This window comes from Salvia miltiorrhiza, chromosome 6 (assembly GCF_028751815.1).
Source record: "Salvia miltiorrhiza cultivar Shanhuang (shh) chromosome 6, IMPLAD_Smil_shh, whole genome shotgun sequence".
In the NCBI taxonomy this organism is placed as follows: Eukaryota; Viridiplantae; Streptophyta; class Magnoliopsida; order Lamiales; family Lamiaceae; genus Salvia; species Salvia miltiorrhiza.
This window is the reverse complement of record NC_080392.1, coordinates 111,473-389,760: the sequence shown is the minus strand read 5'-3', so window position 1 is coordinate 389,760 and position 278,288 is coordinate 111,473. Positions and strand designations below refer to the sequence as shown.

The 278,288-nt window shown below is 35.2% G+C and overlaps 39 protein-coding genes, 4 long non-coding RNA genes and 2 other non-coding genes across 73 annotated transcripts; 19 read left to right on the top strand and 26 right to left on the bottom strand.

The window, feature by feature from the left end:
* The first annotated feature begins 13,027 nt into the window (after positions 1–13,027).
* LOC130987589 (CBL-interacting serine/threonine-protein kinase 6-like) lies at positions 13,028–14,937 on the top strand. The gene has a single exon (XM_057911176.1). It carries the CDS (start codon positions 13,397–13,399, stop codon positions 14,702–14,704), a length of 1,308 nt encoding a protein of 435 aa, XP_057767159.1. The 5' UTR covers positions 13,028–13,396; the 3' UTR covers positions 14,705–14,937.
* Positions 14,938–19,824: 4,887 nt separating this feature from the next.
* Positions 19,825–23,100, top strand: LOC130987588 (bHLH transcription factor RHL1-like). The gene is made up of 7 exons (XM_057911175.1): positions 19,825–20,389; positions 20,488–20,577; positions 20,704–20,838; positions 20,961–21,026; positions 21,639–21,704; positions 22,283–22,354; positions 22,637–23,100. The coding sequence occupies exons 1-7, from the start codon at positions 20,018–20,020 to the stop codon at positions 22,937–22,939; spliced, it is 1,104 nt and encodes a 367-aa protein (XP_057767158.1). The 5' UTR covers positions 19,825–20,017; the 3' UTR covers positions 22,940–23,100.
* A 1,818-nt stretch (positions 23,101–24,918) lies between these two features.
* LOC130987587 (uncharacterized) lies at positions 24,919–26,404 on the bottom strand. 4 transcript variants are annotated; one of them, XR_009089801.1, is made up of 5 exons: positions 26,227–26,404; positions 25,954–26,091; positions 25,778–25,853; positions 25,226–25,447; positions 24,919–25,134 (listed from the first exon to the last, which is right to left on the bottom strand). XR_009089801.1 is itself a non-coding variant. In XM_057911173.1 (4 exons), the coding sequence occupies exons 1-4, from the start codon at positions 26,308–26,310 to the stop codon at positions 25,380–25,382; spliced, it is 366 nt and encodes a 121-aa protein (XP_057767156.1). In that variant the 5' UTR covers positions 26,311–26,404; the 3' UTR covers positions 24,919–25,379. The 4 variants fall into 4 exon arrangements, 2 of the variants coding, with proteins under 2 accessions (XP_057767156.1, XP_057767157.1); XR_009089802.1 differs by having other exon boundaries at positions 25,226–25,306; XM_057911173.1 differs by having other exon boundaries at positions 24,919–25,447.
* Positions 26,405–26,857: 453 nt separating this feature from the next.
* LOC130987586 (uncharacterized) lies at positions 26,858–27,772 on the bottom strand. Its single transcript, XM_057911172.1, has 3 exons — positions 27,618–27,772; positions 27,337–27,474; positions 26,858–27,226 (listed from the first exon to the last, which is right to left on the bottom strand). The coding sequence occupies exons 1-3, from the start codon at positions 27,699–27,701 to the stop codon at positions 27,080–27,082; spliced, it is 369 nt and encodes a 122-aa protein (XP_057767155.1). The 5' UTR covers positions 27,702–27,772; the 3' UTR covers positions 26,858–27,079.
* A 4,763-nt stretch (positions 27,773–32,535) lies between these two features.
* On the top strand, positions 32,536–33,755 carry LOC130987585 (calmodulin-binding protein 25-like). Its single transcript, XM_057911171.1, has one exon. The coding sequence runs from the start codon at positions 32,868–32,870 to the stop codon at positions 33,525–33,527; it is 660 nt and encodes a 219-aa protein (XP_057767154.1). The 5' UTR covers positions 32,536–32,867; the 3' UTR covers positions 33,528–33,755.
* A 5,912-nt stretch (positions 33,756–39,667) lies between these two features.
* LOC130987584 (uncharacterized) lies at positions 39,668–40,600 on the bottom strand. Its single transcript, XR_009089800.1, has 2 exons — positions 40,432–40,600; positions 39,668–39,880 (listed from the first exon to the last, which is right to left on the bottom strand). It is a non-coding gene; the product is annotated as an uncharacterized LOC130987584 (long non-coding RNA).
* A 4,830-nt stretch (positions 40,601–45,430) lies between these two features.
* LOC130987583 (uncharacterized) lies at positions 45,431–55,218 on the top strand. Of its 5 annotated transcripts, none has more exons than XR_009089797.1 (5): positions 45,431–46,677; positions 51,881–51,996; positions 53,327–53,429; positions 54,494–54,838; positions 54,953–55,218. It is a non-coding gene; the product is annotated as an uncharacterized LOC130987583 (long non-coding RNA). The 5 variants fall into 5 exon arrangements; XR_009089795.1 differs by having other exon boundaries at positions 54,948–55,218; XR_009089799.1 differs by having other exon boundaries at positions 54,920–55,218.
* A 536-nt stretch (positions 55,219–55,754) lies between these two features.
* Positions 55,755–61,128, bottom strand: LOC130987582 (AP2/ERF and B3 domain-containing transcription factor At1g51120-like). 6 transcript variants are annotated; one of them, XM_057911169.1, is made up of 5 exons: positions 60,695–61,121; positions 60,114–60,161; positions 59,614–59,721; positions 59,431–59,472; positions 55,755–56,864 (listed from the first exon to the last, which is right to left on the bottom strand). In XM_057911169.1, exon 5 carries the CDS (start codon positions 56,859–56,861, stop codon positions 55,884–55,886), a length of 978 nt encoding a protein of 325 aa, XP_057767152.1. In that variant the 5' UTR covers positions 56,862–56,864; positions 59,431–59,472; positions 59,614–59,721; positions 60,114–60,161; positions 60,695–61,121; the 3' UTR covers positions 55,755–55,883. The 6 variants fall into 6 exon arrangements, with proteins under 6 accessions (XP_057767152.1, XP_057767150.1, XP_057767151.1 ...); XM_057911167.1 differs by having other exon boundaries at positions 60,459–61,092; XM_057911168.1 differs by having other exon boundaries at positions 60,591–61,092.
* A 2,995-nt stretch (positions 61,129–64,123) lies between these two features.
* On the bottom strand, positions 64,124–67,734 carry LOC130987581 (bHLH transcription factor RHL1-like). The gene is made up of 7 exons (XM_057911162.1): positions 67,082–67,734; positions 66,900–66,992; positions 66,584–66,706; positions 66,358–66,423; positions 65,700–65,765; positions 65,463–65,531; positions 64,124–64,501 (listed from the first exon to the last, which is right to left on the bottom strand). Exons 1-7 carry the CDS (start codon positions 67,427–67,429, stop codon positions 64,331–64,333), a joined length of 936 nt encoding a protein of 311 aa, XP_057767145.1. The 5' UTR covers positions 67,430–67,734; the 3' UTR covers positions 64,124–64,330.
* A 292-nt stretch (positions 67,735–68,026) lies between these two features.
* Positions 68,027–70,734, top strand: LOC130987580 (mediator of RNA polymerase II transcription subunit 22a-like). 2 transcript variants are annotated; one of them, XM_057911160.1, is made up of 4 exons: positions 68,027–68,403; positions 68,576–68,769; positions 69,792–69,857; positions 70,197–70,734. In XM_057911160.1, the coding sequence occupies exons 2-4, from the start codon at positions 68,602–68,604 to the stop codon at positions 70,434–70,436; spliced, it is 474 nt and encodes a 157-aa protein (XP_057767143.1). In that variant the 5' UTR covers positions 68,027–68,403; positions 68,576–68,601; the 3' UTR covers positions 70,437–70,734. The 2 variants fall into 2 exon arrangements, with proteins under 2 accessions (XP_057767143.1, XP_057767144.1); XM_057911161.1 differs by lacking the exon at positions 69,792–69,857 and having other exon boundaries at positions 68,114–68,403.
* Positions 68,157–68,259, top strand: LOC130991092 (U6 spliceosomal RNA). The gene has a single exon (XR_009091055.1). It is a non-coding gene; the product is annotated as a U6 spliceosomal RNA (small nuclear RNA).
* An 18-nt stretch (positions 70,735–70,752) lies between the features above and the next one.
* On the bottom strand, positions 70,753–74,050 carry LOC130987578 (uncharacterized). Of its 2 annotated transcripts, XM_057911159.1 has the most exons (8): positions 73,771–74,050; positions 73,317–73,405; positions 72,540–72,603; positions 71,970–72,047; positions 71,684–71,760; positions 71,531–71,597; positions 71,343–71,450; positions 70,753–71,037 (listed from the first exon to the last, which is right to left on the bottom strand). In XM_057911159.1, the coding sequence occupies exons 1-8, from the start codon at positions 73,840–73,842 to the stop codon at positions 71,008–71,010; spliced, it is 585 nt and encodes a 194-aa protein (XP_057767142.1). In that variant the 5' UTR covers positions 73,843–74,050; the 3' UTR covers positions 70,753–71,007. The 2 variants fall into 2 exon arrangements, with proteins under 2 accessions (XP_057767142.1, XP_057767141.1); XM_057911158.1 differs by having other exon boundaries at positions 70,753–71,450; positions 73,771–74,024.
* Positions 74,051–74,290: 240 nt separating this feature from the next.
* LOC130987577 (ABC transporter I family member 1) lies at positions 74,291–76,600 on the top strand. The gene is made up of 2 exons (XM_057911157.1): positions 74,291–74,483; positions 75,532–76,600. Exon 2 carries the CDS (start codon positions 75,585–75,587, stop codon positions 76,272–76,274), a length of 690 nt encoding a protein of 229 aa, XP_057767140.1. The 5' UTR covers positions 74,291–74,483; positions 75,532–75,584; the 3' UTR covers positions 76,275–76,600.
* Positions 76,601–77,345: 745 nt separating this feature from the next.
* Positions 77,346–80,561, top strand: LOC130987576 (uncharacterized). The gene is made up of 2 exons (XR_009089794.1): positions 77,346–78,105; positions 78,197–80,561. It is a non-coding gene; the product is annotated as an uncharacterized LOC130987576 (long non-coding RNA).
* Positions 80,562–85,219: 4,658 nt separating this feature from the next.
* LOC130987574 (APO protein 4, mitochondrial-like) lies at positions 85,220–87,612 on the top strand. 2 transcript variants are annotated; one of them, XM_057911155.1, is made up of 3 exons: positions 85,220–85,357; positions 85,503–85,845; positions 86,825–87,612. In XM_057911155.1, exons 2-3 carry the CDS (start codon positions 85,577–85,579, stop codon positions 87,489–87,491), a joined length of 936 nt encoding a protein of 311 aa, XP_057767138.1. In that variant the 5' UTR covers positions 85,220–85,357; positions 85,503–85,576; the 3' UTR covers positions 87,492–87,612. The 2 variants fall into 2 exon arrangements, with proteins under 2 accessions (XP_057767138.1, XP_057767137.1); XM_057911154.1 differs by having other exon boundaries at positions 85,308–85,845.
* A 153-nt stretch (positions 87,613–87,765) lies between these two features.
* On the top strand, positions 87,766–88,762 carry LOC130987575 (temperature-induced lipocalin-1). Its single transcript, XM_057911156.1, has 2 exons — positions 87,766–88,380; positions 88,463–88,762. The coding sequence occupies exons 1-2, from the start codon at positions 88,009–88,011 to the stop codon at positions 88,646–88,648; spliced, it is 558 nt and encodes a 185-aa protein (XP_057767139.1). The 5' UTR covers positions 87,766–88,008; the 3' UTR covers positions 88,649–88,762.
* LOC130987573 (UDP-glycosyltransferase 89B2) lies at positions 87,972–90,968 on the bottom strand. The gene has a single exon (XM_057911153.1). The coding sequence runs from the start codon at positions 90,916–90,918 to the stop codon at positions 89,503–89,505; it is 1,416 nt and encodes a 471-aa protein (XP_057767136.1). The 5' UTR covers positions 90,919–90,968; the 3' UTR covers positions 87,972–89,502.
* Positions 90,969–92,124: 1,156 nt separating this feature from the next.
* LOC130987572 (VAMP-like protein YKT61) lies at positions 92,125–96,378 on the bottom strand. The gene is made up of 6 exons (XM_057911151.1): positions 95,473–96,378; positions 94,605–94,702; positions 94,383–94,487; positions 94,225–94,290; positions 93,750–93,836; positions 92,125–92,476 (listed from the first exon to the last, which is right to left on the bottom strand). Exons 1-6 carry the CDS (start codon positions 95,666–95,668, stop codon positions 92,426–92,428), a joined length of 603 nt encoding a protein of 200 aa, XP_057767134.1. The 5' UTR covers positions 95,669–96,378; the 3' UTR covers positions 92,125–92,425.
* Positions 96,379–96,954: 576 nt separating this feature from the next.
* LOC130987571 (dolichyl-diphosphooligosaccharide--protein glycosyltransferase subunit 4A-like) lies at positions 96,955–154,297 on the top strand. Its single transcript, XM_057911150.1, has 3 exons — positions 96,955–96,959; positions 152,942–153,015; positions 153,973–154,297. The coding sequence occupies exon 3, from the start codon at positions 153,973–153,975 to the stop codon at positions 154,084–154,086; it is 114 nt and encodes a 37-aa protein (XP_057767133.1). The 5' UTR covers positions 96,955–96,959; positions 152,942–153,015; the 3' UTR covers positions 154,087–154,297.
* Positions 97,166–99,518, top strand: LOC130987568 (uncharacterized). The gene is made up of 3 exons (XM_057911148.1): positions 97,166–97,603; positions 98,953–98,976; positions 99,056–99,518. The coding sequence occupies exons 1-3, from the start codon at positions 97,420–97,422 to the stop codon at positions 99,349–99,351; spliced, it is 504 nt and encodes a 167-aa protein (XP_057767131.1). The 5' UTR covers positions 97,166–97,419; the 3' UTR covers positions 99,352–99,518.
* Positions 99,457–103,839, bottom strand: LOC130987558 (two-component response regulator ARR12-like). Its single transcript, XM_057911135.1, has 6 exons — positions 103,066–103,839; positions 102,170–102,322; positions 101,647–102,030; positions 101,468–101,544; positions 100,049–101,143; positions 99,457–99,755 (listed from the first exon to the last, which is right to left on the bottom strand). Exons 1-6 carry the CDS (start codon positions 103,190–103,192, stop codon positions 99,687–99,689), a joined length of 1,905 nt encoding a protein of 634 aa, XP_057767118.1. The 5' UTR covers positions 103,193–103,839; the 3' UTR covers positions 99,457–99,686.
* On the bottom strand, positions 105,739–110,279 carry LOC130987566 (uncharacterized). Of its 2 annotated transcripts, XR_009089793.1 has the most exons (6): positions 109,546–110,262; positions 108,679–108,715; positions 108,257–108,493; positions 108,135–108,182; positions 106,292–106,688; positions 105,739–105,915 (listed from the first exon to the last, which is right to left on the bottom strand). XR_009089793.1 is itself a non-coding variant. In XM_057911146.1 (5 exons), exons 1-5 carry the CDS (start codon positions 109,845–109,847, stop codon positions 106,428–106,430), a joined length of 885 nt encoding a protein of 294 aa, XP_057767129.1. In that variant the 5' UTR covers positions 109,848–110,279; the 3' UTR covers positions 106,005–106,427. The 2 variants fall into 2 exon arrangements, 1 of the variants encoding a protein (XP_057767129.1); XM_057911146.1 differs by lacking the exon at positions 105,739–105,915 and having other exon boundaries at positions 106,005–106,688; positions 109,546–110,279.
* Positions 113,878–118,465, bottom strand: LOC130987565 (uncharacterized). Of its 3 annotated transcripts, XM_057911143.1 has the most exons (10): positions 118,288–118,465; positions 118,112–118,162; positions 117,413–117,434; positions 117,157–117,271; positions 115,655–115,717; positions 115,330–115,362; positions 115,080–115,205; positions 114,627–114,733; positions 114,465–114,536; positions 113,878–114,368 (listed from the first exon to the last, which is right to left on the bottom strand). In XM_057911143.1, exons 1-10 carry the CDS (start codon positions 118,456–118,458, stop codon positions 114,025–114,027), a joined length of 1,104 nt encoding a protein of 367 aa, XP_057767126.1. In that variant the 5' UTR covers positions 118,459–118,465; the 3' UTR covers positions 113,878–114,024. The 3 variants fall into 3 exon arrangements, with proteins under 3 accessions (XP_057767126.1, XP_057767127.1, XP_057767128.1); XM_057911144.1 differs by lacking the exon at positions 115,655–115,717; XM_057911145.1 differs by lacking the exons at positions 115,655–115,717; positions 117,413–117,434; positions 118,288–118,465 and having other exon boundaries at positions 118,089–118,162.
* Positions 119,253–121,651, bottom strand: LOC130990021 (protein FAR1-RELATED SEQUENCE 5-like). The gene is made up of 3 exons (XM_057914223.1): positions 119,591–121,651; positions 119,414–119,521; positions 119,253–119,342 (listed from the first exon to the last, which is right to left on the bottom strand). The coding sequence occupies exons 1-3, from the start codon at positions 121,649–121,651 to the stop codon at positions 119,253–119,255; spliced, it is 2,259 nt and encodes a 752-aa protein (XP_057770206.1).
* LOC130987567 (methyl-CpG-binding domain-containing protein 2-like) lies at positions 122,965–124,280 on the bottom strand. Its single transcript, XM_057911147.1, has 5 exons — positions 123,728–124,280; positions 123,598–123,651; positions 123,418–123,527; positions 123,255–123,320; positions 122,965–123,159 (listed from the first exon to the last, which is right to left on the bottom strand). Exons 1-4 carry the CDS (start codon positions 124,084–124,086, stop codon positions 123,256–123,258), a joined length of 588 nt encoding a protein of 195 aa, XP_057767130.1. The 5' UTR covers positions 124,087–124,280; the 3' UTR covers positions 122,965–123,159; position 123,255.
* Positions 125,282–126,827, top strand: LOC130987563 (class V chitinase CHIT5b-like). The gene is made up of 3 exons (XM_057911141.1): positions 125,282–125,699; positions 125,831–126,537; positions 126,653–126,827. The coding sequence occupies exons 1-3, from the start codon at positions 125,326–125,328 to the stop codon at positions 126,673–126,675; spliced, it is 1,104 nt and encodes a 367-aa protein (XP_057767124.1). The 5' UTR covers positions 125,282–125,325; the 3' UTR covers positions 126,676–126,827.
* LOC130987564 (class V chitinase CHIT5-like) lies at positions 127,203–128,652 on the bottom strand. Its single transcript, XM_057911142.1, has 2 exons — positions 127,479–128,652; positions 127,203–127,363 (listed from the first exon to the last, which is right to left on the bottom strand). Exons 1-2 carry the CDS (start codon positions 128,596–128,598, stop codon positions 127,335–127,337), a joined length of 1,149 nt encoding a protein of 382 aa, XP_057767125.1. The 5' UTR covers positions 128,599–128,652; the 3' UTR covers positions 127,203–127,334.
* LOC130987570 (60S ribosomal protein L39-3) lies at positions 130,149–130,741 on the bottom strand. The gene is made up of 3 exons (XM_057911149.1): positions 130,677–130,741; positions 130,449–130,552; positions 130,149–130,367 (listed from the first exon to the last, which is right to left on the bottom strand). Exons 1-3 carry the CDS (start codon positions 130,677–130,679, stop codon positions 130,319–130,321), a joined length of 156 nt encoding a protein of 51 aa, XP_057767132.1. The 5' UTR covers positions 130,680–130,741; the 3' UTR covers positions 130,149–130,318.
* On the top strand, positions 131,412–136,045 carry LOC130987556 (ATPase 8, plasma membrane-type-like). The gene is made up of 12 exons (XM_057911133.1): positions 131,412–131,687; positions 131,759–131,977; positions 132,136–132,273; positions 132,364–132,678; positions 132,757–133,203; positions 133,386–133,508; positions 133,585–133,689; positions 133,949–134,764; positions 134,840–135,013; positions 135,082–135,240; positions 135,328–135,470; positions 135,648–136,045. Exons 1-11 carry the CDS (start codon positions 131,655–131,657, stop codon positions 135,409–135,411), a joined length of 2,613 nt encoding a protein of 870 aa, XP_057767116.1. The 5' UTR covers positions 131,412–131,654; the 3' UTR covers positions 135,412–135,470; positions 135,648–136,045.
* Positions 136,562–139,507, top strand: LOC130987561 (DNA damage-binding protein cmr1). 2 transcript variants are annotated; one of them, XM_057911137.1, is made up of 5 exons: positions 136,562–136,892; positions 137,082–137,715; positions 138,257–138,663; positions 138,863–138,961; positions 139,121–139,507. In XM_057911137.1, the coding sequence occupies exons 1-5, from the start codon at positions 136,756–136,758 to the stop codon at positions 139,332–139,334; spliced, it is 1,491 nt and encodes a 496-aa protein (XP_057767120.1). In that variant the 5' UTR covers positions 136,562–136,755; the 3' UTR covers positions 139,335–139,507. The 2 variants fall into 2 exon arrangements, with proteins under 2 accessions (XP_057767120.1, XP_057767121.1); XM_057911138.1 differs by having other exon boundaries at positions 136,565–136,892; positions 137,085–137,715.
* Positions 139,561–143,191, bottom strand: LOC130987562 (uncharacterized). The gene is made up of 9 exons (XM_057911139.1): positions 143,009–143,191; positions 142,841–142,898; positions 142,135–142,243; positions 141,863–142,004; positions 141,544–141,595; positions 141,090–141,236; positions 140,899–141,010; positions 140,463–140,589; positions 139,561–140,216 (listed from the first exon to the last, which is right to left on the bottom strand). The coding sequence occupies exons 1-9, from the start codon at positions 143,143–143,145 to the stop codon at positions 139,757–139,759; spliced, it is 1,344 nt and encodes a 447-aa protein (XP_057767122.1). The 5' UTR covers positions 143,146–143,191; the 3' UTR covers positions 139,561–139,756.
* On the top strand, positions 143,341–147,113 carry LOC130987559 (probable hexosyltransferase MUCI70). The gene is made up of 7 exons (XM_057911136.1): positions 143,341–143,711; positions 143,816–143,992; positions 144,756–144,824; positions 144,913–145,151; positions 145,705–146,120; positions 146,296–146,480; positions 146,580–147,113. The coding sequence occupies exons 1-7, from the start codon at positions 143,642–143,644 to the stop codon at positions 146,948–146,950; spliced, it is 1,527 nt and encodes a 508-aa protein (XP_057767119.1). The 5' UTR covers positions 143,341–143,641; the 3' UTR covers positions 146,951–147,113.
* LOC130987557 (DNA replication licensing factor MCM5) lies at positions 147,402–152,775 on the bottom strand. Its single transcript, XM_057911134.1, has 18 exons — positions 152,341–152,775; positions 151,720–151,863; positions 151,429–151,608; positions 151,255–151,353; positions 151,017–151,153; positions 150,831–150,936; positions 150,581–150,715; positions 150,426–150,503; positions 150,151–150,255; positions 149,935–150,026; positions 149,708–149,840; positions 149,515–149,610; positions 149,225–149,316; positions 149,052–149,142; positions 148,319–148,428; positions 147,966–148,095; positions 147,791–147,892; positions 147,402–147,695 (listed from the first exon to the last, which is right to left on the bottom strand). Exons 1-18 carry the CDS (start codon positions 152,626–152,628, stop codon positions 147,612–147,614), a joined length of 2,202 nt encoding a protein of 733 aa, XP_057767117.1. The 5' UTR covers positions 152,629–152,775; the 3' UTR covers positions 147,402–147,611.
* Positions 154,298–154,920: 623 nt separating the features above from the next.
* Positions 154,921–170,095, bottom strand: LOC130987555 (dicer-like protein 4). Of its 3 annotated transcripts, none has more exons than XM_057911130.1 (25): positions 169,765–170,095; positions 168,997–169,174; positions 168,665–168,769; positions 167,917–168,057; positions 167,741–167,813; positions 167,130–167,170; positions 166,058–166,198; positions 165,849–165,977; positions 164,793–164,928; positions 164,461–164,557; positions 163,571–163,757; positions 163,172–163,332; positions 162,876–163,082; positions 162,508–162,770; positions 162,152–162,426; positions 161,646–162,073; positions 160,630–160,724; positions 159,729–159,937; positions 159,371–159,580; positions 158,262–158,720; positions 157,891–158,160; positions 156,529–156,855; positions 155,732–156,077; positions 155,542–155,656; positions 154,921–155,256 (listed from the first exon to the last, which is right to left on the bottom strand). In XM_057911130.1, the coding sequence occupies exons 1-25, from the start codon at positions 169,896–169,898 to the stop codon at positions 155,088–155,090; spliced, it is 4,896 nt and encodes a 1,631-aa protein (XP_057767113.1). In that variant the 5' UTR covers positions 169,899–170,095; the 3' UTR covers positions 154,921–155,087. The 3 variants fall into 3 exon arrangements, with proteins under 3 accessions (XP_057767113.1, XP_057767114.1, XP_057767115.1); XM_057911131.1 differs by having other exon boundaries at positions 159,729–159,934; positions 169,765–170,043; XM_057911132.1 differs by lacking the exons at positions 167,130–167,170; positions 167,741–167,813; positions 167,917–168,057; ... (1 more) ...; positions 168,997–169,174; positions 169,765–170,095 and having other exon boundaries at positions 165,849–165,982.
* Positions 170,096–170,740: 645 nt separating this feature from the next.
* Positions 170,741–174,119, bottom strand: LOC130987554 (leucine-rich repeat receptor-like protein kinase TDR). Its single transcript, XM_057911129.1, has 2 exons — positions 171,231–174,119; positions 170,741–171,163 (listed from the first exon to the last, which is right to left on the bottom strand). Exons 1-2 carry the CDS (start codon positions 173,803–173,805, stop codon positions 170,922–170,924), a joined length of 2,817 nt encoding a protein of 938 aa, XP_057767112.1. The 5' UTR covers positions 173,806–174,119; the 3' UTR covers positions 170,741–170,921.
* Positions 174,120–178,583: 4,464 nt separating this feature from the next.
* LOC130987547 (protein ENHANCED DISEASE RESISTANCE 2-like) lies at positions 178,584–190,793 on the bottom strand. The gene is made up of 22 exons (XM_057911105.1): positions 190,237–190,793; positions 189,322–189,396; positions 189,073–189,126; positions 188,650–188,715; positions 188,185–188,243; positions 187,658–187,734; positions 187,358–187,480; positions 187,049–187,083; positions 186,627–186,727; positions 186,463–186,558; positions 185,166–185,230; positions 184,458–184,529; positions 183,746–183,916; positions 182,664–182,866; positions 182,513–182,579; positions 182,204–182,376; positions 181,964–182,065; positions 180,816–180,863; positions 180,198–180,341; positions 180,024–180,119; positions 179,162–179,263; positions 178,584–178,909 (listed from the first exon to the last, which is right to left on the bottom strand). The coding sequence occupies exons 1-22, from the start codon at positions 190,516–190,518 to the stop codon at positions 178,820–178,822; spliced, it is 2,301 nt and encodes a 766-aa protein (XP_057767088.1). The 5' UTR covers positions 190,519–190,793; the 3' UTR covers positions 178,584–178,819.
* Positions 190,794–192,069: 1,276 nt separating this feature from the next.
* Positions 192,070–192,142, bottom strand: TRNAR-CCU (transfer RNA arginine (anticodon CCU)). The gene has a single exon. It is a non-coding gene; the product is annotated as a tRNA-Arg (tRNA).
* A 369-nt stretch (positions 192,143–192,511) lies between these two features.
* LOC130987546 (adenylate kinase 5, chloroplastic) lies at positions 192,512–198,789 on the bottom strand. Of its 2 annotated transcripts, XM_057911103.1 has the most exons (19): positions 198,430–198,789; positions 197,854–197,955; positions 197,091–197,219; positions 196,884–197,018; positions 196,476–196,622; positions 196,309–196,383; positions 196,130–196,223; positions 195,806–195,855; positions 195,563–195,691; positions 194,910–194,945; positions 194,762–194,842; positions 194,548–194,686; positions 194,262–194,341; positions 194,092–194,157; positions 193,787–193,816; positions 193,599–193,708; positions 193,152–193,289; positions 193,034–193,063; positions 192,512–192,951 (listed from the first exon to the last, which is right to left on the bottom strand). In XM_057911103.1, the coding sequence occupies exons 1-19, from the start codon at positions 198,610–198,612 to the stop codon at positions 192,927–192,929; spliced, it is 1,779 nt and encodes a 592-aa protein (XP_057767086.1). In that variant the 5' UTR covers positions 198,613–198,789; the 3' UTR covers positions 192,512–192,926. The 2 variants fall into 2 exon arrangements, with proteins under 2 accessions (XP_057767086.1, XP_057767087.1); XM_057911104.1 differs by lacking the exon at positions 197,091–197,219 and having other exon boundaries at positions 198,430–198,733.
* Positions 198,790–200,851: 2,062 nt separating this feature from the next.
* On the top strand, positions 200,852–203,671 carry LOC130987545 (transmembrane 9 superfamily member 11). The gene is made up of 2 exons (XM_057911102.1): positions 200,852–201,231; positions 201,427–203,671. Exon 2 carries the CDS (start codon positions 201,501–201,503, stop codon positions 203,475–203,477), a length of 1,977 nt encoding a protein of 658 aa, XP_057767085.1. The 5' UTR covers positions 200,852–201,231; positions 201,427–201,500; the 3' UTR covers positions 203,478–203,671.
* Positions 203,672–205,527: 1,856 nt separating this feature from the next.
* On the bottom strand, positions 205,528–209,394 carry LOC130990083 (dephospho-CoA kinase-like). 4 transcript variants are annotated; one of them, XM_057914288.1, is made up of 6 exons: positions 209,167–209,394; positions 208,608–208,638; positions 208,408–208,453; positions 207,522–207,708; positions 207,262–207,407; positions 205,528–206,326 (listed from the first exon to the last, which is right to left on the bottom strand). In XM_057914288.1, the coding sequence occupies exons 3-6, from the start codon at positions 208,425–208,427 to the stop codon at positions 205,891–205,893; spliced, it is 789 nt and encodes a 262-aa protein (XP_057770271.1). In that variant the 5' UTR covers positions 208,428–208,453; positions 208,608–208,638; positions 209,167–209,394; the 3' UTR covers positions 205,528–205,890. The 4 variants fall into 4 exon arrangements, with proteins under 4 accessions (XP_057770271.1, XP_057770272.1, XP_057770273.1 ...); XM_057914289.1 differs by having other exon boundaries at positions 208,626–208,638; positions 209,167–209,320; XM_057914290.1 differs by lacking the exon at positions 208,608–208,638 and having other exon boundaries at positions 209,167–209,355.
* Positions 209,395–215,203: 5,809 nt separating this feature from the next.
* LOC130990084 (uncharacterized) lies at positions 215,204–216,789 on the top strand. The gene is made up of 2 exons (XM_057914292.1): positions 215,204–215,755; positions 216,536–216,789. The coding sequence occupies exons 1-2, from the start codon at positions 215,450–215,452 to the stop codon at positions 216,689–216,691; spliced, it is 462 nt and encodes a 153-aa protein (XP_057770275.1). The 5' UTR covers positions 215,204–215,449; the 3' UTR covers positions 216,692–216,789.
* Positions 216,790–237,465: 20,676 nt separating this feature from the next.
* On the bottom strand, positions 237,466–238,966 carry LOC130987544 (NAC domain-containing protein 87-like). The gene is made up of 3 exons (XM_057911100.1): positions 238,492–238,966; positions 238,121–238,407; positions 237,466–238,040 (listed from the first exon to the last, which is right to left on the bottom strand). The coding sequence occupies exons 1-3, from the start codon at positions 238,694–238,696 to the stop codon at positions 237,702–237,704; spliced, it is 831 nt and encodes a 276-aa protein (XP_057767083.1). The 5' UTR covers positions 238,697–238,966; the 3' UTR covers positions 237,466–237,701.
* A 12,562-nt stretch (positions 238,967–251,528) lies between these two features.
* On the top strand, positions 251,529–255,605 carry LOC130987543 (homeobox protein knotted-1-like LET12). The gene is made up of 6 exons (XM_057911099.1): positions 251,529–252,378; positions 253,400–253,520; positions 254,481–254,674; positions 254,768–254,899; positions 254,987–255,123; positions 255,197–255,605. The coding sequence occupies exons 1-6, from the start codon at positions 251,878–251,880 to the stop codon at positions 255,234–255,236; spliced, it is 1,125 nt and encodes a 374-aa protein (XP_057767082.1). The 5' UTR covers positions 251,529–251,877; the 3' UTR covers positions 255,237–255,605.
* Positions 255,606–258,059: 2,454 nt separating this feature from the next.
* On the bottom strand, positions 258,060–265,870 carry LOC130987542 (uncharacterized). 4 transcript variants are annotated; one of them, XM_057911095.1, is made up of 12 exons: positions 265,640–265,870; positions 265,187–265,248; positions 264,676–264,766; positions 260,946–263,899; positions 260,654–260,847; positions 260,492–260,560; positions 260,237–260,389; positions 259,851–260,014; positions 259,568–259,715; positions 258,727–258,849; positions 258,557–258,644; positions 258,060–258,480 (listed from the first exon to the last, which is right to left on the bottom strand). In XM_057911095.1, exons 4-12 carry the CDS (start codon positions 263,854–263,856, stop codon positions 258,290–258,292), a joined length of 4,041 nt encoding a protein of 1,346 aa, XP_057767078.1. In that variant the 5' UTR covers positions 263,857–263,899; positions 264,676–264,766; positions 265,187–265,248; positions 265,640–265,870; the 3' UTR covers positions 258,060–258,289. The 4 variants fall into 4 exon arrangements, with proteins under 4 accessions (XP_057767078.1, XP_057767081.1, XP_057767079.1 ...); XM_057911098.1 differs by having other exon boundaries at positions 260,654–260,841; positions 265,640–265,869; XM_057911096.1 differs by having other exon boundaries at positions 264,676–264,727; positions 265,640–265,865.
* Positions 265,871–269,203: 3,333 nt separating this feature from the next.
* On the bottom strand, positions 269,204–271,505 carry LOC130991038 (uncharacterized). The gene is made up of 3 exons (XR_009091006.1): positions 271,025–271,505; positions 270,875–270,934; positions 269,204–269,386 (listed from the first exon to the last, which is right to left on the bottom strand). It is a non-coding gene; the product is annotated as an uncharacterized LOC130991038 (long non-coding RNA).
* Positions 271,506–278,288: the final 6,783 nt, after the last annotated feature.

Sequence of the window (278,288 nt, the reverse complement as noted above, 5' to 3'; positions counted from 1 at the left end):
TGAATGCATGTTCTTCTCCTACTAATTTTAGAAAAAGAATACACTTACTTGATTTGTTGCATCAAGTAGCACCAATCATTTCTTCACATAGTGGACGTGTGTAACCGGTAATCTGTACTATATTAAAAAGGGAGTTCTCAATTTCAAATTGATTTCAAATCAATTTCAAAATTGAGTGGCAAATTTGTGATTATAATAAAATTATTAATGTGAATTATTTTTTATTTTTTTTATATTAAACTAAAATATTTATCTTAAATTACAGTATTTTTATTATATTTAGAATTTTTTTACATAAAAATCAAATTAATATATAACAAAATATAAAAATATTTTTCGTACATTACACGAGTGCAAATACTAGTTCCTTGTATGATGTAGTATAATTGAAAAATAATTAAATGTCCGAATTAACATAATGTTTATTTAAACCTTCTAATTTTCACCAGTTATAACATTAATTATTTATTTCTTCATATTTTTGATATCACAATATTACCAAATTTTCGTCCAAGTTTGTCCCATATGTACCACTCAGATACGCTATAATGAAATGGCGTAGTTTTGTAAGTACGAATTTTATTTGATCATAAATTTATCATGAGAAAATAACAAGTACAATGGTGAAAAAAAATTACCACACCGTTGCCTAATGGTAACATTAATTATCTTAAATTGGAGTGAAAATGAAAGAATATAGATTGCTCGAATTTTTCTATCTATTTGATGAAAATTATATATCACATGTGAAAGAAATAGAAAAGAGATGAAAATAAATATTTTTCACCATTTTCATAAAAGACAACACACCCTTTATCAAAATAATTGGGAAAGCTACAACTACCAAAAATTCAAATATGATATTATATTTGCAACATCTAAAAATCTTAGGAATATTGTAAACTCAGGAAAATTCTGTGCAATATCACCTCTTGCAAAGAGTGATATAGAATTCAATTATCCATCTCTCTTGTCTAAGTCAAAGAAGAAAAAGAAAAGAAGAGAAAAACTCTTTGGATATGTCTTGTACTTAGATGAAGGCGAAATAAGTAATAATTAAAATATTGATGATACCTTATGTTTTTGATAAAAATAAAAGAAATCAACCAGATAAGATCTCAAAATCTGGGTGGTGATGATACCTTTTCAAACAAAGCGACTTGGAAATATTATTGCTAGTTGCCTTTTTTTCCTCCACTTCTATGAATATTTTTTTTTTGAGGAAGAAAGATGAACTTATATTAAATATTAAATCAAATCGCGATGCACAAAATATCTGTAAGTCAGGGAGGAAAATCCGACTTCCAGATCATCACACCATCAGACCAAGCAGCTACATTATCTAAAGGATGAGCAGCTTTATTAGCCTCTCTACGAACATGTCAAAAATCAAGTACAATATGCTCTTTAGCATACGTAAACACCTCAGGTAGATCCTCACAAAGCGAGACTCCGTACCTTTATGTTCTTCATGTGGTTCACATGCACTGCAAGAATAGAGTCCGAATACGCAATAGATATTTCCTTGTCATACATTCAAACGATAAACCTTTTAATAAGTGTTGTACGATCGATTCATCTTAATGATTGGAGGGTTAAAAATAATTTATCGTTTTCATTATAGAGTATTGGTTCTTATATATTTGAAACTCTCCCTATCTATATATAGAGAGAGTTGAGTTAAATAAAAACCTCTTATCATATAGAGAGAGTTGAGTTAAATAAAAACCTCTTATCATGATAATTGTAAGATTTTTTTTTTTGAAGCATGATAATTGTAAGAATTATTGTACATATATAACGTACAAAGTATTTGCACTATGATTATGCACTAAAAATAATAAAATATAATATTGTCATAGTGGAGTTACTTATATTAATACATTTACTTTATATCTTACATGCATATATATAAATTCTCACAGTTCTCACGATATTTTTTTTATTTGAACCTTTTTTCTATATATTCTTAATCATTCTCCTCAAATATTAAATATTCTGCCTTTTTTTGTGAGACAATAAGTATGGGTTTGATGTAATAGTGATGTTGATCCCTAGCTAGATGTCTCACAATTCAACTTACTAGCTAGTACAAATCTTTGATATATGCAAATATAGTCGAATTTGCACCACATATTATATTAATTAATTTCATTTTCAAAATGGTGGGTTCTAGCATTCATGCATTGCACGTAACTACATTTAATTAGTTATCAAGTAAAAACACCATCCTTCTACCTAGTTCTTCGTCAACTAGTGTTGCTAAATTTTGTGTAAAATGTCATTTTCTATAATTAAATTTATTTATGAGAATTCACGCGTGGAGATATGAATGCATGGATGCATACGTGTCTTGATCAAAACTTATGTATAAATCATGAGTAATGCCGAAGTCACGAATTTTTATTTGGGGGGCTAAAAATTTTATGGGAATCCGTACAATTCATTAAAGAAATATAATAGTGATACAAATAATAATCTTAAGAATAAATATTTAGCGAATTAGTTGTTTCTATTTGTAAAAATAATAATAATTATTTTTGATGTATACTCATCAATTGAAAACATTGTAAGATAATTCATGTTATCAATTTATTAAAACAAATATAATTTCACGTGTACAATTAAATTGTCATTTATTCACATTTTTCATAGGATTTTATAAAACATTCTTGACAATAAGACAATAGTATTTTATTCGGTATTTTTTTGAGAGTAGTATTTTATTCGGTATTAAAATTTGGGATGGGCTTCAGCCCCCCTTAGCACGTGTGTGGCTCCGCCACTGTTTTTTTATCCATAAGTAGGATGATATTTTATTCGGTATAGTGATTTAAATGTCAATAATATATTGGAGATATAATATTTTATGTAATTGTCACACGTGGACGTTAATATTATTATACTAATATATTTGAGATGCAGTATCGGGTTAAAGAAAAAGTTAAAAAAAAAAAAAATGCCATATGACTTATGTGGTGCATGGATAGAGATTGATTTCTAATTAATGCATGGGTGAAAATTTATTTTGTCGACTTACTAACTTTATCCATTGGTTGTGATAAAGATGATGAGACATAGATATATCTAAACATACAGTAATTAAAAGCAAATTATAATGAATTCATATACACACACATTCACTTGTTTTTCAACAATTTCTCTCAGAGAAACGTTTAATTTATCTGATTAGAATTATTTAATCAGTTGCAAGCTAGCCTATATCTTAAGAAATAGGATAGAAATAATTGCAATTTAGATCCCAGTTTTTTAGATTTTGTTGTAAATTAGACCAAATTAAATACTAACATTTAAAACGTTTCAATAATCAATGTTTTCATATGTAATTTATTTGTTCATTTTAACTTTTTGCACGAATTTGGAGTTGAGATTAGACATTCGTTTAACACCAAAACGAGGTATATCACAAAATATTTAAACCTAATCTAAAAGAGCTCATGACAAAATAAATAAATAGTTTTAAAAATAGACAACATCAACTAGTTTTAACAAGAAATTAAAAAAGAATAGTTTTGTTGCCGCGCTGGATATATATATATATATATATATATATATATATATATATATATATAGGGTGTGGTTATAATGAAAACCACACTTATCGTGAGAACATAAGAACCATTAAAATCAATGCATCTGCTATATAAATTAATGCATTCGCTATTAAATTTAATGCATCCGAAAATAATAAAAATTTTGCTCCCTTCAGGATTCGAACCCAGGATCTGCATTCATCCACCAAGATGATGCATCCACCGTAGATCTTGATGATCGAATGACTTAAAATGGTTCTCCGTGGTTCTTATTTGAACCTCTCCATATATATATATATATATATATATATATATATATTGTAGTGCGCTAGCTATAATAAAATTAGTGAAGTCATTAACTACGAATTATGAGGAAGTGTTCCTCTTAATTACTTCCTCCGTCCACTAATTTATGTCCTAGGAGGCAAAACACGAGTTTTAAGAAAAAATGTATTTTTATTCGTTGAGTGGAGAAAGGGACCCACAATTTATTAAAGTCAATGCAATTAGGCCACAATTTATTAAAGGGATCCACAATTTTGATTAAAATATGAATATAAACTTGAGCAAAATAGACATAAATTGGTGTAAGGACCAAAAAGGCAAGTATGCCATAAATTAGTAAAGAGAGGGAGTACTTTATTTTATTTTATATTTTAGAAAAACCTCAACACGCAACTTTTGAAAAGAATAAAGATAATAAAACCAAAACCAAAACAAAAACAAGTATAGAATTAAAAGCACTTTTAGGGCCTACTTGTTGTTGATGTGCCAAAGTAATGATACGATTCATTTCTTAAATTTCATTATCAATCGTGTCATGCATAATTGATATGATTAATCGGTTACAAATGACATGGAAAACCGCTCAATTATTTAAGCATAGATTCCAACTTATGAATAGAGAAATAATTTTGTGTATTTTAGGATTCAATTAAATAGAGAAATAACTCAAATAAGTGACTCTATGACTCAAATAAGTAAATTCTTTTGGTGGAAGTTACATATAGTGACAAATCAAAGTTGAGTGATTAAAACGAAAGAAAAAGAAAATGAGTAGTAAAGATGATACTACCGTTAATGAGCAGTGATGATAAAAAAAATTATAACAACAAGCATTGATTGAGATAATAATTAAGTCTACAATATATCCATAATCAAGTATATAAATATATGGATATTATCATATTGATAATATAGCTATCCATCTAGCAAGAATTTTTCAAACAAAAGTCAGACCATAGAAATATCTAAATGGTTTTAATCTCTCTCTCTCTCATGAAAACATAAGAAGTTGTGGTTGTGATTCTTCACTCCATCTTACCCATGATTGTAAATTTGTTAAATATTGGATTTGTGTAGATGATTGTGCATGCTGCATTGAATATTGTACCATCTGGGATTTTGATTTAATGGGTAGATAGCAGTGGTCCACTCAAAATTTTCAAAATGGCCTATTGAATCTACTATCTTCTAGTTTGTACGTATATATATATATATATATATATATATATATATATATATATATATATATATATTCAATTTTAGTTTCTAAATTCTTTAAGGATCATACCATATATATATATTCCCATTTAAAAATTAAACGTGTTTCCAAATAAGTGTTATAATTCATAATTCTAAAGAAAATTGATGTCAAACTTTTAATTTTATCTTCTTCTCTTTTTTCTCTTCCATGCAAATTCTTTAGTGGTTAATTCAAATTTTTTTTTATGTATGAATTAATTAGAATAAAAATGGAATTAAATTTACCCATTTTTCTTATATGATTGACGGTGCTAACTGCTAAGGAACACTATAGTTCGGAAACAAGGGATGAAAGGAGTAAATGTATGTATTTTAGAGTTTAAAATATTGTCCCATCGTTTTCTTCAAAGATAAAATTAACCACATTGCGACAGCTATGTATGATGAGATAAGATCACTCAAACCATGCATGGAATGTATGAAAGATTAAACATTGTGAAATATTTATATATAGAGAGAAACATATATATGGGAAAATAAGATACGCATGAAAGATTATGGATTTATTCTTAATCTCGATACTAGATTAATAATATTTCAGTCTTCAAATTGTCATGATTCTTGGAGGAGTCCAAATTCCAAATTAGTACGAGATCGATTTGCTAATCCTACAAACATGAGAGGCAAAGAGATTTGTATCTAATTATAAAGAGGTGGTATTGGGTACAATCGGGTTGCACCCTCACCTAGATCCTGACCCGCACTCTAATCCGAATCTGTGTCTTGACCCGAACCTTATAAATAACACTATTTTGGTGCGAATCAACTCGCGCGGTTGTACAGTACATCCGATTGTACCCAAGTTTCTGTAAATTAAAATAGCAATTTTGGTCGGATTAAAATTCACACATGATTGTTTAATATGTCACTATATATGTAACATTCCTAAGAAAATTAGCTTAGATAGATTCACTCATGCATATATAATTGCTCTTATTTTGTAAAATTCGGTCTCAATGTTGAGAACAAATGGGTGCTAATTAATTTGGTGTGTTTATTAAATGATGAATTATTGGTTTCCTCGACTCTTGGTGCAGCCCAACAAGCACAAACATTCACCAAACAAACATCATGCATCATAACCAAATATTAATATTAAATGGATTATACTTCAATAATATATACAAACTGTCTCTACATTTTGGGATGGCGTGTAGATTCCAAGGAATGGGCATGGATCCATAATTGACACGCAATAATTAAAAAACGACATTTTTACTTCAATAATTTGATAAAATATTCAAACTTAAAGGAATCTTGGTTTTCTTCTTACACCAAGAAAAAACATTCAGATTGCCTCCCCCAACCCTAATAAAAAGAAAGAAAATAAATCCATTTTTGCCGAAATGTAATCGTATTTAAATTTAGATTTGTTCGAATATTTATCTATTTATATACATCTCAAATCAGGTATAAAATGAGAGGAAGAATGACTAAAGTCATGTTCATGAGAATGAGCATTCCTTCGAAAATGGAGATTACTGCAAGAGAAATCTTATCAATATTCAATCCATAGAATTAAAAATGAAAGTCGGAATCACCATTTTATTCTCGCTCCATTGCCGCATAATATTTTTTATTAGGTTTGGGTAGACTCGTTGGTGTCCATAGCATAGCTTAATTTGAGAACTCTTTTTTTGATGGGAAGACATAAATTTTTAAAGCTGGTACATGCATGATGATGAATTTAAAATTAAGATCTGTAATTTTAAGTATTAATCACTCTTCCTTAAAAAAAAAAGTATTAATCACTCTACCACTTGATTTGATCAATACATACACACAATTTGAAAACTCTTTTGTTATCAAGTGACTTCATTAAGTTTAATTAACCTAGCTATAATCAGATATATAATATTAGTTCCTTACTTCAAAAACTAATTAATTAATTAATCCCCACATTTTTTTTGAATGAAATTAACCACGCATTTACTTATCAATAAAAACATCTTTTTTGATATATTAATAATATTAAATAAAGAAACTCAAAGGCCAGATAAAAATATTTTTGTTACGCGGTATAAGTGTCGGTCATAGTTTAACCCCGAGTCATAAAACTTATTTTATCTTTCTAATTATTTACAATAACGATATTTCTCATGTGTTATTTCCCTCCAAATTATTGATTCTATTAAAGATGAAATAAAAAACAATATCTCTCATGAGATGTCAATGTCGTTTTATAGTTGTAAGTTTGCAGAGCCCAATTTTTTTGTGGTTTGTAAGTGCACATGTAGTTTCTGTGGTCACGAAACCAACAGCGCAATAACTAATCTAAAATCGATAACTAAATATATATATATATCATAGTAAATTAATAACTAATACAGTAAAATATATAGAGGAGAGTGATATGCTACTCGTCTTTTGTCAACAAAGTTAATAGTAATACCACTATTTTGCTTTACCAAAAGTTAATAGTATCCGTGAAAATATATAAATATATATTAATTATAGTCAATTTTACAGAAAAGAGACAATTTTGCTGATTTAATTAGTTTTTTAACTAATTCTTTTATTAATTTTTAAATTATATATAAAAGAAAGAAAACGAAACCTATAATCTATCAGAGCCGAAGACGGTGTGATTATGAAGTATCGAAGAAGGTGTGGGGATTCCGCAGTACTTCGACGATGACACTCTTCGACTACAATTTTAAGAGCGAGGAGACAAGACTTATTATTAGGGTTGATTTGTTTTTACATATTACCATCTTTTATAAAACTAATTTGAGACTTTTGAAATCTATTGATTTTTTTAAAATTAATCTTTTCGTAAATATTAAAAATTTATACTATAAAAGGGAATGTTGGGTAATGGTGGCCATTATTACTATATATTTTATTTTTATGGTTAGAATCAACCTTCACTTAAGTAAAGTGGGTAATTTAATATATGCCATAAATTACGATTAAAATCATTAAATTTATAAATTACATAGAAAATAAAATTTGATTTTGTTCTTATACCCTTTAACTTCAAGAGAGGAATATTATGATTATAATCATGATTTATGAGAAATGAAGCACAAAAAATGAAATTAAAAATGAAGATTTTGATGGGTGTGCATCGTTGTTGGACAACCAAATAAAATTGGCAATCCCATGTGAAATTCTTGGTTCATATAACTCTTTGTTTGTCCTCTCCTCCAAAATATAATTATATTTCGGAAAATAAGTTATTTGCAATCCTAACTGATTTCATGAGTTTGACACAAAGATTTTGACATGTGTGCAGCTGTGCAAATTGCTGCAATTAATTACTATTAAATAATATTTTGATATTGATTCATCTAATTACTTTGTGTTAATTATTTAAATTAGAATTTATTTATTTTAATTAGATAAAACGATCTCTTTCAAAAGAAATTATATTTACACATCATAATCTCTTATTAACTTAGAGATAGCTCATAAGAATCAAGAGCTAAACATCTTTTAGACAATTTAACCGGACGCTATATTAGTTATATAATTAAATGGATGATATTGATATCTACCTATTTTGAACAATAGAACATAAAAAATACTTAAGTATTACAAAATACATAAATATACTCATTTAAGATATTTTTACCTCTATGTCGAATAATAGTGTATTTTCCACCAACATGTACGACTCGAAGTGATTGAGCGAGCATTAGTATATTTCTACAAATGCTCGACCATTTGTGCTTGACTCGTAGTGATCGAGCATGTCGAGTGTTGATGCATTTATCACTAATGCTAAACTTGCATTGGTCGAGTGTGTCAAACAAAGTTTGCAATTCTAGTAATATTAAACGGCGAGATGGAAATTCAGAGTGAGATTAATTTTATCATTTCAGATATATAATTTTCTTTTATAGTGGTATTTTTTATTATTTAATTTTAAAAATAGGTCAAAACTACCTCCGAGGCTCCAAGTTCCAACCCTAATTAAATAATAAAAAAGGAAATTTCAATCAATTCAATATTACAATTAGCAACGTCATTTGGCATGCGTACGTGCCTTTAATTGGTTTTTTGTTGTTCAATCAGCACATGCTTAATTAAGGTTCACGAACAAGAACATATATGATACTAATTAAATAATTAAATTAAGGTGATTTAACTATACGCACCAATTATTAGTGTTACGTGTCGAAGATTCTTCTAATTCCTTTTGTTTGGAAATAAAGTACTAATTGGTTTGTTGGCTGGAATTTAGTTTAATAATTGTATGTTGCGCTGTGCTGAAGTATCTAATTTGAATAGTCCATTAATTCTAATTATTTATTCTAAAGAAAGAAATTCAGTGTTCCTTGCCACAAATTTTAGTCAGATTAAGCTGTCTCGTTTAACAAAACTTTGACACATTTCAGAATTTAAACATATATTTTTAATGAAGACGAGAGCAAGTTCATCATACAAAAATGTATTAATTCACTTATTAAATCATTTTACATATATGGGATGGGTACATAAGTTTTCATTTGAAAATACAGCCATTGGGTTTTGTTTGGAAAATGATACAGGTCCTGTGGTTGTTTATACGTACGGATTCCTTGCTCGTCATTCACGTTCTTCAAGACTCTCATCATGGTTCGGATTCGCTCTGTGATGATCTTTGGGATGTTTTTTCTCATGCTCGAACTTTTGTTGTTGTGGATTTTCTTCATGCTCGTCGTGAAGCTAATCGAGCAGCTCATGAGCTTGCTCGTCTTTCTGTTTCTGTCTCTGATGTAATGATCTGGATGTCCGATTTTCCCGGCTGACTCTAGAATATTGTTGTTGCTGATTTGGTTTAATATGAAGTATTCTTTTCGTTTCAAAAAAAAGAAAATACAAACTTGGTATTATGTAGAGTAGCTTATGATTATTCTAATTAATTAATTAATGTATAGGCATACTTGATAGACTAGTGAATAGTGATGGTCAACCATAAAATACAAGGAATATTATTTGCAGTCAGCGACTATTGACTTGAATATTCAAATCACCAAATGTTATAAATTGTGTTTACTAAGGTTTTTCATGGTTTAAAGTTAGAACCTTCAAGGGAAATTTCCCAACATGTTCTCCACTCTTACTAAAAGACCTAATCAAACCCAATCATCCTTAAATTTAGTGATGAATTCATATATACATGCTTTGGACTCCTTGGGTTGGGTGCATGCAAATATCATATTACCACATAATTATAAAAATATTTAAAGATTGAATATTAGTTTATAATGTATTAAATGTTGGGACCTCATTAAGAAAAGTCTTCAATATAAGCTCATATATATATATTATATATATGTCCTTTTATTTTATTTTATTTTATTCATACATGTCTAAATATATGGTGTTGTTCTTCTAGTTTCTTGTTGGGTCAGATGGAGGGCATGATTGGATTTGGGGTGATTATTAGTCCGAAACTCGGTTTTCGATTGTGTCATCAACTTGATCTTTGGCTCAAGTTTCTTGATGTTGGTTTCTTCAGGTGATGATTTGTTCGAAACTCGAAAAATATCCTCATCTTTGGGTGCGGTGCGTTGTTGTTTTTTTTTTCTTTCTTTTTTAAGACGGACACTATTTTTTTTTTTTCTTAATGTTTTTTCCTTAAAGTTTTCATTAAGAAATTTTTATCGAGGTCTGATCCTTAGTTTGCACCTTGTGCTTTCAAGGGTTTGTTTATGTCTTTCTTCCCCTCTTTTTTTTCTCTTTTTTTCTTCATTCAATAAATCTGCATTTTAATCATTAAACAATAGAACATAAATTGAAATAGAGAGGTGAAGCCTAATTAAAGGAGCAATCATGAAGCCCCGCAAAACCAAAACCTGAAGAAACCAGTTTGCCAAACAAACCTCGCCACAAAGTAAAAATAATTAGTAATTTAATGAACAATTAATTTACACAAATAATTCAAATAAACAATCAAATTAAGCAGATTGGAAGTGGGTGCTGATTATTGGTTGAAAGAGTTGGGCCATCGTTGTTATCATGTGGGTTGCGTGGGGCCCATCCCGTCACAGCATAATAGAATCTCTGCGCCACGGGAGGGGCAAATTCGTCTTTCCGCATACGCATACCGTGGGCTTTTATTGACTCCAATTATCTCCTCGCACACTTCAAAACACCGCACATCCAACATATTTCATAAGTCAGAGAAAGCAGAATCCAAAATAACTGCCATGAATTATTTTGGAAAATTATAATTTCTATTAAATGTAATTTTGACTTGCACAAATTTACAATAAATGTAATTTTGACTTGCACAAATTTACAATAAATTGAGAGAGTTTTTTGCTAAGATTTTTTGTATTTTCGGAAACATAAGTATTTTTCTAAGAAGAAAAAAAAAAGGCTGCCGACTTCTCATTTACAAAGAAAATATGTTGTGTTGAATACATAGATAGACATATAACTTGTTATATAGCTAACTGAATTATACTTCTCGGCTATGATTAATGTGACATATCAAGAAATGTAACATAAGCAATAACTATTATAAATGAAATTAATATAAGAGAAACTGGCGACCGAGTGTCCTAATAAGTTACAGCAAAATGAAAATTAATTGTAGTATTTGATTTAGGGGTGAGCATCCAATTTTCAGTGAATTTTTTGGTTAAAATTAAATTAAATTTTTAATTAGAAAAATTAAATTATTCGAACTGAAATCAAAAAATTTAAAAGTAAAATCGAATCAAATATAAAAAAAAAAACAAAAATCCGAAAATCGAAAAAATACATTAGCAGTTACTATTGAAGATAAGAAACATGATACTGACGTGGGGGTTGGGCAGCATCTGGTGAAGGTGAATCTGCTTGGAGGGGGCTGGGGCCCATCCAATTGCCAGGGAGCATTCTCCAAAAAATGAAAATTAACGGCCATTACTTTTACCATTCTTGGAAAATCAAAATTCGAATCGTATATTTCCATTTTTATTTGTATTAAAAGGTAAAAATGCATTTTAATAAATAATATAGGAAAAATAAAATTTAAAAACTATTGTATTTATGTTTAAACTAAAGTGCACAGAGAAATTCACTTTTGATGTTCATGACTTAATTTTGTTGTTTTTCTGAAGATATTAGAAAAATACAAGACTTTTATCATTTATACGTGTAATTTATATTTTATGTTTAAACTAAAGTGCACAGAGAAATTCACTTTTGATGTTCATGACTTAATTTTGTTGTTTTTCTGAAGATATAAGAAAAATACAAGACTTTTATCATTTATACGTTTAATTTATATATTTCTTTGAGAACAAGAATAACGATCCACCACCAATATGAGAAGAATTATTTCATAATTTATATGCATAATTTCAAGTTAATTAGGAGACGTTTAGTTTGAATATTTTTCTAGATAAGATGCATTATTGAATATTTTTATTTTCAATAGTAGAATTTCTCCAATCTCACTATTTTAATAATATGTAAATGTAGTTAAACTAATTTATATGATAAAAATAATCAAAAATTTTACAATATCACAAAATTCCAATTTTTAAAAATAAAAAATTAATTTTACTTGTTTTTATCTGTTGAGATTAATGCTAAAACGTAAACTTCGTATATGTATTCCACTATTCGTAATATATTACTGAATATTCTTTTATATTTACGAGTATATATACTGAATATTTCCCGCACTTCCAAAAACTGACCTCTTTTCCCGAAAAAAAGACCCAAAAAAGAAAAAATTGACGCATGGGCCCCACGGTATTTAACCTTCGCTGACAGAATATACTAAATGCGGCAATTCGCCCAACAATGGTAAAATGGTAAATAAATAGGGAGGCGAAGGGCGGTCTAAGTTGAGCCCATGTGTGAAGCACGTGAGTCGTCAATTATTCACATCCCGCCAAATCATCAGTTGCATCACTGCTATGATCTCGACACGCGACGGCTGCAACCATTTCCAGCCGTCCGATTAAAAATCATCTAATTGACGAATGTACCCTCGAAGCAGTCTATAAATTCGCAGGTTCCTTCTTAGAAACAAAGAGATCAGAGAAACTGAGCTTCCTCAAATCATCGGCGGTGAAAGAAAAAAAAAAGCCCTAGAAAAGTAGTATCCCCAAATTTCTCTCCCAATTTTCTGGTAAGATTGGTGAGGAACCCTACCAGGGAATGCAGAGAGATGATAAGATCGCCGGTTTCTAACCCCCAATTAGGCGGCGGAAGGGCCAAGAAACCGCTCACCAGCGGCCGTAATTGCCACCGCAAACACGTCGAAGACGGGTGAAAGAAACCGCCATCGCCATTCTACCACTAGTTAACAGCATCTACTTGTTTCCTTATCAGTCTAGGACATAAATCTTCTAATTTCCTCGAAGATGACGATGCCAGCAGAAGACAAATGCGGCGGCGTGCTCCACGGCAAGTACGAGCTCGGCCGCCTCCTCGGCCACGGCACGTTCGCGAAGGTGTACCACGCGCGGCACATGCAGTCGGGGCGGAGCGTGGCGATGAAGATCGTGGGGAAGGAGAAGGTGATCAAGGTCGGCATGATGGACCAGGTGAAGCGCGAGATCTCGGTGATGAAGATGATGCACCACCCCAACATCGTCGAGCTCCACGAGGTCATGGCCAGCAAGTCCAAGATCTACTTCGCCATGGAGTACGTCCGCGGCGGCGAGCTCTTCGCGAAGATCTCCCGTGGACGCCTCAAGGAGGAGGTGGCGCGGAGCTACTTCCAGCAGCTCATCTCCGCCATCGACTTCTGCCACAGCCGCAGCGTCTACCACCGCGACCTCAAGCCGGAGAATCTCCTACTCGACGAGGACGGCAACCTGAAGGTCACTGATTTCGGCCTGAGCGCCTTCTCCGACCACCTCCGGCAGGACGGCCTGCTCCACACCACGTGCGGCACGCCGGCGTATGTCGCGCCGGAGGTGATCGGGAAGAAAGGCTACGACGGCGCCAAGGCCGATATCTGGTCGTGCGGCGTCATTTTATACGTGTTGCTGGCCGGCTACCTGCCGTTTCAGGACGACAACATCGTCTCCATGTACCGCCGGATTTACAGAGGCGATTTCAAGTGCCCGCCGTGGTTCTCGCCGGAGGCGAGGAAGCTGATCACCAAGATGCTGGATCCTAATCCTTCCAGCAGAATAAGCATCGCGAAAATCATAGATTCGTCGTGGTTCAAAAAATCGTCGCAGAAGACGATCAGATCTAAGGAAGAGCAGGAGTTCGCGGCGGAGGATGAGGTGAGCTTCGGCAAAGGAAAGGAGGCGCAGACGCTCAACGCATTCCACATCATATCCCTATCGGAAGGATTCGATCTGTCGCCGCTCTTCGAGGAGAAGAAGAGGGCGGAGAAGGAGGAGCTGAGGTTCGCGACGACGACGTCGGCGAGCAGCGTGATCTCGAAGCTGGAGGAGGTGGGGAAGACGCGGAACTTCAGCGTGAAGAAGAGCGAGTCGTGCGTGCGGCTGCAGGGGATGGAGAGCGGGAGGAAGGGGAAGCTGGGGATCGCGGCGGATATATTCTCGGTGACGCCGTCGTTTGTGGTGGTGGAGGTGAAGAAGTCGAGCGGTGATACGTTGGAGTACAACCAGTTCTGCAGCAAGGAGCTGCGGCCGGCGCTCAAGGATATTGTTTGGACAACCACTGCTGGGAATTTCGTGCCTACTGCTTGAGTCCATGGATTGTTTAATTATTGCTTAATAAAATATTACTCCTACTATGTTTGTGAATTCGGATGTTTGTTGGATTTGAGATTTAGATTTGATTGTGAGAGCATTGAATTGATTTGGTCAAACAATTCAGATTGCTTTCTACTATTGAGGATCTTGTTGTTCTTGTTGAATGTATCTATCTCTTTGTAAATAATTTGTTAATTTGTGAATCGGAACTTTATTATTCAATTTAATCCATCTATCAAATCTTCCTTAAACTCGCCTTGTTTGCTTTTCTGCAAAATTTGGATCTTTCATTCATTCCTAAACTAGGAACACTTGATTTTTTTAAGATGCCCATATTTTGATGCTCCGGTGAATCTCTAAATTTAAATCAATATTACTTAATTATTGTGATTGGCTCTATAAATTTTTACTTATTTTATTGTATAAAAATAACGCATTTCAAAATTAAAATAAATATCAAATTTTAAAATAAAAAATTTCATTGAATGTAAATTTGAAAATTACAATAGTTAAAAGAATATAATAATTAAAATAAAAATTTAAATTACAATAATTTAAAAAATTACAAACATCGATATTTCACGATCTCTTTACATATTACCTTAAGAATGGCCAATTGAGTCAGCCCCATTTGTTGAAATAGAGATTTTATTGAGAATAAAAAGGACCTAGGAAAAAAAATTCATGGTGAAGCACAAGACGCCGGCCAAAGAGCCGAGCCTCGTTAAAAACCTTCCCGACGAAAACTTCCTGGAGAAAAAACACCAGGAAAGGAAAAGAGCGCTCGTCAGTTACAGGATGGCAACAAAAGAAAGCGAGAAAAGGAGTCGGCCCCATTTGCAAAGTGCCGATGCCAATATTTTGGGCGTTGGCTAGTTCACGCTTCGTCTTGTTGTAATCGTCGATTTAATTGGAAGAAAAGGAAGAATAATAAATGAAGTATAGATTTAATTGTGTTACAAAAATTGAATGAAAGTATGAGGTATTTATAAGAGAAAGTAGATTAAAAAAAAAAGTGATTAAACAAAATGTGAAATTGTGAGGAGGAAAGGAATTTAGTTTGTGTATGAATTGTAATTAAATTTTTTCAACAATTTTTTTTAAAAAAATAATGAAACACGACACAATAAAAACGAAAAGTGCATGATGACCTGTGTCTCTGTGGCGAATGATGTACTAAATTACGCTTTTCTCATGACATAGCTCGATTTAAGGAAATACACATGTTTATATTATTTGTTAAAACAATTATCATGCCTATATTCAACAATAATGTGATGCTAGTTCTGGAATAAAGTTACACTACTATATAGTTTGTAATTTCCTCACCGAATTGAAAGTGGGTGGATGCGCCATTGCATCACAAAAAGTAGGATGATGTTATCATAGATCAATTATTAAATTGAATATGATAACATAATAAAGTGAGAGATAAAAATCATGATAGGGGTTGTCTCACATTTGATTGGGTAAGTGGGTGGGCATCATGTGGTTGTCTCATCTAATTATAGAACCACAAGGATATTGTTTTGTTTTTTAAATTCTTTTATGGGGGGAATGATGTTGTTACTTTTTCTCAAATTATTAAGTGCCATTGTTGGATAATCCTATTTCATATTTTCCTATATTTTATCTAAATATTTATATAATATATATGTGCCATAAACTTAACTTACAAGGTGAATTAATCGTGTTATCATTGAAAGAAAGAAACGATATAAGAGCATCTCCAATGCAGGTTCTAGCAGCCGGCTCGAGTCCAGACGCTAGACCTGCGCCGCATTGGGGCATCGAAGCAGTGTGATCCAAGCTCCAAGATAAAAGTCAGCACGAAGGGGCCGTAGTACGCGCTCCTTTAAAAAAATCAAAAATTAAAATAAAACTTTGAAAATGTTTGAGTTTTTTTTATATAAATTTGAAAAAGTTTGAAATTTTATTTTAATTAATGTAATGTGACAATTTAAATTTTAATGAAATATTGAATTTAAAAATTAAAAAATTAAAATGTAAATGATAAAATTAGATTGGAGAGAGGAGGCCGTAAGATAAGCTCTATTTACTATATATTTCATACTTTTTATTTTATGTAATAAAAACGTCGAGTAGGTTGCCCTTGAACAAGGTTTATATCACTTTACATGAGTGAGTCCACTTTGAATAATTAATTTATACCTTATAATATTATTTCTTTAGTTAGAGAGATAAAAAAATAAGCACATCCTTAAAACTTTTTCAAGGAGAAGACGAGGGTACATATACTTTCCCACTAGCATCTCTTATTTCACTTGGTTAAGAGCTTCACGTATGCATTTATGATGATAATTAAAATTGAAATATAATATAAATATGTGGCTTGAATTGGAGATAGAAATGTACAAATAAATACCCTACGTAAAATCGAAAACTGCTGGGAGTCGACATGATTTGTAGGTTGAAAGGGATTTGATGCATGGGTTTGAACGTCTTTGTAATGAAGGACATTTTCTAAGCTAGTTATGATAGAAACTATTGATTAAAAATAATCCAAATAATAGTACTATGTAATTAATTCTCCATATGTCTTTTTCCATATTTTGAATATAATTAAGTATAACTAGTAATACCATATGTCTAGACATTTTCTTATGTATGATTGTGTAATTTTTTTTTTGAATTAGAATTACGATTGGTATTTAAATATAATCAATTATGCAACTCGTATGCAGGCAGGACCTCAACACTACACAACTGTGAAAAAGCTACACCGCATACAGACGAGAATACAACACCACCTAAAAGTGGGAAAACATCACCGCACGCAGGCCATATATTGAACCCAAAACCTCTCACAAAGGAGAGTCTTCGAATGCTTCAACTTTGCCACTAGCGCAAAGTCTCATTGGCATGATTGTGGAATTGCGCTTCTTCTTCTTCTTTTGGTTAGGGTTCATTGTTACAAAGGTGAAGGTTTGTGCGTGTGTTGTTCTAATCGTAGAATGATTAATATTTAAACTCATAAGTGTTGAGTTAGAATTTATTATCAGACAATTTTTAAAATTATTTACTCATCAATTAAAAAATAAGCTATATATATTTATTTATGGGTGGAAATATTATAGCAAGCACACATTTTATCTTTGCGTGGAAGGAAGTTATATTTCTCAACTCAAGTCCCAAGTTTTCCAACATTTACAAGGTATACAAAACGAATTCGACATTTAATGAGATAATTTCTACCAAAATTGACAACATAAATATCAATTAGAATTGGGAGGGGTGGGGGGCATACTTTTTTTATTTTTTGTGAGACGAAAGTTAATAAAATTGCGACACCACATCTATTATTTATTAATGACGATGATGATATATAAATATATAGATAATTATGAATTTCCAAATAAATATGATTGGACTTGGTGACCTCAAACATGGATTGAGATTCAACACATCCTTAACGAAACAAAACATCTAAGTGCTTCACAACTCATAGTTTGATCTAAAAGTTTTAGACATTTTTGTTCTTCAAAAAAAAAAAAGTTTTAGACAATAGGTTAATGTATTGTCATATTGTTGCTTCCTAAGTAACAAGTGATAATTACTTATAACGAAATTAGACAGTTGTAAGTCTCATTTTAAGTAATAGAATTCTACATTTAAATCATATGGAGAAGATAATGTTCACCATAAATTTATGATAGGATTGTACTTTCTAATTTATTTCTTTATTAAATTTATGAAGGAGACAATACACCACGATTAAGGATTAGTTATATACTTATATATGCTATATTCCAAACGCAATAAATACAAAGAGTTTGGTAATTTTGATAGGGTAAGTTGGGTAACCTAAAACTTTATCTATATAAAAAAGGTCTTCTATATATTTAAAATTATAAATTGATACTTGAGATTCTCTATCCTACTTTTTTGTGTTGCACTTAATTGATTAAAAAGTCTTAATTAACTAAGGTTTATAAATATATAATCTAGAGAACGGTTGATAGTAGACATATATATGTAATCAAGTATTGCATCAAATTTTAAGATGATTGAGTATAAACCATGGTATTTTTTATATATATATAAATTATAAACAATGATATTCATAAACATGTTGACACAAAACAAAGGGATTATTCCTTTAAAACAAAAAACTAAAATAAAAAAAATTATCTTATGTGAATGAGACAAACATGTTGACACAATTAATTACGACGGCAAAGGGAATGCAATCACCAATTGGGCCTAGTCAAGGCCCATACTGTAAAAAACTTACGGCCCAAACAGGAAATAGCTTTTCAAGAACTTATATTTCTGGATCATAAGTGTAAATTGTGTAATGATTTCAAAACTATTGTAAATAAATTATTGAACTCCTTTTTCTGCTCAATCTCTAATTTTGCATTCAGATTGTGTATTATAACACACTAAAAAAAAACGGCCACGTGCAGTTAATTAGAATAAAGTAAATAAATGACAGTATTATAAAAAGCTAGATTTTAGTTTGGTCCCAAAAATGTGTCATAGTGCCTAATAGCTAATTCAAAATCCAATACTTCAATTTTTGAATATTCCAAAGAATCCAAACTTCCAATCTAATTGGTCTCAAAAAATAAATATATATATATATATACACATCACACTTTGACATTATGGATTGGGCCAGTGTTTAGGCCCTTTGAAATTATAAGCCCATACTATCGAACTGAGAATTGAAGCCCATATTTGATCACACGAGTTATCAACTTATAACATGCGACAAAATATTTCATTTTAAGAGTTTTGATTATTGACAGTTTTATATAAATCTTTGTTATGTTTCGATAATTTTTATTTATTCATTCACAATAAGTTATTTATAAAAACCAAACCTATTTTACAGTAAACAAGTGAAATGAACAATGGTTAAACTTAATCAAAATGTGCGATATTGTTTGACATGCTATAAAGGTTGACTCTGCTTTTACTCAGACTTTTAGGATTGTCGCTTAGCGATTTTGGATACATGTCAGCTTCGTATCCTTTAGTCAGTTTACTCAAGCTGATTTTTTCCTTTATTTTAGTAAATATTCTTTATTTTTGTTATATTAGAATGAATAATTTTATGTATTGGATTATGCCAAGAGAGAGAAAGAGAGAGGGTGATACATACAATACATAGTATATATGATTGGAGTAGGGAAGAAAGGTGACACATGATATTTCATATTTTCATATTTCCCCCTCCTTAATTATAGGTTTCTCCTCAATTTTGAAAAAGGACTGCTCCTCTGCAACTGATTGATTCCTCTCACTTGAGTTTCGATTGTGAAATAAACAATCTGCGAAATGAGGGGAGACGCAGATTCACCCGGGTTGAACAGCATCAGCTCATCAGTGATGAATCAGCACCAATTCCTCCATGAAATGCTGCAGCCCTCCAATTTCGATCCCACCTCATCGCACGAGGACTTTCTCCAACAAATGCTCTCCTCCGTGCCCCTCTCCGCCTCCTCCTTCCCTTGGGCGGACGACCACCCTCCGCCGGGGAATCCCGACGATCATCCGCCCGCATCGAGGATCCGGCACCAGCAGATCAGCGGCGGCGCCGCCAAGGCCTTGATGCTCCAGCAGCAGTTGTTGCTCTCCAGAGGCTTCGCCGCCGCTAATGCCGATCACAACGACGTCGTTGACTCACCGTCCCCCAATTCCGCTAATCCGGTCTGCTTTTTACTTTTTTTTTTCATTTAAATTCTATTTTGTTTTTATTTTCCATCAATTGAAGCATAACTGACGAATCAATGCTGAAATGTATTCAGGCAAACGATGCATCAATTACAGCTCTATTCAACGCCTTCACCGGATCGCCTGCTCAAAATTCCGAATCTCAGCAATTCCACCACCTTCAGGTTTTTCACTAATATTTATTATTATTATTATTCCATACCTAATGTCAAATCATGTTTTATTTCATAAATTGCAGCTAAATTGTGTGTTATGGAAGATGAAAAATACATGATCTCGTGTTTAAACAGGGAGGAGGTTTGCAACAGTCTCAAAATCTCGGAGGCGCGTCGGCGGCGAGCGAAGGAGCGGCGGCGGGGAAGCCGAAGCCGAAGGTGAGGGCAAGGAGAGGACAGGCAACCGATCCTCACAGCATCGCCGAAAGAGTACGAACTACTATTTCTGTTCTCGAAATCGCCATTTCTCTGTTTTTGTAATTTTCTCATTGTCGAGAGAATATTTGTGTTTATAATTTTTATTCAATTTTTGGGTGAAAAATGATGCGCAGTTAAGAAGAGAGAGAATTGCGGAGAGGATGAAGTCTTTGCAGGAGCTTGTACCCAATGCTAATAAGGTGATACCCCATTTCTCATTTCTCATCTCTCATCTTTTTTTTTCTTTTCACATTAATCCATTTATTATGTGATTATACAATTAATATTCAAGCTAACTGATAATATTAATTATAATGCAAGAGTCAAGGAGAGTGGCACTCTGCGCTCATTTGTCACGTACATTCAATGAAGCTTCGTCTTCAGCTCTTAAAATCACAATGATTGGTTAATTTTTGGTAATCAAATTGCAGAGCCACGTGCTCTTTAATGAACCTTTGGTATAGAAAATCAAAAATCAAAAATCAAAGGGCATATCTTGCGGAACGTGCTCATATCATATAACTATGGCGATTTTTTTTTTTTTACTGATTTTGCATGTAATTTTACTTGTATAGGATAGATATTAATTACATCTGCATTTATGCAATATGTAAATAATTAAGTGTAAGTGGAAGAAGGTGTTAGTATTGTAAGTAATGCAAGATAGTATCTTTTATTAATCAGCTGATAATAATAACTCCCGCTTGTTAATATAAGTGTTGATTAAAGAATAATGATGATGGGTTTGGAAGGTAATCATTTGAGATTAGGAGAGATTAAGCTAATGATTTGGTGCATTTGTTGAATGACAGACAGACAAGGCCTCAATGCTGGATGAGATCATTGATTATGTCAAATTCCTCCAGCTCCAAGTCAAAGTATCTCTCTCTCTCTCTCAAATTAGATAAATGTATATATATTTACACACATCTAGATTTGTTTGTTAAATATATCCAAGAATCTGTTTTGGGTTGACAAACAGTTTGGGTTGTGAATATGAGCTGTAGCATAGTAAATTAAAACTCTCTTGTTATTCTATTCTATTATATGAAAAGTTATTATTCAAATTGGCTAAGATTTAAGAGTAGTGTTATTTGGACAAAATTTGTCCGAAAAAAAAAGGATTAAATACTTTAAAAAACTTATTTATTTAAAAAAATTGGTTCAAATTTAAAAGAATTTAGTTACTTTTATTATTTTCTACACATTGTAGTTTTTTGTAATTTTTTAACATTTTTGTTAATTATTATTTTATTTTGTAGTCTTTGTACTTTAAAATAATAAAAATTGAAAAGGTTATTAAAAAATTACAAAAGAACTACAAGATGGAGAAAACGATGAAACTAACTAAATTCTTTTTTATTTTGAACCAAAAATTTTAAATTAATTTATTTTTAAAAGTATTTAATCATATAGTCCAAATAGCATTATTGAAAATTTAATTATGTGGAAACAGGTGCTTAGCATGAGCAGATTAGGGGGTGCTGCTGCTCCTCCTCCTCCTTTAGCTCCAGATAATTCACCCGAGGTAATAATCATGGTTCTTCAAATACTATTAATTTTCAAGATTAATAAATTTCTTGCATGGCATGAATTAAACACTACATTGATCGGATACCGACCGAAATTTCCGCCGTAAAATGAATCACCTACGAATTTACGTGACTTTACCCAACACTAATACACGCGTCGGTAAATTAATCATCGACGGATTTTTATTACGGCTGTCGGACCGAAGGCCGTCGTCGACGAATTTTTAAATGTGATATATATATAATCAGTGTAATGATTGAATTCATAAAACTTACAGGGGAGGCCGACGGCGTCGTCGTCGGCAAACAACAACAGTAAGGAGGGGATGGGGGCGACGGAGCAGCAGGTGGCGAAGCTGCTGGAGGAGGACATGGGCTCCGCCATGCAATACCTTCAAGGCAAGGGGCTGTGCCTCATGCCGATTTCCCTTGCGACCGCCGTCTCCACCGCCACGTCACACTCCCGGCCACTCTGCGGCAACGGGCCTTCGTCGCCGAGCACGTCGGTCATGACCGTCCAATCAGCTACCGTAGGAGGGAAGGAAACTGCCGCTGCTGCTGCTGTTCCTAAGTTGGAGTGATCATTTTACTGCCTAACTTTGAAAATGTATATCGACTTTGCATGTTCTAACTAAACAAAGTAATTTTTATTGCTTTCAACCGCATTTTCCTTTTTCCAAAATTTTGTATCAGTTTCGAATCAATGCCGGAAATTTGATACGAGATTTAGAGTTTAGAAATACGTTAATTAGTGTTATCCATCTCGCAAATATATGTTCCTTTTACCATCCTTCTCAAGCTTATTAAAAAGGAAAACTATACTGTTCTGTTATAATCAATCATTCATATAATTGAAGTAGAAAATTTATAAATTTAAAATTGGAAGAAACCAAGATAGTAGGGTTACTCATTTTCACACTTTTAATTCAAGCTTCAACTACTAGTCTTTAGATTGAAGACAAATAATTCTCTTTTAACTTCAAATTAATAATTAACAAAAAGAACAAATCAGACTTTGATTTTTATGTAATTATAAAATTAATGATCTCAATAACAATTTATGAAGTATTAGAATAAAAATAAATATATAAAACAAAAAAAATAATCCTAACGAGGTATAAACGTGAGCGGTGCTACAGGAGGGATGTGTTCCACGTGATCTTTTCTCTAATATTTATACATATATTACAATCGACAAACAAAGATATAACATAAGAAACTTTTATTCCTTAAGCGAAATGACTTTCAAAATAATAATTAGAAGTCCAAATATTTAAAAAATTCAGTTCCTTCAACTTTGTACATGGAGGCACGTCTATTACAAAATTCTACCATACGCGTAAAAGTATGTTTGCAACAAGATGGGAAAATTCCAAGACTCTTGATTAGATACATAGTTGTTGTTTGTTACAATATCATTAATATCGATTGAGTCAACATAGCATCGCAAGTTGGTGGGATTTATTCGACGATTTGGTAAAATTAAAAATCTTAAATTGTAGAACTTCCATGAGACATCAAATAGCATTGGAGACAAGAATATCAAATTAAATAATGTTCACATCCTAAGATCAATTATGTCCAACACCTACTTTTCATTGATAACTTTTCATTTATTTTGAATGAGCAAAATCGAATTATTAACATTGATAACTTTCCATTTATTTTGCTTAAGGTGGAGTTATTTGATTCAATTTATTGGGGATAACATTGATAAATGATAACTAAATTATTTTCAAGACTTTGGTACTGTTTCTTATTTGTATAAGAAAGGTAAAGTTTTGATGGTGATTATGTAAAGAAATCTGTTATGTAAAGAAATCTGTTTCCTCACTTATGTAAAGAAACCAGGGGGCTTAGCCCACTGGCCACCGGGTCCTCACTTAAGTGAAGTGACCCGGGTTCGATCCCTCTTGGGAGCGAATTGGAGATTGGAGATATAAGGTGGATTTTGGTGAATTGAAAGATAAGGTGGTTCTTGGAGTGGATGGGAAACTAATTACTAACATCTAACATGACTTTGTCCGATCAAAAAAAAAAAAAAAAAAAAAAAAAAATCTGTTTCCATAACTATGTCGAAATAAGGTGCATTTTTTTTCAGGAAAAAATAAGGTGCATTTTATGTTGTGGGTTTTGGATGAAAATAACGAGTCAACGATGCATTCCTAACATTTGCTTCGTAAATTGACGAGCTTTACTCTAAAAACAACGTATTGTATTTGTTTTTCTTTTCTTTTTTTGGAATAAAACTACAAATATTCTATAGAAGAATTATAAGCTCTCAAACATAGTAAACAGTAAAAAATCAGTGGAACCAGTGAAGCACACACTTGGACAAAGGTTTTTTAAGGATCACATTTCTCACACATAAAATGCAGCATAATAATGCCTCCTTTAAAAATTGAGAATTTTTTTCAATCCAAATAATATAATTTTGCAGGCATCAAGAGCTATACCTTTTTCTATATAAATCAAACCCAGATGTGGATCAATAATATCATCAATATATGCACAACATACATTAAACAATGAATTTAGAAATATGCCCAACAATTAAAAAAAAAAAAAAAAAAGGATCACCCTTCAATCAATCTCATGTTCTGTTTAACATTATATTACTTAAATAAACACAGTGAGCTGCCCCTAGTGAAGCTGTAAATGAAGGCAAAATCTACAACTAGTTCCTCCAAACAGAAATATGATCGTCGTTGGGATTTATTCCTCTTCCATTTTTCGAAAATCAAATAAACCTTCCATCGACTTTAGATGTAAACACCTAAACCAACAGACTTCATGTTTATCCATGACAACTTCTCTTTCTCTCAAAACTCTCAAAAGTTTAACAGGAGGGATGATCGAAGAGGTACCTATTAGGTTACCGGGATAACTAAAATGCAGTCGAATGGATCTTCAGTCTCCTCTTCCTCGAGGAGCCAATCTTTAGCCTCCTGCCACATTCAAATTCAGCTCAAGCAAATGAAGCATTAACTAATATCCCCAACTCCACAACAAGAAAAGATTTCACCTTCGTCTTTCCATCAAACACAAAATGTAATACGCCAACCAATCCGTAACAAACGAAAGATAACCTTTCAAAAACAGGTATGGATCGAATAAGTTCAACATCAGAATCAACATTGCTCCCTTCACATTCTCACAAAACACAGAAACCTAATATGTGAATGAATCCACCACAACGAATTAACACAATAGCTAAAATATAACTTGCACGTTTAGAATCCCATAATGAAAAAACATAATCCTCAATATGTGCAGTGCAGTAACATCATTGCATCAAGATATGTAATTCAATGACAAAGTAAAACCATTTTACAACAACACAAGAAACCTAATTATGAAAAGCTATATATTGAAAAATTAATCTTTAAATGTAGAAGGCTGCGGTAGTGACAACGGACCTCTCCTCGACTCATTGTCATCCAAAAGCCTATTAACCCTCTTCTTCTGACAATACTGCCGATCAAAATGCTTCACCTACAAAAACATCAAAATTTCCCCCAAAAAACATATAAAATCAAAAAACACTATTTGTAATTCATGATAAAAAGAATTATCTGTAAAATACAGAAATTACCCAAGTAGGCCTGCACTGCTTCACATACGCCTCCCTACTTTGCTTGCATTCGACAGGGTAGAGCAGCCCCACCGACGCAATTTCTGTGGGCTTCTTGTTCGCTTCTCTCTCTAGACACGTATAGAACGCATCTCGTGCCTTCCACCAATTGAAGATTCAGATTTCGTTATGCGCATCATAAAACGGCGAAGAAATTTTCGGCATTCGAGATTGAACAAGGGCACGAAGAAATGCATTTTCACACCATTCAATAGCTAGAGATTAGAAATTCACCTTGTAGCAAGCTAATCTTGCTTGTGATAGAACATCTGTGTGAACTGCATCGAGGGCTTGAGACGAGCGCGTTTCCAACGCCATTCCAGAATCGAAATGCTTCGCACTATTTTTTCCCTAATTTTTACTATTTTTCTTATTTTTGCTTCGAATAACTGATGAAGAAGGGAAGAAAAATGCGCCACTTAACTGGGCCTGCCTTTAACTTGGGCTTTGAATTTTCATATTTATGTCAAATTTGAATATCACAATGTTAGCTTAATCTTTATTAAATAACTATTGGCCCAATTGTTTGAATTTCTGGTGTTGATTTGATTCATAGGTTTTATAGTTATGTTGGTTTTATAAGGTAAATTTCAGCCCAACAATTATTTGGCCTCATTGAATTATAATTTGCCAGAAAATAATTATGCTTAATAATTCTTTCTACTATATTCATTGTCTTTTTTAAATTTGTTAATCTTTTATATGGAGTATTTAATATCATCAGTTTGTTAAAAGTTACAATGATCACATACTATTGAAAATTTGTAGCATAGCCTCTCATTCCTTTATTTAATATGTTCGGAATTTTCACTCAAAAAAAAAAATATATATATATATATATGTTCGGAATTTTGAAAGCAATATCTAAATAAATAAGGCATATCACATTATCACTGGCAGATGAGCATGAAAGCTCCAACTTGCTTCAAACGTTATGAAATTCAAAGGCGAATTAAAGTAAATTCAATTCAAACGGAACTCAATCCTTACTTCTTCGTCGGAAAATCAAAATTTTGGAAGGAGCTGTAATCAAATCTGGATGAAAGCTTAAAGCTAAAAAAAGAGTTAATCTGTTGTCACGATTTGATCACGTTGAAGATGAACAAGAGCAAGAGGAGGATTTAAAGGTGGAAGACTGCGGCAGCGACATCGGACCTCGCCTCATCATCTCTTGATCATCCAACAGCCTCCGACACCTCTTCTTCACGCAATACTCACGATCGAAATGCTTCACCTACACATAACCAAATTTTCAAATCATAACAAAAAAAATTATCAATCCGAAGCCTCGATTTCCAGATTCCGATCATCAGCATGAAGAATTTCACAAATCCTGAGAATTACCCAAGCAGGTCGGCACATCTTAACGTATTCCTCCCTATTTTTTTGGCAATCGGACGGGAAAAGCAGCCCCACCGACGCGATCTCCGTCGGCTTTTTCTTCGCTTCTCTCTCCAGACAAGTGTGAAACGCATCCCGCGCCTTCAACACACCAACATTTCACCCAAATTAGCTCAATATCTCTCTTCGAATCAGAACTTTCCGGATAAGGGAAGAAGAAGAGGAAATCAAACGCGCATACAGAAAAATACGAGGAAACGAGACGGAATTAGAAAGAGGATTGCCTTGTAGCAAGCTAGTCGCGCTTGCGATAGTACGTCTGTGCGAACTTTATCGGGCACCTGCGACGTGTAATCTTCCAGCGACATTTTTGTATGCTTTTTCTTCGGAAACCAAACTATTTGCTTTCTCGTCTATATATACAATTCTCTGTTTTCTTGGTTAACAAGTCAGGGGCTATCTTTCTCAAAACATAATTCCAAAAAAAAAATTAAAAAAAATTATATGTAACATCATTTGCATCAAAGAACATAAAACAAATAATTATATGGGCCCGACCCGGCCCAAGCTTGGTATGGGCCGGCCCAAAACCGGCGCGTTAGAACGAATGAGTTAGTTGAATTAGGCCAATTCTTTGAGATGAGTTTCATTTTGGATCATTTAACAAAGCCCAAATCCGACCCATGATCACTTTGTACTATTTAGTGATAGGTTCAATTGTTAAATAAAATGAGCATTTGCTCAATATCAAAATAATTCATTTAAAATAAAATAAAATAAAAGCATAAAATACTCATAATTTATGTTTATAGTATTGTTTATTTTTTTTATAATATTTTGTATAATTGTCATATATATTGTAGTATTTGTCTTATACTAATATGTGTACTTATCATATGGATATTCCATTATATACAAGAAATTCGATAAGATATTCATATTGTGTAACACATTGATACAAAGTTATATTCTTCGCAATGAGGTTATACAAGTTAGTTATTATGGAATATAATTTTCACCCTCTTTTTTATTTTGTTATCTTAAGAAAATATATTTATTATGTTTAGTATAGTCGTAGGCCTTATAATACTAAATTGGTGTTTATTTTACAAAATTACATACATATTTTATTGGATATAAAATTTAATTTTTTAATATATTGTGAATTTTTTCTATTTTTACTTTTATATCCATTATATTGGATGGTTTTTTATAAAAGAATATAATTTTATTCTCAAAATATAATTAGAAAAAAAATTATGTAGATTCATTAAGATTTTTACCCCCACAAGAGAGTTCAAGTGAGTGAGTTTAGTATAATAATATTTGTACACTAATACACAAGAGTTTTGTAATTTTATTTTGCTTTTTGTTGGGAAAGGAGAGTGATAGATATTGAACCATAAACTAATGTGAACGCAAAACTACATGCAATTTTGTTGTGACACTTAATAGCAAAATCAAGGAAGTTGCCAATTATTATTAATGGACAAAAAAATTTGTTATAACTTTTTAAGCTGAGACTGTGGCCTGTGGGGTGGGAATTGGTCATGTCCACATTTGGGCCCACAATAATTTCATATGATTAGTTCACATAAAAAAGCAAGAAAAGGCTTAGGCCCCCACTCCAATATTTTTCCATCTATGTATATCATGAAATAAGACAATTATATACTACTATTACATTGCTTTTGAATCCACTAACATAGATTATTTACTAAAGGATCTATTGTGGATGTTGATTTACTACGATTTTATTCGATTCCTCTTCTTTGTTGATGCAAGATTGAGTTTTGTTTGGTGGATAATGTTAAATCACAAATAATTGAAAAACATATGTTAATATATATTATAGTTTTATTTTAATATATATATATATATATATATATTTTATTTTTTATTTTTTATTTTTTTTCATATAGAAACAATTGAACGTGTAACATGCTAGGATACTAAACGGACTAATTTATTTAGTCACTAAATAATGAAAATATTTTTGTTTTCTTCTAAAAATCAACAAGGTAATATCGATTTTTTATCATATTTAACCCTTCATACTTTTTTTTGTGTGTGGAAATGTTTTAACTTTTCAGTAGCAACACATAAAAACAAAAATTATCTTTTTTGTTTTGAACAAATAGACAAACTGCAGAAAACGCGTTTTCACATGTAACGTTTCACACTATGAATATTGTTCCTCAAAAAGCAACCTAATTTACAATAAGCAACAAAGTTCAATTCCCGTTCAATGATCTTACCCAAATTATATTTGTAATTATTTACCTTAAAATATTTAATTGTTCTATTTAACGAGGATGAAATATGAATATATTTAAATCTAATGGCTAACTTATGATAATATTATAAAAAGGATAAAACATGCAACTTTGTCATTATTTTCATCACAAATTTTGAAACAGGACACTAATTAAATATAAATAAATATTTTTTTCTCAATAAGATACTTCAAAACAACAGATCATGAAGAATATATACATCAATTATGTTTCTTTGTATACACATTTAATTCTCTTTACTCCAACAAAAGAAAAAACATACACGTTTATGGGAATTATTGGTTATGTTTTTTTTCATATATATATATATACTTTTTCTAGCAGAGATTTAAATATTTTTTGGAAGTAGTTACAGAAGTCAAAGATGTCAGTGAGCCATATTTGAAAACTTAAATATTTCGTTAACAATTTAATAATTAAAAATACCTATAAGACCAGACTAAGAAAATGACTCAAATACCTTAGCGAAATTCCAAACAACGGTCTATTTTATGTAAAGTCATTATTCTTTTTAGGAATTATTTCATTTTCGGACAAGAAATTAATTTAGGTACAAATAATTACGTCATAATGAACAACATAAACTATTTCATTTTTTGTGTATGCATGTATAATTACTTGCAATCAAGAATAAAATAGAAAACCATAACTCAATAATTTTAATAAAACATTTCACTTCACAAATACTCTAATATATCTACCGCGCGATTTAAACGTTAAAAATAGAGTGATTAATACCTTTTCAATTAGTTCTATCATCCCATTTCATCCAATTTTTTCCATAACGTTTCCCCTAAAAAAATCTCAACATAATAACTGAAAGATTAAAATGTAACTGTTTGTGGGAAAAGGGTTGCTGGACTGTTGGGGAAGAAGATGCTGCACCAAATATTGGTTTTTTCTTTTTATTATTTTTTTTTCAAATTTTATCTTTTCAACTTTTGAAAATTAGATAAAATATAAATAAAAATTATATACTTGTACTAATAAAGTATTAAAGTCATTTGTATAAGATAAAATTTATTAATTTTATATTTATATATATATATAAATTCAATTTACCACTATTATATACTCCCTTTGCCCACGAAAAAAATAGTCATTTTTTGTCATTTTTGAATGTCCACAAAAATTAGTACTCCCTCCGTCCCATGAAGCATGACACACTTCTTTCCGGTACGAAAATTAAGAAATTGGTATTTTGTGTGTAAAGTGTTGTAGGTGAAAATGTGAATAAATGACAAATTTTTTGCCATTTTTAGAAACGTATCATGCTTCGTGGGACAGACCAAAAAGGAAACTGTGTCATGCTTCGTGGGACGGAGGGAGTATATATTTTCAGTTTTGAAAACTATTTGTCATACGATGGACTCCTTTATCCACTCACAATATAATAAATTATTATTATCAATACTATTTTTAAATGAAATTTCTTCTGCATTCACAATATATTAATTTTTTTTTTAATTTAAATTTGTATCGTCTCTTTTTAGAACTATTTTTGTATAGACAGATGAAGTAATTTTTACTAATAATAAGGTGCTACTATATATAAATATGATTTTATATGGGCTACTAACTTGAAAAGATTCTCAGGGACCCACACGGAGAAATGGATAACCGGATCCGACACCACATGATTTAACCTGCAAGCCCACGTGGCCCATTGGGCCCTCTTTTTTTTTTTTTTTTTTGCAGTGCGAGACTCTCGAAAACGATGGGTGAAGTTTGAAATAAAAATTCAAAGAAAACAATTTAAAACAAAATTAACATATTCTCTTATTTTAAAATAAATTATAAAAATAGTACCTAATTTGGAAAACGATTGCTAAATATTTTAATTTTGGAAACCTAAAGTAAACTTTGCTACCTCACTTTAAATGCTCCTGTCCTTGGCTCTCTTTACATTTAATATTTCAAGATTTGCTTTTGACATTTAATCTATAATTTGAAGAAGAAAACTTAAGCACAGTTTTGACTTCTCTTACAGAAATTTAATTCTAATGGAAATTTATCATCAATATTAGAAATATACTAGTATTGTTTTTTAATACGTCTCAGAAAGCAAAATTGAAATCAAGAAGCTCAAAAATTACTTATAAAATATTTTAAAGCCTTTAATGTACCCCAAGTTTGATCAATTTTTTTTAGTTCATAGGAAGTCACATCCTCTACTTTCAATGCGCACGGAATTAATCAACAGTCGTGTGCAATCGTTTATAAATCACATAAGAAAGATAAATTATACTCCCCCTATTATTATTTTTATTTTATTAAGTGTCTCTGGTCATCAAAATACACATACCAATAAAATAAGAAATTTGCATTTATAATCTTGTTATTTATCATAATTATACTCTCAAATTTTGAAATAAAACACTTAATAGGAAATAAAGAAAATATTAAAATAAAACACTTAATGAAAAATGGAAGGAATAGTATTTAGAAAATTAAGTGTATCATACATATTGATACCACTAGGTATTGGAAATGAATCAATAAATTATGAAAGCAACTTCCGTCGTGTCCGAACCAACGAGTATTAACAACCTAAAACCACGAGCGATGTTAGATCTTTTCAAAGAGCAACAATGGAGGTGTCGATGAAAGGGCCCCGACGCTCTAATTAATGACTTGATACAAAAAATAACAGACATAAATAACGCAAAAAAGTAATAACATCATCAAATAGATAGCAATATGTGGTTTTATTTGGTCGATCAAACTATCTGGGAGATCAGAGCGAGAATAATTGCATGTTGTGAAATAAGGGGCGATGAATGTCCGAATTAACAGACTAGTCGGGCCATCGAAACCCTATTTATTTAGAACCCTAGTGATAACAGTGTACCGACCAAGTTAACTTTTTAGAGTAAATGAAATATACAAGTAAAAAGTAGCGGCAAAATTTAAACTATACCACAGTCAAAATAAAATGGGCATTGCGTTAATTAAGGATAATTTATTCGCGTAGCTCTGAAAAAATCAATTAATTTATGCCCTTTATATGTTGCATGCCACCTGGCCATATAAACGCGTTTCCTTCTTCACCGTCCTATTTATTCACCTCGCTCTCTCCATTCCTATAAACCTCGCATTTCTCTCTCTTCTTCTTTTTATACTCATGGCTACTACTCTCTCTGACTCATTGCTTCTTCTCTAAATCTTCCATCACCACAAAAACTAGCTCAATTTCCAATCAAACTGTTCGAATTTGTTGATTTCGAGTTTCAATCAATGGCGTCTTACGATAATTTGCTGGCGGAGCAGCCCTGGTCCTTCCGCCCGTCGTTTCCCGACACCTGGATTGCCGATCTCTTCACGATGGAAAACGAGACCCTATCGAAGGCGATGCAGGCCTCGATCTCCGGCTGCGCCGCCGCCTCGCCGCACGGCGGCGCCATCTCATCCGGAATGCTTCAACCTGTGTACTCGAAGGCGGACGCGACGCCGGTTCACACGCCGACGGTCTCCGGCGTGTCGGAGAACGAGGCTCTCGTCTCGAAGCAGCGGCGGCGGGGCTGCGGGGTGCCTCCGATCGGCGGCGGCAGGGTGGCGAAGCGCAAGTCGCGGCCGTCGAAGCGCGCCGCCGCGACGACGTTCTACGCCGCGGATCCAGAGAACTTCATGCGGATGGTGCAGCAGGTGACCGGCATGAGGATCGGAGGCGCGACCGAGCGGCTCGCCTGCGCCGCGGCGGTGTCGAGGCCGGAGCCGCGGAGAGCGGCGGACGGATTCCCGACGCTGGACACGTCGGCGGCATTCATGCTCGGCAGCTCGGCTTCGTCTCTGGTGTCCACGTCCTACGCGGCGGCGGCGGGCGATGGCGGGGCGGCGGAGCATTACTTCGATTCTCTTTGTAGCTTTCCCACGCTCGAATCGTGGGAGGCCGTGTAGCTCTGTAGCGAGAATAGTTTCTATTTCTGCTTCCTCTTATTTTTTTTTTCTCTATTTTGTAGGGAGGGGTAAAAAGGGAATATTGTTAATATTGTGGGGGTATGGGTGGAACATTAATCATCTTCAATTTTTTCCATCACCATGATGATGATGATAATGACGATGATTAGTATTTTTTGCCTTTCTTTATTAGGAAATTAAACTAAATTCATGCTTATTATATTGTTGCCACATGCTTGTCAGAGTTATCGTTTAATCATCCGTCTTAGTAGTAAATCATGTGCTAAGATATTATATTTGATGGAAGTATAATATTTTGGTGTATAAATAAAGAGCTCACTAATTGCACTAATCGGTTTATAATATATAGCACGTTGGATTTATATCTTTTGTTAGTAACCAAGAAGATCACTAGCAACAATGTTAGATAACCAAACTAGAAATTAAGCTATGTTTCAATAGTACTCTCCCATGCAAATTAGCGTGAAATTAAGCAAATTTATGAGATTTTAAACTAGTATTACAACACACATGATTAAGAGGACGCTTGACTGAGCTTATAAATTTTTTAAAATAGTTTATAAGCTGTTTAGAAGCTTATAAGTAATATTCATTTTTTAAAAATAAATTACTATGATTCTTTGTTTTTATCATATATATACTATCATTTTAATTTGACCATTCTTCGATTTTCTCTCCCTCTGATCCTAACGACAAATTCTTGACATAATAGATCAAAGACCTCAACAATATCTTCATCAAAATTGTACCTTTGATCAATTTGAAGGAATTTGAAGCTCTCTATCAAACCAATCTCAAATAATTTATTAGCTCAAATTATTAAGCTTATAGTTGTGCGTGCATTTTAGCTAGGTTTCTATCATTCATTAACATTTATACATGCACTTTGGATAATTCGATTAAGATGAGATCGAACTCGTAAAATTCAATAGCATTAGTCCATTTCTATCAATTTCGTATTCAAAGAATCAAAGTTGATATTTAACTTCTCTTTGATTTTCATTTTTTCTATCTAGCTTATGTATTTTGGTAGAATTAAATTTAAACACGCAAAATATTTTTCTGTAATTGATTTAACATCACCAATCACATATATATACACGCATAATTAAGTCTCACCATTAAGATATTAGATATCCGGTCCAAATTGAATAGTTAAATTTATTAAATGGGAACGTGATTATAAACTTGATCGCCAAAATTTATTTAGGCTCCAAATTAACAGCTCCTTCTACGTGTGGTATTATTTATTTAACTATCTAAATATTTAGATTATCGATAGAGAATTAAACCAAAGCTCACTTTCGAATTTTGAAATCCCAAATTGGTTTATTAAATCAATTTTAAAATACTGAAAGATACTGGCTTCGAATGCTTGCTGAAGTCAAAAGAATTATCAGAGGCTACAATAATTAATATTCTAACATGTTCGGTGACAGCATTTGGTTGACTTAGGTCTCTATCTTTCTCTCTCTCAAATAATTAAATAACTATATCAATAGAATAAATTAATTTTCGAAGTTGACGAAAACCCGTGAATGTCTATTTCGATGTGTCATCTTGTCAAATACTACTCCCCCGTCCCATAATAAGTGGCCACATTCTTTTCGGCACGGAGATTAAGAAATTGAGTGTTATATGTTTTAATAGAGTGTGGCCTACAATTGTTGACCAAATTAATGAGTAATTGTTGACTTAATTAAAGTAATTTTGGCATTTTTAGAAAGTGGCCTACAATTGTTGACCAAATTAGTGAGTAATTGTTGACTTAATTAAAGTAAACTTTTGCCGTTTTTAGAAAGCAGCCACTTATAGTGGGACAGACGAAAAAGGAAATGTGGCCACTTATTATGGGACGGAGGGAGTATTATTTTGGGTTAATATAAATTGACCTATACGTATATCATCATATATCTATAGGATTATTAAATTATTTAATCAAGTTTTCTGGAAACTTAAGATTATTGATTTCTTTTATATATGTGTGTGATTATGATTTATGGAGATAAACTAGGGGCTACAAAGTTTACACCACGGTTTAATCAACTAGCTCTTGCTAATTGTGAGCTGACCGTGGAAGATTAGTTATTGACTTGTATATAATATATTCGTCCCAAACGAAATATTCTGTTTTCCTTTTTGGGCTGTCCCAAACAAAATATCATGTTTTCTTTTTTGACAATATACTCTCTCTCTATACTTAACAGAACCGATCACCTACCCACCGTGGGCAAGCATAATGTGCCCACCATTGATGTGGCAATTTTAATTAGGAAAGATAACTAATAAATCTTACTCTAATTAAAATTATCTTACTATAATTACAATTGCCACATCATGGCGCACGTTATGCATGCCCACGGTGGGTAGGTGATCGGTTCTGCTATACTTAATATTTAAATAATTTCCATCAACCCACTTTATCTACTTTATACACATTTTTTAATCTTCGTGCCGAAAAGAATTGGGACATTTCGTTTGGGACGGAGGAGGTACTTAATTATGAAGCCTACGTGTAAATGGGCCATGCACAACTATTTTATTCAACATTTGTGATATTCTAGATATTATTGAGTATACATCGATCGTTTCGTCTGAAACGTTCCTTCTTTAGAGTTTGTTTATTGTATTCGTGTATATATACTTTATTTCATTTGAGGACTTAGTATAAATTAAAAAAAAAAGTCAATATTTTTTTCCGAAGTAATTAATAATATTTGGACTTCAGAGAAAGAAGTGTTAGATAACAAGTTAAATTATAATAATAATATTTTTTTTGAGGGAATATAATAATAATAGTTGAGGGAGAGTATTTCTTTGATTTTCTTTAATGTTCGCTTCTTTGATTCAGAAAAAAACAATAGAAAAAAGGAACAAATATGTCTTAAAAAGGTTCACATAAAAGATTCTTCAAAATATAGAAAATCAAGACCAACTTAAATAAAAGATCTATAGAATATAAAAATATAATTATGCAATTACCTTACAATATGTCGAAAGAGTTCATCGTGCACCTTATTAGTTGTTGTATTATGCGTCGAACCATCTCATCACTTATTAAAATTTTGATGAACATGTCGACAATTTTTATGAACAAATATTTTGGTTTGTGGTTCGAATCCTGGAAGGGAAGAGATTTTCCACATATTAAATAGATACGTTTGTCCATCAGTTATATTGGTTTATTCGTAGAATTTATTGATTTGTTCATTATTCTTATTTCTCATGAAAAATAAAATTATCAATAGAACCTAATTAACCCTATATATATGGATGAGTTATATTAAGAATGTTATTTTTCGTAAGAAATAAGAATAATGCATAAGTCAGTATACATATAGTGTTGCTTGCATAAGATGCTTATAATGACTACATATATAACAGAAATCAATTAATTGATAAAAAAATTTTGCTCCCTCCAGAATCTGAACCCATGTAAAAATTCGTCCCCTCTAAATAAATATCAGTTATAGGATTTGAAAATCTCACCTCACAGATTTATTCTTATTTCTTATCACATGTATCCATTCGCATTTGATCTTCTCTTTATATATTTATATAGGTTCAAATAAGAACCACTAAATAAAATAAGAATTGAGAACCATTTTCAGTATTTCGATCATTAATATTTATGGTGGACGAATACAATATTGAAGTTCGAATCCAGAATGAAGCGAATATTTTTGTTTCGAGTGCAATAAATTTAATAGCAGATGCATTAATTTTTCCAATAAATACAAGGATTTTAATAGTTTTCGTTATAATTCTCATTGGAATCGAATCCTATACATATTGAAACGATATATAATAAAGTAATATAAGTAGCCAATTGTATTATCTTGTTCTTCCCAATTAGGCAAATTAACATGGAAGGCCATTCTCCTCCACAATTTCCCGGGGTATATTTGACCAACCACAAAAGTTTTAATACCGCAAATTGATTAAGATTATCTGTGTGTGAACTCAATAATTGTATTTATCAGCACCGTCCAATCTTCGCAACGCTCCATCCAACGGCATCTATCGAATCTTTGACTGTGGGAATGATGGTGGTTGTTACTACCTGTGGGAATCCACACCGTTGAATTCCTAAACCCGCCAAAAATTCCCTATCCAAAACTTGTCAGTCTCTACTTATTCAGGTGGTCGATTTCATGTTCAATGCTATACGCCTAACTGTATATTTTTTTCTTCTTTTTTAATGGAATTTAAATTTTAATAGATTGTCAGAAATTGACACATACTATAAGAGGAGAGAGCATATGACTGAAATACGTAATTTTGTACTATTAATTAGGTGAGCCAAATTATTGTGTAAGCATTTAAGTTTTTGATTATCTTTTTTTTGATGTTGCCTATAATTTTACAATAAAATATAATGAGCGTTGAATATTCAGACGATGCGAGCTCCTGTTTGTAAACAATAAAATTTAAACTTCATACATTTCATCGCTTCCCTTCTTCCAAAAAAAAAAAAACCGCGCTGTTATATTTGTTCTCATGGTTAGTGAGTGAGGATAGCATTGAAGTGTATTTATTCTCAATTGATATGTTATATCTATTTTACTTATAAATCAATAGATCTGTAAGTCCAATATGATAATATACCAGCTAAAATGTGAATAACCTCGGTATACGCAAATGTAATTAATTAAGGTTGGTCATATTGTTTCAACATTTATTTACACTAGCAAATGCTTTGAAGTAAACATTTATTCGTTACTTATGGATAGGTAAATATTTTACATCTAATACATCTAGTGTTCCGAGATTGAATATCGATCGACCGTATTCAATCACTCGAACAAAAGATCATAAAATTAATCTAATCTAATACTATATTAGTGCTCTGAGCTAGATTGAATATCGGCCGTTTCCAATCACTCGAACAAAATATCATAAAATTAATCTATTCTAATACTAGTATATGAGTGTGTGTGTGTAGACATATAAGTGTGAAAAATGGATTGAGAAAGAGTGTTGAAGTGGGGGAGGTTGTTGACCTAGAAGCAATTGCGGTCGGTTCTATAGCAGTGACATGCATGGCGATTGACTTTGTCTTCATCATTAATTTGTATAGATGAAAAATAAATACTCTATATGTCCTACCAAAGTTAATCATCTATTCATTTCTCGCATGTATCGTATTATAGTTCATTTTTCGCATGTTTTCAAAAAATATTAATTGTATTTTCTAAATATGTATGAAAAAATAAGATGGATTATTTAAGTGGACGCAAGGAATATATATATTGTATTATTGTTGTCACATCCATTATATTAAGGTTGAAGAAATATACAGAAAACTCGGTATATCTTCCTTTCCCGTATCAAAAAATACAATAAAATATCGGACCTGAGGTATATCGAGATTTTTGATAAAATTAATGTGATAAAGATACCGAAAGAAAAAAGAATTAGTAGACATCAAGGTCTAGAAACATTTTTATAATTCCCGATATATAGCGAAAATAGTATTATAGGGTAAATATATTAATAAATAAAAGTAAATATAAATAATGAAGTTTGCAGAATTAATACTATTCAAAATATTTAGGAGTTGAAATATTGATTCTAAGATTTCTGATGCAAAGAATTATATATAGAGTTATATATGACCTTTGAAAGTAATGATGTTAAGACTTCTGATGCAAAGAGTTCTGAGGTCAGACTTGCTTTGGCAATTCTCCTAATTATTAGGTCAATGTTGTGATAAAAAAAAATAAAGAAAAAAATTGGGCTATTGAGCCCCAATAGCCAATCATATTATATTATTGCTCATCATCAAGCTATATATGTAATTTCTCCACATACCTTTACTCATGCAATCACCATGTAAAATCAACAATTGATTTGAGTCTTAAGACATAATCTATCAAATAATTCAATTTAATTAAGTCTTTGATTTGAATGATTCGGTCCGTACTTTAATCATTTGTTTGGATGAATTAATTATTTAATTTCCTATATCTTAATCTTATCTATCTCATTCATTAAACCGCACTTTAATCATCTGTTTGGATGAATTATTTAATTTCTTATATCTTAATCTTATCTATCGCGATTTTTTTTCAGAATGAAAAAGAAAAAAAAAACTATAAAAAATTCACAACCAAAAAAGAAGAAAGAGTAGATCATGATTTACTCCACATACTGCGTGCAAAATCATATATATGCATTACTAGGAAATGAAGGAACTAAAGATGAGAATTTGAGTAGCAATAACTTATAACAATCTCATCATGAAACATAGAATTGAATTTGTTATAATTGCATCTAAGCCACTATAGGTTAATTTGAACTTTGCAATTTCACATGCACTTCTTCTTGATCTGCAAAAGAGAAGATGCATAGCAAAATGAACACAGATCTATATATAATTAAGTAAATTAAGGCTTGAGTTAGTGTATGATACAGTTGATTAGCTCTGGTTAAGTACTCCCAGATAAACCTTGATGTAGTGTTAATTTATTCTTCATCTGCTAATTAAGCTGGATTTGCAGGTGAAGAACAAATTAACACCACATACAAGCATCAATTTCTTCTTCCTCCTCTCTCATCCATCAATCAGCACCTATTTTTCCCTCAGCTCTCACCATCACCAAATTCCCAAACTGTATATCTATTAAACTCATTTTAGCATATACTATATGAAGTTGCTTTCATAAAATACAAATACTAACAAGAGCTGTGTGTGTGTGTTAGAGATAGAGAGAGAGAGAGAGAAGCTGTATAATAATGAATCCATTCTAAAAATACAGTATTAGTTAAAAATCAGATCGACGTGGTTTAGCCCTCTTTTAGTTCAATTACGAGAATATAGTATGTTTAAATACAATTAAATATTCTTAAAAAAAATATAATTAAATATATGCAGACATACCTTAATGGCTAGGGTTTTGAAGCTAGACGAATGGATATGGAAATGGCGGGAGCAGAAGAGGAGGCCGCCGCGGACGGCGGGCGGGTAGGTAGCTTCACGGCGGGGCCGCGGCTGCGGCTGGTTGAAACTCATTTCGCATTTTGCAGTTGAAAAACTGCTCCAACCTAAACTCATTCTTCCCATACCCATTTGGGGTTTTGGGAGTTGATGTAAAACATTGTTCACAAATGGGAAAAAAAATAAAAAAAGTACCAAAGTACTCCCATATATTTTAAAATCATTCATTAGCAGTAAGTACTTTGTATAGTTTATAGGTTTGTGTAATTTAATTTTTTGAATTAGATGTTAACTTTATTGAAAATTAGTAACTTAAATTATATCTTTTTCAAATAATATCGAAGTTCTGTGCTGCTAAAATTGTGTTTTTGGTTTATCTCCTCAAACTGATTTTGAGATCTTCCTCTTGGGAATGTTGTATTGTATTTGTGATCTGCGAATCGAATTAGTGCAGAATATACAATTGAAGACTTAAATTGATTTACGGGTGAATCCAAAGCTTACTAAATTTCCAATATTTTATACTCCCTTCGATATAAAAAGAGGGGTTAATAGTGTTTTATATTGTCCCGATCTTTCAGCGTTTTTTATAAAATACTAGTGTATCTCCCGCGCTATGCGCGGTGATTGTAATCTTAGACTCGTATAAATTGTGTATGTATTTTATATTTTCTTCGTCCACAAAAAATAGTCCTAGAAAGAGATGATACAGATTTTAATAAAAATGGTTAGTGTATTGTAAATGAATAAAGGATCATACTTAAAAATTAATATAAATAATATTAATTAATTGTATTGTGAGTGAAGAAAAAGATCCATCAGATCCATCATGTGATGCAAACTTTCCAAAACTATAATGAGACTAATTTTTTGTGGGCATCCTTAAATGGTAAAAATAGACTGTTTTTGTGGGCGTAGAGAGTAATTATTAGTATAACCTAAAAAAAATAATTTTATTATCAAATTTATTATTTGCAAAGTGATCTAATATTTTAATATAATCATGTAATTTATGCAAAAATATAACATTTGTTTATATATAGATATAGTATCACTTATATAATAAGTTGCTAATGATATAAACCTGATTAACAGCTACTTTCAGATTCAAAATTATAATTAATAGTCAAATCAAGTAATATATATATATATATATATATATTTAAGGAAAATATAAAAAAATAAAAAGTTACTTCATTCAAATAATATATTACTTTAAATAATATATTGAATTTGATTTTTATTTTTTAACTCCTTATTTTTTTAAAAATTTAAATTTTATCCTTCCAATTAAATTTATTTCCACACACTTTTCTTTATAATATAAATATATATTATGATACCATTTTATGATAAATTACATATGTCCTATTAATAACTTTAAATACTATAAAATAAATAGGAATACATAATTTTCAAAAATTAAAATATTAGAATTAGAAAAACTATAGAAAATTACTGAATTTTAAAATATAGATTCTTGTTTCTAGAAAAATAATATAAATAGTTTAATATGTTAAAACTTTCATTTACTATAAGTTGCTCATTTTAAATTCATTTTTTACATAGCATATATTAAATTAAGGGTTCTTTCATGATATTTTATTTAACATGTATATTAGATATTTTATCCAAAATATAATTATATGAAAATAACAAAAATATATTTTATATTCAAAATGAGATAAATGGGAAGACAATTAAAATTTTAAACAACTTCTACAACACAAGCAACCAACAAATTAGTGGTGCAAAAAAAAAAAAAAATCGGCAGTTCTAGTTAGGTAGTGGATATTTTTTTTTCAATTCCAATTATATCCTTCAAATTGAATTTAAATTGAAATATTAAATATGCTGAAGTGGTGAATATATATTTCCAATATTATTATCATTCTACAAACTATATATATAGATACAATATTATTATTATTATTATTTTAAAGAATATTCACATAATTCTTTTATGATGCCATCGTTTTGTAATTTCCTTCATAAAATAAACTATAATTTATATTTTAATGTTTTTTTAATAGTAATATTATTTTGTTCCATCAACAAAATATATGCATTAAATAAATCTAAATGCATAATATAATCAAAATATCATAAATAAAAAAAGAAAGAGAAATAAGAAACAAAAAAGTTTTTTTTTTTTTTTTGAGGAAGAAACAAAAATAGTTAAAAGAAATTAAAAAGGAAATATACACGGCAGTTTTCTTTTTGTTGGAAGTGGTCAACATTTTCAATAGTGGATTAAGCAATTTTTCCCATAAATTTCAATTATGTCCTTCAAATTGAATGAAATTACATTTACTTTACTCTTTATATATATAAAGATTTCAATTCTTTTTTTTTTTTTACTAAAAAGCCTCAAACTTTCATTGTTTTTTTATAAAATATTATGCTACACAAAATTTGGTGTTTAAAAGATTACTCATTTCGCTAGAGGAATCTTAAATTATCAACTTAGTGGTGTAAGATTCACAACTTGACTGCAATCAATTTGAGAAGAGTCATCTTTCGATCATCAAATTTTATGTAGCGGGACATTTTATAGTGAATGTTGAAAGTTTCGGAGTTTTTTAGGAGAAAACAAAAGTTTGAGATATTTTTATAGAAAAAAGCTAAAAGTTCGTAGCATCTTATGAAAAACGTTGAAAGTTCGAGACATAAAACACAAATAACCATAAAACTATCTTACATTTTTACCTAAATACCTTAATTTTGATATAGAAAATAAATATTGTTCATATTTCAAGTCTCAACAATAAACCTTAAACACAACAAAATAAATTATGTAGTTGGTTTTTTAACTATGTAACTCACACAATGTGATTATTATACTTATATATCAAAATAGTGGATTTTATATATTAACTATTATTTTATATACTAATAGCTCATTTGATATGCAGTATGAGATAAGATGTGATATGTTTATATCTTTTTATGTGTAAGATATTAATATTATGTTTGATTACATGTACTAAATTATCTGCTACACAAAATAATTATGGTTGGAGAATAATACCGATATACTAAAACATGGCATGTACCGATCGATAACAACAGTATCTATCGATATAACAATATATACTTTTATTGAGGTTTTATTGATTTTTCGACTGATAATGAGTAAAATATGCACCATCGTTGTGCACAGTAGGATCAAAATATCTCTATTTATTTTTATTATTATTATCATTGCTAATATGTTTATTTTAAGTATTTGATGCAGATCTGACTTAACAGGGCTGACCTGGCTCCTGTCTGGGCAAAGCTCGGCTCCGTATTCCAGCTATGTCACGTGCCAGCTCTGATAGTTCGATTTTCTAGCTCTGATAACGGGGGTTTAGGCCTGATTGCTTGTGCTTTAGGGGCTAGATAGGCCCAAAAGGCTAGGTTTACTTTAGCACTTATAAATAGGACCCTCATTGTTAGATTAAAGGACTCTATCTCTTCTTCATTCTTGAACAGTGTACAATGTAATCACCCACGAAATATAGTGAAACTCGAGCAATCCCGTGGATGTAGATCATTGATGATCGAACCACGTATATCCTTGTGTTATTTTCTATTTTTATCTATTTTCGAATATTAGAATTATTTCTGAATTCATTATCGACATATATAGCGATATCAATATACACATGTATACATATGTATCTAATTAAAAAATACATACATTTATCTTATTGAATATATTTGGTACAAATTTTATATTATAAAAAAATTTAATATACCTTAAATTCGATATTTTATAGTATTTCTAAATAAAATAACAATAGTGTAGCAAAAGTTTTGGAATATCTCGCCAACTCTAACCTCAGGTCCAGAACACTTACTTTGGGATTCAATTAAGTTAATAAGGGTATCCGCAGAGGGGCGCGCGCCCGACATGAGCACCCTGTCGTTGGCGACCCTGGGTGGCGCGAGGCGTGGCTCTTCTTTGCGCACCGAGTGCGCTGAGGAGAGAGAGAGAGAGAGAGAGAGAGAGTATACACGCACCAATAGAAAAATGGGAGGAATTGAAAAAAAGACTGAAGCTCGTTGATGCATTGTTCTTCATTTTTTTTTTAATTTGAATGATCAGAGTGATGGATGTTTTCTCCCAAACCCAACGGAGTCTCGCTGATTCCATGCTCATGGTCAAGGTTACGTCGCTAATGAATCCCGCCGAGTTGGAGTTTCACCAAGGAATGGTTGCGAAAATTCATTATCGCCGACGATGGTGAATTTTTAGTATTATACTGCCTCCGTCACATTTATAACGTCTCAATTTCTTTTTTGGGACGTCCTATTTATAATGTCTCAACCTAAAAAAAGAAATAAATTACTTTATCTACTCTTTCTATCTCTCTACTTGTTTACTTTATCTCTGTTTTACTTTTTCACTACTATCTCTACATCTCTCCTTATTTACTTTATTTACATTTTCTTAATGTGCGTGCCTATTTTTTGGGACATTATATTCGGGATGAAGGGAGTATAATTATATTTTATTTTTATGTTATTGTAATTTTTAATTAATGTAATGTTTGAATTTTAATTTTAATAAAAATTATATTGTTAATTTAATATTTAATTTAATTTAAAATAAAAATAAAATTTAAAAGCCAGAGAGCCCCATTGCGTAGAAGGGGCTAACAAATGGTGTAAACCACTTATGAGCCCCTGTAAAGAACTCGCGGTTGCGGAGATACAGAGAATAGCTAAGTCAAAGCATATTATTCTTTAATCACATTTTCAGCTACACAGAGAGAAGAACTTTCTTAATTTCATTACCTAAAAAAAGATTTCATTGTAGTTGGGACGGAGGGGATCATCTAGTAATAAAATATGAGATAAACTCATGTAAGACTATATGACAGAATTAAAATCCATAAATCATGCTCATACACTCATAGTTGCATTTAAAATCCATAAATCATGCTCATAATTTCACGATGTGAATTGAGATAAGGTTCATGGTCTCTGGAGATGCAATTATGGAAAAAGTAATGGTTGGATTAATCCCAAAAGTTGATGGTACTTTTTCTCAGTGATACAACTCCCAAAGTTTATATACATCAAAGGATGGAAATGACCAAATCCCACGCTCCTCATTCAGCCACGTCACCCCATCAGTTTCCCATCAACTCAAAAAGGTAAAAAAGAGCAGTTAAAAAAAACAGTCCTTTTTTTTTTTACTTGCCGAAATGGGAAAAAAAGAGTCCTTTATCTCAATAGTGTCTCCGATGTCTTTATCGGTAGCATTGATTGGATTTAATGGAACGACGAAGTTGGCAAAAATCTGCACTAGTGGTGGGGTGCAACGCGAAAGGCGTCGCGCAATTTTGCAGAATTTGATGTTTTGGTTTCCTCTTTTGTGTGGAGATTGGAGTGGTGGTGTGGAGGAGCGTTGGCAACAACTGTTTGATGTATTGCATGAATGAACCAGAGTTACTATAAGAAAGGAGGCTTGGGTCTGTGGCGATTGGCGAATTCACTCACAACACACACTACAGAAAATGGAGGAAACCCTAATTGATTTGTTCCGACGTCTGCAGCGGCGGCCGGCGACATTATTTCGGTGGTGCGATATCAGATCTGATCCGTCGTAGTTTGTGGATTGATTTGATCGGAGAAGTTTCGACGGTGTGGAATTTTGGGCGAAAGAGGGAAGAATATTGTAATTGACAGAAGAGAGTGGGCTCACGCAGGCGATTGTATAGAGTTATACCTTCGTGAATGCGTGTGCTCACTTTTTTTCTGTCAGCTTCTCTCTCTACCGCCTCTCTCCCTCCCTCCCTCCCTCCCTCCGTCCTTCAATATACTGCGCCTTCTCTCTCTCTCTCTCTCACACACACACACACACACACACACACACACACAACAGGCGCGCGTCGTTGGCCTTTCTGTCACACCTGGTGGGCCGGTGGCCTGCCACAAGCGCCCATGCCGCGCCACGACACATCACTGGTACACACACTAAATCAGGAACCCCATGCCCTGGACATTCTGGAGCTTGGGATCGAGTCCTGTTGGAGTTTTCTACCACTCTTCCATTTTTTTACTATTTATTTTTTGCAGCGTGTCTCTCTCTCTCTATTTTTCAAGGTGATATACAGTTATGCACACGCAAACAATAAAAGCCACGCAAAGGTCCTGATTGTTTAATTCATCATACTTCCATTCCACGACAGAGAGGTACGCCTGAATTGTACTGTTCTTCTTTTTCGGGAGTTGTGATTTTTTTTTTAAAAATTTATTTTTCCTTTTTCTTTTTAATCTGTGGCCATATTCTGAATCTGAGATCACTATATCAATTTTTGCTGCGCGTTTGTCAGTATTTGTCATTAGAAAAACACTGATTTGCTTATCAAAACCATTTTACCTTTTGAGTGCGAGGATTTGTTTATTACTCTATATTTTGTTCTTGCTGGTAAAAAGATGATTCCTCAGGTTATATTTTATGTGGTTAATTGTCCTGAGCTGATAAGAGTGAAAAATATGGAGTAGATGGCTTTGGTCGTCGATATTAGATTATCTGCAATTATGTTTTCACATTTAGGAATGAAGATTGTCTCCTTAGAGAATGGTCATATTTTTATTTATTTGTCAAATCTTTCTTTCATGATATAGTGCTCAATTAATTTAACACGCTTACACTTTTACCTAGTTAGAGGCCTATGATCTCGAGATTGGGTACCTGGGAATGATAAGTTCTGGACCCACAGGTATATATAGTTTTCTTCATATACTGGGATTCTATTTGAACTTTTTGTTACTGTAGGGTGAGCTCTGCAATCTTCTATTAGCTTATGAGTATCTGAGAATATATATCGTCAGCGTTTTTGCTATTAATTAATCACTTGATTATTGCTTAAATTGGAGTTCTTTACTGCTTATTTAAGTCCATGCTCTCTTTTCTGAATTAACATTATAAGAGATTGAGGCATTCTTCATTAAATAGTTTGGACAGATTTTAGCATAATATTTGTTGACTGTGCATTTGACAGTAGAACCATCTAAAAGTGGGATCAAATTATGAGTTTCTAATATCTATCCGCAAGATTGATTATATGTAGACTGGAGTAAAAGTAAACTATAATACCACATGAATGTCATGATGAATTGAAAGTCCAAAATGTAAATGAAACTGCAACAAGGAACTTTGATCAATATATTGTTGGCTCAAGTTTAAAAGTTTTCGACAAATGATATCTTCAATCATCAAAGTTGTTCTAGTTAGTATTTCCAATTAGCTAGGGTGCTTTCTAAAAATAAAAAGGGTATTTGCCTTAGGATATTTTTTCAGTGATAGCAAAATTCAAAATGTTGTCCTACTCAAAGCTCTTATTATATGAATATTTTGTAATGTTTAGTAAAATGGGAGAAATAGGGATACACCACCTTATCGATTAGCTAGGGTGCTTTCCAAAAATAAAAGGGGTATTTGCCTAAGATATTTTTCACTATTGATAGCAAAATTCAAAATGTTGTACAATTACTACTGCACATCCTTACTTTTATTTGTATATGTAACATGGTAAGTTGGTAACTACTTATGAAAGGTTTCCTTAATGAAAAATAAAATTAGATTATTTCAAGAAGTTAAAAATTAATAGTATCAAGGTAACTTATGCAGTTATGCATACCAAATTTCCTCAAATGTGATATTGAAAATTGTATGCTGGCCTTAGTCTTGCCATATGCTAGGTCACTGAAAGAGGGTTTTTTATGTTTCTGGTTTTATTTGTAATAACTAAATTATGGTCATAGAGAATTAGTTAGAAGCTCAAAACTTGCAGTTGATCATTGAATCTAATTGATAAAAAATATTCAATCTTTTGAGTTTTGATATGTTGACTGCTCATGAATCATGTGTCTTCCAGTGTACTTCAGTAATAACGACTAATTTAGGTTTTGAAGGCTTTATGAGCCTTTGTACATTGACATTCTTTTAATTTATCTTGAACTGAATGATACCATATGGGGAGGGTGAGGTCAAGCAGTCCAATGACTACACATTGAGTGGATTATTCCACAGTCATTCCAAATATACATCAAAATGTGGGTGATAACTTTCAAACACATCATATTATGATCTGATCAAGATAGTTAGGATTTCTTGGAAAAGGACGAATTATATTTAATCATGCCAGCAGTTTCTAGTAAAACTTTATATTATATTTATGTTGTTAAAGAAAACTGGAGAATTATGAAAATATTATTAAGAAAATAGCAGCAAGTAAACAACAGAAAAAGACCCCTAAAAAAAAAGAAACAGAAAAAGAGGAGAAATGATTGTCTGGTCTGGTTCTTGAGGTCAAATAATTCTTCTTGCATTTTCTGAGATAGTGTCATTCTCTTTCTCCATCCTAATATTTACTGCAATAGTCAGAATTTTGTAACCTTCTATATCCTCTCCAATCTTAATAAAAGTATTTTTTCCTATGAATTTATTGCTGAAACTTGAAAGTATCTTCAGATAATCACTACAAATGAAAGATGAATTTATTGCTGAAACTTGAAAGTATCTCCAATCTTAATATATATATATATATATATATATATATATATATCATTTTTAGTGTTGACGTGGAAGAAGAAAAGGTGGAGAAAGAGTTTGAAACTAGGTGGTTCTTAAGACTCTAAGAGATATAATGTTAATGGTTTAGATGGATGATAAGTAAGAGAGAACCAGGATTGTTGTTGGAGGCTTGGAGCAACAAATTTATTGGAAATGACATTATAATTTTTGAATTTTGTGGACCAATAAAGTTGTTAAAAAAGGTTAGCTGCACTGACTTTATAAGTTATCATGATCCAACATCCAAATTAGATTTTGTTTAAGTTTTGGATTTAAGTTCAGCAATTTATGTACGGATGTGAAGCTGGATCCATTAAACCCTCGCTGTTAGCATTTGTGATATCATATATTCATATACTACATGCGGTTACTATTAGCAAATTCTTTTGTTGCTTTTCATTTGGAAAAATGATCTGAATTAGAATTTTTCCTATTTCTTTCATATTTCGCAGTAAAATACCAAAAAATCGTGGTCGGGAAGGTTATAGTAGCCAAAGCCATTGGAATTTTGATTTTATACATTGGAAAAATCCGTTTGGTTATTAGTTATTGATAGGCCAAGAAGGGAAAAATAATAACTAAAAGAAAAAAATCAGCTAGTTATTTGTTAAAATTTTATTTATTCAATGACTAGAGTTAAACGCGGATATATAGCCCGAAAACGTAGAACAAAAATTCGTTTATTTGCATCAATTTTTCGAGGGTCTCATTCAAGACTTACTCGAACGATTACTCAACAGAAATTAAGAGCTTTGGTTTCGGCTCGTCGGGATAGGAATAAACAAAAGAGAAATTTTCGTCGTTTGAGGATCACTCGGATAAACGCAGTAATTTGAGAAAAGGGAGTATCCTATAGTTATAGTAAATTAGATCTATCTTTGGCAGGCTGCTAATAAGTAGAATTTAGGGTTACTTTTAAATTATAGCCCGAACTTTGACCCATGCGACGTTTTAGCCCAAATTTACAAATATAGCATGTACATATCCACCTTGTTCACTTTATAGATGAGTCGAAATTTCTAGCCAGTTGAAGCTGATTGTGTATCTCCGGAAGCTGATAACACTACCTTCTTTTCAAAAGATACACTAACTTCATTCACATATATTCAATCCTTCAATGCCAAATCTGCTTCCAGTGATTCATGTCAGCTACAGTTAGCTGGAAATTTGACTTGTGCTATTAAGTGAACAACGAAGATAAGTACATGCTACATTTGTAATATTTGTAAATTTGTGTTATGATTTAAGAATAACCCTAGATTTTACTTTAGGCTGAAATAGGATTCTTTTGAAGTCTCAAACTGCACGTGGTGGTTCCACTTGTCTGAGAATGAATTTGATTCACCTTCTAACTCCATAACATGGTACCCTATGCTACTCTTCCTTATGCAGTTGTACTTCCGGTCTCATGCAATAATCGTATAATCTAGACCCTGCCACTTGGATTGATTGACTTATCATTATTCTATAATATATGTAATTTCTCTTAAAGCCCTCAAAATAAGCTAGAGATAAACTGAGACATCTCAACATAGGCTTGAGAGTTGAGACCTTGTTTGCACATGTGGATGTGTTCCGGTATGGATAATTGACATTCTCTTTGAGAACTAGAGGTATAATTTCGATTTGAATTGATGTTATTTTTCAGGCTATCAACTTCATCAGGACTTGGTTTTAATTTACATTTGGAAAGAAGTAGAGTATTGGGAAATATATCGTCCGTTACTAAAAAACTATACAGCCTATACTCCATAAGAAACCATCAGTGGTTAGGAACAATGCTGAACACAATGCCACTGACTCCAAATTTATTATTAGCTCCTTAAATTATTCTTTAAGATGTTTAAGAGGTTATAAGCTTAAAAATTCCATTCTTTAGAGAATAGTTTGTTAGCACTGAAAAAGGGATGCAAGGAGCTTATAAATTTTCTTCTTAAGATAAAATACTCAGTAATCTTGAAATAAGAGATTTTGACAATCAATTTCTGGGAAGTACATCCATAGTCTTTTTCATTCGAACATTTTGACTTATTTCTATAATCTAAGTATCTTATAAGTCCTAAAGAAAACTCTGAAAAAATTTATGTGGCAACAAAAAAACTGTTTGCTTTTATGAAGAAAGGTCAAGTCGCTAATGTCTAGGAGAGAATATCAGCTAGGTATTTGGTAAAAATAGATTAACTGGAAGTTGCTATTGCTACTCGGGCTATATAACATTTTAACATTAACACCTAGCAAGTTGAAACTTAGTGGTGCTTCCAACTCTTTATCTTTCATGCAAGTTCTGGTTCTAGTCTATTAGATTAGATATCTTTACTTATCATTTATTGTGTACTTGTGAATTCAACTTACACATGCATTACTGAGATGCAGCGAGAATGAATTTAAACCCTAATGAGTAATGATGACACATATTGAATTGGTTGGCTACATTGCGCTTTTCCTCCTTCAGTGCTTGTATTGAAAGATGTAGCAACTGAGTCAACCATGCCTCTAATCAATAAAAACCTGCCCATCTTGTGAATGACTGGCAGCAATTCCTTGTTCCAAGAACGTTATTTTTAAGACAAAATGTTAGTTTCTGTTTTCTGATGAACTATACGAAACCACAACCTGTTTCAACTAATATGCTTATTTGGTTTTTGTCCCCCATAAATTTCAAAATTATTTCTGAGCTGTGTCTTGTTCCAAAGTGCATGCCTTTTGTTTTGAATATTAGAACAAGGGGTCTTTGTTTTGGTATGTGCAGAATATACAAGAAACCAGAACCATATCTGGAATTACATTCACATGTCAAAGCCTATATCTGTTTTACAGGGTACCTATGGTTTAACCATCTCGTACAAGGAATGTGAAGCGTAAAGAAGACAATTTGATTTAAGAATGTTACTAGTGATTACACTTTGTTTGGCTGGACAGAGCTACCAACAACGGTATAATTTACGGCATTTCTCTCATATCTTGCCCTTTTCTACACAGGTGTGCTCTTTATTAATATGAACTTCGTGCATATATCCTCAATAATGAATGAATGTGTTGCTAATCAAATGTATAATAGTTCCACAAGTTGCTAGCAGTTCCTTTGGAAGGATGTGTTCCCACTCAGTTTAACTTATAAGGTTGATCACAAAATTCTCCCATCAGTTAAAAAAGATCAACAATAGTGGCTATAATTTTACCAAGGCATCTTAATTTACACAAAAGAGTCAACTTATACAAGAGGATTAAAAGGGCTTTTTAAGCCTCGAGGCATTTTCCAATGGCCCCACGAGGCGTAAGCCCGAGGACTAAATCATAAAAATTATAAATACTTTCAAGTCTTTATGAGTCAAGTCACCAGAGAGGTAGAGAGCAGGGCATAAGAGAGAGAGAGAGAGAGAGAGAGAAGGGGGGGGGAGGGGGTGGGGGGAGCAGTCTGCTACTGTGTAGGTTTTTCTCCCTTATTTTGGACTTGATTTTTCTTTTAGTTCCTTAATTAGGGCGTTATAAGAGCAGCCCAATTCAAATCAGGGCTTAAACCTTAATGCCTGTTGAGTTTCGAGCCTTAATAACCTATTAAACGGAAAAATGGCGCCTCAGTACGCCTCGACTCAGATGAGGCGTCTGCCTCGTTCGCAGCAGGTGGGATACCACCTTGGATGCATTTTTCAGGTGCCTCGCACCGAGTCGGGCCTCAAAAATTCCTTTTTAAACCATGTTTATACCGTGCAGTGCTATTGACAGAATGCATATTTGTATCAAGTAGAGTGCACTTGGAGCAAATTTAGAATATTATGAAACTACTTGGGATGCAATCATTACAGTCTTTGTTCATTAGAAGTTATATTTCAAGTAGTTTTAATCTCTAATGTGACTCTTTGTACTTTATAGTGCTTGAGTTCTTTTAACAAGATATGTTAACGTTGTTCAAAGATTTATTCTCATAATTTGTGTTTTCTAATTTGCTCAAGTTATGTATATAATTTAAAATATCTTACTATTAAGTCTAAATATGCTGTCATATCAACTTATTAAAATTATTTATTGATGGGCAAAATATCTATAAATTAAATTACAAAGTAATAGATGATAGTTTTATCCTCTTCGGTCAGTGCATTAAATGTTATACCTGGTGGAGTATCCTTGGTTCAACCTTGTACTGTTTATAAATACTATTATACTAATAATAATATACCAGTACGGCAGTACCCATTCTGTAATACGAACGATAGTATTTCTACTGCTGTTCTATTGTCGATTATGACATAGTTGTCAAACATGCAGGAGGTGCAAGACTTTGCGCCATATAGCACTAAAGGTGTGCCAATGCAATAAGTAGTGTGCGTTAATGCCACAAGAAAGCGTTGCTTAGTGGAATTCAACACAGGTTCTCTTCTTATAATCAAAATCTAAATTGGAGTACATGTTAGGCACTGATGGTATGTTGGCCTCTTTAACATTTAGCTCTTTTAGTTAACAAAATAAAGACGAGTGAATGAAAGGGAAATATAATAAAAAATAAGAATGAGATAATGTAGCACTGTAGTGATTGGGGATAGAAACAGGGAGTGATTGTGATGAAGATGATAGAGATGAATCTGAAAGTTAGTAATGTGAAGAATGCCTGTCAAATGACATGATTCACTAGGACATTATGTTTTGACAAGAATGCACATGATGTTCTTACAAAGTCAAGAATGCCCGTTTAATCTTTGTATGAGCATTCTTGACGTTGATGATAGAGAGACAAATTAAATTATGATTGGCAACTAACTTTAGACCTTTGATATACAGTTTACAATCTCAACGGACAACGCAAAATCCTTTCTGAAATGCATTGCAACTTTTTAAGGATTATTCTTAATACGAACCTTTTTTTAGGTTTATTGCTGAAGATATAGAAAAATTGTCACTTTACAATTTAATGATTTTTTTTGCAATTTAAGTAATTCTCTTATGATAAAATTTGACTTATAATTTGATATCTGACCAATTTAACTCAGTCCACTTGGCCTGTTTAGTAAAGTGTTCATGACGAAAATGTTAAACGCTCCCCAAAAGTTCGTGTTTTTCGGGTTGCAATTAACCCCCATTTTCCCTGTTTACATGTTTCTTAACTATATTGCCCCTCTGTGGTCTTTTCATAATTCTTCAGATGGGCAAACTGTGATTTTTCTGTTCATTTCTTGGAACTTGGAAGTCTTCAATAGATGCCTCTTATGCGATGTTCTTTTTTCCTCCTCCTTTGTAACTAAGAACCTGTGTTTTGCTTGAGAGAATATTTCTGCTCTATGCACTACAGATTGTGAATTTCTTCCTTAAATTTATGTATCAGGTTTTTGCATTTCTCATTGTTATTTGTAACATGTGGGTTCCACTACGTGTGTGTTGTTTACTAATGTCTCGTTATCTGTTTAGTGTTTGTTTCTCTGAACTGTTTCTATGTTCCAGAACTATATAACAGATCATCAATATATGGGATGGTGCCACAAATGGTTCGTGCACGGTGGCAAAAGACCAGTCGGGCCGCCCTGTCCCTAAGTCACCGGGCTCTTCCTTCAGGGCCGGGTTGGCCAAAGCTATTGGGTTTTAGATCATTTTGCGTGGGACATCCCGAAACTCCATCAGGACTCAAATCTACGGGCCCAAAACCGGGCATGTTTTTGCCAGTTCTACTGGTTATGCATCTTGAAAGTGCCTTAATTAGCGGCGGGCATGGAACGGATGGGGCTTGAAGGCCGCTTCGACCTTCAAAAATATAAAATATAAAATATATCTGAATCACCTTTCTGAAAGGTACGCATTTCTCACATACATATTCCTTAGTTTACACAGTTGTTTGATTCTTTATGTAATAATAATGATACACCTAAAAAGAGTGTTGTGTTGTTATATGATTTTTTAGTGTAGGGATGGATGCTTGTTCGAAGATGGGAGTGTTTTGGATACTCAAAGTTTCATACATATTCACCTGCTTCTATTCATCGTCACCTATTGTTTCATTTTTTTTTTCTTTTTATTTTGTAAAATGAAGCACGATATTCAATAACGTTTTATTTTCATGCGTCATGACTTGTTACGGCGCAATGAATAGACATTTTTATTTCCTGTTGGACAAAAGTCGTTATTTGCAGTAATTAACTACTTCAGTACTATTTTACTTTTTGTTTCCCTAATTTCTTTTCATTTTAATTACTAAATTTTACGATTCAGAAATATTGTTTTCTATGAGCTGAGAGAATTTTACAAGACGTGTCATATATTATGTTGTATTTTTGTTATGTACAATTTGTCGTAATTAATTTATTCAAAGTAAACTATTCACCACGGGTTTTCCTTTACTTGAAAAACTAGAAACTATGATGCAGGTGTTAACCTAATCTCACGTGATCATAAAGATATACTCAAATTAATATATGCGAAATGATTATTTTATAGTATCAGAATATTATTTTGCTGAGATTCTTGCGATTGAAATAAAATTATTTTGAGTATCAAGAGGGACAGAATTAATTAATTTCTAAGAGTTTTGTATTTGCTGAGTTTCTTATGTTATATTGGGCAAGTTATGAGCTTCCTAATTTTGTCAACTTTTTGAGTTAATTTCCTTCAACTTGAATGAAAAAAAACATATACTAATCTTAGAGTTTTAAGCCTTTCTGCCAATTTAAAACATATAGTAGTATAAAACGACTATACCAGGCCACCAATATTTTCTTACTACAGAGATAAAACATTGATTTTTATAATTTATAAAACTTAATTCAAATCTACATAATTCGTGCATCAATTAGAAAAAGTAAGAATATAAAAGGCAACTTAACCAACTCTTGGCTGCCAATTACACAATTCTGACGCCAAACAGTTTAAGGCCTTTACACGATGGAGAAGCCACATTTTCCTTCACTTCTACACTCTCACGATCCATTCTCTCAATCTCATCTTCTGGCTTCATCTTCGTCTTCGACGCCTCGTCGACGGGCCCGCCCCGGCCCCCGTTAATGTCGTCGTACGCTACATCTAGTATACAAAATTTCTGACCACTGGATTCATAAGAGGAGAAAATAACCCTATCCTTTGATCTCAACCCTTTCTCCTTCGCAAACCTGTTCCAGCCCCTAGTGAACACAAAGCTTTGGCTGCTCTTCCAATAACAGTATCGAAAGTTCCACGACCGCATCGAGCGGTCGAAGAACAACAGCTCGATATCATCGACGCTGCCTCCCCCTTTCCCTCCCGTGGCGTGAGAGATTCTAGGGAAGTACTTGACAGCAAACTTCTTGGGGATGACGAGCCGGTTGAGCTTGCTCACGTCGCTAGGCGTGAGCTCCTTCTCGAAGAGGAGCCTCAGCCTCGTGGCCGGTGCGTCGTGCAAGGCCGTCACGCGGGGGCCGTGCCGGTCTTGATCCCTCGTGTAGTCGGAGAATTTGGAGGCGTACGAGCCGTCTTTGATCATGGTGAGCACCGTTTCCGTGCTGAACTGTTCCTGGAAGCTCGGCTCGCGGACCGTGGCGTCGGTCCACGGGAAGTTCCGACTCGTGAGGCCGTTGCGGAGCTTCATCGCAGCACTGTCGTACGCCATTGCTGCATCCTTCTCCGATTTGAAAGTCCCGAGCCAAATGCGCTGGTGGTTGGCGTATATCTGCGCGCCCCAGTGGCCGTTTGGTTGGGACACCACGCCTTTGAATCTCGACGCGGGGGCCCCGGCCCCCGCGGTGCTCGTTTGATGCCTTGTGGGAATCTGGTGATGACTGCTGCTGCTGGAATCAGAAATTTCACCCCACAGGTTTTTCGTAGCACCACTTGCTTCTTCCATCATAATCTATTCAATTAATCAAGCATTACTTTAAACTTGATGAAAGAATCAATGAGATGATAACATAAAAGGCAGAGAGTCAATCAATCCAACACAATTTTTCTTCATAGATTAAAAATTAAAACAAAAACAAAAAAGAATTTGTGCATTGTAACAATCATAGATCTTTAGAAAAAATAGAGCAATCAATTGTGGGAAGGGAAACAAATTTCCAAACAAAATTAAAAGATTTCCAAACAAGAGAAGAGCAGTGGTAGAAATCATCGAAGCTCGAGAAAACTTATGTGAACTAACAACCCAAATTAGATGATTACATGTGACAGATGTATGGAAGCAGAAAATGAGAAATCAAAATGCAGCATAGAGAATTTATTATTCCATCATTTTGTTATGTTGATGAAATGAAAGAAAAAGAAATCAGCCATATCCACTAGAGTTATATATCCTTATTAGATTTAAAGTAGAGCAAAGATGATGAGGACTTCCCACTAAACCAAACCCAAATCGTGTCTGATCGCGAACTGGTCTGAATATCGATGAAGGGAAATATTTCGTCAATCTAACATGTATGCCGACTAGGTCTCTTGTAACATAGAAACGAGATGACTTGTAGAGCAAGGTCTCAGTGGACCGTTGAGCGTCTCCTAATAAATACTAAACGAATATGGATGCATCCAAAGCTTTGCATTGAATGGTTTTCAAATTCAAACTTCGTCCGGAGAGGATAGACGAATAAGGGAAGATACTACAACGGATTCGGCTTCAACACAACGGACAATTATTTGCACATTCAATTCAGGCTCTATGCAGTTCAAAGTTACATATGGAAACACAAGATGCTAGAGAATGCTTTATTTTTCCCAAGCACGAAATTTTTCGAGAATCGTTACTTCCAACAAAAACAATGAAACCACACCGCTCGTAACAATTCCCATAAACTCCAGTCCCCCGCCCCACCCTACCCTATCTCCGCAGTGGCGGAGCCAGGATTTTGCATTCGGGGGTGCGTCAAATAATTACATATTGACATAATCATAAACATATAAAATTAATACTTAATAATAAAAGTAGTACATTCCATAACATTTTTCACTTTTAAAGTTCTATACTTCAAAATACAAAAGAAAATTACATAATTATCTATTTTTTTTAGGAGTCTTCGTTTGTTGAAAGCCATTGACAACCTCATCACTAGAAACTTGTAGAAACACATCTTTAATTTTCAATTATGGTGACCAAAAAATCATTCAAAAAATGATCTATAATTTACAAATTATAATTAAAACTGAACAACAATTTGCATGCAATCAATCAAATTACCAATTCACAAATCCACCGCATAAATCCATTGAGCAAATTAAAGACACACGCTTAGTTCAACCCCACAACAAAATAGATATCCCAGTTAACCAAGAAACACATACACATAGTGTCAAAAACACCCATTACCAATATTGTATATATATACTAATTTTTTTTGACATTTTTTTGGGGGTGCAACTGTACCCCCTTGTTCTCATGTAGATCCGCCAGTGTATCTCCGTGAGGAACAAAAGAAAGTCAAAATAAAAGATAGCAAAGACTCGACGGCATCTGCCCAAGAACTACAACAACAATAGCATATCCACCTTATAAAAATAATACTCGAATCTTCTCCTAGATGAAGCTATATATATCAAATGATAAGATAAAGCCACGAGTTAGGACCATGTAATACCTTCTAACAATAGGTCATGGAAAGAAAAGGAAAATTATATATATCCTCAAACTTAAGTGAGTGCAGCGAGGTACATTACCGAGTTACACAGTTCATGTAATTGTTACATACTCAATTATTCAATTAATATACATTTTTTTGCACACATAATATAGATTGGATTTTGAAGGTAATGCATATAGATGAAAATGGATAGCTTCTGGATTAATGAGAAGAAAAAGAATTCTACTATTTGATCGGAGAGAATGGAAATCGTTCTTAAAAATTTATTTCAGAAAACTATGCCAAACTTACAAGAACAAATATTTTGAATACGAAATCGTAGGAAACTAAGAACAAAGGATTTGCAATAGTTATATTTTGGCTTCTAAGTAATGAACTCAGTATCCAAATATCCAATTCATTATGTAATCTTTTTTTTTGTAAAAAAAAAGTTATTCTTGAAATAAGGGAACTTATCTAGCAACAAAAATTTAAAATGGATTAATGCATCACAATAGTCTATCAGAAATTCAATATATCCCTTAATAAGAACATTATCCATCAGCAATTTCTCTAAACCACAATTCAACCTATCACGTAGATCTCTTTATACAACAATTAAACACTTAATTTCTACAACAATCATAATTATATTCCAAATCTATCGTGAAACAACATTCATTAAGATTAAACTACCAGAATCATAAAGCCACAAGATAGTTTCATTAACACACCAAAAGTAGATTTAATTTCACAAAACGAAGCAATTAACTTTCAAGCGTTTCTTTATCATCAGCATCACCTTGCTTCCAAATAAAGTCTGAATTTTTTTGGTGAAAAAATAGTAATAAAATTAAGATGAAAGAAGAATACCTGAGAAATCAAGTTTCAGCCTCCAGCAACAAGTAGCAAGTGCTGTCCAAGAAATTGATTGCAAGAAAGTAAGTTAAAAAAATTATTCAACACAGAAATAACCAAATATACGAGAGGGGATTCTTGCAGAAAGGAAACAAAATAAATCAACAGAATATAATAAAAAGATTCAATTTTCCAAACCTGTATATGGAAAATTTTCATTCTTGATGCAACCCATAATTCTATGCGTATCAGCTCCACCAAGGAAATAAAAATCTTTCCTTTTTCTGAGTTGCATCCACAGCCTCACTGGAAAAGGGAAGTTGCCATAACCAAATTCAAGAGAGAGAAACAAACCCATTAGGTTGGATAACGAACAAATCACATAAAATATGCTAATGCAATCAGAAATTCCATATCTCCTGTAGAGGCAAAGATACAAAGAATCAAATTTTTGTAAATCTAATAGCGACAAAAAACCCAGATTTTTGCTATCGAGAATTATTGAAAAATTGAAAATTTGGGAGGAATACTTGTGTCGTTGCAGGAGGGGAAGAATCATATGATAAATATGAGAAAAAAAAAAAAATCGTTGCTGTTATTTTATTGAGGGAAATGGATGAGGCTCTAAAGAAAGAAACCCACAAATATTCATAAAATTAAAAAATATTCCGTTAAATCAGAACAGTAGCCAGGCGTACCTTACCAAATCTTCGTCTCCAACAATAACAACATCAAAAGTCACGCCTCTGCGCAAAATATTTAAGAAATAAACAATAAATACTAAATCATTTCAAGAAATAATACATTGAATGGAGGTATAAATGGGTTCCATCAAGATTCAAGCTTTTTTCCCTAAAAAATAAGAAAAAAGAAAAAAAATCAAGCTTTTATTTTCCTTTTGTGATCTAAGATACAACTAGCTAGACATAAGATTAAATTTTCTTCCTCATAAAAATTACAAAAAAATGTCAGAAAGATAATTTGATGAAACAATATACCCAAAAAACAATATGCCAAAAAGATAATTTGAAGAAACAGTATACATTAATTAGATGGAGCTAGCTAAGAGGGCTTCATGAAGATTCAAACTTTAATTTTAATTTTGTGATCCAACATATATATAGCTAGATAAAATGGAATGGAGCTAGGGATAATTTGAAGAAACAATTTCCTACACGAGATGGAGCTTAGAGGGTTTCAAGATTCAAACTTTTAGATTCAATTCGCTATCAAAGATATAACTCCATAAAATGAAATTTTCTTCCACTCAAAAAAATACCAAAAAAAGCAAAACTTGTGAGGAATTTTGACGTAGATGGTGCAGTGATGAATTAGTAATGATGGGAAAGGTTGGAGCAGAGAGATAGAGATGACAGAGAGAGAAGTGAGCACACGTATATACAAATATATAGCGATTTATACAATTGCCTGCGTGTGCTCACTCTCTTCTGTCACTCTGCAATCAATCTCCCTCTCCTTCTCCTCACTAAACACAGCTGCACCACCACACACACTGCACATTCTTCTTGGGCTATGGTTTTAGATCTGAGAAACCATTTGGAAAAAGTAATGTTTGGAAACAATTATTATTAGGGTTTTCTGGGGCGTTGGTTTTTTTTAGTCAACAATCACACACAATGTACTTTCCACTTTTCATTTTCAACAAAGTAATCTTGCACATTTACGGCTCTCACCTCTCTCTCTCTCTCTCTCTCTGCATGCTTTGCGCAGTTACGATATTTATGGTAGTCTCAGTTACTTAATGCCCAGCTAGCCCAGTTCAACTTGGAGCCACACGATATATACGTGTCTATGTGTGTGAGGGAGAAAGAGGGAGAGATAGAGAATGATGGCATGTGACTTTGCATCTCCACCACTAATTAATTACTCCCTTACTTCCACGGATCTTGACACGTTTGATTTCGGTACGAGAATTAAAAAATTGTAAATTAGTGTTTTAAGTGTGTAATTAATAAAGTATAAAAGTGATAAAGTATAAGAGAGAATGTAATAAAGGTGATAAAGTATGAGAGAGAATGTAATAATTATTACTCCCTCCGTCCATCAAAAGTGGATCACTTTAGCTGGATACGGATTTAATAAAATTGGTGATAATTTTGATGTAGTGGAGAAAGGGTCCTACCGTTTTATGAGATGTGTGGTTGAAATTGAATTTGAGGTGATTTTTTTGTAAATAAAGAGTGTTTGTAAGGATAAAATATTAAAGTTGATGGTGAAACCATTTCTATAAAAGGAAAGTGGTATACTCCTTGCGGACGCCCGATATAATAAAAGTGGTCCATTTTTAGCGGACGGAGGGAATACTTTATTTGAAAATATGTCAAAATTTGTGGGACGACTCAAAAAAAAAAGTATCAAAATTCGTGGGATGGAGAGTACTTGAATTTTTGTGGAGTGTTCAACTTTGTTGCATATAGATGATTCTAGGTTTCACATAATTAGACAACCCCCACAATGTGAGATTGGTTTCTCCCGAAAATGGGCTTTTATTCTGAAAGATTAACTTTGATTAATAAAATAATAAAATTAATTTTTTATTTATTTTAATTTATTAAAATTTTAAGATATTCAAGATTCTTGGATTAATTATTTTTATTATTTAAATTAATTTTATTTGATTCTTATTCCATTAAAAGAGTGAAATTGAAAAAATCCTACTCTTGAAAATTGAAATAATTAATCATGCAAATTAACGCTGCTTTATAAAATTAATATTATATGTGAGGATTACTATTTTAACTACATATCTATATATATATATAGGGTGCGGTTATAATGAGAACCACACTTATCGTGAGAACATAAGAACCATTAAAATCAATGCATCTACTATATAAATTAATGCATTCGCTATTAAATTTAATGCATCCGAAAATAATAAATTTTTTGCTCCCTCCAAGATTCGAACCCAAGATCTGCATTCATCCACCAAGATGATGCATCCACCGTAGATCTTGATGATCGAATGGTTTAAAATGGTTCTCTATTCTAATTTTATTTAGTGGTTCTTATTTGAACTTCTCCCTATATATATATGTTGCTTTGATTAGATAATTATAAATTTGTCTATGAGCCACACTTCAATTTAATTAACCGCATCATGTTGTCCCACCATGTATCTTGACTTCAATGTGAGCCATATATAAGTGCAGATATTTTAAATTAAGTTTGGGAGATGTTTTACGTGATGATTAATTATGATTGAATAATATGTGAAATCTTGGTTAATTCATGAGAAATCAATCATTCATAGTCTGATTAAATGATAGGCAATACAATTTCTTAGCTACCATATATTGTATTGCATGTTTAGTGATAGAATGGATAGATAAATATAATTTAAGTTAATTTATTATTTATTTTGATAGATTGATTAATTTTAAATCTAATTCATTCTTCAAATACTCAATCTTATATGTTATCAATCTATTCTTTCACCTAATGGTGCATTCTCTTTGGTTGTAAATTAACATAAAAAAATGAGGGTTAGATAAAATTTCACTATTTCAATTCTTTCTTTATTTTCGCTTATTTCATATAAAATAGAATCTGACCCTCACTCACTCCGGAGAAATAATATTATCACACAAAAAATAGAGGGATAATATTATTTCTTATTTGTAGTGAAAAGTAGGAACGAGTAAAAAGTCAAATTCTATTTCGTAGGAAATAAGAAAAAAGAAAGGAAGAATTTAAATGGTGAAATTTTGTTTATTTATCATTTTTCTCATGATAAATTTACAACTAAAGAGAACGCACTCTTAAAATAAACACATTAATATATTGAAATTAAGCACGACTTTTCAAATATATATTTTACTATCATAGAAAATTCTTGTTGCCGCTGTGGAGACTTGCAAAACTTAAGAAACATAGCGCATCCATAGCAACCTATGCAGATGGGATTTTGTTTTGTTCAATTATTTAATTATTAATTAATTAGTTAGAACTTGTAACAACAAAATAATACATATATACATAGTAGTAAAATTAGAACTACGTGTAATCACACTTTGTTAAAACCTAGAAGAACTTGAAATAGTTTAAACAAACTCTTGGATGGGCCAGCCCAATAAGATTCCGGTCCAATTAATAGAGTTTTTCTTTTCCTTTTTCTCCTAGAATGGAAATATTTACTAATAAAGTTTTTTTGTAGGGTTATATTTACTACTAACAAGGTTAATGAACACAGTCTAGGACTTTGGATTTATTTTAAAAAATTATATTAATTTATTTTTAATATTCGTTGCGTATAAAGCAGAAATAAAATCAAAGAAAAAGGTTAAATGGATTTAAGGATTTGATTTCGTTCTACTACGGTCAGATAAAAATGCGAGTTAACATGGATTTATTATCCAAATGATAAAAAAAATAAAATAAAAGAGATTTTGTAAAAAAGAAAAAGATTGATAGATACATAGATAATGAAAAAATATTTTGAGATATCGTAGATTTTGAGTAATCTTATTCATAGCCCCTATTTTACTTATTATATTCCCTCATCTATAATAATAATAATAATGTTCAATCTATCAAGATTAATTTGAACAATTATTAGTATTAAATACAAAGTTTTTCTTAGACAGACCATTTTCCAAATTCAATGGGCTTTGGAATAGATGTTTATATTCTGTGGGCCGGCACCATGAAATGGCCCATTAAGTCCTCTAAAACTAGAGGCCCTCTATAGTCCAAGTGGGATATATATATTTCGAAGATAATTAAATTAATACAGTTTAAACGTGAAGTGCATGTGATTGTATTATGAAATTTGGTGATATTACTCAGTAGTTGCGATGTTTGATGAAGTTAGGCTTCAAAAAGGGAATAGTAATAAAAAAATGTGCAGGAAATGAAGTGCATGAAAGTAGCATATTTGAAGGAGCAGAGATGGTTAAGTAGAGGTTTGGGTGGAGGAGGAGGAGATGGAGGTGGCCAGAGAAATAGGCATCAGGCAAAGACCCTTCCCCTGAAGATATTGCATCGCCGAACCCATGTCTTCTTCCAGAAGCTTCGCCACCTTCTGTTCCGCCGTCGCCATTCCTTCCTTCTCTCCCTTCTTCCCCTGCACCATGCCAAATTAAACAACTCATATTTCTCTTTACAATGCTGTTTTCCATAACAAGTTGATGGAAGTAGTAATCTCTATGATTTTTTTTTAGATTCCTTGTGACGATGAAGCACAGTCTGTTGGTAAGACGCTTCCCCTCCAACCAATAGGTCGGGGGTTCGAGTCACCCTAGGAGCTAGAGTGTGAGTGGGTTTTTTCCTTTCTTTGGTTGTAACAAATTTTTTAAAAAAATAGCAGTAGTAATTTAATTTTCAAGATAAAAACTTTGTTTCATTGGATCAGATTTGCCACTCAATAATAAAGGTATGAGAATATGAGAAGGTATCTGAAAAGTGGCACGCGTGCTACCTTTATGGTTTTGTTGTTTTCTGGGTGGAGATGCTCAAAATTTAAATTAATTCTAATACGCACAACAACCACTCGTGGGGTTGGGTTGCTTATGTTTGGTTTCTTTTAAAATAGGAGCAGTATATTTTTTCCCCTAAAAAAATAGGAGTATATTCTACGAAGTTTTATCATAATTTACAACAAAAAGAGTGGAAAATTTCAACAAATTTTACTATTTGCTCAACCAATCATCAAGCGTAAGGATTATATATATATGTTATATATCTGCTTTTCCTGTAATGCTTTCCACGACTTCTTTCAAAAGATTACAACTTCTAGCCTAAGACACGCAACTTCTTTTCTTGTCATAATTATTATTATAATCTAATAATAATAATGCAATTTCCCGAGCCTTGCTGAACTTGTAGCATACTTCGTCATCTAAATATTCTCTAGGTTAAGACCATTACCTAATCCTCAGTTGTACAATCACTTTTAATATTTTGCAAACTATTTCATGTTTATCTTAAATTCGTATCTTATTAATGTTGCAGCTACCACAACAATATACGATGGAGAAATAAATAAATAAATGTATTTTACGTTAAAAAAAAATTTAGTATATTACCTGAGAGGATGCATCACCAAGTAGTGGGGCGACAGCTGCAGCTCCGCCTAATCTGCTCGTGCTCAGTACCTATGCACAATAAGTAATTTGTTAAATACAAATAAACTAAATAAATTTACACCACTCACTCTAATAAATACTATCTAAATCTACAGATCTTTTTTATTAAATCTCGAAATAAAAAAATACTACTACCATTTTATCAAAAGAAAAATTTAGAGAGAAAGAGAGAGATACTTTGACTTGGAGCCGTAGGAATTTGACATAGTCGATGATTTCATCCAACATTGAGGCTTTGTCTGTCTGTCAACAATAATGCAACACAAATTAATACTAATAAAGCTTACTCTTTCAGTATCCCAAAGATTATCATCTCATAAATTATTCAAAAACAATTCTACTCAATATTCCAAAAAATTACTATCATCCAATTAATAATTCCATCTCCCCACATCCCGAGGCTTATTAAATCATAAGCCCCATCATTATTAAAGTGGTTAGTTTTTAACAACTCTCCGTGACTCAGCATCAGCTGATAATGATTTTCTCTGCCAAACACTTTCCCCAGCCGACACGTGCCACATGTGACACTCCTTTGATTTCTATGCTAATGATTCACAAAACAGCACGTGCCGCTGGATTAAGCGGATTAAGTGAGAGGGTTTATGTGAATAAAAAAGGAGCTCTTGTTTAAAAGCTGTCAGCTTATCACTCCCCACACGAAGTTTCTTCAAAAAATTTATTGGAAAAAGAAAAAAAAAACTTTTACGTTTATATTTTGTATTTTATTTCATGGTATATATTCTCACTGTATCATAATATTCAAATGGAAATCGAAAATAGAGTCGTGGAATTCAAAGAAAAAGAAAAGTAGAATTTGTGTTGAAAGTATTACCCTGTTAGCATTAGGTACAAGCTCCTGTAAAGCCTTCATTCTCTCCGCAATTCGCTCCCTCCTCAACTGCCCACATATTATTTTCACCAGAAAGCAGAAAAAATCAAAACCAGATATTCGCTCAACAAATAACAGAATGCATTTAAAAAATAATAATCACCATTATCAATATTTTTTTAATATAATAATGATAATATTTTTTTGAAAAAGTACAACAACCACTCACCCTTTCAGCAATACTGTGAGGGTCGGTGGCCTGCCCTCGCCTGGCCCTCACCCGCTGCCGAGGTTGTCCAGCCGCCGACGGCTGGCTCGCCGCCGCAGACGCCGAGACTCCAAAACTATCAGTCTGTAATTATCCAACGTGCGTTAGCAATTTAGCATATATTACAGCTAGCTATCGTCATTTTTTCTTTTTCTCTTTTTTTTCTTTTTTTAAATTAGGGGAGGAAATTAGGATGAAATTGGATAAGATTAGTGGTCTACTTTTGCATAAGGATTGTGAAAAGGAGACTACAATAGGAAATTATACTAGGATAAACCTGAGAGTGAGGGAAATGCTGATCCTGATTTGTTGTTTGACCTAGGGAACCCGTGAAGCCATTGAATAGAGCTTTAATGGATGCATCATTTTCCTGCATTAATTAATAATTAATTAATTAACATCATTTGTGTCAATAACGCGCGTACCTCTTAAATAATTTAGAAAAAACCGAAAGCCGACCGCGATAGCAGGCTTGAAGGAGGGGCCGTCGACGACGTCGTCGCGATCGTCTCGGGGGAGGGGGAAGAAGCCGGGGTCGGCTTCCGTCGGAGAGCGGAGATCGTTCGCGGCGGCGAGGCTGCGGGAGAGCAGCAGCTGATGCTGCTGGAGCAGCATGGCTCTAGCGCTGCTGATCTGATGCTGCTGGTCGTCGCCGCCCCAAGGGAAGGCGGAGGCCGGGGAAGTGGTGGATAGCATTTGGTGGAGGAACTCGTCGTGCGACGACGGCGGATCGAATTGTGAGTGATCGTGAATTTCATGGAGCGACGACATTTGGTGCTGGTTCATGAGTGAGTTTAGATTGTTCATGGCTCCGAAATGTGAGTGGGGATTGCGGTTTGGGAAGACTGATGAGAGAGAGAGAGAGAGGATTAGAAGTAGAAGTCAGCGAGGGAGCAGAGTATCATGTTTGGGGTTCGGGAATTTCGGAATGTTTTGTTTTGCGCAAAAAATGAGCTCTCGATCTCGACCCGACCAAAAATGGCCCGAATCTGGAATCGGGCTGGGCCACCTTTTTAGATCCGTAACGCTGAAGGCCCGATTATAAATTATTATTGGCCTTTGTAGTATATATCAATTATTCATTATTTTTATATATATAATTCAGCCATTTCAACTTTTACCTTTACGATTCATGAAGAAAATCGTTACGTTGAACATAAGAAATATACAAATATCTAATGAAGTTCTTGAAGACTTGTTCCATTCTTCTGAAATGGTTTTAGAGAGAAGCAAATAATTGTAATCGATAAAAGAAAATTTTACATGATCACTCTTGTGTAGCTAAAAATACTTATTAAGGGATCGATCCAATTAATTATATTTCTAAATGGCCATAGGCAGTAAAGCCTCAATAATTAAGCTATCGAATTAATATAAGTTAAATTTGAAATTGGGCCAAGAGTTGCCTTTGAGCCTCAGTGCCCAGCACACGCACAGAGCCCAAAATCAGTTGCATAAACTTTACTATTATCCCACATCGAATTTCGACAAGTTCTTGTAGCAATATAATAACACGATGCAGCTATCAGCTATTGTCCCTTCGGGGACATCCGATAAAATTGGAACGATACAGAGAAGATTAGCATGGCCCCTGCGCAAGGATGACACGCATAAATCGAGAAATGGTCCAAATTTTTTTTTAATTCATTTTTTTTGCGATTTTGGTATATGGCTTCCCTAAGCTCGAAATCTGCACAAAAATCTCGAATTACTGGAAGGAAGAAAGGATCACAGCAGTGGCAGCAATTCAGCATTTTCCCCTAAATTTCAAAACCAAAACGGTAATTCCTCACTCCAGTTTCTTGTGTGAGGATTAAAGAATACCTAATTGTTCAAACTACTTTGAGTTTCGTATGTTGTGCTTTTATGGGATTTGATGCTGTGTTGAACTAATACTCGACTATCGAATCGTGAATCTATCCAATTTTGTGATTTCTGGGTTGAAATGTACAGATTAATTGGGTACTTAGCTGCTCGAAATGAACAAAGGAGGAGGGGGGATGGGAAGTGGAGCTGGCGGCGCTGCTGGGCCGACTACTGCTGCCGCAGCTGCAGCGGCGCAGAAGCAGAAAACCCTTCTGCAAAGGGTGGATACGGACGTTGGAGGTCTCGTCGATAATTTTGGATTCCTGGTTAATGTAGCTCGGGTATGCTCGTCTCCTCTCTATTCATGGATATGTGTGTTTTTTGTATGCTTTTTCTTTGTTGAAGGAAAATCAGTAGATATTATTGTTGAAACTTCGAATTCAGAAATAATTTGTCTCCTATATTTATCTTTCTAAGCTTTTGCAGCTGAATGCATCCTATTTCCCTTTGTAGAGAGTCCAGGATCAGTTCATTAGTAAAAGATTGAGCAGAAATTAGCTCTAAAGCATTTTGAGAATCAGATAAACAGTATTGGAGATTGACTGGTGTATCACTACAGAACTAATTGTTGTTATTATTGCTCTTATTGTTATTGTGGTGTTGGAGATTTTGTGTCGGTATACATGAACATGAGCATATCAACTGATGCACCGTATAGATATTTGGATAAACAATATGGTAATTTACTGGTGTATCGTTGTTGCATTTCAATGTGTTGTAGATTCTTGAGGGCTTGGGTTCTTACACCGCTTAATGTTTTCTTCTAGATTTAGAAGCCAATTTTTGTAAGAAATAAAGATGAAACTAATACTCCTTACCAATATAGATAACCAATTTACTATGGAGTGTCTTCCATATGGTAAGCTGCAAAATGGATTGATGGAGTCGGTAGATCTTCGGATGCACATATGTAGTTTATGATGCATCACTTTTTAGTTTTTTTTATGTCTCTCTTCAGGAGAAAATTCGTGTTGTGTGGTGATTACTCTTAAAGCAGTGAATAGACAATATTGACTTGTGTCTGGAAAAATTTTGGGAAAAATTAGACTCCCACCCTGGAAAAGAAAAACATTTGAGGTTTTAGGAACCTCTATTCTGGTTGAGGAAAATGAAAATACGGTTTTGGAACTATTGTGAAGTTCCTTACATACACTTTAAAAAGAAGGTTTATGCAGACTACCTCCATAAGTTTTTTTGGTTGTATCTTGGCATCCCCTTGCGTAAGAAGTACATTTGATGTTTGAGTACCACATAATTAGCTTTCGTGATGAATGTACATGTGATGAGAATACATGCATTTCAGGTTAATGATCCGCCAGTTCGAAACTCCCAAGAATCTTTCATGATGGAAATGCGTGCTGCCAGAATGGTGTGTTGTAATACTTCATTTTAATGTCCCCAGTGTTATACATTTCTTCCTTGCAACGTTGTTCTACTTATACACGAGAGCATGGTAAGAGCACCAGGATAGTTAGTAAAATGAAAATTTTGAATCCATGCTATAATGGTACAGTGATATGTAGCCAAGAGCCAAAACCTAAACGAACAAGATGATGTTCCTTGTTCTAGGCATTTATATGCATCAAATGTGTCTAATTTGGTCCGTTGAGTATATTTATTCGGTCATTTTTCAATTCTTCCACCTAATTACTTGCACGTTAGTATCAATTTTCCTTGCCCTTTACTTTCTCTTCCTTGTTTATATCAGGTTCAAGCCGCAGACTCACTGCTCAAGCTGGTGTCGGAGCTGAAACAGACGGCAGTTTTCTCTGGGTTCGCGTCTCTTAATGATCACGTAGACCAAAGAACGGAGGAGTTCAATAAACTGACGGAGGATACAAATGGCATATTGAGTAGAATCGGAGAAGAGACAGCTGCTAGCCTGAAGGAGCTCGAGCAGCATTACTATTCTTCGACGCTTAGAACCAGCATCTCTCCTCAACCTTAAAACAAGATAGCTCTGCTTTGCTTTGTTCAGACAAACATGGTACTGCGCTGCGTTCTGACATCAGAAATGCCACCATGATCGAAATTTGGTCTGTGTTCGAATACTATGATTTTTTGCCTTTTCACAGCATTTGGTAATTTGGTATTTAGTTCAATAGTTAGACCTATAAGCAGTTAAGTATGGTACCAAAAGTTTGGTGCAAGTAAAGTGCAAGGATTTATAAGTGCAAAGGTTTAAATTATTATGTATCGATTCAAATATTCATATACGATTGTTTGTTTGAATTCTCATTCAAAAATACCCTTCTTCTCGATTCTTTAAAAACAGATAATATCACTTTCTATTAATACATTGAAGAAGCAGGACTGAATATACAACCCAAGGAACTAACAGATTAGATAATCAATCGACAATCATCTGAACATTATGCTGTAATACAACTAAAACTTATGAATTACTTCGTCTTAAGATGAAAAAATATGTTTTTGAAGTGTCAAAAGATTTGAGTGTGCCCGGTAATTTCTTCAACCACAGCGTTCGGAGAATTGATTCGAGAAATCACAGCTTCGCGTCAACCTAATGTCGCCTCCCTTCGTAGTACCTTCATTAAAGCAAGAATGGTACTTAGATTTCATCAACAAAGGAGGCTTTCGAGCAAGAACATTAACTTCTTTTAGACTTCAAAGTTGTGAGAGTATCATGGCAGGGTTACAACTAGCAGCTATCACACGATTTGAAAAGGATCGTGCAAGCTAGGACTTACAAGACGACCAGAAGCTAACGTTTGCAATTACAACAAAGCAGCGGCAATCACCTCCATACTCGTGATCAAGTACTATTCAGACAACCATTCCTTCAAGGCAAGTAACAATGCACACTATATCCTGAACATAGTTTAGGAAATACCTCTTCAGCAAATTTAATCAAAATAGTTGTCCTAGGTCGATGTTGTCCATCAACAGGTACAAAGTGCGCGGTTACAACGGCTGGAAAACCTGCATTATCCAAGACTCCCTTCAAGATGGGGAGAAACCATCTATGAGAGATTTGGCAACAAAATATCATTTAAAAGCACTATATAATGTAGTAAATACCTTCACTATTCCAGCAACAAAAGCTCCACAGTTGAAGGCCCCCATATCTTTGGGTATAGAAATAAATCTAAAATGTCAAAACACAAAGTCAGCAGGGAATTGCAATAAATCTAACCAAAAAAAAAGAAGAAGTAGAACTCAATCAAGCAAAACCTGTTGACCAAAAGTTCTTTCTCACTGATCATGTACTCATCTTCATGTTCAGTGCCTTTTTCTAGAGAGTCAGCCACCTGAACATATTATAATAAAAAATTGAACCTGTTATGAGCTTGAACTTTACAATTCTGTTCATAGGATCACAAAACTCCAATCTGGACCTTATCGTTAGTCGTCCCAAGTTAATGGCTTCTTATATCTTATAGACGAGAATGAAATAAATGGAAGAAATCAGAAGGACTAAAGTGTAACTGTGCAAGTAGTGTAAGTTGCGTAACCAAACCTTTCCAAACAAGACCTTCCAAACTGTACTGTGTATGAAGGATAAAATACCCAACAGGCGTGTCTCTCTTCTGTTACCCTACAGCATCAAAATGTAATAAAACCTTAGCAATTGTCTTTTACCATCTTCTGAAACAACAAACGGAAAACTCGGCATTATTTCCATATACTGCAATAATATTCAATACGCATGACAATGTGTAGGTCTAGCAACGAATGAAATCATGACTAGTCAAAAAGTAAAGGGAAAAAATTCATCTATTTATTAAAAACTTTATAGTTAATTTACTTTCCCGATACATCTCTTGTACTTGGGCTTGAGAGATGTCCTCCACAGAAATCTTACAATCCAAATGAAATGGCATGTATAACAAGAAAAGAGACCAGAACACATAACATTGTGGAAAAGTAATATCATTTCGAGAACTCGGAGCGGAGTAACTAATACTAAAACAAAGCACTAGTCATAATGCATAATACTGCGAAACAAACATACAAATGTATGCTTTATATAGCAAAGATAGATAAATGAGAAGTCATGCAGGTTTACAGTAACAAAAAAGTTCCCCACCTTCTCCCTGTGGCAAAGAAGTTCCAGAACCCTGGCTCCCACAGCAATACCAGCATCCTCTAACCTGAGATAGAAGGAAGTTATCGAGTTTCCGCCTATACAAATACTTCATGTTTAAGCATGTACAGGTTGCTCCTGATACAATGCAATAAGTTCAGCACATACTGCAGCTAAGACATGTGCCAATTCCTCCGATCAAAGTCAAACCTACAAATAATCCTCAAATTGCAATTGTCGACAAAAAGAAACCCGACTTTCATTTCTAAATACCCCCTATGTAGGAAAATTCCAACTGAGAACTTTTTCAAGTGAATCACGCCTATATCATTCATGATATAATGTCCAAATTTATATTTAAGATGACAACAAAATTGATCACATACTGCAGTTAACAAATATATGCATTCCTCTGATCAAGTCATGCCTATTTGTACTTCTATAAACCTCCATTTAAGAATATTCCACCTGAGAATTTCTTCTAGCACACCACAACTCCCACAACAAAAATAACAAGTATGGTTCAAGTACCTCTCTCCTTATATCCAATCAATCGATTACTCAAAATATAAACAAACTACTTAATAATAATAATCCTAATGTGGAATATCACACTCTCAAAACAATAATCTAAAGTACCACCAAATCCATCAAAAAAATATTTATCTCTATAATCACATATCACAATCCATTGATACTAGTCTACTATGCATGCTAGCAAACGAGTCTACATCGATAATGTAACATTGCACCAACAAAAGACTAGTGAATGGCAATCACCGTCGTTCCAATTCAGCTATGTTGTCGACTTGTGTCTGGTTGTACTGAACAAGCTCGGAAAACAAGAACGCAAATGCACTCAAACTAACCTGCAGGAATACCCTTAGTTCAAAATCTCCTCCACGCTATTCAGTCTAAAAACTGAACAATTTCTCAGAATATGATCGAAATTTAACCACTGCACGATGCCATTTCCTTAAATACATCAATCCCCAATCTAATTTCCTCAATAAGATCAACACAACTGATTTTTGAAAATATAAATCAAACCTATTTCCAGCTTTCTAACACAATCGAAGGAAAGTACACAAAAATCGTGATTTTTACCATCGACACTTCAGGTAATGAAACATTTACCTCTATTTTGGAAAAAAAAGGGATCTTGTGAAAATAAACCTTAACGGCTAAACGGAGGTGCAGAAAATTTGAATGAAGATCTGAATTTTAGAGATACCTCTTGCTTTCCTTTGCCAATTGGCCTATCCAGCACGTTCGCATATTGCTTCATCTTCCCAACACTTATCATCTCTCTCTCTCTCTCTCTCTCTGATGCACAGTGAATAGTAGACTCACACTCTGCTTCAGCTGCAACACTCTTCTTTCTACTCTCCTATTACCAGCGGATAATCAAGTTCGCATCATCTATAGATCCACCCAAAATATTAAAACATAATCTTATTTTAAAATGTATACTAATATTTACTAATCTACCCAAGTTTTTAGGTATAATGAATAGTTTGTTAAATACGACATGAATTTTGCCATTTAAAAAAAATCATAAATTGTCCTATATTTGAAAATTCGTAGCCATTTTTTGAATTTTCAATTATATCATTACATATAAAAATTGAATAATGCCAAGTATTCTTTTAAAAAAATTTGAATATATATATATATATATATATATATATATATATATAAATTCTACTAATATAATTAAATTTAAAATTATTAAAATAAACAAAAAATTATAAAACTCCTAATAAGTTCCTAAATCTAAAACTCACGCACGCACACAGCACCTGCACGGCGTTCAGCCCCTGCCCCACGCCACCCCCAGCCCCACTCGCCGCTCGCTCGCTAGCAGCGGCTCCAGACGTCGCCGTCGCCGCCGCCGCACCACCGTCTCCGTCCAACAACAGCCAACCAGCACCAGCAGCTCAGCAGGTAACATCTTAAACTATTTAAATTTTAATTCTATTTCTTTGATTTGTGAGGCTTTTTAATTTTGCTCAAAGCTATTTAAATGATTCATTTGCAAGGTATAAACGATTTGATTGCATCAATTTGTGGTTGTATAGTTCAATTTCTAGCTTTGAATTGTTCAATTTCTCGATTTGGATTGTTCAATTTATGGTTGAGCTTGAGCTGTGATTTTTTCTTCCATGTCTGTAAGCTATGGTTTGTTACTTGAGCTTGAGTTGTGGTTTTTTATTCAGTTTGTGGTTAAGCTAGAGCATTTCATTTGAATTTGTATTGTTGGATTGTTGGTGTAACCGAGTAAAGAAGAGTATATGTGAATCTTGAGCATTTACATTTGAATTTGTATTGTTGGAATGTTGGTGTAACTGTGTAAGAAGAGTATATGTGAATCTTGAGAATTTACACTCAAATTTGTATTGTTGGAATGTTGGTTAATTTTGTATTGTTCGAAGGTTTAGGGTTTAGGGTTCGAATGTTGCTTGAGCTTGAGTTGTGGTTTATTGCTTGGAATGTATGTATGAGGTGAGAGCTTAGAAACTATTCAAGGCATGAGCAGAAATATTGAATTATTGATTAGCATCATGAATTCATGATTCCTTTTTAGGCAATTCTGATCTCTAGGATCCTTTTACAATATCCGTTGCGTTTATTGAATTTTTATGCATCTATGATAAGAAAGATAAAGAATTACAATTGATGATGAAGTTTCTTATAACTACACCAATTCTAAGCTTTAGAAATGCCTCACCCTTGTTACTTAAAAAGTCCTAAAACACTAGAATCAGTAAAAGCTTGTATATATACATAGACTCCCACTACTACTGTTTTCTAGATGGGAAATTGAAGAACGTAGATAGTTTAGATGGTTGGATGTCACAACAGAAAAGTTTAGATGGAAAAATGTCTTATCCCCTAAACTATTTATGAAAAGAAATTATGAATCTATCATCTATTTCACATGTTTCTTACTTTTAGTGTCAATAGGTAATTGTTTGGTGGTTTTACTTGGCAGGTACCTTTAGATAGTCCCAGTGGCTTATCCAAAACAAACTCTATATATCCTCAATGCTAGTGCGGAAACCTCCTGTTCCTCGGCTTGTCCTTGACAATGTCTCTTGCATGAGAAATGCACAGCAGATTCTCCGCCATGTCAATGCCACGCTTCATGATGGATCAGCTCTTGTTCTATCAGGTACCAACGGCTCGGGCAAAACCACTTTGCTGCGTATGTTAGCAGGCTTCAACAAACCAACTGCTGGTCAGGTACTGTGGAATGGCCACGACATCACTAACTCAGGCGTTTTCCATCAGTACAAGCTTCAGCTAAACTGGCTCGCACTCAAAGATGCTATCAAGGATAAATTCACAGTCCTCGACAATGTGTTATGGTTCGAACTTCTCGAAGGAAAGGAAGGGAATTCAGTGCCTGCCCTAGAGCTTATGGGGCTGGGGAAACTAGTTAAAGAAAAAGCAAGAATGCTCTCCATGGGTCAGCGGAAGAGGTTGCAACTTGCGAGGCTATTAGCCATGGACAGGCCGATTTGGTTGCTTGATGAGCCCTCCGTGGCGCTGGATGGTGAAGGCGTGAAGTTGCTCGAGTATATCATCCATGGGCATAGAAAGAAAGGGGGGATTGTCATTTGCGCCACGCATCTTCCTATTGCAATGGAGGATGCCATGGTTTTGAGGCTACCACCAAGGTTCCCCAGAAGAATGACTTTAGTCGACATGCTCGATCGCGGGGGACCTGATTGAAACTTGCAATAGGTATGGAATTTGTTTGTTTTAGTTGCATGCTTATATTCCCATCTCACTACAAAGGGTGTTGTAGTGTAGAGTAGTAAGTTGAATTGATGAGCTTAGTTTTATTAGTTGGTGAGTTGGGATCTCTCTTATAGTAGACATATTTCAGGTCACCCTTATTGGTCAAGTTTTTGCACTGCAAATTATTTAGATTGACATTTTTTAACATAAGTTATAGGATGATCATATCCATACATGAACGATGAAGCAGCCTGGGTTTTCTTCCCTGAAATTTTGTTATATTTAATCAGATATATGTTCTTAGATTTGAATGTATATATTCCTGAGTTTGAACATTTGATTTCACATTAAGTAACACTTACACAGATATTTGGGTTAGTTCTCGCATAGAAATGCAACATTTAACTAAATTTGCAAATTTCACATGATTTTAAAAATATTTTAATTGTAATATTACTCTTTATTTATTTTACAATATATCCAGCTCACCAATCTTTTTTGATAAATTTACAATATTAGATAAAGAAATTAAATGGCCGCACCACATGGGACTTGAACCCAAGACCTTTGGCCTTAGGCATTAACCCCTTATCGCTTAGCCAACACACGCACACAAATCTTGCATTCCAGCTCACCAATCTTGCATTCCCCTACTATTGCTTGACGCTCAATACACTATTGCTTAACACTCGAGCACCGCATGTCGAGCATTGCAAAATTGAGAGAGGGAGAGCATGGTGTTGTTACAAGGTACAACGCGATGGCGCAACGAAGCTCGATGACGCTGCAGTGGCGAGGTGCTGAGGCGGTGGCGCGGCGCAACGCGACGTTGAGGAGGGGAGGTGGCGTCTGGGGAAAAGGAGAGAGACGTGGTTTTAGATTTTTTTTTTTTAGTTATAATTTTATTGAGGGTATAAATATTTTAAAAATATATTATCTATATATTTTAATTTATGAAGGTATTATATTTTTAGAATAGTTAAAAGTAACAATTAACTCGGAATAAAATTAATAAAATACAACACTAAAAATAAAGATTCCCTAATTTTTTTATTTTGTTTTAGAGAAGATTCCCTATTTTAAGATGAGAACACTTCATCACTCTCGTTTCTAGATCTCATGTGGAAATCCCAGCTGAGGAATGAGGTGAGAGAGAGAGAGAGATGAATATTAAGGGTGGTTGCTCCTCTCTTCTTGCCCATGATCTCCAACAACATTAACAAAAGAAATCATGAACAACCCTTTTCTGCACACACACAGTCATCTGAGTCGGATCTCACTGCGTGTAATTGCTGAAAGGGATCGAGTTCATGCATTTCTTGTGTTTCCACCCTCGATCATACATTCGAATTTCCAAATGTTTCCTTGTCCATCATATACCAAATCACCAGTATTGTGTTTCATGCGACCTCGATCCAGTTTTGCAAGCTAGCCAAGGCTGTGACGATGAGCTTCTTTGAGCTGGGGCGGGCGCTGAGAATGATCCGACCCGTATCTTGGCGGGGCAACTGGTTGTTTGCAGCCATGGCGGTGTCTCCTTCTCCGCCTGTATTTTTTCCAGATCTGAGCCTCTCTATTTTTAATTCCATCGAGAAGGGAAATAAAACCCTAAACTTCTCACTCTTCTGCTTCTTCACTCATCTACTCTTCCATTCTACTTGCGACCTATGCACAAGCTCGGATCTATATTTGTGTGTAAAATCCTTCGAAACCGCAAATTCATCCGATTGCTCCAGAAATTTTCGCGATCTAGTTGCATGTGCCTTAAATTCATCGACACCAGCAGAAGCTGCGCATATGTTATGGATGCAGAAGATCCAAGGTGAATACGTTATTTTAAGTCTTAATATGAATAATTTTACCATTTCATGTTCGCGTGTGATGATTGAACGCCTAAACTGTGGTTTTGGTAGGGATAAATTATTGATTGCAAAACAGGAAATGAGCATTGAGAATGATCCGACCCGTATGTTGGCGGGGCAATTGGGTATGATTTGCAGCCATGTCGGAGTCTCCATCTCTATGCTTGTTTTCAATTTGAAGGAGAAGAAACGAGCCTATTTCTAATAGTAAAAACTTGTGTGCAACCGGTTGTACTGGTTTCATCGGATTCTTTTGAGCTTCTGCTAATCTGGTGACTATTATTGTGTGTTTGGGGCACAAAATTTGGAGCTTGACATCTTTGGCAATGGAGTGGGGAGGGGAGACCCGTATCTTGGCTGGGGCGACCCGGATGGCATCTGGTTCCTCGACAGATGCAACCGGTGTTTCTGCAGCCATGGCGTGGTTGAACTCTCTTGCCTTGCCTCAGTTTCTCGAAGTCTGTTTATATGGCTAAATTTTGAGCTTGTTTGGTTATGGTGGCGTTTGGTTTGAGTGATAAGACACAATTGATCAATAAGTGATCAATATGCCATTGTTGTCCCTTGAAAGTCCGTGGAAATGATCTGTGGATGAAGGGGCAATGACGATGATGATTTTAGATGTATTTGATTTGATGATACTTGGGCAAAAGGAATCCTTCCCCGTATCTTGGCGGGGCAACCCGGAGTTGCATATGCAACCGGTGATCTTGCAGTCATGGCGTGGTTGGATTCTGGTTCCCCATCACACATCTGAGCCTCAGTCCCTTGTGAATTGTGATATTAAGGGATTGAAACTTTGCGATATTCTAAGGCCCTTGATAAGTTCTATCATCTGAGCTAATTTTGCATGATTCGTATTCCCATTGAAAGGAGGAAATACTCAATCATGCATTTTATCAATCATAAAAAGTAAATGCCCCCTTATTGTTTACCATATGAGCTACATCTTGGACAGTAGGGGATTAATATGCTGTTGTTGCCCCTCGAAATTCTGGAAATGATCTGTTGATGGAGGGGCAATGACGATGATGATTTTAGATGTATTGATGATACTTGGGCTAAAAGAATCCTGTCCTGATCTTGGCGGGGCAACCCGGAGTTGCATATGCAACCGGTGTGATCTTGCAGCCATGGCGTGGTTGGATTCTGGTTCCCTATCACACATCTGAGCCCCAGTCCCTTATTTATTGGAGAAATTGGATATGGCCTTTGATTTGGATACAGTGTACTATGCTGTATGAATTGGTATTCTCTCTCTCTCTCTCACACACACACACATGTATCCGAGGGGTTGTGACGATGAAACTTGATGTCTTGGCGGGGCAACCCGGATGGCATTCGGTATATGCAACCGGTGATGGCTTGGCTAGCATCTGTTTGACTCGTCACGTGCACCAAATATCTGAGCCATAGTTGATGGAAAAATGGTTGAAAACATTAGTCCTACTTGTAGCATGGGGAAGTTCCACAAACCACATCATTTTGGTTATGGTTTTGCTTCTTCATCCATCACATACCAATCTACTACTCCTTTCGATTCCTGGGACCTTAATTCAGTAACAAAGGCTGTGATGATGAGCTTAGATGAGTTGGGTCAGGCAGTGAGAATGATCCGACCCGTATCTTGGCGGGGCAACCGGGTGTGTTGCAGCCATGGCGGCGTCTCCATCTCCCTGCCTGTTTGTTTCTTGATCTGAGCCAAGAAAATGAGAAATGAGGGGGTGGGAGGCTTAGGATTTTCCTCAAGGGTTGCCCCTCCCTCTTCCCCCCATGATTGTCCAACCTAACATTGGAAACAAAACCCTTGTGTGTCTTTGCAGCTGGCTGTTTCTTTCTGCAAATAATGATAATGATAATAATAATAATAATGTTAAGGATGAGAAGGTGCGTGAAGGAGGTTTCATCTGAGTTGATCTTGTCGGAACAACCCGGATGGCATTTATGCAACCGGTTGTTTTGATGGAATTGCTGCGGCGGCGGCGGTGGTAATATATTTGAGCCTCTATGGCTTATTTATTTATTTATTTATTTTTGGATCTTCGACATCTTTGGCAAATGGGGCAATGACGATGAATGTTGGTATGCTGGCGGGGCGACCCGGATGGCATCTGGTATATGCAACCGGTGGTTTTGCAGCCATGGTAAAATATCTGAGCCTCAACTCAGTTCTCCTCCCTCACTACTCACAATCACAATACATATTTCTTTCAACTTCTCTTCTTTTTTCTCTCTCGGATCATTCTTTTTGTTTTTTTTTTCCCCTTTTTGTGTCAAGTATACTTTATATCGGAAGTTTGTATGCTTGTAAAATTGGGAATTTAGTATTCCATCTAGATTTGTAATTACATCGTCGTTTTGTATGCTTGTAAATTTCGGAATTTAATATTCCATCTAAAAGATTATTTGAAGTTTAGGATATTGTCCTTTAGTTGTTAAATTTTATTTAATTTTAAGATAATCGTAGAATTAAAAGTCTCATATAATTTTACTCAATAATTTTGGAATATGGAGATAAAACAATTTTTACAATACGATAGTTATGTAAAGACGAAGTGAGTAATTGAAGAATTCGATACTTTTGAAACACTAAAGCGGAAAAATCCGAGAAATGTGTGAAATTATTATATAGAAAAGCAACACTTGTATAATACGTGTCAAAACACAGTCGTTCGTTGGAATTGGTGGTCTGCAACATCAATACTGCGACTGCCGACCTTACCACCAATAGGATTAAATAGTCTCTACATTTGTGCATTCAATAAATTCCTTTTTTGCCAAAATTCGGACAAAAAATAATTAAATATTTTTAAAAATATATTTATTGAGCAAATTTTACTAGACTATTGGATTATTATCTTCGGACCAGTCAAGTTAATTTTTTATTTTTTTGAACTCTTAAATTAACCTTTAATAAATTCGGAAGTCTAAACTCGAAGATATTCTAAAAATTTGAAGGTGTGTTTTGGACAGAATTTTATTCATGCGTAGCTCGATAAACGTTACAGCACTTAATTTCAAAGCAGGGGCAAACCAGTAATATCAAGTAAAAATGAAGAAGTAAATAAATAAAGAGTGAAGCTCAATTACCACTCTCACAGTCAGCTGAGATGGAGAGGAATGAGGGTTCGAGAGAGTTTCAATTTGGGAATTTCGGATGGGTGGTTGCCCCTCTCTTCATACCCCATGATTTCTTCAATTTAACAAACAACAACAACAACAACAACCACCCTTGAAAAAAACAAAGAAGGGGAATTACAGCTATATAATATGATCCATTTCCTCCACGACAACGCTTACATCTGCGCCTTGCTCGCTTTTCCTTTTCCTCTACTTCCACTTTCGCCGAGGCTGTGACGATTACATTTTGTATTGAATTTCCATCTGAGCTGCTGAATCGGGCACTGAGAATGCGCGGCCCGTATCTTGGCGGGGCGACCCGGACGGCGTGCGGTGCGCGCATGCAACCGGTGCTTCTGCAGCCATGGCGTGGTCGCTTCTCTTTTGCTTGCTTGTGTAATTTCCAGATCTGAGCCTCCTCTTTTTCAAACGAAGCGAAGTTACTATTATTATGTTGTGTTAAATAGAATTACTTAAAAATAATATTGAAAATATACATGCAGAAATTTAATAAATTTATAGAATGCTATAAAATTTTGGTGAATTATTTTTCTACAAAAATAGTTATCATGAGTGTTGAAAAATAGGATAAAAAATCACAATTAGCTGAAAGCCCAATAAAAATCAAACCGAGCAAAAAGCCCACCATTCTAAATACAAGTGAATTTTTATTATTAAAAAAAATTGAAAAATGGAGTAGAGAACAAATAAAATGACCGCAAACCCTAACATTGTAGCGGCGCTTCTTCTTCTTCTTCTTCTTCTTCTTCTTCTTTTCATTGCATCTGTTCCATCCTATTCTCCATTTTCTGTGTGAATACAAGAAATTGGGGGATAGTGACTCAGAAGAAAAGAATGAGGGTTTACAGCGAGAAATTGGGAATTTCTTCAAGGGTGGTTGCCCCTCTCTGTTAACCCAATGATTTCTCTGGTGAAAAAATCCCAACCGCCCTTGTAGAAGAAGAATATGGTGATTATATTCATAGCCCCCATTTACTCGCTCACACTCACACATACAAAGTGAACGCACCCTATCATCTCTCTCTCTCTCTCTCTCTCAATCATATAAGGGCTGTGATGATGATTTGGATTCTTCTGAGCTAGTGGATCGGGCAAGGTGAGACCCATATCTTGGCGGGGCGACCCGGACGGCATCTGTTCATCAGATGCAACCGCTGGTTTCGCAGCCATGGCGGTGTTCATCTGCCCGATCTCCGCCACAACAGATCTGAGCCTCATTTAAATAAATCTTCTTTTTTGAATTTCTTCTATTTTTCTTTAATTCCTACATTTGGAGAATGAGTTTTTGTTTTGGCTCTTCACAGAAAATCAACTCAAAACTACCATCATTAAGACATGCAATGGGACCTAATTATAGTTATCATAAGATTAAGGATGGATAAAACCACATAATTGAGAAGGAAAAATAAAATTGAAGTTAAAATATGAATGATTATGACATTGAGCTAACACCTAAAACTAAAATTTATCATCACCTGCAAATTTGAAATTGTTTGTTCTCACTAATTTTAGTTTTCTCAAAGAGGTAAATCTCGAGCTAAATTAACGTGAGTATTTCTTTTAATCAAATAAATAGTCCGATAATCATCTTGAAAATTTGGTAATGCGTAGGATTTATTGAAATTCTTTGAGGTGAATGTGCAAGTATGATTTGAAGAGTATAAAAAGTAAGTATAAATAGAATAATTAAATAATTTAGTATGATGTAACTGATTGAAATAGTTATTATTGTTCAAAGTGATATATGCTCCAGAATAAGTTATAGTTTGGTGTAAAAGATTGTCTTAGAAGCTACTTAGAATCAACAAATATTTTATTTTAATCCATTTCAAGATTGCAAAAAGGTTATGCCAATATAAAATTTAATTTTTTAGTAAATCATTTTAGAGTTGCTAGTGTCCTTATGCCAATATAAAATTTAATATTTTCAAAAATGGTAAATCATTTTAGAACTATAATAAGATTATTAGGCCATTTTTAATGGCACTCGATTGAAAAATTCGAGTTGGTTCTTGATGAGCTTCGCCCCATTGTCGAGCCTCCAAGCTCGATGGGTGGCAAGATAGAGAGAGCTCGGCTCGATGTAAAAATGTATATGCGTTGCTCGAGCTAAATATAAAAAGATAAAATTAAAATTAGATTCAATTTTTCGATTGTTATTTGATTTTTTTAATTTCAATTTTTATTTTTTAATTTTAAAATAAGAGGGGCTTGGGGGACTACCCTTACAAATTTACAATACAAAGACCATATTAAGAAAATAATATTAATAAAATTAAATCGAGTTGCATTATTGTTACTTTCTGGAATGTTCTCGTTTCTAAAGTTTGGGTGGGTGCACAATGGTGGCGTGTAAATCCACGACCACGTCACACTCAAAGTGGGGGGCAAATAAGGAATAGAAAAAAAATCCTATATTTAAATGCCAAACCAATTTAGTCTTCTTCTCCGACGAGAAGAGAGAGAAGAATGAGGAGCTGAGAGAAAAATGGGAATTCTAAAGGGTGGTTGCTCCTGGCTCTCACTTCTCCCATGATTTCTTCCATTTAAGTCAACAGCCCTGACTATGTATCTAACCAGCAATCAACGCTCAACAAAACAATCATTTTCATTTTCATTTTCAAGTTGCCTCGCCAAATCCCATCGTTTCTCAATGAGGCTGTGATGATGATTCTTCCATCTCTCTCTGCAATTGGATCAGGCAAACAGACACACCCGGCCGTATCTTGGCCGGGCGATCCGGATGGCCTGTGATTTTGGGAGGAATTTGTTTCTTCCTTGAATTGCATGAGCCAACCGCTGAATTCGCAGCCATGGCGTCACCGGCTGTCTATTTGCCTGCTACCAATTTACAGATCTGAGCCTCACTTTTTTCACCTTTTTACTTTTTATTCTTCTTCTTTTTTGGTTGGATTTCAATTAGATGTCTCTGGTTTTCTTAGGCTACAAATCAAAATATCTTAGAAGTTGTATTGAAGATACAAATCCGTACTAAAATTGCGATTTTTTTTACAATTAACTTGGAAATTGTTAAGATGGAAATTTCTTTTTTGAGATATATTTCTCTGAATTAATCAAAATCTCATTTTGCACAAATTCTAAGACTATCTCGAGTGGTGATCTTTGAGGAATCTCGGAAATAAGGCAAAAAAAGAGGAAATATAGTTAATATTGTTATATTTACACAAATAAATTAAAGCTCCCTTTTCCATAATTTTAAGTATATTTTCTTTAATACTATAGTAGTAATAAATTTAAAAAAAATATATCTGTTTTTTTCACAAAAAAAGATTAATTTTTAAGTTTTTTATTTAATTGAATAGTATTTTTTTATTTTTATTATACTCCCTTCATTCCATTATACTCCCTCCGTCCCAATAAAAGTGGCCACTTTTTTTTAGGCACAGAGATTAAGAAGAGGATTGCTATGTTTTAATTGAGTGTGACCCACCAAAATTAGTGAGTAATTTTTAGAAAGTAGTCTACAATTGTTGACCAAATTAGTGAGTAATTTTGGCATTTTTAGAAAGTGGCCTACAATTGTTGACCAAATTAGTGAGTAATTGTTGACTTAATTAAAGTAAACTTTTGCCATTTTTAGAAAGTAGCCACTTTTAATGGGACACCCAAAAAGAAAATGTGGCCACTTTTATTGGGACGGAGGGAGTAATAGTTTTGTCTTGTTTTCTTTTTCGGGACGTACTACTAAAATAGTCTTGTTTCTATTTTTGATAATAATTTTATCCTATAAATGATGTGGTCTCATATATTTTTACACTCCAAAAACAAATTTCTTAATCTCCAAAAATAAATTTTTTAATTTCTATGTTAAAAAAAATAAGATTATTACATATTTTTACCCTCCAAAAATAAATTTTTTAATTTTCGTGCTGAAAAAAAATAAGACTATTGTGATGGGATGGAGGAGTATAAAATTAGATATTTTAATACATTGTCTCTACTTTCAACTGTATAATTGATAATTGATTTCATTTTGTGGATCTTGTGCATATTTGTTTCGTAGAATGGGATGCAATATAAGTTATGTTGCTAAAGATATTAGACAAAAAGGTATGAATCTCTCAATTTCTTTACTATTTCAGTCTTACCTAAGCCCGACCACATGCTTTATCGGGCCGGGCCATTTGATACCCAAACAGTCCGAAATTTTGTGATTTCTATCTGAAGTGATTCTTTCTCAAAATTGAATTTGAAGGCCGCGGGTTTTGATCATTGCCTTTGGAGTTTGGAGGCCGTATCGTATGTCCATTTTGTGCTTCTGGGATTGAGATGAGCTCCAGCAATCTTAAACTATGGCGAAATAAATCCCTAGTTCTCAAAGAAATGTTGAAAGGGCTTAGAAATTACAGCGCAAAATCGAATCTGGGCGTGGAACTGCAGAAGCTGAGGCCTTTGATAATGAAGCGAATTGAGCAAAGAGCCAAGGATCTTCCCGTCAATCCCGCGATTCCAGTGGCGCGTGAAGCCCTCCGTGCCCGAAACGCTCTCTACGACGGCGTATCGGCCCTCATCACCCACATTCCGGTCTGGGCTTGCAAGTAATTGTACTAATCTTACCCATCTTTTCTTTTTTTTTAATAATTACATATGGATTTTTAGCTCGTTTAGCTGTTTCCATTATTTGTTTATAAGAATATGTCATTAGATTGATTAAAGGAATATTTATTAGGGTTGTTATGTTGCATTTTGCTGGAATTCTGATTGATCCTTAGGGTTGGGGGATTGTATAATGATTTCTGATAATTGATGAATCAAATTGGTTGCTTTAGATAGATAAATTCTGCTAGAATTCTGCAGTTGTAAACTGTCTCTATCAATGTTGTCTATTGAAGTTTAAGATAAGATTGATTATGCTGGATAACACTAAATTGGAAGGATCGTTGTAAATTTTTTACAAAGTCGATAAACTGATGTTGAAGCTTACTGTGAAAATGAACTTGCTTAGTGTTAGCTTGTTTAATTGTGCTCTAAACTCTTCTACTTGCATCAGCTGCCTTATTTTGCTGTCTTGTGTGTTACTTATATGGTTTGTTTGGTCCATTAGTATTGAGATATTGATGGAAATAAACGAACGTCGTGGGTGAATTGCGTTAATAGCATTTCGCTTTCGTCCCTAGATCACATATTGGAACCAACCAAGAATGGATGCTAATCAATCATTGTAGTAGCTATATCTTGAATCATAAAAAAGTTTAGGAATTCCTTCTGTGGATAGAGTTCGAAAACCTTGCGTTTCCACTTGTTGGAGATTAGTCGCGTAATTTTACATGTGAAGGTTTAGTTTTGAACTTCTATTTGTTGAACAAGAACGAGTTTTTCAGCTCGTATTAAACCATGTTCGTCTTCTGGTATAATTTTTTTTTCTCATGAATATAGAAATAGATTGGAACGTGTACCGGTAGAAGAAATTGGTTCCAATGAAGCTGTGGTTAACACCAATTTACTTCTCCAATGTAGTATAATCTATCTGCAAGATTTTCTGTAGAAGTTTTTCATTTTTATGTTTTCTTGTGACAGATACTGCCCGGAAGTTTACATAGGCGAAAGCGGTCATTTGATTCGAACCTGCCATGGCTACCGGCATCATTCAAAGAATAAGGTCCACGAATGGGTTAAAGCAAGCATAAACGACATCATCATCCCTGTAGAGTCTCTCCATTTGCAGAAAACGTTCAGGGATGTCACCAAGCATCGCGAAATATTTGATCATCAACGCGTTCCTGCAGTTGTGGAGCTCTGCCTGCAGGCGGGGGTGGATGCCAATGACCAAAGTGTGATTACTCCCCCATTTCCAGATGACGATTTGCAGCTGATAGCGCGACGAACTGTGAACGCGTGGGAGACGCTTAGATCTCAAGTCCACAAGTTACTGATGGAGCATCCGGCGAGAGTTTGCAAGCACTGTGAGGAAGTGCACGTTGGGCCGTGGGGGCAGAAGGCTCGATCGCGTGGGGTGGTGAAGCATGAGAGTTGCCATCTCTGGAGGAGGGCCGGGGTGGAGGACTTGGTCCCGTCTAACGTGGTTTGGTCCAGACGTCGCCAGGATCCGCACGTACTCGTTGATCGAGGCCGCGAGTATTACGGGCACGCACCCGCCGTTGTGGATCTGTGCAGCAAGGCTGGTGCATTGGTGCCATCTAAATACTTCTGCATGATGAAAGTTGATGGATTAACTTCTCTGTGATTCATCTTTGTTTAGTTTAGCTTGATTTTGTGAGCCTAGATTTCATACAAGATTCACATTCAGATTCGAGTATTGAACTGTGTTGAAGTATTACAAGATCCAACTAACATTCATTAATCAATTCATGAACAATATATAGTAAATTATTTCATTTTACATCAATAAAAATGGAACTAAAAGTAGTAAAATTATTTTCAAATGCTTTCCTCTTGGAGTTATATTTCAATTTTGAAATGCTTATGAACTAAGAGATCCGAAACTTTGTCGACAAGATATCCCCAATAATTCAAATTGCTCAAAAATTGAATTTAGTTAAAATTTGGAAAATGAAACAAAATAGTCTAGTAGGTCCTCAAATATTCTGGCATTTTCAAGAAGGTTAAACCGAGTAGACGCGTAAGGCTCTCAAGAGGCCACGTCGTCTCCCCCAAAAACCCAATCCCCAAAATATATATACATACATCCCTTGCCCTAGAAAATACAGAGCAAAGAAATATCAGAAAAAGAGAGAGAAGCAATGGCGACGAAAGAGATGGAAGTAGTGAGGAATTTGGACGTCGAGAGATACATGGGGACATGGTACGAGATCGCTTCCTTCCCGTCGAGATTCCAGCCGAAGAGCGGCGTCGACACACGCGCCACCTACACTCTCAATCCCGACGGCACGGTGAACGTGCTGAACGAGACGTGGAGCGATGGGAAGAGGGGTTCCATCGAAGGAACTGCGTACAAAGCCGATCCCAAGAGCGACGAGGCGAAGCTCAAAGTCAAATTCTATGTGCCCCCTTTCCTGCCTATCATTCCTATTACCGGCGATTATTGGGTGCTCTACATTGATGATGAATATCAGTATGCTGTCATTGGCCAGCCCTCTAGGAGCTATTTATGGGTATGTATATCCTCATAATTGCTTGATTTATGATTCAATTGAAAAGGACGAGATTCAACAAATGAGATCAAATTTTGTGCAGATTCTGAGCAGGCAAGCTCATATTGATGAAGATGTATACAATCGGCTGGTGGAGAAGGCTAAAGAACAAGGCTACGATGTGAGCAAGCTCCACAAAACGCCTCACTCTGATTCTCCGCCTGAAGCTGACACTTCGCCCAAGGATACTAAAGGCCTTTGGTGGATTAAATCCATCTTTGGGAAATAGGATCAAATCCAGAGTTTAAATCTATGTATGTGTGTATGAAGATGATGTTTTCATATTAATCTGTGTTCCTTTCCCCCCTTGTGCAGAATATTAAATGCTATCTTTAGATTTTCACTGCCTTTTTGAAATAAAGAAATCATAATATGAAAATGATATTTTAATTGCAATTTCTTTTTCAATTAATAATTGAGAGTTGGATAATAAGTGAGAGTTGGAAAAAAAGACTTCATTTCAGAAACACCAAAGAGGAGTTGAGATCGTAAACATCATATATGAAATGGAAAAATTTGTATACAATCAAATTGGTAAAAGGAAATATTTAAGTTATACGCCAACTCTAGTACCAAAGAAAACAATTTAGTTCAAATATTAATCGTGTGATGTTTGAATAACAATTATGACGTCACCTTTAAATTATTAAAGCTTGCAAAATCTTCTTCTTCGGTGCCGTATCTGAACATCACGAGCCAAAAATGGTGTGTCGTCGCTTATTTGAAAAGGAAAAATCAATGGGAAGAAATGGGGCAGAGGCTGAACGAGAAAGAGACATTTCTATACCTTATCTTTCCATCTGTCCCCTTTTTTCTGTGCTTCGTTTCTCGTGTCTTTTACCCGCTGAGAATTTACTATTTACCTACTCCCTCCGTCTCACTGTAAGTGAGACCTTTTTTTGGGGCACGGAAATTAAGAAAGGTGTATTTTGTGTGTAGGTGAAAAAGTTAAAAGATGGGAAAAACTTTTATCCAAAAAGGAAAGAGTCTCACTTACAGTGGGACGCCCAAAATAGAAAGAGTCTCAGGTACAGTGGGACCGAGGGAGTATTAAAAATAGAGAATATTTGTAGATTTATTTATTTATTGATGTAATTTTGATAAATAGCTCACAAAATGATCTAAATTGTTGAATGAACTTCCACCTCTAGCGGTAGCATCTCGTGCAGCCTTGCCCAATGCCATGGCACGAGCTCTCCTCTCCATCCACTTCTCCGACGTCGTCGCCTCGACTAAATGTCGCGCTACGTCGTTAGAATCAACCGCGGCTTCGTCGCCGTCGTACACCCGGACCGCGATTCCAAGCTCGTTCTCTATTAAAGTCGCATTTGCAAATTGATCCGCTCCCATGGGCCACGCCATCATCGGCACCCCGGCAGCAATGCTTTCGAGGGTCGAATTCCAGCCGCAGTGCGTCAGAAACGCGCACACGGCTCTGTGCCTCAGTATCGCGACCTGTGGGGCCCACCCCCTAATCACGACTCCTCTCCCGACGACACGATTCTCGAATTCTGTTGGAATCATTCCGTAATCATCACTTTCGTTGTGACTAGGCATCACATCCTTCACCACGAGTATGAATTTGACACCACTTTTCTCCAACCCTAAGCTCAACTCTTCCAATTGCTTGTTACTCAATATTGTTTGGCTTCCAAAACATACATACACCACTGTGCCGTCCTGACACGTGTCGAGCCACGTGGATATTTGTGAAATGGATACGGTACTCGACCCGCCCCGATCGACAGGCCCAATCTCGATAGGAGGCAAGAGCGGCCCAATGGGCCATATCCGATCATGGCCCAATTCCTTCGCCAAGTAATCCAAGTAAACGCCCTCCAATTCTAAAAACGTGTTCAAAATCAGCCCATCACTTAATGCATTAGCTCGGAACGAATCCTTGATGAATTCCAAAACTGGGTCTCCCTCCGCGTAGCTCCGGTAAAGAGGGCTGAGCTGCCACCAGGGGTAAAATGGTGAATTCGGAATCCTCGGGAATTCCGTCGCTTCGTCATCGTCGTGGCGGTTTCTCCTCGTCGGCATCTCGCACCAGAGGGAGTTGATGATGGAGGCGGCGAGGGCGCCGCAGGGGCAGAAAACGTAGCGGCGGATGCCGAGCTGGCGGGCGAGGTGGTGGGTCCAGCCGAGGAAGAGGTCGGAGATGATGGCGGCGGGCGGCGAGGGGTGGCTGCGGAACCAGCGGAGGAGAGGATCGCGGAGGTCGCCGAGTGCGCGCAGCACGAAGCGGAAGGCGTCGGGGGGGAGCTGGGAGAGATTCTCGGCGGCGGCGGGGAGGGCGGGGTGCGGCGGGAAGGGGAGGACGAGGGCGGTGATGGAGGCGGGGTGGGCGGCGAGGACGCGGTCGAGCGAGGGGAGGTTTTTCGGGGTGACGACGACGGTGACGGAGAGGCCGGCGGCGGCGATTTGAGCGGTGAAGTCCAGGAGCGGTATCATGTGGCCCTGCGCAGGGAATGGGAAGACGAGCACGTGTGCATGCATTGCTGTGTGAGAAGAATTGAAGGAAGGAGAGAGTGTGAGTGAATATATGTAAATCTGATTTTACCCATCTTTGCATGTTCTTATATAAGAACAGAATTATGTAAATAATGTAAATAAATTGAATTGAATCAAATGGTTAAATATGCAATTATATTAATGTTCATTAAAGAACTTCATACTTATGGGATGTAATAAGTACTATTTTTAAAGAATAAATGTTAAGTATGTAAAAAATAGTGTTAATTCATATAGGCTACGAATATATTTTAATTTTTAAAATATCAACTACGGATTGTGATTGTGAACATGTAATGAATTCATTGTGAAAATTTTCTACCCACGATTACTAATTCAATTAAAAAATGACAATTCAATTTATACTTTCATGATATGGGGCTAAATATGACTTGTTGCTTATATTTAAAATTATCACAAATCTCAAAATTGAACGTATGAAATGTTTATAGCACAATAGCGCAGGTACAACGCTAGAAGGCTTGGAGAGCAAGTGCTGCTAGGTTTAATAAATTAAGAGAGACTTTTGAACTTAAAATTATATATTGCGATGTGACAAATTCCGAATGATATGTGTGTTAGCCACGATTTTCGCTACCCACTACGAAGAAAAATACAACACTAGGGCAAATAAATACTTGTACTATGATAATCAATTCGGTTTACTTTCTCTTTTAATAGTTGAACTTTATAACTCTAAATAATACAATAGAAGCGTTTACTTTGCATGATTGAGAAAATGTATGATTGAATTTTTTTATTCTTAAGCTTAGGATTTTTGTAATAAAATAAAAATCAAATAAAACTAGCTTAAATGATAGAAATAATCAAGGATCATGAGATATCTCAAAGTTTCATTATATTAAAATAAACAGATGATTAGCCTTACTAATTTTTATCTATCGAGCTAAGCCTTCAAAGTAAACGGTCATAGTAATATTAAAATTTATTAAGTTGACAACGAAATCAAACTAACAACACATGAATTTGACATTGCTACTTGCTAGCCACGCCAATACAAAGGGAAATTATTTTAGTATACTAAAATAACTAGTCTCAATGTGATTATTACTATATGGAACACATATGACAAGACACGACCCATCAAATTTTTACTAACATAATGTTAGGCAAGAAGTAGACCGAAAATTGATGTGAGTTCATTGCTAAAATTTGTGAAAGTTATAAAACTTTGAGCAATTAAATCTAATATATATTGACTGTAGCATCAATCAACATAAGTAAGCTGATTAAAGCTATAAAAAAGAACACCAATGTCGCATTGTAACAGCACAACCACTGCCAATTTGCCAACATGATTTAACCTTTTCCCAATGTGATAACAGAGATATAGGAGGAACAACCAAAGATTTGAGCCTCACAACATTACACAAGTAATATAAACACTGCCAAACTTCACATTTATCAATTCATCAACACAACTTAGCCATCCATGTATGAGAATGAGATAATCCCCTCCTTTATCAAGCATTTACAATACAGTACAACATTGATTGGTCTTCTTCGCCTGCTTGTAAAACATCTGTTTCAAAAATCCCAAGAAAAGTTCTAGCATCAGAATGATCAGACAAGAACTCGGGAATCAACTATAGTGATCAATGATTAGTCGAAGCGAAAGGACTTCTAACTAAATTAAGCATATCATGAAGGAAAACCACAATTGTCATTTCCACATGCCATGTCCTGTTATACTTAAACACAAAGCAAAAAAAAAAATAGCTTAACTTCGTTTGGGTTATTACAAGTATACTGCTCATCACCAGTAACCATGATAACACCATCTTAGGAAACAATTCAACCACCACTAAACTTATTCAAGATTAGATACAGTGCAACCAATAGAATTTTCAGTTCCATTTGAGACTAAACGCAAGTCAGGTGGGGACGGTATTGGGCCAGGTTGAAATCAAAACCCAGAGAAAAGGGCCCCACTCGAGGCGGGTCTCAAGTCTCAACCCACTGAGACAGGTCCCGAGATGGGTATGAACCCAGTCAAACAGGTGAAAAACGGATCTAGGTTTGGCGGATTTTATCTGGCCTGTTCTGTATAAATTTTTAACTTTTTAATGCATATATTCATTCTAGACATGATCCAATCACTTCCCTTTCATCCTGCCATCACCCCTCTTTTCGTCCATCACAAGATTGCTTGACTTATTAATGTCCTATTCTCTCAATTCTCTTCCAATACCATCAATGTGCAAATCCTATTTTCTTGATTTCTATTATTGATTTGTTTATTTCATTCTTGGAAATGCAGATCTGCAAGTTCTGTAATTAAACTTGAATTTGGCGTGTAAAGAACAACCATATTTCAAGTATTTGAAAAATAAAGGATACAGTAAACTGGGGGTGGGGCAGACTAGACGCGCTGGTTTTCATGGCAGGGCAGGGCAGGGCCAGACGGGATCTGCCGAGCTGGCCCACATATTTCCTTGGATGGGTGGGTTCCTGGGACAACCCAATCCCATCCCAGACCTCCCCTCCCCATTGCCATCCCTAAAGCCAGGATACAATAATAGATAATGCAATTAGACTCATTAATCAAATAGAAGTAAATTTTAGCAGTATCAATAATGTCTTTACTTATTTGAGTATTTCACTTTATTAGAATTTCCATAGAAATCAAATAAGGATGAAAGGGTTCTCAGTATAGATTGTGTTGAATCATATCCACTGTTGAACACAGATACAATAGTTATGTTTCATAATTTGAGTAATGTCAAGGAAATAAGAGACCATTCACTATTGGAGATTAATTAAAGATGCTTTACATGATCCTACAAGAAACAAACCTGAGAAGCTGCACTGAGATCTGAACTCTTCTCGACCAAGCTATCAAGCTTCTCACCTCGTTCTAGCACACTGTCAATAGTTTTGTGCTGAGACAAAAGCCAAATACAATTATATCATTATAACAATGTTAAGAGAAAATGATCAGGTAACAGTATTACAAAGAGATAAGTGTATTAACTGGGATGCACAACTAGTCCAACAATGTCTAGCATTACAAAAATTCTAAGCACATTGTTTATTGCAGTTCTTTTAGCCACATGCTAGAGTAGCCTGTGCAATGGATATAAAGATAATAATAGGTTTTCAGCAACTATATACAATCATCTAATCTTCAATATAGCACACGAAATGGGGAATATGAAAATAAAATCTCAAATGATGTGGAGCAGAGTTGACAAAACAAGTGAACGAAAAAAAATACAACTACATAATTAAAATTTTGAAAAGTTGATCAAATTAGAAGAGATTCCTTACAAGAATAATTTTAGTTTCATCCAACTCCCGCTGGATTCGTAACAGCTTGTCAGCCTCAGCGGGATCCTGAACAGTTAACAGTTACAGGGTAGTAAATTAGTAAACTGCAGTTCACTGATTAAAATTGCCACTGATGATTCCATTAAAGACTAGCATACCTGAAATTTGGCAAGTGCCTCGCTTAGATAAGGCCATTGTTGAGCGTTATCAGCTTGAACAGATTTCCATGAATCACCAAAGTTCTTTAGATATTCATCGAAGACCTGCCAAGCAATAAAAAGATCATTCAACTTCATAATAAGAAAAAGGTATTTTCCTTTGAAAATTCAAAACTTCCTAACTATAGGCTATATAGCATGAGCCGAGTAGAGCCTGGATACCTGATTGAGCAGTGAAAACGCACTTCGGACGGGATAGTGGTCATCCATGAACCCCAATACACACAAGCCATTTCGATTATAAGAATGAACCTTGTATTCTGATTCAAATAACAAAGAAGATGTTAAATTGTTTTGGATATTCATAGACTACCTTGCAGAAAAATTGAATGAATAAGCAATTAAATGTTCTGCACACAGCAACCGCATCAAATTAATTTATCAGTAATCAACTACAGAGATAGGCAAAAACATAAACCAGCCAAAGCACAATCCCCAAAATCTAAGGAGATCCAGCTCAGGATACTCTTTCCAGTTTTCCTTTCCCATGTCAGCAACAGGTAACACGCCCCCGGCCCTAAATAAATAGCACTTAGAAGAACAGAACTCTCCTGTTTCCTCTCCCTCTCTATCTATATTTGAAATCCCAATTTAAAGCGCAGTACATTATGTTATTGTCCAAACCAGAAATCTATTTTCCATAATGGAGTTTATACTTTATATCAGCACCTCAGTACTCATACATGCTTAAGTAAAATTACTCTTAACCCAACCCATCAAACACGCACAGAAGATCAAGACACAACAAGCCAAAAGCATGTCTTTCAAACAATTGAAGTATGAAATAGATCAGTGAGTCATGAAGCAACTCATCTCAGCTAAAGTCATCAATTTTACAAACAGAATCCACAAATAAAACCAATAAAACCAACGGAATAATACACACCAAAACCCTAAAAGATACAAATCAAAACACAGCGTAAACCCCCTGAAATCACCAAAATTCGCACAATCCCCAGACTTACCAAACCAAAAAACTAATTAAACAACAAATTGATCAGAAAACCTCAAGGAATCGCATGAGACCGACCTTCATGCTGCACCGATTGCCGTTGGCCGGGCGGCGTCCGTTTAGCTACGGTCCGACCCACGAAAATAATGAACTCCTTAACGCTGGGGCGTTGGAAAAATCCGAAACTGCTTAGATCCGAGGCGTTCACCAATATAACCGGATCCGCACCCTCCGGAGTGCATTTCAGTACCATCAGCGCCGTGATCTTCACCATTCTCTCTCTCTCTGCGCGACAAACGGGGGAGAATTTGCAAAATTTTACCTCTACGTTACTCGTTAAGGAAGGCGAGAAACCCCAAAATTGGTCTTTTAAAATTCTTTATTCGTTTTCCGCTTTCAAATGGGAAAAGTGTTGATGGATCTGATGCTCTTTGCTTGGCTTTTGCTTTTCTGTCACTCGCCAATTTCACAAAATTCTAACAATATGATCTCTTTGAATTCACCTAAATAAAAAGATATGGCTGATCCACTATTATAGATGATCTGATTTTTATTTATTTGTTTATTTATTTAGAATCGTAGATGCTGTGATTTTATTAAGTTCATTTGTATCTCTGAAATTTTACAACATGTGCTTTTTAAGGGTAAAAATTGCAACATAATTTATTTATTTTTTGAAAAAGAAAAAAATTGCAACATGTTGAATCATAGTCGACAAGGAAAAAACACTATCGTTACATCGAGAATGGAATCTCCTTTTGTCCAAAATGTTTTGAGATATAGAAAGGAAGTTAATTTAAATGTTATGAAAGGAAAAACTTATATAAGATGAAAAGCAAAATCAAAATGTAAATTAATTAACATATAATCGAACGAACTATACTCTAATATATTTTTAATAGTCGGCAAATCAAATCTCGAATAATTTACGAGCAGCTACTTAATGGACGCAAAAGGATTTGGCGAGGGACAGCCGTGTGGAACATAATAAATGTATTACTATTATTGATTTATTTTGGTGGAAAACAGGTAAACAGATTCTATTACCCTTTGAATGTTTTTTAATCCTTTGAATGTGACTATACCTAGAGTAGGACCAAGGAGTTGTGTTCTCTTTTGGAAAAGTCAAAGACCTATAAAACTATAGAGAAATCAAATTGTACATGTAACATAATATTATCATTACAAATCAATTCAATTCTATTTATCTACACATAATGACAAACTTCAACTTAATATATAAGCATACATAGAAAAAACATTATGTTAATTATTAAAAACATAATCAATAAGTCCAATTTAAAGTGAAAAAATTGAGGCATTAAAATTCTTTTCTAATTTGTACTCCCTTCGTCTGGCCTTTTTCTTTTCGACACTTTTATTTAAAAAGATGTTAATTAGATTATTATGTGGTGTGGTGTAAAATTAAAAAAGTGATGTGGACCTCAAAGGTTCCCATTTTTTTAGGTTCATTTTTTTTCATAAATGAAAACAAGACATTTGAAGTAGGACAACCCAAAATAGAAAACAAGACACTTGAAGTGGGACGAATGAGGTACTAGTTTAATTGTTACGTGAACCATTAAACTTGTTTGTAGTATTAACAATTTCATGATATAATAAACATATTGTGTGTGTATATATATATATATATATATAAATTAAAACATAATGAAATGAAAGTAATGAAAATGGCATAGAATAGAAGTGGAGAGCGACATAATGTAGTAAAGTAAAGCATGTGAGGAGTAAAATAAATGAATGGTAGTGAAAAAAGCAGCATTGAAATGAGGAGAGTCGCTGACATTCAGACAGACAATGGTGGGCTGGAAACATGAAATGCTTTTACTTACTGCACACCAACGTGATTACATAAATATAAAATGCCCAAAAAAAAACAAAAGAAGGAAGATTGATTGATCGATTAATTCCGCATCAGACGGTAGCACTAACAGCAGCTGCCATTATTAAAGAATTGAGTAAATTCAGTTGCTGCTGCTGCTGCTGGATGATTGTTTGAGAGAGATGAGTGGAAGATCAGTGAGGTGTGCGTTGGTGATTCTTGCTGTGATTTCATCGCTCTGCCTCTGTGGGCCGCTTCTGTATTTTAAGGTGAAGAAGGGTTTCAAGTCCAAGGAGGTTTCAGCTTCTTGTGCTCCATGCATTTGCCATTGCTCCCCTCCTCAATCGCTCTCACACATTGCTCCTGGTTTGCATTCTGCCCTTTTCTCTCTCTTCATCTCTTCAAAAGTTTTATGCTTTTTTTGTGTGTCTGCTGTGTGGCGCTATGTCTTCAATTCTCCATTATTTTAAGGTTTTTGGATAAAATTGAAGTATTGATAAAGTTTCAGCATGTATGAATCAGCATTGTTTGCTTCCTTCCATCTCGAGCTCTGTTTCCCCCCTTTTTTTGCATAATTGTATTTTTTTTAAGGACTAAAGCTTACTTTGCTACAAAATTGAACATTTGGGGATAATGTAAGCATATGATGTCAATGGAAATTTTGGGGGCACTGTAATTGGTCTCAGTATACACGAGATTCTGTTATTTAAATTGCATTTCTTCTATTTGCAATGCAAGAATCTGACTAATCTCATGTGCTGCTTGTCATTGCATTTTACTCCAAGATCTGTGTTAGTGTTGGGGCTCCGTGAAGTTGAGATGTGCATAGAGGTTATGCAAATTAACAAGTGGTGATTGGTGAAGCTCTTCTCCACTAGAAACAAGATTGTTTAGCACATTTGCTGCATGTTTAAGACATTCTTATTGCTCAACCGAGTTGCTGATTGTTTGAGCTACCTATACAGTAACTTTTCCAAGCCATGACGAATCAATGGTCGTTGTTGTTTAAGTAGTCACTGCGTTTAGACTTATCGAGACTAATTGTAGTAGTGCCAACACAAACTAGGAGGAGAAAGAAAATCCGGGAGAGGCGAATATATTGCTTTGAGATGCTGATATATAATGAGGAGAACGAGATCCTTGGTTGATTGTCGCCTTTCCAATCTCCCCTAATGCCTTTGGGAACATCTTTTCTTCGTGTTCTATCATCTAGTAATAATAACATAATTAACAGTTCGTAGTTTTTTAGTGATATTTCTAAGAGAAAAATAAAAAAAGTCTCAGGTGTTCTTCTTCTCATAAGGTCTTCACTTCAGCAGGTTTTGTCACAGAGAAACAGTTGGGATTAGAAAAGTTCTTTGAACTCTTCTTGTTTGTTGCAATATTGCTACCATCTTCTCCTGTCCATGTGCATACCGACTTCTAATGATAGTTGTTTAGTTTTATAATTGTGTATTGCTTCTAGGCTGCCTTTCCTCGAGCACACCCTTCCTGTCTACCCTTTCCCTTGTTAAATCAAGAAGAGGAAAGAGAGAGAGACGGAATAAGAAAGACGAGCAACGTAGAAACTTTTTAGCGCGTTAGATTTGGCCTCATTTTTCATTCTTAGATTATGTTTTGTTCAATTTGGCATTTTGTAGCTTGGATACTCAGTTTTATAATTTATTGACCCTTGCAAAAACTTTAACTTGTGTGTTTTTTTGTTATCTTTGCAGGCTTGGCTCATCTCACTGTTAAAGGTAAGAATAGTGGACTGAATATCTCTTATTTGTGAATTTAATATGAAGAAATCATGGTGAAGTTTCTCTCCCATGGCAGATTGTGGAAAACATGATCCTGATCTCAAGGAAGAGATGGAGAAGCATTATGTGGACTTATTATCCGAAGAGCTGAGATTGCACGACGCTGTCGGTAAAGAACAGTCCCAACACATGAACATCACTTTGAGGGAAGCGAGAAGGTCGGCTTCTGAATATCGCAAGGAAGCTGAGAAATGCAACGTCGCCACAGAAACCTGTGAGGGAGCCCGGGAACGAGCTGCGTTGCTGCTTACTCGGGAGAAGAAGATAACAGCGTTGTGGGAACGAAGAGCTAAACTTCTTGGTTGGGAGTAACTGTAACCAGCAAATTTGTAGTAATAATTCTCTATAATGAAAATTTTAGGTACCATACAATTTTAATTTTGCAGAAATCTCTCCACAAAAAAAATTCTGAACGCATTTGGCCAATGCTGAAACTTTTATTCATAAATTCTAAACTCAAGAAAATCGAAGTTTCTCAATGCTCAATGTAACTGGAGATTTACAAGTGGAAAACTAGCAGGAACTACAATCAAGCTAAAAGGGATCAGAGAAATCATAAATGAGACAATTTTAAATATAGATACATTCTTGAAGAAAGCTCCTATTTCGCACAGGCGCTTCATGAAGAGTCGCGTGCTACATCTTCGTTATATACCTGCTCCAAACGAGTAATCATCAAACACAAACTCACCATTTGCCACAGTTTCATCTTGTTCCTACAAATCAAGAAATTATGATATATTAATAACATATATGTAAATAATATCTATAATCCTGCTCCTGCAGTACTTGTTTGGACACAGCAGAAAAGAAAGAAACAGAAAAAGGCAAAACAATTATGGCCATAAAGTTCAAATGGAGGCATTAAAGTTTTCTATGATTGTGAAGTAAAAAACTTTATGATAATCTATGATAATGTAGATCCCACCACTAGGAAGTAAAAAGATTAAGCAAATCCCCTCAAAAAGATTAAGCAAATCTTTCAAGATAGAGTCGAATGATTGTCTACCCGCTTGATCATAGCTTTAACCAGTTCGTCCAGCGAATCATAACCTTGAGGAGTAAATCCCGACTGTAACTTTGGCTGCACAAAGAGGAAGTCCTCGTTAGACCTTGATCTGGATTCTGTAGCCAGCCTTCCATCCCCATTCTGCTGCACAAGAGCTGAAGCACCGCCACTCGATCTGCCACCAGTCTTCTGGTTCAAGATTCCGCTACCCTGTATTTGCTCTGCCCAACTTTGAGAAGGGACTTGATTCATATTCTGCACATCGCCCATCGACCCTACCTGGCACTGTATTTCCCTCGAATCTTCAAAAGGTGGTAAGGCCAAGCCAGAAGAAACACCAACAGGATTGTTCTGTAAATAAGTCCCATTTGAAGAAGTATGATCTCTCAAACCATTAAGAGGCAACTGACTGTGAAAAGGCTCAGCAGAAAGGAGAGGATTTGGGTGTATTTTAGATGCTTCAATACTATTCTGCCAGTTCCCATTGGTGGAATCAGAAACACCATTATTGAAGGTTTCTGAGTGAGTCACAAACCCTCCACCACTCAGAGGTGGTTGTGAGTTTCCATGCAGCATCTGCGGATTACTCATGGGACTATGTAACAAGTTGTTCGAGCTGCCTAGAGCCGCTCCAGTATCTGTGAACGTACTGCCAGTTCTGAACATTCTCGAGCTGTTGATACTATTGAAATTTGCAGTGCCCTTATGGTGTTGCAACGGATCCAGATCCAGGGACGGCTGAATTCCTTGAAATAAACTTGGACTTTGATTGGAAGTCGGAAGGACAAGATTCATTTTCCCAAGTGAATTGATGGAGTTGCTCAAGTTTTGAGCTTGACTTGGCTGGACTAGAGAGGATGGTGTAAGGTTACGAATATTCACATTACCAGGACTGTTTAGTCGACCAAACATGCCACTTGTGTAAGGTGATAGTGCAACATTAGCTAGTCTTGCTCCAGTAAAAGTTCGAAAATCTCCATACCCCTCCAATGAACCCATATGCATGAAACCAGAATCCTTAACCCCAAGTGCAGCAGCCATGTTTGCTTGCTGGGTCGCAACCGTACTGATTCGTTTCAGGTAAAGCCTATACTTCTGCACGACAACCAAATAAAAAATAAAAAAAATTACTTTCGAAAAGAAGATAATTTGCTTTTCATCCATCAATGATTGTAAATTTTCAAAACTCTAAAATGCAAAAAGATTAGAGAGGTAGCTACAGCTAATAGAGCAAATGAATGGTCTTAAATAGGAGACTATTACATTAAGTCTGTTAACGACATGCTTTGAATAATATTGTTGAATTCTTATTCACATAAGTTGATGAGCCCACTTACAGCCTAAATGTTAGTGGCAGTTTTAAGGAATACAAAGTATTTTCACAGGCAAGGGAAAACATAGGTAGAGAAGAATTATTGCCTGGAGATGGCTAGCCACATTTTCCCGGCTAAGGCCTTCAACGTTCATCATGTCCAGAATTCTTTTGGGAACGGCCTCTGCAATGAGAAACATAATAAAAAGAAATTGGACATAGGAAGAGCAATATCTAAATGAAAAAAATTGTGGATATCTGAAAGTAATGAGTTAGAAGATCTCACTTTCTATTCCCAACTGATTAACTGCTGTGACAAACTTCCTGTGCAGCTCTATAGTCCAAACAACCCTGGGTTTCTTCTGTGCCCCATTGTCTTCATATTCATTATCTTCAATCTCATCTTCATCATCCTTTCTCTTTCTATTAAATTTTGCATTCTGATCAGTATTTCCTGCCAACGGAGACCCGTGACCTTCTCCACTTGCCTGATGAGCTTTGGCTAGATCGCTCGATCTATTCTGGTTCTTAGAGTCAAACTTCTTTCTCCTTATTACATGCTGCCAAATGTTCCTCAGCTCTTCAATCCGAATAGGTTTCACCAAATAGTCGCAAGCACCATGAGTAACCCCTTTCATTACAAGCTTGGGATCACTATTCGCCGACAGCACTGCAATGACATAGCATCAGAACAAGTTACAAGCTGAACAGGTAGATATAAAACAACAGTGTACATAGCAAAATCTTGAGATAGCAGATACACACAACCCGAAACCGATTAAAGATTTAGCTGGTCCCGGTTAACTTACTGATAACGGGTAGATCCATTTCAAGACCAACAAGTTCCAGAAGCTTAAAGCCATCCATGTCCGGCATGTGCACATCACTAATCACCAAGTCAAATCTGTCTTTGTTTTCCCTGATCATTTTCAACGCAATCCTTGCCTGGTTCGTTGTAGTGACTGTGGTAAAAAAAATAAACGTCTTTCATGAAAATAGTGGATTCAGCAGTTCACAACATATATAAAAGCAGACACACACATGAATCAAATAAATCAAAATCCTGGATTCATTTAGAAAAAATAATCATCAAACAAGAATTTCAGACAAGATAAACCCAACTGTACATGAAAATCTGTCAGAGCAGCATATTTCTGAAGAATAGATGACAGGGTCACAGACCAATCCAGATGAAGTTGCAAGCCCAATCTTAAGGCAGCTAATTTTATCTTGTTTTTTGAAAAATCAAGGAAAATGATGGCTGGTTTATATTAAGCAGAAATTGCTTATGAGAGTCACAATATATTGTCCCTGACAAATCACCTTAACAGCAAATACAAAGGCACAATAGTTAGGTGACAAATTTCATTTAATGCCATTGTTCTACCCATGCAAAAATATATAATTGGAATTTTTAACTGGAGCAATTGGTCACAGAATTAAAAATCTATCATCCAAAAATATTCAACTCAATTTAGAGTAAAGATAAAACAAAAAATTCCCAACATTCTTATAAAGTCAAACAGACTTCATATAGCAGAATTCAGAAACCCTGACAAAAGAAACATAACTAAAAACATGAATTCAATAACAGTTCCTAACAAACGCAGACAATTTAAACCAACTACCTATAGGAAATCAAGGAACAGCTCAAGTAAATTCAAAAATCCAAACTTTTCAAGAAGCAGAAGGAGAAAAAACAAACCATTATAGTGGCATTTTCTGAGTAAAGTTTCCAATAACATCAAGCAAGTTGGGTCATCATCAACAGCAAGAACACGCATCCCCGCCGGGAAATTCTCGGCATCACCCCTAATTTCTTCCACAATCATTTTTTCAAAACTCAAATTTTCAATTCACAGACAATTTCGAGAAACCCAGATGACAAAAACCAAGAAACACCAGAATCAGAGGCTAAAAGTCAAAATCTACAACACTAAAAAGTCGCTTTCTTCAAAACTCCCGCAAAAACCCCAGATGCAAAATAGCTTCTTTTAATATCCGGAACTAAAGCATTGACTAAAGAAGAAATGGAGAGATCAACACAAAGTACACAGCGTGTGCCTGTGCGTGTGTGTGGATGTGTAGAGAGAGAGAGAGAGAGAGGGAAAAAGACTTAATTGAAGTAGATAATAGCTGTGCAAGTGGACAATGATGGTGATGGCCAGTGCAAAGTGAATGGTTTCAACCCAACAGAAACACCAAATCGTATCATTTTCTCTTTTTTTTGTTTTTCTTTTTCTAACGCTGTAAGTGAAGATTTGGTTTGTCTTTTTTTCCCCCGTGTCTCTCTCTCTCTCAAACCAGTGATTTGTGAGAATAGGTGTATATGTTATAGAATATCGACATAGATGTATGTATAAGGATTGTGTGCGGTGTATGTGAATAATGGAGATTTGTTTATAGTCTGCTGCTTTCAACTTTTTCTGCTTCTCTCTCTCTCTCTCTCTCTAGCATGCAATATTTGGTAGTGGAATGGAAGACTTTTTGGATGTAATCGGGTGTTCATCATACCCACCAAGAGTTCAGTAGATCAGAGTTAATCTGAGGATCCTGACCGTTGGATTTGCATCAACCAGTATTTTCGGCACGTGTTTTTGGGGCTGCTTCTGAAATTTAGATTAGGGAAAGTTTTGCTGTTTTTGGAAATTTTAAGGTTTTCTTCATTAATGAGTGATATTTCTTGGAGTTCCTTCCCTGCCCCTAAAAACGGGTGTTTATGTGGAATTGGTTGAGGCTATTTTAGGGTTTTCCAATTGGCCTTAAATTGCAGTGGTTTGATCTTGTCAATCAGAATCTTTGAAATTATTTCTAACTTGAATGCTAATGATATTCCCATTTTCCTTTTTTGGATATCATTTGCAACTTTCAGCGCTGCTAAATTTACCTTATTTTGAAAAGGAAGAGGTTGTTAAGAATGAAATCTATGATCAAATTCCATTGCTATCTTATCTCCATTTTGATTACATAGAATTTGAATTTTCTTGTCGGAACGGTGTGAATTCAAGACTCACAGAGTCACAATATATTGTTTCTACTATATTTGATTTAAAGACATGTAAGTATAAATTCACTACATATGTAAATATCGATTTAGGTCACGGATTAAAGTGCGAACTATCACAAATGTTCGGGCCCCGGATAGATTCATCTTTTTAGACTAAGTAGATAAGACATGTACTCCTTCGCGAACAATCACCTACTTGCTACAAATGGAGCTTTTCGCATGGACGAAATCATTCATTCAAGCATCGATGAAAACATTGGTTAAAAAACAATCAGACTATTTCATATCATTCACACATAGGTCGAGTCCTAAGACATATACTCAATTTCGAGTATCTAGTAGTTCGTTGGAACGTCGAGTCCGTAGTGTGCAGCGACTCGAGATCCCAACAGAAGAAAGTGTAAAAGATTAAGCATATCTTTCAAAATAGGTGTAAGTAGAGTGGAATGATCAATATTTCCTCTATTTTGTTGTAGATAATGAGTTACTTTCAATTCATTCCCAATTAATAGAATCCAAATTCGACAACTCAGAAAAATATATACTTCGCAAATCTCATTACATTGCCTACAAATCCTTGCTATTATATTGCATGCGAGATAAAATGGACAACATAGACATATATGTGATGTTTTCTCCAAGTTCAAATAAACAATTGAGCTCATTTTGGTTGGTAAACATTGAAAAATAAATAATTTTCGTAATACTTCATATACCACGACTACGATTTAGGAATTTTAGAATTTTAACTTTTGAGTGCTGTCTAGCTTTTCAGATACTATTAATAAAATAATGAAGCAATTTTTTTCTGTTGAAAATAATAAAACACTTAAAAGAGTTTGATATGGCTACCTACTAATTCTATTTCTCGCAATAAATCTCCGAACATTTACAAAAAATGGAACAATATAATTTATAAAAATTATTTCATCCATTTCCACAAACAACTCATTATCTGTAAGGGGCTGCACTCCCATGCATATGTTATAGAAAATTAAGTGGGAATATAAAAAAAATGAAATCATTAATGAATGACAAGTAACATGCTAATGACATTCCTTAGGACTAAAATTTGAAAAATATAATACTCCCTCCGTCCCTGAAATGGCTTCCTCTTTGGGGACGGCACGAGTTTTAATAAAAAGTTGTAAAGTGTATTGATAATGGAGAAAAAGTGATATAATTATTATTGGAAGTTGTGAAAAGTGTTATAATTAGTATTGGGAATGGTGAAAAGTGAAAAGTAAGAATAAATAAAATATTATTAGTGGTGGGGTAGGTTTCCAAAAATGGAAAGAAAGAAAGAGGAAGTTATTTGGGGGACGTCCCAAAATGGAAAAAGAGGAAGTTATTTTAGGGACGGAGGGAGTATGATTTTTATATATATATATATATATATATATATATATATATGTATGTATGTATAAACTGTACAAGTTGAAGGCATAATCAGAGGGAAATGGCATATAATTTTTTATTTTTTTGCTGGAAAATATTATGCTGGCGGCTGAGATAAATACACGGCAAGAAACCAACAAGAATTTGCACCTGCGAGCAACATGCAATAATCTCAAAAATAAAATAAAAATAAAAATAAAAAAGCTAAAAAACCAAGGGCTAATATGTAGAATAATCAGTAAGGAAAAGCATGAAAGATTGTATAGAGCTTCAGCAGGTGTATATACACAAGAATTCACATAAATGTTAGAACATCATCACAACCACGTTTTCACGCGCAGAGGCACTACACAAGAATGAATAAGAGGGCGCAGGCGCCACTCTTGTAAACAATCTATTACTACACTATCTTGCAGCTAAAGAACGACATTCTAGTATACACGAGGTGATGAGAAGTCGAGTACTCTGGAAATATAAGCATCACAGCATATCGATTTTACCTTGATGGATCGCGAAAAGCTCTTACCTAGCATCTTCAATCTTGATTACATCTTCATCCCCTATAATGCTCTGCAGCTGAAATTTCAATGATTCGGACCCTTTACGCAGAGCACATGATTTGAGCAACTGTTTTTACTAAGGTGAACTTCTATGAATAAGAGCTATTTTTTTGTAAACATCAAGCATTTGTTGCTTCTGAATTCTGCTGAGGTTGGGCTAGTATCAGATTGCATCTTGTCTCTTCTGGAGAAGGAAAGTTTCTCCATTGCATTCACGAATTTCCTCAAGTGTTTGATGTACTCGGGAAATGTTTCGATATTGCAGTGCCCTGCGCCTTTCACCCATAATGGATCGTATTTCTCCTTAGCAAGCTCCCACAGTCGTTTGCCATGTGAGAAGTCAACAATCTCATCATTTGTACCCTAGAAGTAAACATTCATATTAAGGTGCTAGAAATACAAGTTATCACCAAAAAGATTGGGAAAAAAAAATGTATAGAGCATAATATTTTGCATCATAACCTACATTATCAGAAACCTAGTGGGAAGATAAGCAAACGATTGTAGTATTAGTACACAAAAAGGTGAACCAATTTATGGGAGATACCGAGATAACTTGGAAGATAAACATCGGGATAAATGATGACCCCAACTTGTTACACACATAGTGCAACAGCTAGGTTTAAGTTTCACCTCTTAGTCTTAAAACCATGAAAGATAATTGCTACAAAAGAGATGAAAGCCATTCTAAATTGATCACACTTAATTCCTCTTTTGAGAAACTGTCAATGAAGAAATTAATCTCCTTTTATCTCTGCTAGTTCAGATATCTGTCTTATACTACACCCTAGTAACTGAAGCATCACATGAGGATTCTTTTTTTATTTTTTTCATAGTGGTAAAAGATTTTTTCATTCAATGTTCTCCAGCTAGAATTATTTCTATAGTTCTGTGATATTTGAGTAAAATCAGGACATTGTATTCCTCTGTGTTGCTTTTATGCCACATCCTTAAACAGATACCTAATGTTTGAGAACTCCAGCTATCAACATTCAATTTATATCCCTAAAAGAAATTTTGTAAGCAATCCAAATACTTGAATAAGAGTTTTTAAAGCCTATAGGAGCAACAATATATGTATGGTCCATTCCTTGGTTTGGTCTGTATAAGAAGAAGATGTCGAGTCCAAATTCCTACGTACATGGTAAATGGTTCATTTAAAGTGAATAGACATAACCTATATAACAATTGATTGTCAACTCATTCAGAACTGAGCATCGCAGATTTTAGAGTGCCAGCATAAATTTAGCTAAGCAGCCACCACCCTAGTAAAGCTGGCAGTTGAGATTCAGCTCAACCAAAAAGAAATTGATGTGGACGGGGATTATCATCCGACTAGGACTGATGCATGGAGCAGTATAAGGTCATTCTCAACGCTGGACAGAAAGATAATATGCCTAAGTGTAAGAAGAAGAAATATTTATTATTGAATGTCATTTTCTAGAAACTTGATAGCTATTATTCCTGAGCCATGGCAACAAATAAATGTTAGCTGCAGTTATTGAGTCAGAATCTCACTTCTAAACCTCGCCCCGTAAGTCATGAATCATGATTTTTTAAGAATGCTATCAAACCAAATCCTGAACTAATATATTAGTGCATTATGTGTGGTTCGATCTGTGCATATATGGTCTGTCCTAAATTTTGAAGTTGTACGTTGAGGACCTCATGTGTCTGATGGATCAGCTTAGAGTTCCGTGACAGATTTGGGAAAGAGAATTTGATGCAGTGTACTAGAACCGGACAGTTGTCGACACATCTTCAAATGTAATTTAGAGCTAAAGGAGAAAAGTTGCAAAGATTTCTTACATGTATTACTAGAACCGGACAGTTGACATTCCGTATCTTGTCTATGTTCTGCACACAGATTTTCAGTTAGACGCCATCAGCAATAGTAGCAACAGAAATCTGTTGAAAGGTTGAGAACTTACTTTGAAAATGTCAAACCAGAATGTGACCTTTACATTATAAAGAACTCGTATGCCCGAAAGAATTGCACTGTGGAGGACTACAGCTCTCAACCTAGGAAAGCGAGATGCAAGATGTAATGTAGGACCGCTCCCAACAGATTGGCCATATAGAATGACATCCTCTTGCTTGATCCCATACTCGTTCTTCAAACATTCATAGACAGCCTCAATGTCGTGGTATGTGTTTAACTCAGATGGCTGTAGTAATTGTAAAATTACTTCAATAAACTTGTCAACATGAGTCAAATTATAAAGAGTTGCCATCTTTGTATTTACCTCCCAGTTTACAAGGTAAGTTTGTAGCATAGATCACTTTAATGTTGCAAAATCCTTAAACAGTAAAAAGAAATCTTGACATTAATGCATGATTAAAATGTTCTCACCTTACCAGAGGATGCTCCATATCCAGAATAATCATAGCTGCAACCAGATAAAGAAAATACAAAGTCATTAAGAATGAGAATAACGCTCTCGAGCACAGGTTAGCATAACACCAAATCCTATCCAATCCAACAAACACAGACCACTAGCCAAAAAAGGGGGAGAAAAACAGAAGTGCTACTGATCATGATAATTAATGCAAGTTTAGTCCTCTCTTTTCGAAGAATCTATACATCCCTCATCAGAAAAGAGGCAGCTACTCTTGAGCACGGGTTTGGCAATGAAGGCGAATCCCAGTAATTAGGCATTCATACAGAAACTGCTTGCAAGAACTCTTATCTATTTGTATTACTAACAATCAAGAGAGTGAAAAACTATGGCCCTTGATGTACATATTCGGAAAAATCATGCCAACGGAAGTGCAGGATTGAAATTTTATCCAGAAGATATAAAATCAAATCATAAACTCAATAATCAAATTCAAGCAAAGGAAAAACAGTTACAGATGAACCCTGTCTTGAACTAGAACTGCAAAATCATATTCCTCACCATCAATTCAAGCAAAATTCAGAACCCCAAGTCCTAAACATCAAAACTCTAATCACCAATTCCCCACAAAATCTCACCCCCATATCCAATTAGCTAAACCCAAATTATCAAAATAAACAGCAAAAATAGAAGTGCTCTTCAATATGAACATCCACAGATCAATCAAACCAACCTATTTTTGCCATTTTTGTTGCCACAAAAAAAACCTCAAACAGCCCATCACAGACCACTTCAAGCAACCAAAGAGAAAAAAACTAACAATCCAACGCCTACAACACAGAAAATCAAGAATCACAAAATCTAAACGCATACACACGCACCTCATGATGTTGACACGTAGATGCGCTCTGAGCTCGAGAAAGAGCTCCAGCATCTGCCCTAAATCGGCGGCGTTGCCGTGAGAATACAACAGCGTAAATCTCCCCGCCGGGTGCCTCCAAAACGTGGCCACGATTTTATTCCCGGGCTTTGTATCCAACAAATGCACGTCGACGTTCTTCTCCGGCGACAGCCCGCTCATGACCAGCTTCCCCTCCACCTCATCACTGTACACGTCGTACGTCGGCGGCTCCGGCGGGAAAAACGCGAACTTTGCAGCCACGTTCGATGTCACATTTCCCATTTATTCTATTCAACCAAATTCCCACCAAGATTCCGCCTTTCAACCAGTTGAATTCTGACCATGGACAAACCTGTTTAATTTTCTTTTTCTGGGATTGCCAAAATACGGGATTTCTCTCGACCCCTTTTTTCTGGGTTGGGCTTTTTCTTCTCCTCGTGTTATTAATCTCCCTTCTCCCTATCTCTCCCTCTTCTAATTTCTTTCTTCTTCTTTTTTTTTTCTGGATTTTGGGGGTTCGTGTGTTGACGACGATAGAGATATTGGAGATCCGATCTAAGCGGGAGAAGGAGACAGGAGAATTGAAAGGAGCGAAAGAAAGAAGAAGGGAATTGGGTTTGTGTATGTGTGTTTATGTATTTGTGTGTTGCATGTTTGTTATGTTTCTTTTTTCTTTTCTTTTTTCTTTTTTTTTCCTTTTATTTATTGGTTTCTGGAGTGTATTGCAATATGTAAATGGATTTATTTTTATGTATGGTCGTGGACAGCCATGAAGGTTGCGTAAAAAGTCGATTTTACCCTTGTAGGGGTTTCTAAATTTTCTGCCAATTTTTAGTGATAATAATGGATAATTGACCTTGGTAGCTAGATTGTGTTGGTCAATTTATTAAATGAACTAAGCTGCGATAATGATCTATTGCATGCTATATTCGTGCTTAGAAATCTTAGATTTTATGTTGTGTTTAATATAAAAGATAAACAAAGTGATAAATTGATAATATAATCAATTACAATTAGAAGGTATGACTAGTTATTTGATTTTTAATGGTATTTGGATTTCACTAATGTCAAAATACTGTCACAAAAATTGGAATGAACCCTAGTGAACATGAGTCTTCTCATGTTCTACAATCCAATAAGTTTGCCTTGATCAACAATGTGTTTCTTGATGGTTTATATGTTAAGCATGACTACTTATTTAGACAACAAACTAATATTAATTTGTTAAATTCACATAATTATTGATTAATGAAAATTGGTAAGAGTGATTGTGGTTGCACTAATAGTTTAGAATGGTTAATAGTGTTTTATATTTTGAACTTTCAACGTTTTTCATAAAAATATTTTAAATTAAAAAAAATCTTAATGTTTCAACGTTTTTCATAAAGTGGCTCGTTGTACAAAATTTGATGATCGAAATGACTCATTGCAAATTGACTGAAGTCAAGTTGTGAATCCTACATTACCAAGTTAATAACTCAAGACTTCTTCGGTGAGATTAATTATGTTTCGGCTTTGTATGGTGGGACATTTTATGAAAAAATTAAATATTTGAGCAACTTTTAGAAGAAGACGAAAGTTCAGAATATTTTATGAAAAATGTTGAAAGTTCGAGACATAAAATACTATTGATCATTTATTGAATAACAACCCTTAATGAATTATAAATGAATGTTCATTGTGAAGAAAGTAGATCGATTATTTATGGGTGTAGCTCAAGGGCAAAAGAAGTTTCTATGTAGCTATAAATATTTAGAAGAGTTGAGAAGCAATGATTAGTTACAAGATTCATGATTATCCGTTGCAACAAAGTATCCCATAATCTATTTGTGACATACAATAAATATCTTATTTGTTCGCATTATCCCATTCCTTGTAAATATGGTAGAATTATACAATAAATTTATTATTTTTTCCAACTGTAATCTATTTTTTTATTAGTTAAATTTGAAATAGATTGACCTGCCGGCCCCATCCACTACAGAAGGGCATGGATCTTGATTCTTGATGGACGGCTGAGATTCGGTCAAAGGCTGCTATAAATCTAGAAGAGAATTACAGATTGGATATGTCAGATTGACCTTGTCAGACAGAAATAAGACATTCCTCTCTTTGTGTTTTTTCCCCTAACTATTCCAGCCAATTAGTATCAATTATCTAACACAATCAAAAATATGAAATCATAATTAAATAAGTATTACTCACAATTAATTTAAGTAATCTTGATGAGATATATGTGGCTATTCTCCATGCATGCTCTTAATGAATTTGATTGGTGCAAATTAGTATCCTATTTTATACTCCGACCCTTTTAGTTATAATTTTACTATTGTTTTAAATATGAATGTGGTAGAAGTTTTTATTTGGATCTCATAACAAATCAAGGTCAAGTTCCACCTAAATGTAGTTCCATTTCAATTATTGTGTGATTTATCTGTATAATATATTCAAGTGATGACATGATATATAACTTAATTAGTCTCGAAAATCAATTAAAATACAAGTATTTGAAATAAAGACAACAAAGTACTTCTATTAATGTGATATTATATTTGTAGTATCAACTTGAGTGTTTGTGTTGTAGTAGTAATAATAATTCTACTGTTTTGATGCCTACAAGAATATTTCATAAAAGAATTATCAACATAAAAAAATATTTCTTTCCACTTCGAGAACAAGCTCCACTTCCATTTATTATGCTCAAGAGAAACCAAATGCACACAATTCAAAATTGATTTATGTCAACTTATTTTCCAAAAAATATTACAAATAAAATGATGTTTATGCAAATGATTTTCCAAAGTTAGAAGAAAATTAATTAGGTAGGGCATAAGGTCACGTGATACTTGTAGTGAGGGCGGACTACAACAAGGCCAATAACTTTAGTACGTGCCCTACTATTCATGTTGCTTTCAATAGGGTTGGACTCAATAACTCCAATTATTTTAGAGTTTCTTCATGATGAGGATAGATTGAAGGATAGCCTAAAACTAATATAGAAACTAGCTACTACATCCCCGTTAAATACTTGATATTTGATAAATCAGCATGTAATTAAGATTGGGATTTTATTGACTTTGAAGGGTCTACCATGTTAGCTAGAAACCACTACACATTGCTATTAAAGAGTTGATTTTTGATAAATCAGCATGTAAGATTGGAATTTTATTAACTTGAAAAGGGTCTACCATGTTAGCCCCACTCTTGGAATTTTCCACATGTCACGTATGTGTCCAAATGTCAATTTCGACTGTCGTCGGCGTAAGAAAAAACTGGTCACGGGACTAAAATCAGACAAAAAAAAGGTTATGGATTTAGAAGTCGCTTTTTTAGAATTGGTGCAAAAACCAACCAGGGGGCTTAGCCCACTGGCCACCGGGTCCTCACTTAAGTGAAGTGACCCGGGTTCGATCCCTCTTGGGAGCGAATTGGAGATTGGAGATATAAAGTGGATTTGGTGAATGGAGAGATAAGGTGGTTCTTGGAGTGGATGATGAACTAATTACTAACATCTAACATGACTTTGTCCGATCAAAAAAAAAAAAAAAAAGAATTGGTGCTAAAACCAAATACTAAAATACGTTATGGATTTAAAGACAATTAGCTATTTTTTATTTAAAAAAATAAAATAAAAAACAAATTAATAATTACAAAATAATAAAACTAACAATATTGTATTTTTATTTTGAACAAAATATTTAAATACATTAAATTTAAAACTATTATGATCACTCATATTATGATCGAATAACATCACTATATCTCAATATAGCAAAGCAATGAATGCCCGACAGTGTAACAAATAACAAGCATTTTTGTTCACAATTGGGAGAGTGGTTGGTCTACCAAAAAGAAGCCATCATTATCATTAAAATCACAAATTTAATCATCTCTAAGTGTGGGGGCAACCTGCAATTAGTGCTTTCTTTTCTCATAATGATAATATAATCAAATTTTTAATTGAGTCAAAAAAGCCAACGCTGCATGGGAGTCGATGCACCAATAAAACAAAAGAAAGGCCTCCAACAAAGTAAAGATGAAAATGAAACATAGAGCCCTAAAAGGGGGCCATTCACAGGCACATCACATACATGTTTCGTAAAAAATGGGTCAAACATATCATTAAAAATATACACACATTTTTTATCAAAAAAAAATAGTTACACATTTCTTGCAGTTGCCTGCTTCTAACTGTTCAATATTATTAACTACCTTTGACGAGTTTCTCATCATCTCTTGAATACGAGTTGCTCTTTTATCTTTCCCAGATCATAAATAATGGCAGATAAATTTGTAACAATAACACAACGAATTCTCTATAACTCAAATCAAATAAAACTGAATGATGTCATTGTATATGTAGGCGAGTATTGCATATGTTAGAATAAGAGATTCCTAATTAACCAGTTGATATAGCATCACAAGTATATCTCTCTTCAGTATACAAAAGTGGTCGTACCTACAGCGTCGCTCCTTTGCTAAGCAATACGAGCTCATCCTCGACTCTGACTTCGTCTCCGATGACTGAAACCCAAGTTTCAGTTATTTTCTCCAAGCTGCCATCTGATATATCAGCAACCGTGAAGGCTCGTAGAGTGCCCGATGCAACGGCTTGTTCTTTGCCGATTATTTTAACCCTTGGAACAACAGCCCCATTGAGGTACACGGTGTTGTCATCCCCGACCACTATCATTTTTCGAAGACCATTTCCAAAGGCCAGCTCTTTATGCATGTGACCAAACACTACCAACTTGATTGACAATTTGGTGGTCTCTTTTAGTTGGGATATTGCGAGCGCCAAGTCTATTTTTATCATCACAAACCAGAATTCAACGTCAAAATATCATATACGTAGGGGATACGACAACAGGGAGTTAAGTAGCAGAGATGCAGAATTACCAGGGTCGCCATGATCACCACCTCCAGGTATCCAATCCTTTCCGCATATATCATCCAAACCAGAACCTAGGCCTGGATGAATAATCGCGAGTTTAGTATAAAGAAACTCTTTGGTTTATGCCATGTAAAATAAAACAGATTTTCCCCACAAATTTATTACACCTGTAGGCCCGTTATGAGCAAGAAATATAACTGAATGATCCGCAGGAGTTCCTAAAGCAGCGTGATAAATCCTATTCGCGCTTCCATCCATATCATGGATGCCATATCTAGGGATACAATTGCAACATGGATACAAGAAATTGGATCAGATCAAGATGAGAGAATGACATGCTTTATATGCCTATATGTTACAACTTACATATATATAACTTAAACTCTGTAATCAATTAATTAGCACAGTAATTAGACCCTATAAAGTAAGGTTGAATGGTTGATATTACCTGGACTACAGAGATCATATAGCTTTCTATTCATCAAGTAGTTCGATATGCATAATATTATCAGAAAGAAGAACATATTCATGACTAGAATAAAATGGCTTCTAATAAAAGGATGATATAAATTGCAAAGGTGGAGAATAAATTTGAGAAGTGGCATATATGGCCTACTGACCTAGCAGTAAGAAGTTTTTTCCGAAACACCTGTTGACCACCACAAGAAAACGGCCGTCCACCAACTATACTCAACTTCAGATTTGGAAAATCCATTCGTCGGTAGCCAACATGCTCATCGCCAAGGCTGGTTCACAAACATTTTATCCACAAATTGTTGAAAGTGATAGCGATTTCAACATACCAAGTAATGTACCAAAAGAAAATTAGTGGGACCATATAATTTTACAAAGTATAACTTATAGACTTACGATTCAAGCTGCAGTTGAACAGCGTCTTTTTCCCTGCATTGAGAATTGAGGCATTTAGAACTGATAAATAACTTTACAGGACGAGACAACTATGAATGCAAACATTCACCATAGATATCAAACACATTAGCAATTTACATGTATTCATCAAATCAGGATACAAACATAGCAAGTGAGAAGATTTTCAAGAGATGGGATGTATGGAGCAGGCTAATCATGTTTCTAAGCCATAAGACTAGATTGGAATTATTTGTTCTTTGCAGAAATCAATATGCTACACACTTCTAAGTTGTATTTTTAGAAGTTGAATCCTGTGTAAACTCACCTTGTTGCCCCACATAAAAAAAGGAAACATTCTTGCCAATCACAGCATATATGTGTTGAGTATCTGTAGAGGTTAGTACCATCTTAGAATCACAAGCTTTTCTTTCAGGCATCCTAACAAGAACATAACACAATTTTGTAGAGGATGAAGGGGTACAGTACTAATCTTAGTTCAGAGAACAGAAAATACGAAATACAATAGACAAAATTCAATCTAGAATATACACTGGCTGAAATCAGTGGTTGCAAGAACATAACACAATTTTGTAGAGGATGAAGGGGTACAGTACTAATCTTAGTTCAGAGAACAGAAAATATGAAATGTGATGCAGGTAGAAGCGTGAAATATATTTGATACTGATAAATATACGAACTCCGTTGATAACCACTGTATACCGGAATGCGTACAATAAGGGTTAATCCGTTGATTCACTCATGAATACCGGAAGAACACCGCGAGAAGGGAACAATCCCACCCTCTACATTTTAACTCTCAATTCGACTCCACTAAAACATAAATAAAACTCCTATTTATAATAAAACCCTAGACATCTAAAAGGAAACAAACTAACTTGACCAACAAGACAAATCAATAATTAAAGATATAATATATTATACAATTCTATCTTCATCAAAATGCAATAGACAAAATTCAATCTAGAGTATACACTGGCTGAAATCAGTGGTTGCAAGACAAACACCCCAGACTCGGTCCTATGGCCCTGCAGTGCTCAGCTCAATATAGAGGTGCATCCTTTAGAATGTATAAATATCCTAACTGATAAACATGCAATTTTGAATGTATTACCACCCAAGTCTCGAGGTTTTCTTAAAAATAAAGATAGAAAATGAAAAGATTACAAAAAAAGTGGCAATACTCTAAGAAGTTTGCCCAAAGGAAGGTCCTCCAGTAAGTCTCCTATCTCAGGGTTTCACTAGGATAGTTTTCAGTCAAGGTAAATGGTCAACAGGGGGAGCCAAATGCCACGAGGTGGTATCGAATCTGGTCTCTGTATGATAATATGTCACATGTTTAATTGATAAAGCTCTGGCAATCAACATAAATTTTGAGTTGTAACACTTATTCCACATGTAAAATTAATTCTTTTGTACAGAAAATTTCTATGCTTTCAAAATTGGAGTACAAGGAAGTTCGAGATTTAGTATGACCAAGATACAACTATGTCATACTAACATCTTATAAGCTAATCATCGAGATACTATGACAACTTATCTTCAGAATAAGATTTGACATCTTATAAGACGAAGGAACTTATAAGCTTTCAGGGAAAAAGCTTAGCCAGACACCTTCTTAGTAATTTACACTCCAGAGAAAGATAGCTTAGCTTCTCAACATTAACAAGGTAGAAGCGCATGTTCTTGAACTACCAACCACCATGTGGAACCGACCCAAAAAGGCAAAAGAAGAGTGATTCTGACTAAATTGCAGTAAACACGCCCAATAAAACTATTTCAGGGATTTCATACAGCATTTACGCTCACCTCGCAGAGAACTTCTGGGTGTTCCAAGCATCATGGTTTCCCAAAATCACTGCTTTTGCAAAATCAACATTTGAAATACTTTCAACAAGATCAGCATTCTCATTGCCAAAATCACCTGAAGAAAACTCCCACAGCATAAGCGAACCAGCAGGATCTGAGTTACCCCTCAACTTAATCTAGATAAAGACAGGATGAGATGACTCGGCTGGCATGCCCATCAGCAAACAGGATAGAAAGTGAAGAAGAGAGCACCTGCCTGTGAACAGCACGAGATCCGGCTGCATTCCCAGAAACACATATACATGTTACAAGAAGAAATACGGGAAGTATACACAAAGTAAAACAAACTGTGAGGGGAAATGTTACAAAGGAACGAGGATGCCACACAACACAACGAGACTGAAGAGCTAAAAATGCACTATTCCACATACTGACAGCATTAAAATTTAGAAGTGCTTCGAACTCTTTGTGGTTTGAATCCAGTTGAATCCTCTCCCAAACCTCATAAACAGATTCTTCTAAGTTCTCGAAATTTCTTATTCTTTCCTAAGCATAGGGACCAATATACAGTGGGGACTATCGCTTCCCATAATAACTGTCCCATTTTACTGATGAAAGGTCCGAGGTTTGATTAGAACAAAATCATGGAAATTACTCCTTTTACAGAAGAAAATACAAAGCTCTTAGGGCAATTTATATTCTCATAGCTCATACACTTAGGTTTCCATATTCAGCTCAACTTATTTTTCAAATTAACACTCGTCATTCTAACAAGAATCTGCTGATAACTTCCTACTGATCAACTAGTCACAGAGAATCCAAACTTTGCCTCACTCAACCAGGAATTTGTTGCATTTTATCGACAGCTGGTCATCAATTCCATGAGAAAAAAAAATACAGTACCACAAATACACTGAAACAAAATAAAGTACCAATCATAGAGAGAAAAAGAAACCTTCAACAGTTGCAGAGCCTTGGTATCCTCTTCTAAGCTCCAATCATCATGCTTCAAATTGAGAAAAAAAAAAGAGTAAAAATAAGCGTTTTCCAAAATTAAAAAGATAGAATCACTTCTAACCAGGTAGAAGATAGCTAAATAGATAGAAAGAGAACAAGAGAGGGAGAGATTACGACGTCGCCGACGACGGCGATTCGACAGGAGGTAGCCATAGGAAGGTTGCAGCAACAGAAGGTAGACGACGGTTGGGCAGAGGAGATTCCACACTGAAACAGTGGCGCGTGTAACCACGTGCAACCGCTGAGAAGTGACATGTGTGTATTTTTCTCACGCTTCATATTCATTCATGACGGGAGCGGATCCCCTACTGTGGAATAAACACAGCACCAGCCACTGTGCTTTAAAACACAGCCGTTTTACTCCAAACACAACAGCTTTTCAATTTTTTATAATTTCTTTAATTAAAGTCGTTTTCTTCTCAATAAGCGTGGAACCCATATTATTTTAGGAGTAGTTCTTTCCACATACAGTACAAAATGATTTCTTTTTCTTCTCAATATCTGCAAGCTTCTCTCTTTCTTAAGCAACATTGTAATGCTTCTAATGCAATATATTTTCTTCCACTGCTGCAAGCTTCTCAATATTACTTTTTCCAATATTTTTTTTTCTTCTCAATATTACTTTATTTAAAATAATTATTTCCAAACACAGTACAAAAAATACAAAAAAAAAACATTAGAGCAATTCAGAAAAGATCAATATCAGAAAACTCCATCCTTTTGTTTTCTCCTTCTGTATATGATCAATATCAAAGTATCATTAGAACAATTCAGAAAAGATTAATACAGAAAAAATACAGAAATAATTCTTTTTCTCCCTATATGAAAACCTCAATGAAACCATGACATATATGCTATATTTCTTGAAAGATAGAACTATTAAGATCCTGCAAAAATATGAGTATCCAACAAAAAACCATAATTACTTTATGATTCATAGAATCCACAATAGTTGAGAACCTTTACTTTTTGCCTCAAACTCAAAAGAATATGACAAATTATATCCCACAAAAGGTATTCATATTAGCATACAACGAGATGAGTAAATACTAGTTAAAAAAATTACAAGAACTCAAGTTTCAAAAATCTTGATCTTGAATATTGACACTAGATGTATCTCCATTGAAATACATTCCATCAACATAATGTAAAGATTGATGAAGGGGTGCCTATATGAAAAAAAAAGACGAATTAATGAGCAATTATACAAACTATATGCTATAAAATTAATCTTTCGTACCGTCAACAAATCGGTGAAGCTAAATTGATTTGTGGCTCTTTGAAGGCACACATTAGGTTCTGGAGGTGTCGAACAAGAAGCGGATAGTGCACTTTTTGCTCCAAGATTCTATAATAATTATAAAATATTTATCATATAAGCAATCAATAAACTTAAAAGTATAACAAGTCTACATACCTTCACTCTATGATTTGTTTTGTTTCGCTTTGACTGAAGTTCTACCCAACTCTTTAGTCGTTTCGACCCTTTCATTCCAATTCTTTGTTTGAATCCTCTTGATGGCATAGAAGAGATTGATGGAGAGGTCCTCACACTATTCTCATTTTCTTGGCCATCCTCCATTAAACGCATTTCCATCACTTTCTTACTCAAATCATGCATTGTTTCATGCACCAAGGAAAATGTTGATGGGTAAATACAAGCTTCAGTTGCCAATCTTATAAGCATCCGGCATAATTTTCGATACCTCTCTGTACTTTGTAATTTAGGATCTTCTTCAACTTCATTACCTGCATAGTCTTGTACTACACCACTCCTAGCTTCTCTTGTCCACCTTTTCAAAATATAATGCTCCGGAAGTATTTTTATATCCATCACATCATACACTTTCACAATATGACAACATATTAATCCAACCATCTCAAATCTTCGACAACTACATATAAGCATCTTTGTATTAGGATCATGTGTCACCCTCCATTCTCTATCATGATTGATCAATCCAATAACATATTCAAAGGATGATGGAGTTTCTTGTTTATGCTTTACGTAGGCAGCTGCAAATAAAACAAACTCTTTTTGAAATAGATCAAAGACAGATGGAGTATAAACCTTGGAAAGTTGTTGCAACATCGGAGAACTCTCTAAACTCAATCTAGGCAATTTCTGGCGTGCTTCAAAATCACACATTAGCTCACTATATCTCTTCTCCTCCACAACCTGCTCAAAATTATTAAAAAATTGCATAATGTTCAAGTTGGGCTTCATGCACTTCTTGATATCGGAATTGACACTCTCACTAAGTTGTGTGCTTCTCATCCCAAGCGTGAACGCATTCATGTAGCAACCAGCCCATTTCTCCTTTACACTATAAACATGTTTCAACCATGTGTTGTCTTGGAGACTATATTGTGTCAATAAGCTACTCCAAGCCTCCTCAAATTGGGCCTGATCATCAAAGCTATACATACATCTCTTAAAATCTGTTAAAAAACGTGATCCTTCTTTCATCAAATTTCCTAAGTGTTTGATGCCATTTTGCATTAAGTGCCATGTACATAATCCATGAGCTGTCTCGGGCAGTACCTCGTGTAAGGCCTTTGCCATAGCTTGATCTTGATCTGTAAAGACAGTGAAGGGCTTTTTTTGCTTGTGAGCTTCCAAAAAAGTTTCGAACAACCATTTGAATGACGCCGCCGTCTCATCATACAAAAGTGATGCGCCAAAAATCACAGCTTTTCTATGATGATTGAAACCTGAAAATATAGCCAACGGTCTATTTGCACGATTCGTGCAATATGTGGTATCTAATGACACAACATCACCAAAATACTCATAGTCTATCAACATTCTTGCATCTGCCCAAAACACATTAGTTATCTGCTCTTCCATATCCATCTGATTAGCATGATAAAATGAAGGATTTTCAGATAACTTTTGTTGAAAATATCTCATTAGACAACCGGCTTCACCATATACCATGCTTCTTTGCCTTTTAGAACGTAGATAATTCTTAGCATCCAACATGGTGTAACCAATGCCATCTCTCCCCCCTGCTCTTCTAATCAACAAATTATAAGCTGATTTCTGTCTGAGTCCAGCATCCTCTGCCAAATCAATCTCATGTGCTTGAATTTCTGTTATTTTACGTTGGGAAGACAACATATGAACTGTCTCGGGAAGATGGAGAGGATGATTGTGTTCTTCAATAAACTCATTTATTTTATACTTACCATCGATGTAAGTGACTCCCAATCTTACTTTACAATCTGTTCGGGTTTCAAGTCGAGGATTGAGTGCCAAAGAATCTCTTTTGTCTGCTTTACGAATACCCTCCTTACAACAAACATATTTGTATGATGTTATATGACCAGTTTTCTTGTTCTTGTTACTGTAATGTTTTCTCACTCCAAATCCTGATTTCCCTCCATATTGCACCCAAAACATCCAAACCTCATCCAAGCTATCAAATTGCATACCAATTCTAGGCTTCAACTCTAAATCTGAACTAAAATCCATTAATAAAATTGGTGCAACAATTGTCTGTCACATAAAAAAAAAATTAAAATACACACAATATTAATAACTACATCAACTAATATGCAATTACACAATAACAAAAAGAAGTTACGAAAGCAGCCTTAAAACTCTTAAGTTCACGTGAGTTATTTCATTATTTGTCATTGAGCTTCTTCCATTGTCATCTAGGTGATATATTTAAAAATGAAAAAACTTGTAAATCCAACACAGTATTTTTCGTGTGAAATTACATCAACTATTAATTTTAATTTTCAGTATATAAATGATAAATTGCATCTAATAAATAAAAGAGAAAAGAGAACAGAGATTAGGAAGGGCTACTGTGAATTACCTGAAGTGGACTGATTTAATGAGGGTTACTGTGAGATTATGGAGGGAATAGAGAAAAGAGAGATGAAAAGGTTATGCAGTTCCTTGTATGCAGAGAACAAAAAAAGGAGGGAAAAAAAAGATCGTCTTTTCGCAAAAGAAAAACTAATCATTTTTGTATTGTGTTCCACGCTTTGTACTGTATGTGGAAAGAACTACTCCTAAAATAAAATGGGTTCCACGCTTATTGAGAAGAAAAACGACTTTAGTTAAAGGAATTATAAAAAATTAAAAGCTGTTGTGTTTGGAGTAAAACGGCTGTGTTTTAAAGCACAGTAACTGGTGCTGTGTTTATTCCACAGTAGGGGATCCGCTCCCCATTCATGACTGCCTTTACTTTAGAGGGCCAAATTTGGTAATTAGCATCCATATTGCACGAACATTAAAATTGAATAATATATTAAATAAAATTAAAATATAAACAAATATAATTATTATTTATTAAATAAAATAATTCACTTCCATTATATGACTTCGAATCTTTTTAACTTTTACGGAAAATTTATACTACATGGGCGTACTTGCATTTTATCTCTCTAAACATATGATAATATAATGAAGTATAAGTTATCACTTAAAATGATGGACTATATTTTTTATATTTTTATTTGTTTTGAATGATAATATATTTATTTTTCTTTAGTGTATTATATAGATATGCAGTTCCATATAAATATATTTTTAGTATTATGTACATTACAATTATAGTTCTCATGATATGTACTTTATTTACCACAATTTTTTTGGCAATAAGCTAGTCGCTACACACCAAAATTAATTCTCAAAAAATCTTACGTAGTCGCCTATCACAAAAGCATTTTGCCTGTACAAATTACTCACATGCAAAATTCTAAAATTCATTACCAACACAATATTGTTTGGATCAATTGCAACTCAAAATCCAACAAACCCCTCCAAAAAAAAAAAAAAAAAACATGCACGATCCTGCATGCTACTCCTAAAAACGTGAATTCATATACGAATCTCATCTTATCAAAATAAACAATCCACAATTTCCTATTAGCCCAAATGAATGCAATTAATGTACGTAGCCTGATCTCTGCACTTGATGCTTCCTATCCTCGTTGATGTATTAGCATTATGAAATATCAAAATTCCTGTATATGTCGAAACAAAAAAAATAAATAAATAACACATATAAATCGTATATTAAATCATATCATCATGATGATATGTGAGATATATATTACACCTTAATTTTGAGAAGGCGCCTCAAGCTTTCCTCCGCAGTTTTGAGTATTCGATGCAAACTGCACTCCTAAAAACACCGCAGAAATGGAGAGAATGAAATTTAAGGGCTTTAATTCATAATGCAACTAAGCAAATTAAGAGAAAGTTGAAAGAATTGAATATACTCGTTTGCCGTTTTGCAACATATTTATGATCGAGCGGCAGCGGCGGTTGAAATGAGAAGTGCGACACCTTTATCTTATCTTCTTCATACCTTGGATTCTCTTCCAGGTACCTGATCCATCTTCATCCATTAATTATTATCAAATCAAAAAAAAAGCTAAGCCAATCTCATCTCTCCATACCTGCTGAGCTCAACCATGGATCGTAGCCTCTTGTTTGAGGGCGAAACATAATAACTGTGATTGTGAATAATGAAGAATACATGAAAAAACAACCAAAAGAAGAAGAAGAAGAAGAGAATGATGAACTGACACGTCAGCAAATTTTGTGCCTCCTTCCGCCCTAATTCTTAGAATCCGCTGCCATGCCGGAGGAGTCTGAGGAATGTTGGGCTTATCCATGGCCCACCGGAAGTTCCCGTCGTCCTGCTCCACATCCGACTCATGAGCGCATGAGATCTGCGGCCTCCACTCTCGAGCTGTCGCGCATTCAAACATCTCTTCCCCCAATTTTGCCCTAATCTCCTCGTATTTGTGTTTTGAGGGGATCAGTCGCCACTTTGAGCATACCCCACACCTAACTGTATACAGCTTCACCGATTCCCACACCTTCTTCGCTTGCACGCCATCTGTTTCCTCCATTGCTTCAAACAAATTATTTTGCAAATACATGTATTTATTTATGGGTTGTATTCTATACTATTTTTTTTTCCCAAAAGAGGGTTGTGCGTTATTTGTAAAGACATTGAATTGTAATAATTAACGAGATTAATACGCCTTTAATTTCATAGTATGTGTAATGATATTTGGTCTGGCAAAAGGGAAGAAGAAAATAGCATATGCATAAATTGAATTGTATTGAATTAAACGTAATATGCAATAATGGGCTCAATGCTTAAGCATGAACTAGCAACGGAAGAAATAACTCAGTTGTAGGGTTAATGTGATGACACTTAAAATATATGATAAAAGTTGTTATTTCTTTTGGTCTATGTGCTTGAATATGAATTTGTACCTGTTACATTGTACACCAATAGAGAATGAGTTTTCTTCATAAATATTATTCTTCATCCACGAAAAATCCTTCCTTAATGAAGTAGACACAAGTTTTATGTATATCATAAGAGAAGACAAAGATTAATTCTACATACATGACACTATCTTGAAATTGAGATTCGGAACATATATATTCATCCAACTGAACAACATATCATGAGACTAATCATATCTTTTAATCCACCAAACAAACAACCCCTTGGATCTTATATTGGTTATTCCTATATACATTTCGGAAATCATCAAGCCCTAGCCTTGAACTCATTATAATTATTTAATTTAAGTAGGATGAATAAATTTAATTATTGTTGAAGTATAAATAAAATCGATGAATGTTTAATCTCGAACTTACTAATTGCTACTAACTAGACCTCACCTCACAACCCCAAATTATATACAACAATTAGTGAACATAATAATTCGTTTTTTAATCATATGTAAGCTGCTAAAACGATAACGACAAACAAAAACAAACATCCGCACAAAACACAGCACAAACGATCAAAAATTACGTTCTTTCTTTACTTATTTCATGTCGATCCATAAAATAAATACAGAAACAGACCAGACTGAATTTCTTTTATCTCAATTTAAAACGGGTAAACTTATGATGAAGACAAAAAGAATGAAAAGGAAAAATTAAATACTTCAAAAATTAAGAATAGAAAATGTTGATTTAATTTATAAATAATTTGAAGGGGGCGGGCGGCTGGTGAAAGAAACATTCAACCTTGTGATGCATATTTTTCAACTGGTCCTTTTATATATAAATATAAACGCATCGATCCAAATATGATATATATATATATATACACACACACACATAGCGATCATAAGCATCGATCAAAGGCAGCAATGGGCGCAGTCTGCTGCATCTACGCATTATTGATGGCTCTCTGCGCGTCTTCATCCATTGCCATCAAAGGCGTGTATTACCCTTCATGGTCTGACGTGGACCCCTCCTCCATCAAAACCAAGCTTTACACACACATCTACTACGCATTTCTCACTCCACACATCGCCACCTTCCAATTCCAAATTGACCAAACACAAGCTCAACTCCTCCTCAACTTCACCTCCACTCTCCATGCAAAGAAACCTCCCCTCACCACACTCTTCTCCGTCGGCGGCGCCGCCGAGGGCACCGCCCTCTTCTCCCGCCTCGCCGCCACCCCCTCTTCTCGCGCCGCCTTCATTCACTCCAGCATACAACTCGCAAGAAAATTCGGGTAATTTCTTACTCCCTCCGTCCACCAATTCGTGAAAAATTGTATTGTTTATTTGTTGAATTCAGCATTTAACTGCCTTAAAATTTATTTATACTTTTTTTCACATAAAATTAAATATTCTTTGTGAACAGATTTGATGGAGTTGATTTGGATTGGGAGTTCCCTCTAAATCCGAGGGAGATGGAGGATTTCGGATACCTGCTGGAGGAGTGGCGCGCGGAGGTGCAGAAGGAGGCGGCGGCGGCGGGGCGGGCGCCGCTCCTCCTGACGGCGGCGGTGTACTACTCCGCCGACACGTTCCTGAATGGCGAGGCGCGGGCGTACCCGGCGGGGCCGGTGGCGAGGAGCCTGGACTGGATCAACGTCATGAACTACGACTACCACGGCGCGTGGAACAAAACCGTCACGGGCGCGCAGGCTGCGCTCTTCGACCCGAGCAGCGACCTGAGCACGAGCTACGGGCTCGGGTCGTGGATCCGGGTCGGGGTGCCCCGGGAGAAGCTGATCATGGGGCTGCCCCTCTACGGGAGGACGTGGCGGCTCAAGGACCGCAGGTTCCACGGCGTCGGCGAGGCCGCCGTGGACGTGGGGCCCGGGTGGAACGGGACGGGCGTGCTGACCTATGCTGAGGTGGTGGCGTTTAATAGGGCCAACAAGGCGAAGGTGGTGTATGACGTGGCGACGGTGTCGGTGTACTCGGTGGCAGGCGATTATTGGGTGGACTACGATGATAAGAGGACTGTGGGGGCCAAGATCGGTTATGCTCGAAGCCTTGGCCTGCGTGGCTACTTCTTTTGGGATATTAGTGGTGATTATAAGTGGAGCATTTCCAAAACAGGTATATAACTTTTATTTTTATTTACTTTTTTCTCTTTTTTGTTAGTTACATTCGAATGGTACGTATTTATTTGAAGTTTGGACTAATTTTTTTCGTGTTATGTTCTGTTTTGCAGCGTCAAAATTGTGGCATCTCTGAGGTCAAAGTTAATTAAGATGCGAAATGGTGATTACATTTGGATTCATGATATCGATTTGTTGTTTTGTAGATTTTCTTCCCTTTTCATCTTTAAGCTTGTTTCTCTGTATTCAGTTGACAACCCGTGTTTATATAAATTGCTTCATTTAAACGAGGGTTATTAGCGTCTGAAGACTCTGAACACACCAACTCTTGAGGTAATTTGATTTTGCTCATAAACTTTAATGGGATGGTAATCTTGTTACAAATTCAATTTTTTCACAAATTAAAACTTACGTGACAAGACGAAATGTCGACGTGTACTCATCAAATGTTTTAAGAAATGACATCGTATAGAACAATTTTAAAAGATATTGTATAAGACATCCCTAAACATAAAAATCGTATGATTTTTTATAGAGTTCGAATATTTAGAAATTAAATTTGTGTTAAAATTGCTACAATATTAAAGTTATGTATTTTTTTTTTTACACTTTTCAAAATTCATCATCAAAGTACCTCAGAATTAGTGTATTTAAGCGCTAATAATCTTTAAACAAAAAATCATTATTTAAGTATGATGAAAATCATGAAATTGAGCGATATATTACATGCAAGGTGTAGAAAGCAAAGTATGAAAAGAGTACAACTCCAAAATACAGATATATGAATTAGGATCATCAATTCCCACTGTCCCATGTCATGGAAGCTGCAATGCACAAAACAGTTAATCATAGCATTAGTCCCATGATTCCAAACATCATACAATTAATTCAAAATCTAAAAAATTCTACACAAGATTTTAGAGAGAGAATTAAGTATACCTGTTTTAGCAAGAGTCCAGTTGCTGTCATCACCAAGCGCCCAAAAGAAATACCCTCCAAGCCCCTGCGACATAGCAAACTTAACCTTGTACGCGATCGAAATCGCATCATCGTATCCAACCCAATCCGTCCCAGAATACGAATACGTCGACACGCTCGCGTTGTCGAAAACCACCGTCGCCTTATTCCCGGCATTGAACTCCACCACCGCCGAATAAACCAGCACGCCGCCGCCCGGGCCCACTCCCACGGCGGGCGCCCCGATCCCGTGCTGACTCGGATCCTTCAGCTCCCACGTCCTCCCATAAACCGGCATCCCCATCACTATCTGCTCCGACCCCGCGCCGCCCCTCTTCCACGCCGCCACGCCGTAGCTCGTGCTCACGTTGCTCCTCGCGTCGTACAGCAGCGCGTGCGCCGCCGTCGCGTTGGGCTCCCACCCGCCGTGATAGTCGAAGCACATTGGGCTCAGGATGTCCAGATACCTCCCGACGGCGCGCCCCGGGTACGAGCGCGGCCCGGGGTACGACAGGTCGGGGGAGTAGTAAACCGCGGCCGAGAGAAGCAGCCGCGGCTTCCCCGACGCGGCGGCTTCTCCGTTTACAACGGAACGCCATTCTTTGAGGAGAAGTGCTAGATTCGACATGTCTTGGACGTTGCCGGGGAATTCCCAGTCGAGGTCGAGGCCGTCGAAGCCGTGCCGCCGTGCCGCGCTCACGGCGGACTGGATGAAGGTGGCGCGGCCGGCGGAGGTGCTCGCCATGGCGGAGAAGGTGGCGGGGTCCGCCCCTGCTCCGCCTATGGAGAGCACGGCCTCGGCCCTCGGGGTGGACGCGTGGAGGGTGGAGGTGAAGCTCTGCATCCATTGATCGTCGTTCTGATTGATTAAGATTTGGAAAGTGTTGGCGTCGATGAGGACGAAGGCGTAGAATACGTGTGTGAAGTATGCGGTTGGGATGGCTGAGGGTGGGAGAGACGCTGCCTGCCACGACGGCCAGTATGCGGCTTTGACGCCGCGGCGGCGCGGCTGAGGAAGAGACGGTGAAGCTGCAACGTGAGAAGCTTCGTAGAGAGTGATTATGAGAGCCAGGAAAAGTGAGAGAATTTTTTGATTAGCCATGCTTTAGTTTTCTGTTATTGGAGTGATCTAATCACACCACAGATGTGTGTGTGTATATATATATATATATATATAGGGTTAGGTTATATTGAGAAGCTCAAATGTGTTGAGAAGTTGAGAAACAATTTAATAGATGAACATGCCAATTAATTTTTATGAACACGAGTTTGATCTGGGGTTCGATCATTGGCGGTGACGTATTTTTTAATAAATTAAATAGATTCGTATGTTCGTCAGTTGTATTTGGTATGTTCAAAGAATTTATTTATATAGTGTCTAATTACCATGTTCATCAAAATGTACTAACATGTTCATCTATTACATTGCTTCTCAACTTCTCAACACATTTGAGCTTCTCAATTGAACCAATTCCTATATATATATATATATATAGGTTCATGAGAGCGTAAACGGAACGTTGAATCTTACGATGATCGAAGTTTGTGGTTTTGGTGGAGCAGGACATGCACAAGAACACAAAAGCTTTTGTGTTTGTTGTCTGCGTCTTACTATGAATAGATTCTTGTTTGGAGCAAAGTTCCTAAATCTTGCTTAATCTGGTCTGGCTGTTTTGATTTGGTAGTTTGTTGTTTGCTGAGAATATTCATCTAAATAAGTGGTCCAAATAATTTGTCATGGAGGAATGAGGATCATGCAATCAAGTACAAGATATCTGTCAATACCACAAATCTACAAAAATGTTGAATATATCTTAGTTGATTGTGGAATAAAAAAAAAAAACAGAAACAGATCCAAGTAGGCGAGAGACAAAATGATGGCCAGCAATATGGTAGTGCACACAAACTCAAGTCGTCTAATTTCTCATCCACAATTTTTATGCAAAATTAAGATGTTCTCTAAACTAATGGGACAAAAAAGAATTCTTGAACATGCAGGCTAAAATACGATAATTAATGCATCTCCAAAAAATATGATAATTAATGTAATATTTGTGAAGTCTGCTTAATGAAAGGAAAGACGTTCAAAGAAACCAAAGATCATCAATATTTACTAGGTAAAAAGTGTAAACCTTGAAATTTATGTACTAAAAATTAATTAGCATTTTTAGTTTTATTTTTCATGTTTATATTATATTCCATGTTGGCTCAAAAAAATAATAAGAATAATGAAAATGGAATAATTGCATCGATTCAAGTTATTCGCCTTCTATGGTTTATATTGCTTTTTCACTCACTAAAACCATTTGAACATTAACCAAAAAATAGACACAAATCAACCAATCATAAAATATAGAAAGACAAATGCAAATATAAACCCAAAAAAAAAAATAGTAAACCAGATAATTAACCATGTTAACCAACATCTTTTGATAAAAAAAACCTTCACTTTCAAGAAGAAAGACTGTTAAAACCAATATCTTTTGATAGAAAAACCGCAGATAATTATTTTTCCCTATGCACAAACTCAAAATTATGCAGCAATGATAAAATAGACAACCATATAACAGCAAATTCGTGAATTAGCCTAGCTTGTACAAGCACAACATTAATGTCAAACGCTGCAAATACGAAATGGCAGAAAACCAGAACTAATATCATAAGCATTACTCGTCATTAGGAAAACCAAAATTTAAATAGAAAACAGAGATAATCCATAATTTCAATCTTCTCCTAATTTAAATCCAAAAAAACTATTGTCTCAGAAGATACGTCAAAACATACTTAGCATAAAGCATCGAAAAATGAGCTGAAGCGGCAACTTAAAACCCTAGCTTGGTACGGCGCCAATGCCTGCGCTTCGCGTTGTACCTACCAAAACAAGATCGACTCTGAATTTAGCCAAAATTTAATTTTAAAAGAGTAACTGAAAAATTAGCAGAAGTGAAATACCTGATGGTATTGTCTGTGCGCATACGGATCCAGTAAGGAATTGGCCTATTTTGCCTCTGCTTCTTCGCCAGCTTCTTCTTAATCATGAACGTCTTGTGCGACGGCTGTTAAAAAATTCGTTCAGTTATTCATACAGGATCGGAAAATCAATATCCACGCTATCTCACAAAAAACAAACGCAAATACAAACACATAATAATCGTGGATGATAGAGAAAGAGAAGGTCACCATTTTCGGCAGAGGAAGTTCGGATATGGACGAAAGTCTCTGGTTTGAGATGGCTAAGAACCCTAGTTACAGAAGAGGGATTTTTGTTTAAATATGAGCAGCTTGTAGTTGTGGACTGATTTATTTGCGGCCCACTTCTTTATGGGGCTTTGAAATCGTATTGGGTTAGGTTGAGTCGATCCGAAATTTGACCGAGCTGCAAATTAGCTAGCCCAACCCAATTCTCCTTAAGCCACTGCACGGTTAGGTCTTAAATCCTATTTTTTTCATATTAAATTAAATGTTGAAAAATAAAATAAAAGGTCAACTAGCATCTAATTGAATAATCAATTCACAAATATAGTTATAAATAAAACTAAAATCATATTATTTTAAATAAAACACAACGATAAATAAATTAAAACTCGAATATTCACATTCAATTCCAAACACAAGAAAATTCCACATATAAATTTGGATTCGAATATGAATATTGTCTCATTAATAACACGAGGTTATTTTTCATTTAGTATAGATTGAAAAAGTATTTGCCCATAGCGATACTTAGCAAAATGCTAAATGCTATTAATGTTGTCTAGTAGAATTTGAGGTTGAAATTGTTGAACTCTTTGTCCATTGACACATAGTCCAAAATGTTTTTACCAAAAAAAGAAAGTGAAACATTCGATGTAGCGCCATTATAGAGAGGTGAGCCAAAATAGGTGAAATTAGGCAAGCATATATAAACGCAAGATGTGGCACCTCACACCGGAGCTAGGGTCTCCCTCTCATCTAAATTTTCTTCCTCTTTTTTGAGGTTATATTTTGCAAGGGAGGCCGAGTCGACATATATATCATTAATTGTTTCGTGTGATCACAACGTTAATTTTTTTGCAGGGAGGAAAAGAGACAAGAGTTTTGAATACTCTCTATCTTTCTTCCCGAATTGGTGGTCGAATAATCCACAAAATATTAATTAATTAAATATCTGGAATATCCATGGACGCCATCAAGATTCAAGATGTCGACCTCGTAAGTATATTTTATAAATTATTTTACAAAGTTGTGAAAAAAAGTGATCATCATCATGATCTCGAAAACAGGTAAACATCCCTGTCGATGAAGTTTTTGCGCATCTGAAATGCTCGAGGGAGGGTTTAACAACGGCGGAAGCAGCAAAGAGGCTTGAAGCTTTTGGCGCCAATAAACTTGAGGAGAAGAGTGAAAGCAAACTTCTCAAGTTTTTGGGATTTATGTGGAATCCTCTTTCATGGGTTATGGAATGTGCTGCTATAATGGCCATTATGTTGGCAAATGGAGGGGTAATTAATTTAAGCTATATCACATAATTAATTATATCTTTTCTTTATTGTTCTATTTACACATTCTTGCAAAATTGCTTTCAAATTTTCATGTTATCATATAAGATAAAAACGTTATTTGCAATTTAAATAATGATGTAACATCGTAATGAATCCAGGGCAAACCTCCGGACTGGCCGGATTTCGTTGGTATCACGGTGCTGCTAATTATCAACTCCACCATTAGTTTCATCGAAGAAAATAATGCCGGAAACGCCGCGGCCGCCCTCATGGCCGGCCTTGCTCCCAAAACTAAGGTACATTTTGTTCATCGCCATTTATATTTCTTGCATTAGTCACTATTTTTTTTTTGATAACGTACGATATGATCATTATTGAAAATGAAGGTTTTAAGAGATGGAAAGTGGAGTGAGGAGGAGGCATCCATTCTAGTTCCCGGAGACATGATCAACGTGAAGCTCGGCGACATCATCCCGGCCGATGCCCGTCTCTTGGAAGGCGACCCTCTCAAGATTGATCAGTCGGCTCTCACGGGTGAGTCCTTGCCGGTGACCAAGAACCCCGGCGATCATGTCTACTCCGGCTCCACCTGCAAGCAAGGCGAAATCGAGGCTGTGGTCATCGCCACCGGCATCAACAGCTTCTTCGGAAAGGCCGCGCATCTCGTTGATAACACCAACAATGTGGGGCATTTCCAACAGGTATATATGCCCTACTTGTTGTTGATGATGATGATACATCTCTAGTTTGTTTTTGATTTGTTTTTTCTTGTTGATTAGGTGTTGACTGCAATTGGGAACTTCTGCATCTGCTCGATTGGTGTGGGAATGTTGATCGAGATCATAGTGATGTACCCTATTCAAAAGAGGGCGTACAGGCAGGGAATTGACAATCTGTTGGTGCTGCTGATCGGCGGGATTCCCATCGCCATGCCGACGGTTTTGTCGGTGACGATGGCGATCGGGTCCCACCGGCTGTCTCAGCAGGGGGCCATCACGAAGAGGATGACCGCGATCGAGGAGATGGCCGGGATGGACGTGCTCTGCAGCGACAAAACGGGAACTCTCACTCTCAACAAGCTCACTGTCGATAAATCTCTAATCGAGGTCTTTCCACCCGACTTGGATGCCGAGGGCCTCCTCTTGGCCGCTGCTCGAGCCTCGAGACTCGAGAATCAGGACGCCATTGATGCTTCCATTGTTAACATGCTCAAAGATCCCATAGAGGTATGTACGCTTCTAGCGCTAAATATGTTACTCTCCTCGCCTCATTAATCTTATCCTGTTTTTCTTTTTGGGTTGTCTCATTGATCTTGTCATGTTTCTATTTTTGGTAATGATTTTACACTACAAATAATATGGCCCCACGCCTAGTATTATCTTAGCTGTGACTAGTGAGGATTTTGCAGGCGAGGGCGGGAATTACGGAGGTGCATTTCTTGCCCTTCAACCCCGTGGAGAAGCGGACTGCAATCACCTATTACGACTCTCATGGAAACTGGCACCGTTGCAGCAAAGGTGCTCCTGAGCAAGTAAACACAATCTTCAACTCCACCATATATATATATATAGGTAGCACATTTTTTAAAATATAATTTGTTTTCATAGATTATTGAACTATGTGGACTGAGCGGGGAAGAGTTAAAGAAAGCTCAAATGATCATCGAGAATTTCGCAAATCGTGGTCTTCGCGCTCTTGGCGTTGCACGACAGGTGAGCTACGTTATTTGCAGTACTGACGTTTTTTTTAAAAGTGTCAGCACAGTGTCATGTATAGAATACACGACACTGCATACATGACGTTTTTTTTTTTAAAATGTCATGTATTCAAAAAAGGCGCTCATACATGACACTTTTTAATGAAAAGCGTCATGTATGCAGTGTCATGTATACTCAATTTTCTTGTAGTGAGTATCTGCACATTGATAATATGTATATTAATAATTAAGCTCAATTGGTAAATTGTGTTTAGACTGTGCCGGAGAAGACGAAGGAGGGCGACGGTGGAGCTTGGGAGTTTGTAGGGTTGTTGCCATTGTTCGACCCTCCAAGGCATGATAGTGCCGAGACAATCAAAAGAGCTCTTCAACTCGGCGTGAATGTGAAGATGATCACCGGCGATCAGCTAGCCATCGGCAAGGAGACGGGCCGTCGCCTCGGCATGGGCACCAACATGTATCCATCTTCTTCTCTACTTGGCCAGAGCCAGGATGATTCAATGTCCGTCGATGAGCTCATCGAGAAGGCAGACGGCTTCGCCGGGGTCTTCCCCGAGCACAAGTACGAGATCGTGAAGAGGCTGCAGGAGAGGCAGCACATCTGCGGCATGACCGGCGACGGCGTGAACGACGCGCCGGCGCTGAAGAAGGCGGACATAGGCATCGCCGTGGCAGACGCGACGGACGCCGCCCGGGGCGCATCCGACATCGTCCTGACGGAGCCCGGGCTGAGCGTGATCGTGAGCGCGGTGCTGACGAGCCGCGCCATCTTCCAGAGGATGAAGAACTACACCATCTACGCCGTGTCCATCACCATCCGCATCGTGCTCGGGTTCATGCTCATCGCCCTCATCTGGAAATTCGACTTCTCCCCCTTCATGGTCCTCATCATCGCGCTCCTCAACGACGGCACCATCATGACCATCTCCAAGGACAGAGTGAGGCCCTCGCCCGTCCCCGACTCGTGGAAGCTCAACGAGATCTTCGCCACCGGCGTCGTCCTTGGAACTTACATGGCCGCCATGACCGTCGTCTTCTTCTACCTCGCGGCTTACACCGACTTCTTCTCGGTAAACTGCTCTTCTTCTCTGCATCGACGGTGTCATTGTGAATCTGTGATTAACATTTATGGGCATGCTTTGTAGGATACTTTCAATGTTAGGTCGATCAGAGGGAGCACAGATGAGCTCACTGCTGCGCTCTACTTGCAAGTCAGTATCATCAGCCAAGCGCTCATCTTCGTCACCAGATCACGAAGCTGGTCCTTTGTGGAACGGCCGGGCGTCATGCTCATGAGTGCCTTCGTCATAGCTCAGTTGGTGAGCACTCATATTTTAGTTTCTTCACATTTATTTTATGGAGATTGAATTAAATTTGGGGTTTGCAGTTGGCTACGGTGTTGGCCGTATATGCAAACTGGGGGTTTGCAAGGATGCAAGCCATCGGATGGGGATGGGCTGGAGCTATTTGGGCCTACAGCATTGTCACCTATTTCCCACTTGATATACTCAAATTCATGATACGATTTGCATTCAACGACGACAAGGTTATATGCAATTTTTTTTTCCTTTAATAATTAATAGTTCAATTTAAAAAAAAAAAAAAAGAAAAAAACTAATCTCATCGTTTGTAGACTGCAACCAAGAAGAACTATGGCGATCACGACAAGGATGCGCGAACCTCCCTTACCGATCGCCTCTCGGCTTCTGACTTCTGACGAATGTGCGGACATCAAATACAACGAGATACTCTAAAATCATGAGATCAAATTGCAAGGTAACATAGTCTTGCTCGTATGAAACGGCAATTGTGATGCATAAATTTATACAGGTTATATAAAATGTCATGCATAAATTTAAGTGTTAATATATTTATGAGACTAATAAGTGTGTTTTCCCTTAATATATATTGTCGTCCAATGTCGAATTTGACACATGAAAATTCATGTTGCAGTTTGAGGGGTTGCACACTCGTCTATCCAGATTCCAACAACACTACATGAATTTTTTCCTAAGAGAGAGAAGCGTCAATATATATTGGGGGATGGAGCTTAATTTTGAACAAGAAAATCGACAATGATGCGATGGAGTGGACTATTGTCCGAATTGGATATTCACTACTAAAAAAGAAATCATAGTTTTCAATAAAAATGAAATTTAAGTTTTGAATGTCAATCAATGGTTGTAGTTTGGAGGAAAAAGGTGTTTTTTGAACATTAATTTTTATTAGGGAAACTACTTGTACATAAGTTTTCTCCATCATAGACTTGTTTGTCTACGAGCTTTAAGTTTTGTCATGAATATTTTTCTCTCCAATGTTTATAAAGGGTAGCAATTTCATTTCTTGCCTCATATTTGATATTTTTATATTTTCGAGAATCTCATTATATAAATTATTTGTTACCAAAAACAATTGTGATTGGCATTCGTTATAGTGCTCTTTTTTTTTTTTTTTTGATTTGGTTCCGAATTCGGTAAATTAAATTAATTGTTCTTGTAAAAAATATTGTATATCATCTTTTGCAGTAATGTAAGTCCATTTAAAATTATGTTTTTTCAGACTATCTTGAATTATTATTTATTTGTTTCTTTTAAAAAATTAGTTCTTAGCTTAAAGTGTTGCTCCATGACGAGATAATCAATATTACTCTATACTAATACTAGTACGTACTTTTTAAATTGTAAATGGTTATTTTTGACATTAATATCTTCGAAATATTATTAGATGCATATACTTTCAATTACAAAAAAAAATATTCATGTAATTGAGTAATAAAGAAGCCACAGCAAATATACTTTTAATTTTTTTTTGAAACCATAAATATACTTTAATTATTTAATTTAGTAAAGGAGTGTTCAAGTCCATCGCTGAACAGAAATACGGACACGAACACGCCACGTCATCCTATTTCAGTTTCGCGCCAATTCGCAATCTCCCGCCTCGCCTGCTATTATATCCCACCGCCCACAGCCGCCGTGGCAGAAGCATTTGATATACTCCAATTTGCATAAAGCAACCGTCGGGAAAAGGAAAACCGTCGACTGATACTCCGTCGTTCTCTATGGGAAGCAAGGGTAAAATGACAGACTATGAGCGGCGGAGGCTGGAAAACATAAAGCGAAATGACGAAATGCTGGCGGCGCTCAAGATCCGCTCGAAGCTCAACGACCTCTCCACCGCTTCCGCCAAACGCAGCAGGTTCTCTTCCCCCCTACGTCTTCTGTTTTCTCGCTTTTTTGCGTTTCCACTTCTTTCCCCCCCAAATTAATGTGCTTTACCGGATTTATTGCGAAATAATTTGGTGTCGGATTACCTGTTTGATGATTTATCGCGAAATGAATTTATGATATTAATTTGCTGCTTATTTACGATGAATCTATGATTTAGCAGCGGTGGGAGCAAGTCGTATAAACGTAGTCCAGCAAAGAAGCCCAAAACTGAAACTCCGGTAGTACTGCGCCGGTCGCTTAGGGCACGTGGGGTGCCGCCTGATGCTGCTACTGCGAATGGCCTTGACGATGATGTTGATATCGAGAAGCAGATTAACAAATCCCAAACCATGAATTCCAACTCGGCGCCCAACGTATCCCCTCGAAAGCAGGGGCCCATTAGAATGCACGATTCATACATAGGTGAGGATGGATTGGACAACAAACTCTTAGAACTTGTTAAGGGATGTTCTCGGGAAGGCCTACTGAATGAGAGTGGTTCAGTTTCATATGATTCCGTTGATAATATTGAAGGCTGCAAGACTTCTAAAATTGGAAAGAGTTCATGGGGTCATGTGGAGGAGTTGGAATTGAAGCCTGAGAATGTAGCACGGGTGGTTCCTGGGAGAATTATGAGTTTGAGGTTTTTCCCTACTCGGGACATGCAAATGGTTGCTGTTGGAAACAAATTTGGAGATATCGGGTTTTGGCATGTTAATGGCAAGGAAGAGGATGGTGATGGAATTTATTTGTACCACCCACATGCAGGGCCTGTTTCTGGAATTGTGATAGACCCGTTTTGCATATCAAAGGTTTGTAGACTATGTATGTATTGTATGTATACCTGTTTTTGATTTATTGCATTTAAAGAATCAACTGTGAGTTACTTCTTGGTAATTTTGGTACTTGGGATTGCTATACATTGCGCTTAGCTTCAATAAACAGTCCAAGCATGGCTGCGTCATGTATTATATGAGCAAGACATCCTATGTTAGTCTGAATGGCGAAGATGGGGTTATCCTCGTGGCTAAGTCCTTCGACTGGGAATTAGACTGAAGCTTTGAACATATGGATTTTTTTGCAGTAAGATTAATACCAATCTTTGAACCTGATTTTAGCTGCTTAACTTGAGCAAATTGGTTTTCAGCTGGTTACTGAATAAAGAGAAGTACTAGTATATTTTCTGGATGATTAAGCTCTAATTTAGTAATGTGATAACCATGAATCCATTGGCAATATATGTGTTAGCTACTGTGTCGTCTTCATTTTGTATAGTCTTACTTGTAATTTAATTTTGAATTTTTGTTGTAATACACTTTTGATGGGGCAACATTCCTCTGATTGTTTATGCAGATGTATAGCTCATGCTACGAAGGTTTTATCAGGATGATGGATGTGGAGAAAGGGGTGTTTGATATGGTATATCATAGTGAGTACTGTATATACTCTATATCACTAAGTCCCCGTGACGTGAAGTCCTTATACTTTGGTGAGGGCAGGGGAGGATTTCATAAGTGGGATGTGAGAACAGGAAAATCTTCTTTGTCGTGCGATTTACATGGAGATAGAATCAACAGCATAGACTTTAACTCAGAGACTGAGAATATCATGGCTACAAGTTCCACTGATGGCACTGCTTGTATTTGGGATCTGAGACTCATGAACAAAGATAAAACAACCCCGCTGAAGACCATTAATCATAAAAGAGCTGTACATTCTGCTTACTTTTCACCTTCAGGGAAGTTTCTAGCAACAACAAGGTGTGTTTTAGACTTCATGCACATTGTGCAGTTGTTCTCATTACTTCATTTTTGGACATATATTTTTGCTTTTGGTTTTTGAGGATGCCACTGGCTGTTTTATTTAAATGATGTTCATCTCATCCGTTGTTGCTTTTGGTTTTTGAGAATGCCACCAGCTGTTTTATTTAAATGATGTTCTTCTCATCCGTTGTTGCAGCTACGATGACAACGTTGGTTTGATAAGTGGAGCTAATTACGAGAACACTTCTATGGTATACCACTACAACCAAACAGGCAGATGGTTGTCCACATTCAGGTATGATATATCTTTGTCCAAAAAGGGTTTTGATTCCTTTTTCAGTTGCATTCTATTCTAAAAACATGACACAATTATTCAAAAAATACACCCTCAAAATGATGCTGCCTGTTTCTCTCTGTGGACTATATTGATTCCTCTCTCGTGTGACGTGCACAGAGGCGTATGGGGTTGGGACGACACATCTATCTACATTGGAAACATGAAGAGAGGAGTTGATGTCATTTCTGTTGGTGGGGAAAGAGTTGTTGCAACCTTACAAAGTGACAGCATGTCGGCTATTCCATGCCGGTTTGATCCACATCTGTACAACGTAGGTGTGCTTGCAAGTGCCACAAGTGGAGGCCAGGTTTACATTTGGACTCAGCCGTAACAAGATGTTTAGTTGTTAGAAGAGACATCGTTGTATCAAACAATGTCTGCAGTCATGTGGAAATAGTTTTGCTTGAGGAAATTATCCTTATCCACACACGGGGCTTGTAACTATGCATTTCAGTGTCAAATTTGTTTGGTTATGAATGTTAGAAAAGTTTTCTTCCCCTCAAATGTGCTTCTTTTCTTCATTCGTCTATTGCCAAAAAATTGGTGCAAGATTGCCATTTTTCTGACTAGTAACATCTATTTCAATTTTCAAATGTTGAAGTATAATCCCCCAAATAAAAAAAATAGTGGAGGTATAAGTATGCAAAAGAAGCAAAGCTTTACATTTCGCCCTAAATTTTCAGCTTTTCTTCATCATTGACTCTTTTCATGAGAACACGCTCTCGAATTTGATTAATCTCTATTCCTACATAGTTATCGGTGCACTTTATGCTTCCATGAGGTCAACTCCACAGGAAGCAAATCCTCGTTGCAGGAAAGCACGGCCCGAACCAACAGTTTTCCAAGCCAAGCATGGTAGAGCAGACCCCTCGCTCCGAGGCCAGTAAACAGCCAGTATTTGCAAGAACGGCTTCCATCAATGTACTTGTCTACGCAACCCAGAAGAGGAAGTGATCCGTTGGCAGTGACAGGCGGCATCCCCCTCAGCCCTCCAACAGTTCCAGTTATGGCCCACTTTTCTATTGCTGGATACACCAAACATGCTTTTGGGAGAAGCACTTTAACTGCCTCGGAAGCTTCATCAGCTGTAACATCCCTAGAGTAAGTCCTTGATTCCCAGTCCCATGTTGATCCCAGATCCATGTGTCGAGCTCCATGGACAGCAAGCCAGGCATCTGACAGAATCGAGGGACTGTGTGGTGGATAATCTTCCCTGAAATGAACAGACCGAGATTTTTTTATATGAATTTATGAAGTTTAGAATGTTATCAATACCCAAAGCTGTAGACCATAGGAGTTGTATGGTAAAGAGAAGAATTCTTACAATTCTTACATATGACCTTGCCAACTAGTTTATGGACAAATGACATCTTAACATTCACACAAATTGTCCCACTTGTTTCTTCTTGGGGCTACTGGAGCTTTTCATAAACTTACTAATAGGCAGCGTTAAACATACCTTATATCATCGGAAAGTTGCAGCTTAGCAATGACTCCTCTACAGGCTCTCAAAGGCAGTTTTCCAGATAGCTCTGGAAGAAATGCTGCCCGGGCTCCAAAGCAGATAATCACTGCATCATAGTCCCCTGAAAATTATGCAATCAGATCTTATTCCTATTGAGGGTCAGCCGGAATCAAATTGGATCGGAACAAGTGAAAAAGACTGCAAGAAACACCATTAACTCGATCGGAGCAAGTGAAAAAGACTGCAAGAAACACCATTAACTCAAATGCTTATGATCATAGTCATTGTAAGTTGCCAAAGCTCTCTCCAGTTTTAGTAAACATCAGACCGTAAGATTATTCTTTACATAGATATGCAAGAAAATAATATACAGAGTCAGTAGGTAATAAAATATGATCTTCTTTGAGAGAGAAGTGATAGAAATATTTACCAGAAAGTTCCAGCAGAGAGGGGACGGATTTCTGGTGAAAATTCAATTCTCTGTTCAAATGGCCCAAGGTTGACGTGCCATTAGCTAGATTTTCACATGCTAAGTAAAGACCCTAGAAAAGAAAACATACGATAGTCTCAAAAACTATGTTGAAATTGCATCCAAACATTTCACTTTTGTTTTTTTCTAACCTTGAGGTAACGTTGAGCGTTAACATTCAGAGCTTCAGGCATATAAAATGCCATGTTCAATGGCACAGATAAATTTGGGACAAGCTTTTGTGCAGCATCCTCATTGATGACCTCTATTCTGCAATTGGCAAGATAGTTCTGAGCATTCTACTCATGAAAACAAGATGAATCTGCATCAGTGAGAAATCAAATTAAACATTTCACACTTGGAAGGTGTTTAGCAGAGCTTATAAGTTTAAAACACACTAAAGGTGATATAGTATTCCAAAATTGTTGCTGATGTATGAAGATCTCAGTATTCTAATTTATGTAAAGGCTATAAAAGAAAATATTTTAATAGATTAAAACATCATATAAACTCCAAAAGCATCTCCCAATATATAGGAGTTTATAAGATCGGTTTAAATAAGCTTAGCCAGACACACTCTCGGTTTGGCAGTTAAGAACGTCTTACCTCTGACATTATATTCATGCTCTTTAGATTGACAGCTGGCCTCAAGATCCCCCTAATACCACACAAGTGAGTGTCAGTTTGAGAGTAAAACTAATTCTTAATGTTAAACACCAAATACCACACCCACAAAGGGATTGCCGAAAATGGTTTACATATAGAAATATAAACTAGCAACTAGCCCAACAAACTTACATCCAGTCCAATTTAGGTCCACATTATAACGTTATAGACATTGGATGATATCTAACATAAAAGATCATCAGCGTTCTCCACATTACTTAATTTAAACATGAAAGAAAACCCATGAGGAAGAACAAACCTTCTCCTAACTATAGCAGATTCACCATCTTCCAAAATTTTACCCTCTCCTTGATTTACCAGCTTAAGAAGTGCTTGTTCAGCAATATTTAAGAGACTCAAAGTCTCGTCCCAGCACTCTGCACCGTTCCAAAGAAGCTTGACTGCAAAATAGTGAACTATTCAGTGAAATAACATTTGAAACATTTAAATCTCAGTTATGTAACATCTGAGGCCGTCTATCAGGTGCCAAAACAGTAAAGAACCGAAGACTGACTCAACGAAAATATGGACCTTTAGGCGAATATGGATGCAGAAGCCCACCAGCAATTCCAGATGCACCTCCACCAACAGCAGCTTCATCATAAATATCAACACAAAGATGCGAGTCCTTGGAACCATGCTGCAAATACACACTTCCAACAATTATTGCACTAAAAAGGATTTTAGAAGCTTGAATACCGCATACAAAGCATTGCAGCAAATAACAAGCATATGATGGTCCAGTATCAAGTAGTGAAGGCAGTGGAGGATTGATTATTCTTCATGTAGCACAAAATGGTGAAAAGAATGAGTGGGGCCGGAATGCCTGTCCAACAGAAGAAGATTATAGAAATTTAAGATAACACAAAGGGAAGGGTTCTTTTTTCCTCTAATCCTAGTGTTGAGCATTTTATTTACACTAAAATGGTACAGTTTTGACACAAAATCATTGTTGAATAATTTTTCCTCTTGTCCTAGTCCTAGTGATATCTTCAAGCTAAATATGCTTAATACAGCATTTCGCAGTACAAAACAAAGGGTTGTTCAAATCATGAGTAGAACATTCCATTCTTTATTCTCCTTTACTGTTCCAAGCTCCTCCTTTTCTTCTATCATTAATCATTCAGTCTTGAAGAAAACACATAATTTGAATTTTGAGAAAAATATTCCATTTGAATGAACATATAAACAACACCGCCAGAAAATTATACAATGAATTCCCGAGAGAGAGGAGTACCCGAAGCAAATTCCAAGCCACGGATAAGCCAGCAAAGCCAGCGCCAAGAACTGCGTATCTGCAGATTAACCAAAAACAACACCAAAACAAAAGAAGAGATCAGACTTACCACATAATGAACAAGCAAGGTACCTATCAAAGAATACACATATATATATAGCACCTCACCTGAGGGATCGTGTAGAAGAAAACGAGGAGCAACGCACAGGCAATGAAGTGAAAGTAGTAGTAAGGCGTGTAGGAGATACTGTTGATTTCCAATTGAAAGGCAAAATGCCTGGGTTTTGCGCCACCATCGCACCCATCTTCGTCGTCTGCTGTTTATGCTGCTAACTGCTTAATTTGCAATTTGCCTCGATTTTTGCCCATTAAAAAAATCTTTTTTTCTCTCTTCCTTTTAGAGGGTCGGGCACCCAGCCAACGAAAGTAAATGGGTAAAAACCCGGTACCCTACCCGATGCATTTGATACGGGGCATAAATATTTTATCTTCTTCTCACCTGGATCCAAGAAAATAAAGAAACCAACAAATTTACTTGGAAAAATTTACAAAGCAAGTAAAAAGGCTCAAATTAAATCTTCAAGAATCAATGCCTTTCACGAATGTAATGTGGTCGTAATGAGAGCAGATCTAGCAACGCTGCACTTGTACCGTTATACGTTAGCATTTTAAGAAACAATGGAAGCAGTGATCAAAATCAGATCTTTGTGATTCCATCGACTTCGCTCCTCGTTTTGATCGTGTTTTAGTCATTTATGTGAATAAATAAGCATAGTCCAACCAAATTGAGGATTTGAAGTAATGGAAAATGATTTTGTTCGGTCCGTTTCTTCACGGGCTACCCGAAGAAATCAGCACCAGCAGAGTAAAGGTATGAGTGAATTTTAATGTTTTTGTTTTTGTTTTCACACGGAGCAATTTTTTATTGGGGTTAGGGTTTTGTAGATTTTAAGGCGAGGTATATTGTGAATGCAGATGGTGGAGGATTGTTGTACACTGAGAAATTATCGCCAGAATATACAATGAAGTTTACTTGGAAAAGGGGTTTCATTAGGTTGATTCTGACGGGAGGAATTATTTGGATGCTGATAATTCTCACTGTTTTGTTGTTTCATATTTGGTCTTGCCAATCCTCTGTTGCATTTTTTTCCGGTGAGTTGTATTTTATTTTATTTTATTTTTGCCTCGCAAATGCTGGCTGAATTTGATGCATTGATCAATATGAAGCTAGTTTTCTTGTCAAAAAGTATTCGTATAGAAGGAATTTCAGTCAATTTTGATTGTGTTCGTCCTAAGGTTCTTTAATGAATGTGGAAAACATGGCCCTGTTTTTGCTTCACTTCTTACAAAATTTGAATTAATGAGAATGAGTTATATGCTTAATTCTAGAGTATTGAACTCCATACAATTAGAATAGCTATCATGTAAAGCTATTTGAAGCCTTTTTTTTGGCTGCCTCTAATTTTATAGTTAATCTATTGCTGCAATGTGTCGCGGTATAAGTTTTTTTTGGGGAAAATGATTGCTGTTGTAATAAACTGAAGAATGAGTTTGGTCTTGAACTGCTTATGTAGTAGGATTCCCCCGACGTTCTCCTACAGAAGGCATGAAATAGTGAATAGCAAATAGAGGCTGCCCCCTACCAATAAGCACTGTTGTAGTGCTTCTCTTCTGGGAGGGGCAAGGGGTAGGATTTGCAGTGCTTCGACTTGTGACAAGTTGTTGCATTGTTTATATTGTGCACTTGAAATTTTATAAAAATAAGGCTGCTATTTAGTTGTTTGCTACATTTAACATCGTAGCTGGTATGCTAATAGATTGTAATTGTCCCAAAGAGGTCTGTCATGTTTTTCTTATCCCTAAAAACAACTTATTTCTAACTTTTTTTTTTCAAATTTGACTTCTTTATCTGTAGCTCTTTGTAACAAAGACAGCAAGGTATATGGCATGTTAAGTACAATGGGGCTTGTGACACCACCACATCGTAAGTATATAAAGAACTTTATCCTAATCTCTTATTCGTCTGATATTCAATTGATTGTTTTATGCAACTTGCTTCTCATTTATATAAGGTTGTCCTATCCCCGTTGCTGGTGACCCAAATAAAATAGTCATTCCAAAGAAAAGATCGCCTGAAAAGCTGGTTCGAAGACTATCCTATATCATGGAAGATAGTCCTATAAATGACAGGTCTCAATCTTCTCCTCTCTATAGAACTGCTATTAATGGAACGCAATCTACTCCTCTCTTTGGTGGGCATCAAACTTGGAAGCAAAGAGACAAAAGCTTCAAGATAAAGCCAACCATGGAGGTATATAAGCTACTTCTTTGTGAACATATCTGTGCCTGCTTTGTTGCTACTGACAGAATATTGGAATAAGTGTTCCGATAATTTTCTACTATCAGTATACATGAAATATTCTAGTTAGAATGCTTGACATCTTCATCTTGTATGGAGGTTTAAACCAAAAAAGATGATTGAAATCTCTAAACAATTTCATAATCCTCTTAACTTATGTTTGTGCTTACTTTTTTCAGAAGCTTACTGTAAGACATTGTAATTGCCTTTCCTGAAAAGGAGTTTTCTGGTATCAGAGTTTGTGTTGTGTTATAAAATTCTGTTGCATTTCAGTTCTTACACTTTGCAAGTGTGGAATATTGGAATATTTGTCTTCCTAATTCTGCTAGATCAGCAATGCTGAATAAATAGGGAAAGGAGTTGATGAAATGACAAAGAAAAGGGTGCTTAGCTCACCTGATTTCACACATCACTCTATTTTATATGCATAAAGTGGTATACCTTTGACTAGCTAGCTACCCTAATTTATCTGATGTTAACAACTATCGTTCTATGGTACCTTCAGGTCCATTGTGGATTTATGAAAGGTGGAGGAGAAGATATGAGTTCAAAAGATGTTGAATATGTGAAGAAATGTAAATTTGTTGTTGCCACTGGCATTTTTGATGCTTATGATACGCCTCATCAGCCATCCAATATTAGTAAACGGTCGCAGACTTTATTTTGTTTTCTAATGGTGGTCGATGAAGTGTCCCTTGAGTTTATAAAAAATAATGCTACTGTCAGAGAGGATAATGTTGGAGGAGAATGGGTTGGTATCTGGCGCCTGATTCTGCTTAAGAACCAGCCCTACGATGAACCTAGAAGAAACGGGAAGGTTCCCAAGATATTAACTCATAGGCTGTTCCCTCAAGCGGAGTACAGCATCTGGATTGATGGTAAAATGGAGCTCATAGTTGACCCATTGCTTCTACTCGAGAGGTATTGTATTCTATCATGATATCTTGAACAAGACTGCATTATGTAAACGTATAGCTAGGGACATTAAGGCTAAACTATATGTATATTGTTGATTTGATTCTTCTACTTTCCACATGATAGTTGGGAAAGTGGAGTCTTCTTCACTATGTTAACCAACTTATTTCTTGACTTGTAGATATTTATGGCGTGGGAAGCACACATTTGCAATTGCTCAACATAAGCATCACCGAAGTATATATGAAGAGGCTGATTCAAACAAAAGAAGGAAGCGATATGCTCGCCCTCTCATTGATCTACATATGAAAATATATCGGTACGAAGGAATGGAGCCTTGGAATCCACAGAAAGGCACCTGGAGTGGTAAGGAAGCCAAACACTTCATCATATGCTAAGAGATGCTTACTATTCCTATTTGCATATACCCTCCAACAATTTTCTAAATGCTTTCTTTGAATGCAGACGTGCCTGAAGGAGCAATCATCATACGCGAACACACTGCGCTGAGCAATCTGGCTAGTTGCTTGTGGTTCAACGAGGTCCACCAATTCACGCCAAGAGATCAGCTAAGCTTTGGATACGTAGTCTATAGATTAGGCGGTATGTTCAAATTCTTTATGTTTCCGAATTGTGAATACAACTCGATCTTTGTGTTGCACCCGCACATTCGCGAGCATTCGTCTAAAATAGAGTGGGCAAAGAGTATGGAGGAGTTGAGAAAACACCCTGAGTTGATAGAGAGCAAAGGGGGATTAGGGTTGTGGACGCGATATCCAGGTGATCTTGGTTCGGTTGTGTTACCACCGGTAGCAAGAACATCTAAAGCTGGTTGATGCTGCCTTTTTTTTTACTGCTAAACTTTGTTGTAGTTTTCACACTCCCACTATTCCTCATTAAAATTAGTCTCAAAATTTGAATGTTAGTTGCTATTTTGTACATGTGTAGCACTGTATGGATAGTTTGAAATATTTTTATAAATTTTGGGATAATGTGAACTATCGTCGAACCTGAGATATTTTTGAAACCTTTTTTTATGTTGATTTAAGGACTAGATTTCAATAATTTGATACAACTAAAGTCAAGGTAAATGGAATTGCACGAAAGTTAAAACTATCTTAAATGAAAGAGCAAGCAATGCGTTCTACAGTTGTGGCTGCAGGAGGATCACACATATATTGATTGTTGATTATATTTTTATCTATTATTTTAATATTCGTAAACATCAAAATGCTATTATATCAACTCTAAATATTTTTCATAATTTGATATATGTTACACATGATATGTATCATGAATAGAGTGAAAAGCATCAAGATTTAAACCCTTGAGAAAGTAGTAAACCATATTGATTCTGTGTTAGTTGCAGATATACAGTGCTCAAATAATAAATTGACAAGATAAATCTGATGATGAGGCTTTCTCTATCTGCATCTTACAACAAACATTCTTCTACAATGAAAGATTGAGCTGCAGGAGTGCTTCCTTGCTATGGCTTCAAGCTTTACGGACAATTACTCGTCTTTCTCGTTTGTATTCTACTTCTTCTCTTTGATGCATAATCAGTAACGCTCTCCTAACCTGTAACAAACACACACCGGGTTCAAGAAGATGTCAGACATTATCATGTCATTTACTAAACTTATTGTAAGTAGAATAACGGCTTTTGACCCTACAATGGATTCATTCAAGCCCATTCTAGAAAGCTCGTCAATCAGCCGCCTCTCTGATATATGGCTTCCAATCCCCATTCGTCTCTTGATCTGGGTTTCCGCTTGCTGCCATTTCAAGAGAGTTAGCACGGTGTAGTTGGAGATGGATCCGGATTAGAGAAGGTGAAATGTATCTTACCTTAATCTCATTTGCCATCTCAGGAGTAAGGTTTATGTGTTGATTCAACCCAGAACGTGCAGCATCCATTGTAGAGTTGTTGAAAAGCCTGATGGCTTCTAGGACATGGTTATCATTCGCAACGTGGGACCTAAGTGTCAGAGAGAAGATTCAGCAACAGCTGTTTCGATTCTACTCCAAGTAGCAAATGTATACATGCATATACTACTGTGTTACAAATTGCAATAACACCAAATATATCTATAGCAAACATTGATATGCTGAATGTTGGAGTAATCAAATAAATACCCACTGAAACTAAGGATTTTGATTGTACAAACCAAAGTGAAGAATGAAATAAAGAGTCAACTTACAGAGTCATTTTGGCAAGTGCTTCACTTAACCTCACTATGGCTTCCAATTGCCTCACTGTAATTGGTATAACAGCAGCCTCACCAGTTTCATTTGCTTGCTTTCTCATATCCTGCAAGGAGGAAAAAGTACAGAAAGAGAAACTTATTTAACATAGTTTGCACCATTTGTATAACCATCAAAGTGCATGAAAATGGCCCAAAATCAGTCACTAGTCATTAATAGATTTGCAGAAACAGTGAACCCAATGGAACAACTGCACTATAGGAAAAAGGAACAAGAGAGAAGAAATGAAGAATCTTTAGTTTGACATTTTAAGATATCAGTTAAATTCAACCTAATTTAAAAGTAACACATTAGCTGATTACCAGGCCAAAAAAAGTTGTCTACGAAAAACTAATGAACACACTTGACAAGATTTATCTATGATTTTAAAAAGTTAAAACAGTATTTAGCCATAGTCATGTTCATGGTTTTGCAGCAAAAAACCAAGAAGTTAATAGTTGCCCACCATCATAGACTTGCCATTAGACTAAGGCTACATCTTAAACTTTTTAAACTTGTACAATTAGGTTGGGATCAGCATGGTATTAAAACATAAAATCCAATATCATTTTCATTATGTTTTTGTGTACCTATTAAAGTATATGTTTTTGGTACTCTTCCTAAACTAATACGATTACAATGGCTAATAACAGAATATGTTTGCATCATTAAGAACCGTGTCTCATCTACCTGTCTGATTTTTACATAGCTCTCTTGCAACCTGGATGCTGCAGACTCTGAAAGACGAGGACGGCATTCAGTTCGACAATAGTTTATATACCTGCACAGGAAATTATAAACTTCAGATGATGAATATGACCTAAGAAACCATCAAGATAAATACAAAGGATCTTGATTTAAACCTTTTCAGCCAGTTGTCTTCTTTGAAAGTCCTTGTGTCCCCTGCGGTTCCATCAGCTGATGCATGAATTTTGATGATGTGGCTAGCAATATTCTGCAAACATATAGCATCTGTTAAAGTTTTGCATTTAATAACAAGCCATCTTCACTTCAGTAAAGAGATTCTAAAGTTACCATCCATTTTCATTTTATCAGAAATCACATATACAATCTTATTTACGTATGATTTTTTTTTTTCAAGTTGAGCAGGATATGAGAAATATGCTGTCTAAGTCGATCGGTAATTTTGTACCTTGTCTTGTGCATACATTCTGATATCTTTCACAATAAAAATTAAATCAAATCTTGAAAGAATTGTTGTCTGTAAATCAATGTTGTCTTGAGCGGTCTGAAAAAATAAGGACGTCTGTTAGTTTCTCCGATTACATCACAAGACCTAAAATGGAAATGATAAAAGAATAAACGAACAATTGACAGAAACTAACCTTAAGGTCATCATAGCGCCCAGACGGAGGATTGGCCGCAGCAAGCACAGAGGTCCTTGAGTTGAGTACTGTTGTTATTCCTGCTTTAGCAATGGATATAGTTTGCTGTTCCATTGCTTCATGAATGGCAACCCTAAACAGATATCAATAGTTTGAGCTCTCTACCGGTAAGTGGAATCATGAAGCAAGATGTGATTCTAAGGTCAACTAAATCACAGTGCAATCACCTGTCTTCTGCTCTCATTTTATCAAATTCATCTATACAAACAACTCCTCCATCTGCCAGGACCATGGCACCTCCTTCTAGATAAAATTCCCGCTGTATTAAAGAGGCAGAACCATGACAAAATGACTCAAATTGCATGATAATTAAAAAAATTATCATAAAAGAGCAGTACAGAGGACATCTACTTATGTCCCTGCATAAGGAGCCGCAAACTTACTGTGCTATTATCTCGAATTACAGAAGCAGTCAGACCAGCAGCAGATGAGCCTTTTCCAGAAGTATAAACAGCTATTGGAGCTGTCTTCTCAACAAACTTGAGAAACTACAATAGTTGGACAAAATTCAGAAATATTTTTACTGTGTTATTTGAAGCAATCCTTTTTAATCTTTAAATCTCAACATATATTTAAACACATAGGTAAGCTTGCACATAAAAAGGTGAATTATAAAGCATGTAATACACATTACTCAAAATAAGGAATCTACACCAACCTGTGACTTGGCTGTGGATGGATCCCCCAAGAGCAACACATTGATATCACCTCTTAATCTTACACCATCAGGCAAAGTCTGGATTTCCAAAGACAATATTTTCAAGTAATTAAACAAAAAGTAAAACTAATAACAAAAACAAGCTAATAGAATACCTTTCTTGAACCTCCAAACAAAAGGCAGGCAACAGCCTTTTTCACATCTACATGGCCAAATATTGATGGGGCAATCTTGGAGCATATTTTGTCATATGCATCGGTTTCTGATGCAAATTTTTTGAATTCTTCAATCTGAGAGAGGTAGACAGAGTTAGCATGAGACCATACCATGGTATATGCTAACAATATTTTCATTCGAGATTGATGTTTGGTATTTTATAGAGCCATGAAAACCCCTTGCAATTACCTCATCTCTGGTGAAGTTGGTAGGCCCTCTAGAATTGGCCTCAGAAGTTTCCTCTAATCCAACAACCCGAATATAGGGCTGCCTAACTGCTACTGCTCCTTTATGACTGCTCAAACAATTCAAAATACATTGATCAACAATCCACCAGGTTAGTTAAATTCTCAAAACATATTAGCAAATTCTTACGAAGCTGATGAGTTAGCAGCTTGAAAAACACTGTATATCCCCATGATCGTCAATCTAGTTCCAGGAACAATTGTTTGCACAAGATGGCGATCTACAGATAGAAGCATGTTCCTTGGCAACTCACCAGTAGGGACATCCTTCAGTTTCAAGAGTAGAATATGTGAGTTACGCAAGAATAAAACTTCTGGAACTATCTTATGGAAATTATGCATTATTAGTTCCTGAAGTAACTTCTCACCTCAGGATTCTCCTGCAATTTTAGTGTCTGTTGATCCACGTACTTGCTTTTATCAGGAACCACGAGCCAAGGATCAATTGGACATGGCTCTTCTCCAGCCTAAAAAAAGTGCAAGACATTACAATGAAAGTAATCCGAAGCAAAAAAACCCAGAAAGAAGTGTTTTTGAAATACCTGAGGGGCATGGTCACAAGACCGCGGGACGATTGCTCCACCAAGCCCTGGACGACATGGAACAAGCTTCACATTCTTGCAATTCTTACACAAAAGGGTCACATAGGTGGCTTTTGCCTTAGTCCTTGAGGCAGCTATAACAATCCCAGATATCTTTACCAGTTTTGAAATATACTGTGCCTGCAAGCATTTTTTCCAGTAAAAAAATCAGTACACTCTACACAAGGTAGCAAGAATGCCACATGATCACACTTGGACAAAACAAAAGGTAGCTTGAGGTGATCAACTAACCCCTAACGACCGCATTGATACAGGATCCTGCGCTGACCTCAACAGCACTTGCACTTCCCCTGGCACCGGCTCTTCCATTTCTCCAGTCTCTCCTTGAACCCTAGCTCTGAGACCTGCCAGAACCTCTGCTGCAGCATTTTCAAACTGGTTTTTTTTTCAGACAGCAAAAGAGAGTAGAAAAAGTCAGTCCACCAATTTAAAGTTTATATGCAGGTTATATGCTTGTAACATCTAGCGTGGTATGGATGAGCTACAGATGCATTATCCGAATTTCAAAATTGATGCTATCGTAATTCTGTGTATTAAGAGGAATCAAAGTTTCACACTTCTCTTTGATTTATGCAAATTCTTATTCAATCTAATGGATGTGTACTGAATCTCTGCTGTCCCTTAAGCAGATTAAAACGGGATTGTCTTGCACCCATAAACTTATCGGTTAATTTTTTTTAATTCCTCTGACTTAAACTGCATTAGGGAGGGAAAATGCCGATGCTATTCATAAGTGCATTAGCTGAAATTACAGCAATAAGCAACCTAAAAACGCTTTCACCATCCAAGGATGAGGCGGAAGATCAAGACGACGAATACTTGACCAGGTTGCATAAACGTTAATTTGCTTACCAGCGGGAGATAGTCGGCGGGGTTCTGCCGGAGGAATTGGGGAAGGATTTGGTCGGGATCGTAGGAGATGAGGTCGGCGAGATCGACAAGCAGGAATTTGGGGTTCGACAAAAGGGCCTCTCTGTATGGGAAGACGTTGGGCTGGCTCTTGTGCTGGAAATTTCTTATGAATTCCTTGAATTTCTGGAGCGCTTGGTGGCGGTTCGCGGTGTCCGCCTGGTCGCCGCCGCCATGGGGGAATTGCGCCTGATCGCTGTAGTATACTCCGCCCTCATCCCAACCAGACATCTCTCTCTCTCTCTTACTCTTGCTTTCTCTCTCTCTCTCTGCGAGTGTGTGTGTGGGAAATGAGCGGTTGTGACTGTGAGGAGGAGCACCGAGGTTTTGAGGGAAGGAGATGGGCCTTTTGGCGGGAACTAAATGGCGGGAAAGAAAGGTTCACGTGACGTCCACGTGCCGCTATTCTTTTCTCTAGTATACAAAATGGCAAACGGTGTCGTTCAAGTTTTTGTTGGGCAATAATCTACGAAACGCCAGCGTTTTGTACTACGTATTTAAGAGTTCACATCATCGATTTTAGCAGGAATTTGGTAGCAATTTTTTTTCGATTACAGTCTGCAGCTCTACAAATCTGAGCTTCGCCGCCGGTTCTGCAATTCCTCTCCGATTCCCAAAGTGAGATTCCTAATTTATTTTCATTTCTCAATCAATTCGAAATCATCGATTTTATTTGTTCACATTCATGATTGCTAGGAAGTCTTGTCATTAATAGAATTGTGTTTATGTTGTTCTTGTGGTTTGGATTAGCTGGCCTGTGCTGCTTTTGAGATTTTTATTTGTTGATTTACTATTTTTTTCCTATCGATTCACCGATCCATTGACTTGATGAGTTTCTTTAGAAGACCTTTTTTTTGTTAAGTATTTTGCGTAAAAGATTATTATTTTGCGGAGGCAACCATGATTTTTTTTTTTTCTGGTAATTGGAGAATGCTGTGTTGGAGTTTCAGAATGCTGATGATGAAAGGGAAAAAGGCACAAAATTTACCTTCTCATTTGAGCAAAGAAAACATAAACTATGTAGGATATGGCCAAGAGATAAGAATTTTGGTTACATATGTCACTCAGTGTCTCCTAAATAACCTTTGGTTCTGATCCTTTTCTGTAAGAGGTGCAGGTGACAAGCTTGCCTTCTGAAGTTGTTTAATTTCTCATAACAATCTGCCACTTACCCACCAATCGCTTTATAACTGGATTCGGTTTTAACTTTTTACTCCATGAATTGGTCAATGTGAACGAGTATAACGAGGGATATTAGTTCGTTCTGGGCAGGCTTCTGGATGTGTTTAGGATCACCGGACCCTTTTGTTAGCGATCAATGTAGACGCTTGGGATTGAGCAACTGAAAACTTCTGTACATATTATGAAATTAACCAGAAATGAGTATATGGACTATATGAATGAAAGTTAAGTCATTCAAAATTGTGGATCAATCGAAACAAATGGATAATATGCAGTTGATATTTTTAGTTTCTATTTTAATACTACACATTATAACCAATACATCTGTCAAGGTTGTGTTTTGCTGCTTATGAAATCTGACATGGTGCTACTTTTATCGATCTTGTGTAACAGATGATTGATGATCAAGACCTGGGCTTCTTTGCCAACTTTCTAGGTATTTTCATATTTATTCTGGTGATTGCTTACCATTACGTGACAGCGGACCCAAAATATGAGGGCAACTGAGGATTTTCATTCTCACAGTACCAATGCATAGATCTGCAACTGTATGATTGTCATGTAACACTTGAGTTTTGGACAAAGGAATTCAAGAATGTAGTACTTTTTGTAAGATGAGATGAGAATTAATCTAGCCTTACTGTTTTATCCGTGGATAATCTTCAAAAATAGACTACTCAAAAAGAGCTTCATATCATATAGAAATTTGTGTTGCTTATGGGTTTCTTGTTCTAATGGTTTTCATTATTCATATTCTTATTCTTGATAGTAACCATAAAACTTCAGTATACGTCATAGTTAATTTCAGTATTGCAAAAAATATTCTTCACTTTTAGTTATGCATCTTAGGACCTTATATTCATAAAATTAACTATTCTAAAAATACATGTAAATATATTTCTGAAAATATATTCACTAATGTCATTTGTAATATACAAACATCTACAAGTAAGACCATTTTGTAATTTTCCACATATATTGCAGTCAAATGAGATCAATGTCGTGTTATAATAGTGAGTGCATTTTACAAGATTCAATGTCACAGACACAAAGATTGTGAGATAATTTTCTTTAGATAAATAAAATTTACATTTAAATTGGCATGGGGTGAAACCCAAGAACAAGATACAAAGTTCAATAGAGATGACCCAATAATGTTTATTATCGGATGCTAAAGTAACTGTTAAGGATCAATATAAAAATGAAATTCCATACAACTCAAGGAATGTAATTTGCAACCAGCATTCCCAAATCAGCAAGAGGGTAAATAAAGCTGTAGGGTTAGGTTAACTATTTGTAGAAACAAACCTTATGAGTTCATTAAACTATTGCATCAGTGGCTGAATGAAATAAAGCTTAACTTTTTACCAAGACAATGCAATTCATCGCTTATGACAGCTCAATACTCATGTAGATAATGTACATCCTAATATGTATATATGTACATATTTATACATTTATATAACCTCAAGATAGTTTGGAAACTACATAATTGATGTTATTCCGGTTCACTTATCATGATTTCTATCCCATATATACCCTTCATGTTCCAAGTACCAAAGTGCAGCATCTGCTGCTGTCTCCGCTGCATCCTTCTTCCTGGCCCGAAGTTCCCCGTAGAACTCGAATGCCTCATTTGGCATTTCTTCCATTTCCAACATGACCTTGAAAAGGAATCTGCAAAGACGAGAATGTGCTCAGTTACTCTTTGAAGCAACAGAAAGGAGAGGAGGTTACACTCCAAGCACAAAGGAATAGAGTTCATTTTTAAACAAACGATACTTGAACAATGCCTCCAATGCAAAACACACAGAAGCAGTAGAGAAGGTTAGATGTTGTATATTGGTGATTCAACCCCTCCTTTTTAATAACTCAATCGAACACGAATTTGTAATAGGATAGCATCTTTCCCTGAAAAGGAAGTTAATAGTTGTACAGAAACAAAATATTGTAGTAACTTACTCCTTTAAGTGGCTTGGCCCGACCTCTTGGCAGCATTCAAAGACAGGTGGTCTCCAGCAGTTAGAAGTACATAATTCATATAGACGTGATTTTGCCGATACATTGGTGGGAGCACCTAACATAATTAAATTTGAGTAAGAGAATGTGAGAAGACATGAAATAGAACTTCAAAAGTCTCACATGTTAGTACCTTTTCCATTCGAGTCAACACTTGAGCCATTACTTAATTTGGCGGTAGGAAGACCACTTCGGCAACTATTTCTCAGGGGTTGTGTAACACGGACTTCTGGGGGCTTGCGATGCGAAGGAAGCTCAATAGGTCTGGAAATGGGCTTGGACTTAAGAGTTGATATATTCCTAAGTTGATAATCTTTCGCAGCATCTTCACTATCAGAATCTTCTAGCACTTCTACGCCACCAGAATTAGCAGTTCCAGTAGAGGGTGTCTCATCATATCCAATCAATTTGGCTTCCCTCGCCTCGCTCTTCGTAAGAACTTCCTCAAGCGATGGTAACTTTGTCTTGTAACCTTGAGCCTGCACAATGAAAACCGAAGAAAACAGGGACAAGAATCAGAACATAATGAGTTTTATGGTTAAAGCTTGTGTACAATGATTCAATGAATACTGAAATATACTTCAATCTGAGATAGTTGTGGTGATAGAAGATCTGAAGGTCCTAAGATGCATAACTGGTGAAATGGATTTTATGACAATCATCTTGTCATTTATCTGACATCAGTTGACGGCACAGCTCTGTCTTGGTCTAAAAGACATTACCATATAATAAGAGATTTCAGCTATATTCCAAATTTGTGAAGCTAATTTCTCATTTAAATTCTGTTAAAAGTGAGGCTTGTATAGCCATCCCTTAGTCCTCGGAAAGTAAAACATATCATATGAAACAAATCTCGTATTAAAGGAAAGCAGAAAAAATAGCAACTAAATTTCAATACAAAAACACTTGTTTTTCAGAAATATCAATTACCTTCAAGCATTCAAATAATTGTCTTGAAGCTACTCTTTTGGCAACTTTTCCACTAATGTTGGTAGCTAAAGCTGAGGCAGAAACATTTTTTTCATCCACTTTAGCTTCAACTGTAAATTTATTGTCTTTCTTTGACGAAGAAAACTGCAGTTCCCAGTTATAGGATTGGCAAAGTTCATTAATTTCTCTCAGAGGATTACACTGCATCTTTGTAATACTAATAATAGGGTCCAGCAAGAAGAGCATCGTCTTCCAGACAAGTTTCAAATCAAACCCTGTGTCAAGATATAGGGCACCTGTAAAAGACTCCACTAAGTCGCCAAGGACCTGAAGAATTACCAATTAAGGCACAACTAAATCAGTTCCCATTTCTTCAATTAATACAAGTATGTGAACAGTTTCATAAGAAAAGAACCACTCTACAAATTGAATCCATTATGGTAATATCGAAGTTTATGGTTCAGAAAGATATACAGTATTCATTTTTGTTCTTCTTCATTTAAACATCAGCTATTTCAGTAGTTGACCCTACCTCGCAAAAATTCCACAATCTAAACTTTGGAAATTCTCAATTTCTCATCATACGACTTATAGAGTCTCGGTTTACAAAGTAACCTAGTCGGTAAAATAATCACTACAGTATAAGAGGATATCATACCATTTCACATACATTACACATTGTCAGACTTTGCAATTTAAAATTTTCTTTCAGATATAGCATGCTGCAAATTTGAGAAAATTAAAGTTTTAAGATTTGTTATCCAGATGACATTTTGGGGATATTCAGCATAAAATTCTAGAAGATGACCCTTTTTTGATAGGTCAAAGTAAATTAACTGATTAAATTTTTTGAACAAGTGACTCGCAGCATATGGAGGCACAGCTAAGGAACGACAGAAAGAGGAAATCCCCTACAGTCAAGTTAAATTCTGATTTGAAAACCCAGCATGCTATCCACAAATTAATCCTACCCCAGACCCTTTCTAAACATTCCTCCCAATGCTTAATGATTCTTCTTTTTCTTTCAAGCTAGATACACCAATACGAAGCTCAGTAATCAATGGCAATACTTTGTCCTATTGGCTTCCAAAGCTCCCCTGATTAGAGAGAAACAGATCGGTAATTGAACATAGCAGTATGCATTATATTCCCAGCTCCATATTTATATTGACATAGGTATATCTGCATACTTCAACCCATCATCTTTTACCTTAACTTACACATATGTGTTATACTACAGCTTTACTCCAAAGAACTACGGATTTATCAAGAAGAAACAACAACTACACAGATACATCCAAGGAATAGTGGATATCATGCATAAGGATAAAATAATCTACTAATAGAATAAAGAATGACAACCTTCGGACATGTTTTCTCTTCTATGTGCTCTTTCCCTGTTCCTGATTTACCAATGTTAATGTATTTAGCTATTGCTTCACGGAGAACACTAGAATCACAGATAATAAATTTGTGAAAGGACCATTTTCCAGCCACATCAGCAAATGAAGTGTTGTTCACGCATGCTGATCTCAAATCTGTTAAATGGCCAGGTTTTAAGCTCGGATAGACAGAATATAGATAGGAAGTGATCAAATAATCCAAGACAGCATCTCCGAGGAACTCAAGTCTCTGGTTGGAGCAAATACAATATGTATTAGCACCAAAGATTGAAAAATAAATAAATATTGACACTTAACTGACATTGACAATGGAATGGGCATCAGTAGTACCTGGTAGCAACCTCCCAAAAGATTGTTGAAAGATGGATGAACGAATGCCTGAATGAGCAAACCCTTGTGGGAAAATTTGTAACCTACCAGATTTTCAAGGGCTTCAACATCCATCCGACTCGAAAGAGGAAGAAATGACTCACTGGCGGAGCAGATATTATCAATTTTTGGGAGAGTAAAATCTACTTCTACGCCAATCCAGTTAAGAAATGCAGTTGCTGATTTAAAGCCACTATCAACTATAAAAGCTCCTGTGAGTGCCTCAAGAGCATCTGCAATTGTCTTATTGTATAACCAGTGATGACATCTGTTGCATCTAACTCCAGAATTTCTGTCATTGTTCTTGCAATAATCTTGAGAGTGAATGTTTTCCTGAGTTTCCTTTGTGCAATTTATAGGGCAAGGACGACCAAATGCATAGAATTTGTCGGGCTCAAATGATTGATCTCGAATGTAGACCTGGAGTTTTATTTTCAATTGTAAAAATGAATTCAGCATAAAGAAAACTGAGAAAATACTATGCACAATTTATTTTGTTAGATCATAAATTAAAAGTAAAACCCATGCCATTGATAAGTCAAACTTTTCAATTGTAGGTCCAGCACAATTTATTTTGTTAGATCATAAATTAAACACTAACTTAATGAAACTATAGAATTGTAAGAGCATAAGACCTTCATATCTTTATTATTTAGATTAACGTTAAACTACCGAAGCAATTGAAGTTAAGTGAAATACACATCTCTTATAATCAAGCCGGAGACCAGATATGCATATGCAATAAATATTAAGTGACGAGCCTATTCTTGAAGTGTAATTCCGGTGTCTCATTGGTTAGTGGTACCAAGGTCAATTTGCCACCTTCAAAATCAATATTCATTGTGCATTGAGGAGAATTAAAGCCATAAGCAAAGCACTCCCCCACCACTTGCTAGATATTTCAATGCGGTTCTACGCAGTCCTAGTTTTCGCCAATTCTCACTAGTTCTGCCTACTTTGATGGCTTTGACCAGTTATTTTTGGTTAACTTGCAGATTCAGTAATATTGGTTTATTGAACCAGCCAAAAACTGTGCGAGCTTATACCGGACACTGTTCTATATCACTTACCTGTAATTTCTTCCTCGTTGCAAGCTTGAGTAGATTAGAGTTGTTCACGATGTTGGAGCGTTTTCTAGTCAGCTGCCCTTCATCTGACGCGTCATGCTTAAGGAAGAGACATCTGCCGACTGCAAACTTAAGAAATGCATCTCCAAGCACTTCAAGTCTTTCAAGAGAAAAGCTTTCAGAGCATCTCTCTGTTGTGAGTGCTTCAAGAACCTGAACCAGTTTTAAAGAACTATTAGCAAAATAAGCATGTGTTTCAGGTAAACTGAATGTGATGCATTAAAATAAATACAATTGTGGAAGCGTAAGAAGGTAACTACACGGTCAACTTAATTTATTGATAAGAGTGATTAATCCTTACACGAGCAGTAGTAACTTCTGCTCCCTCTGGGAAAGATTCAGCTAATTTGTTCTTCAACTCAATGGCCACGAGAAAGCTTTCAAGCCGATGCATGATTGATGGTAACAGAGACAATGAGCTCCCGATATCCTTAGAGAAACCAATAACTTTCAACTGACAAATCTCCGGAGGCAATTCAATAAAGTGTTCCTCCTTTTCTCGCCATTCTTCTGAATATAGGTGAGCAAATGATTCAACATGTTCAATATATAAGTAGAGGAAGGTAGAAAGGAAAAACACAAGCAGTATCAAAATACACAAATGTGTAAGAAAAACATCAAACAAGCATAGATACTACTCATGACAAGAAACACAAGACTGCCATATACTTTTTACCAAAGCGTTTACAGATTGATCATCTCTTGCGGATGTATCATATTAACATATAATAGTGAGGATTCTTATTTGTACAGTTATTTTTACACATGTAACAAGCAGGAATCCTGCCAGCACAGCCTAGTGCTAGTACAGAAACCAAACAAAGCTCTAAGTCAAGTTATCATATATTTCTTTCAGTAAAATCCCTGTATGCCCTTGTTTGCCCAGTCATACAAGAAAAGGTGTGGCCTCATAGGAAACAGAATTGTGATATAGAAACATGGTAAAAGCAATTCACTGACACTTAATATATGAAATGAGATCTTCTAAGACTTCTGCTTTTGTCAGTATGTTGTACGCTCTATTACCCCCTAAAGAAGAAAAATATAATACAATGAAAACTCATAAAATTAGTTGTACTCCCCAGTAACAGTCATATGTCATAACTAGCATATTCAAACTCAGGAAACATGCCAAAACAAAAAAACAAATACATTTTACATCCTAAAAGAGCTTTAACTCAACATATATAAATGAAATATACCTGAAAGTTTTTTCTTTCGCAATAAGTTGTCCAAAACAAAAAGTTGTTTGGCTTTCAAAACAGGCTGATCAGGGTATGCAAGATGAATATCAAACCTATAGAGTTAAATTCGACCAGTTACATAAGCAGAAAATTAGAGAACAATCCTCAGAACACATAGATCATACAACAGATGAACGATGTTACATCCCAAATAGAGATCTCAGAATCAGAAAAAGCAAAAGAATTAAGAGATTACCAGAACAAATAATAATTACCCTACAATGCTCTGTTATCTTCTAGCATGTGGAAATCAAACTATGGGTTGCATGAGAATTATGTGCATGTGAACCTCAACAGAATCCTAATTGGTAGAAGATGATTTCCTAGTAATTCATCAATCTCAAGCCTCTAATTTTGATCTTCTAGTTGTGACAAAAGTTGACATAATAAATGGAAATTATTTACAGATGACTGTAGCTGCAAGCCACAAAGTTTCTAAAATAAACTTGCAATGAGTTTTGTTGTACAATTTCTGAAACCATCTACGATGAAATAAGTGATGAAAGAATTTGAAGTTGGATAAATTGAAATGTAACTGAATAAGTCACTACACAATCACCTCTAAAAGGATCTGGAGAGGTTGCATTGCTCCAATATGAAATGTAACTGAATAAGCCACTGAGTTTCTAAAATAAACTTGCAATGTGTTTTGTCGTACAATTTCTGAAACCATCTATATGATGAAATAAGTGATGAAAGGATTTGAAGTTGGATAAATTGAAATGTAACTGAATAAGTCAGTACACAATCACCACTAAAAGGATCTGAAGAGGTTGCATTGCTCCAGATGACATGGTGAACTATGTGAAACAAAGGTAACTGTTTTTCTCAGTCTGATATATAAGTTAAATTTAGGAAGCAACATGGAATTTTAAATCAAACAAGCTACTAGCATTTACCCAACACCCAGACTTCATAAACAAACGAGAAGAAAGTACTGTGAACAAATGGAAGCATGATGGGAAATAACTTACTTCTCCTTATAGTGCTGCACATGGTCATTTGAATAACCATGTAAGCTACGTCCACTTTTCTCCCAATAAACATCCGAAATAAAGAAAAATATATTGCTGCATGGGACATACACCAAACCGTCCACAACATCATCTGAGCTAAAGTGACCATTGGCAAGATGCAAGTACTTGCTACTTTGAGAAGTTTGATCACCCACATCAAGGTGTGGAAGTTTGAAAATTGGAGATGACAAACATCTCCTAATTAGTGCCCAGTCCACAGAGATGCTGCCATGTTTTGCCGGTTCAATAGGAAGCAATAGGTAAAAAGTTGACGAGCTTGAGTTAGAGACATCATCATTTTTTAGTGACACATATTCCGATACAAATTTATGCCGGTCAAGAATAATTTGGAGAAACATTTTCTGCACCATTTCAGCATCGGCAATCTGTATAATACAAATAATTTAGCCCAACATGAACAACAGAATATCATCACTTATTTGTATACAAAGAAAGAACTCTACCTCATCTCTATGAAATCTAGTAACTCCACATGGAATAAGCTGCGACCTCACCATTCTACCACGAGCCAAACAAAGTTCAACCTTCATTTCTCCAGCCCCTTCTGGGAGGGGCTCTTTCATGAAAAGGCCAAATCTTCTGTACTCTCTATCTGCTGGAGTAGGACAAATCTCAATGTAGTAACAACTAAAGTAAGTTGAGATCCCTGCTGCTGTCCATGGTTTCCTAAGGGCAGCTGGAACAAGCATCTCATGTAATTCTGCTCGCGAATCCTCTTCTGCAGTAAATGCAAAAACTAATTATGAACCTTATAGTTGGCATAAGGAATCTAAAATTTATTTCTATATAATCCACCGACCAATGCTGACATCAGAATCAGATAAGTCTTGAGTCAATTCCTCATGTTTATCATCTTGCTCCGGCAAGAGATAGTCAGTCAGTGCTCCAATTTCATGTAGAGCCTTGCATGCTCTCAAACAGGCATCTTTCTTAGCTGCCTCAGTTGAAGATTGTGGTGAACTAACAATTTGATGGATAGGAGCATTGGCTGGGAGAATTATGGTGCAAACCATTCCATCTGTATCGTCATAGTAGAAAAACTGGGGCTTTGGATGAAAGTACCTAATACAGATAACATCAGCAGAAAATTTGGGAATAAGGGAGAATAAATAGTACTATTACTTGAGTTCAGATGGTAGACAAACTAACAAGAGAGTAAGATCTTACTCATCATGAGGCAGTTTTGAACAATAATGATGCAGCAATGAGATACTCATTATAGAACTAATTGTTGCCCCAGTAGTATCCACTTTATAGGTTCTCTCGTCGAAACTAGTTATCGGAATACTAGATTTTCTCAATGAAATTTCTTCGTTCATCATAGCTTCATCCTTTTTAAAGTGTTCGATCAAATCAAGTTCCTTCCGGTTGCCCCTGAATAGTTGAGAGTATTAGATAATTGATTTTATTAACAGAATATAACTAAGATGTGGAATTTCTTATCAAGCACTAAAAAGAAGCACCTATCCACCAAAAATGCATATTCGGACTGGGGCATACGGGCACGGCCTCTTGATTGAATAAAACTTGCAACTGTTTCTGGTAGATCGAAACGTATTACAAGGCAACATGTCTGAATATCAAGTCCCTCTTCACCCACTTTTGTTGCAACTAATAGATTTAGCTGCCAATATAATTTGATAACAACAATTATTACATTACTATGGCTTAGACCAAAGTTTGGCTATAATACCAAGGCCTGAAGAGCTATAGAAAATAGATCAGAATGTACTGAAAGAGGGATATACAATCTCAAGACAAGTAAACAGTTATTTCAAACTTCATTATCCCATGATCCCATCCCGCACACAGAAGATACAAAAAGGAAAAGAGAGAAGCACATCATTATAAAGGAAAAGTACCTCCCCAGAACGGAACTTATCAAGAATGATATTTGTGTTTTTACGTGATACAAGTCCAGCATGCACTCCCACGAGGAAACCACACTTCCAAGCTGATAAGAACTTCAAGTTTCGAAGTATATGTGAGAGGGATCTTGCAGTAACAATTCTATTGACAAATATAATGCACTTCATATTAGGCTGTAACCTGTAAAGAAAAAAAGTTTGTCATGACGTATAAACCGAAACATTTCAACATAAACTAATTTTGATTTATAAATTCCTGATAAGAAAAGTCAATAGTAGTCAAATTGTGTGAAAGAAATGCACTAATTATTCATGTCAGACACACCAGAATAGAAAAAAATATGTGCGTGCCAGAAGACTGTGAGAGTAAAACATTGTTTAGAGCCATGTCATGTCTAGACCTGTTCTAGCATGAAATATCTTTTCAAAACATTTATGAAGCTCCTATTCTGAGGATCTGTATATTATACAGAAGAGATTTCAGGAGTAGACCTTCTATATGGTTAAGTATGTATCTGAAGGGAAGATGTGGAAGTATGACAGGATAATTGCGTCATACATCTATGCATAAGCAATCATTTTTTTTTCTCAACGTAAATCAAAGCAGTTGAACCAGGGTTTGGCGGGTGTCAAAAAGGTAAATGAATATACCTTGAGATTAATCCACCACACCACTTAATTGGCCTAGAGAAAATGCTACATAAGGCTTCTATTTGATTCGAACAAGCAAAAATAAAAAATAAAAAATCAATGCATAATTATGTACACACTGTTATGGCAGCTTTTATAATCATAACTCTTTCAATACAACTCCAACTAGAAACATCAAATCCCAAAAGGGAACTAAAATTATAATAAAAACTTGAGAGCAAGCAAAAACCAACCTAAAGCTGGATAAAATTGCAATAAGCCGTAAGAGCTTTTTCGAGAAGTAAGGCTCTTTCAAAACTTCGACAGAGGACAGATCAGCTTCCTTGCCATCTGCATGCATAATAGGAAATAGTTCTGGCACTCAAAGTACACAAATTCCAAAAGGGAACTAAAATTATAATAAAAAGGAGTAAATGAATCTGGCTCCCCTAGTGAAGCAAATATGTAACCAGATAATGCACATCATATAATATAGAGGTAAATAATATACATCTGTCAACCTAGAAGAACAGCCATACGACATAATGAATGAAATCAATTGTAATATTTTGGCATTTTGAAATACCTCCAGCGCAATCAGAAGCAAGGACTGACACAACCTGATGCAAATATTTGTTGCACACGTTACTGTCACTGGAACTCTCTTCTTCCACAACGTCGGTATTCTCATAATGATCACCCTTCAGGAAAATATGGCTGGCCTTTGACAAAAAGCATGAGTAAATTAGAAATTGAGTCACCTCTCATTGGAGAAGTAACATCCTTGAAACAGGGGTCTCCGGCTGAAGAAGCAAGAAGAACAAGGTGGATTGCAGTAACCATTGTTCTAGAACTTAAGACCTAAGATATGTCAGGATTTACCACAACCTAAGCCCTCAGATAACAGATTAGAACTATGAATAAAGAACTGATGCAGACATCATTCTTGGAAATGATAGAACAACCAAAAACCACTTCCCTCACTGGGGTGCATTGGTTAGATACATACATTTTTTGTAACTTGCAAAGTAATCCTTCTGAATTAGACTTCTGCCCAAAGTGAGCGTGGAATTTAATTCATGCAGCCAAATATGAGGTGTAGTCTAGAAAGAAGTAACATAATCTCATCAAAGAATGCATCCTCGGGTGAGAACTAAGGATTTAAACATGACTACCCGACCGTGAATCCCTGTGTAATGATAAATTTTACAGGTACGTAAAAAGAAGAAAATGAATCGAAAAATACACATGCACCAAAACCTTCTCAAAACAAAACTCAACTGACAATCTTCAATGTCACCAAAGCCCAACAAACTCAAATAGTGAAAATATGTGTCAAATGTGTGATTTCTCTTGGTGACGCCCGTTCTCACTATGAGAATTTGATGGGGGGACCAGCACACTATTCAAAATACAGTACGGATGTAACTGAAATGGGAATACCAGCACTTCTCAAGCTATTTTGTAGGCCATATTAAATTATTTGCCTAAGGTATGTTTAACAGATGCATATAGATTACGTCCAATAGATTCTGTTTCAAATTGTGCACTAATAAGCACTACTACTATTTAATTACTCAAATCCAAGTACCATATAAGAGTGTTTAAAAGGTAGGGGATGATTAAATATCATGATCCTTACCTGTAATACTCCCCATAGTCCAAGGTTTTCTAGACAAAAGATCAAATTGCAATGCAGCTTTTGAAGCAACTTTTTGGTGCTCCTGTGAATACTCTGATCAAGTGAATTTATCCGAACTGCTGACATAGACTGTTCTATGACAAATAATTTATCAGTTTGATAGTGCATATGGAATAAATTTACAAACTAATCTTCACATCAGACAATACCTGATTCTTTATCTCCTCAAGTTTCCTAGTGTAAATCATGTGAGGCAAAGACGAGCGATCACCCGAACTATAATAATACACATTCACTTTGGGGGATGTGACAAATTTTTCCAGTTCATCCTTGTCTTCAACTGTATAAACCTATAAAATAAATGATCAAATATTTGACAGAGGATGTTCTTCCAATTCTTTTGTTGGTTTGAGGGTGAAGGGCACCGGAATTGTAAAGTTGGTAGCAAAACAGGCCCAGCACGACAGGCCAGCCCGATTTTGGGAGGGGTTGGGTTAACAGAATAAAGGCCTGCCCAAAACTATCAAAAGATTGATGGGTTTGGCACAGTCCAGGTCGATTTTTTGGAAAAGGCAAATGGGCCTGGGCCGGTCTTTTGCTACCTCTATCTTTAAGTAAGGCCCTGGCCACTTTTGGCTCATTACAAGGGTTACAAAATTAATCTGTTACACTTCATTTGGTCCAATTCTGCCCAAATATCTAGTTCTGTCACCAAAACTGATGGATTTTGAAAACATGAGGGCCAAATACCAAGATATCCAATTTAAACCCTTTCTCGGATCCCCAAAAGCCTAAATCCGTAAACACTTAAACTGTATTACCTTTTTGTTTTTATGAAACAAAGGACTTTATATTCAAAATCAATCAAAAAGTCGGTAGAATTAGCTGAATAAGAATGTTATTAGCCTTAGATGTAGAACCTTAATCCTTAATTAGCTGATTCCAACAATACCCCCTGAACCATTACTTTTGTCACTCTGTTATTGTTCGTTGACTATACCAGAAACTGATGGAAAAATCAGATTTTTTGAAACCACACAAAAGTTTAACATAATTGAGAGATAGATAGCACACAAATTTTTAACCTGCAAACTTACTACATCAATTGGGCAGGGGCATACTCAAAAGGACAAAATTATAAATTTCCAGTAGAGAGAATGAGGGTAGCTTCGAGTCTCCTCTAATTATCTGCCCTATATAACTACTTTTATCCAACATCTATTAAATTAAATTTTGAAAAAATAAAAATGAATATGAACATTTGTATACTGAAAAGCACACCTTTGCTCGCAACAATGCCTCAAGACCATCTATTGAGCCACCTGAAAGAGCATGAATTCATGTCATTAATAAGTCTATTAAGAATTCAAACAAACTCCTCTAGGTGAAAAGGCCACAAAATTTCAGTTTGTCATGAACAAATACTTATTTGGGAACAATGATATTGCATGGAGATTCATACCAAGTAGAGAAAGGGTTTTTTTCTCCATATTAGTCATGATATAAATTATAAATGTGAAGTAGCTGCTGTGAGCTGTTCGTCAAACCAGATTCACAAGAATGAAAACAAAGAAGCCGTTGAGAAACAAATGTATTAACTAGATCAGTTTTTCTTCTTGGATGGTTTGGAAAACTTCATTGTTGATTGTGAACCTTCATGCTATTGTTGATTTTGGATGGTTGAGAACAAATGGCATGCTATAGTTAATTTTGGATGGTTTGAGAAACTTCATTCTAGAACTAAGTTGCATCCCCATTATAAAATTGCCTGAAGATAAGGATAAAAAGCAATAACCACGACATCATATCATCCATAGAACATGTAGAAATAATGATTCTTGTATTATGAGTGTGCAATAGAGACATTTTGCGAAATGACACCATTCAATTACCTTTTCCTGACTTTGGAGATGCAGTCATGCCACAAATACGAGGAAGTTTCACGACATCCATTTTGTAGAAGATCTACAGCATTTTCACGGAAATCCTCAACTCAAGAATCAGGCAATAAAATCCGACATTATGTATACTGGAAAGTCTGGAATGAATTACAAATTAAATATTGTACCTTCATAATTTCAGCATAAGGATGATTGCTATCAAGTTGTGCATAATGGCATTCATCAAATATCAGAAGGGCAATCAGCTCAATCTTGATAAAGCAGTGAGACAAATTGTGAAGAAGTATCTGTGGGGTCATAACAAGGATCTGCATGGGTAGAAAGTTTGTATGAACAAAAATATCATTAGAGTTCCTTACAGCTTGCAATACTGCTCACCGGCACTAAACACCCAGTGGGTATATTAGTAGAAAAATCAACATATAACTACATAAAAAGGACAAGTTTTTCACAAGGAAAAACAAATGCAATGGATAAGACTCCAAGCTCTATGATATTACAGACAAAGAAATCCTTCAACTCCTTGGTCTTGGATGCCCATAGTGAGACCTTAACTACATTTCGGATCTTTCCCAAAATATCACCCAAGCAATCTGCTATCATTAAACAAGATTTCTATACATTCACCATCTACTGGAGAGATGAGATAATCTAGAGTTTAAAAATTCAGAAAGGTTAAATAATCATATTATGCAAATGGAAAATCAGGAGATACTTTCTTCAAGTAAGGGGGAACCAAAAGAAAAGAGAACTTCAGTTAATATTAACTAAGAAAATAACGTTCCTTTTTTAAAAGAGACAAATTTCTTTAACATAGTATAAACACTAATACAGTTCAAATAGAGAGCAAATGTCCACCAATGATCAATGTGAGAATAATGTTCTTAATACTTCATAATAGCAATTCACACCAACCTCATTCTCCTCAACTTCCTTCTTCCAGTAATGGAGACTCTTTACATGCGTTCCGCAATAGATCCCAACTTTGAAATCAATAGAATTTGCTATGACCTTGGCTTGCTGTTAAATTCACATGAGTAATGACTTCATTATGCCATGTTATACACAAACATGAATGCAGCTCAGCATTAAACTGTTCTAGGAGGCTATTACAATGTATTCAATATAAAAAGAGGGTTTTTTAGAAGCTTAAGTAAAAAAGAGGCTTTTTTTAAAGAAAAAATCTGAATATGCTTGTTGGAAGCAAGGCAAAGAAAAAGAGAATGTAGGAAGAAAAAAAAAGGAACCTGCTGAACCAAAGCAACTGTAGGGGCAAGAAAAATGCATATGTTCTTCTGAGGTTTCTTAATAAGGTGTCCCATCTCATATATAAGTAGAACAGCAATATGGGTTTTCCCACAACCTGTTTCCAGATAAATTACGACATTCTCCTCCAAGGCCTTTTTACAGAGGTCTAACTGGTACCTGAGCGAAAATAGAGAAGTCAATGATATGCTAAATATTTAGGATCACAAATTCATTTCCAACTTCTTAGCAACCAGTTTTCAAGGTGATGTTCAGGGGTTGTGCCCATCTCTGTTGCCAATGTAACTCCAACAAATTCCACAATTGAAACAAATAACAAAAATCATCACCAAAACAACCAGTAAAATTACAAAACAACATCATGTAGGATATGAAAGCAAGGGCACTGTTTTCTTATAATAACTTAACAAAACAAACGTTGGTTGATATAATGACGGTTTTAAGAATATGAATTGATGCAGGAAAGTAGATATGAAGAAGTCATTAGATTCGAGTTGTAATTGCATTATAGGAAGAAATTCATTCCTGAAGAGCTCACGCATATAACACAATTAAGCAGGGACAATGCGCAACCGAAACAAATAGAACATTTCACACACCAGGAAATAGCACAAAATCATCTCCTAAACAACCAGTAAAATTACAGAAAAACAAATAAACCCAAACAAAAATCAAAATGCAGTTGCATGAGTAAGGAAACGGCGCCGATCAGCAAAACAGAAGTTGAAAAGTAAAATTAGAAGACGCACTTTCTAGCGATCTTTCTCGGGTCTTTCTCCGGCTTGGCTGAAATCTGCTGTTCCTCGTCGCCGTCGAGCGATAGAGTCAAAAGCCGCTCAGAAATCCCGTTGGCCGCGGCGACGGAGGATTCGCCGCCGTACATGACGGTGTGAATTGACCTGCGGTTGACCAGCTAGTGGAGTGGAGTGGAGAGCTTCTTTGCGTGTGAAAATTTTACAGAAAAGCAAACGCTGCGTGATATTATTATGACTGCTGTCGTCTTCTCGGCTTCATCGCACCTTAATATTAATCGTTTATGAATTATGATTAAATATTACGATTATTTTCCTTTTATTAAATTACTTGATATTGTCGTACATTTAATTTAAATTTGAGAATGACATAATCAATCGTACAGACATAAAAAGAGATTTGTGAAAATAATAAGTAAAATTTATTTTAAAGTTATCGTAGATTCGGTATTGTCGTACATTCCACGCAAGGAATTCCAAAAGTTCAGAAAGTTCCATAAATCATCACGGGTAAAATAAAATAATTATATATTCATATAAAAATTAAAGTTGAGCATAATGATATTGGGCTCGATGTAGCTCGATTTCGATTATACTGCGCTTCAACTATTCTCAGCAAACGGGCTTCGAAACTCGGCCCAACCCACTTGATTCAGCCCAAGTGATCTAATTTTCATGGTCTAAAACAGGCCCCAATAGCGTTGCATGATTTTGTTGGCCTGAGCCTTACTATTTGTTAGTATTTGAATAGGTATGGAATTCTTTTACAAATATAAAAATATTTATATTTATATAATAATATAAAGGTTAAACTATTTAAATAGCCCAAACTATCGACTTTCCCCAAATTGATGCATAACTTATATACATACAATAGACAATACGTCTAAATAAGTATAAAGACCCCCGTCCCCTTGGGATGGCCTAGTGGTTGGGGTGGTTGCTTGTTGTCACCACAAAAAGAATAAATGAGTTTCCACATGTAAGGCTTACCATTAACATTCACATTGAACACCAAAAAACCAGCCAAAGATTTTACAAACTGAAGAAAACAAAACCAAACAAACAACTTATATCTGTCTATATTAATTACAGCAAGATGAAGATGTTGTTGACAACACAAGCAAAAAAAACACCAGAAATGAAGTGCAAAGTCATGGCCTGCGCTTTGGCCCCGGCAGCCGCTTCAGTGCATCTTGCACGGTAGGCCTATCGGCCGGCCTACTCCTCGTGCAGAGCAGCGCAACCTCCACGGCTGACTTCACGCCCTCGTCGTTGTGCCTCAGCAGATCCTCCCTTTGAAGGACTCCACCATTTGTTAAGACCTCAAGAATCAGCTCTCCCAAGCTGTACACATCCATGTCCATTTCATCCCTTATAGATGTTATGAAACCACCTGTTACAAACATATATGTTAACAATGATATAATAAGCAATTAAGTTAAAGGGCATTAGATGTGTACCTGTCTCCTTCCTAATCTTTGCTGGCAGGGGATTTTCTGGTGACTCAACTATTGAACTGAGTCCAAACTCCGACAAACGGGGCTCCATATTTTCATCGAGAAGCACGTTCCTCGCCTTGAGATTCCCATGGGGGATAGGCGGGGAGCAGTCGTGATGGAGGAAGCATAGTGCCCTTGCAACTCCATGGATTATCCTGCACTTGCTCTCCCAATCTCTGCTCATCCCAATCTTCTCTGCTAGGTTTCCATTAGGCATGTAGTCATACAACAAATAAGCAAGCTCATTATTGTAGCAAATCCCAAGCAATCTTGCCAAATTCTCATGCCTTGTCTCCCCAATCCTACTCAAAAACTGCAACATCTCCTTCATCTCCTTCGCCTCCCACTCGATCTTCCTAGCTGAGACGGTGATCCCCGTGGGCAGCACCACTTTGCAGATGGAATCCGGCAAGGCCGTGCCTTCAACGCAGTTAAAGCTCCTCAAAACATCCTTTGCTGTGAACTGAGGAAGCCCATCAAAAGCAACCATTTTCCACTGCCCTTTACTCCCTCTTCTCAAGTAGACTATCCCCAAAACTGCAGCCATGATCAACAAAGCCGTCACTGCACACAATATCAGAACCCAAGCCAGCTTCTGAGCTCTCCTGCTCCCAAGCTGGAGCCCGTTCGAGATCCCACTTTCACGAGGGCAGGCTCTCAGGGGCGCCCCACAGAGCTTCGGATTGCCAAGAAACGCGCTCTCATCCATCATCTTGAACGTCTTGTTGGAAGGGATTGCACCCGAGATGTCATTGTAGGACACGTTGAGAAGCCTCAAGCTCGACGAGGTCCCAAATTTGGCCGGGATGGGACCGGTTAAAGCATTGTGTGACAGGTCTAGTATGGTGAGAGCAGGGAGAGTAGCAAGCTCCATAGCTATTGAGCCACTCAAATTGTTGCTAGCTAAATCCATAACCACAAGCTGCTTACAATTAGACACACTCTGTTCAACATTTCCAGATAAATTGTTCATTCCCAATTCAATTACAGAAACAGATTTACACCCCTCAAATGGAGGGATATTCCCAGACACACCACAAGAAACCATGGAAAAGTTCTGTAAATTAGGCAGAGACCATAAATTCATCGGTATCACGCCTCCAAGCTCTGGATTACCAGACACATTGAAGTACTCAAGTCTAAGAGCTTGATCAATATCAGATGGGACACCTCCTACAAACATATTCCTTGACAAGTCCACATATGAAACATCAGGAAAGTTCCCAAAATGCAGAGAGATGTCACCTGAAAACCGGTTATCTTCCACACGAAGGCGAACCAGAGACGAACAATTTGAGAGAGATGGAGACAGCCCTCCGGTGAAATTATTTGAAAACAGAATCAGCTTCATCAGCTCCCCTCCAGCACAGATACCAGCAGGAATGTTTCCCACAAACAAATTAGTCGAAACATCGACATGTTGCAGCCTCGAATGCCTGCCTAAATCCTCAGGCAGTGAGCCAGTGAAGTAATTGCTCCATATTAAGAGAGTGTCAAGCTGTGGAAGCTTAGCAATGCCATCAGGGACAGAGCCGGACAGCTCATTGTACATCAAACTCAGCAGTTTGAGGTTTTTCAGCTCAGAGAAGCTGTCTGGGATTGGCCCAGATAGCAGATTGTCTGAAAGATCCAAGCTTTTGAGGTTGGAGATTCTGCTGAGCTCCCATGGAATCTTCCCACTCAGCTGATTCCTGAAGAGGAAAAGGGATTCGAGCTTGGTGAGGTTGCTGAGTTGGGGTGGGATTGGGCCTGAGATTTTTGCATCTGCAATGTCAAGATAGGTGAGCTCACTCATACTACCAAACTGCCATGGAATCCCACCTTCATATAAATTGTAACCAATCTCCATATGGGAAAGTGTGTTGAGGTTCCCCAGCTCAGGAGGTATGTTTCCATTGAGGAAATTCCCAGCTAAATGAATGAATTGGATTGATTTGAAGGAGCCATAATCTGATGGGATTGGGCCACTGAAATAACTCCCTGCAAAATTCAAGACTGTGAGGGAATCAAGGTATGCAACGTCTGCAGGGAGGGCCCCAGAGAAGCTGTTGCTGAAGGCGTCAAGAACAGCAAGATTGGTAAGATTAGAAATCCCAGGTGGGAAAACACCAGAGAAATTGTTTCTGCTTATGTCTAATGATGTGAGGCTTTTGAGGTGGAAGATCCCAGGTGGGAGCTGGTCTGAGAAGGAGTTGTGGCTGAGGTTGAGATCGAGGAGATCGACGAAAAGATTGAACTGTTTTCCTGAAAGAGAGCCGCCAAGATTCTTCATTGAGAGGTCTATGGCAGTGATTTTGGTTGAGTTGTGGTTGCATTGGACTCCAGTCCATGAGCATGCATGGATTTGGGGGGAGGGGTGGGGTTGAGAGGGTAGAGACCAGTCACTCAAGGTGTTGGAGTGATCAAGAATTTCATATTTTAAGGTCAAGAGGGCATAGGAGAGAGGATCATCATCTGCAACAAGTGGCTGCATCAACATCAAAGGAGCTAGCAGAATGAGATACAAGGGCTGGAGAATCTCCATTGGAACTTGCATCTCTCATTTGCAGAGCAAAGATGGGAGAGTGGTAACCAAACTGATAGAGGGAGACCCCAGTTATGAAGTGAGAGAGAGACAGACTGTGTAGTGTGTCACCTTATTTATATCATGAGAGAGAGAGAGTGTGCATGGGGACTGGAGAAAGAGAGATTGAAGAAGAGAGAGAGAGAGAAACACACACACACAGACAGACACAGTGAGATTAGTTGAAATGAGAATATAATTGGATTGCTTTTGGGAGCAAGAGGGGCCAAAGGGTGATGTTAATTAATCAGATTCATATTTGTCATTATCAAATAATGACCATTATTATCTCACGAGCATCTTCTTTTCTTTCTTGCCTTTTATTTTGTTTTAACAAAGGGCAAAAACACTCTCATAATCTTGTGAAGTTGGACCAGTATTTTGATGTGGCATATATACTGTTTCTTCCTTTTCCCTTTAAGAGTGATGATAGATACTATTTGTTCATGGGCATCAACAAGCAGCAGTTTGAATAGGGTAATGAATTATGCTTCAAGCATATTACTGAATAAGAAGCTTCTTCAACTTGAGCATCACTTTTGACCTAACACTAAGATTTTGCTGTCCATTTCATTTAGGATTATATATGTAACATATGTTTATAATTAGTACATAATTAAACGGACATAACTAGAAATCGGTGGGATTAGGGAAACTGGTGTTCAAATTGAAAGAAAGCAGCAGTAGTAGGGTAAAAAAGGACAAGATTATGATAAAAGCAGTAATCTTTGTAGTTGCTTTATAGCTTTTGTGGCTTTGAAGCTTTGAGAAAATACAAAAGTTAGAGTCTTCAATAATGGCTACCATACATGCAATGATCTTGACCAGACTATACTGTTTCACACAATTATCATCTATACCACTTTTATTTTTTTATTCCTGTTTTGTCATTTCAAGATTCTTATTTTTCAGTGTTGCATGTATTTTCTAATCTCCAACTTTTATACCGGATATTGATTCTCTTTCAATTTTTAAAGTATGAGAAAAAAAAAAAAAAACTTTCCCTTTATAGCGGAAATTAGCGAGAAAGAGTTACAAGTTCAAAATTGTACAATAGGCCTTTTTGTGAATACTTTTACACTTACATTTTCTTTTTTGTTTTTGTTGATTTTTGGAAGTTCTAGACTTGTAGTCTTCAAAAATTATTTTTGGTATTTATAGAAAAACATCTTAAATATTATATACTACAATTTTCTTGCTTTTGAGGAGGCATAATTGGAAAAGAAAATAAATTTAAGTGATAAAGATGGAAAAAGATTAAAGTTTAACTGATAAAAAGGAGTAAAAATATCAAATTGACAATTTAGAAAAAAAATGAATTTTGCATATTTCCCTCGAATATGTTTCCTCATCACCAAATAATTAAATGATCAAAAGATTTAGCTCTTGTAGGGTAGTTGTTGATGACAAGTTGAAAACAAATCTCCTACAGAATTTATCTATTTTTAAATTACAACAAACGGTCACTTTTGAGAATTATTTTTTTCCCAAATTCAGGGATTTGGTCGTAATTTTCACAAACTTTAAAACCCATAACGTATTTTTTTCAAAACTCAGTGACTATGATGCAATTTCTGCAAAATATGATCAAACCTCGAGATAGGTATAAAATTTACCCTTTCTAAATCAATGTCGTTAAAATGTAAGTATTTAGTCAAACGGGGAAAGTACCAAGTTATTTCAAAATGTCAAATCACCTGTTTAGCGATTAAAGTTGAGTATTAGATTAAATTTTAGTTTAGTTATTTTCCTATTTTTAACCTTCAACATTGGATTTTTTGGAAGATGTGGACATTTGCTTCTTTATTTCAAGTGCAATGTCACAATCGATAATAAATTTAAAACCAATACTTGGAATCTCTTTCTTTGTGTGTTGGTTTTCATTTTTCAAAATTATTCACACTAACTTTTAGTATTCTATGGAATATAATTAACCAAATTAATAGATTTTTTTTTTTTTTTGAGGACATAATAAAGAGGTTTGTGTTTGGCATGCAATACATGAAGACAAGCTTGTGCAGAAGCAATTTAAGAAGCCTTCTGCAAATATTTATTAGGCATTTAATTTGTTCAGAGGGTTTCCCAGTTGTACCCCGTGAACTACACCCAGCTCACTTATTGCTTTCACGTCTATATATTTTTCACCTTTTTTGTTTATTCAATCATGAAATATTTAAATTATCCAACGTTTTAGCTTTTATATTTTACTATGTAGTAAGTTTAGTGCCGTAACCATTTAATTAGTGTAGTATTTTCATTCCTCCAACAACAAAGCAAGGGACACTTTTAGCTCTAAGACTTTAGAAGTCACTCCACATCAATCTATTTATCTCTAAATTATATTTCCTCCGTCGCCATTAGATGTGGCTCGTTTTTCATTTTGAGTATCTAGATGACTTATTTTTATAAAAAATAATATTTAACTCTTGAAAAATTATGGACCATACTATTTCTATCCAATTTACATATTTTTTTAAAACTCCGTATCAAAAAGAAGTGAACCATGTTTAATGAGATGTGTGGAGTAATCTTATAGTATTTCTTTCCCTTCGATGATTGGCTGCGATATTTTGTAATTATTCATGAAACTATCCAAAATTTCATGGAACATGACCTATCAATTTCAAGCCTGTTTACTGAGCATTACATGAAAATAGCAACCGCCAAAATCATGACCTCATAGCTAGAACCCTCAATATTAGGTCCCAATTAAATTAAATTTCGATTTTTTGCGATGGCAAATAGTGTGACTAGTGTGCAAAAAATGAAAAAATAAAAGGACAATTTAGAGAAGCTAGCTGCCAAATTCCGACGACTAAAATAATACGAATATGCATAATGTGTGATTATCTTATTTAATTATAATATTGGGTGGATGAAAATCTCAAACATCAAAACATCTAGAAAATCATGCATAGTAGTAAATGACAAAGTTTTGTTTGTAAAGCTGTCAGATTTTTGCAATAATCTAATCCCAAATCGAAGCGTACATCGACTCCCACTCCATCAGCTTTTTCCGCACAAATTTCTATAGCATTTCATGCAAATGCAGCTTTTTAAAAGTCGATTATTAAATTTCTCAATATAGTAATTACAAGAAAAATTTAGTTGTTTGGCTACTTGCAACTTGCCACTCCTACTACCTCTATTTAACCCATAGATTTAATCATTTAACCTCTGCGAGACCAAGTTTATTTTCAATTTATAGTAAGAGCATGCGTAGCGGGACTCGACCGACTGACCGACTCGAGCCGGCCCTCGGCAAGTCCCGCTCCATTCCGCTCGAGAGGGGGCGCGATAGTTAGAGCGCTACTTGAAAAGTTTAAAAACAATAAAACTAATAAAATTAACTAATTCCTTTTTATTTTGTATCAAAAACTTTAAATAAATTGTTTTCTAAAAAGTATGTAATCATTTTTGTTCCAAATATATTTTATACAAGTAACATTATTGTTGAAATTGAACATATTGTAGCTGAATTTTTTTGACTTTAACTCTCTCTGAGCTCTAAGTAAAGTGCATGCACGAATGCATGCAAAGGGATTGGTGTAATTGAAAACGAAATCCACTCTCAAACCAAGGAGTGATGACGCGACTTTTAACGAACCAAAAGGAAGAGTCGCATTGTTTGACTGTCAAAAAGCTAAACATATCCGATTTCATTAATTTTCAAAATTTAAACAGCTAATTATCATTGTGTTACAACTCAAGATTGTTATTTACGTTCATGTTGATACAATTTTAGTAAATTAAATAGTAGTCGTACCATTATTCTCCTGTTCGTGCATCCAATTCATACAATTTAATTTAATACATCTAAAACACTAAATTTTTTCAGAAATAATTAGACTTACACCTGCGCACGCATATATACAATTAATTGAATTAAGTGTGTGTACTAAAATGGGCCAAAAAGTTTTACACAGTCAATAATAATAATAATAATTTTTGAATGAGACAGTGTAGAGTGCCGTTGAAGAGAAGAGTTACATAACTTGAAATATTTGGACGAAATTGGGGGGCAGATTTGTCTATACAGGTGGCGTAAATATAGGAAATTTAGTAGTGGCACAGAAACAAATGAGACATATACTCAATCATCAAGCAAAGAAAAATCAACAGTCAATCATAGATTAATTGATAGTCTGCCCTAAAAAATATCATAATGGTAATAATAGAAGTAACCAACCCACAAAAAAATATTGCTAGTGGAAATAAAGTAACTATTCGAGAAGAGAACAAAAGCCAAATTAAGTGCAATATTTAAAATCGTTAATGCAATTATTACCTGAAAGCTTACTTTTTACTTGCTCCACTAACATATTTTAAATTAAAAAATGATATATAATTAAACACATAGTCTCGAAATCAATCAAACTGTCAAGAAAAGTAAAAGATCTTCTGCGGAGTACTCACTTCATTTCCATTAGTATAATAGTTATTGATGAATGAAAACAAATACTAATGGATTCTACAGCAGTTATCCTGTTTATCTAACAGCAAAAATTGTCCATAAATCCAGGATTAATAGTTTAAATTAAACACATAAGAGTAGCAAGAAAATGACAATGACAAATCTGTCAACATTTGCTTTATGTATGAAAGAATTTTGTATGTATTTTTATTGGTTGTGATTGCTAGACATACTTATTAAGATTATTCAACAAATGATCATTTCGCTTTTCTATATTTTAAAGGTACATACATAATCCATTCATTATTGGAGGCCAAAATGATTAAGATCCTAATGCTAAAGAGAATATCAAACTCAGATTCTACTGCTTCTTTTAGAGCATCCCCATTACCTTGTACACAGATAATATGCACACTATACACCAAATTTTTGAATACAAAGCAGATATAGTCCTGTCTCACCAAAAAATATATGTAATCTTCGAGGGTGTATCCCTTTTTGTCTCTATACATTCATACCTGCTGTAACAAGTGATCCTCGCTCGCAACAAAGACTGGTTTCATTAATCAATCACTAATCCAAGTCAACAGCAGTATCAACCTGTACACGGTTTAGCCTAACAGTTCCAAGAATGAATTCAGGCAGTTCCGCCTCTTCTTTTGCCTGGAAAGATAGGGAAGAAAACATCACAATCTCGCGTCCAATAGCAGCTGCGTTTAATAGCTATTTTGACTCCAGCAATAAAGAAGTGATAGGCATGCAGGCAGTATAGAAAACATACATGTGGTAAAGAGTTTAGAAGTTAAATTGTATTTCTCAGAAGGAACACCATCTATCATTGTTATTAACTGAATCGCATATTAATTAGTTGAAATGGTAAAGCATCAGGATAAGGTGAAGAAAAAGCATACACACCTCAATAACTATGGCAAGATCAACGACAATGCTTGTAACATATCCAAGAACAAGACTAATTACTCCCCTGGCTACAGATGATGAACCAATATCCACATCAATCTGCAGCAAAAAAAAGTATAAATTCATCCTCCAATTAGTGAGTGAGCCAAAAACCTCCACCAGCTATACTAGGAGAAGTGTACAGATAATAAGTTGAAAGAAAAATGAAAACTAATAACAAATGGACATGCAACCATATGCCCCAAATAGACTGTGACATCAGACAAATCAAAGCGGCAACGTCTATTTTCTAACAGGCCTTTCATGCAAGATTCACTGGAACTGTATACTTCAACTAGAAATATCTTTGTACATCTATAGATTCTATGTTCTTTCCAGTGGCTGCTACAATTTGTCCAACTTGCTTGTTTCAATAACACAAACATAATTTTAGCTTCTCCATCGACTCTGTTAGAAATCCTAAAGCTACTGCCATGTTTTATTGAGTTATACTACATCAGACCAGCCACAAGCCTTTTGTATCACTGGTGTGATCACCGCTGCAAAGCCTTAAGCATGCTTTAAAGCATTCATTCTCAATGAAGTATTTTATAGAATCACATAAAAAGGTTCCAGGAGAATGCACAAAGAAGCTGGATATTTTCAGCAGTTCCACAGAGATATAACTTCTACGAAACTAATGAAGATTGCATTTGGAAATGGGCTATTAGCCCCTGTTCAGAACCTGATGATTTGAAGTGGAGCTCAAACAACTCTGTATTTCAGTGCAATAAGCACACAGCACATGTAAACAGAGAAATCTACACTGAGATCCAAACACGCCGAATTGTTTAGGGAACAATTAAAACTAGGATCTAACCTCGAGAAAATTGTCTTGTCTAAGGTAATTGCACGTTACTGCTTTTCCAAGAATGCAAGCTTTTGTTCCAACGGCACGTTTTACCATCCAGTACCCCTGTTGTTAACATCAATAAGAATTGTGAGCTTAGAGCTATAGAAGTTACCTATAGTTGAGAAATTAAAACATTATTACCTCAATAATGCTTGGAATAAGTTTGAATCTTGAATCACGATACATGTCAGTGCCATCAATAAATTTACCCAAGAGTGAGCTCTTGTTTACAGGCCTGTCTGCAGCATAATAGAGAACAAGGCTATAGTTTGGTCTAGCTGGCACCTGATACAGTTAATATTGTAAGTTACACCAGTAAAAAGTTTCCCTGATTTGAAAACTCCGAACTCAAATATTCCTAGAATAAGGAAGATATTACAGTTTCTGCAGTTTTAAATACACACTATTCGTTTTACTGCCGGTTATTTAATCAGGTTGTCACACATGTCTTTGTATGATTACCAACAGTTAACCATGCCACATTTAAACTTTTCTCAACGAGTAGTGTCAGATTTGTGTGAGCCTGACGACCCAGAACAAGGTAATCTTTATGCAAAAAATAGTCGCTCTCTTGGTAAGTTGCCACTTATTAAGCATATTGAATTCTTATTTCTAGATGTTAAAACTAAAAAAGAGTGAAAATGAAATAGAAAGACTTGTTGAGAACACCAAGTATGAGCTCCCAGATGGATATACAGAACATATCTGAAAAACTCATAATACTTAGAAAGGGAAGCTACAGTAGCCACATGGACACACCTCAAGATTGATAACGAAGATGAATGGAAGCTTTTTCCCTGCAGCACTCTGCAATTAGTAATGACATCAGACAATTTTTATTTTTATTTTTTTGAAAAGAAAAAGAAAAAGGTTGTATTAAGGGACATAAAGCAAATTATAATAATCTGAAAGAGCAAATAGAAATAAACGATAAGACTTCATAACATCAGAGCAAACAGAGAGAAAACACTTCACAAAATCAGCAACTTGCTGGCAAAGACTCCAATATTGGCACTGTGATATGGTAAGAGAGTACAGCTACAACAAAAAGAGAAACCAAAATTACTGACATCACGAACATGTATTATTCCTAAACCCTCTTTTTCTAGTTTGTCACACTTATTAAAGTGAAAATTATGTTTATTTTCATGCCATAAACTTTAAGTATGACTGAAAGTGAGTTTATTACACATAACTTTTTAAGTTTAAGAGAGGGCAATAGGGAAAACAATTCAAATTTATGGGAAAAAGTCCACTTTTAGACGTCTCAAAAAGGAAAGATCAATTCTATGTGTTATAACTAATAAGATCCTACTTGCCTTGGGAATTTAAATATGGGATGCTAAAAGTGTGAGATTTGAAGGGTAGTGCTTTCTTTATTAAATTAATAGAATGTTAAACTTTATTTGAACAGTTAATTATACCCTCCACCTCTCTCTCTCTCTCTCTAATAAGATTTCTCACCAGGGTTGATTGAGGTGCAAAACTTAAACAACAAAAGGACTAAATACAAAATCAGAGGATTGAGTTTTATATCAGATCATGATACGCAAATCCCATCAGATTCTATACAGAGCAGTGAGCACTCATCATTAGGCCTAGAAGCACCTTCAATTGGGAAATAGCTCGCTTGAGACATTATTCATGCACCCAGAAGAAATTACTCTCAATACAAAAGAAAAATAGTTAAGACCTAGTACAACAAGAATTACTTGAAAGTGTTACATTTAACAATCAAATAACACACATTAAGGTTTTTCATTTTCAATCTAAAGAAGTAACAGCTAAAACTTCAAAGTTAATAATCTTGAGCATGGATTGTGAACTGAGATGCACACAAGTAGAAGAAGTATTGGGCAGTGATTTTTATCAGGTCGAATTTTTTAACCTCATGCACTAAGCATTACCTGAACGAGGCTTTTAGGATGCAATGCAACTTTTGAGGCACAATTTTCCACTTTGAACCAGTCAACTGCCACTAGCTTGAGAAGAGGTTCTCCACCTTTCACCTAACGGGAGGTCAAGCAACACAAATTTTCAAAAAATTAAATGACCATGAACCAGAATATAGATTTAATCTATGGAAAACAATACTAGAATATAGATGGGCTTAATTTAGTTCATTTGGGAAGATGGGCTCAATCTACCTTCATGCTATCTTTCAAGTATGTCTTCCCTCTGATCATGAATCCAGAACCGTCAGGAGATGACCAGCAATTCTTGTCATGCTCATCCTTTGCTCTCCTCATGGTCCCATGAAACTCATCTGAATCGAGATTAATAGGAGGTACATGTGTTTCCAACACACTTGATTCTTGCGCTGTACCAGATGATCAAATTAATAATTTGCAGAATAGTTTAAATGACTACTACATAGAAAACTCACCTATACTAGTCATAACATATTAAACAAAAGTAGTCGAGTTCATCATATGAAATTCCATGGAGAAAAGTACCTGAAGCCCTTTTGGCAGATAAACCTGATATGGCCCAGGAAATGTTCCTTAGTTTAGTCTTCATGTCCTGACATAAAACAAAACAAACAAAGAATTTGTGAAGTTTGTGAGAGTAATAACTGAGCTTTTACAGCCATTGGATAATCTAAACCTTATTGACTTCTATTTTGCTGTCGTTGTCATTGTCATCATCATCAGAGGATGAATCATCAGTTGCATCATAGAACTCATCTGCTCCTTCTGTATCCTCAAATTCACTGTTGGATCCAGAAAGATCAGATGATTTGGAATGAACTATTGTGGTGGAGAACACAGATGCAAGTGCTGGGTTTGCTCCAATATATTCTTTTAGACCTGAACGAATCATGATATCATCACAATAAAAGGAATTACTTGAGACCCAGGTCACTTAAGGAGGAAAAGGAAAAAGAAACATGAACATGCATATTATGTGCTTGGAAAACAAAAGCCTGCCGTAGTTAAGTACATGGCTCTATTGGAGACCATTGGTATACTTTATCAAAACAAAAAAGGTAAACTTTAGCTGATTACACGATGGAAAGACAACAAGATTAGAACTGCATCACAATCTATTAGAATTAAGTGAATAGCTGCAGGGCAGTTTTGCATCCGTCGCTATCAGTCCTATCATCATACCCTAAATGAAGCAACATGAAGAAAAGAAACACAGCTTCTAAGTCGATCAAAAAACCAAACAGAAACAATGCTATAAAAAGGAATCTAAAGCTTCAAAAAAGCTAACAACTTACAACACTTATGAAGAGTAAATACATTGAAGTTCAAGTGCTAAGGTTTTATTATAACGATAATGCTATTTCTTTGAAAAATCTATAAAAACCATTTTTTTATAATCTAATTGGATTTCACTGAAGGAATCTGTCCCATACATCATTATGATAATGGCATGTGAATTTATTTTTAGGATAATATCTTAGAGCTAGAAGAGAAAAATACAACTGATCCAAGTTTGCAAACTGAAGACAAAGCGGTAGTTTTCCAAAATAAACTTATAACGATAGACACTAAAGTACATCGACTGATTAATAAATTTAAACTTTTAAGTGATAGTAGTTAAATGGTCATGATTTTTTGTTTATGCACTATTTTGAATAAAACAAATGCTACATTAATCTCTGAACACTTTTTCTTTGGCACATTCGGCAAATGAGATGCTTTCCAGTTTTGTGGATTAGATCCCAAAGTATTACAAACCTGATACTTGACTTAGTAACGCATAAGGAACAGTCTTTTCAAACTTCGGACAGTGTTTATTCCTCCACTTGAACCAACCTTTGGGGTTTATTTCTAGTGTTTGTGTGACGAGACATCTCGCACTATTTGCCGAGGAAGATGTGCTTAAATCACTCATCTCCCAAGTGGAAGCTACAGAGCAAAAGGCAAGAGAAAAGAGTTAAGAAAAAATTATAAGTTTCATTAACTTTCAAATACAAAATACTGGTGACCAAGGAATACTTGACACACATTATGCCGAGAACAATGAGCATGTACAAAACACATAAATTAATAATAGAATATGCAAATCATGTATACTAAAGCCATGAGCATGAGCCAAGAAAGGATTAAGGGCCATGTTTATGCTTGGAAAAGCAGAAAATTACGGTGAGAGTAAATTTGGATTTTAATATAAAACTATGTCCCCTTAAGAGCAGCTTTAAATAAAAATTTAATAGCAAAAAACAAATTGAAAAGTGTACTTAGCTTTAATTTTTTAAACCAAAAAAACTCTCAACACCTTACGAACTTCTTAACATTGTACTAAAGTCTCGAGAGTTTGGTTTGAAAATCTGGTTTTAGTGACTATTTTTACTCAGGACTGTTCTCCTGGTTTTCTATATATATTAAAGTCAATGCTGGAAATGCAAATTCAAACTAAATGCTTCTATCAAGCAGAAAATTTTCTTACGGTTAATTTTTGTGCGTTCATAGCCAGATCTTGGAGGCCGATTCTTGTGTGTAGAAGGAAACTGCAGGATTGCTGCACCAATAAGTGTACATCATATTGTCAATCACAAGAACTGTCAGTTTTAGCACTCATATAGAAACTTAATCTGAATGTTTATATTACTATATGTATCAGGAAACCGTTTATTGTATAATAAGCACCACGATCAGAAAAAAACTAATCAATAATATTTTGTATTAACAGACACAACTATTAAATCTTAAATAACACAAACAGTAATGGAAAAGAAAAACATATATATAGTCTGCTTCAGCTGTCTAGCATACATGAAAAGCTCAAAGGGCTGTAGCAAGTGTATTATTCCCTGTTAGTACGATATAACAGTGAGCTCCTATATAAATATAGGTGAATTGCATGTGATCAAATAATAAAAGGCTGAGCACTCACACCGCTCCAATGTCAATTTAACAATATCACAACAATCAATTCGACACACATTGATATAATTTAGTAATTTTAGTAAAGAATTAATTCTTGATCTCTGGCATGAACATCTACGACTTTTTAAAAATCATTAAAACACCAGCATTAAGCAATGATACATTTCGTCCAAGATATAAGACGAATTATTAATGTACAGACACATGAGAAATAGAATGATTTAAATTACTAAAATTTGCAAACAGAAACAGAAACACAGATTCTTACTGTATGTTCCATCTTGTCCGCGAAACCATTGCCTTGAAAAGACAAAGTCCCTCTTTGACTGCCACCTGCACATCGTAACATCTTTGAATCGGCAGAATATAAAATATAATCACAAATCACATTCTTTTTCATTTTCAGAATCAAACAGCAACAAAGAGAAAAAGAATATAACAATTTGAATAATGAGCCGAAGGCTGTCACATTCACAAAATTAAAATGCAACGCGAGATCAACTTTACAAAAACCAGAACCTGAAAGGGAATCTGCAGGTTGATGCCAATTATAAAATGAAAAGAAGTATTTCAGATTACAAAGAGATAATTATACTCAAGAAAGATACATTTTATTTTTAATGAGTAAAAGTTCCCTTCATCCCAACTCCCAACCCAATCTCCTATGTCACAAATTTCATAGAACATTACATGGGAGCTGCAAAAATAGAAAAAATTGATATCCAATACTCTCAAACTCATTAATCAACTATACACTAACTTAGAAATGAAAATCCATTTGAGAACTGAATCGTTATTTTCAAACATCTTAGAGTGAAAACAAGAGAATATAATCGTAGCCATAGCTAGAACCAAAAATTCTTGTTCCTAAAACTGATATATGATATATCATTGGAAAGCATGTAATCCATTGTTCGGATATAAATAAGCTCAATAACTTACTTCGTGAAATAGACATCACTTTGTCTAAACAAAGAACCATATAAGTAGATAAATGAAGCACCCTTTTATGAGTCCTAGATTAACTGAAACAATGGCATACAGTACCAGATGAATCCTCAAAAAACCTTATGGCCATCCTCAATCTGATCTCTCTCTTTTATATCCAGTTCCTTCTTATGGACAAGAAAGAAGGTTTTCTTGTTTTGACAAAAAAAGAAGAGAAAATAATAAAAATCTAATATGAGGATGAAGCTACTAAAAGTCATGAAGATATGCAACAGAATCGGCTTAGATTAATTTCCAGATCTTCAACAAAATAGACAGGAACCTCAACAGGCCTCCTATACATGATATGCAAATTACTTTGGAAGTCACATTTCTAACTAAGATCCTAGATTGGCATGCTTTACTGCTTTAGAATCAGAAATGGCATGTCCAGTTCAAAAGGCTCCATGTTACCATTCTTGAAGGTTTGCACGAATTCAGCTTCTATCTTACAAGAAGAATAGCTATTAGAGAGACTAAAACTATATTTACGCCATTGTTCATCTTAAATTCCTTTAGCAGTTAGCACCAGAAGAGAAAATGATATACTAAAAAACTTGTTGACAAGAATCACTCACCAAGTTAGATAACGTGGATCAAAAGTCCCATATACAACATCATAGTGTCCATTTATAGAATCAACCAACTCCAAGTCACCAGTCAAAGTATCCCACCTGTGAAAGGACCATACTATTGATTTGAATTGGAAGAGCAGCTACAAAACAACAGCTGACACACTTACTCATATCTCCTATGTCGATCAGGATTTAACACAATTTCAAACACAGTATCTGCACTCGCATCAACAACACCAACCGCTTTGACCAGTATCCCTTTACCATTCTGTAAAAGAAGGCATGTAGAAACTATAATACATAATCACAATTCCACCTTCAAACTTTAACCAAAGAAAATAAGAACATTTGTATTGTTGGATTCAAATGACGCATAGCATAGGACGGTGAGAAGTGGCAAATAAAGACCGCACAATATTCCTAATCGTTTCGACAACTTCAAATTGAATAATAGATCGTCATAATTCTCCTTTATTATGGCTTTCAAGCAAAATTTTCTATTTACATTTTCATGATTTTTTTCAAGAGTTGCATGTCAAAATAGTAAAACTAAGAGAAAGCAGATAACAGGTTTCAATCACTGAATTACCGTGGAGCTGCCGGCATCTTCAAATAGTCTCACACCTGAAACCAAAAGAGAATGAACATAGGATATAATAGCAATGTTTAGTAACTAACCTATAGTGTTTAAATATAAAATACATGCAAAATTAGAATCCTATCAAAGACAGTTGACCTGCTGTTATTAACTAAGATATTCATCCTTTTTCATGAGTTGTATGATTTCTAGAAATCAAATTCAAAATTATATCAGAGATGTGCATAGGTACAAAAAAGAACTACAAATATGTTGTTAATGTGACGGGTTCACCACAGAGAATATCAGAATGAAGTTTACCATTGACTGTGCGAACACATCTCCATTCATGTGCTTCAACAGCATCGCCACCATCTGCATCATAATATGTCTCTACACCACTCCCAGATAAGCCTGAGGCTTTGCGCACAAGCATTTCTGGCCCTGTGAACAATATCATCGAACAAAAGATTGAAGAACTTTTTGTATCAATGAACAAATTAGATTAGAAATATATATTTATATAGATACATATCACAGACAAAACACAGACCTCCTGCAATAATACAAGCAAATAAAAAAATCTCAGCAGTTACTGAGAATAACAAAGAGTAACCTCACCTTGTCCAATCCTAATTAGCTTTTTCAGACCATGAGCATAATGCCGCACTCTAGGCCGATGACCCTCTAGGTCAATCCTTACAAAAAATAAAGAAAATGACCTCAGGGTTTGTGGAGCACTGCCAACTTTAAATGTGAATAGAATTTGCCACACATTTAAAATCACAAAGCAAAATAGCCCCAACTTTGCATTAGTAAAGATCAACTAAGCAATCTGAAACACAGCAAAATGGCACATCACATGTAAAATAGCATATTATACAATAAATTGTGGCATTACTGAAAGAACAAAGAGTAATGTCGAGCAAAAATCAGCTAATAAAAAGTAAGTTCAAATTTGTCTCTTCGTACAAATTTATCTCTCTATGCCTCCACCTTGGGGAAGAACCGAAGAAGCTAACATGATATGTTACAAAATATGATGCTCATTATAAAAAGACATGACAATTTTTACACAAGTTAAAAAGTAAAGTAAATATTTTATTTACTATAACTAAAATTATGTAAATATAGAGATCTGAACATACTCATCCTCCATACTCAGCTTGTTTCTCACACTAGCACCTCTTGATAACTCATATTCTACCTACAATTCGAAAATAGTGTGAGACATTGGAGCAGTAAAAAAAGAAAGTGCAGCCAATTATAAAGTTATCAAAGGTCAAGCTTGAATAATAATGTCAATTATGTCTGGTACCTAATGAAAAGGAAAAGGAAGCATAAAGTAATCAGAAAAGTTAGATTAGATGGTTGAATGAATGTCAATAAATCATAGACAAAAAAAATTAAACAACAGTTTCAACACCGTACACACTGCCAGCCAAATACTAAGAACATAAGGTTTCTATGGGAGTAAAGCTGAACTAATGTAACCATAAAATACTAAAGCCAATATGGTTATCAATGGTGAACAAAGAAAAGTAAATTCTAAACATATTTTATTTTGAAAAAACCAAATAACAAATGTCTTATTTTGTCATTTTCTCTTGTACCACTTGTTTAGCGTGATCAAATGCTTCCATCCATTTTCGGGCATCACCAGCGGTAGCACAAGCAATCTGCAGCAAAAAAAAATCATACTGAGTAACTTCAAGCATAACGAAATCCCATATCAAACAGAGAAAAAGCCAGAACAACTTTTCGCTAATTAAGGAACCATTGCTCAGATTTAAAAAGCATGTGTATTAAGTATTATATTCAGTGATGAATATAAAAGGGATACAGAAAATATAATTTCACAAAGTTGTTATCTGCATTGTTAAACTAAGAGTTTCTGATAGGTTAGTTACTCTGACTTTAATATATTAGAAATGAAGCTAGCATTACACCAAAAGCGAACACGAGTGAAATTGCAGAAAGGGATTAACCACTCTCTGTCTCTTCAGAAGATCACATATAATGATTTTATCACTTACTTCGCCCTTTTTTTCTTCATCCAAACGATTGTAGAACTTCAGTGCATACACATCCTACAAAATGGTCACCAAATTTTCAGAGAGAAACCAAAGTTTTATGTTTGTAAAACAATATAAGTTCCAAGCAACTTAAGTAATACATCAATACAAGGATAATAATATGTGACAACAAAAAACAGTCGAAATGAAAAATTCTGAGAATTAGAATTTGAATTTAAGAAGATTGAAGGAAAACTGTAGAGGCCTTACACCATGGTTCACCTTCCGCCGTCCCAATTCCTCCACCATAAGTGTATGCCCTATGACACCCCTTCGAATAGGTTTCTGCCATAAACGTATACGCAGAGTTATTGGGTAAGAAATTAATTAATATATTTCAGAGGAGTTGCAGATGAATCATCAAAGACCTGCAGCATACATGGTAATAATATTCAACGAATTATCAACACAAGAATATGGAAGGAGTTCATCCTTCGTAGATTCAGTTTTAGAGAAGGTCCACCCGAGAGCAATGTAGAACAAGCGGATACATGGCTCCAATCCAAACACGACTGGACTAACTCAAGTTGAGTTGAGTTAGAAGGTGCATGTATGGTCCCATGCATTTTCTTTTGTCATTCCCCCCAGCTAATTAGTTTGGCCAATATTACAAAACATGCTCAATACTAAGAAGTGCATGAAAGACTTCCGAGTGCCAATTTTAGCACTCTTAATTAAAGAGTGGCTAATTATAAGTAACAATTTAAGATGGCATCTTCATGTTCTGTGACGCCTCACTTCTCCATCAGACAATTTAAGGTAATCAATCATGAAGAACAAGAAGTACATATAGCACAGAAACCCCACCAAACTGAAAAACACTTCTCCTAACGGATAGATATCGATAAGAAACATTGCATATTGATCAAAACATCCGAAACGAGTAACCAATTGATGCATGACTCCAAGATCGCTATATCAGTAATGACAACAGACATCCGGGTAACCATCAAACCAATCATTACTACAAAGATGAGAAGAAGAGTTCAATCTAATTCAAAAAACAAAACTCCGGAGCTCAGTGATCATCCATACCATACCATACCATCATATTCACAGCTCAAATAAGACATAAATCCAAAGAAAACACAAAAGGAAACTGAAGACGCAGAGAGAGAAACATACAATGCCGGGATTCTCATGAGGGTCGCGTTTGTACATCTCCAAATACTTGCCGCGTATTGAGAGAAAGCGGAAGTGGCAATACTCACGCCCTATTTTATTGACACCGAGATGATAAACCCAGCCGGAATACTCAAACCTCTCGCCGCTGCCGGAGCTGTGGCTTCTGATAGTGGTGTCGTGGCCGTTCTGCTTTTTGGCCAGCGGCGATCTCTCCTCGGAGCCGGACTCCGACGCGACACTGCCGCCGCCGCCGACCTTGCTGAGTGCGGGGCTGGAGGCCATTGTCGAGAATCAAGATCCGCAGAGAGAGTGGTGGTTGGGTGAGGGAGGGACAATTACAATGGAGCTGAATTGAAATTGCCGGCGTGGTATAATAAATTTAATGGAAAAAATGGAATGGAGAATTTGAAGTCAAATAGAAAGATGCGAGAATTGGAGGGGAATCATATACAACATTTTCTGCATGTCTCTTCCCTCATTCTGCGTGTGTGCGCCGTGTGAGAGAGAGAAAATTCTGCAAATTTTCAAGAAAATAGTCGATCATGTGCAACGATTGATGAAACAGAGGGTATATTAATTATTTTCTTTTGTTTATTTTTTTTGAAATATTCTGTTTTCATTTGTAGTTTAATTATTTCTTTATACGCGTATACGAATCTCAATTAATAATAATAATCTTTTAAACTTGAGGTAGTCGCAACACCAATCTATATCTTCATAATTATGCCTAAATTTTTTTTAGTTGACTATACTAAATATATTTTTTTCCAAACTAGCTATAATTTCGTAATGGAAAAGATGTCGTCAATCTAATTCTCATAACAAACTACCCTATATCCTTATCAAGTAATTCAAATTTATATGGAAAGCAATAAGAAAACGAAAATAACTGCATTTTATTTTTAGAATTTCATTCGAGTCTTCATTATAACGAAATTAAATAAGTTAAAGAACACGCGTAGCAATTTTATTTTCCGAAGGATTTAATTGGCTAGATGTCGGTAAGAATGTGGAGACCACAAGTTGACAGCTATTAATGCATACTTTATAATTCATTTATAAAATGTTTGAACAAAAAAAGTAAGTACAACTATAATATGACTATACAAAAAAACAAAAATCAAAAACAAAAAAGAGATTATCTCGATGATATCAATATTTCGTGTCAAGAGGAGTTGTATTTATCATGCATAACATGATGACGCTGATGATTTATCCGTATAATATTTATTGATTTTCTATAAAAGTTAGAAATGGTCAAATAAATTTTTTTGATATATATTATACGAGGCATTATTTATTTGTTACTATATTCCGGTTCGTCAAATAAAAAAGAAAGGATTTATTGCTCCTAAAATCATGATTTTTTTAATGAATTTAATTGGAAACACTCAAAACAAATCTATTGATTATTTTAAATAATTATTTTTCATGCATAAAAATATACAATATAAATCTCTTATATAGTACATTCCAAAAAAAATTGTTTCACAATTTATTTCTTAAAAACAATCAAATTTGTTTAATGATATTTAATATACATCATCAATTAAGTATTATGACAAAATATTTATAAAAAAAATATCCATTGTATTATACCAACTCATTGGAATACTTAATATCAGCAACTACTATTCTTGGGTAAGCCATTAATGCCTGCCGCCGAAAAGAAAAGATGATCTAATCATGCATGGGACAACTCAGTAATTAAGAAATTTTAATTCATGTATTGGATATTTAGATAGATGCATGTAAAAGTTGAAACAAAATAAAATAAATAGTTGGAACAAAATAAAATAAAATAAAATAATAATATTATAATTTTTATCACATCGCGCCAGGTAGGGGTCGAACCTACGACTTTCTGCTTAGGAAACAGACGCTCTATCCACTGAGCTACAGGCGCTTATGCTGTTATTAACACTTCCTAAAAATTAATTCAACGTTACCAATCTCTTTGTTTTGTTTAAATATGTCTGTCAATTCATTTTCACCGTTTTCACTATCCGACTTATTTAATTCAGCTGTATCCCATAAACAGAAAGTTGTGAAATTCTTATGGGATTATTATACTTTTTCATTAAAAAAAAATATCTAAATATATAGCACTCTGCATTAAATTGAATATTAGTACTAGTTATTCCAAAATCACCCATGCTATTCATGTACATGTGTACTAGTAGATACCATAATAACATAACATCATTGTGTAACAAGTCCAAACTTTTAAAATGGAGGGACAATATGCGTTTTATACCTACTTTCAGTCGCCACATAAAAAATAAAAATTAAAATAAAAATCAATCAAATTTGGATGACAAAGTAACCAGAAAATCTCATCAAGGTAGTTCTTCAACAACTAAGACAGCTCTGAGTTTCACCTTTCCCACTCCCAAAATTCTGAAACAGAGTCCAACAGTTCTATATACATATTCAAATTAAGGGGAAAAAGGAGGTTTCAGGCAGAAATTACATCCTTCAAACAGCAGTGATGCCATCACAATGTTTTACCTAATAGGGGGAGACTCCATAACCTTTGAAAACGACGATGATCCTATAAGAACAGCGCATGGATTGCTCGTAGACAAACATGATTCTAATCTTCAAATGTACGGTGACATGATATCATCTCCCATATGCAGAAAAGAATTGTTGATACTCAGCAAAGTAGGCGACTTCTGCCTTTCCTCTCAAAATATGCTGCTTAAGAAGCCCCTACAAGGGAGGTCAGCAGTACTCATCAGCATGAGATGCGAAACTGTAAACGGATGATGTGATGACCACTAGATATCCTTACCATATTCCTTTCGATTCTTTGGCTTTATCTCTGTGAGTAAATATGGTTAAAAATGATCAGTAATGACTGGAGGTTTGCTCAGGTTTCAGTTATAAAAAGCCGAAGTTAAGACTTTTACCTGACTTTTCCTTCAAACGCATCATTAATCTCTTCGCCACTTGGCCTTTTCTCGAATTTTGCCAAGAGTTCGTATTTCTCCTGCTTGGGAGATTCATCGACCCTCTTGTAGAGCTGGTATTCGTACGGGTAAGACATCCTAATAACACGAGTACTCTTTTAAGATTGTGCAACAGAAACCAATTTAATTTGTGGTACTCACAGTAAGTTCTAAGTATTGTTTTTCAAAAATGTCTTGAGATCTTGTTTTTTTTAAGAGGTCAAACATGGATACAAAATTTATTTGGCAGAATTACTACCAAGTCAAACTGAAAGATGGAGGAAATTAAGATAATCATAAAAAATAATCTTAAGAACTCAGAGGGATTAACTACATAGCTAGTTTCAGAATTCATAAAGATATTCTATTACAATTCAGAGAAGGCATATAGGGAAGTAATAACCTCACCTGAGGGCACCCATGATCGGATATTGGGTTCCGTAATAGTAGAGTAACCGGAAGAAGTAGCATATCTCAAACGAAGCAGCATATGCTAACCTTTCCTCCCGGCCCATAGTCTGCATAGATCATAAATAAGAATTCCACGAGAGCATGCTGAATTATATAATCACATCTAATGATGACTGGTTACTTACTTGCATGATACCACTTGAACCTGGTACATCCTAAAAGTTACAGAAATGCAATTATGTCAGCTATCCTGTTGGACAATCAACACAAACATAATCCCAGATATTTAAAAAAATTAGTTTCATGAGTATTTGATATCAGTTCTTGTGACGGAACCATACATGACCATAGAAAATGAAGATAAATATGGCAAAGTAATGCTGAGGGAAAGACCTAAAACCTAAAACCTAAACAATTCTCAATTCAAAAGCATATGGGGATTTAGGAGCACAAGTTCAAAACAAATTCAGGTTTAATCTGAGAAACTAACCTTGAGCTTAGGATTGACAAGAATGACTGGACGATGAGCGGCAGCATCAGTCATAGCTTTTAGGTCCTGCATTGTTATAAGCCAAGCCCTCACAAATTATAGATAACTTTTGCATCTCTATAAGGTGTGCTTTAGGAAGCAACAAGCACATACTTTCTAAAATTACTTACACCAATAATACAGTTCCCTACTGCATTTTGTGGAGCCACTAAAATATAGATGCCATCTTGCTCCTCAACCTCCTGGGCACCTGTTGGTCATTTAATATATTTGTTGTCGTATAAGTTGAGGCCCATTGCCAGCCAGAACCGTAACAATGTCTAATTTAAAGGGTTAAGCTGTCAGTGAGAAGAAATATTTAGCATTTAATAACATTAACACCATTTTTAGTGCTACATCGTTGAAAAGCTGAGTTTAACCTATAGTTCCAAGTATGTAATACATAAAATTCATCACCTATAGAACCGATATTGACAAAGGTACCCATAGCACCATCATCACCCCAATCCATGAACTCCAAAATCTTCCGAGTTCCAGCAAGTTGCAGTGGCATTCCAGCTAATGCTCCTTCTCCCATAGACCCTTGCACACAGACCTACAAGAAACTAGAAAACTGATACATGCAACTGTATCAATTAAAGTAAATCAATTGGATAAAGCTTGTGAGAACCTTGACGCGCTTTCCATCATCCGCAAAAGAAAGAGCAAGAATACGGACCAGCTCCATTAGAGTACCTATTCGATAGACATCCTGAGCAAAAACTTACTCACTTAAGAAGGATGGAAAAAGAAACAAAACTAGAAAGGAAGTTTCTCACCATTTCTGGATTAAGCTCCGGGATACTGATTTCCACCTTCAGTTTTAAAATGGTAGTCATTATTAATCATTATTGAATGAATTTCAGATGCAAAATTAAGGGCAGTAAAGTTCCACTATCTCTTTGTCAATAGGCTCTCCAAAAAGAACTAGAATACATAAGAATTTCCTTTGGTACATATGAGAAAAAGTAAACTATTATGTTTGTTTCCATCAATTAGATAGTATCAACTATGTTGATTCAATTATACACATTACACAAACCAGCCAATGCATATATATCCAACCCAAGCATCGATCAAGAGAATATATTGGTTGGAGAAAAAAAAAACTTAAATAATTTAACATTCATCAAATATCTCTTAGCAAAAAAATATGTTTGTTGTGTGCGTGTGTTGGTCTAGCGGTAGGTGGTTAATGCCCAAGGCTTGAGGTCTTAGGTTCGAGTCCATCGTCGTGTGGTTTTTAAATTTCTTTATTTACTTGTGTGATTTATCAAAATATATATGTATATATGTTTGCTGCTACTAATACATACAAAACATTCAGAATCTTTTGAATAATGCACCCGAAACATGCAATCAATAATAAAGAAAGGGCACGTATCAAACTGCCTATATGTAATGCAAACTGGAAACATAAGAAGATAAAGACCTTCAATCGAGTTTTTCCATTTTCTATTGCTCGTTTGGTTGCTTGTAACACATCCTCATAGAAGTATTCCCTGATTTCTCTAGAGTGAGGAATGTTATTCAGTTTTGTCGGTATTCCTCTCCAATTATTCTGCAGATTGTAAACACCAAAAAATGGACCTAAAAACTATTAGCTATTCGATTACAGAAGGCTGTCACATTTGAAAACAATAAAATATGTATACTAAGGTTTTGCTAAAATAACCTTTTCTGAAGACAACTTATATACTTGGTTCTCATTTCTTATCAGTTCACCTGCAAACAAGTAAGATAAGTTCATTTATTCAAAACCAGTTACAAGAAAATACAACCTTTCAAAAATTAAAAATGTATTCAATTTCAATTAGTTAAGGATATGGTAAGGGAAAAAAGAATAAAAGAAAATAAACAACAAAAAACGAGGACAAATTAAAATAAAAGGAGAGAAAAAGAGGGTAAATAAGGTGGGAAAACCATGCATATAAATGGGTCTAAAATTCAAGCAATTCCTATAAAACTGAAAAGCATTTGAAGCAGTGAGAAACTGGACCTGATTTTGATTTTTCTTCTTTATCTTTCTGCAATCTCAACAACAAAGAATCTATCTCTTCAAAAACTACTTCTTTTGCACGGTTTCCATTGATCTGTAAACAAGCAAAAACTTACTTGGTAAGCATCTATATTCTAGAGTTGAAACTAAAAGTAGCCTGATTATCAAGTTTCACACACCTTAAACATTACGTCCGAGTAGGTCGATAAGATTAACTCAACGTTTTTCTTGTATATCTCTAAACGTGACTTCACCTGAGAATAGTCAAAACATTTAGCAATGAACAGATTAGGTTTGCGCACAGATCTCCAGGTCCAGATAAGAACTGACATTAGTTATTTTGAACCTTTTCCTCAGTGTCATCAGGACGAGTAACAAGCCTGTCTTTGATTTCTTCATTTTCTGGTGGGAAGTTTTTGACATGATAGATTTTTCCTGTCAAAGGATCCAACCTTCTCCCAACACATCGGTCAATCAGAACATCATCAGGCACCTAATGAAAAGATAACATCACCAGTCAAGAGTAGTTACCGAAGCTTTTCTGAAATAGATAACTTTTCAGGTACTTTGAGCATAGTTTGTACAAGAATTCAAATTTTATTTGTTTGTTTCTGGTGAAATTTTACTGTTATCAGTTTGGAAATCTATCTAGTTCTGAAGCGAAGCATGATCCCGTCATCTAGCGTAGACCTCAAATTTTATGAGAAAATGCAACTTCGGACTTTGAAGGGAGAATGATTAATATGGCACATACCTCAAGCATGAAATATACATCAGGCCTAATATTCAGTTTCTCTAAACTCTCTGCTTGGGCAGAACTTCGTGGGTATCCATCTAAAAGCCAGCCTTTCTCCTTCACATCTTTCAGAGATAGCCGGGTTGTTACCATCTATAACACAACGTGTTAGCACAGCTCATTCAAAATTAAAGAAGAAAATAGTTAGTAGATCATTTTTCATACAGCGGTCACAATTTCATCTGGGACCAACCGACCAGAATTCATGTACTCCTTTGCTTTGTTTCCAATTTCTGTACCGGCTGATACTTCAGCTCGCAGAATATCTCCAGTTGAAATGTGTACTACTCCAAACTGAAGAATTCAAGGAGGAGAGACATTGAAACACAAAAAAGGAAAACTGCTAATGTAAATTCATCATTGTTTAATTACAGGTGTATTTAATTAGAGAAGTAGAAATTAGAAAATACACAAGAGATGTATGAACCCTCAGTTAGTCTATCAGTGAAGGAGAAGCCAGGCTCTTTTTCTACCCAAGTAAGCCGAGAAATTGAAACTTGATTGCTTGCCAAATTTTGGTATAAGTCCCATCATAATACTAAACTTTAGAGGAAAAACAAGATAATGGTGGTGCTATATCAGGTTATAGCTCTTGGAAGCTTTCTCGAAGCCTGAACTAAGTGCTTTGGAAGTAAGAGAAACTAAGTTTTTTGTATCGGGTTCTACAGCTGGGTCACCAATCATTAAACTGGGATTTTGAAAAGAGATGAAAAGAGATAGTTTACATTTCAATTCAAGAAATGATTTGAAATACCAAACTCTTCACGCACGTTTTTCTTCCTTACAAATATAGTTTGACATGCTAGGCAATGTTGGATCCTTTTCATCATCTTCTTATAAGATATTTGTTCCACTACCTCTAAAAGCTGAGATCTTAAAATAAAGAAACTCTTCCTACATAGGTAAACTGTGTACTGAATCGACTAACCTTTTGAGCAATCATCTCACACTGTGTCCCCTTCCCTGAAGCTGGGGCACCGGATATCATCACTCTCAGTGGTTCACCCGTCGAGCTTACAATTTTGAGTGTCTGTTTTAGAGGATGACAGAGATTTCAATGTGCAAATACGCATGATTTCCGCACTAAGCACACTACTTTATCAAAGCTTTCTGGTTTATTTTTTTTATTATTTGATTTTGGGAGAACAATCACCTTCTGAATATGATAAAAAGACATCACATCTAGAAATATTTAAGTTAACTAAAATGGCATGACTGCTTCCCATTAGCCAAGAACTGAAGTAATTTCCATAAAAAATAGTCCTTCTAATAGCCCTTTATGCGAGAGCTGAACTGCACTAAATTTTACTAGAATTAGGTTAAATCGCATCAGTTACTTCACAATTGAACATAAATTTGAAAAAAAAAATCATTTAAACATCTCCACCAGTACATCCCATGTATCTTCAATTTTGGATTCCAAACAATAAACCTAGCGTATTGCTCGAAAAATCACAAATAGAGGATGCAAAATACACAGAGGTACTAGAAGGTAAAATTAGACCTTCCGCAGGGGTTTGGCCTTGATGGAGGCATGACCGCGCGCATGATGAGATGAAAGATGCAGCGGGGGAGAAATAGATGAAAAGTAGAGAGAAGAAGGGAGACACGGAGAGAGGGAGGGCTTGGCGGGAGGAGAGAGATTGGAGGTTGTAGAGAGTGTGGCAATGGCGGAGCAGCTCAACATGGCTGCAAACTCACGCAGTGAGCGGTGGGAGTGGGTGACAGTTTTGGCCAACGGCTCAAATTAACGGACAAACTGCCGCCAGAAAATGAAAATCCTTAAATCCACTATGAACCAAAAAGAAAAAAGAATAAAACAGTATAAGCAAACAAATAAATAAATAAACTTTTACATATATTACAGCCAACAATGACCAAAATAATGCATCATTTTTAAATGGTTGAAAATGGTATCTACCTATTTTAAAAGATAAATTTTAAAAAATATCCATTCTTTATAGAAATATATAAATTATACTTCTTCCAATTGCTCACTTTCTTTTTTTATTTGTTTCATTATTAATGGTTCAATTCCAAAAAAAAAAAAATACTTTCTCCCTTAAGAATTTGTAGGCACCATCATTTTCTATCATTTATATCATTTAATCACTCTTATTCTTAATAATTGTGCCCAAAAATATGGAGTCATATTTAGGTGGGATGAATAAATACTAATTTAAGATATTTTTATCTTTATGTCAATTAATCAATCATATTGTATGTTTCACTAATGTTCAACCACTCGTTCGTTACTTTCTTCAAAAAATAAAAATGTGAATATTGGCAACTAAACACGGCCCAATAAATTGAATAGTTTTAAGAGTAATTTGATTAGTGGGTTAGAGAATGTGGGGCTTGGGCCTATTCATGAGTTTTAGTTTTAGATATCATTTTTATTCATGAAAGCTAATGGGGTTGCTGTAAACTGAAGGCTATTAAAAGTTCAAATTCATTAAATTCATATATGCAATCCTTCTTCTCCCTCAAAAGAAAAGAAAAGGACAAGGTCACAAAAAATAAACAATAATAACATATATATAAAGAACGAGACTAATATAAATGTACACTATTTAAGGTAACAAGTTTTTATATATTTGTATCATTGTATGAAAAAAAACTGTAAATACATAATGAAACTTGCCAATATATAATGCGTCATGAGTCATGGACTCATGAAGCCATATAAGGAGATTTGAAACATTTAGAATTTGTTTAGATAGACAATTCGATTTTTTTTTTATTTTTTTTGTGAGTAAGAGAATTTAAAGTAGTAATAAGTTATTTTATCTGACAAAAACCCAAGTAAAAATAAATGTTTGATTATATGGAGATTTGTTATTTTGAATGGATTTCTAAATCATATCCATCACTATACACTTTCACATGCTTAAGTCACGAATTTGCACACAATCTCATCCACTTTGCACATAATGCACTTATACACACTAATACATAAAGTGTGAGTGTTCAAATAAAAATAATCATAATAATAATAATAATAATAATAATAATATATACAAAGTTTTAGAAATATGTATATATGTGCGTATGTATGGAGTATTAGTAATTTATGTGCGGTACAGATTAGTCCTTTTTCCCAAAGCAATTCACATGGTTGATTAATGGGCAATCTACATTTTTGACATAAAATAAAACTAGTTCATGTCAACTTTCTTTTTCATTTGCTTCTACCATACATAAATGTCTAACTAATTGGTGGAACATTTTTCTATTTATTCGTTGACTTTCATATTCGGCATTTACCACACTATTTTTCATGTCAAGTCTCTATATATATGTAGATGACTTCTTATTCTTCATCTTCTTAAATTCTTCATACATAAATGTCGACTTATTTGCTGCGAGTGACTAGAATGTACATTATATTTATGATATTTAGTATTTTATTCATTTCAAAATATAAGACTCTTTATAAAGCAAATATCCATTAAAATTATTATATGAGATTTTACATATAATCCCTCAGGTGTGGAATACGCAAAATTGATAATAATTGTAGTACATATCAATTCATTATCAATTCACATGCGTTTTGTCAATGCAAAAAATGGGGAAAATATTAAAATTGCCAATTTGGACGAAATTGGTTGGGAAACATTAGTGCTTTATATGTTTGCAAAATAGGAAGCAATAGAAATATGACCACCCTTGAAAAATTGGAAACTTTTAGCACTCTATATATTAAACAAATTAATTCTATAAAGCTACTCCATATAATTTCAATATGGTAAATTATTTGATAATATTATTTAATTTAAAATAAGAATAAAAGACCGCGTGAATATCAAAACTCAATTTCCATCTATTATTAGTAAACTTTTCTAGAAATCAGGGTATGATTTTTCAACAACTTATGAGTTGAACATAAAAAATATTGATAACGACTCAAGAGCTTTCAAATTGGTGTATTAATTTTTGTCGAATCGAATTTTGATTAACTTAAGAATTGGCCGAACGCTTAGTTTTAGCGCTAATCTTCCCTAAATCTTGATAATTTATTCTTTTACAGTTGTTAGGGTTTCTGCAATCGAAAAGTTAACACTTATTACTGCTCTCAAATCTCAATAATAATGGTTAAAAGCTGGATTTAGACAATTCTCTCTCTCATAAATGCATAATAGAGCCTTCAATGCCATGACGTCAGCTACCGACGCTGAAAACATACACATCATATAAATGGAGTCGTGCTATCCATCACTCAGCTTATTTCTATCAATTTCCACATCTACACGTTCTCTGCCGCTGTTCATGTAGCTGTTTTCAACCCCGATTCAACTTCAAGGTCAGTTAGATCTCTACGATTTTGATACTCAAATACATCGTTGTCTTCGTTTCGAATGTTATCTTGAAAGTTTCCGTCACAAATTTTGTTTCAAATTCCAAGTTGCGTTATCCTCTGTGCATTTTTTTGAACGCATTTTAATCTGAAATACTCACCCTGTAATAGACCTCTAAAATTTGTGATTTATTGCGGCAGATCTTGAAATATACTGTGTTTTCTTCGTCCATTTCTGATCTGGGCCGTCCAGATCTACGATATCGACGGTAAAGATGAGATCTTTTCACAGTTTGAAGGTGTCGGTCTTGCTTATTGTGTTAGTGATTTCTCAATTGTGCCAAGGGTTTTATCTCCCCGGTAGCTACCCTCACAAATATGAAGTCGGTGATCCCTTGAATGTGAAAGTGAATTCTTTGACTTCAATTGACACTGAGATGCCCTTTAGCTATTATAGTTTACCATTCTGTCAACCCAAAGAGGGCATTAAGGATAGTGCAGAGAATCTCGGTGAGCTTCTCATGGGTGATAGGATTGAGAATTCACCCTATAGGTTCAAGATGTACACGAATGAGACCGAGATTTTCCTGTGCCAAACAAAGCCTTTATCCGGTGAGGAGTTTAAGCTTTTGAAAAAGAGGATTGATGAGATGTATCAGGTCAATGTGATTCTTGATAACTTGCCAGCAATTAGGTATACTAAGAAGGATGGGTATATGTTGAGGTGGACGGGTTACCCGGTGGGTGCTAAGGTGGATGAGGGATACTATATCTTCAATCACTTGAAGTTTACTGTTCTTGTTCATAAGTTTGAAGAGAGCGATGTGGCTCGTGTGATGGGCACTGGGGATGCTGCTGAGATGATCCCGCCTGAGGGTAACAAGGGATCGGTTATACCAGGGTACATGGTTGTCGGGTTTGAGGTGGTGCCTTGTAGTTTCCAGCATAAGACAGAATCAGTGAAGAGCTTGAAAATGTATAACAAGTACCCGGCTTCAATTAACTGCGATCCAAACACGGTGGCCATGCCTATTAAGGAGAACGAGCCTCTTACTTTCTCGTATGAGGTCTCCTTTGTGGAGAAGGATATCAAGTGGCCGTCAAGGTGGGATGCGTATTTGAAGATGGAAGGTGCTAAAGTGCATTGGTTTTCGATTCTGAATTCGCTCATGGTGATCACTTTCTTGGCCGGCATTGTGCTTGTGATCTTCTTGAGGACTGTTAGGCGGGATCTTACCCAGTATGAGGAGCTCGACAAGGAAGCTCAAGCTCAGATGAATGAGGAGTTGTCTGGTTGGAAGCTCGTTGTTGCTGATGTCTTCCGTGCCCCTTCTAATCCAGCGCTCCTGTGCGCGATGGTTGGTAATGGGGTCCAGATTCTTGGAATGGCTGTGGTGACGATTCTATTTGCTGCCCTCGGATTTATGTCCCCAGCATCCCGAGGGACGCTTATAACAGGTATGCTGTTTTTCTACATGGTTCTTGGAATTGCAGCTGGGTATGTAGCTGTTCGTTTGTGGAGGACAATCTTCTGTGGGGATCACAAGGGATGGATTGGTGTCTCGTGGAAGGTTTCTTGTTTCTTCCCCGGTATTTCGTTCCTGATTTTCACTCTTTTGAATTTCTTATTGTGGGGTAGTCACAGCACAGGAGCAATTCCTTTCTCTTTGTTTGTCATCCTCATTTTGCTGTGGTTCTGTATATCTGTTCCCCTCACCCTCGTTGGCGGCTACTTTGGTGCCAAGGCACCTCATATTGAATACCCCGTTCGAACAAACCAAATCCCCCGAGAAATCCCACCACAGAAGTATCCATCATGGCTGTTGGTTCTTGGGGCTGGTACCCTTCCTTTTGGCACACTTTTTATCGAGCTCTTCTTTATCATGTCGAGCCTCTGGATGGGTCGCGTGTACTATGTTTTCGGATTCCTCTTTGTCGTGCTCATGCTCTTGGTGGTGGTTTGTGCTGAGGTGTCGCTCGTTCTTACTTACATGCATCTTTGTGTGGAGGACTGGAAATGGTGGTGGAAGTCTTTCTTTGCATCTGGTTCCGTTGCTATATACATCTTCCTCTACTCCATCAACTATCTGATATTCGACCTCAAGAGTTTGAGCGGTCCCGTCTCTGCAACGCTCTACCTGGGCTATTCACTCTTCATGGTGCTCGCAATCATGCTTGCAACGGGTACAGTCGGCTTCCTCTCCTCGTTCTGGTTCGTGCATTACCTGTTTTCGTCTGTGAAGCTGGACTGAGGTGTGATGAGTACTGGTGAACTTTTGAAGTTTATTCATATAGTTTCTTGTTTTCTCATGTCATTTTTCAGTAGAGAATGAACCACAAAAATAACACTATCAAGTTTGTTATTCTTTGTTATTAGATACTACTATTTGCAGGATGCTTTTCTATTGTATACGTCTAATTTTAGCTTTTGAGATGTTCTCATCAATTTTCTGTGGTTGTGGAGATTACTGATGCTACGATGCTGCTCTGTTTGATTATGATCTATGCATTATTTTTCTTCATCATAATGTGATCATTTTGATGAAATACCTATATTACCCCATAGAAAATTGTTTAATATATCTACTATACACTAGTTGCTTTATGGAGTAAATAATACATTTGATTCCAGTTTTACAAAAAACGTTGTACATTTATCTTGAAATTATTTGTATTTTAGTGATTATATTATGAAAATGTATAGTATTTCTTTTGTCATATGTAGTATAATGTTAATTTTCAAAACTATCAATATATTTTTAAAGTTATTAATTTGGACAATATGGTAGCTCGTACAAGTGTGGTGAAGCAAGTTATATAAAATAAGAAAAGTAATGCTGATAATGTGTATTTTGATGTAACAAGAGTAGGAAACGGTGCATTGGGTCTTTTTGGGCTTAAGAATGGGCTAGAAACCTGGTTTGTGTTACTACATAAATTTGGGTTCATTTTAATTTAATGAAACTTGAATTAGATTTAAATAATTTACGTGCACCTCGTAACGAAGCCCAAAACACAATCAAAATTCCATGAATTTCAGACAATTTTAGTTTAATATCTAATGAATTAATATATGCTTATAAGGAGCGTTCGGTTGTTGAGATAGAATAAGCATGAGAATATTCGAGATTAAGTTAGCCCGAGATTAATTTTACTATAGGGGGTAAGCCATGACTCACAATGCAAGACTATTCTTACGTGGCATTGTCCTGAGATTTAATACCGGACCGTATCTACCCAACCGAACAAGATATTATAAAATTAATCTAATCTAATCCTGTCTAATCCTTCAGACCCAACAACCCCTAAATATATAGTATTTTATTTATAAAAGAGGTGATCTTGGGTACAACCGGATGTACCGTACAACCGGGTTGCACCCTCTCTTAGACCCTGACTCGTATCCTTACCTGAACGCATATCCTGATTGAAACTGTATAAATAACACAATTCTGGGTGTGGGTCAACCCGATCGTACCCAAGTTTTTGTATTTGCAAAATTACATTTACAACAAAATAGTACTCCCTCCGTCCACGAAACAAAGTTCTACTTGCCCATAAATATTTGTCCACCAAATAAATTCGTACTCTGTTTTTTGTACATTTACACCCTCCTTTATTTCATATATTTATTACCCTTTGTCACTAATGGACCCACCCTAAAAGTAATCAAATGTCAAAATCATTACCTTTTTATTCCACTTACAAGTTACAATACTTTTATTAGCTTTCTTAATCTCTGTGCACTACCTTTTTATTCCACTCATAACACCTTTATCAGCTTTCTTAATCTTTATATCCAGCATGAAATGGGAACTTATTTCGTGGACGGATGGAGTATCTCCTATTCTTTAAATAAGTCGTTTGAGGCTCTTTGAGTTTGTTAAATTTATGTCGCTTTTTAATTTCTATCAAAAAATGACCTTATGTTTCAACTTCTTGATTAATTTGGTTCAATGTACATTGATTTCTAAGGTAATTAAAGTATCAATTATGAAAGATAAATTGAGGATTTTTTTTTTAATAAATTACACAAGTAAATAAAGAAATTTAAAGACCGCACGACGATGGACTCGAAAATCTAAAAAGACCTTAGGTATTAATCTCCTACCACTATGCCAACACACGCACACAATTGAGGAATTTCTTATCTTCGTAATATATGTGTCCATGCATACAACAACTTAAGTAAAGAATAAGAAGTAATATGTAACAAGGATATAATAGGCAATATTTTGTGCCCAAGACTTTTTATTAGTATAGATTTGTGCATCTACAATTAGATTAAAGGAAATTAAAAAATTAAAGAAAACCTTGATTGAATTAACATTATAACCTGAAAAGAATGTAGACGACCTAAAATCAAGCGATTCAACCAATCAAAAAAGGTAAAACTTACAAAAAACAATTGAGATAATTTAAGCAATTCTAGGCTTCTTTCCACAAATATTTGATTTTTCTCTTACCACATGGAATCCCGCTTAGAGATCCCCAAAGAGAACACTCCACCGTATATGCAGGCGCTTTATCTATTGTGTTAAGTCAATTACACAAGTGAGATCTAGAAATTTGTGGAGTTACTATACTTGAACAAATGCTTTTCTTGAGCAATGAGGTGCACGTAAGAAAGCATCAGAAGCTTCTAAAAAAGTATATCAGAATCAATCACAAAGCTTTCCTGCATATGATAACGCCACAGAGAATGGAAACAAAAGCCACAAGAGCTCCATCTCTACACAACCCAAACTCAGTCCACGTCAAAGGCTTTTTTACATCGACCAACGATTGTCTGAAACGTTCGCTCAGATCATCCAGTGACCCTGAGTTATCAATCACAATGTCTGCTTTTGTCTTCTTCAAATCCAGAGGCATCTGAGCATTGATTCGACTGTTAGCATCTTCGGCTGTTGTTCCATCTCTTGACATAAGACGCTCGAGCTGAGTCTTAGGGTCCACCCAGACCACAATAATGGGCTTAGTCCATTTGTCCATTTTGGCCTCAAATAACAGTGGCACATCGAGGACAATGATTTTACAGCCCTTCATCCATAACTTGAACACTTCCAGAAAAATCCTACTGGAAATATAAGGGGCCAGCAACCTGAAAACAAAAATTAAATTTATTAAAATAACTTATAGTCTTAACATAGTCTTAACATCATTAAAACATCTCATTGAAGGCCATAAAGGAGATATTACGAGAAATGCAAAGAGATGCTGCCAAACTTCACTCCTAGAAGTTCTTTAGAAGAAGAAAGGTTCACAACAGTGTCTATCAAATACCAATCATTCAGGCTAAGGAAAACTCCATTAGCCATAAAGGGCAACAAAGGCAGTTTGTTCCATAACAGTTTAGAGCCAATTCAACAACATAAACATCATTTACGCTAAAATGATATTTGCACTTCAACTTTCAAACAAAGCATAAAAATAAGCACAATCTTCATCTCTAGATAATAGCTTACAATTCTGAATGCAAGGTTAGGCTTATCAAGGCCTAAATTGGGAAGTGAGACATCTAATTACAGTTGAAAACAGATACACTAACATTCAAAGCCTCAAAGCCCCTAATATATATCTAGTAAGACAGGTCGAGAGCCCGAATAAGCCACACATGGAAAACACATTTCACCATATCTCTCTATGACAGTTTCCAACCATCCTCCTCTATCTAAAGAGTTCTATGCTATACCTGAATCCAAAGACATTCTAAATGAAAATCTTTTGGCCCCATGGCCTTTTTGACTTGGTACATGAATTGGACAGTAAAAAAATGCAACGTATCTTACATTATTCACCTAATTCTCCCCAAATAACCACACTTATAGTCTCCATTGTCAAAGTTACAACATTCAAGAAGTAAAACTTCAATCATAACTCGGAACATAACAGAGCTACCAACTTCAATACATAACTCTACTAGATAACATGGTACTCAACCATTATTTATCAACTAGAGAACAATTCATCAAAACTAGAACTATAATTCAATTTTTTTTAATCAAATAAACTCTTGCACTGCAGCATAAACATTACCTATTAAGTAGCTGACGCTTATTAAGATCATTGAACACAATTTGCCCTAGCTTCGGCCGATCGACTTCCCCGCTGGGCAGCAAAATCTCGTTGCCGAACGCAGCCACCACTTTCCTCCACCCACCAGTTCCTTTCTTCAGAACATTCTAGAACTCAACACAAAATACATTGCACTACGTCAAACATGAAACAACACAAAGAAGACTATGATTTTCTGAATCAATAAAATGAATAATTTCTGTGCATAGATTAGGGCATACGCGAGCTACAACGTCAGCATCGACGACGGGAATACCCTGAGCTTTGAAGAGATTTGAAACCGTACTCTTGCCCGATCCTATGCCGCCGGTCAGTCCGACAATCCTCATTGGGAAGAAGTGCCGCCGGAAATTGAAATCCGGTAAATTTGCCCCAGATTTTTGAAGAATTCGCTTCAGAGATTTTTTGCTGGGAAAAATTCGCTCTCAGCTGGGATTAAACTAAAAAAGATAACTAATGGAACCATGGAAGTGTTGGGCTGAAAGCGAAGTGGCAGATATATTTTACGCTACAATTTCATTTTTGAATAGACATTTATTTTAAATAAATTAACAACCAATAATCAATCCCACAATTATAAAGGCACTCAAACGGACCCTAAAGGCTTATTATAATTGTGGGATTGATTATTGGTTGTTAATTTATTTAAAATAAATGTCCATTAAAAAATGAAATTGTAGCGTAAAATATATCTGCCACTTCGCTTTCAGCCCAACACTTCCATAGTTCCATTAGTTATCTTTTTTAGTTTAATCCCAGCCCAACATGTGATTTGATTGGTATTGGCAACATATATAAACATAATGTCAATTACATAACAAGTATGCAAATGCGAAATCGGTGTAATAGACAAATGGTTGGGCTTAGCAAATTAGGCATGAAATATGTAACAGATAAATGGTTGGATAATAACAAGCATATATACAATGTTAATTGATAAATGATCAAAACAGATTGATGAAGAACCAAGAAAATAGCATGAAATATGGCAGAATGCAAGATAATTCCAAAGCTTAATTACAGAAAATTAATTGAGACAGAGATCCTCAACATCAAACCAAGGACTTAAAGTGTTGTCCAAAAATAATAAATCATAACAAAGCATACCTCAATGTCTTGGTTATCATCCAGGGTTACTTATACTGGTAACTTCCTGCAATCACAAGTATAACTACTTCAAACTAATACACCATTATGCAAAACTTATACCACGCTGCCTATAAGCAATATAGAAGTAGAATGCAAGTGCTCCTGTTCTAGAGCAGTTGATAAACAACAAATAGCAAACAGCAGTTGATTATACAAACTGTATTTTGGCGTGACACCTTTTGGACGGCCCTGAAAACCAACATTATACAATAACAAATCAGAAACTAGGCAACACATGATACATGGCAGTTGATTTAATACTAATATCACCACATTAAGCTTGCAAAATTAATTTAGTTCACAGTAAGGATACTTTGGAGACTAGTGCACAGAAAATAGGAGTAGATACAAACAAATTTTCCAACGAAATTCAACAACATATGATGTATCTATGAAAATCGGAGACACGGTGAAGATAACATGAACAAATTATATCTAACACAGCCCTAATATCAAGCACTAATAACTACGTGCCTTATCTGATCAACCTAGAAAGCGCAATTAAGCAAGCAAGATCCACACTCCAACGCACTAACCAAATCAAATCTCAAGATTACATCTCCAACTTTGAAAATATATAGAAATGTAAACATCCGGTCATACTAAATATCCACAACTTATTCAAATAAAAAGAAACGAATCCGAAGAAACATCTAGTAGCATATGTACAAAACAGGTACGAATACTTCAAATTTGATCTACGAATCAGTAATATACCAAGGGCGGCGGCTCCTTGCTACTGTTAGGCTCGCCGGAAGGACGACTCGCCGTTGCGCCGGTCGCCGGTCGTCGATCAGCCGAGAGAGATGAGAGTCGAGAGATTGGGGGGAGGGGGAAGAGGATGGGGCACGGCAGGCAGCTCAGCTGCTGTTACTTAGGGTTTGATCATTGACTCATGGGCCGTTTGATTTGCAGTTTATGATTGATTAGAATTAAAATTATCTTGAGAAATTAGTGTGGATTAGTGTGGATTTATATTATTTCATGGGTGTTTGATATCATGGCTACTTAATTCTATATTATGTTTGATATCCATAGGATTATGTTGGATTATATTATCTAATATCAAAACTATCCTCACATAATTTTAAAAATATCATGTGTGTCCACCATTACTTGGGCATTTGCATCGATATGCGTGAGGAAGGGTAGCATAATTTTTAACCAACTTCTCAGTATTAAATTTATCTGAGGGGGGTGGGCGGATTATTAGTATGGGTAAATCCCACAAAATAGCATGGAGAAGTAGGATTAAGTAGGAGTTGACCATATTAACTGCACATGATATCAAACATCACACTAATCTGTATTAATTTAATTTATCCTACCTATAAACCCATATCAAATAGGCCCTCATTGTGTAATTGATGTTCAAATTGTATGGGCTTAGGGTTTGGGCCATTTTGTGGATATGAAATAAATATAATTATGGGCCTATATATAATATAGGGTTAATAGCCGAAAAATACACGAACTTTCACCGGATTTGCATATTGCACATGACCTTTAAAAATAGCCCCAGAATACACCACCTTTTAATTTAGTTGCAAATTGCACCCGCGTTGAAGATAACCTTGATCGGTGGTGACGTGGCTGTCGGATTTTGTTGACGTGGACGATTTTCCGATGTAAGAATACGACGTCGTTTTGTTGTTACATTACAACACCCAAAACGACGCCGTTTTGTCAATTATTTTAAATAACAAAAAAAAAGAAAAAAAAGTTGGGGATGCCTGTCTCCTCCGTTTTGCCAAGTCTCCTCCGCCGCTCACTTGCTGCTTCACCCCTGCTGCCCCCACTCCCGCCGCCGCTCACCTGTCTCCTCCCGTTTTTGCCAATTCGCAGGCTGGTGAATCGACACATCGCCTTGATCCAAGCAGTTGAGATCAAAACCAACTCCATCTAGATCCTCTAGCTCTTGCGCCGAATCCCAAATACAATCGATGTGAAGCTTCTCGATCCGATCTTGTATGGGCTCCAACGCTTTCAAGGACTGGCGCGCAGCGAGGTTTCTGCAGCAGGAGATTCTCACATCAAGCAGAGTCCTACGAAGCAAGGAAGCCAACTGAAAGCTCCACATATTTTCCTCTCTTTCTTGGACCCCAACTGAAAGCTCTTCAAATCAAGGAAGGGGAGGCTTTGGGCTGGGCTTGGCGGCGGCTGCCTTCCAGGTGTGCGGTCGTCGGGAATCGACGGGCAGGAGGCCACGATTTCGGGATCTAGGGTATTGGTGGCGAAGGTGGTGGTGGTGGTGGCGGTTGAGTGGAGGTGAAAAGGGGGAGGCGTTCAGATCTGGAAGGGGTTGATGTCGGAGAGGTGTTCCTCGCCGGAGAAGCAGGGTGCGGCTCCAGATCTGGAAGGGTGGAGGTGGTAGAGCTGTCACCGGAAATCAAGGGAAAGAGGTGGGGGATTCAGGGATCTAGGGTGTGTGTGTGTGTGTTACAGAGGGAGGATGAGAGGCGAGAGAAGGGAGAAGCGACAAGGTGGTTCTTGGAAAGCCGGCAACGCCGATGAGGAAGAAGGAGGTGGTGCCTCCCGGCCATTTGCGTAGAGAGAGAGAGAGAGAGCAAAAAGGGGGCTATTTGTTTTTCATATTTTTTTTTTTATTTTTTTCGGAAGATAATTTAATTTTTGGACAAAACGACGTCGTTTTGCCCACGTGGCTTGCCAGCATGTAAAAAACGCCACGAGTAATGCCATGTAACGTTAAATACTATCCACGTCATCGCCGGTCAAACTTAAGAGCTGCCAGAATTTTCACCGGGTGCAATTTGCAACTAAATTAAAAGGTGGTGTATTCTGGGGCTATTTTTGAAGGTCATGTGCAATATGCAAATCCGGTGAAAGTTCGTGTATTTTTCGGCTATTAACCCTATAATATATTGTATAATAATTGCTTGGGCTTGATTAGGCTCGCGAGCCTAACGAGTCGAGTATCACAAAACTCGAACTCGGGCTCGGTACCTATTCGAGTAGCTCGAGCTCGAGCTCGACTCGACTAACATCGAGTCGATTTCGAGTAATCTTCGAGCCGATCCCGAGTAGCTCGCGAGCTGGCTCGACTCACTTACACCCCCTATGGTAGCTCGCACAAGTGTGGTGAAGCAAGTTATGTATAAAATAAGAAAAGTAATGCTGATAATGTGTATTTTGATGTAACAAGAGTAGGAAACGGTGCATTGGGTCTTTTTGGGCTTAAGAATGGGCTAGAAACCTGGTTCGTGTTACTACATAAATTTGGGTTCATTTTAATTTAATGAAACTTGAATTAGATTTAAATAATTTACGTGCACCTCGTAAAGAAGCCCAAAACACAATCAAAATTCCATGAATTTCAGACAATTTTATTCATTCATAGAGGGGATGTGTTTGCAGCGTTTCAGAAGAAGTATTCTGAAACAACTAGTTTTTTCAAGAACTATAACATACACACCCACATATTTTGGTTAATATTTATGTCGTGTAATTTTTGGAATTGTAGTTGGATTGAAGGAATAAAAAGAAAAGAAAATATTTATAAGTTTTTTTGACGTGAAAAACTGATGGTGGGCAGATTACCTAGACGAAAGTAACAAGCCACAGCAAACAATGTCTGTTTGGTACTAAATTAATTGAATTTGGCATATATATGTTACTCAATCATGTGGGTTGCCTTTTTTAAATCAAGCAAGAAATCAATGAATTCTAATTGAGCAGGTTTGAATTTTAGCCTTCCCATAATCTAAATCGTTCCTTGTTGTTCTTTCACTTGGTAGATCAAAAATCCATAACAACTTCAACATATGCACTAAAAATCTGTATATATCACAAAAAGAAATACTCCACTATAATATGATATATAATATTTAATTGTTTCTAAATATGAGATTGTATATACTTAAAGTGAGTATTTTAGAGGTGGTAATAAGATGGGGTAGCATTAAGTAAAGAACGCACGTAGCATGTATAACTATCCAAATCTATATCCAACCATGAACAAAAAGAATATATATATATATCTAAACTTGTAAATATTGATGATGATTTCTTGAGGTATAATAAAGGGCATTGCTTTACCCATAAACTTGTAAACACTATCATACAAATTATGTTCCCCAAGATCTAGGTTTTCTCTTGCTTAAACCTACCTTTCATGCTTATAGTCAAGAAATTCAGCCGTACAAGTTTCGTCGTAAACTATGCATATATCATCTCTTTCTCTCTCTCTACACACACACATAGATAGTTGTACGTGTATATTCTTGCTTTTTCGTGTGTCTTCTTGACTAAACTACATATCGAAGAATAATTAAGAACTACGATATAACCCATAATTAATTAATTTATTTATTTATATACTGCATGTGTTAAGACGAAATTCCTTTTTATAACCTAATAGCCGAATCATCGTTCATAACAAAAGATAAATGAAGGCAAAAAAAGGGTGCGATCATTGCATTTTGTAGAGGGATTTATATTTAATGCTAAATTATGTTGGTCGCACCAAATTTCATGTTGTCCATATTGAAATTATTACCGTGGAATAATTAATGAGATGAATTAATTAATAGTTTAATACCAAAAAAAGTTTGGTTTGACGATTATGGCAAGCCATTGATTAGGAAATCAATATCCATCACATTAATGCTAAATAGCCATATTGTGGCCACCCACAATTCACTTTAATAGAAAAGAAAATAATTTATTTAACTTATTTTTTAAAATAAAAATAAGATTTAGTTATTTTATTATATTCTCTACATTATAGTTATTTTTTTATAATTTTTTTGTAACTTTTTTATTTTTATTAAAAAATAAATTAAAAATAAAAGTTGCAAAAAAAAATACAAAAAAATAACTATAATGTAGAGAATAAAATAAAATAATTAAATCCTATTTTTATTTTAAAAAATAAATTAAACAAATTGAAATTTTTCCTATTAAACTAAATTGTGGGTGGTCACAATGTGGCTGCATAGATTTATTGTTTGGTAAAACCCCAAACAAATCCAAGGGAGGAGGAGAGTGACCCAACGCACTACTTGTGTAATAATCTAGAATGTGGCCCATTCAAATATATATTGATTAAATTAAATTTTAAAATGGCGCACGAGTTTCTAATTAAGTTTGAGGTCGAGGAAGAAGATCGATTTGAATTAATTAGTGGTTGATTTCGAGTTGTTGGAAATGAAATTAATGCACGACGATTAATTGCAAGTGGAAATTTTGTGCGAAGGCAAATTCTATGGAAAAAAAATCATAAAATATTCAGTATGACCCACTTCCTGTAAATTAAAATTCAAGCAGCCACAACTTACTTGAAAAATATATTCCAAAATGCACTCAGTTTGTAATAATATATCAGAATTCATCTAAACTACTTTAAGGATTTGTGTTTTTTCGACAATTATTAACCCCCCGTTGAGAGATAGTTACATACATAGATAATTAATTAAGATGTTAAAGTACTTCAAAATTTGTGGTTTTGGCGATTAATCCTACCAATAACCAAATAAATATATACAGCTAGGATTGAGATTCAACAAGAATAATTATTTTTTTGTGAGAAATGAAAAGTATAAGTAAGTTAATACTATAAATTTAGGAATAAATTGCTTGTAATGTACGAACAGCCTTATTCAGTTAATGAGTGAAATTTACGTCCCTTTCAGGATGCAAACCAAGGTAAATTTTTCGCTCCTCCAGATAAATATCAATCGTATGATTTGAGTATCTCATCTTTAAGATCCATTCTCATGTCTCACAATATTTGACCATTTTCACTGGATCACCTCTACAAAAGCTAGAGTAATTATTGTAATAAAATGAGAACTAAATTTCCTAAATGTATAATAGCATAATTTTTATTGCATTTTACAATAGATCTTGTAGAACGTTAAAAGCATGCAAAAAACTATGGATAGGACATGTGTTTGTTATGTTTTATATATTTTTTTTTTCCCACATGCTCAAACTTCCTATCAGCGTGGGAAACTATTATGCGTAGGCCCTTTCATCCGGTCATACAAATTTAGGTTATGACTATTTTGCAATAAATTCTAAAGTGATGTATTTAGACGATATCATTAAAACATGTCTAAAATCAAAATCACATTAAAGTAGATAATTTAATTTGTTTAAAATTTAATATTAATCCTAATTCATATACAGATGAAGAGAGAAACACTTTTTTCTAGTATGAATATCCGAATCCATCTATAATATACGTGAAGATAAGAAATTATTGTAATTTCGTATTAGAATACACCGCCTCGTTGTTCGATGAATACGTCCAAATAAACTTATCCTTTGGTCTCAATTTCATTTGTGAAATTTATGTGATATTTCACTTTTATTTTATTAATTCCTAAATACGAAATGAAATAAAATTGTAGCCGCACAGGTGTGCGGACGTTTGCATAACATGTCCTTTTTTTTTTTAATTATCTTATTTAATTAATGTCTAATTACATTTCGCAATTTTTTTGTGCGGTTGTAATATTTAATTTGTCATAAGGAATAGTATTAATTAATTTTCATTGGATATATTAATTTTAATTATAATTCAGTTATAGGGTAAACGCATCATGCATGCATTCAGATACATGGAGTGTGTCTCTTAAATTTTTTAGTCAACTCTAATTATAGATTAGCAAATTCTAATTATAAATTAATAATTTTGAATATTTGAAACAAATTAATAAATTTTAATACGTGAGTATCCAAATTTAAATCCTACATAATTTATATGTCAAATCAAATGTACACGAAAGTTGGGAGCAACATACCAACTATGTCACGTAATTGCTAATTATAGAGCATAAACTTGTTAGTCCAAGATGGATAGCATTAGCGGTGGGCCCACTATAAATGTGTATCCTTCCCTCCACTTGTCTCACCTTCACATACAAATTACTCCTTCAATTTACACGTTACTCCTATTTCCTCAGCATTCAATCCACCAACAAATACAGCTAGCAAAGATCAATTCAATTCACTTCCTCCAAATCAAAGTATTCTCATGGCGACTGGAGCTGCCGGCGACGGCCTCTTCCGGAGCCTGCTGGAAGGCTGCATTACGGCGGCGGACACGGGGATCCAGCGCCGCCCCTACCACCGCAACTGCGGCTGCGCTCTCCACAACTCCGCCGGCCACTGCCCGCACCGCTCGAGGTACGACAAGATCTCCTACCCGATCCGCCGCTCCTGGAGCGAAGGATCGCTCGCGCTGATCGGCCAATCCTCGCTGTCTCCGTCCTCCTCCCCGGCGGAGATGCCGAGGACGCCGTCTCAGTCGGCGTTGTGCAGATCGGCGGAGGATGATGAGGTGAGTGCTTCGCCCAAAGCGTGAGTTTTGATTTAGGCGATTTCCTCGACTTTTCGGAATAATCCGCGGTTCATGGACGCGTGACTGTAAAAATAATTAAGGATGTGATTATTCTTCTTCTCCCGGTTTAGATATGCATACTGCATGGCACACTGTTACTCTGTAAAATGCAAGTCAAGGCCCTGTCCATGAATTCTGGATTTCTCTTTGCTTCATATTCTCCAGACGTTAGTCATGTTTAACTTGAATCCTTCTTCCAAATTTTTGTTTCCTTCAACTTAAGTCGTCACTAAATTTGTTTGGGAAAAAGGTTTTGAGTTTTTGGAGAGGTGACGAGATGAATATTTCAATTTATATATTTAATTTATCGGTTGAAGGAATGAGGAATTATTATTTTTCAAATCGGATCACTGATTTTGGTTTAACTGAAATCATCCAACTTTCGGATTCTTAAAATATTTATTTGGTCCATATAATTTAGCATCATATGATTTTAATTGAGTCTATAAATTAACTTTATACTACGTTAATATTATATCTCAGAAGTCCTTGGACTTAATTGACCTTAAATTTGAGCAAAATCAGAAATGGCTCACCGTATATGATATGCGATTCGATTTTATAGGTGGTTTAAATGAATCAACCTCTTTTTGTTGATAAAAACGCACAACATTGATTTTATAATACGAAGAAATCTAGTGGTTCTCTGATTTTTAACGAAATTAATTAAACTCTTAAAAAGCGAAGATGTAATTAAATATGGTTGTTTTGTTTTGGAAGGGATATTTTGGAGGCCGAAAGCAGGAGTATGAAGATGGCGCACGCCACTCCGCCTCTCACTTCCCCTGCGACACATCACACCTTATTTTCTTCTTAGTCATGGCAAATTACTTATATTCAAAACACTATACATATTCAATTCATTTGCTGTTCTAGATTAAAATGTCCGTTTTTGTAATATTTTTTTGCTTGTGATCGTAAGATTGCAATGCATGATTGATCATGGTTAGATATAAGTTCGAAAAGATCTGAAATAGTATGTCTCTTGTGTTATGGTCATAACAAAACAAATGATCTTAATTATAGCAATACATTTGGATCTGATATATAAGTTGTATCACTTTGAATTTCGATAGAAAAATTAAAAACAACTTAATACTTGGCTAAGATTCAACCACCCAGAATTGTTTATTGCAGCAGGAAAGCACATCGATTAATCGAAATAATAATGTTATAGAGTCAAACCACCTTGATCGATTGGAATAACTTATATTTTTATACTCATCTTAAACTTAAAAATGATTTTACTAATAAGAAAAGATTAAATATTGAAATGATTTCATGTAGGGACGTCGATTAAAGTTGGGCCCTTATAGAATTTAAATATTCGTTTATATTCCAAACTTGTATTGTAATACTCGTAAATTATGCAAACCTTCAAACAACTTTACATTTAAAATTTTCTCAATTACAGCCACCCTAAGTTTTCAAATACATCTTCGACAGAAATATATGTAATATTGTGGGATATTCCAAATTAAGTTCATTGTAATATTCAGTTAAACTCGTCTCGTCCTTTTTCTAGTAAGGACTATTTCAAGGCTATACTAAGAAGTATTAATGTGATTATTAAGGGTCGAATAAAATATTAGCAACTGTCATGCACGTTTCATTAACTTTTACCCTCGTAACAATTTCTTATGAGGGAATTTTGAGATATAGTAAATAGTAAACGACGAAAACAAACAGTAAATTAAAGGTTTGTACCACCAAAAAAGTAACTCGATCGAGACTATTAAATTAAGATGTATGTTCCCATAAATGATGAACTTCGAGATGCACACGAAACCGAAGAAGTGAAATAATTGAACCAAGAAATAATCTAGTACTAGTAGACATAAACATAGGAAAAAACCTCAAAAACCGATGCTTTATCACTAAAGACATGGATTCACATTTAGTTTTCTCCACTGTCACATCCTAGAAGAATAAAAACAACTGAAACAAGAAACAAGTATTTGCAACACACAAACTACTCACTCGGTCAAGAAGAAGGTGTTTAGGGAGTAAATTAAATGAGGACCATTTGTAAAGTAAATTTATGGTATAAAATAAGTTGGGTATATGAATTAAGAAGTATATTAGGGGCCCTAATTATTTATATTTTAGAATTATACATTGCCAATGAGACAAACAAAAATAAAAAGTGTGTCATTGGAACGGAGATAGCAATAAATTAGATTCCTTAAGGCTATACTATAATATAAAAAGAATTCAAGTGATGCTTTGATTCCTTAACTATGGGAATCAAATTTTTTTCTTGTAAAAAGTGCCAAGAATCTTCATGCATGTCAAAATTAATCAAAAGTGACTTTCTTGTTACAAAATACAACTCTATTTTATGACACCATAAATATAAAAGGATGCTTTTGATTAATTAATTTCTAACTAATTTGACAAGACACTTAAATCAAGGCTCTCTTTGTGTCATTTCATGGCATATGATATATAGTTAACAAAGTATGCAAGAGATTCGATTTCGGATGATACAATGCAAAACTCCCTAGCCACAAGGTTCTTCTACTAACTCATTAAAACGATTAAAACTCAATAATCCATAATGCATCCACAAATGCCAACCATTTCAAAAATGGTGGTTGATACCGGTTTTGAACTGAAGTAGTTATCAAAGCTACAATAATTATGAAAAATGATGAACGAGATCGTGCAGCGTCATACAAAAAAATGAGTGCCTTATATATATATAAATTGATCAACAAAATTTACAGCAGAAGGAATGATTCCTCTCTGCACTACCTATGTAAACAGATGATTAAAAAAAAAGAAGCTAATCTCCAAACCTTTTAGATTGCAGTGTAATGCAACCTAATTGTAGGTTGATGCTTTTCCTATCTACTTCTACTGCAACTTGATGAATTATACACTTAGAATATTGAATAGAAGCAGCTGGCATAGAAAGGGAACATTTACTGCTAACTTGTCTTTTTGGAAATGAAACATTCCTCTGTTTTGAAGCAGAGTGCGAGCATTTGCCTTTCTCCTTATGCAATGCACACTTGCAGTCGCGATGATATGGTCTGCGCTCAATGTCTGTGTCACACATTGATAAGCTTCCTTCGAACACACACCGGAGCATCATCTCTGCTGCTGCACTCGACATCTTTCTTCTCCCGTTTCCTTGATTTCTATGTATTTGCTTATGTGTGTATATTAGTGAAAGTGATGATGATTTGTTTCGATTTTTTGAAGATTTATATAGAGTAGAGGATCTTGGTGTGTTGATTAAAACTATGGTGGCAAGTCTAGATTGTGGAGAATAATTTGTTTGAGTGCCGCTGTGAGTAGAATATTTACTATGAAAAGTTGAACAAGACAGTAGGGGCATCGTGGGAAAGAATCTGAAGAATAACAAGGCTTACATGGTTTTTTGTTTTCTTCTGTTTAAACCTCTCACCTCATAAAAATTTAATCCCTTTTTATTGCATTGATGATTAAGATTCTTGTAGTGTTTAACGGAATACTAACTCTTGTACCAAACTAAGTATTCTGCTATTTTTGTCATCTTATTTCGATTATTCGAACATGTGGGATTAATTTTTACTAGTGATGGTGTTAGTAATAACAGATTAGCTATTGAGAGATGAATTTTGTGTTTTGCCACATTAAACTCATTCTTCATTTCTTATCATATTCACTATACTGAATTTGAGATGTAAAAATTGTTGTGTTTTTATCAGACAAACACGAAGACATTGAATAAGGACTGCATTCCGGAAATAGGACTTTTTTTTTTTTTTTTCAGAAAACATTTTGCAAATTTAAGGATTCTTTTCCTATGGTATTAACTCTTTATGAGTTAAAAAATTAGGTTGATAGAATCTTGGAGTTGAGCATTGTAGGGTCCGGAAATGGGATATGTTGACAATTGATTCACTTTGGTAATGAGTGTGATGTCAGTTAGTTAGAAACTAAAATAACAGCAATTTATACCCTCGAGTTTGTCTGCTACTCCCAATTATTTGGTCAATCAATTACAGTTGTCTTTTATTATTCTTAGAAAACTCCATCAACTAGTTCAAGTAGTTTCATTCTGCTGCATTACTCATTATTCAGATTTTCAAATGCTATTGCAAAAATCTAAGAAAATAATGAAAGCTGAGACAATGTGTTGTATTGTATAGATTCCAATTACTATAAAAGACATAAGAATACTATACATCCATTGGTTACATGTAACTTGATTTAAATACATCAAAACAATGAAGGCTGAAGAAATTAAGTTGGAAGGATAGTAATATAAATGAGATGATGATGAATGGGATCATCAAAATTGAACAGAATGTACATAATTATCTGTCTATTCTACCTAGCTAACAATTTACCGAATTTCCGAAGACAACGTGTCTACCTACTAACCTTTTATTTTCTACTCTAATGATGAACATAAGAAGATTGAGAAGAGATTACAGAATGTGATATGGAAATTGAGGATTTGCTCCCAAATTCTCTCTTTGGGAATGCTACATTCCTCTGTTTTGAAGCAGAGTGGGAGCATCTGCCTTTCTCTTTATGCAATGCACACTTGCAGTCGCGGTGATATGGTCTGCGCTCAATGTCTGTGTCACACATTGATAGGCTTCCTTCAAACACACACCGGAACACCATCTCTGCTGCTGCACTCGACATCTTTCTTCTCTTCTCGTCTCACGTTTCCTAGATTCCTGATGTCGTTTCAAGTGTGTTTGTAGTGATTTGAGAAAGAGTTGGTTGAAATTGTTGCATGTTTCTTGGAAGGTTTATATAGGAAATGAAATAGTATAGTTTATGATTAGAACTATGGAGGTATGGTAGGAGTATCCTAGATTGCAGAATATTTGTTTGTAAAGTTCAAGAGTGGTTTGGTGTGGAGCAATTAATTTTGTTTAGAAACTGTATAGCAGTATTTAACACTTTTTACAAGAAACATTTGGATTCTTTAGAATAAGTGGTCAAGACAAATGTGAGAGAAAATTAAAGCATCAGTAGAGTTTATTAATTCATAGGGCATCATATCAGGTTCCATGATATTAACGAACTTTGTAGAATTAATTAAAATGGTTAATTGAGTTTTGCTTTTGAAAAGATTCCACCACAAAATCTATTGCACTATGCTTTTTGTCATTCCAAAGTTCAGCATTCATGATCAATAGGGTGTATGCATATTGTTAGATTCTGTTTGTTGGAATCAATATTGCTATTTATTATGTTCATGCAGAAATATACCATACATTCTTCTTTCTTCACAGTTTTCACTATTTTTTTCTTCTTCTTCTTTTTCTTCTTTTGAACAAAAATCACAGCACTAATAATGAAAAATAAGAAATCATATCTATAATATATTATATTATATATCGGGTTGGGATCCAGTGAAAATGCTACTGTACTATCTTTTATGAGAAATGAGAAGAACAAATAAAATAGTAACACAAAACTATGATGTAAAAGAAGAGGGAAAAATAATAGCACAAAACTAACTACAGTCCTGTTCTGTGTTATACTATATGGCTTCATTCTCCTCATGCATGGGCCAACAAATAATACACAAATTAACATCTTATTCAATACAAGACAAATTTTCAGCCTCGATGCTATGCATGAATTGTGTTTTACCATTTTTTTGGAATTTCTTTAGCACTTAAGGAGTAACTCTAATGAAATGCTGATAAACTTTCATGTTTGTATTGCTAAGTTTGTATCTCATTACATATGGAATAAAGATTTCTCACAGGTAAAAAAATGAGATGTATAACCAAATGTGACAGATTTTTCCATTGCCTTAATGCCTTCTTCTAGTTGATGAGCTATGCTTCTTCGATTACAACTATGGCGGCATGTGTGTGACTGACATAGATTCTGCAGAAGAATTTTGGTGAGATTCTCAGTTTCATCTATCAAGTTGTCTTGCTCTGAGCTTAGAGAACTCTAATAAAATTGGATTCCTTGATGTGAGGCCTAAAAAAAGGACAGAAAATGCAACTAAGAAAGTATCTGAGAAATGAAAAAAAAGTCAGTTGTTTTCTTGTTCCATCAGTTTGAGATATCTTCATATGTAATATAACTATACTTAGAGATTCTAACTAAATTACTAGATTCTTGGAGTAGTCCATTTCTTATGTCTTGATTGCATCACAAGAGTTTTGTTTATCCCTTTTTCACTGACTATAGATATCCAGATAATTAATTCCATTATCTGAAAGTGGCAAAACCATTCATTTTCTATGTTGATATTCAGGCTTTGTTTACATTCCTAATATTAGAGATTATCTCTCAAGAAGTTTAATTATTTCTTTCTGCGGTTTTCATGCCTCGTACTCTCAAAAAAGAAAAAAAGGAAAAAAAATCATGTCTCATTTGTTTATAAATTTGAGGCATAGGTTTGTGGGAGAGAAAAGTATAATTAATATTTGAGACAAGAGGGCGATTTAAAAGTTAGAGAATAGAATCTAGGAGAAATATTTATTTATACATCAATCAATTTTTAGATAGTGATATACTGTTACATATTTGTCTGCTTCGTATCAATTTTTAGATAGTAATTTACAAAATTTTGCAGCACGAGACAAATTAAGGACCTCGGTGTAGCTGGCACCCTTCTTGTACGTTGTTCTCAAACAATATTCTGCATCATTTTTGAAAGAAAAAAAAGGTTTACTTTTATTAAATGGAGTGCTGAAACTGAAACATAAAGAAACAATATGTAAGCTTAATTTCTCGGCTTACTGCTGAAATATTATTTATTTAATTAAATTTCACAATTTTATAGGATTAATATCATGTTTGGTTAGATAGGTGATACATAAATGTGATGTGAGGATTAATCATGCAAAAAGGCTAAAAGTGATCTCAATGATAAGAAATGGAGAATCAGCTGAATGTGGCAAAGGACAAATTAATCAGTTATATTCTTCACATAAAGGATTTTAAAATTAATACTATATACAATTCTAAACTCGATTGAAAATGTCTCCTCGAATCTTTCCACCAGATAATCACAATATTCATGATCCCAAATTAATACTTCTAAACTCGATTTTCTACAGATTTTAATTATAGTAGAAAACTCATGTACCAGAGTGGGAGCATTGATTAATCTCTAACTAACTAATCTCTTATTACTAATCAGAGACTCATCAAGATAATAGTAAAAATCACAAAACCAAAAAATCCGCATATATTAGTAGTCAAAATAAGACACCAAAAAGAACAAGATATTTTAGTAATCCGTTAAAAACCAGAAGAATCTTAATCAATGAAATCACATTAAAATTTTGAAGAAAACAATAATCATCTAAGCTTTGTTTATTCTTTCCCTAACGGCCCCTCCTGTCTTATTCAATTATCTTAGGCAACCAAGTCCAAGTTTTCATAGTAAAAGAAATGCTACTTTCTACTTTGAAAAACTCAAAATCAATTCTATTCTCTATAACTCTAGAATCAGTTATAGATTTATAGAGACATATTTTCTATGGTTTTGTTGCTCTAATTCTCACTCCTCAGCCTCAGAGCATAAAAACGTTGAAATATTGGAGCATCAAGAAGGAAGAGATCAAGATTTTGATTTTCTGTATGTTAATAAATTAATAATCAATTTTGAGGCTTGAAACAAGAGCTAGCATTCTCTTGTCTCGTATATTTGTTTGTTGTAAGCTCTCCTCTTCATGAGATTATGACAAAACTTGTAATAGCATTTCGGAAACTCCAAGATTCTAAAATTCCTTCTACTCAATTTGCTTAGTGATGCTTTCATTTTCTCTCACATCAATTTTGTCTAAGGAATCCACATGCTTCTTCTTGTAAAAACTTGAAGAAAAAAGAAATCTATGTTGCTAAAGCAAGTAGTCTACACCAAACCTCTCTTGAACTTTACAAACAAATATTCTGCAATCTAGGATACTCCTATCATACCACCATAGTTCTAATCATCAGCTATATTTCATTTTCTATATAAACCTTCCAAGTAACATGCAACAATTTCAACCAACTCTTTCTCAAATCACTACAAATACACTTGAAACGGCATATGCAGGAATCTAGGAAACGAGAGAAGAGAAGAAAGATGTCGAGTGCAGCAGCAGAGATGATGTTCCGGTGTGTGTTTGAAGGAAGCCTATCAATGTGTGACACAGACATTGAGCGCAGGCCATATCACCGCGACTGCAAGTGCGCATTGCATAAAGAGAAAGGCAGATGCTCCCACTCTGCTTCAAAACAGAGGAATGTAGCATTCCCAAAGAGAGAATTTGGGAGCAAATCCTCAATTTCCATATCACATTCTGTAATCTCTTCTCAATCTTCTTATGTTCATCATTCGAGTAGAACATAGTTTGAGCAGATAGAGATTAGAGAGGAATATATCCATTAACTGTACATTCTGTTGAATCATCATCTTCTTAATTCATTCTTATGTATACCATTACTTGTAAATGAAATCTCTACATACAGAATATTGGTCTCAGCTTTTATTAATTTCTTAGAATTTTGATGTGGCCAATAAACTCGGAAGAGAGATTAGCATTTGAAAAGCTGAATGATGAGTAATACAGCAGAACGAAATTGAAGAAAGTTAACTTTGACTAACAGCCACTTTGATGCTTTAAAAGACAAGATTATTTAATGGTAAAATATTGACAAACTCCACAGTATAAATTGTTGTTAATTTAGTTTTTAACTAACTGACATGACACTCCTTGCTGTCTTTCCATAACACAGTGACAAAATTTGGCAAAGATCCTATTTTCGGATCCTACAACGCACAATATAAACAAGTTAAAACATTGGAAAAAACTAGACAAGCTCAAATTCTTTGGATAAGTTGAATACTCAACTTTACAAATATTTTCTCAAATCAACAATGAATATATTATTAGTGAGATGGATGCATGAAAAAATGTTTTAAGCCCTAAATTACAAGGCACCGACAGTGGCAGATCCACAAATAGTTATGTAAACGTAACAGTAAAAAATATTTAAAATATTAAAACTAAAAAAATGTTTTAAAAATGCAGGAAAGAGACACAAATAAAAAAAATAGAAGTAATTTTTTTTATATTTATGTATATTAGACAGTGAACTAAGTACTAATATTTATGTATATTAGAGGATAAGTCATATTTATGTTTTTATACTTTTACATAAGCTAATAATATTTTTAAAAATATAGACAGTGAGCTTCTCACATAGATTAATGTTCTCTTCTTTGAATCTATTAGTATTACTAATCAGAGGCTGATGAAGATAATATTACTTTTTTTGATACTCACTAACATCATCTCTAGTAAAAATTCCAAAGCCAAATCCACTTGTTCGAGTAGTAAAAGTAACACACCAAAAAGAGCAAGGGACTTAGTTTGGTAGTCCAATGCAATGACAATAGATTAAATTTTTGTGAGAAACAGAAGAAAACAAAAACCATATATATGTAAGCCTTGTTCTTTTTCAGATTCTTTCCCTCATTGCTTCTCCTGTCTTATTCAATACCCTTAGCCAACCAAGTCCAAATTCTCATAGTAAAAATTCTAGTTTGAGATACTCGGTCTTGAATATCACGCAGCAGCACTCAAACAAATTATTCTCCACAATCTAGACTTGCCACCATAGTTTTAATCTACAGAGCAATATCCTCTACTCTATATAAATCTTCAAAAATTGTAACAAATCATCATCACTTTCATTAATATATATACATAAGCAAATACATAGAAATCAAGGAAACGGGAGAAGAAAGATGTCGAGTGCAGCAGCAGAGATGATGCTCCGGTGTGTGTTTGAAGGTAGCTTATCAATGTGTGACACAGACATTGAGCGCAGACCATATCATCGCGACTGGAAGTGTGCATTGCATAAGGAGAAAGGCAAATGCTCCCACTCTGCTTCAAAACAGAGGAATGTTTCATTTCCAAGAAGACAAGTGAGCAGTAAATGTTCCATTTCCATGTCAGCAGCTTCTACTCAATATTCTTAGTGCATAAATCTGTCATCAAGTAGGAGTAGGAGTAGATAGGGAAAGCGTCAACCTACAAATAGGTTGCATTACACTGCAATCTAAATACATCCTCTTGTAAATAGGTAAGAGGTAGTGCAGAGAGTGGAATAGTTCCTTCTTTTAGCTGTAAATTTTGTTGATTCGTCCATAAATGGCACTCATTTTTTCTATCATACAATTTCTTTCTACTTGAGAACTTATCAATGATCTTGTGAAAGATAACAACACCGGTATCAACTAGCATTTGAGTTAGCTGATAGAAATGTTTGGCATTTATCGATACATTTTGCTCCCTATTGTAATGCCTGCAAATAGAAGCATGCAAGAGAAGGATGTATTGATGTATCAACTCTAAAACAAGAAGATAGAGCTAACACTCTAAAGCAAACTACAAGGGACTTGTAATTTTGACTAGAGGAATCAAGTCTTGCTTGGATTTTTCTTTTGTCTTAAATGAATCAACATAGTAGAAGAATCCGAATTATTTGGCCGCATATTTTCATGGGAAGTGTCAAATATTTATATCAGGATTGCCTCTTGCCGCATCTTCTAACAAGACAAACTTACCCCTTCAAAGATCAACAATTTTTTCATAGAAATCAAGAGTTGCAGCCAAGAATGGATGTTACTTTTATTTTATACAAATCAAACTTTCTTGTTACAATATGAAGATATTTTAGAAAGTAGTAACAAAGGTTATTCGTTCTTGGCAATGTCAGTTGAGTCTCTAACTAAGTGCTCGTTTGGTTCAAGTAGAGGAATGGAAAGGGAATGGAATCAAATAAAGGAGTGGAATGGTAACAATAACCATTACTTTTATTGATTGTTTGGTTTAACAATGGAAATGAATCATTAGTAAGGGATTCCCTTTCTTTTGTTTCCCCTCTATTTTGAGGGGTAACAAATTGGGTGATTGGGTTACCCTCAAATAAGGGTAATGGTTAACCCATTACCTAAACCAAACAACAAGTAATAGATCTAGATTCAATTAATTGAATCCCTTTCCAATCTCTAAAAACACCCAACCAAACATGGGCTAAGACTAAATCATCTAAGCTTTCTTTATCTCCCCGTCATAGTAAAATTAGGATTTGCTTTCGTGTAATTACACGAGAAGTATTTTATATTTTCTTTTTTATATAAAATAAATATCAATTCAATTATCATATACAAAAAATTATAAATATAATAAAATATATTCATCCGTCTCATTATTCTTGTTCTCTTTTTTGGGTACGGAAACTAAGACGAGTTAATTAATCTTTGTTTGTTGGGTGGCGCATGGTTTAAGCTATTTTTATACTCCCTCCGTCTCCAAAGAATATGCTCAATTTATTATTTTTTAGACGTCTTCCAAAAACATTCACTATCTATTTTTCCACTCACATACACGTTGATACTAATCTATGTCATTTTAGGAAATGTGACAATAAGAATGAGTCAATCAAAAAAGAAAATGAGATAAGTAGAATGAGACTAAGTGAGTATAATTTTATATAAATATCTAAATAAAACTTCATAATCACTTAATTTAAATACATATATGAAGGGAGAATGCTACATATTATCTTAGTAATTTAATAGTTACTAAGTGATTATCTGAAAAATTTGACTCGAAATCCCAATATTCACCACCCCTAGCAACGGCTATCTAAATAATAATTTTAAGAGAATTTGGAATGATGATGGGAAAGTTTTGGCATTATAAATTATGAAAATGATAAGAAATCCAGAGTCAGTGGAATCTGATAAAAAGACAAGTTTTGAATAGATTCTTGGCATAAGTAACGAGTGTTCCAAGAAAAGAGATAGTCACATCAAAATTCTGTTGGTTGCTTTTCATGAGATTATGACAAAACTTGAAACTGAAACTCCAAGATTCGACCTCAACATGTCTGTGTGTGTTGTTGACTTATAACCAAGTTAGGCACATTGGACGAACTTCACTAGAGATCTGTCTCATTACCAACATACTAATAAATAGATTTCAACAAACAGAATCTGCACAATTAAATTATTGTGGTGGAATCTTTTCCAATGCAGTTTAACTATTTTTAGTACTTCTCCTAAGTTCGTTAATACTGTTGAGTCTGATATGATGGGGTATTTCTTGTTCTCTATGATGCTTTCATTTTCTCTACTAGCAAATTTTGTCTTCCTCACTTACTCTAGGAATCTACATGTTTCTTGTAAAAAGTGTATAACACTTTATGAAAAAAAATATTTCACACTCTAGAAATATTCTACACCAAACCTCTCTTGAAATTTACAAAGAAATATTCTACAAACTAGGCTACTCTTACCATACCACCATAGTTCTAATCAATAGCTATGTATCTTCTCCTATATAAACCCTTGAAGAAACATGCAGCATTTCAACTAACTCTTTTGCAAATCCCTATAAACACACTTGAAACGACATTAGGAATCTTGGAAACAAGAGAGGAGAAGAGAAGAAAGATGTCGAGTGCAGCAGCAGAGATGATGTTCCGGTGTGTGTTTGAAGGAAGCCTGTCAATGTGTGACACAGATATTGAGCGCAGACCATATCACCGCGACTGCAAGTGCGCATTGCATAAAGAGAAAGGCAAATGTTCCCACTCTTCTTCAAAACAGAGGAATGTGGCATTTCCAAAGAGAGAATTTGGGAGCAAATCTTCAATTTCCATATCACATACTGTAATCTCTTCTCAATCTTGTTATGTTCATGATTCAACGAGGGCATAGTTTCTGCAGGGCGCAGTGAGAGGTCGGGTAGCTAGAGCTCGTGTCTTTGGTAATTCAACCATAGTCGAGGTAAATAGGTAGATTAGTTCCGAAAACTGTACATTCTATTGACTGTCACATTCAATTTTCATCATCATTTGAATTTTTATAGCATCCTTCCAAACTGCTCCACCCTTCATTCTTGTGCTGTACAATGCACATCTTTTCTGCATTGTGATCAGTCGATGTATACTAGTCTCTACGACTCTGAGAGAGAGAGAGAGAGAGGAGACAAAAAAACTCACACACACAAGAAGAAGAAGAAGAAGAAGAAGAAGTTACTCAAATTAATGTTACAAAGTCATAGCTTAATCCAGCATAAAATTTGTAGAATAGCTACCATTTTGAAAGCTAAATGCTGACTAATACAGCAGAAGGAAGTAGAAAATAACTTTAACTACTTGATGGAGTTTTCAAGGAATCACGAGTCAGTTTGATGCTATAAAACACACTTTTTTATGGTGCAAATTTGACCAAACTACTGGGGATAAAAAGGACAAACTCAAGTTTAAATTGTTGTTAATTTAGTTTTAAACTAACTGATATGACACTCATATATCAAGGCTCTTTTTCTGTCTTTCCATAGCATAGTGACAAAGTTGGGGAAAGATTCCATTTCTGGATCATCCAATGCAAAACTCCAACATCCCATCCTAACTTTAGAGTGAAAACAATTCCAAAACAGATTATAGTGAGAGAGAGAGAGAGAGAGAGAGATGATGATGATGCAGTCTTTGATAGATGAAATATGTTTTAAGAGCCCTATATTAAAAGGCACTGAGTTATTCAGTCCATTAGTGTTTGTCTGATAAAAACACAACCATTTTTTCACCTCACATCTGGTATCATATAAGGAAGGATCAGTTCAAAGTGGCAAAAGACAAATTTAAGTTACAATAGAGGATTTAAAATCTTGTTAGTATTTCAAGAATAGAGACAGTTAGAGGTGTCTAAAAAAGTATGTGTCTCTCAGATCAATGTTCTCTTCATCCAAAGCAAAATCACACAATTCATGATCCTAAATATACAAATTTTAAACCCGAGTTTCTACAAGATCAAATATATATTTGAGTAATCTATAAATAACTAATCTGTTATTACTAATTGGAAACTCTTCCTGAACATCATCTATAGTAAAAACCAGAAAACCAAATCCGCACATTTGAATAATCGACCAAAAAGAACAAGGAACTTAGTTTGGTACAAGACTTAGTACTTCGTTAAACACCAGAAGAATCTTAATCACAATGCAATGAATACAAATTAAACTTCACTGAGGGGTTCAAACAAAAGAAAACAAAAAATAATCTAAGCCTTGTTTATCCTTTAGATTCTTTGACGAGAGAGAGAGAGAGAGAGAGATTAAAAATGCTAAGAAGGGTATATAAAGACATGAATTGAGGGTCTTGGTTGGACTTTGTGTTTGTCTTGAATCAACATAGTAGTAGAATCCGAATTATTTGGCCTCATATTTCAAGGGAAGTTCACACTAAGTGTCAAATCTTTATATTTTCATGTTGCTTCGTCCAAGAAGAGAAAAACCAGCCTTCAACGTCTTAAATGATCCAACCCAAAATCCCTTTTAATACGAAAATTTCTAACAAAACATAAAAGTTGAAGGGATGATTGATTAGAAGAATTAAGTAGTTTGCCGTAGCATATCTTGTTAGAAATCGTATCATTAGTGAAGATACCAATATAAGACAAGATAGTGAACAAGTTCCTTCCTTAGTTAATTTTGTAAGAAAACTTATACCAAACACTACATGACACAAACAATAAAACAACTCACCAAATACTTCCAACAGAGGAAGACAAGCAATTTTATTTTTTGTGGTTTAAATCTTTAGCATGATAGCATCTCTTCTCTCACATCATTTCACCTTGGTAAGGTCCTTGAGGCGCCATTGCTAGGAATCCGAGATTTCCATTGTAAAAGATGTAAGATGTTTTGTAGTTGCATACCAAACTTGTCTTGGACTTTACGAATAACCTACTTGTGTCCAAGCCATGCCAGGAATAGGATACTCATTTTTGCTGTATATAAGCCTTTACCCTCTTTCCCGCTTTGACTACAACGAGAAGAACGAGAAGAGAATGGCTGAGTTGATGCTACGGTGTGTCTTTGATGTAAGTTTATCAATGTCTGACACAGATATTGAGCGCAGACCATATCATCGCGACTGCAAATGTGCACTGCATACAGTAAACTACAAATGCTCACATTCCAGTTTACAGGAGAGGAATGTTTCATTTCGGAGAAGACAACTCAACAACAAGTGCTCCATTTCTGTATCACATTATGCTCATGAATCATTAGTTTCATCCATAAAGGCTCAACTAGAAACTAGTTGAAGCGGTTGTTGTATCAGTTTCCTCATCTGTTTTAGATCTTCTTCAACCATTCTTTGTGGTTGCCTACTGAGGAAATATTTCTGTCAAAATTGGGACTTCATACATCATAATGGATATCACATTCACACCTTATAACTCATACTACCACAAATAGTGATTCCATGAAACGAGCATGAAAATAACTAACTGTATATCAACTATCGAGCCATTAAATTTGATAGCCAAATGCAGATATATATCTTCTTCTTGAAACTTAATCCAGATTTTGTAGCATTCACTTGTTTCATATATTTGTTTCTCTTCCTCTGTAAAGTTATTCGACAAGTTTATATATACTTTAAATTCAATGAGCATATTCAGTAAGAAGGGACTGCACTACTTCATCCTCACAGAATTTACAAGTTCAAATCTGGAATATATGAAAAAATCTGCCAATTTTAGCCAAATATATCTGAGGTTGAGCAGTATGTTATTAAGATGAATATGTTTAGAGATAAAGAGTCAATGGAATCTGGGCATAATGACTATTCCAAGGACAGAGATAGTCGTTTCTGAAATAGTGACAAATCACTTACATCAAAATTCTCTTCATTGTCATGAGATTATGACAAAACTTGTAACTAAATTGACTCAAAACACAATTTTGTCTTCATACATACCCTAAGGCATTAAGCATGCAAACAATGTGATCTCAATTAGTAAGTATGACAAGAAATAAAGAATCAGTTCAATGTGGCAAAAGATTAATTTCAGTTACAAAAGAAACTTCCATCACATAATCACAAAATTTATGAGACTAATCTCTAAACAACTAATCTACTATTACTAATTAGAGACTGATGAAGATAATATTACTCTTTCTTATGCTAACTAACATCATCACTAGTAAAAATCGCAAAGCCAAATTCGCATGTTTGAATAGATTAGTTTGGTACAAGTGCTGGTATTTCGTTGCAATGCAGTGACAATAGATTGAATTTTTGTGAGCAGAGGAGTTCAAACAGAAGAAAACAAAACCCATATTTATGTAAGCCTTGTTATTCTTCAGATTCTTTCCCTTATTGCTCCTCCTGTCTTATTCAATACCCTTAGCCAACCAAGTCCAAATTTTCATAGTAAAAATTCTAGTTTGAAAAAGGGGCTCTTGAATATCACCCAACAGCACTCAAACAAAGTATTCTCTATAATCTAGACTCCCCACCATAGTTTTAATCTACAGAGCACTGATCCTCTACTCTATATAAATGATCAACAAACATGAAATATTCTACACATAGAAATCGTGGGAACGAGAGAAGAGAAAGAAAGATGTCGACAGCAGCAGCAACAAAGATGATGCTCCAGTGTGTCTTTGAAGGAAGCTTATCAATGTGTGACACAGACATTGAGCGCAGACCATATCATCGCGACTGCAAGTGTGCATTGCATAAGGAGAAAGGCAAATGCTCGCACTCTGCTTCAAAACAGATGAATGTTTCATTTCCAAAAACACAAGTTAGCAGCAAATGTTCCCTTTCTATGACAACAGCTTCTATTCAATATTCTTAGTGAATAAATCATCAAGTATCAGTAGGAGTAGATAGGGAAAGCATCAACCTACAATTAGGTTGCATTACACTGCAATCTAAAAGGTTAGTAGCAATAAGTTTAGTTTTTTTTTGTTCCTTTCTCGATCAGTTTGTTATCCTCTGGTAAGGAGTTAAGACGAAGAATAGTACCTCTTGGCTCTTGGCATAAGAGGTAGTACAGAGATGATATCAACTTCTCCTGTAAATTTTGTTGATATGTCCATAAATGGCACAGCTAAATTTTTTCTGTGATGCTTCAGAAATCCTCCATTGGTATCTGTTACAATAATGTTTGATTTCTTTATACATGAGAACTTGCCAATGAAGTTGTGAATGATAACAAAGGTGTTTGCTCTATGTCTGTGTTCATCATTTTCTCTTTCCTAGAAACCAGTTGCACCATATCACAACTTTAGCCTTTTTTATTACTGTGGTTAAGTAGAATCTTTGTTAACTACTTAAGTTCCAAACTGTGGTTAAATGATAAAAATGTTTGGTATTTATGGATACATTATGGTTTAAGGAAGAACAAGATCCTTCCTCAGTTTGGTAAGAAAACTCATGCGAAACACTACATGACATAATAGTAAATACATTTCCTAATAAAGGAAAAGAAACCAGCCATTTTTATTAATTATTTTTTATAAATATGATCTCAGTTTGAGTCAGTGCTATCTGGTAAAAGTAAAACTTTTAAATAGATGCTGGCAAAGATTTTCAAAACTAATATATTCCAAGAACACAGATAGTCACACATAAATCAGTTAGATCAAAGTTGTCTTCAATATAAGGTCTCCTTTTGCCTATAAAATTATGAAAAAAATAATAGTTGGAGTTGAAGAACTTATTTTTTAAGGAGCCTATATGCTGTTGGAGTTTATTTTCACAATTTATGATGAATTGTTTAGGATCTTATTTTCTCAAAAGCTTATGAAAACAACAATAATTTGGTGCGGTATTTCTTGTTATGAAGTATCAGTGGGACCATGCACGAAGAATCAAGTAAAAACTTAGTTTGTTTATAACAAAGTTTTGGCATTATTATTACACAACATAGAATACGAAAATATTCTTCTTCCCAACAATTCTTTCCCCATAAATAAACAAAACTATTCATGCCCTTCTTTTTTATGGTATTTTCTATCTATCACATCAGATTCCAATATACTCGTGTCTACTTACTAAGAATCTCTCGCCAAAATCTACTTCCAAAAAAGACAACATTCCAAGAAATTCCATTTGCACTAATTAGGCCTAAATGCTACAGATTCCAAATTTCTCTTCTCAAGAAATGCCAGCACTTCTTGTAACAGAACATTGATATCCAAGTAAAATTTAATGCCTCAATTATATCATTTTTTTTTAATTCTGCAACATCCAGTGTTATTTTTGAATTGCTACAACTATACCTTAATTTGTTCGACATATAACAAAGTAAGGAAGGGGAATTGCTAAGTAAAATTCATTTAAGAGTATCTTCCATGTCAATGACTCTCACTCCTATACATAAAAATTTCATCCACAAAAAAAGACCACTGAGAAAAGAATAAAAGAAAAATCTATGATGGTTCTAGATTAATTACACATAACAAATCCATTATCTCCTATTCATAAATACACGATTAATGGAGACATGTCATTGCGTATATGTGTAAATTCACACACAATACCTATCTACTAGTTTCTCAAGAATTTATTTCCCCTAATACAATTAATCTAAATTTTCAATTCTTCCACCTAACAAAGCAAGACAAAAGATAAACAAATTCTAGTGAACAATAAAAAATAAATGAGGAATAAACAAATAAATTGAATCATTAATTGCATGCATCTTGTTTTCTACTCATAATTAATTAAACCCGCAAATAATGTTTTCAAGTAATGAAAATTAATCAATAAACAAAGGATTCTTTACTTAATTATGATCATTGAGTATTTAAAAGCATTGGTTTCATATTAATATCTAAGAAAATTTAGTTTAAAGGTATATGTTGTGGATTGCAAGATTTTTTTTGAGCAAGCAACTCATAATTTCTGGGCTGGAAGTCATTTGTAGAGACATATGATACTGTAACAAGTGTTGTTGGTGTTCAATTTGATGACAAGTATCTAAATTATGTGGTACCACATAAATCCAAATTAAGTTACAAGTCACCATGAATGGTCACATCCAACATTTAGCAAAAATTAGAATAGAAGATTCTTATTTTGCATCTATCAATCTTACGTGTCCTGCTTTTCTCTTCGGTGACGTCACTATTCATGTAGGAGCACAATTATACAAACATTTATGGACTAGTAGGAAGCTACTGTAAATTAACATATAAACAGATTGAATTTTAATTACTAATATATTATAGAAAAAATCATATCATAAGAAGAGTTCTAATTAATATTATGAATATGTGAGTGGTTTGCATCGTATAGACGATACGATCACACAAAAAATTGTGTGAACTTGAAGTTACTAAATTATCTTTAAAAATTTATACGTGCAATTAAAATTTATAAAAATATATATACACTTTTATAATAATAAATAGATATAATATATCATAATATACTATTTCACTTAATAAAAATATATAATAATCTAATAAGGATATAATAAGTAAATCAAATTTTATACAACAAGTCTCTTAATTAATTTTATTGAATGGTGATGCGTTATATATGTTTATAGGCTAGACAGTCGTTTTACTTATGTACAAAATTATATCACTCATGTAAGTATCTGTGTTAACTTATGACATCAAATATACATAGCTCATTTTAATTTTCACTCAAATTAAAATACATGAGATAGAAAGAGAGAGCGTCATTCATATATTGAACATCTTATGCATAATATTGAGAGCTAGAGTGGGAGTTACTTCATTAAATCTGGATCCATATTTCCATGCAAAAAACTGGGAATCTTGATTAGGATATGCTATTTACAAAGATAATGTTTTTGGTTGAATGAAGCATCAATTTCAAAGTAATAGTTACCATACGTGCAAGCATGAACCATAGGTAGCCTTAGCTTTCAATACTCAACAAGCAAGCTAGCTCTTATGTCACAATAACCATTTTTATATGTACACATATATACAATCTCTCTCTCTCTCTCTCCCATAAACAAATTAATTAATTTCAAGAGGGTAAGACAAATTAAATATAATATTACAAATTAAAATTAAAGAGTTTCAAGAGCAGTGGTCCAAGTGTGGTGGAGTACATGCATAAATGTAGGAGAACTAAGCGGATAGAGTTGCAGATTCATAAAGGAAACTCACTCGGAATATTCCAACAGCTAAACTTTTCCCCTTCCTCACTTTTGTGTTTAAACTTTCACTAATTTAATTTCTTGATTTATATATTAATTTCGAGTCTAGTGTCCTATCACGTATGCATTCAGGCACATGACATATGTGTTATATGAGAGACCAATAATTGTAAAATGTTTGATTATAAAGTTATGGCATGTTACCGATAGCTAGCCTGGATATAACACTAATTAATATCACCCTTAATTTCTGATGGACAGATAAATATGATTACACTCTAAGCAAGTATCTAATCTTTTGAGGCATGTTTGAGCATTAACTTGCCTATATCCATTTGAGATGCATAATTTATTTATATAAATAATAGTATTATTAATTTTCTACCGTAAATTAATAACCAAGACCCTTTCGCGAAGATCGGAGACGACAAGGGAATTATCCGAATGTGCATTTATATTTGGAGTTTAATATATTACGGGCCATATAATAAATTGTATTATAGGAAATTAAATACTATAAAAGTAGAATTAGAAGATATATATGAATGATTTGACATTAGCTAGGTGAGCAGTGAGCACGATCTCGGGCGGAACTTACTTTGATGGCTTGATTTCCAAGTTTTTAGTTCATTTGCATCTTGATGCTTTTATTGCAAGTTGCAACCAATGAATTATTATAACAATCTAATTTATATTATAAATTTTTTAATTAAATTATCTATATTTAAAATATATACTAGCTCTTGGACATGTGCAATGCCCGAGAAATATTTATATATATGTGTGTTATAGGGAATGGATCAATAAAGAAGCTAAATATTCGAGAGAAGCAGAGAAGCTGAATAAGTCAATAATTTTACCGAATAAATCAAGAGAGCGCATGAATAGATATTCAGTGAATAACACGCACATTTATTCCGTTCAACGAAGAAGATATAAATTTTACAATATAAAGAAATTAAAAGTCTATAAAAAAGCTTTCAAAAAAAAAAAGTCTATAAAAAAAGGTCTATTGTCTCCCACAAAAGATATACCTCTAGATCGAACTGTGGGGACGTTGAACTAACTTAGGGTGCATGGGAAAATCTTTTGTTTTTTCAATCAATATGTACATACTATATATGCAGTAGATTCTTGAATTTAATTTGGGGAACTGCCCCACCCACCACTCTAGTGCCCTCGATCAGATTGTCACATTTTTTTCTTGAGATGATCACAATCACAATATTGCAGATACACAAAACATTTTGACCTAAAAAATGTTTACACAACAATTTTTCAAATTATTAATAACTCATAGTAATTAGATCATTAATTAATTAATTAAAATACTCTAGGCTGAAATTAATAGTGAAAAAACTCTTGTGACATCTTTATAACGATATAGGAGTATACTATATTCTATATTGTGAAGGATCTATATAAATACTTATGTTAGAAAGTCCAGAGTTGGAAATTAAGCCTAACCACTTTTCTTGAAAACACTGGCAGCTGTATACAATTAATATTGTTGACTAATATATTGCAAACTCGCCAAATAATTTACGACCTTTTGAGTGTCTTCTTCATGAACACAAAAAACTGGAGGGAAGCTAAGCATATAAATAGTTTAACGTTCCAATAAATTAAATGCTTTAATTTGTGGACCGATCCAAGCAATGAAACATGAAAAGAAGCAGACATGTATGATTGACAATGGAGACAATACTGAAAATGAAAGAATTGAATGATGATACGCAAACACAACCCACAATTTGTTAGCCAATAATAATCAGCAAAGCTACGTACGTACCTATATATATAGGAGAGTATTAATCAAAATAAAAAGGAATTAAGATGAATTCCTAGCTAGCATTAAAATTAGTAGTATGTACAGAGCGGAGATTGTGCCCCTTCTTGCATGACTAAAACACGGGCGCGGAAAGGGTAATGAAGTAATTTAAGGCATCAGTAGCTCCACAGAGTATCCAAATCTGAGATGTTGGGGCTGAAAGCAAGACCCTGAAGCTCAGCATCATCAAATGCATTCGTATTCATATTCATATTCTTGGAAGTTATCTCATGATTCGCCACGTTTTCGGTGCTCAGCCCAGTATCTTGTGACACAGACGAAAAGTGCTCCATTTTTGGAAGATAAAGGGCATTTTGGGGCCAAAATACCCTCTCATCATTGTAGTCCGTCAACGGCGGCATCGGCAGCAAGGGGTCGAGCCTCGATAGCTCGACCCCGGGGGTTCTTCTGATGCCGCTGTTCTTGTGGAACACGCGGCACACCACAAACTCCTCCTACCAACATATATATCATATTCATATCATATATGTGAAGATGAAAATAAAATTAAAATTAAACATGAATATAAAAATACCTTTGGTGGTCTAGAGAGGTTGTAGGTGGAGAAGGTGCCCTCGAGGCGAAACTCATGCATAACCCAATTGGTCTTGTCCCCTTTGGGGGCTCTTCCTTTGTAGAAGACGAGGGTTTTCTTCATTCCCACAAGGCAGTTTGAGTTTGTGCCTCTGTGAATCTCCTTGTCTTTGCCGGTCGCCTTCCAGTAGCCCGACTCCGTCGCCCGGTTCGTCCTCATTCCGGTCGGATACTTCCGGTCTCGCTGGCAGAAGAAGAACCATTCTTTCTCTCCCATTTTAGCTTTCTCTATAAATCACAAATTACTTACAACCTACGTATCTCAACTCATCCATCATTAATTAATTTAGAAAAGATGAGAGAAGAAATTACTTGGTAAATCCCATGGTTCACACTTATTAAGATCGGCTTCTCCGATGGCCTTGGCGACGAAGCGGCGGTCGAGGACCTTATGCAAGAGGTAGTGCATGATGATCTCTTCATCAGTGGGATGGAATCTGAACCCAGGAGGCAGCTCAACTACTAACTCATCATCTTCTTCCTTGCTCATCGATGGACCTGCAAACCCTACTTCCATCTCTCTTCTAATATTACGTCTATCTCTTCTAATAATGGAAAATGAAAATGAAAACTACCAAATGAGAAAGAGGACAACTGGATAGATGATGCTTCTTATATAGAACAAGAGCGAGGTTCAACTTTCTTGGGGAGAAAGGAAGAAATTGAGAGAGAAAGAGAGGTGGGAATGGAATTATATTTGCTAACCCGTTTATACCTTTTCCATTAATTAAATAATTATGTCTCCAAAATAAATGCATTCTGCTCTAAGTATATTTGAATCTAAGCTACTAAATAATTAACAAACTCTTGAATCATTCAAATACTATCAAAATCAATTAATTAATTAAATAATTGAGTCGATGCTGACATCATGCTGATGATGAGAAGATAAGGGAGGGGTGTGTGGGAAACGATACACGTTTCGCCAACGCGGAACACTGTGGAAAATGCCTGGATTTGTTGATGCTCTGAGCTTTGAATAAATGAATACATGTGATTTAACTCATAACGGTCAACATTTTAATACATGTTTTACGAAATTAAGAATACTTGGAAATTTATGTCTACTTGGAAAAATCTTATTTCACAAATTTGTCTTGGTCAATAAACACGTTAATCAAATAAATCGGAAATTTAGATGCAATGATTCATTCACATGAACGGCATTAATTTTATTTTTTTTTGTTATGCATTAATATTTAAGTGTACATGGCATGTAAAATATATATATAAGTAATTAATATATGAAATCTAATCTAATAGGAAAAAAGAAAAATCAAAGGCAAACTTTGTCCAAAAGTATAATTTGAGGATAAATATACACAGACAATGTGAACTAAATAGAAAATTAAAATTAATTTTTGAAATTCAGACATTTATACAATAAATTCATACGTGTCCTAAATATAATTTATATATTTACACGATTTTTCAAAGATTGTTAATTAAGGTGTGTAATTTATTTTGTTAATTAGGGCTTTAAATTGTCTAATTTTTATAAATAAAAAAAACAAAATAAAATGACTCATGTTTTATGGGACAACTCGACAAGGAATACTCCTCATCTTTGTTGGGATGGTGGGAGTAAAAGTTAAATACTTTCTAGCCTTGTTTTTTTAAAATTCCATTTTCATCTGAACAGAGTAACTCATGGTAATTGGCTGAGCACTTATTTAGTATCCATGTTTGTAAATGGACTTAATAATAAAAGTAAGATAAATAATTAATAATTATTTATCTCAAGGGGGAGTTAAAGTTATTTTTCAAAGAGAAATAGGGAAATTAGAGAAGGCCTTGGTTTTATTCAAATCAAACCCTGTTAATTAATAATTTGAGATACAAAATGCATAGATAATTCCAAATTAATTATTTAACTCTTCAGACTTATAAGGCCTTCCAAACATGCATTGATCGTATTATAATAATAAAAAAATAGTCAAATTTAAGATATAGAATGATAGAGTAAGTATATAGATTTCAATAAACAAATTGGAAAGATCTAACAAATTAAGAATTAATATACTGATATAGTTGATAATTTATATATTATTGAAACATAGTACATTAATTATGAATAAATTAAATAGTTGTATAAGAGCTAATTAGTACTTCTGTTTAGATGATATATAAATGAACAATTTCGTTGGAAAAAAGAAACACATTCCCTTTTCTCATTGACTTTATAAAGTCTTGAAAAAAAAGGGGAAAAACCATAACAAAACAAAATAGTTAGTTGACAAAGATCTAAATATAAAGAAAAATGTTTGGATGGAGATAGATAGCAGTTGGACGCCTTCATTCGTACAAACTAGCTCGTCACTTAATTTGGTATAGTAGTTATACGTAGTGTGTGTCTATATATATATATATATATATATATAGAAATAATAGAATTAAATGCTTCATAAAATATGTATTTTGAAACAAATCTAATAAATCGAATTAAAAAATAAAATGTAAAAATGAGTTGAGCTAGGTTTTGACTTTAGGAAATTGTAAAAGCACAGCAAATTGAGGATTAAGCTTCAATCATCGTTTTCCTAGTAAATCAACTGCCTCACGCATGACCTCACCACTCGTCACCTCCTACTAAACTCCAGCTGTAAGTTTTATATTCACAAATCGACCCAAATATATACTCCAGTGTATATATATAGGGGTGGACTAGAATAAAATCACTTTTTTTTGTATAAAATATGAACAATTTTCAGCCCTTAGATCATCAAGATTTTACGGTTGATTCATCACCTTGTTGAATGAATTCAGGTTCTGAGTTCGAATCCCAAAGGTAGCAATTCATACAGTTACACAGTCAATTCATACGTGTTCTACATAGAATTCATATATTTTAATTCGTTTATAATTTATACAAAAAAATGTGTTTTTATTCTAACACACCCCTATATATATATAGTCACACTAATTCTATAACAAAGAAATTCTATAAATTAAATGTATAATCATAAAAAAATAGAAGACATAAAATCCAAATAAAAAAATAGAAAATAAAAAGAAATGACTACAATTGTGATAATAATGACATATGTTTATCACATTGATGGATTGAATCGTAAAATAAAACAATAGTCCATTGTATTATAAGAAATTATTGAAATTGAAATGCAAAATTAGAAAATACAAAGGAATGGCTATAATTTTGAGAATATTATCATACGTTGAGCATATCGATCGATTATTCCATAAAATTATAGTACATGATATTATATTAAACGAATCAATGCACAATCTTTTGGTACCAAAAATTAATTATCATATTATCTTTGAAACTTTGATGAAAAGTCAATTAACTTTTTTCCATTCTTTAAAGCTCGAACCATAGTTAAGATCATTTAAATTAATTATATAACTAACCCTAGATTTTAAGGGCAGATTTTTATAGATGAAGTAGCAAAATGACAAGTCTTGAAAGTGAAAACTTTTCAAAATTACCGCAGTGAGTCAAATTTATTGATTTTTCTTCTTAAGTTAGGTAGGAGTAGAAAAATAAATTACGCATTTTTTACTCCCAGTTCCTTACTAGCTATAACTGCTCCCCAACTGTTTAACCGCCAAATTAAATATACTTGTATATACTATGATGTATCACCTTTTTTATCTCACTTTTATCCACATGTGAATTCTTTTTCTTGACTATGTGATAAATCTTTATCATTGAATTTAATTCCTCCCTTTGTTTTATTTTCTTGGACCTTCTAGAACATAGTTTTATTTTTTAAATGGTTTATTCTCTTCATGGTATTGATAAAGCCCCGTTACCAACTCTCGCCTACTATTACATTATATTGAATTCTCATATGTACAAACTTCTTTCTATTTCTCTACAAAAGTTTTGATCTAAGCCCGGCCCACAGAGAATACTGGGCTATTCACATACTTTCACCTTTAATTTGTAAAATTCAAAAAGTAAAATTATTTTATGATTTATAATTCTTAAGATTTAACATTTCTGCAAATATTTAAAATGATAAATAACATTATTGACTATTTATAGTGCTGACTAATGTACTAAATCCCTAATATGAACAATGCATATAATTGGGCTTGTCTCATCAAATCTTTTCGGCTAATAAGTAGAGATATTTATGATATAAGCCCAATAACTCTTTATCCATTCATAACACCAACATAAAATAAATACTGAAGCATGATCTCGAAACCCAATTTCATTTTATTTTTGACAACATCGCATGCCTATAACACCTTTTAAGTCCTGTTTAGCCTATATGGACGATTATTCTAATGAATTATTAATAATATAAAAAACATGGCGAAATAATATTTTAAGTTGGAGTAGACGTACTTAGATTATTATATTATTTATCATGATTTTAAAACTTTTTTGTGAAAAGGACTATCATACACTATGCAACACATTCCATTTGAAGGAAGTGTACACTTTACGATGGTTTTATATTCTAAAATTATCGATATCGTAATCACAAGATGTATTAATCCACATAATTTGCATCGTAATCACAAGATGTATCAATCCACATAATTTGCAGCACAATAATACGTTTTAGAACATATAGATGCATGCAAGTGATTTAGATCTCACTATTCATTTATTTATTTTATATTTCAGCAATATTAAAAATGAACTTTAAAAATCTGATGCAAAAACATGCACACAACTAACCCCCTAATTTGATATTTGTAATAGAAATAATTGCATACAAAATCTCAATCTTTAGCTATAGTTATTAGTACGGTCCAAACTTAAAATTTGATTGATATATTTCGAAACTTATATATTGTCGGGGTGATCCACCTGTATTATGATTTTGTTGTTGGGCATGTGACGATTGATTAATTGAGTTGAGAGTCTTTGTTATGGAGATAGAGATTTCCGATATATCAAATTGCAATTTTGGACGTCTGACCACAAAATTGATCATACGGGAGGACAATCCAGATAATGAATTTTAAAAAAAAAATTCAATCAATTTTGAGTTTCAACTTCGAACGATTATCTAAATATCAACTTTATAAAAAAAAAGATTTGATTTGTTAGAAAATTATAAAGTTGTGTCTTAATTGCAACAGATCAAATTTAAGTTGCATTTACATCAACAATGCCCAAAAATTGTGACTTAATATGCAATTATCTCTTTTTAATATAGGGACATGACACAACTAGCACACGTTAAATTAACAAGTCCAATGTTAGTTTAATTTTACTTTAATTGTGTTGGGCCTAAGTGTGTGAAATTGTGAAAGATTTAAATTTCATCATTGGCATAGATAATATTAACAAATATGAACATCACATGCATACATAATTTAGGCTACAATTTGGATTGGGGTAGAGTTAGAAGGAGTTTATTTAAAATTAGGATATCTCAATTGTGCTTCATCTCTTTTGTTGTAGTGGAAATGGAAATGGTGAAAATGGATTATCTAGTTGGAGAAATTAAATGAGAAAAATATATATTAATGAATAAAGAGATAGATAGCTAGGAATAAGTTCATTGCACCAAAAAATGGTCCCCCACATGAATTTTGCCAAACTTGTTTTTATTGCACACTCTTCTCCCACCAAAAAAGAGAAAATAAAATAAAAGCTCTCTTGTCACAGGACCACTGAAATGAAATAATCATGTATTATTTGAAGAAAGATTCCATCATCTATTCTTCCATCTTTATGATTTTTGTTTTTTTTTTCTTATTAATTTTTCCTTTGAGGGTTGCTATCTTGATTCTTGAAGACTCAAATTCCCAATTCATTACTTGCAAGTTGCAAGTAATCGACCACATGCGGATAATATGCTAAGCGAACACAAGAGAAATTCGTTTAAGTTCTTCGTTGAGATAACTATAGACATGGTCTTAAATTCTATAAAATTTTGATACGTAGTTTAGTAATTATTATTTTATTTTATTTTTGACTTTGGGGAGGAAGAGCGGTGGAGTTTGAACCATTGACCTCACTGTTTGTAAATATGAGTTCGTACCGTTTAGTGTCCCATCGAGGAGGACTGTAGTTTAGTAATTATTGATTATATATCTAAAGGGTTTTTTTTTAGGGGGTATTCAAATACTTCTAAAAGGGGAAAATAGTATTAGACTCACATGTATCATCATCTTTTACTTATTTTCTTCGCTCTTCTTCAGTTTCAACGTCTCTATGTTTAGTGTATGTTTTTTTACTATATATTATTATAGACTCACATTATATAAATATATATTTTTTTAAAAAAGAAATCGAATTTTCAAAAACATACATATCAAGGTGTTATATATACGTGCATAATTAAAATTGCTTAAAATTCAAATTGAACTTTGGGTGGTGGGGTTGAGGTGAATGATTCTAAAAAAACCCCACAAATTATGATATATGTTCCAAAGTAAGAGACGTGATAAAATAAACCATTTTTGTACGTATTTATTAATTTTTGTAACACTTCCAAAACTTGGTGTATGCTGGATATATAGTGGATACTGTTCTAGTATATGCAATTGCGATGTGTTGGTTAGTCATGGACTATTGATTTTGTTGTATACTTTTCTCTAACTGCTATTTTTTACAGTTTAAAAAGTGAGCCACATAATGTTTAGTCCACAGGTTCCATAATACGTGGAAAATGGGCACCACTAAAACACTTATCTTTTAGAATAAATTCTAAATTATTTTAAACTAGCATTTGCACCCCGTGCAATGCACGGAAAATATTTTTATATATATAAATTGATACCAGCTCAATTAAATATAAGAAAAAAATTAATTTTCACTTAATATATTTGAGTTGAATATTAAAAAAATAAAAAAACAAAGAAAAAAATCACAATAATAAAAATTGATATTGTGAAAAGGCATAAATAATAAGTAAAAAGAATAAAATAGAAAAAATTGATTTATTCAAACAAAGAGGGGAGATGAGAGAGAATTTTTAAAAATCATTAATCTTTAAATAAATATAACTCCCCATTTTAAATCAAATATTTACATAAAATATATCAAATGAATGCTCTTATAATGATATTTAATTTGATATATTTTATAAATAATTTAAATTTCACAATTTTAGAAAGAAATAATATTAAAAAATAAGAACACAAAGAAAAAATTATATTGTACAAATAAAACTTCAATTTTTTATAACTACAAAATTGTCACTTATTAATTTTGAAATCAATTTGAAATTGAAAATTATCTTCTTAATATATTATAAATTATTATATAAATATAAATTTATAAATTATTTATAACCAATGCCTTATAAATTGTGTATATATACACATATAAACATATAATTCATTATGGAATTATAAACGTGGGTTATGCAATTTTTCTTTTTAAACGTGGGGTGTGCATTTTTTAAAAAATTATGGGTTATGCAATTTTAATTGAGTTAGTTACTTAATTTTTGAATATATACAATAAGTCATTATTTTTGGAAGAAATCACAAAATTGCCATTGAAATTGATTTGAAATCAATTTCTAATTGAAAACTGATGTTTTAATATAGTATAGAATGCTCTTATAATGATATTTAATTTGATATATTTTATAAATAATTTAAATTTCACAATTTTAGAAAGAAATAATATTAAAAAATAAGAACACAAAGAAAAAATTATATTGTACAAATAAAACTTCAATTTTTTATAACTACAAAATTGTCACTTATTAATTTTGAAATCAATTTGAAATTGAAAATTATCTTCTTAATATATTATAAATTATTATATAAATATAAATTTATAAATTATTTATAACCAATGCCTTATAAATTGTGTATATATACACATATAAACATATAATTCATTATGGAATTATAAACGTGGGTTATGCAATTTTTCTTTTTAAACGTGGGGTGTGCATTTTTTAAAAAATTATGGGTTATGCAATTTTAATTGAGTTAGTTACTTAATTTTTGAATATATACAATAAGTCATTATTTTTGGAAGAAATCACAAAATTGCCATTGGAATTGATTTGAAATCAATTTCTAATTGAAAATTGATGTTTTAATATAGTATAGATTTTAATTAATTAGTTCTTACTACTAAACTTCAAATCTAGACCCTCTAAATCTCTCGCCACGTGTTTACATGAATCCATGATTTCCTGTTATTTATTTAATCTTTGTGTGTACACTGATTTCGTAGACGTTATTCACGAATATTTTTTATTTTTTTCTTATACTCCATATAATAGAACAACTTGAAAGAAGCATAAACTTTAAATGGACATACATAAATACAAATAAATATTAAGTGAAAAACTGAAAATGCTATCTTTCGTGAGAGTAATAATTAATAATGAATAAATTAATTAAATATTTAAATAAGCTTCTTCTTGTAATATATATACGGATTGTTATTTAAACTTACGTAAATTATTGTTTTTATAGAAACACTAATTTTGTGTTCAAAAAGTATCACCCATCTTTTCTCTCACACATTTTGATCCAGAAGAGCATCTTACATAACTTTTTTATGAGTGGGAAATTAATAGTTATTGATTAGAATATTTTTTTCTGTTTCATTATTTATTGCTAAAAAATTGGATGATTCACGTATCTCGTTTTTTTCGCGGGGTTAAAGTCAAATGTCAGGTAATTAATATAGTATCAAAATATCCCAACGATGGCCACACCTAACTTTAATTAATATTTTTATTTGGAGTCTAATAATTGTAAAGATCTACCTATACAAATCAGTATATAAAAATATTGAAATCCGTGATTAGAAGTCAGTCTTGGTGGCTTAAACCCATTGGCCAAGTGATGAAGATGACAAATCCAATCAAACAATTTTTATTTTTATTTTTAATAAAAACATTATCTCCAAGAAAATTTAGTTTATTTGCAGACATAAATCTCTCCAGCTTTCATATGGTGTCTCAGCATTAGTAAATAGAAGAATGCGTAATTTAATCACTTTAATATAAGAGTGCAGAATCAGCTCTCTGTCAGAACCATAGAATTATTGTCATCTTTCTAATCTTTTTGGTTAAAGTAATATTTGTTTAATGGAAATTATCTTTTAGGGGTTACAATAATCAAGATTTGGCACCAAAAACATAGGACGGGGGACAATGTTGTCACTTGGTTGTCTGATTCCGAACACATCATATAATTTTTTCTAGATCTTGATTAGGGTTAATTAATATGGGACTCTCTTTTCTGTTCTTTGCCACACTAAATTGTGTTATTTTACCTGATCTTTACACTCTTATAGTCTTACTTTTTTCATTGGTAAGTTTTATGAAATTAATCAAATCAAAATTTTAAGCAAGACTATAAAACGAGTTGAGCCGAGCAGAATACTAGCAAAGCTCGAACTCGCTTCATTTAAATATTTGAATGTTTGGATTCGGCTCGAATTCGATTCAAACTTTTATCTTGTTGTTCGAGCTCGGCTTGTCACCCACTTACTGAGCTTGATCTTGCTCGTATGATACTTGATAATGTCGAATTTAAACTTGAGCTCGAGCTCGACTCGTTAGATGTTCATATACATAATGTTCGAGCTCGAAATCATTGAAATTTTTGAAAAAAACTTCTTAATTAATATGTTACTCGAGTTCGTCATGTTTACGTAGATTTTTTTTTACGTCTAGTAATCAACTTATGCTTTATTACTTCAAATGATTCGGCTTGATAGATAAAAATAGCAAAATTAATTTCTTGTTTATTAATGGATTGGAACTTTCCCATGAATCTTTGATAATTTTAATCATTTAAGCTAATTTTATTTGATTCATATCCAATTGCAAGAGTGAGACTAAAGATATCCTAATAATAAATAAAGATAATTAAAAATACTCCAATGTAATCATAAAAAGTAAATGCCTCGTCCAGTGGTATTTGGATTTTGGGCAGATCATTACCGAAGAATATAAACTTTTTTTTTATTGTCTTTTGCATGTCTCCATATTTCGTGAAGGAGTCTCGTAAAAGAAGGTTAAAATTAATTTGACGATAAATTACGAAAATATACCAAATATTTTGAAATTTACAAAAATACTCCATGATATATATTTGAGGCGTGGGACTGTGTTTCCACTATTTTTTTGTTATTTGGATAATAGTGTTTGGTAGATTTGTACGATGAGTTCCAGTTTAGATAATCCAAAAAAATTCCAAATAATCAAAATGCAATAGAGAGCACGCTCGATGCCCCGTGGTGCAAACACACAATTCTGGGGAACAAACGTGACAGTAGTTAATTTGTAGTGAAAGAATTTTTTTTACTAGTAATAGAAATAAAATAAAAATAATAATAACAGTATCAATATATGTAGTACTAATAGTTAAATGGCAAAAAATGGGTATTGAATATAACTTGACATGGAGGCCAGGGTACTATTAAAGAGAAAATTATTATTCTTTTTACCGAATTCTAGCATTTTTTGGGACCAATCTGAAATCATTTAGAGCTATATATATTTCAAACTTTTTGGTTTTGTTTTTTAGGTCTTGTTCGAAATGTTTATCGTTATTCATGTTATCTACAGAAATTGGTACCCTTTTAAACTTTGTGCAATGTTAATATGTTTAAAAATTCATACCGTGCATTACAACTAATTAAATATATGTAATTCAATATTATTTACAGCAGTATTAAAGATATTTAACAAACTCAACGGGCCCTGACCTGCCATTTAAAATGTATACTAATATATTACTTAATATAATCAATCATATATATAGATTAAGATTATCATGCTAGCTAATCTTAAGTTGTCTTCTTCTGATTGATCATTATTATCTCTACCTAACGGATTTCTATGATGTTTAGAAACTTGTTTAGGAGTTATTATACATTAATTATCAACTAATTGAATTTGTAATTCTACCGGATGATGCAATCTAAGCTGGTTTTCATGTTTTAATATTTTGATTAATTATAATTTTGTTTGGATCATTCAATTCATTGTGCAGACTCTAGCTATGAATATGTCTTCATTGCTAAGTCAATTTGGCGCACAAAATTCAACACTCTAAAGAAAAATATTGTAGGTGACTATAGCACGGCATTACCTACCTAAAATTTCGTAGGGTGTCGGAGCTTTCGAAATATTTAATTATAGGTTTTGACAAAAGAATAATTGGGATATTTATTAAGGAGTTATTCAAGTTTGAATTTTAAGGGCAATGGGTCCAAAATTAGCCACAAGGCATATTATGTGTTGTAAATATATGGCATATTATGTATTATAAATACTCCATCCATTCATAATATTATTTTAACTTTTGTCATTTTAATCCGTCCATAATATCATTTCCACTTTCATTTATAGCAGTAATGTCCACAAACCCTACTCATAACAACAATGAGATCCAAACTCCACTCACATCAATTTAGATGAAGACTAAATTCTAAACTCTAGCTCTATATCTCCCTATAATTAAATAGAGGCTTTTAGTCTTCACTCTTGCATATTTATTTTCTATGTTATTCTCTCTTCTTCTCTCTAATTTATAACATAATGTAGGCATTTATATTTATTGCGACTCAAATTATATGTAAAAGTCAACTATGGTCAACTAGAAAATGTGAATTCGAACTAAAGTTTGAATAGTTATTTGTGCATTATAAAAAATTTATTCATAAATTTTATTGATTTATTTATATCAATTCCCATTCTCACGAAATATATCATTTTAATTCATTGGATCCTTATTTAACTTATTTCATAAGTCCGCTAATTTCTTTGTTACCTAAATTGTATCTTCTGTAATAATATTCCACATCATATCCTAGTTGTAAATATAATTGGACAAATATTTTTTCATGAAAAGAAAAAAGAAAATTAATTCTACTGCTGATTTTTGGATATTTAAATAGACAAATCTCATATTTAACACCAGAAATACAAGGGATTGTGTGCGTGTGTTGACCAAGCGGTAATGGGTTAATGTCTAAGGCCAAATGTTTTGGGTTTGAGTCTTTTGTGGCACGACCTTTAAATTTATTTATTTAATACTGTTAATTTATCAAAAATAAAAAAAATACAAGGGACTGAGAGTGTGAGGAGGAAGTGATACACAGTAACACCTAGTTAGGCCCGACAAAATGGGTAAGCATTATTGCATATGGTTGTGCCTTTGTAAATTTTCGATGATTTCTTTTTCACGATTTCGATCTCTGAATTACCAGTGCACACAAAAATCAATTTTCTCCTTATGTTATCATGCACTACTTACTAAACTATTACATATATTCTTTAAACTATAGTATTTTCTTTTTGGCTTCAATTTACAACTATATATATATATATATAATGATGTGGAATTTGATTAAGAATTAGTATATTATTATTTAGATAACGAAAAAGTTAAGTGACTTATTACATATGTTAAATAAGGACTCAATGAAACTAAAGACAAAGGTACAAGAATATATTTAAACGAAATAATTTGTACAAGAATTCAATGAAACAAAAACAAAAGTATAAGAACCTCTAAATGTGTTTTGTACTTGGAGGTCTCAATGAAAATTATTTTTTAAAATGTAAACGTGAGAACCATTTTTTAGTATTTGGATCGTTAAGATTTACAGTGATGCATCACCTTGATGGTTGAATGCACCAAGAGGCAAGAGAGCAATTTTTATTTTTTTAGTGCAGTTAATTCCATGATGAATGCAGTAACTCTATATATTTATAAATACAGTATTCTCTACAAAAAGACACTAATATTTTGGTTTTTGAAATTTTCTAATTTTCTATTAGTTTAATTTAATTTTAACATAATTAAAAATATGATAATTAAAAAAATAATAAAATATATATGATTATACAATGAAGCCTAATATGACATCTCTTATAACACAATCATATGAAAGACAAGAATTATTATATGATGATGTGAATATGAATTGTGTTGCTCGAAATTACTTATGATGACTATACATATACTACATCGTTGAATGCGGCGACCACATAATTCTTAAAAGGAGAGCAAATAAAGAAGTCGAAGAAAGTAGAACATCGACAGAAAGAGAAAGGAATTGGTCTTGTACAAGATTACAACTCTAGGAAACAAATAGGACAAACTAACTAATTTGAAAAAAAAAGAAAAAGAAGAAGCTAATTAAAAGGGGAGTATTAACTTTGTGTATATTACTAAAACCACCTTACAAACTATTTATATAACCATAAACCATGTGTTTTTATTTTTATTTTTTAGAACCACCATTACCAAAAGTTTAGGATTTCAAGAAGACAATCCTTGAAAATCTCAAAGTTATAAAACATTTCATTTCTACATTCATATTCTTTTTTTGTTTTTTTTTGAAGAAACTTCACTCACACTCTCACAATACTTAATTAGTTATTCTGCCTAAAATAATATCCTTTCTTCAATCGTAATACATCCAATTAATTTTATTAAAGTTTGTAACATCACAAACTTTATAATTAGCCGTAGACGTCATATTTATAAATTAGTGATGTGAGTTGAATCTTGAATTACTTAAAAAAAATGAAAAAGAAGACATAGACATAGTATGGGCAATTGACCATTCTGCCCCTATGGAAGCAAAGAAATACTTGTCAAGATTTTTGTTTTAAGCAAAGGAAAAAAAAAAGCTCCCTCAACTTCATCGTCCATCCTCCTTTCCACACTTGGAGCCCCAAACCCAAACCCAACCCATCTCTCTCTCTCTCTCTCTTTTCTCTTTCTCTCTCTGAAAGTGAAAACAGGCTCATCATTGTCGCAGGCATGGCCTTTCAGCAGGACCACCACCACCTCTCCCAAGAAATGCCCCTCCACCACCCCCACTACTCCGACCACCACCACCACCACCCCTCCGTCTTCCGCTCCATCCTCCCCGATCACCCCGACGACAAACCCCCCACCTCCACCTGGCTCAACACCTCCTCCCTCCACCACCAGTGGCTCCCCACCCAGAGTCAACCCAGCCCCCCCACCCCCACCGCCAACAGCGATCACCTCCAGGACAGCGGGGATAAGAGCAACGGCAGCGGCACCAACACCAACACCAACTGGGAGAGGGAGAAGTGCAAGGCCGACATCCTCACCCACCCCTTGTACGAGCAGCTCCTGTCGGCGCACGTCTCCTGCCTCCGGATTGCCACTCCCGTCGACCAGCTGCCCAGAATCGACGCCCAGCTTGCCCAGTCGCAGCAGGTCGTCGCCAAGTATTCCGTCCTCGGCCACGCCCACCACCCGCTCGATGATAAAGACCTCGACAATTTCATGGTAATTTCACCTAATTTTTTTATTTCGGGACCATTCCCTCTGTCTGACAATGGGAAATCACATAATTTATCTTCTATAATCAACAACTGGAAATTATCTTTTATGTGTTAATTTGAAATTTATGACTTGAGTTTCTCTTCTCTTCAAGGAAAATTATAGTTTCAATCCTTGACAGGAACTTCACGATGCATTTATAATTTGTGAATACTGGTTGTGTTCTTCAGGATGGTTTATTCTTCAATTGTTGTTTCATGTTTTCTGGAAGATACATAGACTTAATTAGCTTGCTCCCTTTGGCCTTTGCCTAAAAGGTATATTTGGATACTGTCTTGCCTTGTTGAATAACATAGCCTGTCTCGTTGAAATCTCGTGAAATGAGGATTGGAGAGAATAAACGGGCTAGTTTAGGGGAATAGTATCATCCATTCACCACCTCGATCTGATGATATTTGTGGAAGTAGTGATTCCTACAGGAATATAATTGGGGTTCAACCCATCTAATGCTAGTAGGTATATCTGTTTGTCGCATCAAAGTAGGAATCCGGTTATTATATGTACACTAATAATTGGAACTCTATATTTTAGTGCTTTGGAGAATCTTGTTCTTGATGTAGCTCCACTTGTGAAATGGTCTGCATGCTTCTATATGATTTCTCCACTGAAAATGGAGAAACTAAAGACTCTTTCGACTACAACTCCGCAGATGGAAGGGACATCTATCCATTTCATCTAAATTCACTTGTGGTGACATTGATTGGACTAAAATTGAAATAAGCATTCATAGTTTCTAGATGGGCCAAACATTTAAATGGAATGGTTTTTCTCTTCCAAATTGCTCAAATGATAAATATTGGTAACCGTAAGATTTCTCTTCAAGTACTTAGAGAACTCCAAAATTTAACAAACTGACTCCAACTGAGATGTTCCGAAATGATTTCATCATTTTGGGAGAAATGAAACTCAGTAGTATTATCAATTATGATGTTCAGAATCTCTAATTCTTGAACTCTACTTTTGGCAGACGCATTATGTTCTATTGCTGTCCTCCTTTAAAGAACAACTGCAACAACATGTCCGAGTTCATGCTATGGAAGCAGTCATGGCATGTTGGGAGCTTGAGCAATCACTGCAAAGCCTGACAGGTTATCATCTGATTCCATGTTTCCAATTCTAGTTTATAATTGCAAGCATTTTCAGTTTAAGATCTATTTTTCTGTTTTTCATACCTGAAACTCCATATTTTAGTCACAGCCCATCTTTCTTTGCTCAGTCATTTGCAAAATATATGGAAGAGTAGAAACTGCCTACTATCGATTTTAGTATCCGTGAGCTAGGGAGTAGTATGGTTTTAAAAACTACACTCACGTCTATTTTTAAAATTCTTGGGTAGGGGCACCTATTTCCTTGATTTCTGTTTTGTTTGTGTAGAATTAGTTTATGTTATTTTTGCTGTGCTTGATCTTTTATAATTTTGAAGTCAATTCTTTTGTTTGTGTAGAATTAGTTTATGTTACACTGCTTCTCTTATAGAAGTATCATTTCCTGCCCAGTTCTGTTCATCTTCCTGCTTCTCTTATTCGTTTTCCATCTTGATCGGCACCCACTTTCCTGTTAAATATATCTGTTTATGCACCAAAATACACGTTGCAATTGCCTTATTGTTTTTCGAAGTGACAAAAATTAACTTGAATGCTTTTGAAGTGAAAAGATTACTTTAGTTGAACACTTTCTCAAGTGCTACTGAATTCCAGCTGTTAATATGAAACTACTGTTTGATCCTCTCTGTATGATTTTGATTACATGTGTTTTTCACTAGCTGCTTTCCAATAGTGAAAACCACCTTAATATAATAATATCAATTGACTCTAGCATCATATCAGAGTAATTTCTGCTTGCTTAATGGGATTTTCTATATGTTTCCTAATTGCGAGCTAAAGTTAAATCACCATATAATTTTTCCTCATGCTCTTAGAGCACCATACAGGACAGATGCTACTTTGTCAACTTACTTTGTCTAAATCGAACCTCATCAATTTCCCTGTGCACTGTCATGGATCGGACCCAAACTTTTTGTATTCATGTTTTGGGCATATTGTCAACAGGTGTAGCACCAGGAGAAGGTTCAGGAGCAACCATGTCTGACGATGATGAGGACCAGGCTGATAGTGAGACTAACGTATTCGATGAAAGCCTCGATGGAGGAGACAACATGGGATTTGGTCCCCTGGTACCGAGTGAAACCGAGAGATCCTTGATGGAACGCGTGAGGCAAGAGTTAAAGCACGAGCTAAAACAGGTGAAAATAAAACTTCAACACGAAGCTGCTTCGCACTTGAGACCAGTTTTGGGTTTAAATCAATCTTAACAAAAAAAAGCTTCTACTTTCTAGGATTATAAGGAGAAGATTGTGGATATCAGAGAAGAAATACTACGGAAAAGAAGAGCAGGAAAACTGCCCGGTGATACCACGTCAGTTTTGAAAGCATGGTGGCAGTCACATTCCAAATGGCCTTATCCTACAGTAAGCTCGTCTTCACCTCAAATAACTTCTTCGTGTCAAACTAATCTTACTCGTCTCAACTCTTAATATCGTATAATACTCTGTCAGGAAGAAGATAAGGCGAGGCTGGTACAGGAAACTGGTTTGCAACTGAAGCAGATAAACAACTGGTTCATCAACCAACGGAAAAGGAATTGGCACAGCAATCCTTCTTCCTCGTCTACTCCGAAAAGCAAGCGAAAGAGGTAATTTCATCTCCCATTTTTCCCCGATCAGAAACTCTTACAGATCCATCTGCTTGACTCTTGGATCATACAGTGGCGCAGGTGATAAAACTGCTAATGAGCGTTTCTCGTGAAGAAGTCATCTCGCAACAGGCAGATATATTCTTGGTCGTGTTGATCAGAACCCCCACCCATATCAACAGCTATGCACAGTTAAAGAACGGGAGAGGGGATCGACTGCTGTAGCTGTATCGAGGTAATTTTTGGCATGGGATAAGAGGCCGGATCCCTTAATGGCTTATATATTGCTTGAAAACATTATGAATTCTAGCCTTGTATATCAATTGTGGTGTTAAATACCTAGCCTATACGAGTAGGAACGATGAAAAGTTTTGTCTTGTTCTCTTCTTTGTATCGTCTGCGACAACTAAGTCCTCGTCTCTCTGTTTTTCTGTATAAAAATTGTGGTGCTTATGAGTAGATGATGAATCAGTTGCATCTTATATCATCTCTTCAATCCAAATAGCCAATTCCCCTTCTTGAATGGATTCCCTTACTTCATCTTATATAAATCAACACATAATTACATCAAAACAAACCAACATATGATTAGTGGTCGTTTGGGGCCAGCATGACAGCAAGTATATTACAACTCTGGCGAATAGAGGAATGGAAAGAGAATGAAATCAAATAAAGAAGTGGAATGGTAACAATAACCATTATTTTTATTGAGTGTTTGGTTTAACAATGGAAAAGATTCATTAATAAATGATTTCCTTTATTTTGTTTCCTCTCTATTATCCCCAAGTAAGGCTAATGGTTACCTTATTATTCAAATCAAACAATAAGTAATGAATTTAATTAATTGATTCTCTTTTCAATGTCTTTCTTTCTTTTCTTAAACATAGGCTTATAGTTACATTGTTTTTAATTAATTGTGACATTAAATTTAATGCACTCTCACACGGCTTATAGTTACTTTGACAAAGATGATAGTTAATATTGAACTATACTATACCTTTTCATGAATTAGTCGATGTTGATGTTACAACACCCTAGGTAGAACTCATCCTCGAAAGTCAGGCTATCAAGGAGAGGGTGCCTAAGGTGTTATAAACCACACCAATCAGCCCATACTTAACCGATGTGGGACGGAATCATGACAGTTGATTACCGGTAAATATGGAAATTAAAATTAATGGTCAATATGATCAACGATCTTACGAATTAGTAAAAAGCAAGAATTGATTGAGAACCGTATTGAAAGAGCTTCAAAAAAAGGCAGCTCCGTGAGAACTTTATACTCTCTGTGGACACCACCACTAGCCAACTTGATTTAATATAATAGACCGTAGACTACACGAGTTCCTCTTACTTTTGGTCCCATTTTATTTTTTATTAGTTTTAATTTCTTATACTTAAAGGGTTTTTTATTTCTTTCTTCAGTTTTAATTTTCATTGAATAAAAATGGATAAAAAAAATAAGAAAATATTTTTTTAATCATATGATTAGTAATGAAAGGATGAGAAAATGTTAAAAAATATTTTCACACCCCTACCTTTAAAATAATATTATTCAATATTAAAAAAAAAAATGAAAAGGAGCTGCCCAGAAAAATATTACACCCTACTTGAATAAAAAATTCCATTCTAGTAAATGCAGCCTAATTAGTAACGGCGGCTGCTGAATGCTGAGTAGTGTAGCCTAAATTAGAACAATACGATTGGCTCTTGGTTGATGCCAAACAATGAATTGATTTGGTCAACATTTTTAAAACCGTTTTTTCTTGATCAAAGAAGATGAAATCCAACAAGTATTAACAAAGATGGCAAAAAAAAATGATTACACGTTTGTGATGTGACATCCAAACAGAGTATGATTGGAATAAATATAGAGTAATATTTAAAGGAATTTGGATGATAAAGCAGCTAGCGTCATTGATGAGGTGCAGAGAAAGTGTGTTGGTGATGGTGATCGGCGGCGAAGTTGAGGGCGTAGCTCTCCGGCGAGTACTGAAACGGCGTATGCTGCTTCTTGTGGTGGAAAAGCCTGCCGATTTTCCTGATTAAGTTCTTCCATTTGGGCCCCGCCGACAACTGCTTGAGTTGGGGCCGCGGCCACGCCTCCTCTCCTTGCAAGAGATAGCCGCCCTCGTCCCAACCGAAGCAGAACCGCCGGAAACAGCCGCATCCTCCGCCGTGGTCGTGCGAGTAGGTTGCAGCGCTGTCTTGAGGCCTAGACATGTATGAAAAGTGAAGAAGCTACAAAATATATATATTTGTTTTGCATGTGTTGATTATATATGATACATGCATGCGCGTTTCTTGTGTGTTTTGGGGGGTAGGGTAGGGTAGGGTAGAGGGGATAGAAAAATTGAAGAAGATGAAGAAAGGTCGTAGCTTCAAGTGGGGAGCCATTGCTTGGAAGATTCTAATTCAAAGCGAAGAAAATTTATTTATTAAGAAACGTGTGTGTCGATGACGATGGACTCAATTTTGTCAACTGTCAGTAGAAACTTGACCAAGTGGCCTACTGAAAGTGCCACCTTTAAGGTCTTCGAAGCAATCTGTAGTTGAATAATATTTATAAATAATTATTACATACATTAGTGAACCCTTTTCATTACTCATCATACAATTAATTATCGCTATTAACACTATATACTCTTTCTCCACTCACAATATACTCAACTATTTTTATTAAAATTCGTAATATCCTCGTTTATGACTATTTTTTGCCCATGGAGGGAATATAAGATTACAATAAGTTGGAGTAGAAAATTTTAGTTTTTAAGAGATTTATTTTTAAAACTTATAAGCAGTTTATAAAACTCCTTGAAAGAGCTAAAAAGCTCTTAAATAACTTGTGTAAGTTATTTTAAAGAGCTTCTACGCTCAGCAAAACACCTTCGTAGTTAGTTTATAATACACCCCAAGACAAAAAAATGTTATAGTAATAAATAGTGAACCTTGGTAATCCTATTTCACGTAAAGCATTATCCGAGTTCAAAAGACATGAGACTGCGGTGCATCAAAACTGAGTGACAAAATCAATATAATAACTAAAACATCTCTATCCAAAAAGGAAACTAACCAGACCTTTCCTATTCATAATTTCTTAAGCTACAATAGAGATAATTCTGCTAACATGCCACGCTTGAATTGAGCAAACGCAAGTCTGAAACAATCAGCTTTTGGGTGGAGGTAGTTGGCCTTTAGATGGAAGCTTATTCGCCATAGCCCTCAACTCGTCTGCAATTTCTGTAAAATTTGGCCTCTCCGGAGGTTCAGACGACCAACATCTCTCCATCAGAGCTCTCCAATCAGGATCACATGGTTCCGGCACAGGAGGCCGCAACGTGTTGCTAACAATGCCGCCTACAAGGTGAAACACAAGAAATATGTTACGAGTCGATTTTTGGAAATGTGAAGTGATCTGAGATCAAGGTCATACCAATGATGGCCCCGTAGTGCAGATCTGCATAAGGTTCTTCTCCAGTGAGAAGTTCCCACATTACAATTCCAAATGAAAATACATCCACCTGTGGATCACCACATTAAGGAAGATATAAGATAACTAAGTAGTGCTGTATCAGGGAGAGACGGACATATACGAAAGAAAACCTTCTCAGAGACGAGGCTACTGCTGCCATTTAGAAGCTCTGGAGCCATCCATGGAAGGGTTCCTCTCACGCCTCCTGAAATAAGCGTCTGACATTTCACCTTTGACAGCCCCAAATCACCAACCTATAACAAGTCAGACTATTATTTTTCAACTTGTAAAACGAGAGAAGGAGAGAAGGGAGTGGGTGTTAATGGTGATAGTAATGCAGGAGTTTGTGATATGGAGATGTTCCAATCATTTCACAGGTTCCGGGATCAGGATGCATGTGCATGAGAGAACAGTCTATCTCAACACCCAAATCATCCAAACCAAAATCTATTATAGCTTATCTTGACCACCTATGGGATAGACACCAATGATTAATAAATGTTGCTATTTATCACAAGTTTTAGTCTGCAACATTGTTCATCATTGGAATATCTATCATATCAAGGTCTGTCTATTACCATTCGATGGTAAGGCCAATAGTTGGTGTTACGTTAATATATGCGCCTGCTTCATGAAAAGGTTTTTGTGATTTCATAAGATTCTAGTTTAGGCAGCAGTGCCACCTAAACCTGTTGAAGATACTTTAGACTGGCAAAACAGTTTAATGACAATTTAACATGATAAGCGGTTGCTGATGACGCTGAATAATCTCAAAAAAGATTAATTGGGTACACCATGTAGAACACTACAGTTATTGAGAGCTGGTGAAAAGGAACATGAGGAGTAATGATTGCAACTACTGTGAATAAAAACAACATAAATATTTTCCAGGTAAACAGAGAGAACTTGGTGACAAACTTCAACCAACGATGCTGCACTAAATGAAGCAACATACTACAATCAATCACTAACCTTGCAAATTGGTCGATGTGGGTCACGGAGATTGACCAATAAATTATCACTTTTCAAGTCAAAATGTACTATATTTTTCCCATGCAAGTATTCCATTCCAAAGGCAACATCCATACCAATCAAAAGGCGCTTACGCTTATCCAGAATCCTGGTAACAGAAATTCAGCATAAAGAATGGTCACGGACATGGTTGAGTTTCAATGTCATGTGTAATATTACTAAAATAATTCAAACATAAAGCTAGATGAAGAAGGTTCAAATCTATAGGAAATAAATGTCATACCTATCATTCCTCTGCAACGCATTTCTCAAAGAGCCATTCACCATGTATTCAGTGACAGTTGCAACTGAACCATCAGGACCATCAAGCACAACTCCATAAAAAGCGACAACATTAGGATGGTGTAAGTCAGCTAGCTTGATCGCCTCATTCCAAAAATCATCCCTCTAAATAAAAATATTAGAGATCACAGTAAGATAAAATATACGATGTAATTAATGTGACTAACATGGATAAATCCATAGAAAACAATCACATTAGGATGGTGCAAGTTAGCTCACTTAGTTACCTCATTTAACTTAGTTGTCTAATTCAAAATCACCCCTCTTGTTAAATATATTGAAGGCCACAATAAGATATATTATGTACAAACTAACACGGGGACGAACCATGCGTTCTTGTTCTGAAGGCTTCCCGGAGAAACATCTATCATTGATGCGTTTAATTGCAACATCGGTGCCTCTCCATTTTCCATGATAAACTGTACCAAAAGTTCCAGAGCCCAATTCTCGTAGCTCTTCCAGGTCACTGTTCTTAATAATCTGCCAAGAAGAGAACAAAAAGATAGAGATCGCACGATTTATGATTGATAACCTTCCCGAGGATCAAATGGAGCCATTTAACTTAAGAGGAGGGGGAAGAACCTGTAATCGGCCAATGCCAGATGCAGGGAATCCGAGATTTATCTTGTCTGATAATTTGGTCTTGATTTCCTGCATAATGTCAAGTCCCACACATACTGAATCAAAACAAAAGAAATCCTGATATGTCAATTACTGTTGTGAAAAGTAGGAGGGATCACAAACATCAAATTTGTCTCGCTGCTCTGTTTCTACATTAGTGGGTTGGTCATCGCGATTATGCTGGGAAATAGGTGGAGAATCACTCTTCAGAAGCACTGATGATTCAGGATTTGAATGGATAGATGAATGAAATACAGAGGCTGCGACGCCCTCAGCAACAGCTTGAAGTTCTCTCTTTATCTGTTCCTCAGCTGAACCTTTATGAGCAATGACAAAACTCAATTAGCACTATAGTTAATTGAAAAAAAGAAGAAGCGTTTATTAGCAAAGAAAAAACAAAGAAATCATTTCAAACCTTTATTCGACAAACTGTGATCTGGACTTAGGTCCCAATTCAAATTGTTAGAAAGCTGGAAAACTCCATCAGACTCCACTGAATCCCTGGAATTACTTGTTGGTGTTTCGCCACTGTTGAGACGATTGTCGGCAAGAGTATCTCGCAATCCTACATTATCCCTCTTTATTTGAATCCTGGTTGGTCTGGGAGGGGGGTAATGAGTATCAGGGCGCATAATCCATGGATCCTCATCGATAAATTGTGACGCTGAATTATCTAAGGTATCTCCAACTCCATGGGATGGTGATACAAAGGACCCTTCATGAGCAACGACATCTCTATCACCACTTATTCTGGGCTGCGACCATAGAACATTATCATTCAATTCATTAATGGGAAGGATTCTTTCAGCTGAATATACAGAGGTTCCAGCCACATCATCTGAGGGCAAAGGATTGGCCCCAACTGCTGAACAAGGGTATACGTTAGGATTGCCTACAGGTGGAGTTGGCATCAGTTCATAGGATTCTGTGGATGGTAAACTGTGTGTGCTAACAGCCTCCCCCATAGGAATCTGGATTGGTATGCTATTTTGTGAGTCTTCCTTTAGATCCACAATTGTCTTGTTATGTTCATTATTATAAAAAACTTCCAAAGGATTTGTCCGAAGATTATCCAACCTTCCATCAATTTGTCTCAGATTGTCGTATGCCAATGAAGTAGAATCATCTGTAGGACATCCAGTAGAAACTTTGGGTGAGTATTCTTTTGGGGATTCACGACCAGCATGGTCCTTCGGCAAATGCATGCCAACAGGAGCAAAATCATTATTCAACGGTCTGTTATATGTTGCTTCTGGTAAAACTTGGAGTTGAGGCTGAACAACTAGATTCTGGACAGCACTGGCTTGGGAAGATGGAGGAGTATTAGCCATAAACACACCATACGGAAGTTGGACCCCACTCACGACACCCTGGGGAATTGTCACCTTGGAAGGTTCTGCCTTATGTAGAATAGTTCTATCGTAAATATTTTGTCCCTCAACATTTTGTGAGACACCAATTGCTTCTGTGTGAACCTTTCCAGATTCAGCCAGTTGTTCCATATTGCCCTCTGCCCGAGTTCCAGTTACAATAGGCCTGATTAAGGGTCGCCCTCGACCATCCAACATGAGACTAGTATAAATTGACCTTGCATCAGAAAGGGTGCAAGAAGGGCTTCCTTTTTGCTCCTGAGCTGCTGTATCTGAATGAGCATGAGGTAATGCTTTTTGACACATCTGGCAGTCCTCTATTCTCGTAATCCTTTCTGGAAGAACAGCTGGTTGAGGACTCAAGCCCCCTTCTGACAAAGCCATTTGCTCAGGATGTGGAATTTGCTGCCAATTATACATTCCTCCTTGTGCTGTTGCAGAAACCTGAGCTTGATTGACATTGTATCCTTGTGTAACAGGTAGATGGACAAGCCTCGGCGGCATCATGCTTTCTGCAGGATAATTCTCCACTTGAACATGTTGTGGTTGACCAACAACAGGAACTACATTGGGCCTCATGCCAATAAAGGACGGATTCATTTTCATATGGACGGCAGGAGTGAACTGTTGAGGAGATGCTCCTGCAGCCATGGGCTGTTGAGTGAAAACCGGCCTCACAGTCCCTAAAATTTGAGTAGGGAATCCCATCTGGGGAGGTTGTTGCACATAGTTAGCATGACTCAAAGTTTCTTGATGAGGATCTGCATAAGCTTGCATGTATGGTGAAGATGCTGGATAACTCATAATAGTTGATCCCTGTGGAACAGATAGAGGCACAGATCTCTCTACCTCTTGCTCAGTGATGGCACCCAAAGCTATTGTATGGCTAGTTTTAACCATTGGAATGCTTAATGAAGCAGCACAAGAGTCGGCGTATGGCAGAGGATTAGGATCTACGTAAACCACTCTTGGTGCTGTATCAAAAGGAACAACATTTCCATTAAGTGACAATGCACCCGTAGAAGACACACTAGCAACCTCCCCCAAACCATGGCTTAGGCTATCACCCCCTTCAGTACAACTCAAATCAGAGTTCTGAGCAGATATAGTACTTTCAATACTCTCTTTTCTAACAATACCACCACCGCCACTGAATACATCCCCTATCCCATTCACAGCTTCAACATACCTCTGCCCACCATCCTGCATATCTCCAATATGCCCACCAGACTCGAGATCTGAAGGCGAAAATAAAAATATTCTCAACTTAGCAGACCCATCGGAAGACCTCTCGATCAACTTTTCATATTCATCCATCATGTTCTCAAGATCATCAGCACATGAAACAGTTACAAGGGCATCAAGATCCTCATCTGGCAACTGATATTTAATCACCAAATTCTGTACATACATATCTGCCATTTTCTGGACAAATTCACTAAATAAAACATCCTTTCCAACACTAATTATCCTGGTCTGCCCTCCTACGTATCTCAATGCCCCGTCACTCAAGCGTGGAAGTATTTTCCCACCAAAACTACATAAAAACTTGACCTTCCGGCCCGACAAAGAATCATCACCACCCTCATCACTAGTATGATCTGAAGGACTGCACCCATTCCGTGTCCCATAATTAGGACTCGTGGTATATACACCCGGTGGATTAACCACAGTACCACTCACAACACCTTGTTGGACTTGAGGAGGCGGCACAATTTGCTGTATCCATCCGGCAACCCCAGTGACAGCATTGTTATATGCTACGGGTGGAATTGGGGCAGGGTAATAAACTGCAGGCATGGTGCCAGGGCTACCATCAGTTGGCGGGCTAGCATAATATCCTTCAACCGGCCTCCCAGATGAAGTCGCCGGAGAAATCCTGGGATCCTCAGGCACAGTTCTCATTATATTCAGTGGACGCAAATCTTTAGGTATTGAGTTCTGATCGTAGGCCATAGTTTATTCTTATGCAAAGATTATATTTTTCTCCACTGAATCACTGAAGAAAAAAATACAAAAGTATTATATTCAATCTGCGGCATCATATTCGCCCCATTCAGCTGAAGAAAAAATAATAAACACAGCATATGCTAAATGAATATGCAGATTGAGAATGCCGAAATGTCATCTATCTTTCCATGTAAGCATCAATAAATTATTTTTAAAATAAATACAATTTTCTACGCCCATAAAATAAGAATAACATAATTTTCCTCCGTCACAACTCATCACTAGTCATTTGTCACATAAATCAACTAGTTGCCAAAAAATTTATAAGCTTGCGGGGTTTCAATTTATTACTCCCTCCGTCTCTTGAAAACATGCACATTTTTCCATTTTGGGCGGTCTCACAAAAACATGCACTTTCCATTTTTGAACACTACGTCACTACCCCACCACAATCCCTTATTTTTTATCCCTTCTTTTCATACTTATTCACAAAAAAACCATCATGGCCCACCACAATACACTCTCATCTAACATAATACTTTATAAAGTGAGACCCCTTTTCCACTCACAATACACTCTCATCTAACATTTCTTAAAACCTGTGTCACTCACTCTGCCGCACCCGCATGTTTTAAGAGACAGAGGGAATATTACTTTTTGTCAATTTCTAGGGTTTAATGAATAATTATAATCGAGCTCATGGGAATTGAAAGTCAGAGATAAAATAGCACTTAAGCCACCAGAAAATTGTTTGTTGAAAATTGTATCTTTATTGCTAAAATTTAGATGCATAAACTCATCGCAATCAAGTACATGAGCAATTACCTGAATCCCCAGATGAAGTAAATATGGAAATTGAGGATTGGCTTTCCCTGACCTGCGTGCATAAGAGCTGCTCAACACTCAACCATGAAATCTGAGAAAGACAAAACTTGGTTACCAGGTATAAATTCGAGAATTACTTGTTGAATGGTATGAGTCCTAGCAAGAAATAAATTGCAGGGAACTCTTTTAGAAGCATATAATTTACATCCCCCAACAAACCATCACATTCGTCCACCCAAAAAGTCCAGTTATATTTTGAAGAAGCATAATTACGATTCATTCTTCCAAACCAAAATATAACTCATAAATGTTACTAGACATAAAGATTTCTCTATTAGACGACGTTGATGCTTAACAATAAGGAACAACATAATATTTAGTGCATTCCACATACACAACTTTTTAACTTCTTTCTTTGTATCAAGGCAGTTGGCCAAATTCCTCAATCTCTATATATATCAGACAACATGATGAAACCAAGGGGGAATAGATTGGTGAATCGACACATTACCTTCATTACAGCACTCGGAGCCTACATTAATTCCCAGAAAGGAAACACCACAAAGAAATTACCTACCAAGAGATTATATTCAGAGGACATAAGTCAAAACAGCTTATACCATTTCCACAAACCAATAAAATAGTGACTGAATATAAAAAGAGAGAATATGTGACCTAATGAACTTATGTAGTAGAAAGACTCCTCTCTTAACTAAATCCTATAAGCATCAATTATTTCATAATTGAGTAGCATTAACAATACTAAAAGAGGCATAATGCCCCATCCCATTGATGACCGCCTCTTTATCTTTCTTCTGTAGGAAATGGAGAGAAATAGCTCCCACTTTTAAAAGGATGATGGTCGATCTAAGATTTGTTTTCATACAAATCAACTAATACTTAACTACATATATACACAAGTGTACGTAGAGAGAGCGATAGGCAGTGGGAGAGGAGAACTCACATGGATGATTCTGTGAATAAGAAAACGAAGAAGAGTGAAAACTCGAACGGTAATTCCATCTGTTTGATTAATTTGTGGAGTAGGGTATGATCACATCTTCTCAAATCTATCTTCTCTTGGAAAGGAGGAGGATGAATTTCTCTTTTTCAATTTGGGGATTAGCTTCGAGAATTGTGATTTACAGCAGAGCAACTTCCAAACCTCACCGCACAATGGGGAAATTACATTTCTTAATTATTTGCCTTAAATAAAAAATACTAAATAAATAAAAGGAAAAACCATTACTTTTTAGTTTTTACACATATTTTCGATTTTATAATTGTACCAGTGAACTTTTAATTTGTTGATAATGGATATGAAATTAAATCTATATTTATTTTATTTTAGCATTTGTAGTTTGAGGTGGTCTCCACGTGCGGTGATGCTTTTCTACTGTTTGGATGGATTGGTGGTGAGGTCTCGCCTGCGTGCAGATTGCATAATTGATTATATTCAGATATCTCTTGTAATTTAAAAAAAAAAATAGATTACAAATTAATCAATTAAATATTGTTCGATAAGTGTGTGTTAAAAAATAAGAGTCAATGATGCAAAATATTCTAATAAAATAGTTAAAATTTGGGTTAATTGCCTCTAAATCCTTAAACTATAGTCAATTTCTATTTTTTTCCTCAAACTTTAAACTTCCCATAAAAATTTACCAACTATTGATTTTTCCCAATTTTCCCATGACGATTTTTCCGGCCAAATCCGATATCGGAATTATCCTATATGACGTTATTAACTTAATATGTGGCACTACGTGGCGACCCCTTCCCATCTCACTCTCACCCTTTCCACATCTCTCTCACTCTCTCCTCTGCCGCTGCATAGTCATGGCCGCCGATGCGCTTGCAGCGTCGGGGGCCATCACCGCCTCCTTAACCCGACGTCGTTTTTTCTTTCAGTTTACCCTCGAACACCAAAACCCCTAAAATCAGAAACCCTAGCTCCCTCAGTCTCAGCTCTATGGCGTTGGCAGCAGCGACATCGCTAATGTCGTGCCCCAACCCGACACCCCTCTCGAATCTCACTGACTCGACGTCGGTCGTTGTCGTCCAGATCCCAAACAACGGCGCCGCTCCTTCCCAAACAACGACATCGTTATCCTGATTTCTTTCTTCTCTCGCGGCGAACAGCCACCACCTCTTTCTTGCCGGCAACAACAGTAACACCGCCAAGCCGGAGGATCGGCTCACCGCGGCGGCAGCAGTAACACCGCCCAGCCGCCTTCCTCCCCCATCGACCGGCTGAGAAGAACCCACTGGCGCCGCCGCCTCTCTTTCTGCCGAACAACATCGGCCAAAAAACCAAACCCACCACCACCGCCACAACGCTTCTCAGCTGCCGACGAGTCTAATCGAGGGTTTCAGCGAGAACCCTAATTTTATTTGAACAAGAACGCGTAAAACGACGTCGTTTTATTAAGTATCTGGCGCGTCCACGTCAGATAATTTCGATTCCACGTGTGTACGGATTTGGTTGAAAAATCCGTCATGGGAAAATTGGAAAAAATCAATAGTTGATTAATTTTATAGGAAGTTCAAAGATTGAGGAAAAAAATGGAAATTAGCTATAGTTTACGGATTTAGAAGCAATTAACCCATTTAATTTTGATAAATTTTAGTTAATTTTATGTTAAAAGATGAAAATACCGTTACTTCTCAATTTTATATTACAATTTTCTCTCTCCTTTTTCTTATCTCTTAATATTACATTGTTTCTCTGTATTTTATTTTTCTATCTTTTACCTCTAAATCTACGGCTTTCTCTCTCTTTCTTTTTTTTGAGCGGCCTAGGAGATTTTCTCCGTCGACAACGTTCATATTATGAGGTGTTCAGGGGCGGATCCACATAGTACGTGCATTGGGCTCCAGCCCAGTGCAAGCTCAAAATTTTGTCTTATATATATTAAATATATTTAACCTAATATCTTTATAGTTTAGTCTTAGCTCAGTCTAACTTTCAGAAAAAGATAAAAATACCTTTCAATATACTAATAAAAATAAGTTTATTCTTGTAGAAGCTAGATTAGTTTTTTTTAAACATATAGCGGTGGTTTTTTATATGCTTTCAATGTATCACTACAAAATTCGCGCAAAATAGCTACGGAAATTTCCGTAGCTAAAAACACTAATTCCGTAGCTAAACAGTTTTACCTACGGATCGGGAACGGATGTCGTCCGTAGGTATATCGCTCGTCGCTAAATTTTTAGCTACGGAAATACGATCCCTCGCTAACGTTAGCTACGGATTTAGCTACGGAAATATCCCTCACTGGAATGTGTCGCCGTAATCGTCGTTTAACAGTCACCAACGGACTTAGCTACGGAAAAATCCGTAGCTAAATAGCTACGGAAAAATCCGTGGCTAGTCCGAATCAGGCGACAGGAGTTTCTTCACCGGCTATTTGGATTTAGCTACGGAAAAATCCGTAGCTAATCCGTAGCTAAGTTGCTAAAATTTTGTAATTTTTATTTTAATTTTTGTTTACCTAGATACAACCTGTTATATACTCGATTTCTAGCAGAACTAACAACAATTAATATTATTTCAATATCCAACACATACTCATTATCCCAAAATAGTCAATATCAAAGTCATAAACCAAAATAGTCATAAATCAAGATAGTTTAGAAATCACGTATCTAACAAGTATTTCAAAACCAAACACCTAGAAATAGTAGTCACAAACCAAAATAGTTTAAAAATCACATATCTAACAAGTATTTCAAAACTAGTACTACTGCTACCACCACCACGTGCAACACTAGTACTACTGCTACCACCACCACGCGCAGCACCCGTACTGCCACGCCTAATGCAACGTCCTCTCATGGTCATATCTGAATGCAAAACAATAAGACAATTAATAAAAATGATATGAAAGTATCACCAATTAATATTGAAAGTATCACCAATTAATAAAAATGATATGAAAGAATCACCAATTATCATGATCGTCATCATTTTCCTTATCCGACAAGAATAATTGTGTACTTTTTATTTTTGGCAAAATATGTTTTACTGCTGCATAACAGGAAACTATATTCTCTCTCTATATATTATTCTTAGTTTTACTGAACATTATCATACTACTCCAAATTGCAATTCTAGAGCAGAACTCTACTGTGATTTTTGGCTACTCAGTTAATAGTTAGAAACTTAGCTAAATGAGAAAAAAATGGCTGTGTGAAGAAAAACCACAAAATGTACTAACAGATCAAGATTCTAATGTGGCTCTACAAATATAATCCCAAAGGTATCCATTTTCTGTTGCAGATATGAAGGCAACCCGCATCTCAGACGAGTGACAAAAAAACATAACAGAGTAATACTTTGGACTACTATCACAGTACTTGCAGTTCTTCTTGTTCTCAATAAATGAATCAGCAGTACAATTTGCAGATTCCAGAATCAGCAGAAAGCATGCATAATCTCAGTCTAAGCATCTAAGCATCGATGATTAGTTAAATAGGCTAATCAAGGTGGGGGACACATATATTCATACAAAGCTATTCATCAATTTCCAAGTAGAATTCACATCATTCGTGGAGCTCCTCTCAAGGGTCATATTACAAACATGAGCTAAATATGATTCTACCAAAACAGAAATGTGGTCGGTTATGCTCACAATAAAGTTCAGCAACACAACAGCAGCAAGGATCACTGAGTCAGGGTGATTGCCACATCCAAGTAATCGCCTATCTGCATATACAACAAACATGACGAATCTCATAGCATCAATGATATGCAGAGTACACTAAAAATAAAAATCCTTTGGGGTTTAATCTGTTTTAGAAAACTCCAAAAAGTTCGCAGGTTTCAGCAAAATCCATAATTAACTTTCTATTTTATAAATTGCAACAGTTTAAAGATTTGTTTTTTTGTAAGACGTACAAGTCTTGGTTATCTGTAGTTCACAAAAGCATATAAATCAAAAGCATGTAAAACTGTTTATTTTGTTTAGAAAAAAGATTTTATATTGCAAGCCAAGCTTTAGATGCATCCTCGAATACAGTTAAAGATACCATCCAATCCACGAACACAAATCATTTTATTTCAAAAAGATATGCAATCAGCCTTGTTTAATACTCCTATAATTATGGAACCTTTTGAACCACAGCATGAACTTTCATTAAAAGAATTTCCATTCCGAATTTCTGGTCAGACCACAAACTAATGAACTATATAATCCCAAAGAACCCAGAAAACTATTTCTTAATCATCAATAATTCCTTAGATTCTGAACAGAAGGGGTAGTAGAGCAGCTTCATAAATGAGCCAAGGAATTTAGGGTAAGAAAATGTTCTCCCCACCTTCATAAGACAAATGGAATCATCTCAAACACAGAATCAATAAGTTGCTTTTGCATTTTCAGAGACTACTCTATTTCTTATAGTGAAACACAATAAGATGAAATTATACAAAAATGGGTTGCTGGATTCTCGAAATAAAAGATACTAATAGCCTAACACTTGGAATAGGTGGTATACATATATCAAACAAGCATTCAGAATTGATGATGGGGAATATATGAAATGACAAAACCACCCTGCTATAAACAAAGCTTTCAATGAAGTAAACTGAACACGTAGTTTTTTGGGAAAGTCTATAACTCCAGCAAAGATACTCTCCTTAGCACAAAACATACACTCTCCAAGAAGCATTACTGGAATAATCTCTTGCTCAAACATGAATGAAAAAGAAACTACTTCAGAATTAAATGCAGTGACAACAATGGCTGCATGAGAATTCAACACCAGTGGAATGGTCTGCTATGGTGAGAGCTCGAGTGAGTTTAATTAGTGCTAGAAGCAGACTTTTCTAGAATGCATTCAACCAAATGAGGAGATGATTCCACAACTTTATATACTTTCAGATTTAAATCAAATAGCCGACTAAATAAGTACCAAAAACTACATAGAAATGATGATTGGTTTGATTTAATCCTTTTAGAACCCAATACTTGCTGAAACCGATCAAAACTGAAATACTGAAGCATTAAAATTGGAGATAATAAATTCAACCCCGAAAGTTAAAAAAAAAAATGACCGACAATTTAGGTATCAAAAAATTGGAGATAATAGTGTGTTTACTCTTTAAAAACTTTCAAATAAGAAAAGCTCATTTTAGGAGAAATCAATCAAACAGATTAAGGTATCAAAAGTTTGCTGCATTGATAACGAAGCTTACCAATTGTTGCAGCTATGGAGTCGCGAGACGGGGTAGGGCTGGGCGAGGGCAGTGCAATCCCTAAATTCGGAGTATAATATCAAATAACAAAGCTTAGTTATTAACATCCCATAACCAGAAGAGAACCCCCTCAAATCGAAGAGAACTTACCAATCGACGGCGGCTGCGACGGTGAGCGTCCGAGCAAGGACGGTGGCGACGCCGGTGGGAGAAATGGAAGACCAGTCGCGGCTGGAATAGTGAGAAAAAACTAGGTTTTAATTGGGCGAAAAAGCTTGACGTTAGATTTGAAAATATGTGGATTTAGCTACGGAAATTCCGTAGCTAATAAGTCACGCTGATTTTGCTACGGATAGAATCCGTAGCTAAGGATAAAATTTCAGTTTAGCTATGGCTTTAGCTACGGTTAATCCGTAGCTAAGAATTTTTAATAAAATTACTATTTTTTAAAACTTTAGTGACGGATTATATCCGTAGCGAAAGAATTGCTACGGAAATCCGTTGTCAAATCCGTTGGAAAATTTAACAAAATATATCCGTCACGAATCCGTAGCGATTCCGTCACAGAATAGCTACGGAAATAAATCCGTAGCTAATTCCGTAGCTAAAATGAGCGTTTTTTTGTAGTGTATATATTATTGAATCAATAGAAAGAGAATAATTATTTATTATAGTAGGTGATTGAATTCTAATCCTAAGTCTATTAAAATTCTATTTGAACATAAAAATGAACTGTACAGACTGCCCGAAAATTTTGGCTTGGGGGCTACCGCCCCCAAACCCCCATTAATACCTTCAAGGACAGCTCACCTTATCGGCAAATTCTGGATCTGCCCCTGAAGGTGTTTATTTTGCTAAAAATTTTATTCTCTTTATTTATTTTTCGGACCATCTTCTCTATTTGTTTTTTTCAGCGATGTTGCCAATTTTTCAAAAGAGAGTGGTGGCGTCCGTTGAGAAAAAAAAAATCGAAAGGAAGATGGGGAAAGCAGAAATAAATAAGAAATGAGTTGCAAACTAGAGATTTTTAATTTGCAATGGGTTTGTTTAGGTTCATTTTCGTCCAAAAAACTAAAAAATGGCTAAATTTTATTGAAACTTTATTTGTAAACAACTATTGATTTCCACTATCTATATAGACTAGTACAAAAATTACTTCTAAAAATAATATATAAATATAATGAAGTAAAATATACTACCTTCGTCCACCAATAGTGTATTATTTTGGATTCGGTAGTCGGTAGATATGATTTTAGTAATAATGGTTGGTAGTCGGTAGATATATTTTTAGTATATAATGGGTTTTACCATGTAAAAATGAGTGATTATGAACTTGTAGTTGAATTGAGTGTGATGTCATGTAAGAATAAATGGTTGCAATTAAAAAGAGAAAGTTATGTCATATTCAAAAAAGAAAAATAATATATTCTTTGTAAATGTCAAATCAAATAATTATTACTCAATCCGTCTCAAAAAAATATGAACATTAAATATTTTATACTTAGTCGAATTTTATAATTTAAAAAACTAAAAAATAAAAGAAAAAAATAAACATATTTTATTAGTAAATTTTCAATTTTATTATAACGATAAAATTACATTCAATTCTGAAATTGAAATCGAAAGTTTCCTTCTTAATATATTATTATAGATTATAGATTAAATAAGTTTGAATCCAAAAATAAAATAGAATAATCGAGAGAGATAAAAATATAGCATGGGCAATACTTATCTATGAAGGAATCTCGAAATGGGGCAGGATTCAGTTTTATCGGTTAGTAGTCTTTGTCATTGGTGTGGGGTTCCATTTCCAAGTCAAAATTAGATAATGACTATATGTATGTGGAACTAATTTTTCATGAATGAGTTAGGTGATAATTGAGTACATGTTTCATAAATTTGGGCAAGAAATTTTGTATATAACCAATTGGCAGATTACAAGTAGAATTATTTATAGATAGGCTAAACCGGTAGGTTAACAATTGGCTTTTCTCAAATATAACACAACCATCTTATTTTATTTTTATAACTGAGTAATGGAAGCACATCAATTTATCGAAAATTAAATTATTTTGCCTAAGAAATGAGCAAAATCTATGCCACTTCTAGACAAAAACAAAGTAAATTTCAGAACCATTGTCTATTCTCATGTTCGATCCATTTAAATGTCAACTAAAATGTAATCAAAAGAATAATAAATGTAATTATTTTATATTAATTTTATTTATCAAAACTAATCCTTCAAACTAAATATCCCTTAAATAATTAAGTCCCACCTCTGACTGTTCAATTTCCCCGTCCCATTTTTCTTACTGAAAATATAAATCGAGGGATATGGATTAATACAAATGGTTCAAAAATTTATTCCTGCGTTATCAACACACTATATCTATCAATATACTGTACATATTAAATTAAGGGGTAATTGCCTGTAAATTCCTAACGTTTACACGGAATTGGTTTTTGCACATTTTTTTTTATTTTTCTTCTTTTAAATACCTAACCTTTAGTTTTTGTCTGGAATTTATCCGGTGACCGGTTTTTACTGACACCGGCGCCGGAAATGCCATTGTGGCAGCCAGAATTGATGAGGTGGCAGCCGGAAATTAACATGGTGGCACTTTTGTGACATATGGAAAAAATATCTAAAGAAATTATAATAAAAAATACACGTGGAAAGAAAATTAAAAAGAAAAAGAAAAAGAAAAGGAAACCCCCCCAATCGTCTTTTCCGTTTTCCCCCTTCCCCCCACCCCAAACCGATCACCGGCGCCGCTCCCTGCCACCTCCACCGCCGCCACCTCCCCTTCCCCCACCCTCTGCCATCACCACCACCGCCGCCCCCTCGCCTTCCCTCACCCTCCACCACCATAGCCTTTTGTTTCTCCAATAGAGTTGTCTCCGAATGCAACTTTGGATCCAGCTTTCTCAACGTACTAAGACAGATATTCTTTATAGCCCGTCATGTGCTTCGAGCAGCCACTGTCCAGATACCACGTCCTGATTGAAGCTTTGGCCTCTTCCTTCTTTTTGTGTTTCCTGACATTGACCTGCAAGGAAGAGTAGCTTCAGGCACCCAATCAAGCTTTGGGTCCTTCGATGTTAGTTCGAGTTCCCTTTGGAACCCATATCTGCTTCAGAATTGGTCTGGCTGATCTCTTGCGCTTTGTTGATTGTCCGATTGGCGCTTCAGTTGGCACATGAGCATTCTTCTGTTGAGAAATTCCTTTGAAGGCCTCACTCTTGTAGCAATTCTGTCTGATGAGTGGTTGAGGTCTTCTTTGCTCGGCGAAGTATCTTCCTTGAGATACTCGAGTCTTTGTAGACTTGTGGAGACTCGACTGATGTCCAGATGCTTGTTGTCGTGGATGTCGCTTGGTTCGGCTGGACTCAGCATTGCTTGGCCTCCATGGATGTTGTTCCTTCTGAAACTGAACTGATGTCAGTTTCTAAGTGTCCTTTCTTCCCCCTGGATTGGTGAGGAAGATTCTTTTTGACTCCTGATGTTCCTTCCCCGATCTTTGACTGAAATCTGCTTTCCAGTCTTCTCAGTAGGTTGATCTGGTTGGGGGCCTCCTTTGCTCGTCTATAGCTCCGTGGAGGTGGAACATTTGATCTAGCCATCAGTCTGCGCTTGCGAACTTCATCCCTATCATGATCTCTTGATTCTTCTGATGTTGTGATTTCAGAAGGATCATCCTTTGAAATGATCATGATCTTCTTTCCTTTGTCAGCTGCAACCTTTCCTCCAATGCTTTTAACAAGACCTTTCGATGGAAAGTTGCTCATCATGGGTGACTGCATCATGCAGTTCTTGACTGTTTCTTCCAGCTTGTGATTGAGCCTCTTGATCTCATGAGATGCTCTCTCACATTCTGAGTTGGAGTTTCTGAGCTTTTCCTCCAGTCGGCTGTTCTCCATGATTAGCTGATCAAGACAAGTTTCATCCGGAAAGTAGATGATTGTCTGATTCTTAGCTCGTTCATCATTGATCTCCTTGTCCAATTTCTGATTCTGCTTGAGGAGATCTTCGAACATTTTCCTCAACTGACAGTGATTAGTCATGAGCTGATCAGCCTCGTCAGTTTCATAGGATGAGCTATCTCCAGATTCTGAGTGGTCTCCTGAAAGCATCAAGAAGTTATCAGTATAAGGAGTTTTCGAGTGAGAGATTACCTCTGAGCCATTCATTCCATTGTCGTAGTTGTTGTCAGCTACGCTTTCTGATTCATTGGCCATCAGGGCTCGGCTCTCATCGTCTGAGTTGGAACTGTCGAAATCGGATGATTCTGATGTGTCTTTGGAAGAATCAGCATCGTCAGCAACCATCGCTTTCTTCTTCGAAAAGCTGCGTTCTTTCTTAGCTCTCAGTTCTCTGCGCTCAGCTTGAGTCAGATCAGGGCATTCATGTCGAAAGTGCCCTTTCTTTCTACATCCAAAGCATTCCATGTCTTTGATGTCGTAAGCGGCTGACTTCCTTTCTCCGCTTCGATCTGTGGAATGTCTGGGGTTGCTTTCTCTTTCCTTTCCTTTGTAGTGCTGCTTGTGGAACCTTCTGTACTTCCGAAACTTGGACTCCATCTTGTTGAATCTTTCAGTCAACAATGCATATTGACTGAAGAAGTCCTCTGGGTTGAGTTTCATTGGTTCCTTGATCTGCTTCTTGCATTCTCTTGTTGAGGCCATCAGTGCAACTCCTCTTGAGGTTGATGGACCATCTTCGTATGATCCTCCAGCCTTCTTGTTTCCAAGATTTCTCAGAAGGTCGAACTCATTTGCCATGAGATCAAAGAAAAGCTTGTTTGTCGGGAGCTGACTGAATCCTGGCTTATGCTGATGAGCGACTGAGTAGATTTGTCATTCTCCACGTGGCAGTGCTCGAAGAATCTTCAGGTTGATTTCTCGTTGAGTGTATTTGTCTTTGGAAATGGATTGAACTTCATTCAGGATTTGGTTGAATCTGAGTTCCATTTCTTCCATAGATTCATTCTTGAGCATGTGGAAGGAGTCGAACTTCTGACAAGCTATAGATAGCTTATTCTCCTTGATTTTCTCGGAACCTACGCACATTCTTTCCATGATGTCCCACATCTCCTTTGCAGTTCCGCACTTGATGATCTTCATGACATGTTTGTCTGGAACGGTGCCGGAGATGATGCTTTTGGCGAGGTTGTCTAGCTCATCTTGTTTCATTTCTTCGGTGGTGAAGTCTGCTTTTTGCTTGGGCTGGACCTCATCGTAAGGATCTTGTTGTGGATCAACAGGAACCCTTTTGACAGTTTCGGTGATGGTGATTGGTCCGCTGGTGATGACTTCCCACATTCGGCAATGTTGGGCGGTGAGGAAGCTTTCAAGCCGAAACTTCCATATGTCGTATTTTTCAATACTAAACATAGGTAGAGAAGATAATCTGCTGTGGTTAGTCTCCATCGAAAAAGAGAGAACAGATAACAGCAGATAGAACAGATAGCAAGCACAAAAAGAAAAAGAGAACTTTTTTCGAGACCTTTAAGAAAAAGGATCTAGTTCAATTAGAACTAGTCAGATACAGGTAGTTCTTGCGAACAACCTGCTCTGATACCAATTGTTAGGTCCTGAGGGTCTCGAATAGGTGTATGGAGGGGGGGGGAATACACCTATAGGTTATTTTTGAATTAATCTGCCGACCTCAATCAGAGGTATCTCAGTCAGAGATCAAAACGAAACTTTACACGCAAACAAAGACTCCTATTTTACTGAAATCAGTTTTGACCAAACAGGGTTGACGACTGATACTGAAGGCTCTTCAGTAAAGAGTTATCAGTTAAGTTGCTGGAACTTAACTGATGCAAGTAAGGGCTTCAGTCGGGTTTGCTAAAACAGAGATGATAGCACTCTTCCTGACTATCGAAAGATAGATCAGTCAGACTGATATCATACGCAACAGAAATTAAACTTAGTTTCGAAATAGCCTCGGTGGAGCAAGTTGTTGGTTAAGGTTTCTCTTTGCAGTTAGTCAGTATTCAGTTTTATCAATTGAAATAACACAAGTAAGAATGTAAAACTGAAAGCTGTAAACAACACAGAGACTTTTACGTGGTTCGGAAAAACCCTTTCCTACATCCACGGTTGGTTGATCAGACCAACAATCCACTCCGCAAGTGCTTAACAGGTGCACTGCAAACCGAACCGTGTGCTTGCCGGGTGCACACAACCGTACACTGAAGATAACCCTTCTCCAGTATCCGCGCTTCACTCGCGTAGGATTTTCCTTGCTTAACACAACCCGTGCTAAGACTTCCCAGAGTCAGAAAAACCCTTCTGACCTCCGAATCACTCAAAACACTCTTATGGGGGGGAGGTTTGAACGAGTGCCAACTATACTTACAAATAACAAGTTCTTTGAAGCAAGTTTGACCTTTGGCTTCTGGGTAAACAGATATATGCCTAGGGTCTAAGAAAATGTATGTAATCAGCAGTGACTGATTTGGCTTTGGAATTCTCTTCTTCGATTCAAGCTATGAGGAGTTTAAGCTTAAGGCTGAGTAGCAATTTCGGCAGAGCTTCAGCTTATGTTTTTGAATCGGTGAAGATTGAAGTGATCCTCGAGCGCTATTTGTAGGAGAACTCTTGAATAGATCCGTTGGCGTAAATCATCCTCAAGATTTCTTCCGTTGGAGAGCAATTCGAATTTGGGCTAAGGCTTCAATCTTCGAGGTTCCTTGTCTGGGTGGAAACGGCTCTCTTTGATGGACAGGAGATGTGATGTCTCTGAAAAGTAACCACCAGATAGGAATGACCTCTGCAGAGATAAGATCCTGAGATCTCTGCATTTAATGCAGCTGTACTTTTGTGAGTACGTGGCTTCCTCTGAACGTTGGAAGATCAGTCTGAGGACGAATATTCAACTGATACTTGACTTTAGTATCAGTCCTTTGCGCGCATTAAGTAATGAGTCTTCAACTGATTCTTCAACTGATACTTCAGTTGGGATCTGCAGTCTTCAGTCCTTCGTTCTTCAGTCTTCAGTCTTCAGTCTTCGACACCGCACACTAAACTAGAAACGAACTCTAACACTTGAGTTCAAAAACAATTCTAGTCTATTACAGTTAAGTCCTATGATTTTTGGTATCATCAAAATAAGGGTTAGGATATTCAACAAGGTTCCCAACAGAGTGGAATTAGGATTTAAGGTTTAGGTTTTAGGGTTTAGGGTTTATGGTTTAGGGTTTAGGTTTTAGGGTTTAGGGTTTAGAGGGAACTATATGTCGACTTCTGACTCTTGAGGGAACATCATCCTGTAAGTTATCATCTTCATCATCAAGAATATCTTCGTCATCAGAAACCTTATCAACATCATTAACATCAAAATCACGAGCATTCAAATTTTCATCCAAATTATCACCAACAAAATCATGTCCAATAGCCGGTGGAG

Bases quoted from the DNA above. Each gene is read 5' to 3' on its own strand.
- LOC130987568 (XM_057911148.1), top strand. From the start codon at position 97,420: ATGAGTGGAAGATCAGTGAGGTGTGCGTTGGTGATTCTTGCTGTGATT. The intron at 97,604-98,952 runs GTTTGCATTCTG...TTATCTTTGCAG, and splicing joins GCTCTCACACATTGCTCCTG to GCTTGGCTCATCTCACTGTT. The intron at 98,977-99,055 runs GTAAGAATAGTG...CTCCCATGGCAG, and splicing joins GGCTCATCTCACTGTTAAAG to ATTGTGGAAAACATGATCCT.
- LOC130987585 (XM_057911171.1), top strand. From the start codon at position 32,868: ATGGCGTCTTACGATAATTTGCTGGCGGAGCAGCCCTGGTCCTTCCGC.
- LOC130987572 (XM_057911151.1), bottom strand. From the start codon at position 95,668: ATGGTGAAGATCACGGCGCTGATGGTACTGAAATGCACTCCGGAGGGT. The intron at 94,488-94,604 runs GTATCCAGGCTC...ATTGCTTGGCAG, and splicing joins CGTTTTCACTGCTCAATCAG to GTCTTCGATGAATATCTAAA. The intron at 94,291-94,382 runs GTATGCTAGTCT...TTAACTGTTCAG, and splicing joins AGGCACTTGCCAAATTTCAG to GATCCCGCTGAGGCTGACAA.
- LOC130987562 (XM_057911139.1), bottom strand. From the start codon at position 143,145: ATGGGTGCGATGGTGGCGCAAAACCCAGGCATTTTGCCTTTCAATTGG. The intron at 142,005-142,134 runs GTCCATATTTTC...ACTATTTTGCAG, and splicing joins GCATCCATATTCGCCTAAAG to TCAAGCTTCTTTGGAACGGT. The intron at 141,237-141,543 runs GTAAGACGTTCT...TTTCATGAGTAG, and splicing joins GCATGAATATAATGTCAGAG to AATGCTCAGAACTATCTTGC.
- LOC130987570 (XM_057911149.1), bottom strand. The intron at 130,368-130,448 runs GTATTTCACTTC...TTGTTTTGGTAG, and splicing joins CGCACAGACAATACCATCAG to GTACAACGCGAAGCGCAGGC.
- LOC130987554 (XM_057911129.1), bottom strand. From the start codon at position 173,805: ATGCAAGTTCCAATGGAGATTCTCCAGCCCTTGTATCTCATTCTGCTA. The intron at 171,164-171,230 runs GTACACATCTAA...TGTTTGTAACAG, and splicing joins AAAGATTAGGAAGGAGACAG to GTGGTTTCATAACATCTATA.
- LOC130990083 (XM_057914288.1), bottom strand. From the start codon at position 208,427: ATGATAACCAAGACATTGAG. The intron at 207,709-208,407 runs GTATGCTTTGTT...AATTTTTCCCAG, and splicing joins ATGATAACCAAGACATTGAG to CAAAAAATCTCTGAAGCGAA. The intron at 207,408-207,521 runs GTATGCCCTAAT...GTTGAGTTCTAG, and splicing joins ATGCTGACGTTGTAGCTCGC to AATGTTCTGAAGAAAGGAAC.
- LOC130987545 (XM_057911102.1), top strand. From the start codon at position 201,501: ATGAGATCTTTTCACAGTTTGAAGGTGTCGGTCTTGCTTATTGTGTTA.
- LOC130987586 (XM_057911172.1), bottom strand. From the start codon at position 27,701: ATGTCGCTGGAAGATTACACGTCGCAGGTGCCCGATAAAGTTCGCACA. The intron at 27,475-27,617 runs GCAATCCTCTTT...GGTGTGTTGAAG, and splicing joins CGCGACTAGCTTGCTACAAG to GCGCGGGATGCGTTTCACAC. The intron at 27,227-27,336 runs GTAATTCTCAGG...GGTTATGTGTAG, and splicing joins AGATGTGCCGACCTGCTTGG to GTGAAGCATTTCGATCGTGA.
- LOC130987567 (XM_057911147.1), bottom strand. From the start codon at position 124,086: ATGTATTTGCAAAATAATTTGTTTGAAGCAATGGAGGAAACAGATGGC. The intron at 123,528-123,597 runs GTATGGAGAGAT...AAGATGGATCAG, and splicing joins TCCATGGTTGAGCTCAGCAG to GTACCTGGAAGAGAATCCAA. The intron at 123,321-123,417 runs GTATATTCAATT...CGGTGTTTTTAG, and splicing joins TGTTGCAAAACGGCAAACGA to GAGTGCAGTTTGCATCGAAT.
- LOC130987587 (XM_057911173.1), bottom strand. From the start codon at position 26,310: ATGGCGTTGGAAACGCGCTCGTCTCAAGCCCTCGATGCAGTTCACACA. The intron at 26,092-26,226 runs GTGAATTTCTAA...AATTGGTGGAAG, and splicing joins CAAGATTAGCTTGCTACAAG to GCACGAGATGCGTTCTATAC. The intron at 25,448-25,777 runs GTCCGTTGTCAC...TGTTTTTGAAAG, and splicing joins TGACAATGAGTCGAGGAGAG to GTTATCTTTCGTTTGTTACG.
- LOC130987575 (XM_057911156.1), top strand. From the start codon at position 88,009: ATGGCGACGAAAGAGATGGAAGTAGTGAGGAATTTGGACGTCGAGAGA. The intron at 88,381-88,462 runs GTATGTATATCC...AATTTTGTGCAG, and splicing joins CCTCTAGGAGCTATTTATGG to ATTCTGAGCAGGCAAGCTCA.
- LOC130987589 (XM_057911176.1), top strand. From the start codon at position 13,397: ATGACGATGCCAGCAGAAGACAAATGCGGCGGCGTGCTCCACGGCAAG.
- LOC130987574 (XM_057911155.1), top strand. From the start codon at position 85,577: ATGAGCTCCAGCAATCTTAAACTATGGCGAAATAAATCCCTAGTTCTC. The intron at 85,846-86,824 runs GTAATTGTACTA...TTCTTGTGACAG, and splicing joins ATTCCGGTCTGGGCTTGCAA to ATACTGCCCGGAAGTTTACA.
- LOC130987544 (XM_057911100.1), bottom strand. From the start codon at position 238,696: ATGGAAGTAGGGTTTGCAGGTCCATCGATGAGCAAGGAAGAAGATGAT. The intron at 238,408-238,491 runs GTAATTTCTTCT...TGTGATTTATAG, and splicing joins TGAACCATGGGATTTACCAA to AGAAAGCTAAAATGGGAGAG. The intron at 238,041-238,120 runs GTATTTTTATAT...ATATGTTGGTAG, and splicing joins ACCTCTCTAGACCACCAAAG to GAGGAGTTTGTGGTGTGCCG.
- LOC130987543 (XM_057911099.1), top strand. From the start codon at position 251,878: ATGGCCTTTCAGCAGGACCACCACCACCTCTCCCAAGAAATGCCCCTC. The intron at 254,675-254,767 runs GTGAAAATAAAA...TCTACTTTCTAG, and splicing joins TAAAGCACGAGCTAAAACAG to GATTATAAGGAGAAGATTGT. The intron at 255,124-255,196 runs GTAATTTCATCT...TGGATCATACAG, and splicing joins CCGAAAAGCAAGCGAAAGAG to TGGCGCAGGTGATAAAACTG.
- LOC130987555 (XM_057911130.1), bottom strand. From the start codon at position 169,898: ATGTACGGCGGCGAATCCTCCGTCGCCGCGGCCAACGGGATTTCTGAG. The intron at 166,199-167,129 runs GTGTGCTTTTCA...TTTATTTTATAG, and splicing joins AGGCATTGTTGCGAGCAAAG to GTTTATACAGTTGAAGACAA. The intron at 158,721-159,370 runs GTAAGTGATATA...ATAAAACTCCAG, and splicing joins CAACGAGGAAGAAATTACAG to GTCTACATTCGAGATCAATC.
- LOC130987581 (XM_057911162.1), bottom strand. From the start codon at position 67,429: ATGAACAATCTAAACTCACTCATGAACCAGCACCAAATGTCGTCGCTC. The intron at 66,424-66,583 runs GTGAGTGGTTGT...ATATGTGGGCAG, and splicing joins CTCACAGTATTGCTGAAAGG to TTGAGGAGGGAGCGAATTGC. The intron at 65,532-65,699 runs GTATCTCTCTCT...TATTGTGCATAG, and splicing joins TCCTACGGCTCCAAGTCAAA to GTACTGAGCACGAGCAGATT.
- LOC130987542 (XM_057911095.1), bottom strand. From the start codon at position 263,856: ATGGCCTACGATCAGAACTCAATACCTAAAGATTTGCGTCCACTGAAT. The intron at 260,848-260,945 runs GTTTGAAATGAT...TTGCTCATAAAG, and splicing joins TCACAGTTTGTCGAATAAAG to GTTCAGCTGAGGAACAGATA. The intron at 258,481-258,556 runs GTATGACCTTGA...TTCACCTTGTAG, and splicing joins GCACTACGGGGCCATCATTG to GCGGCATTGTTAGCAACACG.
- LOC130987564 (XM_057911142.1), bottom strand. From the start codon at position 128,598: ATGGCTAATCAAAAAATTCTCTCACTTTTCCTGGCTCTCATAATCACT. The intron at 127,364-127,478 runs GTATACTTAATT...TGTGCATTGCAG, and splicing joins CTGGACTCTTGCTAAAACAG to CTTCCATGACATGGGACAGT.
- LOC130990084 (XM_057914292.1), top strand. From the start codon at position 215,450: ATGGCGACTGGAGCTGCCGGCGACGGCCTCTTCCGGAGCCTGCTGGAA. The intron at 215,756-216,535 runs GTGAGTGCTTCG...TTGTTTTGGAAG, and splicing joins GATCGGCGGAGGATGATGAG to GGATATTTTGGAGGCCGAAA.
- LOC130990021 (XM_057914223.1), bottom strand. From the start codon at position 121,651: ATGGATTTTAGTTCAGATTTAGAGTTGAAGCCTAGAATTGGTATGCAA. The intron at 119,522-119,590 runs GTATGTAGACTT...TAATTATTATAG, and splicing joins AAACAAATCATAGAGTGAAG to AATCTTGGAGCAAAAAGTGC. The intron at 119,343-119,413 runs GTACGAAAGATT...TTTTTCATATAG, and splicing joins GCTTCACCGATTTGTTGACG to GCACCCCTTCATCAATCTTT.
- LOC130987577 (XM_057911157.1), top strand. From the start codon at position 75,585: ATGCTAGTGCGGAAACCTCCTGTTCCTCGGCTTGTCCTTGACAATGTC.
- LOC130987578 (XM_057911158.1), bottom strand. From the start codon at position 73,842: ATGATAAGTGTTGGGAAGATGAAGCAATATGCGAACGTGCTGGATAGG. The intron at 72,604-73,316 runs GTGATTGCCATT...CTTCTATCTCAG, and splicing joins ATAGCTGAATTGGAACGACG to GTTAGAGGATGCTGGTATTG. The intron at 71,761-71,969 runs GTTTGGTTACGC...TAATATGTTCAG, and splicing joins GGAAGGTCTTGTTTGGAAAG to GTGGCTGACTCTCTAGAAAA.
- LOC130987582 (XM_057911166.1), bottom strand. From the start codon at position 56,861: ATGATGGAAGAAGCAAGTGGTGCTACGAAAAACCTGTGGGGTGAAATT.
- LOC130987566 (XM_057911146.1), bottom strand. From the start codon at position 109,847: ATGGGAAATGTGACATCGAACGTGGCTGCAAAGTTCGCGTTTTTCCCG. The intron at 108,183-108,256 runs GTAAGTTCTCAA...ATCTGTGTGCAG, and splicing joins TCTGGTTTGACATTTTCAAA to AACATAGACAAGATACGGAA. The intron at 106,689-108,134 runs GTAAGAAATCTT...GTTTACTTCTAG, and splicing joins GTCCGGTTCTAGTAATACAT to GGTACAAATGATGAGATTGT.
- LOC130987557 (XM_057911134.1), bottom strand. From the start codon at position 152,628: ATGTCTGGTTGGGATGAGGGCGGAGTATACTACAGCGATCAGGCGCAA. The intron at 149,611-149,707 runs GTTAGTTTCTGT...TTATTTTTTCAG, and splicing joins GGCGCTATGATGACCTTAAG to ACCGCTCAAGACAACATTGA. The intron at 148,096-148,318 runs GTAAGTTGACTC...TCTGACACTTAG, and splicing joins GCACTTGCCAAAATGACTCT to GTCCCACGTTGCGAATGATA.
- LOC130987563 (XM_057911141.1), top strand. From the start codon at position 125,326: ATGGGCGCAGTCTGCTGCATCTACGCATTATTGATGGCTCTCTGCGCG. The intron at 125,700-125,830 runs GTAATTTCTTAC...CTTTGTGAACAG, and splicing joins CAACTCGCAAGAAAATTCGG to ATTTGATGGAGTTGATTTGG. The intron at 126,538-126,652 runs GTATATAACTTT...TCTGTTTTGCAG, and splicing joins GTGGAGCATTTCCAAAACAG to CGTCAAAATTGTGGCATCTC.
- LOC130987547 (XM_057911105.1), bottom strand. From the start codon at position 190,518: ATGGCCTCCAGCCCCGCACTCAGCAAGGTCGGCGGCGGCGGCAGTGTC. The intron at 189,397-190,236 runs GTATGTTTCTCT...CGTTTATGGCAG, and splicing joins CTCATGAGAATCCCGGCATT to AAACCTATTCGAAGGGGTGT. The intron at 179,264-180,023 runs GTTAGATCCTAG...TTTTTGCTGCAG, and splicing joins GACAAGACAATTTTCTCGAG to ATTGATGTGGATATTGGTTC.
- LOC130987573 (XM_057911153.1), bottom strand. From the start codon at position 90,918: ATGCATGCACACGTGCTCGTCTTCCCATTCCCTGCGCAGGGCCACATG.
- LOC130987559 (XM_057911136.1), top strand. From the start codon at position 143,642: ATGGAAAATGATTTTGTTCGGTCCGTTTCTTCACGGGCTACCCGAAGA. The intron at 144,825-144,912 runs GTAAGTATATAA...CATTTATATAAG, and splicing joins GCTTGTGACACCACCACATC to GTTGTCCTATCCCCGTTGCT. The intron at 146,121-146,295 runs GTATTGTATTCT...CTTGACTTGTAG, and splicing joins CCATTGCTTCTACTCGAGAG to ATATTTATGGCGTGGGAAGC.
- LOC130987565 (XM_057911143.1), bottom strand. From the start codon at position 118,458: ATGAATATGAAGCGTGAGAAAAATACACACATGTCACTTCTCAGCGGT. The intron at 117,435-118,111 runs GTTTCTTTTTCT...CTGGGAATGCAG, and splicing joins AGGCTCTGCAACTGTTGAAG to CCGGATCTCGTGCTGTTCAC. The intron at 114,537-114,626 runs GTGTAATAAATT...TTATTCATCCAG, and splicing joins TGCTCATAACGGGCCTACAG to GCCTAGGTTCTGGTTTGGAT.
- LOC130987556 (XM_057911133.1), top strand. From the start codon at position 131,655: ATGGACGCCATCAAGATTCAAGATGTCGACCTC. The intron at 131,688-131,758 runs GTAAGTATATTT...TCTCGAAAACAG, and splicing joins AGATTCAAGATGTCGACCTC to GTAAACATCCCTGTCGATGA. The intron at 135,241-135,327 runs GTTATATGCAAT...CATCGTTTGTAG, and splicing joins TTGCATTCAACGACGACAAG to ACTGCAACCAAGAAGAACTA.
- LOC130987571 (XM_057911150.1), top strand. From the start codon at position 153,973: ATGATTGATGATCAAGACCTGGGCTTCTTTGCCAACTTTCTAGGTATT.
- LOC130987561 (XM_057911137.1), top strand. From the start codon at position 136,756: ATGGGAAGCAAGGGTAAAATGACAGACTATGAGCGGCGGAGGCTGGAA. The intron at 137,716-138,256 runs GTTTGTAGACTA...TTGTTTATGCAG, and splicing joins ACCCGTTTTGCATATCAAAG to ATGTATAGCTCATGCTACGA. The intron at 138,664-138,862 runs GTGTGTTTTAGA...CCGTTGTTGCAG, and splicing joins AAGTTTCTAGCAACAACAAG to CTACGATGACAACGTTGGTT.
- LOC130987580 (XM_057911160.1), top strand. From the start codon at position 68,602: ATGAACAAAGGAGGAGGGGGGATGGGAAGTGGAGCTGGCGGCGCTGCT. The intron at 68,770-69,791 runs GTATGCTCGTCT...CATGCATTTCAG, and splicing joins TCCTGGTTAATGTAGCTCGG to GTTAATGATCCGCCAGTTCG. The intron at 69,858-70,196 runs GTGTGTTGTAAT...TGTTTATATCAG, and splicing joins AAATGCGTGCTGCCAGAATG to GTTCAAGCCGCAGACTCACT.
- LOC130987588 (XM_057911175.1), top strand. From the start codon at position 20,018: ATGAGGGGAGACGCAGATTCACCCGGGTTGAACAGCATCAGCTCATCA. The intron at 20,578-20,703 runs GTTTTTCACTAA...GTGTTTAAACAG, and splicing joins AGCAATTCCACCACCTTCAG to GGAGGAGGTTTGCAACAGTC. The intron at 21,027-21,638 runs GTGATACCCCAT...GTTGAATGACAG, and splicing joins TTGTACCCAATGCTAATAAG to ACAGACAAGGCCTCAATGCT.
- LOC130987558 (XM_057911135.1), bottom strand. From the start codon at position 103,192: ATGATTGTGGAAGAAATTAGGGGTGATGCCGAGAATTTCCCGGCGGGG. The intron at 102,323-103,065 runs GTTTGTTTTTTC...TTTTTACCACAG, and splicing joins CAGAAAATGCCACTATAATG to TCACTACAACGAACCAGGCA. The intron at 101,144-101,467 runs GCAATAATTCTT...GTTGTCGTGCAG, and splicing joins ATGTGGCTAGCCATCTCCAG to AAGTATAGGCTTTACCTGAA.
- LOC130987546 (XM_057911103.1), bottom strand. From the start codon at position 198,612: ATGTTGAGCTGCTCCGCCATTGCCACACTCTCTACAACCTCCAATCTC. The intron at 197,220-197,853 runs GTTAGTCGATTC...TGAATTCTTCAG, and splicing joins GTGAGATGATTGCTCAAAAG to TTTGGAGTAGTACACATTTC. The intron at 196,224-196,308 runs GTGTGTGAAACT...GCTTGTTTACAG, and splicing joins ACTCGGACGTAATGTTTAAG to ATCAATGGAAACCGTGCAAA.